This window comes from Trematomus bernacchii, unplaced genomic scaffold (assembly GCF_902827165.1).
Source record: "Trematomus bernacchii unplaced genomic scaffold, fTreBer1.1, whole genome shotgun sequence".
Lineage (NCBI taxonomy): Eukaryota > Metazoa > Chordata > Actinopteri > Perciformes > Nototheniidae > Trematomus > Trematomus bernacchii.
In genome coordinates this window covers 6,901,426-7,146,152 of record NW_022987608.1, presented here as the reverse complement: position 1 = coordinate 7,146,152, position 244,727 = coordinate 6,901,426, and the positions used below count along the sequence as shown (strand labels likewise).

Below are 244,727 nucleotides of genomic sequence, written 5' to 3'. Positions count from 1 at the left end.
TTTGTATACTTCACAGCAGGTAACAACAGCAATATTATGGCTGCTTCTTACGGAGAAAAACTCTGCCTGATATTTTCTAGTAGCCTATGCTGATTTTTGGATTGCAGGAAGACTAGGAAGATCAAGGGAGCAAAAATACTCCTGTTTGTGTATCTAGTTTAATCTGGGTCCTCTACTACCTCTCTTTCACAACTATAACCAGTCACACACAACTCAGGAAAGGTAAAAGTTCCCCAGTTCATTCAGAATTGACGTCGCAGGGTAGCATTTAGCATGTTAGCTGAACTAGCATTCACCTGTTTGGTGTGTCAGATTTGGATCTCTTGGATCCAAGTACACAAAAAAGGATTTGTTTCAATAACAAGAGTCATGTATTTTATTACTTCTACGGCTAGCTGTATCTGTATGCTGATATATGGTCTTGTTACAAGGCTTGTTTGTTATTGTGTATCTTGTGTGTTTTGCATGGTTAGGACTCCATTTGGCTGTAAAGACTTCATTGAATGTACCAGTGTTTGTTGATAACATAACTTCACCTGACATTATATTTAATTGGCTTGAAAAGTGAAAATTGCCTTGTTGCTCGTATAAGATATCTAATAGTTTATTAACTTGAATATGTCACTGCTTAAAGTAGATAGTCAACCAATCCTAATTTCTTTGTTTGTAGCATACCGATGCCTTCAGAGTTCTCAAATGTGTCTGACCCCTCACCGGAGACACCTGAGTGACTGAACAAACTCTTAAATGGGAGAATTTGTGCACTTTGTAGAGTCTGAGGTCACAATTCAGTTTCCTGATTTGCTTCACAAGCTTTCCACTAAAGCAACAGTTACCTACAGCTATTTGAACGGGACAAAATGGGCAACCTACTGTAGACAGCAAGCAGCAGATTCATCAAGTCCTAGAACATGCACAGGAGGAGTGTAGATTACCTGACAGCAGTTCAAAACAGGTTATCTCACTCCCATTTCCTTCTAAGACAAAGAGAGACAATGTGAATGGGGAAAAAAATCCTGCCAGGGTGGATGATGATGAGTGTTTCTGATGTAGCATCCAGATCTCCTGTATAGATTGTGTCACTTGAAGATAAGAGCAATATTAGCAGCGTCAGACACATTTTCCACAAGCGTACTTTAGGCCAGTCGGGTTTAGAGCCACATCTAAGGAAAGATAAGAGATATAATGAGCAGATAAGAGCCGCTCCGAGGGCTCCTCTGTGTCTGTTCCACATTCAGGGACAAAAGAAAAAGTCGGAGTGTATTTTCTGCTACTGTTTTATTTAATTTGTTCAGTACTGGAGTTTCATGGACCAAACAATGGCACAACACTGCGTTACAATTTCTCTCTTTGGGTACAACCGACTAACACAAACTTTAAAATTATTCCTCTACAAATTGGACTAAAGTACAAACACTCTCTCCCTATCACAGGCACTCAGACCAAATAAACACACACAGAAACACACACATTTACTGCAAACACACCCATTCTCAGAATCAGTCTCTCTCTCTCTCACACACACACACACACACACACACACACACACACACACACACACACACACACACACACACAAACACACACGCTAACACAATAGAATACATTCTCAGGAAAACAAAAAATTCAATTAAAATGTTAGAGCATTTCATGTAATTTGTTTCATAACACTCATATTGAACAGTGCCCACCTCAAACAGGAAGTAGGCCATACCATAAATCATCTGTATGGCAGCTATTCGGCGGTTTGGAGTTTCAGTGAAAGAGTATTTAAGGGGGTGATTATCAGTCAATGCCGGTAAAAAATATTTCCCTTTTTGTCTAACTGGTTATTTCCATTTAGTATCTTGTTTTGGAATGCAATGCCCTAACTATGACCAGCTCAGTGCCATGCAGGACCATACTAGTAGTTTTGCATGCTTCAGTCCATTAAAAACAAATAAACAACATGATTAAAGATTGAAGAACGCATTTTTTTGTATTGACTTCCTTCTGTTTTATTGCAGTGTGCTATGAAAATCGAAATGTAGATACTAAAAAACATGTTTGCTGAAACAACGTATTATTTCTGTAGATATCATGAACAAAAGAAAGTAGCGTGGCCCAAAACACTTCCATTAGGAGAAACGTGCTGCACTGCAAGTCTTGAGCTTCTTGCTGCATTTTGCATCTGCAGTGTTTTGTTCATGCAGTTGTAATAAACGCTGCGCATGTCCCTTTTTTTCATTTGCATCATTTTTGAAACTGCAGCACGTTTCTCCTAATGGAAAGACTTTTGGCTGTTGAACGGCCTTGGCAACTGTCTGCCACCGTAAGAAAGAGTGTTTTTTCCAAATATCAAACAATAATTTGACCAGTGTGTTGAAATTACACCCCTGGATTATAGGAAATCTGTGATACTGCACTGAAGATAGTATACATAATTTTAAGTACATGTGTTAAAACCTACAAAACCTCCAGTATGGTCCTTTAATTTATAATCATCACGCTTTCTTTATGCTCAACACAAAGACTCTTTTCAGGAATGTTATCCAAAGTGTTTCTAGAGGAGCTTTAACGTCAAAAGGGGATGTTCATCTGATTTGTTATCATCCGTCAGGGGAGGCTAGCTTCTTTATAAACACAACACACAGATAACGTTTGCTGGCTGCAAGTGCCACACACACACACAGGCACTCAGATAGGAGATGTTTCTTATTCTGACTGCCACTACATTCGCCTCCAAAACTCCAGTCACACCATACATGTTTTTCCCGCCTCCAGTCGCATTGTGCAGATATAGAGCCCATCTTCAATACATGTTATAGGATTTCATAGACATACTAGTACCATTCGGAATGACACAGAAACATTTAGTTGGGTTATAAAAGAAAAGTATATAAACTATACTTCCTATTTAATGGAAAGAGACTGCATCTGGATAAATGCAGGTATTGTAAGTAGTTTTTAAGTAACAGGCATGTAAGTAGTGCCATCATACAAGAAGCTTCTATGTTGACGCTTCCTCTCTCTGGCAGCTTTAGGAAATGTTTGAGATATGAAGCAAAATCTGGCAGTGAATACACAAACAAACTGTAGTGGAGTTTTTTCTCTGTGCACATTAGTTTACATACGAGATGCTAAAGCTTCAATCTAACTGTCTTTGTGTGTGTGAATGGGCTATGAGTGCGGGGGCAATAACAGGAGACACAGCCGTCTCTCTCTTCACCGCCACATGTGGCACATTTCAAAACAATACATAAAAAGGTAACAAAAAACGTAACTTAGATCTTTTTTTCCTACAGTTTAAAATATAAAATTCAAGTGCAATTAAAGTTCCAAATATTAGTTACATTACATACATTTCTCTCTAAAGTAACACTCTGTTACTTGCAGGTAGTTTATCTCATCTTGTTACATATGTTCTATTTTTTTTTTTACAATATAGACTTTCTGATTCACTTAACCATTTAACTTTCCCCTGTGCTTAAATGGATAAAGCACCTACTAAAGGTGGAATGGTTCAGATTTCCCCACATAAAAATGGTTAAAATGTGCGTATATAAAACACATTTGTCTCAAAAGGGGTCAATAAAGGAATCCAATTCAGATTACACATCATGCATGTTCACCTGTGTATGTCCACACATTTCACACGTCTGTATGTGCGTTGTAAATCTGCGATGTGGGCTTCTGCAAGTTCAGTATAAATATTACAAAAACAACACAACAACACAGAAAAAAACAAGAGCAAAATAAAAATGAGAGAGGGGGAGATAGTGAAAAACAAAACGTTAATGAAGGTGCAGAAATCTGGGGAGGGTTGGAAAAGTAAAAGAAATAGAATATGGTGTGCAGAAATAGGGTTTGACCGATACAATGGTTTCCTGATACTTGCACTATACTAATCATAAGAAGTACCATTTTATTATATATATGATTTTTTTTAAATGTTTTAGAGCTGTTTGAAACACACATTTTAAAGGAATAGTCCAACATTTTGAGAAATGTGTTTTCTTGCCAAGTATGAGACGATTAATTGATACATTTATATACTGTAATAGTCATTGAAACCCCTAATAAACAGGTTTCCTTTCAGCTGCTTTCATTATGTTTTCTCTTTAGGGACTATAATGAATTACATGTAGCTTGATAATGTAATGTTGAAAGGGGCCCTATTATGTTGCATAATAGGTTTGGATTGTGTTTTCTGTGACATGTTTACATGCTTTAATGCTTTCACATGTTTGGTATAATATAGTTGGATTCAAAGAAACAATATATACACACAATTTCTATCCGGCAGCTTCTTCTGTGTTAAATTTCTTTTATTACTGGTCTGCAAAAACCCCATATCGGTCAAACCTTATAAAAAGAGCTGCACAAACTGAGGGAAGGGCGTCAATGTGTTACTTATTAAAGGAGTCAAAGATGAGGAAAGGCATTATGTGACAAACAGGGCAAATATAGTAAAGGGACGGGCAGGGGCGGATCAGAAAAGAGGGGGGGGGGGGGTCTTTGACAGGACGTTGGAGATATCTCGACTATTTGTACGGCCTGAGGAACCTGGTGACTTTGGAGCGCAGCAGCTTGATGAAGGAGCGCGGGAACATCTCTTTGGACTCCTGCGCCGTGTACCTGAAGTAGTTCTGAGGGTGGGCCAGCACGTCAAACAGAGCCTTTATCAGCTTCTTATCCTGGGAAGAAAACACACACACACACATGGGGTCATCCGGCTGGACCAATGATTTGAGGAGAGGACCTTTTCAACCTTCATTTTGATGTATTTTCATCAAAGACTAGTAATTGACTGTTTGGCTCAATACCTTCAGTATCTCCTGGTGGTTCTCAGAGGCGTAGAGCCTGCCATCTCGCACTATGTCCTCTATCAGCTGCTGGTAGTCCTCTGGAACAATGAGTAGGGCAAAAATAAATAACATAGCGTATAGATTGAAGACAGATGGCAGTCACATGATTCAAAAGAACGTGTAACATGATCAGGAATTCACTCATGGTAGACTGTGTGAGATTAGATTGATTGTGTAAAGGAGACTCACCATCATAAGTGACGTAGGGAACTTGGAACCCTTTGCCACTGTTTCCCTCGTTGGACTTAAACTGAATCCAGAGCTTTCGAGAGCGAGACGTGAAGGCGATGGGCCGCTCATAGGTCTGGCATGTCTCGTAGGTGGTGATGGAGGTGGGAAGGGCTGGAGGAACGGGGCAACCATGTTAGAATAGTACTAGAAGAATTAGAAGGGATGAAACCCTCTTTAATGGTCACACATGCAGAGCACACAGCACACACAGTGACATTTGGCCTCTGCATTTAACCCATCCTAGTACCAGGAGTCTAGTACTAGGAGCAGTGGGCAGCTATTGTACAGCGCCCGGGGAGCAATGGGAGTGAGGGGGGAAGGGGGGTGTCCGGTGCCTTGCTCAAGGGCACCACGGCAGGGCAGGAGGTGAACTGGGACCTCTCCAAGTAGCAGTCCACACTCCATATTTAGGTCTGGTCGGGGACTTGAACCGGCGACCCTACAGCTCCCAGTCCAAGCCCCTACTGACTGAGCCACTGCCGGACCTCAATCTTAAATTGAGATTTCTCTTGTCAATGGGTCTGAAATTACTTTTAAATCCTACCTGTGACAACATAATCCTTTCTGTCACAGAAGAAGAACATTCTGTGTGTGTCTATGTGTCATGACGGCAACATTAGTGTTATTCTTAATCATGATAAATCTATCCTTTTATTACCACTCTTTCTCATGACTAGCACGTCTCCACACTCATCCTCGATGGGGAGGAAGATCTCTGGTACTACGATGAGAATCCGCCTCTTGTGTGGGGGGTTGATGGTCCACACACAGTCCACGTTGGATGGGTAATCTCCAGGGTAGTTAGGAGACTCGATGAAGCCTGTGTAGTCTCCCAGCTCACCTCCACACACCTGGTCTGAGGGCAAAATGAAAGAAATACTTTGAAAGGCAGGTTACCAGTGAGATATTCAATGGACGCTTAAATGTATAGGTCGAGCAGGGTTACTTTTGCAGTGGGAGACGTTGGTGGCGCCGTCAAAGTCCGTGGTGGTGTTCCCGGGGCAGGTGATGCAGTAGTTCTGCCCAAAGTCATTCTGGTAGGTGCCTCCTGTGCAGCGGATACAGCGGTGGGTGCTGGAGTTGTAGTAATGTCCAGGAGCACAGTGCACTGAGGAGGAACAGAAATGTCAGTACACACCGTAAAAAATGTCTGACGATAAACGATCCACAAGATACATGCTGCAGCTGTGATATTAAACATGCCTAGATTACAGAACAGGCACATAAACAAAACACTAAAGCCTGTATAGGCGACTTTATCATTGACATTTGCAAATTGCCATTTCATGCACATCTGAACGCGGCTTTATGACAGCGGTAACAAGGAAATTGCTGACAAATGGCTTGTGTCATTGCAAACGTCAGTATGCACATACATATTTGTAAAGTGGCAGATAAAAAGCTCCAATCACACAGGAGAAAGTGAAGCAATCTATAGAATATTGAACAGGCATTTTAATCTACAGTCTCTGTGAGGCTTCATCAGTCCAAAGTGGTAGAATGACAAACAGAATAGTTTTGCCATTCGTTGAGAAGCTAGCAAGGCTAAAACATTAAAAACCAATCTGTGGAATACTTCAGAATGATGTGCTGTCACGCCATCATGCAGAGGATTAAACTGGCATTTCATTAAAGAGACCCAATGAAAGCATGTATATGATCATACTCCCCCTCAATACATTTAAATACATTTTGGCAACTGAATGAAATGCCTCAGTGCTGATTAAATGATGTTGCAGGGAAATACAGTATACATAAAGATATGTCTGACACAAAGACTCACCCTTGGCCTCACAGTCCCTGAAGGCCGTTGATGCTTCAAACTTGGTCAGGATGCCTCCTCCACAGGGGAAGCAGAGCACTCGGCCCGGTTCAGGCTGGTAGAAGCCCAGCGGACAGGACAGGCATGGACGAAAGCCGTCAGGAGAGAAGTGACCCGCTGTACACTGACCTGAGGGGAAGGACACAAGAGAATCACCTGTTGTACTTCCTTTTTCTCTTACTGTTTCAATTAGCTTCACTGAGAAGCTATTTGAGGTTCTACACTATGAAATGTGAGTGTTTCTCCGTCTAAGATCAGTTGGTAACCATCTTTCTAAGCTCAGATACTTCAAGAAAAGCTAAATGTATTTTGAGTTATATAGGAAGGATTGATCCTTTTGCATCATTCTCATCATTATTAAAATGAATGAACATGGTGGGACTTTTTTAGGTGCATCTAAACAAATATGTTGTGTCTGTAAAATCCAATTCTGCAGCTTCCTATTTGTTTCTTCCTTTTTGATATTGTACTAATCAATATCGCAATGTTGATAGAATTTAGATGAATTGTGCAGGCCTAAATTAAATACACTAACAATGGTCTGTGGTGCTCCGTCGTTGCTGTAGCTGTGATTCACTTATCATGAATGGCCACTAGATGGTACCAACACAAAATGTTTATACATGCATTTTGTTGGTACATGTTGCCAGAGCATAGAAGACATCTTCAGCGCAACCTCCACACCCCAAAAAACATTTAGAATTGCGATTCTCAGCAATGACAAGGATAAAAGTGGGAGGTGGCAGGAGAAACATCTAAGATGCTCTAATACAGTAAAGTGTTGAGTGTTGATAGTATGATTACTACTTCAACTAAGAGCTAAGTGTTCTGAAGTGACTTCAATGATGGGATGGGGAGTTACCTCCACACTGAGACACGTTCTTGGCCCCGGCGATGCCCTGTCCTTCGATGCCGGGACATGGCTCACAGGACAGCTGACCCAGCGTGTCCTGGTACGTCCCGGGAACACACTGCACACACTGCTCCTGCTCCCCGCTGTAGAACGTCCCCAGCCCACAGCTCACTGAGGAGGAAGACAGTGGCAAACACTTTGGAAGAATACCTTTGTGGCTTGTTTTGAAATTTGTCCTGCTGTTTTATTTTATCAAATGTATTCAAGTATACACAGTCATTTTGTTCACCTAATGCAATTCAAAAAGGTGTTGTAATGCATCAGCATGCACTTTAAAATACATAGTTCTGTATTTTAAATTGTATTGTAACATTGTTATGCTGCTAGTTATCCCCCTTTAAAATAAATGTACCAGTAAACTGATCCTACCTTCTTTTACGTAAATGTAAGAGACTACAGTTACCATTTTTTTGCATGCTGATAACGTAAACCCGTAACATGTAATCCGTTTCTCCACGAGCCTGCTAGTAGGACCCTGAACTCACCACACTTCCCCTCTCGGAGGACTTGTCCCGTGCTGCAGAGCTCGACTCCCTCCAGTACCTTGGACGGTTTCTGGGCCACCTCGTACTCCGTCCCAGAGAACTGGATGTAGAACTGCTGTCTGTTGATGGACTTCCTGAGCGTCCGCATGGCGCTCTGCAGCTTCTGCTTCACCCTTTCCCGCACACACTCCACGTTACAAGAGTCTGAGGAAAAAGAGGTTTGGTGGTCAAAAAACGAATTCTAAAGGTTTCTTTGAAAAACACAGCCTGACACTGTCCATATTTTACCATGTAAACAATTGTTCTTTTTCAAACTGATTTGATATAGACAAATCATGTAAGAAAGAACATACCTGATGCTTCTTCCTCTCTCATCTCCATCTCAAACTCAGCTGTGATATGGGAAACCTCTTTGGAAGGAGATTTGCGTCCTCGTCGGCGCTTCTTAGAAGAGTCGCACTTGAGGTTTACAAATGTTACCTGGCAGTCGTCTGTGCAAGGGAATTGGCCTCCTTCCAGGTCAAAACGACAAGGAGGAGGAGGAGCAATATGTTTTAATCAACACAAAAATAACTGCAGTTTTTTTACAATTTCACTTCAAATAAAAGGGTAGTGTGTAAAATGAAGCTCAACTCAGTACAATGTGTTTACCTTGTAGGTTCTGTCTGGAGGAGTCTCTGTGTTTCTCCTTGTTTCGGGGCCTCAGGTGACATTTGGCGTCTTTGATCTTAAACCTGGCCTTCTGCTTTATGGGTGCGGACAGCGTGTCTTTATTCATAAGCAGAAGAGACACACAGATTTGCTAATCACCCTTTATTATAAACAACAGATGTGTAAAGTCCAAAAGTAATATTTTGACTGATAGTAACCCGAAAGTCCTACTGTACCGGCACAGGTGGGTAAAGCAGTGGTGGTGTTCCTCTTCGGAGGAGCTTTAACAGGCTGGACGGGCACTCCACAGCTCAGTGTGTAGCTGTTCTCTGAGTCTGTTAGACACACACACACACACACACACACACACACACACACACACACACACACACACACACACACACACACACACACACACACACACACACACACACACACACACACACACACACACACACACACACACACACACACACACACACACACACACACACACATTAGACTACAGTGAGAAAAGAGGAATCAGATATGATGATGAGAGGTAAGGGAGGCTGAGTTTTCATTTCGTCTGATGGACTGCGTGACCGGGTCATCTGCTCCATCAAACATCTGTAAGATATGGAGGCATGTGTGTTTCACTTGGCACGGCGCTGGGCCACTCACAGCTGGGAGGATTAAGAAGAATTGTATAAACGCAGTAGGACCTTACTCTGCTCCTGTATTCAGAAACAACAGCCCAGAGGAAACTTGTTGAACCTCTATTGGACGAACCCTGTTTTTCTATCGTGATGCGCACAAAGAAGCATTTCAAGTGTGAAATGAGGGATGAAGTCTTTGGAGGTCATAAAAGTGAGATGATTAAATAAGAGCCTGGGCTGCATTTCGCCACAGGAATTTACATGGCTCTCTCCCCCCCCCCTGAAATTAAGACTTTGCTCCAGAAAGACAGGAAAACAAATATTTCACTTCATGCCTGAGCGCTCTCCATCATTCTCACACCACGGCAGCCAAGTTAAACGAAGCAATGGGCTCGCTGTGGAAAAAAAGGCGCGATCAAAGAATGTAATCAATTTACAGATGTGTGTTAAGTACTATTGCAGAAGGAGGAGACGCTGGGCTGCCAGCCAAAGTGCTTGCACAGGGAAAAAGAAACACATCAGTCTGAGTGAAGCACCCTGAGGAGTCAACAAGTATAGCAATAAAGGACGTTTTTCAAGCATCAGAGGCACAGACAGGAGAGTAGGTACAAGGAGCTGTGATAGCGAGCTGTTACCACCAGATGGAAGCAGCGTGTGTAGCATGACAGCTAAAACCATCTGGCTTTTTTTTTACAGGAGTAGAGTAAACTTTTTTATTTAAATGCCGTCAAGAAATAGTTTCCCCTTTTTTTCTACCCGTTTTATTTTTATCTAAGTGATCTCCCACCCAGACCACTTCCAGATATAACAAAACTGACACAAATTGTAATCATTCTTAAAGTATCCATAGCTTTCTTAGATAATATTATCCTCTTCAATACAACCTGGTCTCCTCTCCTGCAGTACATTAATTAAATCAGCTTGGCCACACTCTCTACACAAAAGAACAATTTCAAGTGAAGTAAAATATCTTTATTTTCCTTTTGTCCTATTTTCTAAATTGTATATTTTATGTATTTATTAGTTTTGTTGTAAATAATTTTGGTATCCACTGTAAAAAATGAAAATACAAAAATCAAAAAACATATAAAAAGTATCAACATCCTTAACTTAACACCAAGGTCCCAATTTAAGAATTTGGTTTGAATTGATACAAAAAAAAACAACTGACAAGAAAACAAGATAAGGACAACCAGAGCAACAATAATAAGAGTGTTGTAAATAACAGTGATAATGATACATGGGATATAGATTTAATGATTAACAGTGTCCCAGTTTTTCAATCCAATAGTCCTTCATTCCAGCCCCTGAAGTGTCAAGACATTGTTGCTAGGAAGTGTTGGATAAACCTCATCACTTTACAAACACCAGTGGTAAAAAGATAATGAACTTTTCGAAAAAGTGTGACTTTAACTAAGTGTTTTTGTGTGTACCTGCGAGGAAGAGGGCGTTGGAGGGGCAGGAGAGTGAGCAGAACTCTGCCCCCCCGCTCTTGGTGCAGGTCAGCTGGGCTCGGGGTACTGGCTTCCCATTGGGCAGACACTTCACCGCCTCTGAGGAACACACAGAGTCAAATCACCATGACAAACACCTGGACACACACACACACACACACACACACACACACACACACACACACACACACACACACACACACACACACACACACACACACACACACACACACACACACACACACACACACACACACACACACACACACACACACACACACACACACACACACGTACACTGGTGTTCAGGTCGGCTGTGAGGAATCCACCTCGCCTCGTGTGGAGAAAAGTGGACACACACACACACACACACACACACACACACACACACACACACACACACACACACACACACACACACACACACACACACACACACACACACACACACACACACACACACACACATGGTGCTTACTTACCGACACAATCCTTCTTGTTCCAGTGGAGCTTCTGACCGGGTGGACACACACACTCGTAGCCGCCCTGAGTGTTTATGCAGCCGTGCTCACAGCTCCCGTTACTGATGCTGCACTCATCAATGTCTGAGACACAACCACAGAGACCATTAGAGGGTGTGGGTGAATTACAAGACATTATAAAACAAGATATTAGCAAAGACAAAATATTGGGATTATAGGCACATGTGATTAGAGAGATGAAAGACAGTGAAGACGTAACTATGACAGACAAACATGAGTGCTCCATATATGTTCTCTACATACCTCATCATTGCTACATTACCCTGTGTACGCTCCCCTTTACACTCTAAAATGTATTTCCCTTATTAGACGCATACACACAAAAACACACACTTTTCTACTCTTTCAGACTTCCAGACCTGTTTGCTGTTTGATGTGAACCTCCTGTGCTGAGGGAAGTGGGATTCTCACCTCCGCAGTGTGTGAGGCCGTACAGGATGTGTCCCTTTTTGCAGACGCACTCATAGCTGCCAGGGTAGTTGATGCAGGTGTGGTCACAGGTCCTCTCAAAGGAGCATTCGTCAATATCTGAGCGAGACAAGAGACATCATAATTGAATAATCAACATTTCCCATAAATGTTTACCCATCATGGATAGTAACACTCATCCTCAAAATAATGTGGCTGAAATGATCCTGCAAATGTATAACAGAAAGCCTGTGTTACTAACTGGGGACATATAGACATATAGGAGCCTAAAATAGATCGTATTGGTTGAGTTATTGGAGTCCCTATAACCAGAAGTCAGGATATCTCAATGTCTGTTGCTTCGATTTTAAACTAATTATTTTTTCTTTTGACATGTTTTGCATATAAAAAAAAAATCAGTTCAGAAATTCTTGACTATTTTAGGCTCACATGTCTCATAAAAAAACGTGCTATTTTCCCAAGGAGGTGTACCATACAAATGAAAGGAAATATGACTTGATCGTGGCTTGAATCAGTTTAATAAGAGGTTTTGTCTCTGTGGAAGCAGGGGTCAGCGGGATGAGTGGTTTACAGATATTGTAATCCTAATGACTCATTTATGGAGAAATACAGGCTGCTCACCACGGACTTAAGAGGACGTCCTATTAATCACGGTGGACAGTATAGTAAACAAATACATGAGTTCAGCACTAAACTAGGACAAGAGCTCATTCTAATAAACCAATCTGGAAAAAGTACTGAGCTAGAGGCAGCCCACATTCAGCGTTACGTCAATGTCTGTGTGTGAGTGAGTGTGCACGCCTGCCCGCATGTGTTTATGTATACCAAATATTATTAACCTATCAGGAATGGAGGCCAGCGTTTGAAGCTCACCTGGTTTATTTCAGGCTGTTCCGCGGAGCTTTACAGGGGCTAAAAATACGGCATGTTATAATGGAGTTTGTCATGTGGAGGAAGTTGTTGAGGCCTGGATGTTGGCTCGGGTAAATATTCCAGGCAACTGTTCAAGTGAGGACTTAGGAATAGCTTTCCTGTTTCGAGCTAGCTCACAAGCAGAGTTTATACAAGCTGATCTGGGCACACTGGAATTGGCAACAGCTGTTGAATGTTAAAAAAGGACATTTATAAAATCATTTCTGGTTTGTTTGAAGTGTTTTTCTGTGAGATATGCCCTCGTCATGATGACTTGTTTTGACAGTGATTACTGGAATTCATCTTCTTCTGACAAAATTATTTCCTAAAAGGGCCCTATTGTGTTATTTGGGGGTTTTCACTTCCTGTAGTGTGTTATATAGGTTTTAGTGCATGTAAATGGTCTGCAAAGGCTAAAATCCCAAAGTTCCCTCCAGAGGCAGTTCCGTAACATATGTAGGGAACACTTGTGCTTCTATTAGCTAGCGCTCCAACACATTGTACGTGATAGGCTAAGGGGTGGGACATCTCTCAGCAGTTGACCAATCACAACAGATCTTGCCAGCTAACCAATCAGAGCAGTCTGGGCTCTGGTTTCAGACAGAGGGTGAAAAGAGGTGCTGCAGCACAGACAGTATGAGAAAAATAAAGATCTTTTTGAACATTAAAGCATGGAGACATGTCCTCTTAAACTTTTACAAAAGAAACAATAAGGTGGAAAATTATTATGCAACGATGGCAAATGATTCATCTCTGTGCTTAGGATTTCTTAGCCAGGACTGGAAAATCCTCTAGCACTGGCATGTCGTGTTTCACCAGAAGCTATTTTCCCTGGAGAAGCTCACCAGCACTAAAAAAACCTGGAAAATGAAAAGTTACATTTCCTTTTAAGGTCATGTTGAAGCTAAACAGTGCATATGTCAATGAGTGAAACCTGGCAGCTACAGCAGTCAGTGGCAAAGGTGTGTCAGAAATAGACTCTTTTATGTCTTTCAACACTCAACACCACATTATTAAAGACTTTAAACGTAGCGACAAAGATGCACAGTTATTACAACACACGCTTAGGGATAAAAGCAACTCAGGGTTTTGTAGTTAATAAAAATCAGTTTGTATTTGTCTGCCTCACTTGTTGCAACTTGAAACCAAGAATCTGCCTTCGGTCTTACAAACACAACACAATAGCTGATCACACAGACGCTCCTCCGTGTACGCAACACACTCACTGAGGAAGCTAGCTAAAATGCTATGACTCTGCACGACATTACATTAACGGGTTTCACACGCATCCAAATCTTCACACTGGAGCAATGGATATTTAAAGAAACACTTAGACATTTATTGAAATATACTTAGTTCTTATTGACTTTCTGTTAGACCAACAGGTCCACTGAGATGTTAGCCTCGCTTACACAAGGACTGCAGATGTGTGTATATTTCCGCTAGGCTAATGTCCTACAGGAACTAAGGTATCCCTGGACTCTCGGAGAGATCTAATTGATAATGATTTTCTCATCTTACTCCAGCACAGACGCACACTTGCTCTAAGGCTCCAGTTTCTTATTTACACATTCATTTCTCTGCACTGATCCATTGAGTCTGTACGGCACCGTAATGTGAACAATCAACCACGCGAGATTCAGGGTTGGCAAAACGTAATGAATTATTTTAAAACACTTGCAATGTTTCGGCAAAGGAAGTTATATATAATATTTAATAAAAATAAAATAAAAAATGTTTAGATTAATTTTTTAATGTTTTGAAATGGGTGGGATCAATCGGGATCGGCTAAGTTGTCAATCGAAAGGTTGTCTCTGTTTATATTAAGCACTGACATTTGTTGTTAGCCTTTAAGCCTCAGTTCCACATTAAAGGAATTAAGTGTTAAATTATATTTATTACTTATGTTGTCAATAAAGGGAGGGGTTACTTATTTTCAATAACTACTTCCTGTTTACATTGCGCCATATAATTACTTGACGACGTTGCCATTACCACAATATTAGCCATCGCTAGCTCCAGTAGTCCAGTCCAGCAGATGGCAGCAAAATAAGTTAACGTTTGATTCAAGATGGCGTGGTTCCTGCAATGCTTTATTATATATTAGTATATGTTATTATGTAATAATTGCATTGCTGTGAGTATCACACAAGCAGTAGGCCTTTAAGCTTTAGGTGAAACATGACAAGCAAGTCAAGAAAATATTTTATATGTTGATGAAACCAGTGCCTGATTGATGACAGGGATAATCTGTGTGATTGACAGCTGTCAGTTACTGACCTTGGCATGAGCGTTCGTCAGTGAGCAGTTTGTGTCCTTTCTGGCAGCTGCATTCGAAGGAGCCCACTGTGTTCTTGCAGAAGTGATCGCAGCCTCCGTTGTTCTCCAGGCATTCGTCGATGTCTGGGTGGAGACGATAACACATTTCAACAATCCATGTTTGTACAGTATATCACAAATTAGTTTGACATATAATATTTCTGTACATTTGATGCTATATGACAGAGAAATACTCAGACATACTGTATATACATCTGCTGTCATGTCATTTAAAGGGGACCTATCATGCAAAATGCACTTTTGTACGTCTTTTATACATGAATATGTGTCCCCGGTGTTCCAGGGAACTCACCAAGTGTCAGAAAACACAACCCTCTCTATTTTCCTCCATACCCAAATCTCTAATAAAGGGGCTGCAACAGATCTGATAAAAACTGATCCAGATTTGAACACTTTACTGACGTCAGGAAAGTGACGCTACGGCTATTGGGCCAACTCCACCAATCAGGAGGAGACAGCCACGGCCATTCCCATTAGAAAGCGCTAGAGACGCTGTAGTACATATGCCAGGCCTGTAGGTGGTGCTGTTCTCACAGAATCAACCCTTGCAAAAACAGGGCTAAAAAAAGTGCAAATTGAGCGAAATGAGGCATGGCTAAAATGCATGATCTGTTTGGTATTTTGAAAAAAAAAAAGTATAAATATGCCGTATGGTCCTACACTATATTATTCAAATATAGCATGATAGGTCCACTTTAAGTTAACAAACACACTTGGCGGAGTCCCTTTGTTTTGTTCCCTGTGATTTTCATCTTCATATTGCCTTTTCAAACAGGTTGCGAGCTTGTTTAACAGATCACCAGCAGGCAGCGTGGAATCAGTGATGGGAGGTTAGGCTCAGGGCTTGTTCATAGAGATCCCACTGTCTCATCCTATGATACGGTAGTTATGTGGAACTAATGGAGTCTAACTTCTGTCAGAGAAAAAGAGGAGAGACAGAGACTATCATTGAGAAATCTATAAAAGCTTATTTTTTTTTTTTTTTTACTGTGGGTGACGACCAATGAAAGGGTTTATTGTCACCTTTTTATATCTGTCATCAACCATCATTATCCAGAACGAAACTGGAAACATTTTGATTGACAATGTTTTTATTTTTTTATTTTGTACGCTCATATTGAGGTTAGGGATAAGAAGCAAAAGTTCATGAATTTGGGCCTTGTACCAAGTTTTGATCATGTCAAGAAGAGAGAGCTGATAACAGCCTCCTTTCAGCCTGATATATACCTATTTTTCAGTTCATTACAACGTGTAATAAATCATAAATCAGCCAGCGGATTTACAAACAACCCTAAAACTGGCAGCACTTTGAGAGTAAAACATTGATTTAAACTACTTTCAAAAGCAGTATGAGAAGCTGTTAATATGCTGACAACAATTTACATATCTAACAAACATATAGACAGCTCTGTGATCATGGGAGCGAGTGTCTGCTGAATCCCTGTGGAATGAACCCTGTATACCTGAGCTCCAGCCCAGGTGTGCTACAGACTTCCAGAGGAGCAGATTCTAAAATAATAATGAGGCTAATGCTATAGCCTGAGGCAGCATGTTCAGCGCCAACTGCAAATCTGCAGGCTCCACTAATCCCAACCATCCAAACCTCACTCCCTGCCTCATCCCGTCCTCAGTGCCCTCGCATGAACCCAAACTGCAAAATCATCACGTCTTATGAATACATTCAGCTTCTCCTCATCTCTCAATTAAAGTGATCAGATCATTCCATTTGCTGCTGGAGAAGAAGGTGAGATCAGGCTGTGGAGGTGGAGAGGAGCAGGAGGAAAGGAGGTGTGAGAAGGGACAATAGTCTGGCAGATTACACAGGCTAAGCCTTTTTTGATTGGTGCTCTCTAAGTGATGAATATTGTGAGGGATTAACACCTAAACCCTTGAGCTGGGGAATAACTCAGGCAAGACACCACAGAGAGACAAGTAGAGGAGGGGAGTGGGGGGGGGGGGGGGAGAGGAAGAAGGAAGGAGGTGGGATACAATCAGTGTTGTGTAAATTGTGGCTTCCGAGGCTATATGTACACTGCATTTATTTAGTCTTAATTTGTGTGTAACTTAATCAATTCAGCTATTAACGGGGTCAGGAGAAGGTGGCAGGAGCACATAGAGGTCCAGTCAACACGCACACACAAATGGCCCTCAGTGTAGCGTGATACGAGCCCTTATAAAACATCCAGTAACTAAGCCACTGTGTTTTTCCATCGGGTAGATTCTGGCCTCTCTGGCCTGATCCTCTCGCTCTGAATCCTCGGGGAGGTTCTACTGAATGAACTCTTCATCTAAATATGGAGCCGAGACAGGAATCCACAAGGAGCAGACCGCGGTAAAAATGTAGTAAACTGTATGTCCCGCTGTGCCCTGTCAGCGCACTTTACAGGGATTGTCCCTCCATCTGGCTCGGCTAAAACGGATTTCCCCGTTGGCTGGCGGGATGAAAGTGAGGCTATGGGGTTTTTTAAGGAGAGTGGGACAGGTGAGGGTGTACACCTTAGTGAATGGCATTAGAAGCATTTAGATTGGTTAGCTCCTACAAATATATCTCTTAGTTTATTACTAAATCGCCTCTTGACTTTTGCCATTTTCCATTTTGCTGTAATTTTTATTTGCAGTGTTTATTTTAAATGTTGGCAATTATTTGAAATTGAGCAACTTTATGTCTCAATAACAAAAGTCAAGTAAGTTAAAGGTAGAAAGTAAATGGGGGGCAAAAGTAAAGGTTTAGGGAGGCGTCATTAAAACCTACTTCTGGGCCTTGTAACCCAAAAACAGTTCTTGATCCTGCCAAGAATAGGGAGCTAAAATACAGTTTAGCCTGATATATACCTACTTTGAGGTTTATTACAACACGCTGTGAACCTTTAATATGCAAGTGGAAAGCCACTCTAACACTCACAGCACTTTGATAGTAAACATTGAATGAAGACTGAATTGATTTCTCTTTGTCTTTTTCCTGTTTTGTTTTTCATTTATTCCCAGTGTTACTCCTCCCATGCTCTGTTGTCTCATGTCTAACCTGCAGCACCATCTGCCAAAGGATTGAAATCAATAATATCCATATTTCTGTTATTTCCCCCGACAGTAGCTTGTCAGGCCATGCTGATCTCTATCTGTGAGACAGCAGGAGGGATGGCTAGCTGTGGGATACAAACATACGCAATCTTTCAAATCCTGAGACTACATGATTATTTTTTCAAGACTAGGCATTTTGAAAATGTTCTGCTCCTGCATCTTGTGGATTGAAATGAATCAGATCACAAACATGGCCCAGAGACCACAGAAAGAAAAGCTTCAGGAGTGAGGAAAGGTGGATTCTCCAACCAGGCATGTTGTTAAGAAAGACATGAGCACAAACAAACAAACGCCATCCTACAACATTCCCCCTCTGCCCACATCGTCTCCGCTCTAATGCCTATGTAAAAACAGTGGATACCACCCCTGGTCTAACCCAACACAGACAGACACAGCTTCGTAATTATTCTGGCAGCCACAAACACTGGCAGAACCAGCGCTTTCTACCCACACTTAATGGCCACTCTGGGGATGACTGAGCCTTATTACGGGGTATATAATTACCTTTAATGGAGCTTAAATAAGCTTTGAGCTTAAATAAATACATTAAGCCTCCGCACATCTTGAAATGATAAAGTTTGGAGAAGAGGGAGAAGACAGATAAAAGCCAGTTAGGAGAGTGGGTGAAGGGGGAATGGAGGGTGGCCTGACATGGGTGGCAGTTCTCAGTATTTCAGGGCTTGTTTTTACGAATGTTAAGCACTATTTTCATCTTATGTCATTGTGTTTACATGCACATCTTTGTTTTAAAGCACAAAGGCCATTTACCATATGTTTATCCATCACTTAGTGTTGTCCATAGCCATGTATACTTGAGGTCAAATCCAAGTACAGCAGATCATAAAAAAGTATTTCAGAGAAATGCATCAACTTCCCTTTAAGTGGTACACCTGACGAGGTCACAGGAGCAACTGAGACTGATGGGGATGTCTTTAATGACATGTCTTAAACACAGACCCACAGGGAGGCCTCTTTATATTTGTAAGGCCCATGATTGTGAAACACCCTCCCAGAAAACCTGAGGCGACAGAGATCGTTCATACTTCTGAGAGCCAACTCGAGACAGACCTTCTTAACTTGTCTTTTAATTTAAATGTATTTATTATAAATGTATTCATTTTTATGATGATTTTTTTTTTTATTATTCATTTGTTTATTCATTTATTTGTTTTTATTCTGGTTTTATTTAGTCCTGTTTATTGACTTCTGTTGATTTTAAGTGTGTTTACTTGTATTTAATTACCTTGGAAGGGGGGTTTGAGAAGCACTTTGTGTGACCTTTTGTCTAGGGAAAAATGCTAAATAAATAAAGTTTGAATTGATTTGATTTAAACAAAATTATTGAATAAATGTGATGATTTTTTATGGCAGATGAAAATGCAGAGAATCACAATCAAAATGTTGACGCAATCCATCTAGTAACTGTTAAGATTTCCCTTAATCAGTTTAAACCTGGACGTGTTTATAATAACACAACATTATTGTCCAAAGAGCCACGTCGCTAGCATGGCTTGAGATGTACAATTCTACAGTGTTTTTGTTTGTTTAAACACAGTACAACTATGTCATTGTGAGAGATTCGGTGTGTTCATATGAATGGGCAACTAGATGTCATCTTGCACCAACATCTGGAGAGCCAGAAGCCATCTTGCCTCAGGCGTTTGATAATGAGGACGCTCCTAATTAACTAATTAGCTCTTTGAACCAAGCAAAACAATTGTCTCTGCTTATTTCCAACAATCAAACAAAAATGTAAAAAGCACACACATACATATCTAAGTCTTTCACACCAATGATTCCAACTCTAGTGAGTCATTTGTCATTTTCACTTTACAAAGATTGACAATCTGCCATGCGTTTCTGCAGACAGACAGACAGACAGACACACAGACAGACAGAAGAGACAGACAGAAGAGACAGACAGAAGAGACAGACAGACAGACAGACAGACAGACAGACAGACAGACAGACAGACAGACAGACAGACAGACAGACAGACAGACAGACAGACAGACAGACAGACAGACAGACACACACACACACACACACACACAGCTGTCTCCTTGGATCCATCTCTGACATTTAGTCTAGACGATCAATATCTTGCTCCAGCCTTCAATCAATAGTTTCCTCCTTTGCCAGGAGCAGTTTGTATCTCTAAATCTCACACAGCTTAAATCTTTTGCTGACAGACGTGACATGGAATTTCAGTGCACTTTCACATTTCTTTCAAACATTACATTTTTCCAAACATAAAAAAGTTTTCTCCAATATATTTTTCAATGATTAACTCTTAGATGAGCATATTGAACTGCACAGGAACATATCGATGGACACTTATTAATTCATGTGACAATAAAGGGCTAGTTAGTAGTATTAAGGGACACTAATTAGCAGAAATGGAAAATGGTGGTGATGGCAACACGAGCAGCCCTCTCAATTTGGTATCTCCCAAAGTAGTGTTATGGTACAGATGGCCTGGCAGTGTTAAGCAGCACATGTTTGAGGAGTTGTATGGCTCAGAAGAAAAAAGAGCAGGATTAAAATTCACTTTCTACCACAATATGAAGGTAAAATGGTATTTAATCAGTTTCTTTGAGGGAATTCATTCTTTCCTAGGTCAGATATTTTTGAAGTGAATTCCTCACATACACTGTGTTAGCTGAGGAGGATCGCTAACATCCACTTGGGCCAAAGGAAACAAGCCCCACACCCCCCCGCCTGCTCCTCTGTGAGCCTCGGGGGCTGTGTTTGAGGAGTCTAATGTTTGGAATGGGTAACCTGACTCCAGAAGAGACCCTGATGCTGCTGCGGGGTTCAGCTGCCAGATAAAGACTGACCTTATTGATTAGCGTGCCGCCTAAAACAGCCGCCAGCAATAAGGGCAAAGTAAATGAACGCTAATTCTCACCTCTGACCCCGGCGTATAGAGGTCAAGCGCAGGGTGAGGATGTTATGTAAGAGGCTAGAACGATGGAAAGAATCGACGGAAACCGGCATCTAATAAAACTTAAATTGTCACTTAAACCTTTTTTAGACTTACTTGTAGGAATGTGCTAATCATACCTCCAGGGTACGAGCTGCATAGCAAAGACTTTTACCAAATATAGTTTTACCAAATATTTGCAGTAAAAAACAATTAAATGGAATACATTTGCAGAAACCCAAACCTCTACAAATAATTATGGACTTAGTGCAGGGGATCTAGTTTTTTTGGAGAGCGCTGGTTTTCTTCGCTGGGTGTTGCAGACATCAGGCCAGGAGGTAGCGTGTATTTATTCAGGTATTAAAAGACCTAAGCACGTGATTCTGTTTAATAACAACGGCTCCACAGGGGCATGTGGGCCAAGGGAAACTCTCCGTTTTACACAACAATAAAACAGCCAGTGACCTGGACTAGAGCCAAGACTCCTGGCCGTGGCGCAGTCATGTAAGGTGATGGAGAACATGGCGCTATGACAGGATCAGTGCGGTTGATGAAAGTGGACACTGATGGGGTAATTGATGACTGTGACTCCTTACTGATGCGACAGGGACAGACAGATAAACAAATATGCAATAAAAAAAGGACAAACTGGTAAGAGAAACCGGAACTTTTTTTTTATCTATTGTAACATAATTTCCAAAATATTCGCATGAAGTCTGACCATTTTCTGGGACTTCTTAAATATTAAAAAGCCTTGACAAACCAGAGAGCTGCTGTGATTGCCCTCTGTATAATTTGCGCAACACATACTGTACCACCATACAACATATACGCTTGTATGGTATTCTCTCTGCCTCTATCATATTGCGAGCATCATCTGTTCCTACAGTAGGGACTGTGTCCGCTAGCGCCAATTTCTGTGCAACTTCAAGAAAGGTTCGACAAAACATTCTTTCCTCCATCTCCACCACAACTAAAGGGAACGAGTGCAGTAGCCATTTGTCCTGGATTAGGTGTTACCCCAAAGGTAGCGATGTCCAGGAATCGTGTAGCTTGTCCCAATTCCTCCACATTACAGCTCCAGATTAATTAACTTACTTTTGGATTCTCCAGAAAAAAAAATCTATTTGGATTTGGAACCAGACAACCGTCTCTGGGTTTGTTAACATGCATTAGTGGCCATGGTATTCTTTTGTTAGAAGACTATTAGCTGCTTGCTAAGTGGATATGATCAAGTCCTTGTCTTAGTTTGATATGACTATGTGTTTGTGTGCTTTCAGGTCTTTTCAGGTAGAAGAGGAATGCAGGCCAGTGGGGACGTGTTTCAGGTGCCACAGTGTGCACCACACGCTATCCACAGATACACTCATACAACTGCAAGAACACACACACACACACACACACACACACACACCACACACACACACACACACACACACACACACACACACACACACACACACACACACACACACACACACACACACACACTCCATTAAGCTTATAAGTACACCAAATATCGACTAACATGCAACCGACTAAATGTGTGCTAATTAACCCACAGAGAGTGACATACACACACACACACACACACACACACACACACACACACACACACACACACACACACACACACACACACACACACACACATACACGCACACACACACAATAACTCATCCATACTCCGGTGTGTACCTTCTAATCAAACATCTGGTAACTGTTTTTGAAAAAAAATCTTCTTCCCTTTTCTCTACCTCTTTTTTCCTTCCTCTCTCCCTCTCCCTCCCTCTCTCTCTCACCCAGTTGTCGGCACGAGAGCCCCGTGATGAAATGCCTCCTCCAGTCGGCGTGTCTGTCATCGTGAGAGGCTGAACCGACTCGTCTGTCAGCGCAGATGAAAGGGCGTTTATCGGACTGGTGGGTTTTAAACATGCCCTACATAGTTTATATTGAAATGATTATGATAGACAGGCACGGCAGGGCACATCCCCTTGGCTCTGAAGCAAGGTAGATACAGACAGGGAGAGAGAGCCGGGTGGAGAGGGAGCTGTCTGCCTCTATCAAGCAATTTAGTGGCACATTAGATGAGACCACCTCACAGCGTGGCACTTATCCAGCCGCTAACTACTATGTTCAGTAAACTACTAACTGCCGGCACTTATACTACAGTCTGTGCAATACACAACACAACTGTGATAACATGTGCCATCTGATCTGCTACATACCCACACATGTACACACACAGATAGGCTTCAGCAGGATATATTGATTAGCACTGCGGGTCTTGGAATTGACTGAATGCTGTTATTCTGTCCTCATCAATAAAGAAAGAAAGAAGTAAAGCACATTGATCTAACAGCAAGATGGGTCCCCTTTTGAATACATTAGAGTAGGGGTTGAAGGGGCCGACAATTTCACCGCAACTTCCGTTATTCAAATCCAACCATGGGACCTTTTATTGCACACCATCCACCCTCATTTACTGTCAGCATTATACCGCAAATATAAAGTGTGATACATAATGATGAAACCAAAAAATGGATAAGGGCAGTAAACCCATAATTCTAATTTATTTGTTCATCTTAAACCACAGCCAAGATTTGTTGACAGTCTATACTTGTACTACAGCACATCAGTCTTGGTCTAGCTGAATTATTGCAGGGTGTCGGACAGCATAGAGAATGTGTGTGTACAGAGAAGTGTTTAGTTTGCATCAGTTTGAGTGCGAGTCCTCCTGGGTGATGGATACTGATCGATGTGCGCTGCCTGCTCTGTGTCTCTCTGCACTGATCCCTGCTTTGGGATTTATGAAGCCTGGGGGCTGATCCACATCCAAATTATGTGGGCGGGGCACAGCTGGACTGCACTCTTATCAATCTTCCCCACTCAACTCAAGCCCAAAAAAAAGGGGGAAACTTTTCATTTTTCTACCACTGTAAATGCTAGGTTTTGTCAAGACCACATATCACCTGGGGAGACAAAGTGGAAGTGTCGGGCCTAAATCTGACATCAGAGCAGCGGTGGACATGTTATCCGAGCATGCCTTTCAGTAGACTACTATATACTACTACTAGTACTACTATATGGGTTGCTAGAGCCAAATGGATGGCCGCATGAACATGGCTTTTACATTTTAAATATGTCCTCACATGAAATCTTCATCAAAGTCAGGCTGTTTGAGCGAAACATTTCCATGTAAAGGAGTGTTGGTCTGGATGGATGTAAACGGTCTGCAAAGGCTATAATCCAAAAGTTCCCTCCAGTGGGAGTTTGTCACAAACAATCGTGCTTCTATTGGTACGTGCTCCAACGCATTGTAAGTGATATGCTAAGGGTCGGGAAATCCTTAAGCCGTTGACCAATCACAACCGAGCCAGGGGGGAAAGAGGTGCTGCAGCACAGGCAGTATGAGAAAATTAAGGCACCGAAAGCATGTAAACATATCATAGTAGAGGCACACAAAACTAATATGAAACCTGAACATTTGCATAAAATGACCTATTTAACTCACAGTTTATCATTGTTACCATAAGGATGAAGTTCCCTTACCTGACCCTAGCCCCTAACCCTAAGCATGACCTTTCCCTGAACACAACGTGCATAAACTTAACCAAAACTATATTCATAGTAGCCTTTAGTGAGGACCCGTTTCATTTGCAATGAAGAAGTGTTTTCAAGCTTGATAAGAAAGTAAAAGGATAATATAATCATGATGATCATGTTGCATCCTTTTGTTTAGGTAAAGTAGGAGCCGACTGATTTGTCTTGTTTGTCTACTTTAGTACATATGCCGATCTACAGCTGGATGGTGCTGTCTGTGTGTCCTGGCTGAAAGAGAGTGGCTGGGCACAGTGGGCCTCACTGTTCAAACATCTTAAAGTTTGCCGATGCGTCGTCTGCGTGCCATGCCTGAGACAGCTCCGGTTCCAGGATTTCACACACTTACATGCCACATTCTCAAACTGCCTGACACTCACTGCAGAACACACTCCAGAACATACACACATACAGTATTATACAATTTAAAAAGAGCACGCTCGGATCACACGAGGACTGCAGATTCTGACATGCAAAGAGTCATGTCACGTCACATGACCTTGTTGCTGTGACGATTCCTTGACCACGTCTGTCAAATGGTTGAGCCCCACAACTCCATCTCTCCATATCCATACAGAGAGGAGGAAGGAGGTGTAGCATCCAGCACCATACATGTACTGTACATGTGGCAGATTATATACAGAAATACATATTCATTACATTGTACATATCATCGTCACTGTGAACTTTTGCATATCCTCCTACATTAACCAATATTTTTTGACGCACTAAACTTTCTTTGTGTTTTTATTTGTAATAGTATCTTGATAGTGTCTTATTTATTTAATCTTATTGGTTTATTGTTTATTGTATGCACGAAACGCCAAGGCACATTCTTTGTTAGTGTAAATCTACTCGACAATAACAATTATTCTCATTCTTTGGTAAGACAATAGCCAGGTGTCCACAACCTTCTCACTGCTGCTTCGCCCTGAGGAGATAAAGCACTGCTGCCAGTGTTTGAACCCACGGGTCGGCCTCATTGAGCGGGGCTGTTTGTTTAGAAGAAAGCCATAACACTACAATTATATGTTTGGGAAGTTCTGGCCCACGCTGCGGCAGCCTTCTCCTCGGACCACTGTCATTGACGTCAGCGGCAGGTTGGTGGAAGCATAGAAAAAGCCCTGAGGCATATTCAAAAACAACAAACTGTGGCAGTGACCGCGACCGACGCTCTGTGAAGTTGGAAGTGAAGCAGATGGCTGGGGTTTGGTTTGGTCTAGGTAACTGAAACGCTTACAGTGCCCAGAGTGCTCAGTGATCAGCAGCTGTAGACCTTTGCTCATACAGCAGGCTTGAAGGCATCAGAAAACGTTCAATTTACTGACCTTTGCAGGTTTTGCCATCGGGCTGCAGAGTGAATCCCACGGGGCAGCTGCAGCGCACTCCTGTGGCGGTGTCTTTGCATGTCCTGTCACAGCCGCCATTGTTCACGGCGCAGGTCTCTGCAGATGGCGGGACAGAGATGGAGGAAGAGAAAGAGAAGAAGGGGGTGTTAACATGTGACCCCTGCTTCTAAAACAGCATCAAAAAGAAACAAGGGACACTGAAGGGGATGTGGGTTGAGAGAAAAAGGTTCATGCAGTGGAAAAATACACACAAAAAAGCACAGTAATGTTTTCTTGCGTTTTCTTGTGTAACACATCACAACACTCCAAAGACAATTTTTTTTTTTTACAAAGATAATACAGTGTTCATAAACTCAGAAAGTCACATTAAATATTTAGGTGAAAAAGTATTTGGCTCAATGGTTGGTCCTGTTTCAAAATGTGACAAGAAATCATCGTTAACACAAAAAGGGAAAGGGTTAATGTAAGTAGATGGAAAAATAAAGTTAGTGCAAGGTTGAGTGCTGTAAGTCTAGAACACTCTCGGCAGCACCGGCGTATATATATTTTAGTCCAGAAAAATGTTTTTGTACGTGGCGCAGATAAAGGTTTGCTGGGACTTGTGGATATTGCCTGAGCTGATCCCAAAACAAACAGCAGCTCATGGTAACTCTAGCTCACCTGCCCAGCCGCTGTTGCTTTAGCAAAGCTCGGTACACACTTTCCCAATGGGCCTCCAAAAGTGCTGAGGAGGCTGACATTTGACGTTGACTCATGTTTGTTGAAAGGGATTTAATAAAACTACATCTAATAAGGAAGTTTCAGTTAGTAAATGTTTGGTTATTGGTGGGTTTGACTTCAATAATTTCAGAGAAAATTGTACATTTTGCTGCTGAAGGTACAAGGGCTAAGAGTTGAGATATTCCACTAGTTCTTGGGCTTTTAAAACCTCCATCTGAAACCCAACAGGTCACATTTATAAATACACCATCATAACAAAAGTTGGCTTTTGAAATTCAAAGGATTGTTCCAGCAACATGTCAATCGGGGACGTTACCCTCCTTTTTGGCAGCTTCTTCCCATTTAATTAAAGTGGCAGGATTGTGTGTGCCTACTACAGTAGGAGAAGTGAGGAAATAGGAAAAGCCTTTTCAGGCGTGCAAACACATTCACATCTAGAGGTCAATTCATTAGCATAAAGCATTCTGTCAAGAAACAGGAAGGTATTTGTGGGTTTGTTTGTGTTTCTTCATGTGGCTCCAAACAGCATCAATCTGTTTTCTAGCCTGCATTTGTTCCTTGCTGTGTTTATCCTTGAAAGCTCTGTGTTCATCACACGCAATGTTTTTCATGTCTCGTTCTCTCTGGGAACGTTCTGAGACCAGATATCAAACTATTTCGTAATTCTGAACTGTCTTACGAGGGAGGATAAGGGCCGCATGTGAATTTTTGAAGATTAAAGTTAAAAATGTAGACTTTTATTGCCAGAATTCAGACTTTCTTCTCAGAAAATTTGACGATTTTCTTAGAATTCTGAGATTAAAGTCTCAGAATTTTGACTTTTTATCTCAGAAATTTGACAATTTCCTTAGAATTCTGAGATTAAACTGAAAGTTCTGATTTTGTTTGTCAACAAGTTTTTGTCAGGATTCTGACTTTAAAGACCCTAATCCTCCGTATTGTCTTAAATGGATTAGTTATTTAAAAAAATGTTGCAGGAGGCTTCATAGAGTTTGTGTTTAAGTAGAAAAACAGCAAAGGGGAAGGCTGTAAGTAGACACTAACCGTAACCCTCATTTAAACAGTCTGTCTGACAGGGTTTGGTCCTGTATGATACAACAGAAGACAACTGTCCCATCTCCTCTCCCCAGCTCGGGTCCCTGTCCGTCTGCGTGAGAATTAAGGTTAAAGGCTGTATGCCTGCGCAGGTGCATACAGTCAATAAGACTTTTTGTGTTAGTGTTAAGGTACATGTGCATGAGCGTGGGCTTGATGTGAGTGGAGGTGGTGTTTGAGGGTCAGAGTGATTTATACAGAGTACAGTTGGCCCTATCATTAGGTGAGGGTTGAGCACAGTCCTGCTCAGCACCCCAGCCTCAGGCCAGACTGAGAAGGGGAACACAGACGCACCGCCGGGCCTGATTGATGTGCTGGACAAGCCCCTTATAACCCCCTCAGCCCCCTCTCCAAGCCTCTACACTCTCCATATAACCCTGCATATTTCTATCCCAGCCTGTCTGAGTGTGTGTGTGTTTGTGTGTGCGCAGCATATATCTGCTTGTTACTTCGATGTCATGAGGGCTGGAATCACATATGATGGATTCTAAACTCATACTCATCGTGTTTAATGTTAAATCAGTCTTTGGTGTTTTGTTTTTTTCAGTATGTCACCACACTTGCAAAAGTTGGGGTATTCTCTGTTGACACGGTCCACAATGTGAAGGCTACAATTTCGAAATGGCTGATTATGTGTCAGAGTAACTGAAGCAATGACACATATGTGGATTTTAGGTAATATATGTTGATATATGATATGTGATTGTGGCAAAGATTACATGAATAGTTCAACATCTTGCAAAATACCAGCATTGTTACGATCTGTCTGTGTTGGGTTTTTTCTTGTCTTTTTCTGTCTTTTGTTTCCTGTTTTGTTTTGAAAAGTGTTCACCCCTGTCTTGCCTGATTGCCCGATTGTGTTCACCTGGTGCCCCTGTGTTTTCTCCTCCCTCCTCACCTGTGTCTTGTTTGTGTGATTGGTCTTGTGTGTATTTTAGTTCTGGTTTTTCTGTCTGTCATTGTTGGTTCATTGTTTGTAGTTGACTGTGTGTCACAGGGTAGTGTTCTGTGTTTCTACTTTGTACCTTGGAATAAAGGACTATTCTTGGAAATCTGCATTTGGGTCCTGCCTGCTTACTCAACCCTGACAAGCATCTTGTAAGTTACCATCAAAACTATTACTAGAGAAACCTTACTTCACATTAAGACTCCATTAAGTCACCCGTCCGAGAAATATTCTGTAATACGACAATATGTAAAGAATAAGATGTAAGTAGGCTGACTTTGTTACATTTTAGATTGAGCCAGGCTAGCAGTATATCTAGTATATATGCTAAACTTAGCTAATAGCTTGCTGGCATCTGTTTACAGAAACATGACTGGAATCAATGTTCTTATCTTACTCTTAGCAAAAGAGTGTAGTGTATTTAGCAAAATATGGTGGTATTAATTAAAAAAAGGCCCAATGTCTATTCTAGGGAATTTACAGTTTAGTCAGTTCACAACTTTTCCATTTCCACTTTTATTTGATGAACATGTTTGATAATGTTTCTAGAAATGCTACTGTTGCATGTATTTCACATATTGTCTGTGAGTATTAGGTAATAATGTTCATTTTTTTATTATGATTTTTATTTTTAGACTATAAAGACCAGTCATTGGGTGCTTTGACTCAAGATGAAATCAATTTGAATGGAGAAAGGAAAAAGGTGGCAGCATATTCAGAAGATGATGCAAAATGTTAAGATTTCAGGAGAGGGGGAGGCTGCCAAAATGAAAGCAACCCAACACAACTCTCCTCTTGCCGATTGAACAAGGTCAGCAACTGCATGTTAACGGATGACAATATGTCAGCAAGGGGAAGAGGAATGAGAGGAAAAACTGTATGGATACACATGTCCGTCGTCTTCTCATGGAACGGCTGACTTTTTCCAAGAGAGGACACATGTTCTATTGATTAAAGATGGAAAGCATGAGAGGGAAAACTATGTGCACTGTGTGTACCAAAGCATCATGCCAAGTCACTAACTGTTGGAAAAAGGTGAGAGGGGCACGATCATCTGTCAGCTCTCAACAAGATCCCCTTTTGCCCCGTGATTGGCATCTAAATCAGCTGTCAGTCAGCATAGCTCTGGCCTGCAATCCCGCTATATAGATACACCTACTGTGAACACACAAACACACACATCAGCTTAGCTCCATCTGTCCAGAGGTGATGGTTTATTTGGAGTCCAGAGCCAATGTAGCACCAGTGAGTCTCTCTTTTGACACTTCGTTCACATATGTGCAGCACCTGGCTCCTGAATTCTCTTCAATAGCAACGTCATGAAATGTCTCAGAATGACTTTTCATCAGATCGCCCACACTCCTTCTGTCCTATTTCCCTTCTGGCTTGCTCTCAAGGTTTCTCCTTTCGTTATCTCACCACCGCCTTTCATTAGAGCTCCGGTCGCAGATCCATTTGTCTTGATCGGCACGTTGTCTGTGCTGTGTGATGGCAGCGAGTGCACAGGCAGGAGCACCTCGTGTCAGAGGAATCAGACTGATAGCTATGTCAAATCTAACATGCTGCTGCTGTTCAGGCGGTGCCAGTGGAGCATCGGGATGGACTCTATGCTCTTAACAACCCCAGGCATGGACATGTGTTTGTTCATGCACACTGATAACTTCCCTCAGGGTTGAGTATCCAAATATATTGGGGTAAGTGGTGGCCCTTGATTAAAAGTAATAATAACAATAATAATCTGTGATTAATCATGAATAATCAAAAGCTGTTTTTTTATTTTGCTTTATTGGAACATCTCAGCTTAGTTTAAATGATTTCTTAATTATTGGCATGAAGTCCAACAATTTTCCGACACCTAGCTGAAGCATCTTCAAAGCGGCTGTCACAGAGAATAACTGTGATCACCCTCTGTATAATGTGTGCGACACACGGCATATGTTCTTGGTAGTATTCGCTCTGCCAGTTTCACATTGTTAGCACTATTTGTTCCTACAATGCCTCCGCTTTCTTTTCGTTTTTACTGCCATGCAATTCAATTCCAACCCCAACCCCAACCCTAACCCTAACTTTAACTGTACTGGATGTATGGGAGGCACTTAGGGTCAAACTTGGTAATGTGAATTATTTGTGTAATTTTTCTAATTTCATTTTCCTTAACGTGGTAAGGTTTCCAGATCAATTGCAAGCTTTAATGTGGTAACATTTGAATTATTCAGGGGTCGAAACCGCAAATTGCTGAGGATGTGTAGTGGAGCTTTCAGGAAATGATGATGAATTTCCACCAAGCTGAATATAAGTTTCACATTTATCAACTTCTATGTTGAGTGGCCAACTTGAACAAAGTTTAGGCTGTTTAGGCTAACATGACTTTGTTTTTTGTTTCTGTTTGTGGACAGTTCTGAGATTCAGACATCAAAACATTCAGAAAGACTGGATAATGGGAATCTGGATGGCAGTGTCCTCAAAGCCTTTCTCACACTGCATGACTTGCCAAAGGTGCTACTGAGGCAGGTGCTATTGTAGACAGTTTTATTTGAAAGAAAAACCTCAGGATTTTTCCAGGGTAATTTGCAGCAAGTTGTAAATGAGGTTACAAGAGGAGCACCATCAGGAAAGGTGACATGCTGGTACAACAGGAAGTGAAACAGGGTTTAGTGTGGAGTCAGGAGACTTCTATATTCAAGGTAAATAAAGGAGAAGAGAAAAGAACAAAGAGGTATAATAAAGATCAGGAAAAACAAATTCTCCATTCTTCCTCCAAGCCACATTGGCCGGAACCTGCTGAAATAAAATTGTAAATCAATTGACTGCAGACTGTACAGCACATCAGTTTGGAGTTCCAGATATTGGGGTGCAGGGGAGGAATGATGGGTTGAAGATCTGAAAAGAAAAGTGGCAGGGTCCAGTGCTTCAGAAACCAAATAATGCCCATCTCGTTTATTTTTGTATAAGTTCTCGATGTCGCACCTTTCATCAATAGCAGCAGAAACCGAACCTGAAAACCATCCTTAAAAACAAAGGTAGCATGGGACTGTTGGTTTGATTCGCTCGCCTTTACTGCCCCTTCAGAAGATTGTGGTTTTGAGAATAGGCTGCCAAGTACAGTGTAAAACGTTTATGGGGCAACCATGGGGCAAGCTTGGTCCAGAACGTTATTTTACAACATTGGTGGTCTATTAGGGGAATGGAACACATACATTGTACAGTAAAGCTGCTTTCACATGACAAGCGGTAAAACGGCTCTGTGCTGTCGTTGATGTTGTGTTTCTACCCTCAGCGTCGCGAATCGTACGAAATTGCGAGCAGTTCTTGATTGCTGTTGACTTTTTGATGCACAACCAATCAGATGACAGCTGTGCTAAGCGGCGCAAGCTAACAAGGGAGGTACCCATACAAACGAAACGTATCTGGTGCTTTCACCGCAAGGCTCTGCACCCAACCTCACAGTGAGCAAAGAGCGAATCATGTGAATGCGGCTTAAGGTGCAACATGGAAAGTAAATGTTAGTCATCGAGTAAAACCTTTAGTAGTTTTAGGAAGGACCAGTTCAAAGGAAAACAGGGACTTCTTTCACTTTGTTTTCATCACGTAAGGTACAGAAGCAACAAAACGGACTGTGGGAGACACAGTGGGCATCATCGGATTACAAAAATAATTTTTTTTAACAAAATAAAGACAGAGAGGAGGACGAGGAGGAACGGAGAGGAATGGAGTCGGGGATACAAGCACAAGCGCCATGGCAACACATAGAAAGAGGAAGAAAAGAGTTACCCATAAGTAGCCGCCGTTTCACCCGCTTGTCCACATCAGCTACTGACGTGGCATTGAACTCAGAGCTCTCAATTGCAGCCTCATCTTTCTCTAAAACACAAGTGACAAGGGGACAAACAGTGAGCAGCAGGTTAATGAGAAGCCCAAATGACCAGACCTTCAGCCCCTCTTGGTGTTTGAGCAAAAAAACCAAAGCCAAGAAGCAAGAAGCGATGAGGAAGCGCCAAAATCCCTGTTAGAGTGTTAATCCCCAAACAAATGATAAATCCCCCAGAGCAAACAAAAGAACAAAACAAAATAAATGAAATATTGGTATCAGTGTGTAGCTCACAAAATGAAGCGGTAGATAGGCAAGAAGGTAGGTGGGGAGGGAAGGAGATTGAGGACTTACATGAAAAAGTAAACCAATAAAAGATGGTTAGAGGTGTGGGGGTTTTAGGGATGGAATGAGGTTGGGGTGAACATTAACGGGGATCTTAAATCTTATGTTGACGTTACTGTTTGCAGATGGAGTTTCTGTCTTCCATATCAAACAGCCACACTTTCTCAGCAATGATTCCCTTGCGTTAGGATGGAGGAGGAAGACGAGAAAGAAAGGGAGGGGAGGATACTTGTCCAACCTTTCCAAGACAAGCTGTCTTAAATGTTGGAACAGAGACGGAACCAAGTTGTAATGATGACAAAAAGAGGTGAAGGGGTGGAAGACGAGAGGTCGAACAGCAGCGAGAAGTGATCAAACAACCAAGCAATGACAAGATTTTTGAGTGAAATGATGAACAGAGAAGAAAAAAAGATAGCGAGGTAGAAAAGGAAAGGCAGAATCAGTCCCATCATGGCCCACAATGGGAGAGCTATACGAGGGACAAAGGGGTGCACACACTGAGAAATGGGGTTTGAAGGGGCAGTGCAGGGAGGGCATGCAGAGAAATAAAAAGGCAGGAGGGGGTAGTCTGGGGGCAGCGCTGGTTGCCTGTTTGTCTATGGAACACATCACAACTGGCTTTAACAGTTAACGCTGGAAGAACCACAATCCAAAATGTGGGCAGCGGGGGGGGGGGGGGCTGAGGTCGGAGGGTGGCCCTGACGATGGTTGTAGAAAGGGTTAAGATGGCATGCATGTGGTGCGTTGAGGATGGTGGGTTTTACGTTAGCGAGGAGGGAGGCGGCCTTTCATTTGGGCCTGAGTCATTAGGGCCTGAATGAGCATCTCTTCTTGAATAGACGCCACTTGCCGCTATAGGACTGGGCTTTGATGTATACACTCAGTCCTGAGGTTGGTGAGGGGTGGATATGGGGGTAATTAATGTTCATTCCATTCCCCTGTCCCGCTACCGTTTTCTCTCTCTCCTCTCGGGAGCTTGATGGACATAGTGGAGGACTCTCTGAAGTACACTCAGGGATGAATGGAGGCTTTCTGGTGCTCGGCTAACGAGTGAAATGTGGCTGTATGAATGTGTGCGTGATTGTTGAATTGAGAGCTTGGGCATACCAGTCCGTGTGCTTTTGAGCGTCTGCTTTCTTAAGTGTGTGAACAAATCTGTCACGGAGGGAGATAAAATGTGTGGGTGGATGTGTGAGCCAGGTTGAGAAGGGGTGGGAAGAGAGGAGTCCCTGCCACTCACTTCTAAAGAGTCTACAGGGCTAAGCAGTGGTCTGAGGCCCACAGAGAGGGGAGTGATTAGAGAGCCAGACCACAGGACATGGAGGGGGGAAGAGTTAAACCACGCTAATCTACTACAGCTAGGAGAATGGTAAACACCGATGCACTGGGAAAAACAACAACACAAGGACCAGGGTCACTATAAACAACAACAATAAGAAAAAACAAAATGTTATTCAATTCCAAAAAGGGTATTAAAAAAAAAAAGAAAAAAAAAAGGGAAACCATACAAGTGCAGGGCAGGCTCTCCCATGCAGCTGGACAAGCAGACACACACACATATGATTGGACGGATTAGTAAAAGAGGAGGTGGCAGACACTTGGACGATATGGCACATGTGAGTGGACAGAGGCAGTAGAAAGAAGGGTTAGCGGTGCAAGCCCCTGCCTCTCTATCAGGGAGTATGGAGCAAGGAAGGGGGCTGATGGATGGGGATGTTGTTGTCGGCAGGTTTGTGGTTCTTGCTTTGCTTTTTTGTGTTCGGGAGGTGGAGGATGAGGAGGTAGAGAGAGAGGTGGAGGAGGAGGAGGAGTAGGGTTAGGTTTGCTTATGAGGGAGCTTAACTTAAGATCAGGCTGCAATTGAGATGTCCGCTTTTAGCCACAAAGTCTAACACGTGGCCCCCTGACCCCCGTCCCGTACCGTACCGCCCCACCCCAACAGCACCCAGAGCCAGTCTTTCCTCTTGTGCACTGAGGATTTATCCTTTCAATCCACCTGAATTGAGTTTTAACATGGATGCTCAGACAAGACAGGCAATCAGGAAGCAGCAGGAGGAGAAGGAGGAGGAGTAGGAAGAGGAGGAGGAGGTCGGAGGAGCAGAGGGATAGCACTATATAGAAAGAATAAAGGAAAGGTGGGGACAGGTGGGTCCATTGAGCAATTGGGACACCCAGTCCGAAGACCTTTCTCTCGTCAAATCAAATAGAGATAGAGAGAAAAAACACAAGACATTTGGAAAGAAGGGAGGGTTCTCTCTCGTTTTTATCGTATCTTCTTCTTCGCAGCCTTTTCCTTGATGGTGTGTTCTTCTTTAAAGTAGCTGGAAAGAAAAAGGGGTTAATGGCAGTCAAAACCTAGCAGCACAGCAAACTGCTCGTGTGTTGATAGAGACAGAGGGAGGTGTTTCCAGTGTACGAACAACAGGAAGGACAGCACATCAAAGTCAGATAATTGTGTGTCCATGGTTTTATCAACAGCATTGACATCATTCTGTGTGTTTGTGTTTTTCAGTTCACAGCATGAATGAGTGTGTGTTGTTTGGTTGTGCAGGTGGTTGCAATCTCACATGTAACGATGTGTTTAAACGCACTTCCACTTTGTTTTCTTTGGTTTAAACCACAAGGAATTGTTGACTTTTTCTTTTGTTGGATCATTGGGATCTCGCTGTCCAATTACAAATGAACCACAGCTTGTAAACAAAAGTCACATGGACTGAAGCAGCTCACTAATTGGCAGAGATTAGGTGACCCATAATCTTGGTGGGTTAGCGATTCTGGCAGTAGGGGAAAACTTCAGTTCCTACCACTACAATAACTGGAGGTTATCACTTTTGGGGAAAAACATGAATTCATTTAGGGCACAACTTTGATTACTTGCTGATTTAATTATTAACTTGAGGATGCAAAGATGCAGAATTGATCAACACCTTCAATGTGCTTCATATATTACAGCCCTTGAGGCCACACTACAACCACTGTGACTGGAACCAGCTGCAGTGGGCTGGCTAAGGTCATAAATGTGGTGATGAAATTACTGTAAGACTTTACAAAAGACTAATAACATATATATCAGCAAAAACAAGGCGGAAAAGAACAGTTATGAAGAACTCCACTTACCTTGAACGCTTTTATTTATCCGTTACCGATTAAAACAATTGCAAGACAAAAATCAATGTCCATTATGTGAGAGCTAGGATGTCCTCAGCATGTTGTGGAGTCAACTGAGTTCTGACATGAGGAATGGGGTATCAGAGTGGGTATTGATACATTCAAAAGCAACTCACTTTCAAACATGTAACACAGGAATAACGTTATGGCTCCAATGGATCATTCAAGAGACTTTTTGCAATGCAGCGCACCTCTACGGACTTTATATCCGATGTGCGACAGCTTCACAATCTGAAAACCCTGAGAGGCTGTGCTCAGGGCAAGAAAGCCCAAACACCCAGTTCCCAATCGAGCTTCTACGTTGACTCTTTGGGTATGATAAGGTGAAGATCATAACCCTTGATAAGTAGTTAAAAAAATGGTCTTATTTTAAACAAGGTGCTCTCAGTATGCAAATCAGCTATTTTAAAAATGTTTGCATCTACTGAGAGCAATCACTGTCATTTTGAGCCTGAAATAAACATGATAATAAAACACATATTTGAATGTGACTCTGCATTAATAGTTGATTTAAGGATTTTGTTCTTTTCTAAATCTACTGACAATCTCACTACCGTGTTTCTGTTGGGTTGAACATAATACGAGTATCTTAGCAGGTTTGATGCAGCATTAAGTTGGCAAGAACCTGGAAAAATGATTGATTTAATAAGGTCTAATTCTTATTCTTTATCGCTGACAAGCTCACACTTGAGTGTTACCCATGTCATTTTTATGACTGGGGATTGATTCTACCTGTAAATCAGTGTGCATCAATCTGTTAAAGTGCTGTTTCCCTCAGTATCAAGGGAAGGAGAGAGGAATGGCTGTGGAGCTCGGAGATGATCTATCTTTCAACTGTCCAACTCCAACCCCCGAACACACTTCCACATTCTGTTACTTTGCTTCTTTTATCAGCTGTGCTACACCGACACGGTCATGGCCTTCTACCATACAACAGATGTCACAGTCAAACAGCTGTGTGTGTGTGTGTGTGTGTGTGTGTGTGTGTGTGTGTGTGTGTGTGTGTGTGTGTGTGTGTGTGTGTGTGTGTGTGTGTGTGTGTGTGTGTGTGGTGTGTGTGTGTGTGTGTGTGTGGTGTGTGTGTGTGTGTGTGTGTGTGTGTGTGTGTGTGTGTGTGTGTGTGTGTGTGTGTGTGTGTGTGTGTGTGAGAACTGGGAAGACTTCTTGGTTGTCACTCACCGATGCAGGTCTTGCTGTCTGAGTGCAGGGCGTACTTCTGATGGCAGCCACACACCGGCCCTGTGTCTGTGTCATCGCATGTGTGCTGGCAACCGCCGTTTCCATAGTTACACGTCACTGAATACAACACACACACATTCCTGGCTTGTATATCATGCGCAAAACATGGCTCGTGAAATTTTAAAAAGGTCCACTCATTCTTGATTTAGCTTTAACAACAATATGGGGGGGCAGTAACGAAGACGCAACATGGATGCTGTATTGGATATATGGCTCGGGGTGACAGGTGGGAGAGGGCCATAAAAGGATGCAATGAGAGAGACGAAGGAGTGAATTAAGGAGACAAGGAGAGATAAACAGAGAAAGGGTGAGTGTAATAAAATCGGGAAAAAATAACAAGGAGTAGCTGGAAAAAATTTAATTGCCAGACAATTTATGTTAAAGGGTCCTAAAAATATGGTCTTCAGTGATGGTTATGTTATCCTAAATGTCTGTTTCTCTGTTTCTTAAATATATGTCCTTGTTAGTGCTCTTAATGCTGTGATGCAACAAAATAAATCAGACTTGAATGTATTATCGTATGGTAAAAAGAGAGGACTACAGAGCAACAGAAATAAGATCAGGAGAAAGGGAGAATTAGATAGAGTAGGATGTATAAGGAAGATGGAGAAGGGAGAACAAAGATGGGGCGAGGGACAAAGAAAGAGAGGATAAGAACATTTTGAAAATAATATGTTTATAGTGTTTGAAATTCTTTGGTAATATAAAATCTATATAAAGGTAAGGTCCTATTGTTTGTATCATATCTAAGCACCTTTTGATATTTAGTATTTAAGGGTTTAATGGAATACCACTTCTGTTTCTAAAATCAACTTTTAAAACATATCTTTTAATTGCATGTTTTAAGCTTTTGATAGCTTAAGACACACAATCAGACTGGTTAGGGTTAGGAAAAGATTGCGGTTTGGGTTTAATTCACTACTTTGATAAAGTGAGGGGACCATCGTCCACCGTAAGTTCAAACTGGGTTCCATGCATTTTAATTGTTCTTAAACAGGTTCCCAACTTCCTTGAAATCTCAAGGTCAAAAGGCAAAAAGAGGAAAAGGAAGAGGGAAAGAGAAAATATATAAGCTAACAACAAAAGGATAAGAAAAGATGTTGAAAGGTGAGAAGGAGAATCCATCCATAGAGGAGAGATATGGAGAAAATTGTAAAGAAGAGATCATAATGCAGGATCTTTCCTGGAGCTTTTTCGAGTACTTGCAAACCCTTACGCAGCAGAAAATAAAAAGCTTTAAACTTGGCCGTAAAAACAGCCAACTGAGAAGTACTTTTTAACGGGCCACAAACTATTGAGATGGGGTTTGCCATAGTAAACAGAATTGATTTGTCTAACTCAAACTATTTCAACAGTTTGTGATTCCTCCAAGTTTTTAACCTCCTAATTTGCCTCGTTGACAGTTCTCCAGTGGGAAAGGGATAGAAAACTATTCAGATGAAGAGAAGAGAGGAGGTGAGAGATGAAATACAAAGAAAAAAAGGGTGTAAAGACGTGAGAGGATGTGAGAAACAGAACAAAAGAGGGCATAAGGAGAAAGGAGGGAAGATTTGGGGATAAAGCTAGCATTTCTTCCATCATGTCCTGTGCCGCAGTGCTCATCAGGCCGGCACAGCACCGGGTCCCTGGCGTCTAATGGAATATTACCACAGCAGGTGACACATTAGAGCCCTTTCGGAGGCTTTCACAATCTTTACACTCTCACCGTCTGAGAGGAGAACAAGATGTGATGCCAAACAAATCGTAACTAAAAGCTTATTTTTCCCCCCTCAAAAACAGCAGCCCTAAATTCCATGGCTGCAGGCGCTCGGCGTGAAGAGTGAGAAACAGAGATGGAGCTGCGAGGGGGGAGTTCGAGACATGAATTCTCTCTCTACTGAATCCTTCAGCACCTTCGGCTTGGCCTGAAACGCTTAACTGATTTTGGTATTAAATGTCCGCCCTCATAATTTACCCCTGAAGGCCTACTGGATCTTGTCCATCATTGCTATTACAGATGTTTATTATTAAAACAGTTAAGATCCTTCATTGCACCAGTACGTAACCTCAATAAAATCAGAAACAGAGTGTTAATACCTTAATCCCATGTGAACTGTAAAAAGGAATTGACAACTAAATAGAGTGGTGCAGTGATGACATATTTCTGAAGGGCAACCCGGAATTTTTAACACTAACGGAAGCTTAGGATATTCCATCTAATGGCGTATTTGATGGCATAGAACAAAAACAACTTTGACCAAAGATCTTATTTCAAGCATCTAACCAGAAACATGTTAAAAAAAAAACATTGACTTCAAGACGAGGGAACCAGAAAGCGGTTAAATGCTTACTCAATTCACTCATGGGGGGTGTTACACTGAGGTTAGGTGTGATACGTACATATGCAGTCTTTCTGGTTTTTGTTCAGCTCAAAGCCAGGACGGCACTCGCACGACACCCCGCCCTTGCCTGGAGCCTCTCTGCAGATGTGGGCACAGCCGTGGTCCTTGTTCATGCAGTTCATCCCATCTGTTCAGGGGACAGGGACAAAGAAACAGAGCTGAGGAACTGTTGTCTTACAAGTCATCAATTATATCATGGAGTAAGAAACTTCAAATCGAAATATTCACGACTGAACGAGCAACAGTGAGGTAAGAACACCTTTAGTTATGATTTGGATTCTTTAAAAGTCAGATTTCTCAGGATTATGTGGGCGTAGTTTGATCAGATTTGATTGACAGTGACCAAACAAACCACCAATTTCATATGTATTGCAGAGGATTACATGAAACCATATCCTACATCAACACAGCTACCTTTAAACCAGTAAGTGAGAAACGCAGAAACCTCTTATTTGAAATAATCTACTTTGGCAGATAATAATGTGTTCATGTCAGAACATTTCAGCCAAAGTGAGGAACTGATTTAGGAAATACATTTTTGGGCATTTAACTTTCCGAAGATATATCTGTATCACTCTTTTGACATCATGCCTCCAACAGCCATACTGGATCTGCAGTTTTACAGAGCTGTACAGAGAGTTTCAGCTCATTGTTTCCATGTCTTGTACACTGCCATCAACAGAAAACACAACACAGACATACTGTAGTTGGAGCCTAGCTGGACACAAATATGACTCCAAATGAATAATAACGTTGCTCTGTAACTGCTGGAAAGAAGCAACTGCTAAGAAGTTCACCATAAGTGAAAATGATTGTCGTTCCTCTGATGTCAAGGATTAAAATGTGACTGTTGGTGAAAACTTGACAAATGAGACAAAGCAAGAACTACAGGCACATTACAAAATAAAATATGAAAGAGTGGAACCCCTGTGGTAGGAATTATGAAACTGCAAGTTTATTGAACACCACATGTTTAAACAACCAAATGCAAAACAGAACAACACTTTTTTTTTTAATGATGTCGTATGTAAGATGAGTTGAGGCGTTTAACAGCCTGTTCTTTTTGCCTGGAACAGTGAGCACGGTCCTCAGGCTGAACAGCCAGCGGTCATCAAACCAATGTTTTCTTTTGTAATTAGAAACTACTTTTACCATTTCTCGAATCCCCACTCTCTCACACACTAAAACCCAGACACATTTCCTCTTCATCATCATCACCAATAAAGCCCTTCAGCGGTCACTAATCCGAGGCTTCGTCTTGTCACCGCTGACCCTCTTTCTATCCCTTCATACTTTCACCGGAGCCTGTTACATGTGGTCTCCTATCCTGGTGATTTGTAGAGCATGATACTAGTCTAAATAGGCCAGTGTTTAAATCTTCATCAGCTGGAGGGAAAACAAGTAGGAGGAGGACCGAGGGCTAGTCTCTAGAGAGGTGAATAGGGAAGGAGAAGCCAGCCAAAGATATCACTGAGCTCTGGGAAGAACTGGAAAAGTTAGTTTTTGGGGAGAGTGCGGTCGTCTACCTGTCATGGCACAATCAAATATCTTAACTTGCAAAAGACGGCTTCTTTCACAGAGTTTTGTACGTGTTTTCAAAAGAGCTTTGATCCACTCACGAGCTGATCAATGTTCTAGATATTATGTTTTTTTTCTGATTTTGTTAGCTGTTCCATGACGTGAACTGACACGTAGAGGGAACATTGTGTTCCTCATGTCAGGAAAATGATGGGTCAGTACTTCTTCAACGCATTTCTTTGGGACTTTTTAAATGAGTACTTATTATTTGAGACACTCCTGTTACAGGACATAATTATCTTGCTTTTCAGTCCATTGTCTTCAGTTCCATGCCAAAGTGTTTCGCGGTTAGGAGAGTTAGGAGAAATATATGAAACTTAATAAGAAATTGTTCGAAAAATCTCACTCGACACTGGCTTGAGTTTCAATAATCAGGATACAAGTATTAATTTCTTGCAAGAAAGGAACAAGCAGCCCCAAAAAACTGAAGGAATTTAATTAATCACGTAACACCAAAAAACGTACAACCTAAGACGGCACTACTTTTATCTACTTGAATGGAGTAACACATGACACCTTTCCTTTACAACACTCTCAAATGAACTGACTGAGCCTAAATTCAGTCTGTCTGTAGAGTTTGTAAAGCTCTATTACACCGAGCATTTAGGGGAAATCTAAAAATCTTAATAGTTTATTCTGCTGCAGATAAGAATCCAAATGCCAGTTATGTGTATTTGGCTGTAAAGACCCCATGCTTGAGGATGCTCTCCAAACAAATCCAATCACCATGAGGAAAATGTAAGAAGTAAGAGACAAGTGTTTCAAATTAAATGAATGACATTTTAAGAAAAAAAGAAACACAAACAATAAGTGATTACCGCCATTGTCCTTATTTTCGCTATTTACTCACGATTTGCATTTGGTAGCACTCACCAAAAAGATTTGGTTCAAAGACACGCCCCTTCTCTGATCACCATGGTGAATAATGTCCCTTCATGGGGCCCAAGAGCGCTTCAAGTACATCATTAAGGCGCCGTTTCTTCTAGAGAGTCTCCTTCACAAACAAAAAGTCCTTTCTTAAACACCGCCATTCTAGCTGTCCACTCCAACAGGACCATTCCATCAAAGTCCAAAATCAAAGGAGCCAAAGGAAATTGTGCAGTTACATGATTAACAAAAGATCAAACTAAGTCTGCCCCTCTGTCCAACGTTATATAATTCAGACAATATAGCATTAAATGTAGGCAGGTATTGATGCAGTTTTGAACTGTACAACTGACAGGGCAATGGAGCCAGGGGATAGAAAAAAAGTTTAAAAGTTTCCAAAAGCATTCATTGACCCTGTTTGAAAACTCATAAGAAAGTATCTACAATCAATTTAAACCTGGGAGAAGTCAAATAAACGGAGGCAGAGGGAGAAGGTGGACACAGCCCAGGACTCGGCACAATCGAGCCTAAAACAACAAACACCAACTGCGGCCTCTCAACGTGTCCGATGTGACGAGGCAGGGCGAGAGGGAGAGCCGGCTGCTCACTGACACGTTTACTCGTCAGAGCTGAGGAACCCACATGGGTCCCTGGATACATATTCAGCCGGATCTGATGTCCAACTCTGTTTGGATCAATATCAGAGCTGACCTGCTGACACAAGGTGAGGAGTGGGAGTGGAATCAGGAGTTTAAGACTTGCATGAGAGAAGGTTTTAAGTGCACTAAAAGTTGCCATCCTCATACAACAGACCTGCAGGACAGAGGCTGGAGGAAGAGTATGTGCAGGGGAACAGATCAAGAGAATGGGTTCACTAAAAAATCACTAAATGACCTCCTGCTCAACAATACAATGCATAAAGCATGCAGACATGGCTGCACGGTCACATGAGCGCTCACCATAACATATAGAGGAGCACACGGACACAGCAAAATACAAATTAAGCAAATATAAAGTGTAAATAGCTGCATCATTCCTACCTTCACAACTTTAACATATCACTGACTTTTTGGACAAGAGAAATATGGTTCTGTAAACACAATTAAAAAGATATGAGCACTTATAGTCGGGTTAAGGCCATTGTCCTTCTTTCTGTAACACTTAATACGAATTTAAAAAGTGCAGACACACAGGTGCTTGGGAAGATATAAATACAATCTTAAAAATAATAATGAAGTTATTGTTGCCGAAATGTACTCTTAATGTAGTGCATGCATGTCAATATTTTATAGCTTCCCAAGCCTTTTTGAAAATGGGACATGAAAAGCAAACCACATGGCAGAAACACTAAGAACAGTTGAATCTGGTTCAGAAACTTTTATTTAAAGGAAGCTCCAGTTTCAAACTAAAATCAAGTGACCGTGATATTGGGTAGGAGATTCCTGTAATAATAAGGCGGCTAGTTGGATAGAGATGTCCCGTGATATGTAATGTAAGCTTGATCAATAATCCGTAAAGACCTGAGGTCATGTATTGCCTTTTGATCGCCATTTTAGGAAGTATTTTTTAGCTGATAAAATGTCTGTAAACTAAAAACAGTAGCTACCACAAGTAAATGGAAAGGTATCCCCAAGACAGATGGTATGTTTTGGAAAAAGGTTGCCTAAAATGCCTCTTTAAAGTAAAGTGGTGTTTATGTCCCTTTCAGTGGCAATCCTTCAGTGAGCAATGAAAATGGATTGAGATGGTTGGCGTTTCCTTCTTTTTTTTTCCAGCTGGAAGAGGAGCTGTGTTTTGATTGGAGAGGTCAGCAGGTTTAAAAACTACTGAAGCTCCACACTGGGAGCCCAGCGGGTCCAGATAAAACACTCAGACACGTCTTCAGGGCCCAGCAAGAGCCGCTCTGTCTCTCACACAGTCTCTCCTCTGTTCCTCTGTCTCTTTTATTACCCTCTGTCTGTCTTTCTCCTTCCCTCTCCCCTGCCTTTTCTTTATCCACCTCTCCACACATCTCTCTCAGGAGCTCTGACTCCAGATGAGGTCCAAGCATATCACAGCCGTGTTATTACAACCCGACTCTTGCAGCGTTACACCCCAAAGCCCCGAAAGTCTGGCTGGCAGAGTATAATGGGAGACAAAAAAAAAAGCAGGAATGAAGTGAAAGAGAGACGGATGGAGAGAAGAAAGAGGAGAGGAATGTGGAAGAGGTAGAAGGAGAGGGATAATTTAGAGCCTCATATTCGCCTCCTCCTTGTTTCCTCGGAGGATGATGAGGAATGAGGTGATGCTGAACGGTCTCACAGCCAGATCTCCTCATCGGGGAGAAAGAGACATTTCACATGTTCAAATAACTCTGTAGAAAATATGATGATAGCTTTCAAAGGTGTCGCAACATTTACACATTTTATTGCATTCAACTGCTTTTAATACTCATATACTCAATGCCACTGTTGAGATAAATGTAGACACTATTAATGTTGTCACTTGCTGCTACCTCACTTTTGATTTCACCTCGATTGGACTCCGCTTTTTACTTCCGTAACATATTCACATCCCTGTGTAACCCTCAAGCTTCTATTGGCCAGCGTACCAACACATTGTACATGATAGGCTAAGGGGCAGGACATTTCTTAGCGGTTGACCAATCACAATAGAGCCGACAAGCTGACCAATCAAAGCAGACTGGGCTCTGGTTTCAAACAGAGGATGAAAAGGCAGTATGAGAACAATAACAAATGTATTCAACTTTAAAGCATGTGACAGTAAAAAAGGCACAAAATACAAATAAGAACCTGAAAAGGAGCATTATAGGGCCCCTTTAAAACAGAATGACTTTCATGCACCGAGAAAGGAGGGAATAGGCCAACCTTAATCCAGGGACAAATTAGTTAAATATCTGCCTTTAGGGTTTGCTGTCTCTACAACTATAGACTTATGTGTAGAGACAAGGTATCTGGCTATCTTCTGAAGAATGTAGTAAATACAGCATACTGACACTGTCCATTAAGAGCATCTGTGTGTGCGTCTAACTCTACATGCACATGCACACCAGCCAATGACCATGTGCATTCCTGTCTGTGTGTATAAATTACAAGTGTTTGTACTGTGACTGTATGGTAGACACAAAGCCACACATAAAGAACTCCACTTAAAAGGCCCCTTTTAAATGAAGCTTTTTAAAAAGCCTCAAACGCTCTATCAAACAGGAACAATTTAAACTGCTGTAACAGCTTCCTGTGTGAAGAAAACACTGCTGCAGACTGCAGAGAGAGGCTGTTACATCACCTCAGCCCGTGCACTGCCTTGTATGTGGGATCGTGTTGGACCTACTTTACATTTGCCTTGTACTGGAGAGTATGTGCTTCGTCTCTTTCAATTTATGACATTAAAATTAGACATGCAACTTGTATATAAATGTGTATCCCAACATGTTATATAAATCAAAGATGAAGGGTTCGAGTTTTAACATTGAAAATCTGGGTAACTAAGCCAAACCATGCAAAACAGGACGAAGAGCTAGAGAATGAAACGAGACAAAATGTTCTGAACGAGTATTGAAGTGAACAGCTCTCCAGACAGAATAAAAAAACCCTCCTCAACCGTATCCCCCCCCCCTCACTCCCACCCCCGCCTTCCTTCAACTTTTCCATCCATGCTCTTGTAAATGCCGTTTTAATTGAAATCTGTCAGGCGCTGGCTGTGGGTCTGCACTGGTCTGCTCAAACCGCACTGCTATAGGTGCTAAGCCATGAATTTCAATGAGAGCTTTTCTTTAACTGGCTGCATTGAACTCCTTTAAATAAGGACTGTGCCTTTTCTAATAACCCTCCCCAATCTCTTCTTCAAACTCGCACGCACGCACGCACGCACCCTCATTCTTTTTGCTTACTCCTTCAGTATCCAACTCTAACTCTCACAGTGGGAGTGATGTGCATTTGAACATCCCTACCGTATATGATTTTACAAAACCACGCTTTTATGTTTGGAGATTTGGAGGGAAACTAGTTCAATTAAAGCATGAAAAAGGCAGTATTTCTTTCAGAGCACACATAGCTAAGCAGTGAACGGTTGTGAAACCTGGAACAAAAATACTGTGTTTACCCTCCGCTTCAGTGAATCCAAAAAGAAAATGAACACGCCCAGAGCAATAACAGAGAGAGGGGACAAGTAGCAAAATCCCCTTTGTGACCGGAAATGTGCTCTTAATTTAGAGAAACACTAACAACCGCTAGCAAACTGCCCTGACCGTTCTTCCCTTTTATTTACAGTAACTTTGAAGATCAAATGACCAGCGGAACTACCTGGAACTGGAGTTCACTTGAACCCCCAGGATTACTTAAAGTCAATTAAGTTAGTGTTAAAGAAAGGATTGAAAATGACATTTTCTTTTTGATCTTCATAATCCTCAGTGTTTTACAATTGAAGTGGATAGCATAGTTAAATAGATATACAGTTGTAATGCGATCAAGTCACTTGAAGAGATGCTTTGCGGCTCTGGCTGTATTTAAAAATACTTTGTGAAAAGATTTCAATTATCTCACATTCACTGTATTTGTGGTATTCAATCCTCATCTTAGTGGTGATCATGTGATACACAAGTGGCAGTAACTACAAAGTCCAAACAATCAAGCCATTACGAATATTCCAATGATCAAATCTTTCTGTCATTAAAAGTGCTTTTCTTTCCATATATACTGTACACCCATATCCTGTTCAAAAAAGGTTTACATCCAATTAAGAAGCAATGACGCAAAATAATCTTTTCATATTTAAGGCATTAACTCAAAAGCACAGCACAAATGTACCTGGATGCAGCTCACACGTTTACAGAGGTGAATGATTATGACAAAATAACATCACTGTGATGGATTAGCTATCCCAATCAAATCAAATATCAAAACTGATACCTAGGGCGAACTGAAATGTGGGACATTTGCCTTAAATGCATGTTGCAGTTGGGAGAATATTCAGCACAAGCATTACTCTTGTCCTCTGAGCAACTTAAATCTATAACTTCAAGGCAGCAGCGTTTACATGGAGGCAAGAGAGCAGGCGAACCAGAGTTCAGTGTGTTGTGTTAACAGAGTCCAGCTGCTGAAGTTAAAGACAGGAGAAACATTTGGGAAACTGTTTAATTCACACTGAAAAAGTGAGATTGAGGGTGTGTGTATCAGGGTGTTAGCTTCCTGTAACAGGCTTGGAATTGAGGAGACAGTGTGACGTTTACTTGATGCTTATATGAGTGTGTTTTAACTCCTACAGTCCACTCCCCATGTTTCATGTGTTTGCTCCTGAGCGGCAGCGACACCAGGTCAGCTCCACGCCTTCGTACTAAACATTTCCACTGACCACAGACAAACTCTGGCCTAAAAATATTGCAGAGGGGAAACAGAGCAGAACAGAGGTATAAAACCTGGATTCCACCTTCCGCTTGCAGGTAAATAACTCGTATTTAAAAGGTAAATAACTCATATTTACCTGCAAGAGAGAGAGATTGCTGAGTTATTAAAGCTTGTTTGTAAAAGTTAAAATCACATGCTGGAATAATATTTAAACAAAGTATTTATAAAGTTAAGAAAGAGCGGGTGTTTAGGAACGAAAGCATTAGTCACTTTCAGCACCCCCACCATGCTCTGATGAAAGTGTGTGTGTGTGTGTGTGTGTGTGTGTGTGTGTGTGTGTGTGTGTGTGTGTGTGTGTGTGTGTGTGTGTGTGTGTGTGTGTGTGTGTGTGTGTGTGTGTGTGTGTGTTGTGTGTGTGTGTGTGTGTGGTGTGTGTGTGTGTGTGTGTGTGTGTTTGTGTGTGTGTGTGTGTGTGTGTGTGTGTGTGTGTGTGTGTGTGTGTGTGTGTGTGTGTGTGTGTGTGTGTGTGTGTGTGTGTGTGTGTGTGTGTGTGTGTGTGTGTGTGTGTGTGTGTGTGTGTGTGTGTGTGTGTGTGTGTGTGTGTGTGTGTGTGTGTGTGTGTGTGTGTGTGTGTGTGTGTGTGTGTGTGAGTGTGAGCGAGCTTGGTCTATAACTTTGGAACATTTAAGTTGTATTCAGTCGTCTTAAGACAGCCACTGTCCTGAATGTCCGGAGAGGTCACCTTACCGCCAAATCTTCCAAATACATGATTGAAAATGGTATCAATCCTGGACTTCACAACTAAACCAAAGTTATTCCTTTTAAACTCTATACTTCTAACCTTGTGTTTTAGGTCAAAACTACTAGCTATAGGGCATTTAGACGTTGTTGTAAGGATAGTAATTTCAGCTTTAGGATGTGCTTCTACACACATTAGTGTTTCTTAAACAACAACAGGTGAGGATTTACTGTATATTACAGACATGCTGAGCTCTAAGTGTTTATGGTGTATGACAGGTGGATGGTTTCTGGCTTTTGATGATGTTTGTAATTGATGATGATAACAGCCAGGTTAGACAGAGCTCCCTGTACTTAAGAGTTCCCACATGCCCCCGGGCCGGCATTTAAAAGCTCCCTGTACCTCCAATTTCCTGCCTTGGTTTGTTTAAAGTGAGAATTCCTTCTCCGTGAAGAGTGCGGCGTGCCAGTCTGTGAGTTTTTGTGCATGAATGCGTGTCTGTGTGTGTGTGTGTGTGTGTGTGTGTGTGTGTGTGTGTGTGTGTGTGTGTGTGTGTGTGTGTGTGTGTGTGTGTGTGTGTGTGTGTGTGTGTGTGTGTGTGTGTGTGTGTGTGTGTGTGTGTGTGTGTGTGTGTGTGTGTGTGTGTGTGTGTGTGTGTGTGTGTGTGTGTGTGTGTGTCTGCTTCCTCTCCTTACACAACTCCAAATAAACGCATGCAGCTTCCATTGGTTCACTCCACTATGTTTGTCTCTGTGTTTATTTTTCTCTTCCCCCCCAATTCACAACTCCCCCATCCCATTCTCCCACAATCCATTGCTCTATTTGCCTCCCTCTCAACACATTGTACACTGTATAGTTTATTATTTCACAACATTGCTCTTTGTGTTTAGGCATACACAAGCAATATATAAAAAAATAATTCATGAAAACAGTATTCTGTAGTTGTACCTTTGTAATAATACAAAGAGTGTCTTAGTAAGAGACACGATTCCTGGTCAATTCTGTATATTTATAATGCCTCTAAAACGACTGTGTATCTGCTTACATTATGTTATAAACCATAATAAATATGAATAAATGCAAAATAAACGGTGCTTTGTGGAATCAATAAATAAAGGTTTACTTGGATACAAATGGGTAGGGGATGTTTCTTAAGCTGCTATCTCATTTGTTTTGACAATATATTTGGATTCTTGACATTTTACTGGAGGAGTTTGAAGGCATCACCTTGGATTTTTTTTAAATGTGAGTATTTTGTATTATTTTAATTTATGAAGAAAAAACCCCAGATTAATCAAAACAATTGTTATTTAAGTTATCCCGTTACATTGAGAAGCACGATAAATATGTAACTAATACTCCACTGCACTGAATTGATCCCTGCATGTTGGAGCAACATAGCATACCGCTAATTGTGATGCCTGCCATCACATACCGCCTTCTAGAGCTGCAGACGGGTCAGTTTCTTCACCCAGTATTGTGTTTACATGCACGGGCCATAAAGATGGTTTAAACTGTGGGGAAAACCTTGAACATGAGGCAATCTGAAAAATGCAGCTTCAAAATAAGCCAAAGTTACATTTTCTACACGTAATCCTAATACTGTGGGAAATATTTTATTTTGAAGTTACATTTTACACGTTTTTGAATAGTTTTCTTGTCAAAATCTTTCTTCCCCACAATCTACTATTAAGCATCTCCTAGTAAGCGTTTTCTTTTACATTCCCAGAGACTACTGCGACCAAAAATGATCTTGCAGTGCCAGGCAAGGCGTCCGCATGAGACCAAGTGTTTAAAATTCCCAACTTTCTGCCAATTCCAACTCTGCCAGGAACTTTGGTGTTGAGCTTGGAGGAGAATTTACAAGCGTATTGTTTTCACTCTGTTTTGGCGAGGATTACATTAACTACCATGAATAAATCAGACGTAAGGTACAGCCCCGGTTAACTTGGAGGCATCAGTTTGATATTTCATACTGCAACTATTCCAACTCTGCACTGCTGCTGCAAATCACACACACCTATGCTACGATTGTTGATGGCATAATCTCAGTCTTTTAAATACTTTGTCAAGGGCAGCAGGTAACGCAAAAATGTTCAGTGATGAGCCAGATAGCCATTTTAGAGATCCCCAAATGGTCCAAACAGGATGTGAGCTTCTCCACTCTACATGCATGTCAGCGTTGGGCCTGTTAGCCATACCTGACTCATGTGGTCACAGCCCTCCCACATCATGACAGATCAGGAACATTCACTGCGAGAGCTGTTTCCAAACTCGAGATCGGGAGTCAAGTTCTTGCCTGGATGCGCTTCAGACAGAGCTGTGAGGCACAACAGAGTGGAAACAAACCATAATGGAACAAACAATTGTTGCTAGGCTTTATTATCCTCCAGGCGAGTGTCAGGGAGAAAGAAATGAGCCGTGAGCTGACACTCACCACATGCAAAGCAACAATCTAACACAAACTGTCTCTCTCCTTCTCAAACGTACACACACAACAGCTGCGTTTGGGATCATTTTTATCTAATAGACTATAATTTGCGAAGCTGGTTGTAGCCTAGGAATCCCTTCTGTTGCACTTATGGTAAATATGGTACGTAAAGGTGAGATTAATAGCAGACGGTCTCTGGGGGTCAATAACAAGCAGACCTGCCAGGATACACATCATTGCATACAAGCCAATCAAAAGCTCTGTAGCTCTCCACAGGTTGTTGTTGGAGGTAAATGGAGGAATATAGGGGGGAGAGTGTGGGAGGGAAACTCCCTCTGGAGGGAACTATGGGATGTTAGCCTTTGCAGACCATTTACATGCACAAAAACCTATATAACACACTACAGGAAAGGGAAACCCCCAAAAAGCGTAATAGGGCCTATTTAAAATGCAAAAGAATGTTCTCTTGTTGTGTTCTTCACTTTTTTAAAGCCTTATATCTCATCACATAGGTTAATGTGTAAGATTAATATAGTACAGTATGTGAATATCTGTATCTTGTCAGATTGAGTTATCTGGTTTAAAGCCTTTCGAAGAAGAAATAAAGAGAGGGATTAAAAAGAGACAAGATGAAGAGAAGCGGGCCACGGTTGGGAAGATGGAAAAAAATCATGTGCGAGGAGATTCCTGTGGGACACCGGGATGCTGCTGCTATTCCTGTGCGGGATGAATGAGAGGAGACAAGTGTCTGATTGAGGATCTCTGTACGGGGTGGGGGCTGTGGTTGAAGGCTCAAGAAGCCTGCCAGAGTACCAGGAACACACCACAAGCATCTTCACTGCGTGCTGACCGTGAACATCCGTCTGACAGCAGCAGGAATTACACATATTGACACAGGAACTGCTTTGACATTGAAATTGATTCACTCAAATGTATGGCTTAGCAAGCCTTTTCTCAAAGCATAAGGAATATGAAATGTTTCAATGGGGAAAAACTATTGCATATTTAATTTGTGGTCTGATTCTTTTGTAAATACACAGTTAAAACTCTCAATGGCTGTCTCAGAAAGAGGCATTATGTTTTTTGGGGGCTTTCCCTTTCCTGTAGTGTGTTATATAGGTTGCATGTCAATGGTCTGCAAAGGCTCAAATCCCAATGTTCCCTCCAGAGGGAGTTTATTTCCCTAACACATAATGACATCACACTGTAACACTCCCGCTTGTATTGGCTTGCGCTCCAACACAATACGTGATAGGCTCAGGGGCGGGACATCTCTTAGCGGTTGACCAATCACAACAGAGCCGGCAAGCTAACCAATCAAAGCAGTCTGTGCTCTGGTTTCAGACAGAGGGTGAAAAGAGGTACTGCAGCACAGGCAGTATGAGAAATATAAAGAGCTTTTTGAACATTAAAGTAGTTAAACATGTCACAGTAGAGACACAAATACAAATATGAACCTGAACATGAGCATGATAGGGCCCCTTTAAGGGGAGGAGAAGAGAGGGGAAAAGGAGATATATTCACAAGCTGGTTTATGGGGTTTCCAGTGAGCAAACACACTTCTATTTCTGCATCTCTTCTACCTCTTTTTCTGAACGTCTCAACAGAGGATCCTCTAACATTCTGCCTCGTAACACGCCTTCACTCTGAGCACACTAACAGGGAGAAGAGGATAGAGAAGAGGTCACTCTGTAGCAGCCTCTTCCTGTATTTGATCCCTCTCTCCTCCCCCTCACTCTTCATCTCTCACCACATTCCTCCTGCGTCTCCTTTCTGTGCCATCGCAAGGATGACGGATGACTGTCCTCTCATCTGTCTTTGAACTTCCACGTCCACACTGTCCCCATTCACCACCGCATGGATGTGAGCATTGTGCTTAGAGAATGTGCGTGTGAGTGAAGAGGGAAGGAGACGACAACCCTGCCTCACCTCGGGATCACTCCTCCTTCAGCACCCCTCGCCGCGGCAGAATGAGCCCATAAATTAAACGTGACAGGCGTAATGGGTCAGGGATGCCAGGGTAGAGGGGGGTCAAATGATTTTTAAAAGAAGTACAATGCCACTGTGGGAGTGGAGAGCGACTGACCGAGCGAAACATATGATGTAAGGGCCGTCGAATCCCACGTCAACTTGTGATCCAGAGAGGAGGTTATGAGTCGGCAGCAAAGAGCAATGGCTTTATAATGTCACAAGGGATCAAACCATTTTATAGACACATGGATAGTATCTTGTTGAGTGGACTGATATTTTGCTAACCAAAAATGTGTTTTGTTTCCACTCCTAAAGACCAGTAGTACCTGTAACACAAAGAGCCTGAATTGATCACTGAATGGGCACAGGATCAGGGGCCCAAAGTGTCCCTGCTTTAAGTGCCTCTTCTTGTTGGAGAGTTACAGTAATAGGACACAGGCACAGCAGCTACAGAAAGACACAAACAACTACAAACGATGCAGCTACGAAAAATCGCGTAGTCTAAGTGTCTTGCTCATATACAGGAGGTGTGTGTGAGCCTTTTATCATATTCCCAATAAATCTGCATTAAATTGTCTTTTACATATCCAATCAAACACAGTGGGACAAACAACTCTTCCTTAACTACAGCATCCATCTGTTGATATCTTTTTAATGACTTAGCATAACATTACTCAAACTCAAGGTCACTCAGGTCCAGTTACCACAAAACATGTTAGACACTTTAAACCCTTTGCTTAGTAATAAAGTGAGCATGGAACATCAAGTAGCTTTACATAACCCTGAAATAAAGCTTCACATGTTCTCTCAAGTCTCCTGAGAGTGTAAGAGAACAGCTCTAACAGAACAGTGTGAGTGTTTCAGTCTTACCATCAGAGCGGTGGATGCAGGTATGCTGGTTGTCGCTGAGGAAGAAGCCATGTGTGCACTGACACTCGTAGCTCCCCATGGTGTTGAGACACACTTGCTGGCATCCACCGTTGTTGTCCGCACACTCGTCCACATCTGGTGGGATTGGACACAGAGAGAGAGAGAGAGAGGGTCAGCTATGGTAGAATAGCAGCCTATTAGGCGTCATAAACAAAACATGAGTCAATGAGAGTTTATGTGTCGGGAAATGTCCGATGAAAGGGATGACATACACACACACACACACACACACACACACACACAAGGACAGGGTTTCCTTACAGGCATCCAATCCTGGCATTAGGTGTTTACAGGGGTCTGACAACGTGAACATCTACAGTATGTGCACAAGAGTGTGTTTGCGGGGCCCCACTGACCGCTGAAAGGTCGGTACATTTCCAATGGGGCATTTTGATGGGGCTCAAGTGAACTGCAAACATGTAACACCCTCCACTGACTTTTACCCAGGGATCAAACAGGACTGCCCGTGTGTGTGTGTGTGTGTGTGTGTGTGTGTGTGTGTGTGTGTGTGTGTGTGTGTGTGTGTGTGTGTGTGTGTGTGTGTGTGTGTGTGTGTGTGTGTGTGTGTGTGTGTGTGTGTGTGTGTGTGTGTGTGTGTGTGTGTGTGTGTGTGTGTGTGTGTGTGTGTGTGTGTGTGTGTGTCCAAACCCAGTGCCTGACCATGATGACTTTCCTTTGTACTTAGTCTGAGTCTCTGAGGTTGACCAAGCAGACAGTTCAGACAGGTTACACAAACATAGACGTACTGCGAGGAAGGACCAAATGACATACAGAGAGACGAAAAGGAACACAGCTGATCTCAAATGTATACACAACGCGGCTTTGATAATTGATTGTGTTCGACCTCAGCCTTCATTAGCTTTTATATAATGATGACTATCAAGCCAGGACATAAGCAGAACTAGGGACACAGTTCCATTTAGCCTCACCGTTCTATAAGGGGTCATTTTGCTCAATTTGGGCAGTCTGTCCTGGAAGGCATTTATGGTGTTGAAATATGTTATATATACAAAATATTTGTTTTGAAGAATGGATAATAGAGCTGTATACATCGGAAACTTTCTCCCCACAAGATACAATGCTAGACGCAGCTGCCGAAAGACGCAGCTATATCAGAAAGGATTGGGATAGGGTGTCTCAACATCTATCCTGGGCCGATGTGTCTCTTTAAGTTAGTGTTATAAAGCAGCGAGGAACAGTCAGTCCTAATGGTGAGGCTGCAAAGGCTTCAAAACATGTTAACACCTACTCGCCATTGAAAACCAAGCCATTAAGGGCAAGGAGCTGCAGGCAGAGCTCCTCACTATTAAATCAATCAAGGATCTTTTGAATTCCTCTTTCCACATAAGCACCTGTCTACAAGGCCTTTTAGTCCACTCTTTTGGAAAGCTATTTGTGACATTGCAGTTTTTAATAACGCGGCCTACAGTTCATGTATATACATTTATAGATGTAAGATTCTATTGGCACCAGGTACATAAGATTTGCATTTAGAGTAACTGCTCACTTCCTTGCTCCTTATGTTTGAAATAAATGTGGCCTTAATTGTGCCTGATTGGTATGACATCAACAAGTTGTTAACATGAAACAACTACAATGTGGTGCGTAGATGTTTTCAGAACAAAAACTAAAATGTTTTCTGATCTGAAATCACTTTCAGCTGAACATCATTAGCTGGTGCATTCTAATACTTTGTTTTTCAAGCCGATGAATTATGTCTCGACAAAATCTATTTAGCCAAAGAAAAAAAAACAAGTGTTGAAATATAGAACGATAACTTGTTTTTAACTGTTAATGGTGATGACACCAGTACAAAAGTTACACCCACATAGCATGATGAACGGAGCACTCCGTGTTCCAAGAGGGGTTTGGGGGGGTTGCTGACAGACCACTAGACTATGGTGGGCCGCCACAGTCTGCGTAATTAATGGGAGTCACTGCTGTATCTACCTTCTCAGCTCCTGACGCTGTGGGATTTCTACTTGAAACTCATTTCTTGTACTTGAAGAAGGTTGTGCTGGGCTTGTTAAACCCCTAGGGAGCGGAGGGAACCTTAAACAGTGTAGACCGTATTGAGAGATGAGGAATATTCCACTATCATGTTATCCATTTGGGGGTTTTGTTCTTATAGATCATTACATATTATAGATAACTACATTTTCATTCTATCCTGGATTATTACACCCATAAACTTCCTGTGGGAATATCTCACCGTATTAGTGCCGTAAAACTTGATGTGTCCTCGCTGAACTCTGAGCTTTGTTTTCATTTCCCTTCCTAACACAGTTTTAAGCTAATCTCATGGTTTAACAGATGTCATTAATATGACTGATGCATTTCTTTTTCAGGCCGGAGGGATAGAGACAGAGAGAAAATGTAGCCATCTCCAAGTCTAATTGATCTCTTCCAACATTTTTGCATAAACACAGGCCACGGGCCATTTTTGCAAGTTTCAACGCGAGCCCCTCTGTTTTGTTTGATTGTGCTTGTGTAAACTTGCGTAAAGTTTTGTTTAGACACAACGAGGATGTGCTTGACACATCGAGAGGGAGGGGGGGACATATTGAGGCTGGAGGGTGGTGGAAATAAGAAGGGAATAAGAGAAAAAGGGGTGAAAAGTGATGGTAGAGAGGCTCGAGGGGAAACAAAAACTTTTAAGTAAATATGCAAACAATTCAAATAAGACATTTCAAATTGATTTCGGGAAATGTTGATAACGAGAATGTTTTGGGGGGAAAACCACAAGTAGGAAGTAAAATAAAACGAAGGGTGTCAAACATCAATGTCTCTCTCTTGTGTTCCTCACCTGACCCTGTTGTTGCACAATTTTGAACAACACTATTTTAAACTATGTTATGATAGGGACATATTTCAATCCTCAGGCCTTACTTTACTTAAAGATATGGATCAATAAATGGAAAAATAAAGCACTTTATGAACATTAACGCATGTAAACATGTCAAAGTAGAGGCACAAAATACCTGAAAATGAGCGTCGTAACTTTAACGTTCAGTATGACATAGGAAATACTACAGAAAGAAAAATGTGCTTCAGTGTTCATATGGAACAGGGATTTGCAAACAGCCTTGTCATGTCATAACTATCCTGTCATTTGTCGAACTTTTCAACCCTTCATTTTTAAAACATATCAAGTGGTTTGATGGATTGGATATTTCCATGTGTGCTTTTTAAACTTTGCCTCAGTTGATCTGCCCCCTCACTTCTCGTCTCCCTCCTCCTGTCTGTTACATGTCGGACTTCTCAGTGACACGCTGCGGTCGCTGGCTCCCTGCTGTGCAGCCACCTCTCAGATCTCGCCGAGGACGGGTCGGAAGGAAAATAAACGCACGTCAGCGCGCCAGACATTCACAGAGGGCACCAAACGATCAACACATTGAGCCCAGCTGTGTCCATGGCAAAACAAAATAAATAAAGTCAAAATCAAAAGGAAGAAAGGAACCTAACGGGAATCACTCTTTAATCAGAGTACAATTATGCAATCTTAAATCAATTAGTGCCTTAACTTGTTGACACAGTGCATCTGGGACATGATGAAGTGACTTCCTGCCGGCTCACACAAAATGATTTTCTTCAACACATTTTCTAAAGTGTAGTTTGTCATCCGAGGCTCATTCAGCACCACCACAAGGTTCTGAGGTTTCGGAATATCATGCTTTGGGTCTATTAAAAGCCACAAGGTCTTTTATTGTGTTCCACAAGGAGGCCCAGAGCGTGCGAGATAAATTGAGTGTGAACTTTGACAGAGAAACAAACAAGAAGGACAGAGATGTTTCAAATTGAGCTGTTGCGCTATCTGACTGTGCATTTTACTCCAAGTACATTTAAGACCGCCAACGTGTAGTGTTAACTTACGACAATGCTCCTTCCTGTCCATCTATAACTTCGATGTTTATCCTACCGTTTACTCTCCTATGTATTCTTATTATCCCTGTGTGAACTCTCATCTATTCCGTCTTGTCTTTCGCTCCTATTCTGTTGCTGCTTTAACACCTGGGGATTAGCCCAAAGATTAGAACACATGTCTTCGGACAATATATTACCAGCTATAATTAATGAGGCAAAAAGCAAAAGGTTTTCAAATGTGTTCCGTTACGACATATGTTCATCTAAGTGTGACAATATAAAACTAAGGGAACCTGATTACTTATGGATTACTTCAATATCCAGTGCAACGCTGATAAATAGAGAAATAAATATCAATAGGATGTCTTTGATTTAAGTGTAATATGTCAGAACAATGTAACTTTAGCAAAGAAGAGGCCCTCTTATGCTATACGTGACTTTTTTTTATATAACTGTAAGGAATACAGTTTCATATAAAAATGTATTCCGTTACTCCCAAGCCTGTGTTTTGACAGATCGTCATACGAGACACTTTCTGTCTGTGGATGTATGCACAAGACTGACAGCATTAATTGAGTGTCTGAATGTATAAATGACAGAGTGTGATGGTGAGCCCTCATTCATACAGTAAATCTCCTGCTGAATGAGACACTTGAGAGTGAGACACTGTTGACGGGCAGCGTGAGGGTTGGAGCTTCTCTTAAACTGACAATAGGTCCCTCCAGTTGTGTTGATATGGTAACCATGCATCACAGGGCCCTATTTACCTCTATGGTTAGTGATGACAGCAGACAAAAAGCATCAGAGAGCATGGTGACAATATGGTATCCATGAGTCAATACCATAGACTGTATATATAAATACACAGGAACGCATTACCCAATCGGCACTGCCGTATATCTTCTGGACTAAATATAGATCTATATAAAAATAGATTCTACACAACATTCATCATACTTGTTAAATAACATCAACTTCTGGATGTTGCCTTTTCTCTTCCAGCAATGCTATTATATGTATTTTATTTAATGTGATCTGAAAAGGCAAGTCAAAATGGACCTGAAAAACAGTGTACAGAGTAGGCCACAAAATACTGACTTCCATGAAAACTGTGTCATCTCAACACCTTTACTTACAACAGGCGGGTTTTGTCTGTTTTTGAAACATTGACTTCAGTAAGCAACTTAGAACATGGATCACAGTCCCTGTAACATCCTGCATGCATATGTTTGCAATTAAAGTATTGACTGTTTTCACATTTGCATGTTAACAATTTATTAAAATTCACAGTGCTTTTGAGAACTGATACAGTTTGAAGATTATGGATCATTTTAACTTTATTTGTTTTAGAGCAAACAACGTTTACAATTCCAGAAGACTAATATCTTATCAGATGCATTAAGAGTGTCTTTTTATCATTCCCATAAACACGCTGAACAGTCAGCCTGTACCTCTGCTACTGTCATCTGATGATGGTTAAACGTCCAGTAAAAACAGTAAGCAAACCATCTGACAAATAGATTTAAAAAGTAAAGGGGGACAAGAAGAAAAAGGAAAGGACACAAGAACAATTTGAGTAATTAGATGAAAGCTAGTAAGGTCAGCAGACAGACAGAAGAGTATAACAGAGCAGAGGAAGAAACGGAGAGAGAAGGACAGAGAGAAGAAAACATATGAAGAGAGGTTGATGGAAAACAAGAATGGAATAGAACGAAAGAAAAAAGTTCATAAGGTGGGATGGAAGGAAAGGACAAAGGGAGGGATGTAGTAACAAGAACAAAGTGAGATGAAGAAAGAAAAGAGGAATACAAGAGTAAAGCAATGGGGGATAACGAATTCATTAAAGGGTAAAAGAATAAAAGCGAAAACAGAGAATAGCTAAAAAGGCAAAAAAGTGAAAAAAGACAGTAAACCTTAAGAATAATGAGGAGATATGGAACCGTGACAAATGAAGGGATAAACAACACGAAATTGGAGTCAAATAAAGAAACAATGGAAAAAGTCAAGGACCGGCTTTGATTGGGAACACACATATTTTGCTGCCTATTTTGAACTCACTGAACCGGTTTTTAATTAGCAGAGGTTAATCAAGGCTGCACTCAGCGAACATCCAATAAAGCGAGCCTCCGTGCTCAAATCAGACGCGGGCCGGCTTCCTGTTGCCGGGCCATAAAGAGCAGGTGACGACAGTTCTCACACGACTCGTTTGGTCTGCGTTGTTTGAGTTAGCGGAACAAACACGTGTGGTGAAATGCCACTAACCTCACAGCCCTTCTCTTCAATTACCCACAACACATAGAACGCTAACCAATGAGCTATCGGCTGTAGACAGGGCCTTTTCACAGACAAACACGCAGGAAATTAACACCACGTAACGCTGTCAGACCCAATTTCAAAGACTGTAAAGACCGCTCTCATTTTTATAGTCGTTTACTTTCCATCGTGTTTGTATGTGTGATCAGATTTTCACATCAGCCTCATTGTGTTAGATTCTTGATACTCTGGCCAAAGCTCTTCAGTTCCTTTCATGACCACTAGATGCTGCCTTTAAATACAATTATTATTTTCTTGATGGGAATTAAACATTTCAATATAATAAGAAAGATATCAAGGCCTTTCTGATACAAAATACATGTCTAGGGCTCATTTGAATTCATTTTAAAGCAAATTTGATGCTCTAGCATGGGTGGACGTTTTCCGGAGTTTCCTTCCTGGGGTTACATCCCTCCATCTTGGCACAGCAAGAAGACAGCTCAGACAAACACAAGAAGAAGTTTGAGCTAAAACACTCTTAGGAACAGCTTTGGAAGATGCCGACTTGATTTGCCCAACCAACTACTGAAGCCATATATTGACATTAAATCAACTTTTTTTAATTACTTTCATTAGAAGCATGTTAGGATGTTATCTGTTATTGGCTATGAACAGGAGGACTGACTATTGTTATAGGACAGACTTGAAAATGTAACAAACCTTTAATACTATATTTGTTTAAATTATACTCATCCAATAGAAATCACAGAGTTGGAAGGATCACATATTAAAAGGGTTTTTATTGACCATTTCTGGCCCTTGTTGGTGCATGGAGGAACATTTGAACTCTGATGACGGAGCGTCTTAAACTCTGCTTTATATCAGCTGTCTGAAAGTCATCCCTGTGAGGGGAATCCACAACTCAGCAGCTACTCTGCACGGCTGACTGCTGCTTTTAGCGCTCAATCTCTCACTTAGTCTCTCCAAAGGCTCAAAGAATGAGCTACAGCACTTAGAAATGCCAAAACACATCCCACCAAAGACACATCCAAAACAACATGTTCCTGGTTTTATTTTGCTCTCGTCAGTCAGCAGTGGAGGACTGAAGGGATGAAATGTGTTGGAGCACATCCGTGCAGAACTACGTGTTGCACGGAACAGAAAAAACATTACTCTGACTGACACTAAGTCAATAACGCAGCACTGAGGCTAAATGGGCTGGTAATAAAGCACAGCCAGGTATCCTTGAAGAAGAACTCTTTAACCCCGACCGTCCCTCCCAACAGTGAGGAGAAACAAGCAAAAGAAACACAGATAATGGAAACCCTCCAAACGATGACAGAGGGACTGTACGGGGAGAGGCATGCTGAGCCAGGCAGGCTCTCACACACACACACACACACACACACACACACACACACACACACACACACACACACACACACACACACACACACACACACACACACACACACACACACACACACACACACACACACACACACACACACACACACACACACACACACACACACACACACACACACACACACACACACACACAATACTTAATTTCAATCGAGCATCAATATATCTAGATACAAACCCCATGTCATATTTAGGCCAATAGAAAATCAAAGGGGTTGCTATTTGCAGACATCATGAAAACGACGAGACCTTTAGGGGGGTCTAATTTGAACCAATGTGATGTCTTACAACATGACATGACAACTCTTTCACCAACTCTGTGAACACACACATACAGGAGGGGTGTTTCTGGGACTGCTCTTACCCTGACAGTTGTGTCCGTCGTGGGCCAGCATGAACCCATCGTAGCAGGTGCACCTGTAGTTGCCAGGTATGTTGATGCATTCATGGACGCAGCCTCCGTTGTAGTCGTTCTCACACTCGTCCATGTCTGAAAGAGAAAGGTGGATGTGTCAACTTTTTTTGAAAGACCGATTACATTTTTTGAATATTGTACCTTCACAGTGAGGTTGTCATTCCATACAAATTGTAAAATTGCAATTGATTTGGTTGTGATTTCTTTTTTCAATGTTGAATTTTCCTCTTGTCAATTACTGGCAACGCATTTTTTTGAGGAATTTCGAGCCGTAAAGGGTACATTTTTGGTTTTAAGAGAAGGCAAATATATGGTAAAGAAAATTCCCTAGAAAAAAACGTCAGTTCAAATCTTAATGAAAATGACCGATGTCACAAAGAAATGTAAAGGGTAATTAAAAGTGTGTTTTTATTTGCATTGAGTCATCAGTTTTAAATAGTTTTTCAATGCCGACGAGGATGGTGATGACATTGATGGTGCATCACTTTTATGTTTTGATTTGAATGAATTTGTTACCCTAGCAGCATTTCAGTGCAGTAATGTGGCACACTCAGGAAGGGGTAAAGGCAGTTGGTTCTTAAAGCGAGGCAGGAGAGGGAAGTGTCAGCCGGTGTTTATTCGTCTGGGGATGCACCCACCCAACCTCCACGCTGAGCCAGCGGAGGCTTTCACAGGAGGGGCTCACAAGTGGTTGCCATGCGGAGCCACTTAAACAAACATTCCTCCCCCTCCGTGTGAACAGCAGGAGATCCGGCAGGCAGCGAGGAAGACCCTGGCCCACATCCTCCTCCTCCTTCCCCCCCCCCCCCCCCCCTCCCTTCTGAAGATGACACAGTGCAGGTATCTGCCCGCGCTCCACGATTCAGACGCTATGCTGGATCCGTCCAACTTGTTCTCTTCCTCGTGCCAAAAAGGATCTCAGATTGATGAAAACAAAGTCGCTCTTGGCTTTTAACTCGTCCCCCTTGCTCATAGTCCCATCCTTTACTCTCTTCCTGTCCCCCAACCTCTCTCTCTTTCTACTTCACACCATGGCTGTTGCCTGTCAACATTCCATTACTTCTTGTTTGAATGCCTGCTCGCCTCAGTTTGACTGTCTGTCCACCTGTCCTTCACTGTGTCCAATAATCTGACAGCTGATATCAATGAAGATATATTGAGAATGGAGTCACAGACTGCTCTAAATGTCCCATTACAGGTGTGATAACAGAAAGGGTTATATATTTGATATGGTAAGTCACAAACATGACTCTTCAGCTTCTGGATGTAGACATAACCAACAGCTTGACACTGATGTATTATTTCGTGATAGTGGTGGTCTAATGGATAGTGAGGTGGGCCGAAGATCGGAAGGTTGTGAGTTCAAATCCCGCCAGGAGCACCACCACTAGTGTGCCCTTGAGTAAGGCACTTAGCCTTCAGTTACTCCAGGGAGAATGTAATTGTAAGTCGCTTTGGATAAAAGCGTCAGTGAAATGTAATGTCATTTCTAGATTTGACTTTAACTATTGTGTCCATTATTTGTATTTCTCCTTGCACTGGATTTATTTAGTAAGTATATTGTTTTGTTGCATTTTTGGATTGGATTTTTATTGGCAAAACTACATTTTAGCTGTTGTGCATATGACAATAAAGCCTTTGGATCTTGAGCATATACAAAAACTCAACAATAACACAGAAAACAACACACGTCTGCATAGTGACTAATACCACAAGTGCAGGCATGAGAATGCACAAATGAAGACTCTCACACAATGCAAACGCACAAACAACAAACAACAGGATTGTTTATCACACTTATCACAGAGACCTTCTACCCACAAAACACTTCCATTCAGATGGATAACATCGTGATTTGGGTTTAAGAATGAACGCTTTGAAAATACCATAATCAGGCGACATAAACATGAGAAGAGCTTCATCTAAGAGGTTTCACTTAAAAAAAAATCAATGCCACATTCTGTACCATGAAGCGCCACAGACATGTTTACCAGAAGCCAATTACACAGCCCAACACACATCAGCGCATTGTAATACCGTCTGTTTGATCTCTGACGAAAGATCCCAGTCTCTGTACTTGTCCAGCATGATTGGGGTTTACTAGCTGAATTGAGCTGCATGTGTGTCAGAACAACAGGAATTGATCTTACCGGTAAGGAGAACCAAAGAAAAACAATCACAGGGGGATTAAGTGCCGGAGCCTTGTGTATACAAACTCCTCACGGATATCACTGGCTCATCCTAAAAGGCATTTGCAACCAATTAGGCCGAGCTGGAATGGGTGAGTGTTTGGGGAAAGGTTTGTTTGGACACTTTGCTGTGCTGCCAGCTCAGATGGCCCGGTTCTGCACGATGTAACAGCTCTGCTTTTCATCTGTCAGAGATGAAGGGGAGAAGGTAAAGACGAGAACTAGAGGGGAGGGGGGAGGGGGGGGGACTCACCACTGAGGGTGAATGAAAAGCAGCAGGTGATTAATTGGTGCCTGAATCAAACAGGCAGACTGAGACTACATTCACAATAAGCTGGGTTCAGTTGACACACATCTTCTTCTCTCCGTTTGGACATCCTTTTGAGTTGTTTTTTTGTTGCCAAAAAGAACATTTAAAAAAATCGTCTCCAGAGTGGATAAAAGTTACGTAATTCAAATTTAATTTTTTTTGCTCAAGAGAATTGGAGAAAGAGTTTACAATAACACACCTGAAAACACTGCCATGAGATCTAAAGACTAAATCATGTTTACAGATTTGAATTGACTTGATTAATATGATGTGTGATTGTTTGTATCGCACCAAATAAACAAAATAAATGTTATTGTCTCACTTCTTTGAATTGCTTCCAATGAAACACCATCTTTCGGTTGGAAAAGGTTACTTTACGCGTCTAACCCTGATGATATCAGACATGGCGAAGCTCCATATGCAGATACAGAAAAGACAATATAACTGTTTTCACAGGTTGAGAAGAACTTAGAACAATTATAACTTAACTGACATTTATTGTATGTATAATATTGGGTTTAAGGTTTCAAGTTTAGATTGACAAATATGTCCTGATTCAATATATCTGATAATCAAAACTGAATCAGCAGTAACTGAAAATCAAATGCTTGCAAAGATTTCACAACTAAAATTAAAAGCAGAGCCTTCGTGTTTTGGCATTATAGCATCAGTTGTCTAAATAGTGGAACAACACAATACAGAGTGTGATTAGTCTCTGTACTCCATTCAGGGTTCAAATACAGTGACATACAATCGTGTTCTGTCTTAAGGCCAGGTTATGCAAAGAAAATAATTGCTTAACCAGATCTGAATGCAGAAGTGTTTATAGCTGTTTTTAATGTTTACACATGCAAACTAACATTTAGAAGGGCAAACAGCACACAACGTATGACAATCATTTCCTCAAAGATTCTGAGCTTTACTTGTGTCCAACAATCACTGATAATGTTAGTAAAGCTTTAATTCTAGGGTTCCTGCTTGTCGTTTAAAAATCAAGAAAGATAAACTGGTTAGAGAGAAGGTTTGAAGCATGCGTTTGTGTATGTGTGACGGAGAGATTAGAGGTTGGTGGAAGGAGGAGGAAGGTGCCTCGTAGGGACTAAGTTGGCCCCAAACGGTGCCACTTCCTGCCCCTGAGCTGTTGTTGACATCTGACAGCGGTGCCCCGAAAGCTTCAACTGCTTCCGCTCTCATACGCACGTTTTCTAATTGCCAGGGAAGCGTTTATGCTCCACGTCTCATCGAGTGAATTAGGCGCCTTCACTGACAAGCACACGCCTCCTAACTGGACAGATGGAAGGAAGGGAGAAAGGGAGAGGAGGGGATACTGCTAACAACTCATGCAGGGTGTATGCCTTCAGGTCTCAATGCCATAAGATGACTATTAACACATATTTATGATTTATTTTATCAAAAAGGTGTAAAATGCTATGGCAGTTTCCCATGCACGAAAGCAATCTACACATTTTCTGGATAAAACAGTTACCAGTTAATTTATTGCCATACTTTATGTTCTGGTTGAAGGAGGGGGGGGGGGGGGGGGGGGGGGGTCTTGTTTTTAACATGTTCGCAACAATTATGTGTCAGCATGCACATTCCTGCACAATTTACTGTAATGGCATCAAATTAGTTTCCAGTAAATGGTGTGAATCGTCTGCACTTTGATGAGCAAAGATGGGCATGGATAAATCAACAGTAAACAAGCATCAAAGCAGTGGGGTTAGGGGGTGGGGGGCGATATGTGCAATTTGTAAAAAGTACAAAAAACGTTTGCAAAGTCATGCAACTATGTTGGAGATCTCTGCTGAATGAAGTGGACAGCAGAAGAAGCTGAGGCCTTTTGGGTAGAATCGTGCAGGTTATCCAGGTGTCTGTACATTGTATTATTCTAAAATGTTAATTCATTTGCGTTCAATGTAACAATTCAAAAAAGATTCAAAATCATAAGATGAAATTAAAATGGTCAGTGCCGTTCCCAGTTGATTAATGTAATAAAACATGTGCAACGTACCACAGTGGTTTGTCTGCGGATTGACAGCCTTATTAAAAAATGTCGATGAAAGAGGAGAGAATATAGGTCGCTAACTTGGTCTCTTAATGTAGAAAATGTGTTTTTAAATGCACTTGTGTGTCAAAATAAACGTTTTTATGAGGTCAGATTGCATGGCAAAAAATGGGAATAATTTTTAAATATTTTAAAACTATTTTTGTTCGTCACAGAAATGAAGAAGAATCCACAGTAGCAACCAAGTCAAGTCACTTATTAAGAGTGTGAATTTGTCATGATATAAAGAAACGGTCCAACATACACTACATATCTCAGCTGTGGAGTGAAAGTCAGTACCAAGTCCAAGTGAGCTTTTACTGAGTGACATTTCCAACCAGCAATGCCAGACATCATCCGTCAAACACTGACAAGGAAGCGGCTTTGAGATGCTGGCATGAGGTCACTGTATCTATATATAAAGCCTGAGCCTGAATGAATCTGACTTGCTCCCCTGAGTCTTGCATGGAGGAAGTAGACGGAGAGACAGGAGAGGAAGAGGGAGGTGCACGGAGGAAATGTGTGTGTCTGTAGGTAGCCAGTGAAAAGAGCGTCTCACTGATGACGGAGGTACAGACGCCAGGCAGACAATGGCCTAGTAATTGTCTGCAACCTGTAACGTCTCCCTCGCCATCCTTTCCTCCCATGAGATGCCTTTTCTCCTCCTCCTCCTCCTCCTCTCCGTCTCGGTAAAGCAGGTCATGTCTTCATTACTGTGGCGCAGGGTAAGGGGGGAGCTGCTGGTACAATACAGTCTCAATCAGACACGGCATCTGTCAGGTTCTGATGTTACAAGCAAAGAAACGGTCCAAAAAGAGAATTAATGGTGCACATGTTGCATGAGCCACACCTAGTCTGATTAAAAACCAAGGACTGGTCATCCAGAGAAGTCCAGAGTGATGCTCTGAGTGCACTTCACGGAAGAATAAAGCCTGAATCAAAATGATTTGTAGTTCTGTCTTTGCGTTTCTGTCCAGCTCAGCTTATGATGGAACTCAGAACTCCAGGTCTTTCTTGTCTCTTTTATTTTCTCTTGTCTGCAAAGTTGTTTAGGGAGCAGCTTCAGGTACTGTATGTGCAACATTTTTTCCTCAATTCCCATTTACTTTGTATGCAATTCATCTAAAATGTGTTTTGAATGATGTCCAAATATACAGTAAAATCCCAGTTTCATGTAAAAAGTGTTCTCCTACTAAACTCTAGTATCAACTACTAATCAGCTACAGTTGTGGTAGAATCACACTGTCTATGTTTGGCCTGTTATATAGTTAAAAGAAACACAAAAAATAAACTAATCAGCCAAGAGAAAAACTATTTACAGCCAGAACCTGTGTTTAAGAACAGCTTTAAAGTGTTTGAAGTGACATTTCCCTCTACCTACAGTACTTCATACTTAATTAGTTGCTCTGGTATGGAGATACAGCTTTGGAATCCAACTGAGACAAAAGTACACACTCAAAGGTGTTTGTGTGTGTAAGAATAGAGATGGCTGTACACTCGATGAAAGAGAGGAGAAGAGACTATTCAGCGCGATTGGCAGCACTGATGAAAACCAATCAATTAGCCTGTAAGAGGCAAATGCTAAGTAAACACAGGCTTTGACAGCTCTGTATAGCAACCAGCCATATAACTCATCCCTCAGGACCAATGCACTCTGTTGAAAACCTCAAAAACTAATCCAACAACACAATTCATGAGAAATAAGACAAAATAAAAAGGGAAAACGATGAAATAAAAATAGATAATTGTGTTTCTGCAGCAGGAATGCCATGCCTTATCCTTTATTTGCTCAGAGACTTTTACTAAACTGATCTTTGAAAACACAGTTCTCTGTTCAGAGATCCATCTTTGAAGAAAACAAGTGCTCACAACACTCTACAAACGGTTATGGTTTTGCTAGATCTCACTAGAAACAGGGAGACAACTCTGGCACTATCCTTCACACAAAAACACACACACACAGTAAAGCAGGCTTGACTGATACACAGCTCCTCCCACATACTCTTCATTTGACAGCCCAGGGATAAAAGTTCAAATTTTTCCATAACGAGCCGGCAGTATCAGCTCGTGGAAAAGTCTACAGAAAGGGCAGCGTTCATAAACGGCAGATCCGATTTCAGTGGCAAGAAGCATTCAAAGAAACACATTCACTTGAGAAAATGACGCCTCTGGGGACACAGTCCTGATAGGAGCACCCATCAAACCCATGGTGGAACAAACCGTTGTGGTTGAAACCCACTGTAGTTGGGATGTTGATCCCGCTGAGTCCTGCAGGACTACTGGACAGCCGGCTCCTGGCAGAACAAAGCGGCCTGCAAGCTGCTAATTTGTAGTGCCGACGTGTAGCAGAGGCTGAGAGCACAGGTCGTCTCCCTTGGTCACCGGGTCTCGAATCCGAGCCGTTACAAAAGCACATGAGCGAGCCAGAGTTTTGTCAATGTGGAGCCACACAGGCCACATCCCTCCAGAACCTCCAAAGTGCACGCTAATAATGTGGTCATCAACACGATCCATGTCCTTGTGGCTTTCTCCAGAAAACCGACAGTAAAAAAATGATGTCTGTACATTTGAAGGACTCCATATTTACCAAGTCACAAGATGACAGTTGATATTTTGACCACAAAATGCTTTACAATTTTGGCAAATGTACATCTGTTTTTTGGCTTAACCCAGCACATTTAGCTTTCGTTTTGTAAGTGAAGAGTCAAACAACTTCACATTGCTGCTTTCTTTGGCATCTTCTATAGTGATCGGCTCTCATTGCTGTGCTGGTCCTGCAATGTTCTTCCCAGAGACCAAACAAACTGCAAACAAAGCTGCATCACTTACTCTGGGAAATATCTAAGAAAATGCTGTTTTAATTAGGAAAGTAAGAACTGGACATGATCCCAATCAGTCCCTGAGCCTGTTCTTTTAATATCGAGTGTTTGCCTTTGTAGATGGATACAGCAGTTGTCTCACTTATTTCAATTAGACCGCTGTATGGTGCCCCAATAACTTTCCAGAACTATAATACCTTGCAATACAACATTAAAAACACTGTGTATTGTTTTGACATCTGAAAAGCCTCATTCAATTCTTGCAAAAAGGAAACCCAGACAAATCTAAGGGCTGTGAATCGACAAGCTGTTATGATACATACATAAAAGAACAAGGCAGCAGTTGCCGACCACTTTCACATCACTCTAGCTCATCACTTTATTTAGCTTCATTCCAAATAGCCATGTAGATGCAAAGATATCCGAGTATTGAAAGAATCAGATGAGATTAAGATGAAGAATTTGAAAAAAGCCTCTGTGTTCAGACAGTCAGAGGGGGCCAGGGATTGAACCATTAACTAGAGGCACTTCGTTTTTTATTGTTACCGATTAGTATTAGTACTTTTTGTACTTTTGAGACAGGATCACAAGGGGCAGCCTTAGGAGGATAGTGTCCACTTTAGGGAACTCAAAATTGCATCTTGGCTCTTTGCAGATGATATGATTCGGTTGGGTTTAACAGACCATGACCTTTAGGGCGGGGGAGCCTCGCTGCGGGGCAACTGTGGACCTCTGTCGCCTGTCAGCGCAACTTACATGATGCCGTTTAAAAAGATTAAGGGCGGTGCCGGCCGTCAGCGAACCGAGCCGGTCGTCAACGGCCCGCTGACGACCGGCCGTTCTGTGATTCTCCAGAACACACAGATGGCCAGTCCACCGCTGTATTCCACCGGGTCGCCCCGGCGCAATGGAATAACCCTACCGTAAAATGGTTGGGCTTAACATTAGAGATACTGTAAGGAACCAAAACCTCTGAAGAGAGCTCCATTGTGACCCGGTCCTGGTTAATTGGCAGAGAATCGATGGCCAGATGAATAGTATTCCGTCTCAATTGTCTTAAAAGCCTCTGTCTGGATAGACGTACAAACACTACTTAGAATAATATACTGATTTAACCCACTGTTGAGTAGATTTATGTGGCAGTTTAGGCTAGTTTTATTTTGTTTTCAAGGAGTATGACGGGTGCATCTGGAGGTCTCTGAATACCTGCAGGTGCTCTGGACTGAAAGGTCTGATAAGAGGACAAATAAGAGATAACAGTGTGGATGGATCATACCATTCTGAGCCAATGTAATCGTGAGGATTATGGAATCAAAAGTATATGACGATCCTTCAGTTTTATCCAATTTCTCCCACGGTGTGTTTGACTAGACGGTTGAGTGAGTGTTTGCTGATAAGGAATGACGCTGATGATAAAGAAGCAGAGAAGACTTGAGGGAGAGAGAGCTGCTTCCAGGTGCTTCCAGGAATAGCATAGCCACTAATGGTGCTGGCCGGCAAAGTGGCTCGTAATGCCTGTTGATGGAAAACACAGCCGACCAATTACAGCGGCCATATCTAATCACCAGGGTCGGGGGTCAAATCCAAACCACCATTTGTCTTCATTTGATGTCCCTGTCACGAGCTGTTGCCTCATCACTGGATGGAGTTCAATATATCTCAGCGTACAGTCAGGGGGCAAAGGGAGGGGAGTGTGTGTGTAAAGCATGTTTGACACACACACACACACACACACACACACACACACACACCACACACACAACACACACACACCACACACACACACACACACACACCACACACACACACACACACACACCACACACACACACACACACACACACACACACACACACACACACACACACACACACACACACACACACACACACACACACACACACACACACACACACACACACACACACACACACACACACACACACACACACACAGTTCACGCAATGAATTCAAATGCTGGATTTAGAATGGTGATGTAATAAAATGCGGTTGACATTCAAGCTCCGTCAAAGCACAGCAGCCTACAGCTTCCACACACACTTCCACAAAAACACACATACTGATCCAAGTGCTGGCCTTGGTGAAGTGATGTAATAAAAAGTCAGGACAGGTCCGCTCTGACAGCAGCTTTACGGGAGGAAGATTATATTCCTGAAAAGCCCAAACACACTGCCGTCTCCACCAGAGAACAGAGATGTTGTTATTCAGAGTTCAATAGATCTGTGTCCGTCTGTCCAGTGTAATAAATCACACACTGTATGTGAAAGACAACAAAGCTGGATAATAACATAATCAATAATCATTTACACGCCAGGGGTCAGTTGGACCAAAAATGGTGTCATCGTGAGACAGCCGCGCACGCACATGGTAAGAAAAAAAACGATAACACAGAGGGGAGATCAACCCATAGTTATTTATGGAAAATGAAGTGATGACGTCACCTATATAGTAATTGCTTCTGTTATTGTTACAATCTGTCATTCAGCATTTCATTTAAAAGAATGTGTTTTCCTGTGATTTTCTTTCTATACTTCCTGCTAATGGGAGTTATTAAAAGAAGGCGTCCATGCAACGTGGGTACATTTCATATGAGCACATTTTCTCATGCCCTTTTCTAATGCTGCCCCCTAAATTGTGACGATTTGGGTAAGCAGCCGAGAAGACCCAGAGTCAAGTATATGTTTTTTAGCTCCATCATGTTCACAGAACAAAGGAGGAAAAAGCATGGGGAGTTGTAAACATTTTCAAACCAGGGCCAAAGATATCGTAGAAAGAAACGAAGACGTTTGTATTATTATTATCGTCTAAACAACAAACTGTGGCTTATGTTCCAATGCTGGGTTTTTAGTTATTGACAGAGATCAATGGAGTTTTGAATGATGTTGTCTGTCTTTACAAAAAGTTTTGTTTCACTTTGGCCCTAACTATCCCAAGATGATAAGCTGTGTTTAGGCTCCAAGTACAATCTGGTTTTGAGCCCTGGATTTGAACAAAGAGTTGGATAGTTTTGCACAGAAACAAATCATAAGAATCCCTTGTCTTAAGGTTAGACATCATGCTTTAATGGCTGCTTCATTGGAATGTGATGGCATTACACCCACTTACAAAGTACACCCCACTTCATCCAAGTTTTAAAACTGCAATAGTACTGTAACATCATTTATATGAGGGCAATCTGTCCTGAGATAACCACTGAAGCGCACAGTACATGGGAAAAAAAATTACAGGATTACACTGTGTGCTTGTGTGTGTATGTGTGTGTCCGTGTGTAAATAATTGTACGAGCGAGCTAGGATTCTGCATAACACAGAGAGGGAGAGCATATCTGTGCATTTGCTGGAGCTCCAGCTGTGGTGTGCTCTGAGGCAGAAGTGATTGGAGGTGTGAACGCACAGCCAGGTGCTGCCCCGTCTCACCCTGACACCCTCGCTTAGTCCACTTCCTCCCCATTAATTAGGAGATTAGGGGGGGCGACTGGGGGCGGCATGTAGGGGCTGTGAAACTGCTGTCTATAACCAGCCGTTACATCAGAGTCCCCAGATCCAGTCTAGATGTGATTCAGATGTTAGTTCACATCCAACATCAAAGTTTCACTTCAATGAACGTGATCCCAATCAAGTATTATTTGGCCTTGATTCCGATAAGATTTATATTGGGTACTTATACCCATTTCCTCCAGCCGTTTGTGGGCTTTATTGCCACCCTCGCTCAAACAACGCCATATTGCGGGGCCGCGGACTGGCTCGCTTTTTCTCCCTGAGGTGAGGGATGCAGCCCCCTGCTTTAAACCCAACCAATGCGTTTTGAAACATAAATCCCTCCTCGTTTTAGCCTACTACGCTTGTAGGTGTGACTTTTCTTAAGTATTGTCATCAGCATTCATTGAAAAGCCAAAGCATTTTTTGTTAGATCCACTGTTGAAAACTACGTGTACAATAAGCCTGTGACCTAAGATTTTCATCGACATATCTACACTGTAGCTACTGTATGTTCAAATGACAATAAAAGCCTTGAATCCTTGAATGAAGATTTGCCTACGACTAAGAACGCTGTACACAAGCAAGCAAGACGTATATGGAAATAAATACACGAAAAATAAATGAAGAAGACTATCAATATCATTTAAAGTGGAAAAAGGTCACTCACCTTCGCACTGCTTGCCATCTCCCTTGTAGCCTGGCTTGCAGATGCAGTTGTAGGACTTGGGCGTGTTCTGGCAGAGGGCGTCGATGTGGCAGTCGTCCGACCCTTCTGCACACTCGTCTGCATCTGTAAAAACATGTAGACATGGAGGTCAATACCCTATATGTCCCAGTGGATTCAACAAGCCACACTACAGATGGCAAATCAAGATCGGTGTGCGTACTGACCTAATGCATCATTAAAGAGCCATCTCAATTCAAATGTATCACAGTTCACAGATTGTGTGCCATTCAACTGATGTCTCATTACAAGAGGTGTGCGAATAGCACTTCAATTTGCAGGGAGGCAATCGATTAGCACTAAGATGATAACAGTCCTGCACTCGGTTTACTTTTCAAAAATTATTTAGCTTGTTTTAAGCCTATATTAGGATGCAATGACGATGATTTTCCTTCTACTGATGTAAGGCATAATGATTTTACAACAGCTGTTCTTATCCTATGGCTATGGACCCCCCAGAGGATGCTAAATTACTAAGATACGCAGAAAACACAAAATTAAAAATGTTGTATATGAAACAGACCTCCAATCTTTTTTTCTCTTGTGAATTACTGGGTAGTTTTACCTCCTCAGGACTTCTAAATAAATACCTCTTGACATTGTTATAAACCATTGACATGAAAGAGGTGACAGTTGGTCACAAATTAACTTTTCTGAGTTATAAACCTTAGAGACTATCTAGTAATTGGATCACACCAGCCATCGCCAAAAGTGGAATAACCCCATCCGCAACTTCCTACACCGCTACCTCCAACACACTCACACGGACCACACCCGTATTCAGACTTAACCTTCCTTTTGATTTCAGGTTACAATATGTGTCCATAGATAGACAGACAGAAATAAAAACCCATGGCAAAGTACTCAAAATTACTTCTGTGAAAGTTCCCGCTACAGGAGGGATCTCCAACATTTTTCCATTAATATACAAACACTAAAACCGAGCCTAATGAAAGCTGCGTTTGAGTTGCATTGTGGGAAATGGGGTACTCAGCTTTTTTGGAACTTGCTTCATACTGGGGACTAGTCAGGATGTATTCAAATGCTCTAATTTTGACAATTATTTAAGTTCATCTGTCTCTTGCATTGCCCTAACTTGAAAGTGTGATATAAAGTTATATAAACAGATATGTATGGCTTTATTAGATCCTAAGACACTCTTAATGTCTCAATTTATAAACGTTTTTTGTCAAGGTTTGTTCAAGGTCTCAGATGCAGAGAACAGAGGGTTTAACGGTTATAATTGATCAGGTTATTGATAGAGGAGCCAGTCACATCTGGGCCCAAATCCCAGGGTGAAGGGCCAAGTCATCACACACACACACACACACACACACACACACACACACACACACACACACACACACACACACACACACACACACACACACACACACACACACACACACACACACACACACACACACACACACACACACACACACACACACACACACACACACACACACACACACACACACACACACACACACACACACACACACACACACACACACACACACACACACTCTTGGCTGTCATATGTATTGTTCAGCAGAGCTTTGACCCCAGAGCTCCTTTGCATCAGAGTATAAATAGACTGTGTGTAGTAAGTTAGTCGACCCGGCTGGAAGCGGCCTGTGGTTCAGCCCCTGCTCTCTTTCTGGCTCTTTGCCCGGCTCAGCTGTATAACGGAAATAAATAAACGATAAAACGGAATATACAATAAATATTTTCCCTGGTAAAAAAAAAAAGCAGTGAGCTGCAGGGAAAAGCGAGAGAGAGAGACAGAGTTTAGGAGTAAAGGCAGCAACAAGTTTAAGTCTTTTGTATGGGATGAAATGCTGCAAGAGGAGCCACAATGTTTAATCTTCTCTTCAATGGTGGGCTTTATATACATGAGTGCCCCTGGTTTTGACAAAGCCTTTTCCTGCATGGTGGCTCGTGGTCTTCACGCTTTCACTGAGGTGGGAGGCTGAACAATGTGCTGCTGCCTGGTCGATATGGCCCCTGCTGCCTACCGGCTCCTCCTGGGATCTGGACGCTCCCTGCTGCCACCACCACCCCCTCTCCACCCACATTAACACACACACAGAGCCTCCACCTCCACCAAACCCGGAGACAAGATGCTCTAGCGGCTGAGTCGACTTCTAAAAACCACCATCGGTAAATCATTTGCCCCATTTGCACACGGTGAAATATTTAAACAGGCAGCCCTCTCACTCCAAATCACAGCAAATGAGTGTTTAACCCAGAGAGCAAGCTGCGGTTTCCGATTGAAATTGACCTTTGCGCGCAGGAAACACAAGTTCCAGTGAAGTCTGGGACGCCGTTAAACCGACTGGAAAACCATTTGCGCATCTCAAACGTGAGGTGCAACTCACTTTCTAGCTGATTTTTAAATACATGTGAAGTAGGAGATACGAAAATTATAAAATGCAGTTGTAATACAACAGAAATTTGAGTTTCAAGTTGTATACAGTGTGCCATTTTTACGCTGCTGTTCTAATATTACAGTTGATGAAAAGCCACGCTACTCTACCTAATAATATTAATATAGGAACTTCCTGTGCTATCAAAAGGCACGTTTAAAGTGGCCCACGTGTGCTTTATGATTAAAATGCAATCTCCGTTGATATCATTAGAATATTCCAAGTAGTTTTTCACTCATGTTTCATCATTTTTACCGGTAAAGCCAACAAAATGTGCATTTCATGGTTGACAATAAAGCAAGACAGAGGAAAGGGGAGCTCTTACCTGCGAGTCCGACATTCCCCATCACCCTGCAAGTATTTATGAGGAGGATAAACAAACAAACGTCCCGGGAAAAACAAGCGCTCCCCATGCTGACAGACGGTGTGAGGATTCAGCAGGGCTTTTCTGGGGGTTTGGACTGTGTGTGTGTGAATGTGTGAGTGTGTGTGTGTGTGTGTGTCTCTGATACGAGAGGAGGAGGACCGCTTCTGCTGGACGGGCAGCGGCGGGCAGAGAGAGGGGGGAGAGAGAGAGGGAACAGCAGGAGAGAGCGGAGGCGATCGGAGCCTCCTGATTGGCTAGTTTGTACCGGTGGAGGGAGAGAAAGAGAGAGAGAGAGAGAGAGAGAGAGAGAGAGAGAGACTGGGGAGAGAGAGAGGTGAGCAGCGCAGCGTCATGATGTGGATACTCAAAGTTCGTTCTCCAAACCCTTAAACCCAAGCTAAAAACATAAGCAAAAAAAAAAAAAAAATCCCAGTTTGAATTAACCCCAATTGACATTTATGGGGGGTTAAATGTATATAAGAAGTGAATTTTAGTGGCCTAGATTTTTGACTGACTTTTCGATAACTATATTTTTTGTTATAAACTGCAAAATCCTTAAAGTGGACCTATCATGCTATATTTGAATAATATAGTGTAGGACATACCTATATAAGGCATATTTATACTTTTTGTTTTTTAAAATACCAAACAGATCATGCATTTTAGCCATGCCTCATTTCGCTCAATTTGCACTTTTTTAGCTCTGTTTTTGCAAGGGCTGATTCTGTGAGAACAGCACCACCTACATGCCTGGCATATGTACTACAGCGTCTCCAGCGCTATCGAACGGCAATGGCCGCCGTGGCTGTCTCCTCCTGATTGGTGGAGTTGGCCCAATAGCCGTAGCGCCACTGTCCTGACGTCAGGACAGTGTTCAAATCTGGATCAGTTTTTATCAGATCCGTTGCAGTCCCTTTTTTAGAGATTTGGGTATGGAGGAAAATAGAGAGGGTTGTGTTTTCTGACACTTGGTGAGTTCTCTGGAACACATATTCATGTATAAAAGACGTACAAAAGTGCATTTTGCATGATAGGTCCCCTTTAAATATAAACTGTTAAAACGAGAAAATGAACTACAGTCAAACTGTTCATAACTGATGTCGAGCACCTGTCTGTGACTTGGGGTCATAAGCCAAAAAAGTTGGAAACCAAAAGAGGAATTGTGTTTATTTTACTTCATATATTAATTATCCTGCAAGGATCCTTTTACATATTGTAGCTGTTTTACACTATTTAAACATAATTCCAAAATGATAATTCCCTGTGCGAACTAAGGACCCCTGAAGGTCCAAAAAGCCGTAGTTTGGGAATCACGTAGTCATTACAGCAAAAGGGCAATTTGAGAAGCACAGACTCAGGGAGTAACAGGGTTTATCAAGATTCATATTCACTTATTGACGCACTTTTCTGAAACATTACTCGAATGAAGTTTTAAGAATTAAGTAATACTGACACCTAGTGATGGGACATGAACGTGCAGGAGTGCATTACCCCCATTCAGCGCTGTATATATCTGTATAGGGCTTTGCCCCCATTGTAGGCTACTGCGCACCACCTTATATAATGAAATGAATGAATTGGACAGACAAACATCAGACAGGGCAGTTTTACAGGAACACTAGTTGGTGTATAGGTCTTTGCAGAAAATAGGTAGGGGTAATGTGTGTGGGGGCACACTCAATGGGGGCCATAGGTCACCAGGTTAATCCATAGGTCAGGGGTCACCAAACACTCGTTTATTTTAAGGATTAAAAACAGTCAAAATAAATATGGGGATTCTCATTGTTTTAAGTCTTTTTAAATGAGGTTAAAGTTAAAGGACAACAATATTCCACGTTGTTGTCATCCTGAGCTAAGAAAGAAGTTCATGGTTTAGGTAGTGATTTAGGTTGTGTATAGTGAATGTAGCTGTTTTATTGAGGCCATTATATGCAAACGAAAAATGAATAGTTACAAAAATAAAATAAAAACTTAAAAAAGTAAATTAAAAGACTTGAACAGTGAATGAGGTCGTTAAATTATTTCAGTAGTTTTCTTTCATATTGAATGTATATATAGCCTCTAGCTATGTCTAGTAACACTTTTATTGACGCCATTTTTAATTTAAACAAACCACAACAAAAACCACACTTAAAGACAAGGCCGAAACTGTCTGGGAACTCACCAAAATTGTTCTCTTTCCAAATTCAGGTGCACTTAACGAGTGTTTTATTCAGACGCTGCCAGTTTCTGTTCATTTTGAAGTGAAGACGACGAGAAAGTAGACAAATACCGCCATCTTCTGGACGAGCTCCTTCAAAACGTGACTCTGACTGAGCCTGTCCCGCCCACTTCAATGATTTCTCATTTCTAACCAATCACAGAGAGAAGACAGAATGATGCATTTAAAAGCAATGCATTTGCTAGCTTCTATAATTGTATCTCAGTTGGAAGCTTTTTATTCCAATTCCACTCATTGCTTCCTTGCTCATTATAAAGCCACGTATCCAGCAGCACTGTTGCCTGTCACCCTGCTATATATGCATGACCTTGTATACGGGAAACATAAAAATACATTTATAAAACCACGTGACGAGGTTAGAATGAAAGACAGCTCTTGAGGTTCACGTAGAAAACGAGGAGTGCATGAACGCAACGCGAGATCTCATCAACTGTCATGGCGTCTCCCTTGAAGGGGGATAGGTAGTGGAGAAAGTAGCCGCTGTCATTTATCAGTTTTCTCCTGTTTACAGAGCAGGTAACCCCGACTGAAGAGGCCTTTAGGAGCGGATATTAACCATGGGGACTGTCCATGCTAAGGTAAACTCCATTATCCCTGGCAGCTGGCCTTTATGTGCCTTTTTTTACCATGACCTCCCTGCCCAGTCAGACTCACTAGCATTTGTACTCGATGTACTGTTCAATACAGCTGGATAAAGACGAACAATAAAGAATACTGTCTGGTTACATTACGTGTGTACTGGGGAACTGCATGTGGTGAAAAGCTGTATCTTTGACTGAAGCTCATTTAAATGCTCGTAATGTTACCAATATAGGCCTGGCGGGATTTTTCTAATTTAGATATCATATGTATGACAAACTAACTCGTTGTAACCACGATTTGTGGTAGTATTTTAACGTGGTTTTGTGTTTTCAGACAGTTTTCATACAAGAATATCACTAAAAGCCGTTTCATAATGTGTAATTAACACCACAAATAGATTCAATTTACTGTCACAGTCTTTCATTTGAGAAATGTGCTTCTTTAACCTACTTACCTTACCACCTTCCAAACTGACTCCCCATGCAGTGACTTTCACTTGTCAGGACATCAGATACTCTCTTTTAAAGGCCCACTCATTGACCTAATGACTCAATGACAGCAGTCCTTTTTAAAGGTGCCATGCATACCTTCCTTGTTTTAAGTGTATCAGACTTTTAAGATTATTTTAAAAGTCTCACCTGACTTTTAGATACACAAACCAAATTTAAACTCGGAAATATAGTTAGAGTTTGGCTCAACTTCTGTAGTCAAAGAAGGTTTATTGGGGAGATTTTTATAAATTGTTTTAACTTTGCATTACATTGTTAATGTAGTGTTACTTAAAGGCATTGTGCTTATCATGGTTGCAGAGTCTGGATCCTCTCCCGATGCATGGCCGAGATTTGGGCGTCCACCCTGATGACTTGGTCGAGCTTCCAGAACCGGAGCAGGAATCCAAGCAGGAGATCCTCGAAAACAAAGCTGTAAGTAGCAGTAATATCAGACTAGATTTTGTGATAAAAACAAATATAAGTATTTATAAATAGTACCTGTAAAAGAACTCAAGTGAAACAAATATGGATTTGAATTGCTATCACAGTCTTAGTACCTGCAGCTACATGCATGTGTCTGCATTTGTATACGATGGTTATGTTGGAGTAATCCAGGTAAAACCTATTTTTGCAGGTGGTCGTCCAACATGTTAACGTCCAAGGTCTTGGAAGAACTAAAGAGGATCTGCTCGGCTATGAGATCTCTGAAGTTTTCCACGCAAAAAACCTCATTGATGTACGTATTTATTACTGAGTACATTAAGGAATGATAGCACTCAGTTTCAGTATTGGAGAAGTTGCAAAGCTCTGTTTCTTTTTCGGTTACAGGTGATGAAAAAATCTCACATCGCCAGACAGAAGCTTCTCCGCCTGGGAATCTTCAAAGAGGTGGAGGTTCTTATCGATACATCTGAAGGTAACTCATTCCGACCTTGTAATAAAAAATACCGCCACAAAAACAAACAATTTATTGAATAATAGCTGTAACACACCTTCTTCCTCCTGATTGGTTCTCTTCCCCAGGTTCAGACGCCTTGCCCAACGGTCTGGATGTAACTTTTGAAGTGACGGAGGTAAAGAGGCTGACAGGAAGCTACAACACCATGGTTGGCAACAATGAAGGAAGCATGGTGAGAGAAACAACACTTGCATATAATTCATGTTAGTCATATTTGTCACTTTATTGGCTATGGATGGAGCACTATTCAATAAGATAATTGATACAAGGTGATACAATTGTCAACTTAGGTTATAGGGCCAGTGGGCATTTTAATCACTTAAATCAGGATTTATTGCAGTCCGTCTGTCAGATTATTTTAACTATGGCACAAAAAGCCAGAACCTTTTTTAATTTCCTTTCCTTACTACACTTTTATATTCAGAATAAGAAATAAGGTTTATGTTATATTGGTTATGTTATAGGTGTCAGGATCAGATCTTGGGCATGTAAAGCTTATTCCGTTAGATTAGAGATGTAATGATTATTCGATGAAGGTAGATTATTAAGGAAACCGTTTTAGTTCTAGTAACAACAGAAAATGTATTTTTTAATATTTATAGAAAATAGGCTTTCGACATGCCACAGCAGAAAAGAGGATATTGTAACAAGTTAATAACATTGGATGAAACTGGACACAGGCTGCTTTTACAGTGAAACAGAAATGTTCACAGAACATGGTGGCTTCATAGTATTGGTTTGGTCTTTCAGGTGCTGGGTGTGAAGTTACCTAACGTGTTCGGTCGAGCTGAGAAACTCAGCTTCCAGTTCTCCTACGGGACCAAGGAGACGTCATACGGCCTGTCCTTCTTCAAGCCCCAGCCCGGGAACTTCGAACGCAAGTATGTCAGTGAATGTTGCAAATAGACTGTTAACTGTGTGTCCAAGAAAATCTGACTTCATAAAGTATAAGCACTTTTTACAGATGGCTGATTCCTAAGTCTTGGATTGCCAGTAAATGCATCACCAGGGCTCTGAGTTGTTTTTTAAGATACTGTGTCCTCTGTTTCAGCCTCATCCTCAACCTGTACAAAGTCACCGGTCAGTTCCCATGGAGCTCCTTAAAAGAAACCGACAGAGGCGCATCTGCAGAGTTTAATGTAAGAGGCCGTGTGTGTGGCTGTGTGTTTCCGAGTGAAAAATTGACATTTTAAGTAGATTCAGAGTGAACAAGAGACCATTCAAATTAATAACCAATATCAATACAGATACATTTCCTCCTTATGTTTATGTACAAAAATAAATTCATTCGAGATTCATTTCACCCACCTTTTAAACTGCTTAGTTTGTACCATAATAACCTTTATTTTTATTTTTATTTGTGGACTTTTTTATTTTTAAATGCATTGGCATAGGTAGAGAATCCAGAAAGAAAGAGTCAAACATGTGACTGTGGGCATGCATGCTCTGCATTTGTTTACAGCAGTGTGTAAATCCAATCTGAACACTTGAATTTGCCAGCATTTGTTTTAATACTGTTGAACCATGCAGGATTGACACATTATCTGCAAGGAAAAGTGTAACTGATGAGTTAACTCAAACGTCTTCAGCTCACGTTCTCCCCTTTCCTTTCCTCCTGCAGTTCCCCCTCGGGATGACCAACCACACGTTGAAGTGGGAGGGTGTGTGGAGGGAGCTGGGCTGCCTGGCGCGCAGTGCGTCCTTCGCCGTGCGGGAGGAGAGCGGACACTCGCTGAAATCTGCCCTCTCGGTACAACCTGGAGTCTGGACTCCTCCTTGTGTCATATCATTTTAAATAAATGTTTATTAGTGCTATAAATATGATTTCTTTCAACACATCTCCTGTTTTGTTTGTTTGCAGCACACTGTGTCGATCGATTCAAGGAATTCTGCTATCTTCCCCAGCAGGGGTGCATTACTCCGGATCAACCAGGTTAGTGTGCACATGTGTCTAATAATAAGGGACCCTGAAAATACACTGCGAAATCACTGTTAAAGGTCATTCACTGTGTCCCTGATAATGATTATAAGCATTTCATGTGTTTGTTCTGCAGGAACTGGCTGGGTACACGGGTGGAGACGCCAGCTTCTTGAAGGAGGATTTTGAGCTGCAGCTCAACAAACGACTTTTCTGGGACTCGGTAAGACAGAAATAAGACACGCCAGACTGGTTTAACAATATTTGTCTTTTAAAAGCTGCAAACACCTTAGTTTGTTCTTTCTTTCAGTGTGCTTTTAGTTGATGAATTGCATTAAAGAACCACCAGTGGGCGATAAAGCCGCACTAGAGGAGTGGAACAAAAAACGTTGTTCTGCTTAACTGAATACTTCTAAGGTTTTGTGTTATTAACAGAAACGTTGTGTGTCCTCTCAGGTCTTGTCTGCTTCTCTGTGGGGTGGGATGCTTTGTCCCATCGGAGGACAGCCGTCCTGCATCGCTGACAGGTACGTCTGATCCAAGAGCTGCCATCTGGCTCTGACACATCTAACCTTCATTTACTACTCCCAATGAGAACACACTGTGGCTCTTTTGATAAAGATGATGCTCTCAAGATGTTAATATCTGTTTAAAAATCTAAACTTGATTATAAGCTTGGGCTACTTGTGAATTGACCAATCTTTTTGTGTTTTGTTTTTTTGTCTTAAACGTTGTACTATTAATGACATTCTGGGTAAATGGTTTAATGAAAGAATCTATTTTTTCCAGGTTCTACCTTGGAGGTCCCACCAGTGTACGAGGGTTTGGGATGTATAGCATTGGGCCACAGAGTGAAGGTACAAAAACATTATAGTTAAATTAATGAGTTTTTTTCTTTTTTAAATCAGCTGTACCTTAAAGGTAGGGTAGGTAAGTTTGAGAAACCGGCTCGAGATCGCTAGAATTTGAAAATACACAACCGGAGAAAATCTGCCACTTCCTTACAGAGCCCCTCCTCCAACACACACGAACGCGCACATGACCAATGAGGGCACGAGATAAGTTTGTGCACAGATGGAAGGCTGGTAGGCAGGTAGGCCATCCAGTTATTTTAGCCGGGCCGGCTAAAATGATTGGTCGTACTTTTTACAGTATTACGGCTTCCACAGATAAAACATTTTAATGGATTTTTTGTCTCTTAAGCACTTAAGATATTCATTGCTATCGGGATGTTAAGAGCATTCCATGGAATATAACAAAAAGTGTATCTCGAGCCGGTTTCTCAAACTTACCTACCCCACCTTTAATCAATCATCTTTGTCAAAAAATAATGGGACAGTCAATATGGGGCTTACTGTCCAAAACTATAAGACAAAGACAAACTTCTTAGTTAACAAATAGTTTTACCAACCATTAAATATTGTTGGGCCTTAGTGGTAAAGACAATAAGACTACAACACCCTTTGATTGATTACAGCTGGAAACCGTTGTTCCACATCATGTTTCATGTCTAATTCTACACTGTCACCATCCACACACAATACCCCTCCATAAAGAGAAGTACTTAAAATAATGAATAAAGTGCTGCGGCTGTAAGCATGTGTGTATGTTTAAGTAAGTAAGCACACTACATATCTTGGTTTAATGCCCTCTCTTTGTGCTCCAGGTGACTATCTTGGTGGAGAGGCGTACTGGGCAGGTGGTCTGCACCTCTACACTCCTCTGCCCTTCAGACCGGGCAAGGGGGGCTTCGGTGACCTTTTCAGAACGCACTTCTTCCTCAATGCAGGAAACCTCTGCAACCTCAACTACGGTGGGTGACTAAAGAAATTAGTAAATGCATAAATACAGCACCTGCAGTGTTCAAAGAAGTACCAAGTGAACAATGAACAATGAACAATCAACAAATCCCCACTCCAGAATTTGTTATAGTGCATTTAAGCCACATTTGAATATTCTCAAGCATCTTTTCAGTATGTTTCTGGAATGTGAATCACTTTTGAGTGACAGTGGGATATCCCAGGTGGGCGTTGACATGTCGGGTGTTATGTGTGCAGGTGAGGGTCCCCGGGCTCACCTTCAGAAGATGGCAGAGTGTCTTCGCTGGTCGTACGGAGCAGGCATCGTGTTGCGGCTCGGGAACATCGCCAGGCTGGAGCTCAACTACTGTGTGCCCATGGGAGTTCAGAGTGGAGACAGGTACACTATTCACTAACACTCCCAGATATTACAGGGATATTTCTGGACTCATAACAAACTGCAAGAGAGTTTTTGTCTTGCATTGATTGCACAGGTTTGATCTCAGGACCATTTGGGTTATGCGGTAATTCGCATTGCTGAAATCCAGTTTACTACAGCAGTGTAACCACAAAGTAAACACAATTTGCTGTGATTTAATTGCAAATTGTTTTTATTTGGGTTTAAGGATACCAAAATAACTACATTATGATGCTGATGTGTAAAAAAAACATGTCAAAAGTCTGACATTTTTTAATAATTGTTTTCTGAATGTAGTTCCAGAGACGGCTACAATATTTCTTTCTTCCATTTCTGATTCAACAATGTCTATGTCAGTGTTGTCAGGAAAATCCAAACACTGACTGGCTTTCACACAACGGCATCATGTAAATAGTGCGCTCAATTTGGACAATTTCAACCCATTTTGGCCCAGACATTTAGTTTCTTTTGCTACAAATGGAAAAAGTGTAAAAGAAGCTTGTTCTCTCCGCCTCTATGCTGAAACTAGAGGCTACATTAGCCTGCTACAAGCATAGCACACACAACTAACTCTCCTTACCAACTTGTTAGTTTTAATGATGAGTGAAAAAAACAACAACGCTATCTCTGGTTCTGCATCTTTATCTCTTATTCAAAATGCTGCAAACTGATTAAGGAAATAAAGAATTGTCTTAAGTTGACACTCATTCCTTACTTGTTGTTTCTCTTTCTTCTCTCCTCTCTTAGGATATGTGATGGTGTACAGTTTGGAGCAGGAATCCGCTTCCTGTGACCTCATCACTCCTCTGCCCTCACTCCTCCAGCACAGGCTGTGACGTGAAAAGGGAGAACGTCTTGTTTGTCACCTGTAAACGTGTTGTAGAGTGTGTACACTAGCATGGGTCCTTTTTCTTGGGGAATTGTGCCTGACCCCCCAAACCCTCCTTTGATACACTGAGCAAGGCTTTTGGAACAACAAAGTGCCAGTGCCATAAAACTAGTGAAGCTTTTTACAGTTAAAAGGGAACGGGCTTGAGAGTCAAAGTAATCAAGATGTAATCAAGATGTAATCAAGATGTACACAAGACGTACACAAGACATGACTATAGGGCGAAAGAAATCTTTTACAACCTTCAACATCATGTCAGGACTTTTTCTCTCTTCAATAACAGCTGATTTAGGGTTTTGTTTTGAGTTTTAGCCTCTTTCCTTGGTTTGAGTTCTTCAGCACTGGCACCTTGTCTGTGGAAAAGTCATCTACCAGTGATTTCCCCCACCTCGTTTCCTGTGGTGACACAAAGTAAATTATTTTACAGAATGTTAAAAGAGATTTTGGGCATGTTCCCTTTTTTTGCCTTCCAGGACTGCTTCTTATTCGGGAGCAGGACTTTATAATGATTTTGTTTTGACAGTTTACTGTACGCCACACACCCTTCTGACCTAACTGGTTTTGTTGAGATGCACTGTGTGATTGAAAGATTGCAATGGAATGAACCGGGAGAAAATGGCACTTTTGATTTAGAGTAGCGGTGTTAGAAGGGAATCGGCCGTCTGCTAAAGCAGTTTGTTCACACATTGTTGAAGAACAGCGGGATGACCTCCCAAGGTGGGAACCCCCCCCCCCTCCTCCCCCAAGCAACATCCACCACCAGTGCTCTTACCGTTAGTCCTCTTTTTAATGTTGTTGAAGATATTCACAATAAATCACAGCTGCTCCCCGAGTTTCTCTATGAATCCTTTGTTTTCTCAATTAAACATTGTAAAATCAAGTATGGAATCGATCAAATGCAGTAATCAGTTCTGGACCTTCTGCGCTGGGCTTAATTTAAAATATGTTTAGTTCTTGTTGCCTCTAACCCTCAATCTACCAAAATATTAAACCTATTAAGGACTAAAGAAATGTACTGTAAGAAGAATCCATCATAGCAAAATGTTAATTTATTTCTTCTGACAACTTTTTAAATATGTTCTATGTTATTAAAGTAATGTATTAATAAAGTAAATACATTTTAAGAAAGATGCAGGTTAGGTAATTGGCATATAATGTTAAATGCTAATAGACATAGCTAGGGCTGTGCAATTAATCGTATTTTAATCGCAATTACGATTTTGGCCTGCCACAATTACGAAAACAACATAATCGAAAAAAACAATTATTTCGCTTTGCTAGGTTGTGACAGTGCACTGCAACATATTTGATCTAATTAATTTTGGTCTCATTTATTTGTATTTATCATATTTATATATGTTTAGTAGCTTGTGGAAGTGCGCTCCAAAATATTTGTTGTTCTTGTTTATTGGTATTTATTATTTTGATATTTATTTAAATGTATCATTTATTTTACTTATTTTTGTATTGGTTTTTCAGTTGAATTATACGTTCAGGGTAATCAACAGTTAAAAAGATACTGTTCAAATTATTATTTGTATTTGTTTTAAAGTTCTATATATGGATTTTTTCAAAGTCAATGAATAATCGTATTTAATAATCGTGATATCAATTATTGACCCAAATAATCGTGATTATGATTTTTGCCATAATCGCACAGCCCTAGACATAGCTATCTATCCTATATTATCTATTCAAAAAGAAAAAGCTGTTATTGGTTGCTTTTGGCTGAGGTCACAAAACACTGGTTTTATAAAAAAAAATCTGTGATTAGACACCAGAAAAACATAGGAAGTCATTTAGAACAAATGAATTGACAAAGTCCTAAAACAGCCTGATGTTTGACAACCATATGTTGGTTCAATAAGGGATAGAGTGGATTATTTTTCTTATCAAGGCTGCATTTTTTTAAGGACTATGTACAGTAGGCTATATGACATATTGTGATTCATCCCTTGCCTCTGTTCTAAAACCACATACATTTGTAGCAGTCAGTGGCATCAGCAAAGCAGTGTTGTATTAATCGTGCAAGCATAATCATTTAAGTCATCGTTATTTGTACTACCTTATCGGATAAAGGGATTTCCTATTGGAAGAATGAGTTATCAGCTCCGCAGGGCACAGTCTACCTTGAAGGAAAAAAGGGGGGTATGTGTCTCTGCCCTGCTCCCCTACAGCCAGGTCGTCAGTGGACTCTTCGACCCTCTCCTCCACAGGAACCTGTGCAGGGCAGTTGAGTGTGGATGGTGCCAGCTGTGTGTTTGTCTGTGTGGGAGTGTGGGCAGGTGCAGAGCAGGTGAACGCTGCCAAGGCAAGTACAGAGAAACGTCTGGAAGCCTGTTTGAACCACTGTGGTGAAAACACATCCTGCTTGTTATAATGAGAAGATATCTCAAAAATATTGAGAACCTTTTTTTTTTGGCTTGGTATCTAAACATTTTTACAATGTATCTCAAAATAATGACAAATGTTCTCAATTATTTGGTTTAGTATCTTAACATTTGACATGTTCTTATATTTTCATTAATCTCAGAGGAAAAATATTTCAAAAATATATAAAAAACCACCTGGCTAATGTCTGCTTAGAGACACTTCTGTCTTGCTGTTTGTTTGTATTCGTTTTATACGAGTAGGCCTATACATTTTTTAGTTAATAGTTAATATCTCATCTTTAAAATCTCAAGAAATATGTGTTTTAATCACGTCTTTTTTAATGATTAAAGCAATTTACTAAACAATTTAAACATATAACCAATGATTGACTATATTTGTTTGCATTTCTGCAGTAATCATTTATAAATTCGTGTAAATACAGTCAGTTTTAAGACGTTATGCATTCCCACACATGACCGCGCATTCGAGGTGATGGCATGGGTGATAGTAAGCGTTGGCAAACATTACATACGTTATAAGCACCGCGTGAGCGCGCACGTACGGTGCACGTACTCAGGCTGCTGCTGTCGAGTAAGCTGGCTGTGGCGAGCCCTGACAACGGCCACTCCTCTAACCACACACTCACACACACTCACACATATAGAGGAAGGTGTGTGTGTGGCCAGCAGCAGATTCTGCAGCATTTGGATTTTATTTTCATTTTTTTATATTTTATATAATACACTAAACACCGCCATTATGTTGTGGACAGCGAGTCAAGTCTTAAGGAAATTCTCCACCTCGTCCGTGAGTAACGCTTCTTATTCTGCACCAAAGAATGAATGGTGCCTTTTATACTTGCATTGATAAAAACATACCGGTGAATACTGAACGCATGCCAGGTCGTAGTGTAGAGGACTGAGCCAGGCTCGACTCTGATTACGGTTCATTGAGTCACAGTTCATGTCTACGTTGTAAATAGTCACTCCATTAGCTACCATATTTAAAAAAAAACAGAGTCATGGATGGTGTATCAGTGCCACGTTACTGTGCGCTCCACTCTCTCACTGCTACTGTACAATATCTGGAGGAGTTGCATCAGCATATGAGCTCCACTGTACCGACAGCGGCTTAGATACGATCATGCTGGGCTGCAAACAGCTACCCATTCATTGTGATTACTTTGAGGTTGTAGCACTGTCATTTCCACAGTGTGCTGGTTGGAATATATGGCTTTGAATGCGTCATGAAGCACGTTTCTAAATCCAATGTCAGCTTCGAGTACTTGACAGGACATTTAATCTGAGCATGGGAAACCTGAAACCTCCTTCTCTCACACATGTGCTGTCACATTCAGATGGGAGTTGGCCACTTGAACTTCTCTCACTCTAGATTAGGTCTGTGCACTGTGTGTCAACCAATAGCTTTTCTCAGAGCTGGCTTTGAGCAATTTGACAGATTGAATGACATTTGGGCCAGGGGTGGAATCGTAATTTGAAGGGTCCTGGGACAGGCAAGAATGTGCCCCCCCTCAATCCCACCCCCATCTCGTTCAGTTCACGCTTTTAATGCACTCATACATGTTTTATATAAGGCTGACAATTCATTGAATTTCTTGCTAATAAGGTGACAAATGTATAACCATTTTTAAAATGAGTTAATTGCTTATTTAAAGTGTAAACAAAAACAAACCTTTAACTACAGTTTTTCATGTGTTTCAATCTTTGTAAATCGCACACAAAGTTAATAACTTTGGGATGGGACTGTGTGTCGGATACAACCATTAATCTGAAGTTTATAGACCAAACAATTAGTTGATTAATACAAATATTTTTACATATAAATCACAAATTAAATTATACTTGTGTAGCACCAGTAAGTAAGTAAGTCTTTGTAGCCAGTTATGAAGTTGTTTGCAGTAACTTACTCCAGTGTTGGTTCTTTTGATGAATAACTGAAGGTTTGGCATTGCTCAACTGTAGTTCATGTATTAAAGGTGCTTTCAGTGGATTTATATGTCAAGGAGATCAATGAATAATTACAGTTGCATAACATTTTTAGAGTAGAGTTCAAGAAAATGTGTTGTTAATCCTGTTCTCCTGAGAAAAAGCTCTTTGTACACACAAAGTTATTAAAGCGCTGTGGCTTGTATGAGACAACTAATGCAGATTCACACTGGGTGAAGCTGAAACTAATGTTTTTGTGTTCTCTCTACCTTCAGAATTACTACCAGAATAAGCTGAAACTAGCTATAATCGGCCAGAGCTTGTTCGGCCAGGAGGTGTACAGCAACCTGAGGAAGCAGGGGCACAAGGTGGTGGGTGTGTTCACAGTCCCCGACAAGGATGGCAAGGCAGACCCGCTGGGTGAGTTTTCTCCCATGTGTTGTTTCTGTCTATCTGTCACCTCAAAGCCAACAGTCTCTTGGAAAACAGGGCAGGGTGACAGCTGTGTGCAGTCTAGAATTGCACACAGCCATTTCTTGTTGGATGAGTTTATTATGAGTAGGATCTTTAAATTCCTTTTAAAACAATATGTGTCATTGTTTTTCAACCAGACACATTTATTTGCTTATTGGCAAAGTTATAGCTGAATAATAAATAGTCAATATAACAAATAAAGACCTATTTAACACAAGAATTAACAACGTAAATCTGTCCTTGTGTATAAATAGCTCCTGGTTCCATTTTAATTAGACATTGAGAGATAACAAATACATGGAAAGGAATCAATGTTTTGAGTTTGCATTAGAAATAATTGGAAAGAAAATGTTGGATGTGCCGGCCTGTGATGATCCTCCGTCCTGGGTGTGCGGTGGTCATTACAGGCCTGTGCTGTGGCTGAGGTAGATGCGTGTTGGCTCCAGAGTGCCCCTGCACAAAGATGGGCCTTTACCCTGCATTAGCTGCGCTATAGTGGCTCCATTGTCTGTGTGGGGAGAGGCCCTGTGTAGCCCCGAGATGCAGCTCTGAGGTGAAAAGTCTACAATCGAGCCGCACTCTTTGATATGATGCAATCTTTCCAGGAAAAATCCTCAGCAGCAGCTATCCTCCGCTGCCTCTTGACCATCCTACTTTACTCTGAGGGTTTAATATTGAACTATTTCCTTTCTTATTCACTGTACCTTTAAGCTGTCCTGCCTACTTTTCATTTTTTTATATTTTATATAATACACTAAACACCGCCATTATGTTGTGGACAGCGAGTCAAGTACTACTTGTCTGTGTTATACAAGCAGTAAGATTGTGTTAGTTGATTCTTTAGGATATGAACAATCTACTATAGTGTCTATTCAAAATGTTGATATTGATAAGATATTAATTTAGGAATGTTCTGTTAAAAATATTATATATTTCTTATGGTATATCAAAACAGATATACCTTCCTACAATATTTTGAATAGTTAAGATTCAACAATATCTTATAGTGTTTGATAATGTCAATTCAGACAAATCTCATATCTTAAATCCTGCAAAGTTTCCAAAAAGGTCCTAACTTGTGAAATGCATTGCAAGTTTGATCAATTATATAGATATTATAAATAAACTGAAGTGTGGAATACAGCTAGACCAATGAGCTGATATTATTTCTAAAGAAGCTAGGAAATCAATTTAAACACTATTGCTTTTAGGGTTAGGGCTCCAACCATGAACTCCAAATTTCCCGTTGCAATTTATTTCAGGTTTCTGAACTATACTTATAAATTCTCCTTTACTCTTTCAGCGGTGGCGGCAGAGAAGGACGGGACGCCGGTGTTCAAGTTCCCACGGTGGCGAGTCAAGGGGAAGCCCATCCCAGAGGTGGTGGAAGCGTACAAGACTGTGGGCGCCGAGCTCAACGTCATGCCCTTCTGCTCCCAGTTCATCCCCATGAACGTAATCGATGACCCCAAGCACGGCTCCATCATCTACCACCCCTCCATCCTGCCCCTGCATAGAGGAGCGTCGGCCATCAACTGGTGAGGAAGGGGGGAGGGGAAGGGGTGAGGGAAGAGTGGGTGATAATATCCTAAAATAATATATCTTTGATATCACACATCGAACAGGCCTTTAATAGGAAGCAGACAGTAAATAATATTTACTACATGACAGTATCACTGCTTTTCTGTGCTTTTGGCTCACTGCCCACATAGATTATCAGTAGTAAAGAAATGACCACAGCGACGTTCACATTCCTAACAGTCGTTTCAGATAACCTATTACGCGCAAACAAGTCTGGGTTATCAGTAAATCAACTTTTTACATAATAAATTGTCTTTAAATTACTATGTTGGGGAAAGTCCACAATAATATCATCTTCTGGTAAGAAATGAACACATGTGAAAGTTAAAACAAGGTTGTGCTATTGATTTAAGAGTCAAAGAATTCAAGAATAATTGCACCAACGTGTAAAACCATATGGGATCAAAGAACAGACATTAGACATGTTAATTACAACCCGTAACAGCCATATGATAATAACCTGACAATGGTCACAGTAGCACCATACTGTTATCAAATGCTAATATACACAGGAACACCAGACATGTGTATTACAAGTGTTAAGAAACCTCATGGTCACAGCCAATGTGAGGCCAGAATTAAACGCTTATTGAAACAAAATATAACTAAAAGAGTTTATATGATTACGTTTTGTTGAATTGTGAAATTCGATAACTTTTAAACCTAGAGAAATGCATAATACAAAACAATGTAATGTTTTGTTTTGTTTTGTTTGGCAGTGTATCCCATTTTTGGATTGGTTAGCAATTGTTTGTCTGCCAGAAGCTGTTATAGATTGACTTTTTGTACAGTTTTAATCCACATTTTTACAAAACACTATTCAGATCTTGGACATTTTTGACTATCTATCAAAAACATCGAGACGAATAAACACAAAAAGAGAGAATAAATGTATATACAATTAATTAAATTAAATTAAAAACAATAAGGTAGATAGCTAACCTAATTGCTATAAATTATTCCAATCAAAAGACAGGCTAAAATTTGTATGTTCAGATAGCATAAACAGTGACATTAAATACCACATTGTTTGGCATACAAATATTCTGGTATGACTAGTAGCCTGCGGTAGATAATTTTAGCTAATTTTAACTAACCCCTGATCGATATTCGATATTGTGTTAGCTCATTTGAACTTGTATCACTGGCTAAATGTGATAGCTTTATGAGTCTTCTCTAGTTCTCAACTTAATTTGAGCCTGTAACCATCCCTTTTGCTTTAACACAGCTGTTACGCAAAAGTTACACAAGCTAGCTTACTCTTTAATAGTTTGTGAATTGGACTTCAGAGAAATAAAGGTCAATAGTTCACACGCCCTCTGTTTTCCGGTTTCAGGGTGGAGCTAAAGGGTGTTTGCTGCTTTCGGTCTGTGTAGCAGGAAGTTTAAACCAGTTCTGTTTGACCCTAACCCGCTGGCAAACTGGTTTCCTTATCTCTCCCTCTTGCTAGTCTATTTCTCCTCCACCCTTACTATCTATCTGTTCCTTTTAGCACTGTCTAAATAAATAGCTTCTGTTTGTTTGCAACGGTAAAACACAACATGTTTAACTGTTTGGCAGTGGTGACATGCTACCTGCTGCATAAATTAATTGAAAGTCAGAAGATATAGTGGGATGAGGAGAGTAATTACTCTGTGATGTCTGTCCATTAACTATTATTAAAGCTAAAGCCAGTAGGCGGTTAGCCTAGCCTCTTGACTATGGGGGCCAACTGCTAGATTAGCTCTGTCCAAATATTTTACAGTCATCAAAGTTTAAAATTAGTCTGTATTTCACGTTTCAGGTAGTGAAAACTGAATTGTGCTAAACTGTAGTATCTTTGGTTAAAGACACTGTTTGCAGTCTCTGTAAAACTTCATGTGATTTTTGTGTTTTATGTTTTACAAGGACCCTGATCCATGGTGATAAGAAGGCTGGATTCTCAGTGTTCTGGGCTGATGATGGACTGGACACCGGACCAATCCTGCTGCAGAGGGAGTGTGCTGTGGAGCCCAATGACACTGTGGACACACTTTACAACCGCTTCCTCTTCCCAGAGGGCATCAAGGCTATGGTAACCATCTAGAATTCAATATTTTTGCATGAAGTAATCCTTTTGATCACATGAGGACCGTTATCAGGAAGAGTGTGTTATCAGCATGTATTTACATACAGGCTTTTTGAAATATAACAATCTATCAAGTAGTCCTGTCGGGACATATCTTCATACTCTTTCCCATGATGCTCAGTTGTCAGCCTTGTCTATCTTTCCACAACAACACACTGTTTCCTGGTGCAGGTGGAGTCAGTTCAGCTCATTGCTGATGGGAAGGCTCCCCGGATTCCCCAGACAGAGGAAGGAGCCACCTATGAAGGCATTCAGAAGAAATCCAACGCCAAGGTGAGAGCTCTCACTCCCAACATGCTGGATCACCAGCTGGGCAAAGTGGCGTTACTGTCGCAGAGCATTTTACAACAACAAAACTATATATTTTTTCTCACAAATTCAAGGTAACACCGGTTAGTAATTGATACAAATTGTCCTTTTGTGGGTAAAGTATTACTTTAAAGGAGCTCCTACATTCTCACCTGGTTCTTAACATTAAAATCCAATGATTTGTACATTTATAAATGAATCCTTGTCTAGAGTGTATGCATTGCAGCAACACCATGTGGCTGCAGCTATCTGCCTTAAAAATGTAGCAAAAATCAAAAAAGCTGCATTACATTGATGACTGGATTTACAGACAACGTATGTCGGTTAAATGTTCTGGTATGTGTGAGTGACATTTTTAGAATTCTAAAAGCTGGATCTATTTTGGTTAGGGTTCCTTGGTGTCAAATACCAATATTCATTAAGACCCTTTAGACCCTAACTTATCTCTTGTTAAACCTTTTTCTCTCATCACTCAAAAATGTGATAATTGTTCTCTAATAAAAAAACAGTTTTTCAAAAACATCTTGGAGACTGTAGTATTCCACGAGCATTTGGGCAAGGTGCTTCCCTTAACAGTGATGGGGCACATTATATACATCACTCCATCTAAAGGTATTACTGTGCTGAAGCTCAGGGTGCCACGTTTTACATAGAAAAATACACAGCATGAATTCTGCTACTTTTAGCTGTTGGACAGCTGCTTCAGAGAACTGCATATAAATGTACTGCTGGCCCAACATGTGGTCCAGGGACAGAGTGACTAGTGTTTATCTTACAAGAGTAAAGAAAGAGGTGGGGCCGGTCTTAGCTGCTCTCTGATTTGTCACTCATAGCCACGTTGCTGGCACTGTGTCAAAATTTGCTATTCTTAGTGCAGAAGTTTTTTTTTTCCCAGCATCAGCTTTCCACGTGTCTCTCACCAGCTGTTGGGCTTCCCTCTCATTCTCAGAAATGTAGACGACCTGATCTGAAAAGGAATCTGAGTCGTCAGCATTTTGACTGCGGTGTCTTTCTGTCCCTCAGGTCAACATGGCCCAGCCGGCTGAGACCATCCACAACTGGATCCGCGGCCATGACAAAGTCCCCGGAGCAACCACTGTCATCGATGGTCAGGTGTGTTTTTTGGAGCACAAATGCAAATAAAACACACACACACACAAGGTCAGACTTACAGAGGTTTGGATGGCTGATAATGATTCTGACATTCTACGGATGAGTTGAAATGCACAGTTTTACAGAGTGGGATCAATAAAACCACTTAATAAAGCATCTTTTCTTTTCAATCCTCTTTTTAATAATGAAATGTAAATTACTTTTCATAGCATTGACATGAAAGGTCATCACGTCTATCATCTATTGGCACTTTGTTAACTTTTTTGTAGTTTTTTTAATATACTTTTTTTTCATAAAAAATTGAAAATAACATATGCTATCAGCAAAAATACTAATGAAGGAAGTAAAGAATGTCTTATCAACCAGACATGAAATAAGAGTCGCAATTTACAAGACCAACTTGTCTTCAAACACATGTGCTGGACAGCAGTATATAGTAAATAATGACTTCAAACCGACAAAATATTGTTTTTTAAGTGCTTCTCTTGATGTCCCTCCTTAGACTGTGACCCTCTATGGCTCGTCCATGTTGGGGGGGTCGGCACCAGCTGGTCAGCCCCTGGAGATCGAGGGGGCATCGCAGCCCGGCCTGGTCACCAAGAACGGGCTGGTGCTGTATGGAACAGATGGGAAAGCTGTAAGTGTCTCTATCACCTGTTGTACGACAAAACAAATATTCAGAGTAAACAAAGGAAGCGCTGGGCGAGTGTAGCAACGCTCATGCCTCTGTTAGCTGATAAGTCAATTACAGAATGAGTTGACCCCCCTGTATTTGATCCATCCTGTTTATTCATCAGCTCCTGGTGAAGAACCTGCAGTTTGAAGATGGGAAGATGATCTCTGCTGCGAAATACTTCTCCTCTGGGGAAAGCTCCAGTGTGGAGCTGACTGATGATGAGAAGAAGATAGCAGAGGAGATCAGGGCAAGTTACTGGAGTTTGATTTTGTTTAGCTGATTGTGGCTGTGCAGGAGTTTTGTCGTCTCTTTAATGATGATATTAATCTTGACTCTTTTAACTTGATGTTTGACCCAAAGCCGATGCTGATATAGAATCCTTTTCTTTATCACAGAACATCTGGAAGGGCATCCTCAGCAATGTCCCCGCCGTTGAGGACACCACAGACTTCTTCAAGTCCGGAGCCGCCTCCATGGACGTGGTCAGGTGAGGGTCGTGGCTAGTGCGATAATCAGTCAGAAATGACCAGAGTGTGAGTGGATCTTTGTTTCTTTTAGCAGATGGCACCTTGTATGGCAGCCTCTGTCTCTGTAAGAATGGGTGAATGCTGACTTGTTTGTGAAAAGGCCTTAGAGGGGTCATAAAGACTGGAAAAGCGCTTTTCAAATGCAATTAATTTAGCTAAATATATATCTGAAATCTCTATGTCCAGGCTGGTTGAGGAGGTGAAGCAGAAGTGTGCCGGCATCCAGCTGCAGACCGAGGACGTGTACATGGCCACTACCTTCCAGGACTTCATCCAGATGTTTGTCCGCAGGCTAAGGGGAGAGGACCAGGAAGAAGAGCTGGTCGTCGACTATGTGAGTCTCCCACTTTGATGTCATAGTGAAGTCGAACTGTGTTCAACAGGCTGATATTTATTTTAATGTGAGATCCTTTAATTGAACTTCCAAATCAGACTGTCTTTAAAATTGTAATGTCTTTCATCACACTTCTGATTGTGGAATGTCACTGCTGTATTGCACCCAGGCAACCAAAGAGATAAACAACATGACATTGAAGATGCCACACCAGTGTTTTATCAACGGCAACTTTGAGGATGCTGAAAACGGCAAGGTCTACGATACCATCAACCCTACTGACGGATCGGTGAGTCACATGGACATACGGTCATATGAATCCACACAGAACATGTTCTTATTTTGAAACTGTGTGTGACCATTATGTCTTTCTCCAGGTGATCTGTAAGGTGGCCTACGCCTCTGTGGGTGATGTGGACCGGGCTGTGGCTGCTGCCAAAGAAGCTTTTTATGAAGGACCCTGGGGCAGGATGAACCCCAGAGACCGAGGAACTCTGCTTTTCAAGTGAGTAGCTCCACATAGAGGCCTAAAGTTGTATTACATACATAAACAAGCAATCAATCCTGATTATTCAAAGCCTGAAGAACACAGGTCTGCATGTGCTCTCAAAACACCTTTACCAGCAGACAAAGGGACTCTAGAGCAGGATTCAACACTTAGGAGTTACAAATAATAATTCCAGAATAGATAGGTCAGATAGCTAATAAGATAGTCCGCTAACTTTACCTCATATCCTATTTCGATACAGGCAGTGAAATGTTGGATTAGCAGTATCATTCTATGCCTGTGCAACATAACATTTTAGAACAAACCCTCACACTGTCCCCTTTGACTTCCTCCAGGCTGGCAGACCTGATGGAGGAGCACCAGGAGGAGCTGGCCACCATCGAGACCATCGACTCAGGCGCTGTGTACACGCTGGCCCTCAAGACACACGTTGGCATGTCCATCCAGACCTTCCGGTACTTCGCTGGCTGGTGTGACAAGATCCACGTGGGTTAACATTCAGGCACACACACACACACACACACACACACACACACACACACACACAAACACACTATGCATAATTAATAAACACTGATTTTAATATCAGAGGTGCGTGTGGTTCTTTGTTTTAGGGCAAGACGATCCCCATCAACCAAGCGAGGCCCAATCGCAATCTGACCTTCACTAAGAGAGAACCTATCGGGTAAATGCTCTAAATTTACTTAATGCTGCCCTGTGTTTTAAAGTTATTATTTAAATGTAATGAATGTATTTACAGAGGTGTGTGTGTTGTTTCTGCGTCAGTGTGTGTGCCATTATCATCCCATGGAACTACCCTCTCATGATGCTGGCGTGGAAGAGTGCTGCCTGCCTCGCAGCAGGAAACACACTTGTTCTTAAACCCGCACAGGTGAGAACACACACTCTCGTTTTAGTACATCAACTGTTTCTTTTTTTAGGTACATTCACCTTTTTTAAGATAAAGCACTGACCAAGGTTGAACTACTTACTGTGGTCTCAGAGGAGGTTGTGTCTCAAACATCTTTCTAAATATTTTTTAGGTCACTCCATTGACGGCACTGAAGTTTGCTGAGCTGTCAGCGAAAGCTGGCATTCCAAAAGGAGTCATTAACATTTTGCCCGGCTCAGGTATGAATACAAATACAGGATTCACATAGTCTAAAAAATGTGTTTATTTATTTATCAATCATCTGTAATATGTGTCCTTCATGTCATAATCTCAAATACACATATAAACTAAAAATCATAAATCAACAGCGCACACGTTTTATAAAATGCACATTTTTAAGTTTACATGCATCGGATTCAACAAAAAGTCCAAAAGCAACAATTAATGTGTTTCCAAATCCTAAATCCAAAACCTGATATCTTATTCCTCTGTCCATGAAGCATATGTTCTTTCATAAACTGCAAGAAATGCTCACTAGAGCACCAAATGTGGATTAATCCACCGCTGAAAATAGTCCCCGGAAAATAAATGAAGCATTTATTTACTATCAGTTTTACAAACTAAAGAATGTAACTGTTTATTTGTACTTGTATTTATAGATTTATCAGAAAATATCAAGGGATGGACGGACAAATTGTTGGTCTATAGTAATTGTATGCGATTTGTTGACAATTACCACTGTTACATAAGGATATACAGCCTACCTTCGATACCTTGTGCTGTTTTCTGTTTCTGTGACACCCTGTTGTGACAGGGAGAGAATAGGAATAACTCAAATGATCACCTTACTTTGATACTTTAATCTTTACATTTGGAAGATCCCTCATTGAACCATAATCTTTTCTCCTAACCCTGTTCTCTCTACAAGGTGGTATGGTGGGACAGCGCTTGTCTGACCACCCAGACATCCGCAAGCTTGGCTTCACTGGCTCAACACCCATCGGCAAACAGATCATGAAGAGGTATGACCTGAAACTTAATGACTCAGACTCAAACATTGTTACTGGATTTGGTCAAACTTCATGCCTCTTTTTTCTGTGATTTCCTGTCGCAGCTGTGCGCTCAGTAACCTGAAGAAGGTGTCTCTGGAGCTGGGAGGGAAGTCGCCCCTCATCATCTTCAGTGACTGTGACATGGACAAGGCTGTTCGCATGGTGAGAGCCTAGTGAGAGAGTGTCAAGGTCTTTCAGTGAGCTCAGGAACCAGCCATAAACTCTGCGTCAAATGCCTTGCTCTTAATTCTGTCTGTGTGTGTGCTGCTCCACAGGGCATGAGCTCGGTTTATTTCAACAAGGGAGAGAACTGCATTGCTGCTGGACGTCTGTTTGTGGAGGAGTCCATTCACGATGAGTACATCAGCCGAGTGGTGAGTAAGCCAAACACCAGAGGTGGGGGACTCGAGTCGCATATTTTTGGACTTGAGACTTGCTTGGCTAACATTGATAAAAGACTTGACTTGACTTTGACTTGGTATTCATGACTTGAGACTTGACTTGACTTGAGACAGATGACTCGAAACGACTTCACTTTTTTTTAAATAAAATATTTGCATTTGTTTTTGTATTGTACGGAGCCCCTAAAGGGCAATGAAAAGAAAATATATACTGTATCTCGTTCGCACGAGAAAGTTACCGGAGCGCCAAGTAGGAAGTGGAGCACACAGGAGACAACCGTTTCATTGCAGACTCTAATGTTTATGTTGGGAAATGGCAGTCCATACATTATTTTAGATATATTTCGAACTCGGACTCTCATTCACTTCATGAAATCGCTACAGCACCAGGACGTGTAACTCCGCCTCTGAGAAGTGCAGCACCAGTGCGCAAAGAGCTGTGCCTTTTACGCAACGCCTTCACTGTGTTTACTTTCATTAGAACAGCTGAAGAGCGACCGCAGGCTGGTACGTTTTAACCACACACACCTCTACACACACACACACACACACACACACACACACACACACTGCCCGATTAATCCCCCTATTACTCGTTTTATGAAGGAGATGTCCGGTCACTAAGGCACATGATGTGTGTGTGTGTTTGTGCTCTGCTCAGCTCTGCTCTGTGTGTGTGTGTGTGTTCGGTGTGTTTGTGTGTGTCCGACAACGGCATTTGTTTTCAAATTACCATAAACAGTAATTTACACACATCTGTCCAACTCCATGTATATGTGGGTGTTCCCAAATGAAAGAAATGTGTTTAATCTTAATGTTGCACTGTCTGCACACAAACACACACACATATCATGCGCCCTGGTACATACACTATTCCGTTGTATTGGCTTTGATGCAATATTTCTTTGTGCACAGACACAGTTAGGAAAACAATGAGACAGTGTCATATGGGAGCACCAGACCATGGAGGAATGCTGTGACCCTGCTGAAGGGGAGCCAGGGCAGGAGGCTTAACATGTTGATGTAAAAATATTTGTGTTGTACTCCTGTTATCACTTTAGAGACCTTTTAGAACTTTCAGCGCCCCACTCTCCATTGCTGTTTATCTTGAAAATAAAACAAAACTTTTCATAACTACAATATTTTAACTGATTTAAATGCGGAAACTGGGGTTATTGATCAGAATTTCGTTGGACTTGACTTGTGACTTGCTTGACCTGAGCAATGACTTGACTTGACTTGCTTGACTCTCACCACAGTGACTTGGGACTTGCTTGAGACTTGTAGTTTAAGACTTGAGACTTGCTCATGACTTGCACATGTATGACTTACTCCCACCTCTGCCAAACACTGACACACCCTCTGACACTTCCCATAAAGCAGTTTGATTGTGTCAAGTTGAGCAGAAGATACAAAAATATCATCATGAGTCAGAAAAATATCGTCTGTATTTCTCCACCATTTCCCTCTAAGGTGGAAGAGCTCAAGAAGATGAAGATCGGAGACCCTCTGGATCGTTCCACAGACCACGGCCCACAGAATCACAAAGCCCACATGGACAAGCTGCTGGAGTACTGCGAGGTCGGACTGAAGGAGGGGGCTACGCTGGTGTATGGGGGCAAACAGGTGGACAGGCCAGGTAAAACACACAGCCTCCCTCAGGCAATTGGCTTCTACACATTATGAACAACAGCAAAATGTCTGTGGTTCATTTTCATTACAGTCAGGTCACATTTACACACATACACAGGTGTATGTTTAGTAACAGTTAGCTTTAGCCGTATTTACTGTGACAACTCTGATTTTTTGTATAGCGAGGAGAAAATGTATCTTACATTTTATAAACATTACAGACAGGTTTTTATTTTAGATGTTTAAGTTTTTCACTTGTTGAATTTGTTTCAATTTGTTTGCGTTGAAGCTGTCTGTTCTTGTTTTCGGTCTTCTCTTTTGAAGTTTAGCATCATGTTAGCATTAGCTTATGTTCAAGGTTCAAGGTTCTTTATTGTCAAACTGACATAGCTACAGAGTAATTATGTCGTTGAAAATCTTATGTCACAGGCTTCTCCAACAATGCAACATAATAATAATACAGATAGTAAGAGTAATACAAAAAGAAAAATAGTTCTAAAATAAAGTGAGTATGTGGAATAGTGCAGTACGAGTCTATATACAAGTTATTGGAATGATATATAGTAGATATATATTACTAAGTAGCAGATGAATGTTTTGAAATTGTTTCAGCAGTTCAATTGTTTAACAGTTCAATTGATTAACAGTCTCACTGTGGTCGTGTTCCTTCAGGTTTCTTCATGGAGCCCACTGTGTTCACTGGTGTGGAGGACCACATGTTCCTCGCTAAAGAGGAGTCCTTCGGCCCCATCATGGTGGTGTCCAAATTCAAAGATGGGTGGGTCTTGAGATGTGTGAGAAAAAGAGTGTCTCACCCTGGTTGCTGCAGGGTTGTTGTTTACTTTGAGTCTCTAACCGGTTACCTCTCTACAGCGATGTGGACGGCGTGCTGCGGAGAGCCAACGACACAGAGTACGGCCTGGCGTCAGGCGTCTTCACACGCGACATCAACAAGGCCATGTACGTGAGCGAGCGGCTGGATGCTGGGACGGTTTTCGTCAACACCTACAACAAGACCGACGTGGCTTCACCTTTCGGAGGCTTTAAGCAGTCTGGCTTCGGAAAAGACCTCGGTGAGTAGAGACGTGGGGTTGGAAGATTAGAAAGTTGTGTTACTGTTTTAAATGTACTAATTAATCACTGTCATTATGAATAGTTTAGTTAGGAAATATTCCCAGGCGACTATTTAGAATAATCAAGTTGTTTATGCATCATGTCCAATAACAACCTTAAGGTGGCGACTATAGTTCTCCCATCAAGGCGAGAAATGGATTAAATCACACCTTGGACCAGTGTTTCCCCACACTGGATAAAAAGAGCAAAAGGCTTAAAAGAAAAACAAATATTTTAAATACTCTTTCTAGATTCAAATACTAGTTATTTCCACCTCTAAAAGTCAGTCAAATTAAATCTGACACCTGGTTTGGTTGAACTGTTCTCGAATCAGTGCAGTGATTTTTGTTCTGTTGTTCTGATCCACAGGAGAGGATGCTCTCTTGGAATACCTCAAGACCAAAGCAATTACCGTGGAGTACTGAGACTCACTGACCTCCATCTGAACAGGAAGAGACTCGTCTGCCTGCCTCAGTCAGACATCCAGCTTCATCTAGCATTGCTTCTGGACAGTGTGTGTGAATGAGAGGAGAGCCAAAGTTTGGACTACATGCCTGTCTGTTCTTGGCTTTCTATGTAAAAAAATTACATCATGGACAAGGGACATGTGTGGTTTATACGCGTCTGTGTATCCACACACAAAACCCAGAGTTGGACGCCTAATGGGAGCCGAACTAGCTCTGATTGTTCTCAAGGTTGCAGTTTTAAAGGATTGTGTTTTACGTTAAAACACCACATTTTCAACCTGAAACCTGTTTTCCCTTTATTATCAAGAATCAGTTTTGTTAAATCATCTAAAATGATGTCTTTCTCATTTAATTGTAATGCTGCCTTTATCATACTTAGTTAAGGAATGATCATCTACACAAAAACGTGAATGTTGAAGCTTGTGTTCAGTAGCCAGTGGACAGAATTGATCATTGACATAATGGGAAAACAGGATTCAGTTCAGAAAGCCTGAGTTACATTAGAATAATTTATCTGCATAAAAGTCGTTTTTAAGGAAAATCTTAACTCAAGGTCATTTCAACCCCATTAGCAGATTTAGACAGAGTTCAAGGGTAACTTGGTAGTTTGAACTTTTAAGTTTGTTTTACTATCTCAATCAGGGTGGGGCGAGAAGTGTGCACATGTAACCACGCCCACAGTGATGTCACAGTGTACTGACACACCCTGGAGTACATCTATATCACTGCAGGAAACTGAAAGAATTCACTTTCACACTCGCATTAAAACAAACTGATAGCAGGAAAATAAGGGATTTTTCACTATGTTTTATTCTTATTGATTCAATAATTAAGGTCTTAATGAGAACTGACTTCACAGCCAAATGCAAGTTTGTAAAGAACCATGCTTTTAGAATGATTTTTGTACCTGTCAGTTATATTTAACTTTTTAGCTGCTTCCTAGCATCATATTCTTAAAGAGGCCATATTATGCTTTTGGAGGTTTTCCCTTCCCTGTAGTGTGTTTGTGTGCATGTAAATGGTCTGCTAAGTCCCAAATCCCAAAGTCCCCTCAAGAGGGAGTTTCTCGAAATGAGCATGATAGGGCCCCTTTAAACTATGTCATGAAAAAAATCGTTTTCAAAAGACAAACATTCAGCAGTGATGCTAGTTGTTTCTTAAATTAAAATGTTTTTTTTAGACCGTTATCAAATCAAATCAATTACACAGCTTAGCAAAATTGACTTTGTTAGAAATTACAAACAGAAGTTATTCATTCTGATGTATTACTCTCATATTTCAAATTATATTATAAATCTTTATTTCTGTTTGTACTTATCAGTATTTAATTGTCACAATGGCAGCCATTTTTATTCTATCTCCATCACACACACTCTAGTTGTTAACATGTCTTCATTCTTTAGGCATACCCTGTTCCCCTTAGTAAATTTGACTTTTGTAAATATGTTTAGCAATACAGGGAGAATACTATTTGATATATTTTTGTCAGACAGAGGAAGACTGTATGTTACAACTCTGATATATTCTTAAAAGACACCAGCTAGATGTTTTTATGCATCACTAAGTGAAGAAGTACCCATATTATCATTAAAGGCAGGGCTAAGATGCAAGTGTTTTTTTCTCCTCCTTGGTGGAAAAGGTGAGATCTGCCCCCTCAATACATCTTCAGCTGGTACTGTCATACAATGGTGAATAAACTTTGATTTGAATTTGACTGTGTAATGCTGATACTAAGAATGCAATTTTTCTACATGGTGAGAGGAAAGAGGTTAAATTCAACACATACAGGGTTATGTGACATAGGAGGAAAAGCAATAACAGCCCTGATAGTTGTCATGCTGTATAAATAATTGGTTCAGTCCATCTTAAGATCATGGCAGGCTAAAAGTGAAAGATATTTTTGTTGAAATGGATAGATTTTTCTATCCTCCCGCACTGATTTGTGGTTCCATGGTGTAATGGTGAACACTCTGGACTTTGAATTCAGTGATCGATGGATATAGGTATTGCTTGATGGATATTGCCCATTATCAAATGATTAATCAAAGTGCTTTTCGTCCAGTAGACAAAACAACACATTCCTTCCAAGCATTTCAGAATATATTAGGGTAATTGCACCAAAACCTTGCATTATCCCCAAGCTTCAAGGATGTTACACTGTGAAGGTAAAACTTTATATTACATGACTGATCTACCAACACAATATTGCTGCAGCACTCATATTCCAAGAATGACTTGTGTTTACCTCAAATTACCTCCTTGTCCTTCCATAAAAAATAATTACAGGTTGAAAAAGTGTGTTTGTATGAGAGACCATACATGTTGCGCACTTACATCAGACTTCTTCCTCATGCTAGTTCCAATATCTTCATAAAGTGTGAAATATGTTTGTTTTATCTATCCTCTAATAGCACTTCAAATGGTTTGTCTTTTTGAAAAGTTCCTGCTTTTTTAGCTCGTTTCTTTATGGTTGAAAGCACTTGTTGCTTTGGATAAAAGCGTCAGCTAAATGAATAATAATGTAGTGCAATTTAAAATGACATGAGGGGGTCTACATAATCTTAAACAGGGATAACAACATAAACTGCCACTGTGATGCATTGTCCTGGGGGGATTACATCATTACATTTCAATCAGGTTTCAAGTGATAACATGGAAACCCTGAGATCTTGTCAAAATCTCAGATTCTCTCCCCAGTCTGAAAACTGTGCGCTGATTGGTCAGTGCTTTAAATGAGAGGCGGGGCTTGTCCGCTGAAGAGATATCAGTGGGGGTGATTGATTGAACACGTGAAATACAGAACCACAGAGTCTCTGGGTCTCCCTATCTCATCCCGCTACAAGAAGTTAGACCTGAGGCTTTTTACTTTGTGATAATGTTTGACTTGAAGAAGAGTTACAGTCTGATTGTGAACTGCAGCGCGGAGGAGTGCAGGAGGGCGGCGATCAGGCGGAAGGTCAAAGGTGCGGAGGAGTGCGTAGTCTCAAACACAGGTGAAATGCCTTTCATTTAAAACTGGCTGTTTAGATCATAATAATCACACAAAAACAAGAATATTGCCCGAGTAGGCTTATATTGGCTCTAATACTACAATACTGCATAGCAAATTCAACTGCAACTGTTGTACTGGTTCGGGTTGACAAAAAGTAAACCCCACCTGAAACATTCTGTATTGTCTGAATGTATTATAATTTGAACTACCTTATTACGTTTTTTGTCCAAGATTGAGCCCGTTTTGTATATCTTTTTTGTCAAATGAGTAACATTAAATATACAATGGTAGCAGGTGGAGAAAGGGCCTTTAACCAAAACAATAGAAAAAGATACATTTTCACTAATGGGAAGCAAGTGGAAAAAACATGTTCAAAAGTGACTTCCTTTCTACATTCGGAGCTCCTGGCCCCTATTGGTAGTTTTCTAGTCACCAAAGATAGGCTGTTTTCATTGGAGTTTATGGCAACAAAATACTGGATATTACTGGTTATTGTTTCTAAACTCTATCAAAATATAGTCTCATTAAAACGAGGGTCTTTTGTTCACACCAACCAGATTGTAAAAGCACAAACTGCCCTGTGTGAGTGATTATATAGGGCAGCAAGTTAAAGCATTTACTCTCCCTGTGCCTGGCTTACATCAGTCACTGCTATGTTAAGTTCTTGTCAGCGTGTGAATGAAATACCACTGTATTTATGTTTTTGAATTTTGGCCTCTTAGCTTGTTGGATTACTGCAGTGAAATCTCTTTCTCCTGATTCAGCCTGGACTTTGAGACTGGCTTTTGTAAATCCCTTTCTCACACACATACACACAAAGCTGTTCTGTTCCCCCATCGAAGCACAGCTATCTGTTTAGATTACAGAAGTATGTTTGCTCCAATGGTACTGTCAGATGCAGCCTGAAACAGGGCCGACAATGCAAATAATGCTTCCACTTGGTGTGAGGCTCGATGGAACAAGCAGCCTTACACATAGGCAACGCTATGGCTGTTAATGAATTTGTAACATGAAAAACACACGCTTTTTCTTGCATTACAACTGAGGGGCTATCAATTTATGCAGATTGAGTGAAATAGTTGCTGTGTAAAAATGACAAGATTCAGTGGGAGGGATAGTACTAGTATGTATTTTCAAAAGTTGCCACCGACATCCTCACGATAACGTGTCAAATTGGCTCGAGTAGACTACATGAATAAAAGAGAGAAGTAAGAAAGCAGAAGTATTATAGTGTTGGGAAAGTCGGCTTTTGCATTTTCCACATGATCAACAAATCTGTCAGCAGAGCCAGGCGTGAACAGCAAGTCTTTCTTTGTTGTTCAAGTTATGGATATCTTGCATACAATTGGACATAAACTGCAGGTAAGAAAACAAAGGGTTACACAATTTGAAAGTAAAAAATTGGTGTGTAGTAAGGATGTCAGTCTAAGGGTAATGCAACAGCGGTGAACACTATGATGCATCCTTGATTCTGGACAGAAAGTAAACCCTACCTTGAACATTATTTACTCACTGGACTCTAAAGGAATCACCTTTTAAAACCACAAGGTATCAAAGAGGGTATCAAACTTCCGAAAAGTAATTGTATAAAACGTTTTTTCTTAGGAAGAACCAAGAAATTGCTTCTGAAATGTTGTCAAGTAATTAGGCAGCTAGCCTAAGCTTACCATGAAACGGGCAGCATATTTCTTTGTATTACTTGATTTTCATAAAGTTGAAAATGGAGAAATATTGGAAAACGTTGTGTAACATTACTGCAATCAGTCCATTATACCTTTTTTGGGTATTAAAACTCCATAAATGTATACACACTTTGCTCTGCTTTTATGCCATAACTTAGCACACTGCCTTTATTAGGGCACAGGCAGCTGTAATAAATCCCTAAATAAGCACTACTATGTTCGGAAGTTGTTTTTTATATGATTTTGAACGGAATCATGAGCCCCGGGAAACAAAATAAAGTTGAGATACCAAAAGATGTACCCCCTGCTAATAAATCCATCCTTATTCTTTGAGATTACGGCTTGTCACTGATTGTTTGTGGCTGTTTTTCTCTTTGCAGTGCCTCCTAAACCAGCTCACCTCCAGAGTCCACAGAGGGAAGGGCCGGCTTTAGCCCGCAGCCCCACTGCAAAGCTACAACCTCAACAAGAGCAGAGTTCTAACAGAGGAGTGGGCTGCGTCAGCCCGACTCAGAACTGTCTAGGCTCCCCTAGTCCAATAAGAGGAGGGGGGAACAGTTTTTTAAATGTGTCTGGAGCACATATCAGCCCCGCCAGACTCTCTCCTGGTTCTCTTGGAGGCAGTCCACTTTTAGGATCTCCAAGTCCAGGCAAACGAGGCCTTCACAGCCGTAGCCCATCCAGGGAAGGTGGGCACAGCCCTGCTAAATTGTCGCCAAGGAACCGCAGGTCACTTTCAGGATTACTGAGGACCCCCAGCCCTGTGCAGGGGAGAATGGGGAGCTATAGACCCGCCAAGAACTCTAAATCATGGCTAGGACTGCACAGAATCCCTAGCTGGAAGACGGAAGGAAAAGAGAAGAAAGCTGGAAAATCCCTCAGCGTGCCTGACTTGATTGTTTACATGGATGAGAACAGGTAGGATTGGTTTTAATTTGATACATTTATGCACCTTGATTGACTTTATACGTTATTTAATTACATAGCCAATCATTTCTGAATGTCACTAGAATTTCCTGTCAATTTCTGCAGGATTCTAACTGAAAAAGATGACCGCTCACTGAAATTGCTGCAATCCCCAAACTGCAAAGGGCCAGTCATCACCATCAAATCCCCGGTTAACCACGGACTCAGACACGCCTCAAGTGAATCCCATCTATCCAGCATCGGCAGAGACCATTCCCCAGGACAAATGAATGGCAGCGTGCAGGGAAGAGATGGCACATTAGTCAATGGGAACAGTTTCAATGACAAAATGGCAGAAGGCAAGATACCCGGAGGATATGGCTCCAAGTGTTCTGGCCAGTGGAGTGAAGCAGCGACAGAAGGTAGCCAGATCCACAATGAGTGTAAAGATGAACTATGTGATGAAATGAGGAAGGAGAGAGGAGGAGAGCCTGAAAATGAAGAGAACACCAAGCAGAAGTTGTACAATATAGCCAAAGAGCTGCTGCAGACAGAGAGGGCCTACGTGGCTCGTCTCCACCTGCTAGACCAGGTGAGTGCCAACATTTTCAAATAAAGTCTTTAAAAGGATGTAATGCAGACACTTTTGTGGAATCTGAGACTAAGGTTAAACATGGCAGTGTAAAATGTAAAAAAAATTGAGTGTCTCACACCTCTATAACTCCTGTCACAGGTGTTCTGCTCGCGGCTCACAGAAGAGGCAGGCCGAGGCTCCTTTCCTCCTGACGCGATCAGAAACATCTTCTCCAACATTTCCTCCATCTTCTCCTTCCACAGCCAGTTCCTGCTGCCTGACCTGGAGAGCTGCATCAGCCACTGGTGAGAGGTCACGTCATTGCGTCTAGTAGTCCTTAGTTGGAAAACAGGAAATTAGTCCCTTTACAAACTAAGAAAGGATTCTTGTTCAAACAGAATCACAACTCCTAAGAAGAATATTTTAAATGTGTCTATAATTTACAATTAAACAGTGATGGGAAATTGTGTCTACTGCCAGTATAACTACTGTGTCTCTTTTAAGGTTACCTTCCAAATCACAAACCTGTACTTATTACTTTTAATGTATTATACTGCAGCTCACCTTACTTACAAACAGTATATACTGTTGCATGCAGTACAGATCATTCTGTAACATTTCACCTTGAACTTTGACCCTCTTGCTGATGTATCCCCTGCGCAAAAGGTTGTGGGTCAGAACATTGTTCGCTTAAATTGGATAACTATACATAAAAAGGCAGCACATAACCCCTCAACGTTATTGCTTACTCTAAACCTGTAGGTGTGCGAGCCCAGGCCTCGGTACCGTTCTGCTGAAACACGCACCCTTCCTGAGGATGTACGCCAACTACGTCAGGAACTTTGACCAGGCCATGGAGCTGGTGAGGACCTGGACTGAACGTTCCTCTGCCTTCAGAAACATCGTCCAGGAGATACAGGTAAGGCGCTTCCAGCAGGATATGCATTGGTACTCACTTATATAAAAGTATGTAGGTCTTAATAGGATGTCACGTGTGTCTTGTCATGTTTTTAGAGTCAGGAAGAGTGTGGCAGCCTGACCCTGCAGCACCACATGTTGGAACCGGTCCAGAGGGTCCCACGTTATGAGATGCTGCTCAAGGATTACCTCAAGAAGCTGCACAAGGATAGCCCAGATTATGGTCCTGCTCACAGTATGTACACTGTAGTATTTCTACCATCTCAATTTGGTTATTGTACCACATCCCTGCTGTGAGTGTGTTAGATTTATTTGTACGTCTTTTCCCTCATGAGCGGAATAAACCTCTTTCTTTGTGTTTCTGCAGAGGCCTTGGAGACTATTTCCATGGCAGCCACCCACTCAAACAGTGCCATCCACAAAGCTGTAAGTCACATCATTTACTATTGTGTTAAGTAAGATATCATCACTGACAACCAGCACATTTATGGTAATATATCGTCAAAAGTGACCCTGACATTATGGTCTTTTTTCTTGTGAATTTTAAATCTTTCAAATACCTCCAGGGATTTTTTTCATATTGAAAGTGTAATTGAATAAGCCAAGAAATACTGACAAAAATGTCCATTACCAACTAGGGTTGTGTCCATACAGATCTGTTTCTCTTTCTTTACCTGTAGGAGAGCCTGAAGCGGCTGCTGGAGATCTATGAGATGGTTGGAGACGAGGAGGTGGTTAACCCCACCAACGAGTTCCTCAGGGAAGGCCGTCTGCTCAAGCTTGCTGCCAGGAACACCTCGGCCATGGAGAGGCACCTCTTCCTGGTTAGGAACAGATGCAGACGCACTACACATTTACACAGAAAATGATCCATAAACTGCAAAGAATTTCCTTTTTTTCTTTTACCTTTCTGGCAAAGAATAAAACCCAAGATTACTTTTTCTAAACTACTCTAAGAGTGCCCTAAAGTGTACATTATATATTGTATTAAGGTGTATAACTTCTTCTTCACAGTTTAACAACTTCCTGCTGTGCTGCCATCCTAAATTCAGCCTGGTTGGGCAGAGGTTTACGGTCCGCTGCAGGATCGGAGTGGATGGCATGCAGGTGCAGGAGACCACCAACGAAGACCACCTGTACACCTTCCAGGTCTCTGGGAAAGAGAGGATCCTTGAGCTGCAGGCCATGTGTGTGAAATGATTATTAGTAACATCAACAGTGAACAGATAATCCTGTATTATACAACGTCAGTCCATTAACATTGCGTTAAATGTGTAGCTCATGGTTTTTTATGTTTTTGTCAAGCTCTGAACAAGACCGAGATGAATGGATAAAGGTAGGTTCTTTTTTATTTAGTATTTTTATCACATAGATCAGGAAAATATTTGTTATTTTAACACGTTTTTATTTCCAGGTGATTCAGGAGGCCATTGACATGTTTCAGAAGAAAAGTGAAACCTTCAAATTGGCTTCTAAGGAGACAAAGGAAGAAGATCCAGTAAGTTGCATTATTGATTATTTCAGAAGGGGGTTGTTTTGAAAAAGTAGAACATTTCACTCCCATCTTATCCGTTTGATTTACAGATGGAGGAACTTGGCCGACGCGCCCCTCGCTGGATCAGGGACAACGAAGTGACCTTGTGTATGAAATGCCAGGAACCTTTCAACGCACTCACCAGGAGAAGACATCACTGCAGAGCCTGTGGATGTGTGAGTGAATAGCAGGTGTCATTTACACAGGGGACATGAACACACCACAGGGGACACGAAGACACCACAGGGGACATTACAAAAAGCATGTATACACTGATCAGTAAAACCTTGAAATGGTTTCTTGTTTTTTTCAAAGTCTTGGTAATGATCTACTCCGAACAAATGCTTAATTTAGGATAAGATAGTGATGGTGTTTCTGCTCCCCAGGTGGTGTGCTGGAAGTGTTCAGACAACAAAGTGCCTTTGGAGTACGATGGCAACAAGCTGAACAAAGTGTGTAAAGCCTGCTACTTCGTCCTGATCGCTCGGAGAGGGGACAGTATGGAGGAGAAGAAATGGAGGACACTGGAGGTTAGCCTTGTTCTTTTCAAGGTTACATTCAACATTAAATGGATGTTAGGCTTTAACAGCATTGTGTTTTCTTCTATGTGTGTTCCCAGACATCCACAGTGTCCAGTGACTGTGAAATGAGTGGCTTCCTGCTGTATGGCGACAACCCTAAGACCTGTCAACAAGTGTGGTCTGTTATCACCCGCACTGAACCCCCAGTCCTCCACCTGTACACTGCTCTACAGGTAGGGGTCTCTTACAATGTGAAATACGGTTTAATCCTTGAGTTTATTATGGAAGATGCTATTCCTTTTATTTTCTTATTCCGAGCCAGACTGGGTTACTGTATGCCATAATTTACCATAATTAATAATCGTTTTTTTTTTTCCTCAAATGTATTCTCTCATTTCTCTCAAAACTGTTTGCCCTAAGTCTCTAATTAAATGAGAAAACACAAAAGTCCTTTTATTAATTCACCATACAAAAATAGGCTTTACCATGTGGTTATTTCATATGGAGAATATATGCATTTGTTTTTCAGAAAACATGCTATTTGGTGACTTAGTTATATAGTTTGCATGTCTCTGTTAAGGAGTGGGACTGTCTCTATAGGATGTGCAATTGATGTTGTCATACCCACAAATGTCACCACAGTCGCTCCTCTTCGACCACACAACAGACAATACATGCAACTATGCACCCACATGGAAAAAGGGAATTACTGCTGAAAGTAAAGAGCTGTTGTGCAATCAACTGCATAAACGGTCAGTCTTGGTGTTCATACAGCTAAGGTTAGAACACTGACACTACTTCTTCTTTTGTAAATCAAACCTAATAGGGATTTTCTTTCTTCAGCCTGAAACGATGACCCATAATGACCTGCTTCTCATGCCCATTCATTTATTTAGGTTGTCTCCGTAATATTATCATTTTGGATGGTTTTTGTTAGTTATCATTGTAACTCATTTTCTCAAATGGGCGTATGATATTGTCTTGCATAATTTGCAAGACCCTGATTTGAATGAAATGGAAAGTGTAATGTGGCAGGCTATGTAATATCAGAAAATACTGTATCGTTGTCAAAAGGACCAATATAATATCCTATCCTATCTTGAAACTTGCGATCTACACAACAACATTTTCTGTTTGCCATCATGTACAAAAAGTCACATTATTGCATGTTCTCCATTAGACAACTTGCCATCCACCAACTTCTTTTTTTTATCCTTTCCTTCGCCCTTTCATGTCTCCAGGAGTTGAAGCCCTTCTCCAGTGTCCCTCTGCTGGGCTGCAGTGTGGACGGTTCCCCTCAGGAGCTCCAGGGTCGGCCTTGTTTCTGTTTGAGACAATCCAACACCACCCACACGTTCTGCTGCTCTGGCTTGGACCTCAAAGGCCGCTGGCTGGCTGTTCTGAGAGCTGCTGTGACGGGGGGTCAGTGCACATTCAGAAGATGTGTCAGTGATGTAAGTGCGTGTCCCTCCAAGGATTTTTTCATCATTGAAGACATTGACAACTCCTGAACGCTTGAGTACAGGGACTTTGAATGTACTCATGTCCATGGACACAGAACAACAGACTAAAGTCCATTGATGTTAATGACGATAGCTTTGAAATGAACATTTTATGAAATGAATTAAATCTTAAAGTGAAATTTTAAGGAATGTAAATTGTGTTGATAACAATATCCAGACTGTGTTTTCCTTATAAGTGTCATTGCACTTTATTTATGAAATGGTTTACAGTAAAATAAATAAAGTGAAGGAGTTTTAACACGAGTCGGACAATCCCTTCAACTACAAAGATGGCTGCTTCAACTCTGTACACGTGATCTAAGGGGCCATGCGATGTGGCGTGAAAATATTCTAAAGGTTGTTCTCTTACAGTTGAACACATAATTGCATCAGTGATACACAGAGGCTCTGTGGGATCATAATTGCCTTATAAAACACATTCAACTGATCCCATTTCTTCACAGATAATGTTACAGCAATTTAATATTGACACTTGAAACAATTCACAGCTAAATCAATTCTAAAATTAAATGTTTAAAAAAATGATCACTGTAAAACATAAAATGCCAGAATACTAATTATTAGTTTTTTTGTACAGATGTGTTTGTGAGATACTTTTCAATCAGAAAGAAGAAACATTCCTTTCAAATTCTATTGACAATGACAAAAAAGTCAATTATAGTGTTACAAGTTAACACTATAATTGACTTTTTTGTCATGTCAATAGAATTTATCTCGACGCATGTGTTTTCACGTTGCATTAACGTCATGCTGATTAGGATATTCTCCCCAAAAATTGATTTATGAGAACATTGCTGTTCCATCACATTTCAAAACGATACCTGATCAATGGAGGTATGCAAGCTGATAACGTATATCCCTTCAAAGGGAAAAACTGCTTGAAGCTGCATTAATCAGGATTTATTACAACAGAGACCCAAATAAGTACATGTGATGTAGCTCACAAACTTGCTAGGAATGCAAGCTAGCTAATCCCTGAAGCTTTATGAAGTTTAACTAGTAATAGTTTTATTGAACATGTTTTATGTTTCCACCGTCAACAGACTCTTGTTTTCAGCAAAACTGTCCCATAAAGCTATTGTATTCTACCTATATAGCGCTCAACAGGAGACAAAGTTAGCAGCTAGAGCTAGCTAGTAAGGACAGTGGAACAACTTGCAGCTAAAAGCTAATTTTCTCAGAAGTTGGTGAAGCCCAAAGTAGAGCTAAAAGAAACAGGACTCCACGTGAATGCTAATGTCTGATTATTGCTTATACATTAGCCAATAAAAACCTTAAGCCAGAGATCATGTCGGAGCTGTGTATTCATTATTTAAGTTTCCTCCATTGTCATTTTGATTAATGCAGCTTTAAGGTTCTCACTACTTAACTGATAAACAGCCAAGCACCTTGTTTTCACAGCAATCCACAACATAAGATAACTTCCTGTCAACAGCATATGCTAAGTGTGCTTCAAAATGTGAAAAGCTTTAGTTATAGTATTGTGTTTAAACTGATTTTCTATAATCTTATCTGCAGACAGTAGTTGTTGAAGAAATTATCTCAGGGCCTCTGAATCATTTTACGTTTTCAACTCACCCCTTGAAGGGCTGTCAATAACCTGATACTCGAGCTGAAAAACACAACTAGACATATTTGAACAGCGTCGGTGCAAATAAGATTTCAAATCACCTCTGGACACAATCAACCTTACCTTTTGGACATCATTAGAAAATCTGATTTGGTCTTAGCTCGGGGCAAAAACGATTTGTCTTAAGGTTAAATGGCAAGCTGGTTATGGTCAAGTGAAACCACTGTGCTTACAGACATGGCTCTTAAAGACAAAAGTTGTTTGACCTGCTTGTAGTGACATACGTTTCAGGAAAGGACGCCCTGATTTCAACATGGAGGCTTAAAAAATGAGATGTTTAAATCCAGCACTTGATACAAGGAAAGCAACATTGGCAGAGAGGCAGACCCATATCACACATAATCTGACACACTATACATAAAGGGGAAAAAACTGGATTATTTACAGGACGGCTACCTCTCGTCTTCACTTTTGTACATCATTCCTCAGTTTTGTCCACAGAAATTCTCCAAATCACAGGAGGACATCTTGAGGGACGTCTCTTGCTTTCTCTCTCTACTTGATGTTGAGTGCAGTCCAGGCCACTTTAGTCTTTTATTGATCTCCTTTTGGGTTTTGCCATCCATAGCATTCAAACACACATCAGTGTTGAAATACTGCAGCTGTATCCAATCCAGAGAATCACTTTTAATCAGCCAAGGGGGAGTAATCCATCTGCATGATGCTGTATCAAAGAGAACTGACCACATTTCTTGTTATAATAAATGAGAGTTTACTTATTGTTGCTCCTGCCATAAGGCTGTGAGGGAGCAGAACCAGGGTGAACAAAATAAGCACAGGGGGATATACGACAAAAAAGGAACAATCTGTAAGACTCCAAGAAGCCAGTAGTGCAGCACTCAACATTCTCTCGAGGCAAATCTACCTCCTTTTTTAAACCAGCAGTGATGAAAGCCATAAAGCCAGCCGTCCATAATCTCTCAACTGCAGCACAGCTGCTCGGACACCAGCAGGGTGTCGTAGCCGTAGATCTCCAGCAGGTGGAGCAGAAAGAGCCTGTCTCCATGGGGATCCAGACCCATGGCCCTCACACTCTCATGGGTCAGCGTGGGATCGGGGCTCGCTGCCACCTCGCTGAGGGTCTGGAAAATCCTGTTGTTCTGCTCCAGGAAAAACCTGGATAAACAGAGATTTACAAGGAAGGATGAGTACTATTATATTGCTCTTAAGCCCGGCTCCACAAAAAATGTATAATGTTTTTTTAATATATACAAAAGCGATCTTAGAATTTCAATTGAAGACATTTAAGCTGACTGTCATATGACTTAAACATCTATTTGTGTCTGCTCTGTGTTACAGTGCTTACTGCTCCAATGGCTGGATAAATAAATCATGTTGTACTTACAGAATAAATAGATCCTCTTCACTGGACACACAGTCTCCATTCTCCTCCTGGGAGTACAGCAACATCTGCCTGCGCACACACACAGACACACACTTTATTCCTAGCTTTTCCTCTAAAACCTGCAGGGGAGTGTACTATTTGTGATTATACTGACATATTTTAATGTGGTACACATTGTGCTGGCAGCTGTGTGAGCCTGTACCTAACAACAGTGGTGCTTTGAGCTGAATGCCAATGTTTTATTGCTAGTTACTATGGTCACCATCTTAGCTTAGTGTGTTGGGGACTATTTTCAGGTGCGGATTAATACCCATTTTGTATTTAGGCCAGCAGGACGGTGTATTGGTTGTTGAATGGTTATAATTTATGATGTTGTTAGCAGTGTCACCTACCTCTGTTCTGTGAGTTTGCGATATTTCTCCCTGTCTGCGGTGCTGAGGCGGAGCAGAGGCTTCAAACCATCCCTGTAGGTCTTTACATTCTGATTGTCTACATACACGTCATACAGATCCTTCTTCTCCTCAAAGATCTTCTCAGTAGTACCTTAACATGCAAACACACAGAAGATTTGAGAGGGAGATGCTAATAGTACCTGCAAAAAAACACCCAGTCCTTTTTTGAGCATCTACTTACACGCTACGTAGGAGAGCTCGTTCTCCAGGGAGCTGATATCGGCCACGTTAACGTAGAAGAAGGGCCGGAACTCAGGCACAGCCACGCCGATCCCGGGGATGGAGATGTTTGCCAGGCAACAGCAGCAGTACACTGAGAGAGACAAGGGTGGGTGGGGGATGACATTTGAAAAAGTATCAACACGTTTGGGAGAGAAAGACAGCGACACTGATGCAGCGTGATAAAAACTGAATGTAGGCTGATGTGACATGACAGTGTCAAAAAAAAGATGAGTAAAAGACAGTTTTGCTAGCTTATAAGATAATTTGTTACAAATATATAACAAATTATAGAGAATCATGCTTTTATTTGACTTCGTTATCTTGCCAACAGTAAGAATAAAAGAGACTGTTAGCTTAGCCTAGCATAACCATTACAATTCAGCAATAACATTTATAAGTTTTGACCTTTTTTGCAAAGCATTAGAGGAGCTGGTAGGTGAATTTATTTTTCTTTAGACCGAGATAGGCTTGCAGTTTCCCTCGGTTTCTAGCATTTGTGCTAAGCTAAACAGCTGCTAGCTCCAGCTTTGCAGTGAATACACAGACACTAGAGTATCAATGTTCTTATCTGACTAGGTAAGAAAGCAGAACTCATAAAACTATTTATTCAAATTTCCATTTCGATAACTCCGTTCTCACCTCTGTAGCAGACCACGCCCACAGGTGGAGGGGAGAAGATGAGGATGCGCCTGCGGAGGAGAGCCAGTTTCCACAGCACCATGATCTGCTCCCCAAAGAAGCGGATGAACTGGGACATGCAGCCTGCAGGGTGGGTGATCTGCTCAAACAGAGACACCAAGGTTACTGAGTCATATGGTGTAAACATAAAAACAAGAGGAAATGTCCTTACCTTCATCTCAGGGTGCATGCTGTGGTTGATTGCAGCCCCCCAGGCGTTGGCTGGACATGCACTAACAACACCATCACCACTGGGGGGCAGTATTGCTCTCTTGTCCTCATAGAAGGCCTCCAGAGGAGAGTAGTGGCCTGGGGTCTGAAGCTGGAGCCTGGCAAAAAGTGACATTCAGGGACATTAAAACTGGATTCATCTAAAGCTTCAAATCAAAGTTCAATGATTTGTCTGAAAAACAGTCCAATACTCCACATATATCCAATTTAAATGATGGAAAACAAGGGAATAGCAGCAAATTCCCACCTTTGAGAGACTTGAGAGCAAATGGTTGCTGGATAAATTACTTAAATACATTGCTAATCAATACCACTGCAGACTTCCGCTGCATAAAAATGTATTGAGCAACAAATGAGATCATGGCCTTAAAGGGGGAATCTACCATCTAATCAAAGTATAAGTTCTTATATAAGATTTACAAACAGCTTGCTTTCATGTGTCACATACTGTACCGAGAGTTACAGATAAGACACAAGATCAGAAATGAAAAAGGAGTGAGGAAAAAAAGGGAAAGTATCCACAAATTCCTTGATGTGTTAAACACTTAACGACCAACAGTGAGCCGTTGATCTGATGTGGCATGGCAGTCAGCAGATGGGGAATCTGGAGCAAGCAATGCAGTGAATGATGAGTAAAGAGCATGACCGCTGCATGACTGGAGGCCAGGAGTGTGGGAACTGAGGCGGAGAGAAAGAGGGATATAAAGAGAACTGTGTTCAAAGAGAAAGTGTGACAGATTTTGGGATTAACAATGAAGTTCATGTGGCGTTCAACCCCAACAAAGTTAGGAATAGGGTTAAAGAAGTGTGATTTTGATATATGGGAAGAGAAAAAAGTGTGAGTGATCTATTTGAGACAAGAGAAAAGAGGAACTATGCTAAGAAGAGTCTGACTAGCAGCCTCTTGTGGCCATATGGGAACTAACCTTAGGACTAATGTTGACATACATTAAACCGCTAAGTGGTAGTAGTATCATGGGACATAGTGCTCTGAGGGTGAAATGTTGAATCAATTAAAGGATATTTTTCAAAACATTTGTGTGTGGGAGAAATAGTCACTTTGGAGTGAGCTTGTGGATTTTTGCTTTTGCAGACCATTTACATGCACAAAAAACAATATAAAACAATACAACCCCCAAAAAGCATAATAACCCTTTAACTCAAATCAGAGATGTTTTACTTTTTTTCTTTAAAAATGGCCTTGATTTTCAAAATAGTTATAGGCAATAGACTATTAATGTGATGCTTGACAACTAATCAATTTATATTTGGAGCTGTTTTTGTTGAAGGAACATCTTAGGTATTTCAACAAACAAGGTCCTCTTACCTGACCTGATGCTCCAGAAAGCTCATGTAGCGGTAGAGCAGGGTGTAGGAAGGCGACAGGATCCCTACCGACTTCATCCTCGCGCCCCGCTCCACCACGCTCTCCACCGGCATGTTGGCAAAGCAGGCGAGCCCAAAGTAAGAGCCCTTCCGGAAGTATCTGTGGATGGACGGAGGGGAGAGAGAGATGAATCCATGAGTCATGAAAAGCAAAGGCAATGCCAGATGGCTGGGCATTTTTTTCTTTTTGCCAGGCAACACTTTGTGTGGTTCTGTCCTGCCAGGGAGGAGGCATGGGGCCGCATCCTAATATGAAAACGAGCTTTGTTTGTGTCCTGTTTTGTGCACATGCTTACATGAAGTCTGTGGTGACCCTGTGGGAGCCGCTGGCGATGGCTTTGAACTCCACTCCCTCCAGGTCCATGTCTTTGGGCAGACACCACTCCAGCATGTTTCCTATCCCGCCCCGGCAACAGAGAGATAACGTTAAAGCACACACACAGAGCACTGACACAAGGCCAGACTGTTAATAAATGATCACCATTTCTTCTCTTGCTCACGAAACAGCAGTCACAGCTCGTCTGGATTCCTTAGAATTCATTATGTGAGGGCTGACGCTCGAGTGGCAGCTGAGCAAATATGGTGTGATACGGAGCAGGGAGACGGAGAAGGTGACTCAGCCAGTGAGGTTTTTCAATCTAATCATTAGCTACACATTAGCTCCGTCAGTGGAGTTCCAGCAGGAATATAAGTGCAGTTGTCAGATCGAGTCTACAGGTCTGTATGACCCACCTGCGGCGGAACACCAACGATGATCTATTACCACTCTGACAGCTGTTATTGACTTATGTATTTAGCTTTAAGTATCATGCAGGGTCTAACAAAGCTATTTCCTGTGCAGGAAGTGCATTATAAAAGGCCCCTAGAGACATAGGGGTTTTTAATACTTGCTTTCTATCCCATTTGTGAAAAAAATAACAAACTCAGAATGCTGTTGCTCTGTCATGTGGTTCTTGATTCAATTATTTTAGAAATGATCATCAAATTATAATATTGTCTCTGTCACCCTTATGCAGCTTTATTAATGGGGGAAGTACTTGATCTTCTTGGTGCTCTAGTAGAGAACAGATTCAGAAGTGTTTGAGGAAATCTTTAGATCTCATTTGTTTGCTTAAAAATAGGAACCATCTCTGTGTCTTCATGACGGTGTTGCATGTCTCTTACCGCTTCTTCCTTTCTTCATTTCCTGTCACTTTTATGCTGCACTCTTTAATAAAAAAGGTCTAATAAATACTCACTAAAAACCTTTGAAAATGGAAATATACTAAACTTTTTCTGCCAGAAAAATAATCTCAATTGAAATTCAGTTTTTAATCTCTGTGTAGAAATTTGGCAATTTCTAGTGACTTGCCAAACAGTGAGTTAGTTTTGTAAACAACATATTTGGCTGTGAGTGCATAAAACACTTGAACTATGTGCAATATGCTACACACCAATTCATCGTGGTTGTAATATTCTGCAAATATGAACACAAATAACAACATAAGGGTATGTTTTCTGCTCCAGGTGCACAACGACAGAGTTATATTAATAGACAGAGCAGTGGTGTATTATATATAATATTACTTCATATCTAGATTCACTGTTCTGTTCACATCCTGATGAAAAAGGTATCCTGTTTTATCCTATCATGTGTTACCCTGTGAACCCTTGATCTGGTGCTAAGGTCAAATGTGGCATCAGCTCATTAGTGGAGTGTAACAGTGGTATTATACTACTACTGTACAGACCAAAATGTAATCCAGATACTCCACCTAGAAGGTTTTTCACTGTGTGGCATGTGGTCGTGGTGAAGTATTAATTTCAGTGACCATTTCACTGAGCAAATCTAAAAAAGCATTAAAACCTGTTAGAGCCTCACCCTTTTCTGCAGATCAACCTGACATGCTGCAAAATCATAAAGCACCCAGCTCCACCCTGTAGGGAATCTCTTCTGTGAGTTTTTTTAAAATCCTTTAGAAACATTAAATCTTATGATTCTTAAATTGATCAGCCCTCTAGGCGATATAACCTTGTTGGGTACTATTTCACAGGGGCTCGCCCTGTCTTCAACATGCTCCTCATTAAAAATGTATAGGCCTGCTCTCCATAAAGGACCAGCTGACTGATTTCCATCCCATCTCTCATCCTGACATGTCTGTTCTGTATTTAGGGTACAGAGGGCTTTTATTCATGTCTCTTAACTTATGGCCAGGTCAGAAAAAGCCACACCTGTAGGAGAACGTTCTGCAGACTTGGTCTCTGCATTTTGGGCGTCAGACTGTGGATTGCTTGACGACTCGAGGCATCTGCTTTCCCTTCACCTGTCTACAAAGATCATTTCCATTGATTGTGTCTTATATAGTGTTTAAAATTCCATGTTGCATATTTGATGTCCCACCTGATCTGGTATTGAACGCAACCACAAAGACCGACACGATCTGGTCCTTTTCCTCCCATTTCACCATCCTGTCATCCAACGACTCCTCTGTCGATCCTGAATCCGAGAGATGCTCCTCGTTGTCGGCATGCAGGGCTTCATCATTGCCCGCCGAGGTGCTGGAGGTCGCGGGTGGGGCGCTGCAGCCGTCGGGGACAGACCTGCTGGAAGTGGGACCCCCTGGTCCGCTGCTCCACCCCTGCGCCGAGCATCCTGGTGAGGTACGGTTGTTGGAGGGGCTCGCCAGTCGGTCCTTGACCTGTGCTGCCACCGGTACTGTTCCTCCGGGCTTCTCCGCGGACGGAATCTCCTCCCAGTCCAGCAGAGGGGCTCGGTCCGACCGCTCCACCATCCCGGTCCCGCCTCGTCTGTCTCACCGCCGCTCGTAAATGATGTCTCAGCCGACAGGCACCAGGTCCATCCGTTGATAATTAAAGCTCAGAGCAATTCCCGCATTATAAAGTTATTCTAAACTGTTCAGAAGGGTTGCATTTTGCATCAAATTAATATTGCATGAAGCAGCTTTTACATCTATCTCCAAAATCGTTCTTGTCTGAGGTGATCATAAATGTGATGCTGTTGAGAGAGGGCAACTCCTTCGTCGAATGTGTGTTGCGTTCAAGATAACTCGCCATTTACAGTGGCTCATCCTCTTATAGGAGAATAGACGTTACTGTATTTTGTTTAGTTTTGTGGTCATCCCATAATCCGTATTTTTATATATGTACATGTTCTATTTTTATATTTGAATAATTACTCTTAGTTGTATTACTGAATCTTTAACTATTTTAGAATATATTAAAAAAAAATACAATTCATTTTAAACAACTGGGAACACTACACCGTTTTGGCTTCATGAATGTACCCTGCACCAAAGCTTTGTGTACATCTTCTTTTCATTAACAGCACTTTCGACACAAATATTTATGTTTTTATAAATCAAAAATACGTTCATAAAATCGAGAAGACTCAAAATGTGTCAAAAATATTCCTGACGTTTTTTCTAACTTGTTGCATAGTTTATTATAAATCAAATGTACAGTTAAATATTCAATTTTGAATGTGTCGAATGTTGAGAAACAAAATCGAAGCCAGAGTTGGTGACAGTTCATCGACACGTCAACCACACGGAAGTCTTTTCTAGCTGAACGAAGGACCGTAGTCTTATCGAAATGGGTCAGTATTTTAACTAATCGTCGATATAATATGCATGTGTCTTTTGATTACGTATAACCTACATACATATGAGTAATTAGATACCGATGTAGCTCTGTATAGTATATTCCTGCTTCATTTAACGAGGATTGCAACTGCTGCCTGCTAGCAAGCTAACGTTAAATGTTAGCTATTTACTGGGAATACCGTGAGTTTTCCATCCATGGTGTGTTTGTGTCTGGACAGATTGTGAACGTTTTGTCTTTATGCTATTCGGGCTAGCCGTTTTAAGATATCTTCTAATAGGCATAAGGAATAAAGCACGACAACCTGGTGTCTTCATTTAAATCAATCATGCCACAACGTCAATAGCTGAAGCTAAGCTAACCTGAGCTAACTTGCTTAACCACCTCAGTAACACTGACAACACGTTAGGTGATCCATGCACATCCGGGAAAAGAGCTCTTCAGGATGTTGAAAAACTCACTCTTTTACGTTTGATTCACTCCCATGTCTTTCACCTTCCTCTCTGCTTTTTAAATTGTTCTAGCAGGCACAGTAACGACTAATTTGATTGTCGGTTTACCATTGAATCACTTTATATGCTGTATCATCTAAGTTGTTTAATGCTAGTCAAAACTATGACAAATAATTCCCAGCATTGTTTTGAACAGACCAAAGTAATGTGTAACTGAACACTTTCAAACTATTTGCTGCTATAGTTGATTATTAATCCAAAGCTACCTTTCTCAGCATTAACACTGTTTCCTTGTTCGTCAAATCTTCAGGTGGTTTCTTCTCTAGCCTCTTCTCGGGCCTGTTTGGCACCAGGGAGATGAGGATTCTGATCCTGGGTCTGGACGGCGCCGGAAAAACCACCATACTGTACCGCCTGCAGGTTGGAGAGGTGGTCACTACAATCCCCAGTATGTACTGGTTTACTTTTTTTTTTTTATTCCCACACCATTATTTCCACATCCTTAGATACATACATATCTGTTTATTAGATTCTCTTATAAGAACAACCTATACAAGCACAATTAGATTATGAATAATGTTACTGCATGGCGTGGCTTGGTAAACACAGCCAACCAGTCTGGTGGACATTTGTATTAGACACACTCTGAAGGGTTTGATTTAAGGTGAGCAAATGAAAGAAACCAGTTTCACCCATTGGACTACTACAGTTAATTATTATACTGATGTTGGCGAGCTCCTGATTCCATTGGAAAATCAGATGGTTGTTTAAAAGGTTATCAGATAAAAAAGTGCCAATACTAAGTACCCCTCAGTTTGTGTTTTATACATTGAAATGAAAGTATATCACGCACATGTGCGGCTTTAAAGCAAGATATTAGCTGGATCAAAATCATAGAGACTATTAAATATATTCTAGTCGTCCATAGACAGGATTGTAATTAAATATTCATTACATGTTGCATTTAATCCTGACTTTCTGTGCAGTGGTTTGCAAAAGAGTTATTTTAGCATCGTTTCCTCGTTATTTTACAATGTAAATGATCAGATGCTAAACATTTGCATGATTTCCACCAAGGGGGGTTGAGTCTGATAAGCACTTACCATGACAGCAACACCCAGAGGAAATTCACACTGCACATCCAGATGAGACTTTGGTGCCAATCAGGCTCATATTTGTACCCATTTTGATTACTTTCCGCACAGCCATCGGCTTCAACGTTGAGACCGTCACATACAGAAACCTGAAGTTCCAGGTGTGGGATCTGGGAGGACAGACGAGTATCAGGTGAGTGGCAGATCGGGGATGCACTGGGAAGTCAAAGGAGTGATGTGTGATTGCCTTGTGTCATAATTTTTGTTTCTTGCTCTGTCAGCCCACTGCTTTTCTCTTTTACTCCTCGTCCTCCTCTCTGTCTCCCATCTTTTTAACCGTTGTGCTCCTCTCTCTCTTCGACAGGCCCTACTGGCGGTGCTACTACTCAAACACAGACGCAGTCATCTACGTGGTGGACAGCAGCGACCGTGACAGGATGGGCATCTCCAAGTCTGAGTTGGTGGCCATGTTGGAGGTTAGTGGGCGTATTTTCAACTCCACCCTATCACATTAAACCAAGATATATAGGAAAAATATTTCAATACAAGCTCCAGTCAACTAGTGCTGGATATATTTTCCTGACGTCTAATGCCTACAAAGAATCAATTTGCCTAATTTTAAATATCCTTACCTTTCCCCTACTGCCATCATGAGGTGACATTTACCACTTGTCCTACAATGGGACTTGAAAATATTTAGTAATAAGTCATTGTTGACCATATATATGTAAATCATTTTAATCCCATTAGAAACTGGAATTGAACCACTACTGTTTTTAGTACAGTGGTAATTTATAGCAATTTGTCAAGTTCACAAATCCAAGGTGTAAGGGCCAAACATATTTTCTAGTTGCAAATGTAATTAGTTAAGTTCTGAACTAACAATGCTGTGTCTTGATTTGCGTCCAGATGTGAGATGGCATTACCTATTTCACATATTTAAGATTGTCATAAATGTTCTCAAAGTATTTAGTTTCTGTGTTTTTGCTTCCATTACACTGATATATAGTTGCTTTATCTCTTCCCTTTGTTTCATGATGTCATTTTGCGACCTTGTGTTTCGCACAGGAGGAAGAGCTGAAGAAAGCCATCCTGGTGGTATTTGCAAACAAACAGGACATGGACCAGGCGATGACGCCCACTGAGGTGGCCAACTCTCTGGGCCTGCCCGCCCTCAAAGACAGGAAATGGCAGATCTTCAAGACCTCGGCCACGAAGGGCACAGGCCTGGATGAGGCAATGGAATGGTAGGAATTAACATACAAACCATGAAGAGATAAAGTCAAAATAGTAGTGAAATATACTTAAAAAATATGTTAAGTAGAGGAAATGACAATTGAGGAGGAAGAAGATGTTTATTACACTTCATAACCCATTCATTATTGGTTCATATTGTACGTGTTCTGTTCCTTGTTTGCTGAGGCTGAATTGTATTTGCTCTCCGTCTCTGCAGGCTGGTGGACTCCCTGAAGAGCCGACAGTAAAGGCTTCCTCCCACTCTGTATATACTCCTGACCTTTGACCCTTCTGTATGACGCCTTTGTGACTGACCCCTCCCCTGGACCCGAGATTGCACTCCTTCCCACCTCAAGCCTTGGCCAAGCCCTCCCAATGCCTAAAGCCTTTCAAGCCTGGGACTCTGAAGTGAAGGCTGCAGTAACGTCTGGATTGGACACACCCATACACACACATTATGCCCCCATCTCTTTAATGCTGGTGTCTTGCGTGATGGTTTTAAAGCAACCTCAATGATAGACAAGTTGGTATCTTTATTTTTGTGTTTTAGAAATGCATAAAAATGTGAAACACCTGTGAACAGACGTGTTAAATGAAGCTACGATTCTACTTCTAATAGGTTATCATTGATTAGAAAGAATCTATATGTAAGGCTTTGTGAATATCCTATTTACTATAACCCTCTAGCTTTCTCAAATAAGGTGTCTTTGCTGCATCAGTTGGCTTCATCTTCTAACAGAGGGGTCACGCTGTGAAGCCTGAACATGTCCAGTAGGTCCACCAGGAGGCAGTGTTTCCCCAAAAAGACACAAATATCAGGAGTCAGTGAGAGCTAAGTCTTGCTTCTGATTTGAGGAAACATCACTACGATCGGCTGCATTGCAAACTCATTAGACAATTGTATTACCGTATGCTGGACTAGCCAAGCAGCATTGAATGTCAATATTTAGTGCAGCACATTTTCAATCCAACATATCTCTATGTAAACAGTCTGCTGGCTTGTATGAAATGTTTGTGGTTTTTTTCTTAGAAATTTGGGCACTGGTTTTAAAAAAAAAAAAAAGTACTCCATTTCCCACTATGTGTCCTCTGGCCGAGTGTTACTGCAGCCTGGGCTGTTTTTGTACAATACCGTCAGGCAGATACAATGTCATGGATTTCTATTGTAGTTTTCTCCTCCTGTTCATTTGTGTTGTTCCCACTATTTTTTAAATAAGTAGTTAAAGCCTTTTTTTCATTGAAATCCTTGAGTGCAGCTTTGGCATATTAGTCATCGAGTTACTGAACACTAACTGTATGCTCAAAGTTTTATGGTTGCATATTTATATCTGCTTGTACAGTGAAAATGATTCTCAGTAAAGATTGCTATCAGTGATTGTACCATTTTGTGTAAAGGGTCGATTGATTTAAACACAAGTGATACCAAAAGATCCGTTTAAATGTCTTGTCTTTTTACTAAGAAAAACAAGTTGTACATGAAATTGCACGGGATATAAATCTGAGGACATGTCTACACTTTTCTTACAGCAGGATATTAAAGTTTATATAAGCTAATACAGAGGAATCCTGCTGTCACATGATGTCTTGTTTCTGTTACACACACACAGGAGGCTGTTGGATCCCTCATGGAAGAGTTGGATTAGATCATTTTTCATGGTTAGAATTTCCAAAATCTCCTTGTTTTCACACTTAGCAAACCACCAGGGAGAGTCATCTCTTTCCTGTGCTGTTGCTTTGTCACTTGACATGAATTAAAATAGTGAAAGTCATTGTTACATCATTAGGTGACACTTCTGCAGCCCAGTTATCCCACAAATACATGGAAATGTCCTCTATCACAAAAGTCTCTTTCTTGGTCAATTTGCCAGCTTGCTAAACTGACACGGCTCACTGCACCATGGCCAGGTTTTTGAGCGTGTTGCCCCGCTGCCTCTTGGCTTTATAACCGGGCCGGAGGAACTCGATCTTCCTCTTCTTGGCTTCGATTTTGTTCCTGTGCTTCTTGAGTTTCTTCTTGGCTGCGATGTCTGGGTTAGCCACCGCCTGGAAAACAAAAAGGGCAAACGTTAGACGATGGCTGGAAACAAAGTTGTTGCTTTTGTGTAAGTATGGATAACGTCTTCATACCTGAATGGCTCTGTGTTTTTTGCGCGCGGCTCTCCTCTGTGAAAACTCCTTCTGGACGCCAGAGAAGGCCAGAGAGAACTTCTCCAGCCCCACGTGTCTCTTCAGCAGCTCGATCAGCTCCTGAGCCAGGTTCTTCAAGGTGGGGTCTGGACACAGAGACAAGCAGGGGTTTATTTCACTGCCATTTTCCCACTTGTCAAACGGTTATTTCCCCTTTTTGTAAAGACAGGTTTTCCCTCTTACCTTGGTCTGCGTAGGTGCTGTCCAGCTCCCTGTACAGAGGAGTGATGATGGTGCTCAGATAGGGGCCGAGTCGCTCCTTCCCCAGGTCCATGGCCATCGCTCCCAGGAACTTAAACACACACGTTCTCTGTGGGAAGTAGTGGAGGAAAATACATTTAACTATCTTAGGAATTAAACATTTAAAAGATCTTTTTCACTGTTAAGAAAAATACATTTTGGAAGTAATTCCAGCCCCTTGGTTTATAGTCGTTAGAGAACGGGACTGAAGTTAACCTCTTTTCTATATTTCTATTGTATGTTTCTTTGTGTACCTTCAGAGGAACTTTGGGAGTGTGTGCCGCCTCTCTCTTTGCCATCAGCGACAGCTTCTTCATCAGCCACAGCAGGGAAGGAGGCCGGTCCTTATCGTCTTCTTCGTCTTCTTCCTCATCTTCCTTTTCCTTCTCCTTGCCATTTTCATCTTCTTCCTTCTCCTCTTTCTCTTCTTCCTTCTCCTCCACCTCCCCCCCTTTCTCTTCTTCCTTCTCCTCTTCCTCTTTCACTTCTTCCTGAGCGGGCGTGACGTCGGACTCGGGGGAAACGAGGTAGATCACCTTGCCGACGAACAGCAGGTTCTTGATCACCTGTGGGCGGGTCAGAACATTGCTGTCAATCAAACCTTGTGTGATTTGAATTGATCCTTTAACAGAAATGTGTTTTGGGTGGAGATGGTTACCTGCTCTCCTGAGGCGGTGTCCAGGAACTTGGACTGTAGCTGATGGCAGAAAGACAACGCCAGCTCTCTCATCTGAATGGCATACAAACAGAGAGAAGGGAGTTTAAACAATGAGGGTGAAATGCAGATGTTGGATCAAAGCTGGAAAAAAACTGTTTTGCACCTTCTTGTCCAGCCCGCTGGTGATGAAAGCAGTAATTGGGGACTGAGGTGAAGCGTCTCCACCCTCTCCTCTCCACCCAGCCACCAGCTGCTCCGCCGGATGGGCTGCAAACAGCTGACCAAAGAGCTGCGAGGAGGTCAGCCACACCCAGCAGTGAGGGTACCGCAGGTGGGCTTCAATGTGACCTGTAAGATAAGGAAAGTTTGAGCAAGTGTGTTTGTGCGTTAAAAAGTCTCTACCCTCATCACCACCTCTGTCAATGAAGTGTAGACCACTCCCCCACCAAAGCCTGTAAAGCTCCGCCCTTCAGGCCTGTCACTCACTTCCTTCCCACCAGAGACTGAAGAACAAAGGAACTGTGAGTTGGCACATGGAGCTGTAAATTGTTTGTACTCAAATCAGTTGATGAAATGTTTAGTTTAACTTTAACAGATTGTTTTGTTTATGTTAGATCCGCCTTCTAGATTCCCTTTGATTCATACCTTGAAAGAAAAGAGAGCAGTTTAATCCTGTGGATGCATGAAATGATGTAAGTGAAATACTGAACCTTATTTACGATTATTATTATTATTTTGGTTATTATTGTAAGTCTGCTAATAGTTTGTAAATATTCTTTTATTTAGATAAAATCATCCCCAGCTAACGAAACCGTTGTCAACCATCAGATTGAAAAAGAAAATGTTAAACGGCCTGCTGGATCCAGTCTTTTAATGTGTGGGATGTTTGGTGAACCGCCACTCCAACAAATTACAGTGTGTGTAACAGAGAGTGTGTTGTTTCCTTACCCCAGATAAGAGTGAGTGTGTCGTGAGGCTGTCTGAGCTCCAGCAGGCTGCAGTGTTTGCTCAGTTTGGTGATGAGGGTGAGGAAACTGTAGAGCAGCCGGTCCGCCCCCTTCTCGTCCTGCTCCTCCTCGATCTGAAACACACACAGGGGTTCAAGGACCTTTTCGTCACGTTTCAAACTTTCCGCCAAAGACAGTGTGAAGGTGTCCACTCACGTCATCGTAGTTGACGGGGTTTATCTCCTTCTCCAGCAGAGGAAGCAGGTCGTCCAGGCGGCGGGTGAACTGCTCCTCCTCCACCTCCACGAACAGGCCGCAGATCTGAGCGCCCAGACGCCGCATGCTGGCCTGAGAGAGCGGGGGGGGGGGGAAGGCGAGAGCATTAGGAAGCTATCTTTCCTTTTGTGCCGAAAAATATTCAAATCTTTGATCGTAGAAAAGCAGCGCACACATCTGCATGCCTGAAAGACATATAGCAGCATGATATGATAGGAGAATGATATTCATTATATAAGAGTGGTATTAGAGGGAATGTTCTCAAACTTATGATTATATCTTTCCATTGACATCACCATATTTCTCAATAATGAAACACACTACAAAGATACTGAAGACATTTTCTTCAAGTGGATTTGTACCTTTTCTGCATGCAGCCAGGTGTTGACAAAGGAGTACATGGTGTTCTGGTGGTTAATGTCCAGCTGGGCCAGCAGTGCCTTGATGGCCATGGCGGCCATTTTCTTACAGCGTGCCGAGTCATCATTGACCACAACCAGGGCCAGCGGGGCGAAGAACAAGCCGCAATGCCTCAGCAGCAGCTCCTGGGCGGGAATGATCAAATAAGCAAAGTCAGAAATCACCATTGGTAAAATAAGAGAGAACAACAATTCCATTTTGTATTCAGACTTGAGTAAATGTACTAACCTTCGGGAAGGTCTGGAAGATGTAGGCCAGCATCTCCAGCACTGACTCCCTGCCGGTGTCGTGCTCGTAGTGCAGCTGCGCCACCACAAAGTCCAGGTGCCCCCTCAGCTTCTTCCCCAGGGGGTAGTCCAGCAGGTATTTTAGATAGATCTGCAAAACATAAACACTGGATGAATACACATATTTTAAAACATTTGTGTTAACCGGTTTTCATCATATAGTAAAAATGGGGCTTGTCTTGTTTTCTTTTTATGTGTAGGTACCTGTCGACAGTGGATTCTGATCCCGCCGTTGTTGCCGGTGACAGAAAGCTTGGCCACTTTCTTCATCAGCTCCTCCATCTCTGGGACAACGAGCTTCCTGGACAGAATTGCCTGGAGGAGAGCGATACAAAGACAGAAACACATTTCAACACATAACTCAGGGGCACATTCTCAAATTGTACATGGGTGATCTTTATGCAAAGCCCCACAAACACTCATGTCAACATGTGAGCGGTTACCTTCAGCAGGCCGAAGGCGGTGGCCTGGCGGGACTGGTCGTAGATGTCCTCCTCAGCGTATCCCAGCAGCACTTGCAGCTGTGTCTCTGAGATCTGGTTGCTTTTGATATTCTTCACCAGTATGGTAATGGCCTGAAAGACAACAAATCGTAGATCAAAGAAGCAGTTTCCATTTAAAACCTGATTGAATTGCTCTCCCTTTCCAAAGTGTGAGCACACATATGTGTTGTGTGAGTTGTGGGTACCTTGAAGCAGTTCTGCACCAGCTGGTAGTTCTCCCCGCGGGCCGCTCCGGCCTTGGAGTAATCCTTCAGCAGGACGAACAGCTGCTTGGTCATCTGGTCTGCGTTCTGCTCCACTGCTGGGAGAGGGAACTTCAGCAGCCAGGTGAAGGCCACCAGAGCCTCCGTGATCACCTGCAGGGGGGGGGGGGGGAGGATATCCGAGTCTGATTGGCTGGTGCTCACAATTTGGTCTGATAAAAAGGTTCCTATGTAAAAAGAAAATGTCAGTACCTTGACGTGCCTGGAGTCGAGGCAGTCGAGCAGCAGCAGGACGAAAGGATCCAGCATCTGCAGAGCCGTGGGATCGGAGGACGTCACTTTGGATTTCTTTAGACTCAGGTGGAGCAGCTGAGAAACAGACAGAAACCCACAATGCCTTATTAACAATCCAGCTTCTTTTTCAGACATCTGAGATAACATAAGGCATTCCTTCTTTCTAATGGTCAAGAAAATGTGCAATATTTATTCCAGTAGAAAAGTGGTTAATACACAGAAGCCCTGAGAGGCAAATGGAAAATATATTTATAATCTGGTGATCAATTTTCTATGTTTGATCTTAATTGGCTCTCCTGTGTTTACTCCAACTAATTAAAAAAATGCTTTACCACGATAATCTCTGGAAGTTGCTTACATTTTCAATTTTATTAAAAGTGGCAAAAGTTTGTGTTGTTGTAATGTTCACTTTGGCCACAAGAGGCCACCAAATAATCTGCATTTTTCATCTGTTCTTTTGATAAAACACAGGAAAGAAAACGATTTAGACCAGACATAGAAAATGGATCACCAAAATATATTCCGTAGCCAGTAAATGCAATGCAGATAATAATGTTAAAGAAGAATGTAGTTGCTATAGAAGTGAACTGCGCTAGTAATGCTAATAACACGCGGGAGAGTTTGAATGTGCACCTTGAGGCCGGTGTCCACCAGGATGTGCATGTTGGTGCGGCTGCTGACTGGAGCCTTCCGCCCCCCCCCTCGTTGGAGTTGGAAGCAGGAGCAGGCAGCTGGGAGGGGGCAGCCTGGGGTCTGGGGGGGGCTTCACTGAGGATTTCTCTCTACAAATACACACATTGTAATACATGGTAATTAGTACAAGAGGAACATGGGTGTGTTCTGGATGTTGATCAAAGTGTGTGTGAGCGTACCGGTCTCTCTTGGTGAGCAGCGGCAGACTCTGGCTGACCAGGCCGTGGCACAGCAGCAAGATATCCTGAGACGTCATGCCATCGTTGACGAGCAGACCCAGGACCATCCTCCGCAGCACGGCCCCCACCCGGATACACACCTTCAGACTGGCTGAGTTATCCAGCATCTGAAAGTCAATGCATCACGTCAAGTCACCTGTTTTAAGACTTGTAGAGTTCAAACTCATATGGATTCTTGTATTTACTCCAGTGTCTTTTTATATTCCCTCCCCCTCACCTCCTTTAGTGGCAATATGAACTTGGTGACGCTCTCTTTGCTGCAGTAGCGAGCCAGCAGCTCGTAGGAGTCCATGCTCTTGCTGTGTCGCGCCTCCATCAGCTTGGAGACGATCCCCTTCACGTCCTTCTCCTCGGCCACAGGCCCGAACAGCTCGTTGTTGAAGATCTGTCCAACAGGAAACGGGGAGATTGGGTAAAAACTAAAACTTTGAATATATTGTGTATAAAATAGTGGGCTCTATGTGGGTTTGTGGTGCGTTCTCACGTCGATGAGCATGTTCATGCAGGCGTCCAGGTCTCCGCTCTTCAGGGTTGGACTGAGGACTGTCAGCAGCTGGTAAACTGTGAATGTTAGCACGTGAACCTGGGCAGAGGGGAGCACAGAGAAACAGACGGGTACATTAGGACTTTTAAAGACGATGCCGACATGCTTCTACGGTTGTGTTTCTATGTGTTCTCGTACCTGGTAGCCTTTAGCCAGGAGCCCCTGCATCTCTTTGAGCAGGTACTGCAGGTAGCGGAAGCCTAAAGTCTCTATGATCTTCACCAGAGTCCCCCTCGCCACGTCACGGACCTCCTGGAAGCGGTTCCTCAGCACCACACACACCTTGATCAGGATGCTGGATGAGAAAAATACGAAATATCAGTAAAATGTCGGAATTTTAAATGAACATCACACCAGAATCTTAAGTGATCCTGATCTTTACATACAATTATCAACATGTTTTAACAAACAACATCCACCACAGCTGCAGCATACCCAGGCAGGTTGACCTCCATGATGGCCGGTGGCAGCGTCTGCATCAGTTTGACCATGGCGAAGGCGATCGGTATTCTGGCCACTTCCTCATCCTTTACATCCTTCGACTTCACTGCCTTGTGCTCATCGTCCCGCTTGATCTAGACAAAACATACACACAGAGTGCAATAATGTCAGAGTCATGTCAGTTGTATTTATTGTCTGGTGTCAATGAATTAGCAACAACATTGATTTTAATTATTTTTTGTACCGTAGGGCATGAAAAAAAGTGACTATATGGAACATTGTAAAAACTTGGATTTTAAAGCCAGTGCTAAACTTATTTTGTTATAACAAATATATATATATTGTTTTATTTTCATAGCAGAACATATTGGGACATTTTTGCCTTTTTAAGGGGTTGTCTGTATTTTGGCTACACATTTTATTAAAAACTTAGGAGCCGAGGTTGAGTGACATCTCACATACTTGCCACATTAATGCAACCAAAAGGATCTCAAAATGCAAACCTGTTAAATGGTATTAGTGTGTTTGTGTATTGTACCTTTGCATTGAGACACTTGTGCAGGCGGGGCAGCACGCTGTTAGTCACGGTCTGGTGGATGGCGCTGATCAGAGTCCCCAGCTCCTCGGTGCTCTGCGGCAGCCCGCTGGACACCGCCATGGGGGGGGGAGCCGCCGGCACCTTGGCTACAGGGGTAGCTGCCTTCTTGGAGACGACACCATTTTCTCCACTGTTGGTGTCCGTTTCCATGGGGACATCAGATGGATCGGTTTTACCCTCTACCTCCATTGCCTCCTCATCACCGCTTGCTTCCGATTCGTCGGCTGCAGCTTGCTCCTCGTCATCGGCCTCCATTGCGGCACTCACATCTTGATAAAGACAAGGATGTTTGATTGATTTAAAATTCAACACATTTGGATTAATCAGAACTTCTGAAATACAGAATTGTAAATGGTATCACTCACCCTCTCTGGCCTTGGCAGCCTCCATTTCTCTGCTGAGGGTCTGATGGTCAAAATGGAAAGCATCCAGGACTGTGAGGAGCAAACTAGAGGTATAGTGGAAAAAGGGGGTCTCTTAGTACAGACTTTTACAAAATGCCTCAGTAAGTCATGTTCAGTATCAGAAATAGCAAAGAAATACTCAAATAAACCGTAAAACAAAAAGGTCAAATTAGACACCTGACAGCCAGCTTCTGCTCCACCTGCGATGTCTGCAGGATGTGGATGAAGTGTTTCAGGTAGTAGAGGTACTTAGACCACGTCAGCCTGAGGCATACTGCGCCCACCACCTCCACCGACGCTGTTATCATGCCCTCATGCTGAAGTGTGCGAGGAGAGGAGGGTCAGACACACACACACACATCACACAACACTTTCTTTCTCAGAATGTTTCGGGCATCAGTCACCTTTTGCATCTTCTCATCCAGCAGGGCGGTCATGGCGTACGGCATGATGTAATGCTGGAGAGAGCGGGGCGTCAGCACCACCTGGCCCTCCGTCAGCTGCTTGGCGAACTTCCTCAGGGCACGACCCCGACGGTGGATCTGAAGAGAAAGAAACTCATTATCATCTGGTATGCAGGAATTATGAATATGAAGTTCAGGAAAAAAAGTGTTCTGCCTCAAAGATAAGTAGGTCATCAGTTGTTACAAATGATTTTTATAAAGATTTTGGCTGACTGTAGTTAGGTAGGCACATGTTTACCACTGAATGTATAGTAATACATCCCTAATAGGTGTGAGAGCTCCTGTCTGCCATCAGGATTTTAACTGGTCGAAGACAAGCAAAGCTCATAGTATATTTGTGTGGGTATATAGAGCCTATATATATATAAGAGATATTGTGAATGGGGAAACATTATTGTGACAGTTGTGGGATTATGCGTATAACAGTTGAGGAAAGAGGGACATGGGAGTGAGTTTTCTCTCCTACCTGGATGTGCTTCATGTGCTCGAAGAAGTCAGACTCCAGGTCGTGGTAGTTGGTGAGCTGCACCAGGTCTCTGAACTCTTTCTTGGTGGGAAAGGTCTTCACCAGGCAGGCCAGCACGGTGGTGTATTCATGCTGCACGCTCTGGTAGAGTGAAGGAGAGGACATTTTTAAACACACTGAATGAGTTCAATATTCAGAGCTCTTGTGGAGACAGGGTGTGTGTTCCTACGTCTGTCTTGCTGCGGAGCCCCTTGTGCACGGCGTCCAGGATGGTGTGCTGCACGATGTCCTTGTAAAGCTGCTCTCCAGCGCCGATCTCCGCCAGCTGCGTGATGACTGCAGACAGACACAGGTTGGCGTTGTCTCCCAGCGACATGTCACCGATCTGCAGGGAGAAAGGAGGGTGGCAATGAATCGTGAGATAACAGGTATTTAAGTACTTGAAGCTGCATCTGTGTCACATATCTACTTACTTCAAAGGTGTGGAAGACGTTGTGCATGATGGTGCCGATGTAGTCCAGGTCCAGAGTCGTCATTTCTTTGACTCGCCTGGTGGCGTCTTGGAAAGCGCAGAGACGCACGTCGAAGTGGATCTCGTCCAAGTGCCGACTGTCGAACGCGTTCAGCTGCAGGAAGGGGGAGGAACATTCAGAAAGGATTTTGGATGCGGATTCATTTGAAACCTACGTCGGCCCTCGTCAGCAGTTAAGTGCAATTTCCCATACTTATATTTTGTATTAATGTGGCAAAGTATACATATACACAAGTACTACAGTAGGCAGAAAAATGGCGAAGAAAAAAATAAATGAAGACAGTGAACTGACAAGGTCCAGAGGCCTTCTTTTAAACTTCATACAAATGATTTAAATGTAATAAAGAGAAATATATTTTGGATTCAATATTCCAGTCTGTAAGTGCTGTTGGTTTTCATACATCATGCATAATATTTAACGTGAATGACCTTACCTTTGTTGCTAAATCAGTGATGTACTTGAGTGAGGGCTCCAAATCCGAAAGAGTCTGAAAGCAAAGCATCATGGGTACATGAACAGTGAGCAGGAATACATTTAAAAAACATTTAATTAGGATATTTAAACAATATGGGTCTGCAACAAGTAACAATGTATCTCATTTAAGGGATATCCAATCATTTTAAGTGATATTTAAAGGGGACCTATCATGCAAAATGCACTTTTGTACGTCTTTTATACATGAATATGTGTCCCCGGTGTTCCAGGGAACTCACCAAGTGTCAGAAAACACAACCCTCTCTATTTTCCTCCATACCCAAATCTCTAAAAAAGGGGCTGCAACGGATCTGATAAAAACTGATCCAGATTTGAACACTGTCCTGACGTCAGGACGGTGGCGCTACGGCTATTGGGCCAACTCCACCAATCAGGAGGAGACAGCCACGGCCATTGCCGTTTGAAAGCGCTGGAGACGCTGTAGTACATATGCCAGGCCAGTAGGTGGTGCTGTTCTCACAGAATCAGCCCTTGCAAAAACAGAGCTAGAAATTGTCAAATTGAGCGAAATGAGGCATGGCTAAAATGCATGATCTGTTTGGTTAAAAAAAAAAAAAAAAAAAAAGGATAAATATGCCTTATATAGGTATGGTCCTACACTATATTATTCAAATATAGCATGATAGGTCCACTTTAAATCTCTTGAATAAAAGATAATTCATTTCCTGGACTTTGGACTGATTTCCTTGTCACCACACTAAATATTAGATGTATTTACTGTCATGTGACCAGATTCCTGTGGGCTGCTGTACCTGGAAGACGTTAGTGAGGGCCATTCTGGGCAGCTTGTTCTGGATGACGGAGAAGAGCTTGCTGAGCGGCCGCAGGAAGTCTGAGGGCTGCACACACTGCCGCAGGAGGTTCTGCAGCGTGGCCAGGGTGTCGATCTCTGTCTCCTGAAAGAAACACACAGTAAGGTTCCTCATTAGCAGCATGAAGGCAAAGCAGAAAGCATTAGATGTCATTAAGGAGTTGAAAGTCTTACCTCAGGATTGTGGCCTTTGTGGAGGTAGGGCAGCAACAGGGTGATGAGCACCGAGCTCTGCTCCTTGTCGCTGACAAACCGACTGACCCTGACAGAGGAAAAGTCACGCACAAAAATGAGTTTGACGAGACATAAAAGGCCATTTTAGTTTTTTTTCTCAGTGGCTTTTAAATCACAGATAGAATAGGATAGACACAATACATACGTGATCACACAAAATCTATTATATAAACACTTAGATGTACATTTTGGTAAAGTAAAACTGACAAAAATTGAGACAAAAAATCAAAAAAGTACAAAAGAAAAACAAAAAGGATAATAATTCATAAATATATATTTTTTTTTAAACACCCCAAAGTGTGTTATAATTGTATGTCACAACAGAAAAGGCAATTTCTAAGACATAACTCCTCACACAGTGAAACAGAAAAACGAATGTTCTTATCCAGATAAAACACTGACTTGGAGAGGATGTTGAGCTCTTTGGCGACCTGAACCCTGAACTTCTTCTTCTTCAGTCGGTCGGAGTTGCGTACGACTCCGCTGAGGTAGTTCAGCAGGGTGGATATGTGAGGCAGCAGCAGGCTGGAGCCCTGGGTTAGAGCGTCTGGAAGAGATACAACACATGAAACCCTGCAGCAACAGTAACACTGACATTGGATTTCAATGACGGATATATTACCCTAACTCTGCTTACCTGCTGTGATGAGAGCGCCCTCTTTAGGCTGCGGGAACACACAGTTGTTGACGTTGAGCTCCGTCTCATCCTCCGAGGCCACAAAGTCTTGAGTGGTTGCTAAGGACTCGGCTATGTCCATAACCATGGCGATGGTCACTGTGGAAACTTTTTTGGCCGAGAGGAGGGCGAAAACGTTGAGGAGGATGTCACACTCCGGATGGTTCAGCCTCTGCTTAGCCAGAAGTGGGTAGTACCTGAGACAGATGGACAAAAGAAGAATCAATGTACCTCCATAAACTCACTCTGGATAACAAAAAAGTACTGCTAACTGGATAAGAAGGAGAGAGGTGGATGTTTACCTGGCATTTTTGCACCACACATGGATGAGTCTCAGCAGAGGGGTGGGGGAGTAGGGGCTCTCTGTAGGGAGACGACACACCTGCACAAAAAGAAGTGTTAACCAGACACGGAAAAAAACTAAAAGGAATTACAACCCAGTCCTCTAAGAGAAAGTAGGTTTAATTTATTTCTATTTAATTAATCTATTTACTATTAGTATTAATTAGCTTATTATTATTGTTGTTTCTTTAAATATCATATCTTTGGCCCATCGGTGCCTTTATTTTAGGGATTTTTTTCTTCCCCTGAGAAATGTCAGGGACTAATCCCCAGTAAATCGGCTGCCAGCTCTACAAATTCAACAATATATATTTTTTGGACGTATATAATTATAAGTACCATGTCGCTATCCATGTGTAAACGTGTTAGTATTTACCTTTATACAGGTCTGAAAAAGGTTTATAAATGTATAGCCAGGTCTAGGGATCATTGTATGCTCTTCAAGTTTCATTAAACTGTGACACAACATTTGTTTGCATGATGTACCTGAGGCCAGACCACAGCGGCAAAGACGGCATCCAGCTCGTCTGCGCTGAAGCTGTAGGAGTCGAAGCCGTCCAAAAAGTCCTGGATCCTCAGGACGCCGAGGCGCCTCAGGTTCTTCAGAGGACTGATGCACCCCGCACGCAGCTGAGACAAGAGGGGAAGGTCATCACTATGTAATGTAATGTAACCAACAGGTGTTTTAAGGCTTGATCTGATCACTTTAAAAATCAGTTCAACAAACAAATAATCTCATCAATGCCTCTCCTGATTACCTGCTCCCTTTTGTCCAGGATGGTGGACACAGAGGCGGTGACACACAGCAGGATCTGCAGCACTTTGGGCAGGTAGATGTTGATCAGGTGACCCAGTTTCTGGATCACTACGTTGATGATGTTCAGAAGGCTGTGCTGTCGGCCCAGAGGCAGGACGGCAGCCACATCTGTGTCAGCGATGGCTTTCTCCACCGCAGCCAGGCAAGTACCTGAGGAAGGAAAAGGATTTGAATAAAGGAAAGGTGTTTTCAGACTGGGGTAGAAAAACTAAGCTTTAATAATGGATTTTTATTGTATTTTCTACCAAAGCTACCTTGGCTGTAATGGCAGACGGGCTCCAGCAGCAGGTCGATGAAGATCCCCAGCTCCTCCGCTTGGCAGCCAGCCAGGAAGCGCAGGATGATGGAGGAGCGGGAGGCGGAGCTCGCCTTCCCCTGGAACTTACTGCCTGCTTTACTGCGCATGCGGCCGAACAGGATCCTGAAACAGCAAACACAGGGATGGTGACTGAGAGGCAACACATTTTAAAAACAAGATAAGGCATTATCTAAGCTAACTTTCGGTAAATGTAAGAAAATCTGCAGAAGGAAATAGACACGGTAATTGAGACACCTTTCCGATAGTGTGAAAGGAGATGTTATATCGAAGCAAATACATTTAAATTGACCAGTCAACGAAAAGAAATGACTTTGTGTTTTTGCCTGTAGTGTCACGCCTTAAGACAGCTCGGAAAACAAATGAGCATGTACCTCATGAGCAGTGGGATGAGCCTGGCTCTGTGTGAGGCATCCACCACTCCTGTCTCAGAAATGTTGAAATGGACAATCTCCTCTTTGAAGTGTTTGTCGTCAAGTAGCCTTTCCAGATTTTCCCTGTACAAACACACACAAAAACAAAAGTCAAAACACAATATACTTGTAAGAATTGAACTGCTTGTACACATACACCCATCATGGCAGACACTCAGAGCGAATACAAAGTGATACTGTATATGTGCATTTAATGAACAAATAATACATACATTACATATAAAAGAAATCTAAATCACAGGGTCTGTTCACGGCTGTCTGTCAGCGTATGTAATGCTAAACCTCCTCAGAAACACACATCTGTCTGCAGGTAGGCTTCAGGTACAGTAAATGGATGGCTTGATAACAGACAATAGGAGTCGTGATTTTGAGCAGTCAGCACTGAGGGGGATTTTAACATTCCTCCGCCTGTAACCATAGAGGGTGGAGGACGTGAGCTCTGATTACTATCAAATATGCTCACAATGACTGCATTGATGGAAAGAAAGGGAGATTGTTGCATTAAGAGACATATTACTGTAAGTGTGCTTTCCTGTCCCTCTATTCAGGTGGTTTTCTTACTTGTATGGTACTATGTTGGCGTCCTTGTATGTGAGAACACATTCCAGAGCCACTCGCTGGATCTGCTGGTCCTGGTGGCAGAGCAACTGGAAACAGAGAGATATATTTAGATGCCTTAGAAAATAGTCAATATTAAGCAGCTGTAATGTTGGTAGACGACAAGTGTGTGTGTGTGTGTGTGTGTGTGTGTGTGTGTGTGTGTGTGTGTGTGTGAGGTTTTAGGATTACCTGGTTATAGAGATCACTGAGGCTGCTCTCCAGGTAGAGAGAGCGAGGGTTGGTGAATTTGGCGAACAACTTCAGATGGACGATCAGCTGTCTGGAAGAAAAAGATCCACACAAGGGTCAGTATATAATACCAGTTAAGGTGTGCAACCAAAATATAGGGGGGTCTTTGGGATTTTAGCCTTTGCAGACCATTTACATGCACAGAAAACTTTATAACACACTACACGAAATGGAGAACCCCAAGAAGCATATTAGGGCCCCTTTAATTAGTCCTAGAGGGGGGACGTTTTTACTCGGTTTGTCCAAATCCTGGTCAATTTTGATATACATTTTTATTTAAACTATTTATTTAGGCAAAGGTCTAGAAAAAATGCTGGCTTCTTTTATTAGCTAAAAAGGGATTAGGGATTTGGAGAAAAACAGGTTTGTGTATAAAGAAAACAACTAAATTGTTCAGATATCAGTTCTTACATTTGTTTTAATAATGTTCTGTTTCTGTTTGCATCTTATTTATTCAGATATTATAAATACCTAAGTGAAAAAAGAAAACCTGACTCTACTTGTGTAACAGCTGTTAATGAAGAACATCCCATGGCAGCTTGAAACATCGTTCAGTGTGACTCTGATGTCTTACTTTGCAGCGGCTCTCTTTGGAGGAGCCTTCTTCTGTTGTCTGCCTCCTTCCTCTGCCTCCTGCTCATCTCCATCCTCCTCTTCCTCCACAGCCATCCCAGACTCCTCCTGGGCAGCGTCATCCACCTTCCTCAGGTCCTGAGTGGGTGCCACCAGCAGGTCGGAGGTGTAAAACTCATTCCTGGAGACACAGGGTAACAATCAAGAATACTTAGGATAGTTGCAGATCAGGAAGATGATCAATTAGGCAATTAGTATATCTAACAACGCTGACCTGATGAAGCGGAGCAGCAGGGGGCACAGTTCCCGGCAGCGGGGCTCCACTCTCTCAGGAAACTCCGTCATGCAGCGCCACAGCAGGATGCGGAAGTTGAGGAAGTCCGTCCTCTCGTCGGGGTTGGCGGTCAACTTCAGCTGCTCTAGGAACAGCACCCCCACGTCCCCGCTCTCAATGACGTCACATCCTGGCTCGGCCTGAACACCCGTCTCCTCTTCCTCCTCATCATCGTCCTCGCTGTCCTCATGCAGTTCTTTTTCTATGACAAGGAAAGGAAGATCAATTTTGTGGCTGTTTTTGGCTGGTTTTCCCCTTGCAGTCAAGTACACCACAGCTGAGTTTTACAATCTGAAGCATCAGGAGCCCTCACCAGCGATCCCTGCCACCATCTCCAGGTTTTCATAGTAGACCTTCCAGAAGTCCCTGTTGTCCATCCCTCTGGCATGGGTCCTGTGAAGAGGAATGAGATTCATTTAGGATAAATATATCGAACATGGCATTTTTATTCAGGCAATTCAAACAAAGTTCTGCATTCTGTAAGGCCTGTTTAAGTCAATGTGTTCAAAGAAACAGCTAAATAACGACAATTAATGGTACTGTACATATTTGTATCCTTAAGTATAGTATGCTATAGGGGCAGTTTAACCCTCAAACACTCTAATAAAATGGATCTAGATGGCACCTGACTTTTGTTGCTCGAGAGCCCAACATAATACATTTTAAGTCTCAACAGCCATGTCTCTTTCCAAAAATCATCAACTGGTTACTCAGGATAATCCAGACCTTTTTGTGAGTAGTCTCATGAAGGAACTATTTTCTTTCTACCTCAGGTCTTTTGTTCATGAGATGCACACTTCCTTCTTAGCAGTGATATAATTGCCGAGTGTAGAAAGAAAATAGTTCCTGCATAAAAACTATTGTTTTGATGCTTTGAGCTCCACAAGCCGAGTGCCATTTAATTCTATTATATACAAAATAATTAAGACATGTCTTCGGCCAAACACTCAGCAACTGACACTGAAACAATCTGCATGCGAGAGGAAAATATGTGTTTTGGCTTTGGGGTGAACTCTCTCTTTTTGTATTTTAGCTGAATTTATTTTTGCGAGATCTCAACACTCACACTAGAAGTTCAATAACTGCCTCCCACAGGGGCTTGAAGTTGACGAACAGCATTGCGATGAGGTAACGCAGAGGCACCTGGAGGAAAATGGGCCGAATAATATTGTGTTAATTTTATATTTGCATACGAAAATCATTAATGATCAATCACACGGTGCTGTTTTTTTTTCAAACTAAGTATAAAGCCGCCAGGAGTCCTCTGTACCTGCTGGAAGCTGCCGGGCGGGCCCTGAGGCAGGCTGCGCTGCACCAGGTCGTGTCTCAGCTTCCTGAGGTGGAGCAGCTTCTCCCTGTAGTCCTGCACTGAAGCCGGCACCAGCTCCGCCTGCAGGCACACGGCGAACACCGGCTGCACCTCCACACTCTCCTCACCCTGGACAGAGGGGGAGACACTCTCATAAATAAATACACAAGCCTTAGTCCCATAATTGATCAATTTCATGAGAATTTGGACATTACCTCGGTCTGTGGGGGGAGCTCTGCCTCAAACTGAGAGAGAATCCTCAGAGTCAGCAGGCGGATCTGAGAGAGAGAAAGGATCAATTGGTGGTCAAATATCAACATATTCATAGAAATGCATCTTTGATGACAACTCTTGTGATTTCACACATACCTTGGAGATGTTGGAGGAGAGGTTGGCGCACAGTATCTGGTGGAGCTCCTGAAGTGCACTGTGGGAAAGGTGCTCTGAAACGCCGCTGAGTGACAGGCGGGTGTAGTACAGGTCTCCTAGCAGCAGGGCGGACAGGTCACTGGGAAACTTCCTGTAACCAGAATGAAAATGACCATTATCAGTTCAATCCTTCATGGAATCCAAAAAGGTGCTGCAATGGGATAGATTATCCGAGTTTCCTCGTTACAAATCACACTTTCTTTCCATTTACTACCAATCTGCGGTCCAATAAACTGACACATGCATTTTGAACAGACTCATGCACTGATTACCGTAGGATTGAGTTGATCTTGTCCACAGTGACCAGGGAGAGAAGCTGTGCAGAGCCGTCCAGAGTGAGGAGGCAGCTCATCGCCTGACTGGCTACAAACAGACCAGCTGGGGGAGGAGGAGGGGTGGGGGGGGGGGTGACAAGACAGAAGTCAATTCAGTCTCATGAACAGAAAATGCACAATTCAAAGTCTTGGTTATATTTTGACACTTGTTTGGGTAGATTTTATTGATATCATGATTTAGTTAGTAGTTGTATTTTTGTATTCAATAGCTCACTTATTAGAGATCCACAAACCTTTCCCCAGTGCCTCCGTCTCAATCTCAGTCAGGAGGCGGTTTAAGAAAGCAGTCACAGCTGGGACCACACTAGCTGGAGCAATGGGTCTGAGAAATACAAAATATAATAGATCAGACTACTTAATATAATACAGTTCAGTTTAGAAGTGAAGGTCAAGGCTCCTGCTGTGATATCAGATTATGTTTCCTTGATTTTCCATATTGAAATGCATTTTATTTAGTTCAAATAGCTTTCAGTGTTATGCTAAAGTTAGAAAAATGACCTGAACATGAATAAAAAAGGGAATGATAGTTACATTTTAATGTGCAGTTTTCTACTGATACGTTTTCAACTAGTTAAAAAAGTGTGTTCAATATCACACCATGACGATAAACACATTTGACATTGTGTTCCCTACTCTAAACCACCAACTAATGCCTGCATATTTAGCATGTGACCCAAATATAGATTCTGTTAACATTTAAAACCTGATTCTATCATCAGAAATCCCCTTCTGGTGATACCTGAGGTGAGGCAGAAGCATCAGGGCGGCCCAGGGCAGAGACAGGTCAGTGATTGGCTGCTTCTGCTCCTCGGGGAATCGGATCAGCGACAGCACCAGCTCCGGCACCGCAGACTCCTCACCGCTCAACACTCTGGAGGAGGGGAAAACACATGGAAATAAAGATTTTTTTCTTCGCTTTATGTCTGTTATACATTTAAGTTGCATTGTTGGAGGAGCCTGGGACATTTCACCACACTGTACCTACTGTGCATATGACACTAAAGCCTTTGAATGTTGGAAAATAATACATGTATGCTCTCACCCTGTCTGTCCATCGAAGAGCAGTGGGTATGTTTCGAAGGCCATGGAGCCGTCTGTGGGGGGAGGGGCTTTGGCCAGGATCAGACTGACCAGCGCGTCCAGGCCACAGTGGCGAGAGCGAGGATCATCACAGCACAACAACTCAGCTGTGAAGCGAAGCATGCTGGGAAGGAAGAGCTAAGGGAGAGTGAAGAAGAGAAAATGAAGTGCCATGGAGTTGTAGAGAAAGATGAACATACTGGATGTGTCGCTCAAAGTTACCTGTTCAAACTGTTTCATGGTGAACATCTCCTTGGTGAACTCCAGGATCAGATCTTGTTCAATTGTGCTGCCAAACACCTTGAGAAGAGGACAGAGAGACATGTAAATACACACAAGCTTTTCTTTCCTTACACATACATACCCAATACGACACAATCCTCAAAATATGCAAACTCCAGATTTGCACCAACCACATACCTTCTGGACCGTCTCCTGGATGAGAACTCTGGGCAGAGAGATGTTCTCCCCGAGGAGCAGAGAGGAGGTGATCTGGAGGAGCAGACGGGAACAAGAAGGCGAGAGAGAGGAGCTCTGCACCAGCCGCAACACCGTCTGCAGGCACGGGGAAATACAATTATGAAGCCATACAAAACAAATAACGGCATGATGTCTTTTGTGTGTGTGTGTGGTACTCTTACCTGGCAGACGGAATCCGGCTTGGTAACCTTGGCTCCGTTCTTGTGGGACACCAGGGTTTGGAAAATGAACAGCAGCCTCTCCAGCTGCTCTGTTGCCTGCTCCGCCTTTTCTCCTTTCGCCTCCATAACACCCAGGACCTCCACCACACTGGCCTTTACCAAGAAGACGACATCATCAGACACAAAGTTACAAAACTTGAAGGGTTGAGAATACACTGATCAGATGATGATGCATATATGCTATGCCTTTACGATCTTGGAGGGGTTTTGAATGATTGGACTGTAAGGGAAACAAGTTGGACATTTTGCCCCACCTGTAAAGACTCCCACAAGACCAGGAAGTGTTCTCTCTCAACGTGATTTGCCGCAGCTTGGACCATGTGATCCAGAGCGTCCCTGACTGTGTCCCATGGCAGAGTGGCGTCTGGGCAGGTCGAGGGTCCGAGCTTACGCAAAGCTACAGGGAAAGCCTGTCAGGATAGGTGAAGAGAAGCAATTAAACATATTTTTAAATACTTTTACTGTACGTTTTGTTGTCCACCTGGATGGGTACTTTTGTAAATTGTTATTTGTGTAATCTCTAGTATTTTATGCATGCCTCTTAATTAACATTTTCCACCTTTTCTTTTGCTGTATCAATGTAAATGTCCCCTCTGTGGGACTAATAAAGGTATTCTGATTCTTCTGATATAGACTTCCTTTAAGGTTAGATAACCTTTAAATGAAAACGATGTTGATCACAGATCGGATTCTGCCCCGACCTACTCCTTTGAAACGAAACTCACCTTTTCAGAGCAGGAGTGAAACAGGTTTCTGACGCTTTTGCACATTTCGAACAGCAGTTGCCCTGCTCCCTCCGCCTTGTCGGGGTGCTGCTGGAGGTCTGAGAAAACATGATTCAGCAGGCCATCGAGATCTGGAACCTGTGTGACACAATGGGACATCATTGAAAAACTAAAATACTCAAATATTTAACACAAAAGCTTATGGATTTCAACTTTACAACAGAAGAAAGGAAAGCCCTAAAGTTCATGTTTGACTCAAATAACTCACCTTTCTCATCAAAAAAGAGAAGCTCTCGGCTGCAAATTTGCGGATGTGTTCTTTCTTGTGCTCCAGCAGTGTGCTGTATAAACTGTAGGGGGAAAGTCATAATAAGTGATTGCTACAAAAGGTAAAAACACCCACAAAGCATCCACAGAGTAAATCTATTTTTCTCACCTGTAGATTTTGGTCATGTCCTTCACCATTAGCCTCCATAGGTACTTGTAGAGGTAAGAGAGACAGCTGAAAGCCCACTCCAAGACTTCTGTGTCCTTGGTTTCCAGAACGGAGGTGATCAGAACGAAGAAGTCGGGGAAGTGGGGGTAGAAGTCAGTCTGCAGGTCTCTGGCCAGCTGCACCACCAGGCTGTAGGGCGGAGGAGAGACTCAGCTAGTACATCACCTCATTACTCAACAACATTTTTGATCCTCTGGTATACATAAGACCACTTACTCCAGCAGTGGTTCTGAGGCCAGACTGTTCTTGACAGCTAAGTGTGTTTTCAGACTCTCCACTATGGTTTTCTGATGGAAAACCAACAGGTTGAATGACTGGCTCTGGTTGGAAACCTCTTTCAAAAATGCACCTGTGGAAGAAAGACAGTCATTTTACATTCACTACAAATGCACAACATCTCTCCTCAAGTTAAGAAGTAGATATTTCCTAACATGTCAGATACTACAGAGGAACAGTATTGCATATACTCTGATATGTATTTTATTGTATACATACTGAAATGCTCTGTCAAGTTGAGGTCTCTCCATTTTGTCAGTCCTTCAGAGAAATATGTTTCTACTTCCTGCAAAAAATAATAAACAGGCCATCACCAATCAGATGCAAATGGTTAGGAAAAGCTTACTGTATGTATGAATGTTGTCACAATTACTGAGTGTACAAACCTCTGCATAAGATCCAGTCCTGTCAATACGATGGATGACGTCAATGTTGACATTGGCAAGTCTTTCAGCAAAAGTGAGAAACTGGAAGAAGAAACATCAGATGGGTTTATAATGTAGCTAAGTAGTAATGGGACTAAGCGATTTCAGGGTAAATCACATTTTGCCATAACTCATTAAACTGAGGTGAAATTAACAGAGAATCCCTCAATTTGCTTGATCAAAACTACCATATACAATATGACTGTTAATACACTTTTATAGTAGTGTTTTAATCTCCACCACATCCCACTGTAAGCATCATGCTGCAGTTAGTTCTCACCTTGTAGGTATTCTCAGATTTGTGATACGAAGACTTGGATTTAATCTTCATCTTTGCCTTTTTGCTTGAAACGTGGATAGTTGTATTCCAGAGATCGTCTTGAGATTTAAATGATGCATGAAACTAAAGTGTATTTCTTCTCGCGGCTACAACTGTTTACACACACGCCGATACCAGGGCGCAGCCATGTTGAACAATGCATTGTGGGATATTTTTTTACTCCGCGTGGTGGGCGAAGAGAAGCGAAGAGGTGAGAGAGAGATCCTCCATTCACTTCCGGCTTCGTTCGAGGCTTCGCTCCGTGCTGCCTCTTCGTTCACTGTTTTTAAGTAAAAAAACTGCATAGAATAGTATGTCAAAAATACATTAAAAAACGACATAGTATAGTACGTCGAAAATACACAAACATAGTAAAAGTATGTTGAAAAATGCAAAAAAAAACGACATAGTATTTCGAAAATATACAAAAATTGACATGTCGAAAATATATAATAAATGACATAGTAGCCTATAGTATGTTGAAAATATGAAAAAAAAACGACATAGTATAATATGTCAAAAATATTTTAAAAAACAACATCGTATATGTCGAAAATATACAAAAAAAACTATACTTAGTATGTCTTAAAGGTCCCCTATTATACTGTTTTTCATCAATATATTATAGGCCTCAGATATATATAAAACATGTCTCTGAAGTGTTTGGCTCCAAATACCAAACCGATCATGCATTGTACTGTAGCATGCCATAGACCCCTCTGTTTCAGCCCTGTTTCAAAAGTGCTGATTCTGTGTCTGTTACTTTAGATGAAAATAAGGAGCCACTCCCCACACCCCTCTGATGCGGCTTTCACACCAGCGCTTTTCCCTTTCTAGCTCCTAGCTAGAGCTTTTCTGGTTCAGCTCCGGTTTCCCTTTTCAGCTCCCGCTTTGTTCACACCGCCCAGCTGCCGCTGCTGCGTCATGACGTCACCGTTTACATCGCTGATTTTCTCCCCAACGGAGCTCGCAACAACAACAACAACGGGGGGGGACTGCATCGGGTCGATGATCGTGTTGCTTTTAATCATACGAAGCCAGATTAAATTAAATAACGACTTCTCCAACCTTATACTTTTCTCCAGAGTGCCGTGGTTCATTGTTTATTAATGTGTTTCAGCGGCATTTACCAACCGCTGCAGTGCTGGCTGCTCTTCCACAGGAGTTTATTCTCCCGTTAGCTCCGGATTAGCTCACACGGCTCTAAAGTATTCACTGTCTGACTGTCACACAAGCAGCTGATACATATCCCCAGTTCCCCTTAAGTGAATGTGTGTCAGTCTGAATTGACGCTGTTTGGCATCACAAAGCTGTTATGAAAGTTTCTCTGGTATAACATGGGTGATGTTAGCATAGCAACCGAAGCTAAACTGACTACTTGCTAAGCCGTTTGCTACAGGCACATTTTACCGGCGTATTTTTCATTATGATTCTACTTGTGATAGTCGGACATGACAACCTGTGCAGCCCATGTATTGATTCCATCCGATAGCTGCTATAATAACAAAAAAAACGTCTGCCTGCTCTCCACAATGATCAATAACAGCAAACGGATGGTCAAAGTAAGGTACAAATAAACAGAATCACACGAAGCCTGGTTAGTGTTGCCTGACATTATAAAGTGTGTTTTTTTTTTATAAGTGTGTGGTTGCCTTCTAGTCACTTTGCTCAGCGCTACTGCTTGTAGGCAGGCATGACGAGACTCTTCAGTCGACCCATGTTCAGGGGTGGTGGGTTTAGTTTCCTGCACGCCTCGACGTCAGAGAGACGTAAGCGACGCCGCGTCATAGCTCCGAAGCTCTTGCCTCTAGACCGACAATTTTTTGGAGCTGGAAGTGAACCGCATTCCGGAGCTATGACGCGGCGCCGCTGCGGTGTGAACAGGAAAAAGCGCCGGTGTGAAAGGGGCATGAGAGATATTTGTTTTAAAAAAACACAATGAAAAAAACGTTATGACATCATAAAGTGACCAAAATCTGATCAGCTCATTTTCAGACAGGTTTTTATATAAATGGATCAGGACAAAAAGAGAGGGGATCTTTCTTCCTGAAACTTTCAGAATCTCTTTACACAGAAGGGACACATGTTTATGTATAAACGACATGAAAAAGTGGATTTTGCATAATAGGTGACCTTTAACACTAGGATGGGTTAAATGCAGAATGTACATTTCCCCTAATTATAGTATTAGAGGGGAAATGTGCAAAAAAAATTCACAGTATAGTATGTCAAAAATATCAGAACAAACACATTGTACTGAAAAAGACGACCAAACGTTATCACGCACAATGGAAAAATCCCATTGGCTTTTTGTCGAGGGAACAAGATGTCATAACTTAAAGAAGACCTTGGTAGTGACATTTCATTTCAAGCAAAGCCTGAAACTGTAGCAACAAGTGAAAAACTAACGGAGAGGAGGAAGAAGTGTTTGCCCTGAAGACTTTCGAGACAACATGTACCTGCCTGGAATGCTCACATTTCTTTTCCTCTCTCTCTATGACACACACACACACACACACACACACACACACACACACACACACACACACACACACACACACACACACACACACACTCAACAGGTTTCGGTCTCTGGTCCTGCTCTCAGCACAGTGGTGAGTGAGACGGTGATGTATCAGGACCATTCATCCAAAGAGGATCTGTTTTACTTGAGTGGAAAACAAGTGGGAGAGTTGGAATAACTTTCTTAAAAGTTGTATTTCTAGTTTTAGTCAGACATCCACCAAAATGTCAGGGGACTCAGTGGTCGTTGGCTCCTTTGTGGCCGCAGACTATTTGGTGTTTGCTCTCATGCTCCTTGTGTCTGCGGCCGTCGGGGTCTACTATGCCTGGACGGACAGGGGCCAGCAGAGCTCCGGGGACTTCCTAATGGGTGGCCGGAGACTGACGGCCCTGCCCGTCTCCCTGTCCCTCACCGCCAGCTTCATGTCAGCCATCACTGTGCTGTCCAACCCTGCCGAGGTAAGGTCACTGCAGAATCCCATGGGACTCATTTAAAAATATCCCCCTCAAAAGTAATACAGTGTCTGTTTTAGTCTGTAGGAAAAACAATTCTCAATACAAGAACACATATTATGCAATCTTTTAACTGAAAACGTGTTTATCTTCATACAATATTACACATAGCCACATCAAAATGAATCAGACAAAAGTATAAAATGATAGATCAGAGAAATGGAAACAATCACATATAAGATACACATTTTTCTCATCCCTCTAGGTGTACCGCTACGGAGCCAATATTGGATTTTATGCTCTCTCCTATATATTTACAATGGTGGTCACATCCGAGGTCTTCCTCCCAGTCTTTTACAGGCTGGCCATCACCAGTACATATGAAGTGAGTGTTGTTTGGTTTTTTAGCTGTTCTATTTACAACATCCTGGAATATGTTGGTTCATCTGTAATATATTGGAAAATCTTACCCCGATATTTAACTGCTATTGTCTCACACTAGAGAGCACATCCTGGTTGTCTGAGGTTATTACGGCTCCAAATATGTTGAAATATAGATTTATAGGATGCGCAATATTTGTGAAAGGCAAATTATGTATTGAATGAAGTATTGTGATGCTTCTTAGATGTCCCAGTGTCCAAATGGTATCGGACAGAACATCTTTAGGATGGAATAAAATCAGTAATTTGTGTAAATATCAGGGCCAGCGGTCAATTTGTCAAAATCGGGTACATCGTTTTTTATTATACTGCATATACTATTGTCTGTTCTTTTTTTTGTCTGTGTCATGTATCTGCAAAGTATCTGGAGCTGCGTTTCAACAGAGCAACCCGTCTGCTGGGAACTTTCCTGTTCATCATTCAGACCGTGAGTAAGAAGTCAACATATAATGACGGGCCTTTGAGCGCTTAGGGTGAAACACCAACTCTGACACCCGGGGGTCATTTGTGTCTGTATCGTTTATCTCAGATCCTCTACACTGGAATCGTCATCTATGCCCCAGCTCTTGCTTTAAACCAAGGTATGTTGGTTTCAGTCCACATTGGTCAGATTCCTGAAACATTCCCCGATGAGGGCACTTAATGCTGCTTGGTTTTGCTCACTTGAGTATGTCTGAAAGCCTCCCCCCCCCCCCCCCCCCCCCCCCCCCCCCCCCCTCTCTGCAGTGACTGGGATGGATCTGTGGGGTGCTGTTGTTTCCACAGGTGTGGTCTGTACATTTTACTGCACAATGGTATGTAAATCAAAGGATGTGCACAACATTAAAATGTCATAAACATCTTATTTTCTATGACATCACTGAGTTTTTCTTAATCATTCTTAGGGCGGTCTGAAGGCGGTGGTGTGGACCGATGTGTTTCAGGTAGGCCTTTGGATAAAAAAAAAAACATAATGAGGGGTTGGTATGGTTCAGGCATTACTGTGAATGTCTCATACCTTTTTTGTGGTTGCCAGTGACAACTGGCAACCACAAAAAGCAGCTGCCCAGTAGACCACCACAGCAATGACTAATCTCCACCTATACAAAACAATATTACATAGTAGACACATTTATTCAAAACACCAACACAACACACTGGTGAAAATAGTGTGACTCCTGGGATAGAAAACAGGGATGATTTTTCTAAAATGATGGAAAATGTCTCCCCCAACAGCTTGGTGTCATGGTTGCAGGCTTCCTGTCTGTCATCATCCGGGCCGTGGTCGTACAGGGGGGAGTCCTCCCCATCATTTCAGATTCACAACAAGGAGGGAGACTCAACTTTTGGGAGTGAGTATGTGTCAGTATTTAAGTGTGGTAATAGATTAACCACTCAATAAAAGAGGTATTCCAACTATAAGAACTAAATATATTGTACTTGTAACGCTTAAACATCTAAACCCCATGTTTTGTCTAAATCAGAGGCTGCATCCTCTTAAGTCGTTGCATTAATGAATTTAAAAGAGACTAAAGGTACTGGTAAACTACCAATCAATTGTTTGATAGTGTTCTAGCGATCTTCCTCAACCTCTAAAGTCCTTAAATGTCACATGACCTAGTAAATGTGTCTTTCTCAGTGGGGTATGATTCACGTTTCACTTAAGTTTAAACAACAATTCTTTACTGTTTCACTAGCTTTGACACAAGCCCTCTGAGGAGACACACTTTCTGGACCATAACCTTTGGAGGGGCATTTGTGTGGATCAGCATCTATGGGATCAACCAGGCCCAGGTCCAGAGATATATCTCCTGCAAGAGCCTCACACATGCAAGACTGTGAGTACTGTTTTATGGGAGATACATTTAACTGCTCTTCAAACCAATCATGCAGGGATTATTGCGCTGTAAAAGAGACAAAATAAGTTTTCATATGTTTCTGTTCATGGGTTTTTCCTCATTTTTCCAGATCTCTGTACATCAACCTGCTGGGCCTCTGGTCCATCTTGCTGTGCTCAGTGTTTGCAGGAATGTGTCTCTTCTCAGTCTATAAGAACTGTGACCCATGGACCGCTGGATTGATTTCTGCTCCAGATCAGGTACCATGTGAGGCTGAGATATTCTGATGAATGTCTTGAACAGAAAATACAGAGATAGCCGTACAAATAAAGAAAGAAAATAACCAAAATCTTCCCACTGACTCACATGATACAATGCACTTCTCTAATCCCTTCCTCTGTAGTTGATGCCTTATTTGGTGATGGACATCCTGCGAGACTACCCTGGCCTTCCTGGTCTGTTTGTTGCAGCTGCATATAGTGGATCTCTCAGGTTAATACAGTAAATATGTATATCATTTTAGATAACTTTAATCAGCATTCCACAACATAAAGTGTGGTTATACTGATAACAAGTTGGTGTTTTTCCATCCATGCACGCAAGGAATGTGTTTGATTGTTCTTTTTTTATTAAATTGTGGGTCATTTTGGTGCTTTATCAACCCCAGCACAGTGTCTTCCAGCATCAATGCACTGGCTGCAGTGACAGTAGAGGACCTGATCAAACCCTACACTGACATGTCTGAGAAACATCTGTCCTGGATCTCAAAAGGGCTGAGTGAGTGGATCATCTCATGTACAGCAATTGAGAAGAGTTGTTGAATGGTTAACATCTCAAAAGTTTCCCTCATGTTGTCCCTGTTGCAGGTATCATGTTTGGGATTGTATGCATTGGAATGGCCGGACTGGCTTCAGTCATGGGAGGGATCCTGCAGGTGGAGTAGATGTGCTTTGGAGGCTTTTGGAAAAGAAAGGTTATGATTTATAATAGCAATGAACCCTATGACTTAATCGACATGTGCTTCTTTATACAGGCAGTCATCAGTATATTTGGCATCCTTGGGGGTCCTCTGCTTGGCGTGTTTACATTGGGTATTCTCTGTCCATTTGCCAACTCCAAAGTAAGTCCTCATCAAAGTGAATTAAAAAAAACAAATCAGATAATAGAAAAATACTTTTATTCCTGAGTAAATAATTAACCCTTTAAATATTAGGGCTTTAAGAGCATATTGATTGTGTTGAGTATTACATTATGGAGTTTTTTGATACAAATCTATGATTGTTTGTATTACCCCATGATAGCACATGCCTACCACCCCTTAAAACATCTATAACCATCTTATGCCTGCTTTTTCGAAAGGTACATTTTTCTTATATTATGTGATGAAAATGTCTTTTAGGGAGCGTTGTCAGGTCTTGTGTCAGGGTTGGTTGTGTCTCTGTGGGTGGGCATCGGAGCCCAGATATACCCCCCGCCCCCTGAGATGAGCCGACCTCTGTCCCTGACCACTGAGGGCTGTAACTTCAGCACCACAGGCCGCTTCAACTGGACCTCCACTGCTCCGCCAACACAGTCCACCCCCATCACCACATTTCCAGTAGACGGCAAGTAAGTGTGTAATTAGATGGTAGTTGACAACTGGTTTAATATATTTGCCCTATTTAGTGTCCTCACTTCGCTAAGAGTAATGGTTACCTACAAATATATAAGATTTCACCCCTTGTTAACTGTTTTGTCCCCCTCCAGGCCTATGCTGGCAGATAACTGGTACTCTCTGTCCTACCTTTACTTCAGTCCCATTGGAACCATCATAGCTATCAGTGTGGGATTGTTAGTCAGCCTTATGACAGGTAAACAATATATAATTAGTTTAATAATATACATTTGTTTTAAGTACTGTTTTTGATGTGCTGTGTTTGTTATTTCAGGAGGCAGGAAGCTGAAAGTGGAATCCAGGCTTACATTAATGAAAGAAGACACAACTGTGTATCACCTATTCAAGTTTTTTAAAGACAGAGTAAGTGCTGCAGCAGTGGATCAAAAACAAAGGCTATCAACTAATAACTAATCATTTATGCTCTTCCCTTTTCTATAGGTCACGAGCCAATCAGAAAAGCTTGAAATGACGGGGGACAGAGATACAAAAATTGGTAGCAGTAATCCTGCTTTCTGTGACGTTGAGCTGGACTTAACAAAAAGCAGCATTCCAACATAAGATTCAACATGTGTTTTTACACATGTATGAGTGTATATGTATTTTTTATGCGTTTTCAAATCTGGTATCTGTTAGAATAAAAAAGAAACATAGGACAATCAAGGCTGTTTTATGGCTCTTCATTGAGTTAATAGTTTGGAAATCTTGGCTGACTTCTTCCATTTTTATATAAATGATTTTGCTGTATCCTGCAAAGAGTTACTGATACAAAATAATAAATATATTTATAAATAAAATCTGATACAAGCAAAGACAGTGAAGAATTGTATAATATTTATTATGACACAAAGCGTCACTGTTGTAGAATACTGCTTGACTTTTATCCAATAGTGCATTGGTACATAGTCATGTACATTTACTCATACAAAAAGATTGACTATGTATTTACAAATATATATACACTGAGAATACATTGTACAATATGATTCAGTCAGTCTGATACCTAGACTTCCAGCTGTTTTGAAATGGAAAACCTATGATATAAACATATACAGTATTCACAAATCAAAACATTGGCATTTATCAAACTTCACTTTACTTGGAAATAAAAAAATAAAAGCACATTCTGTAAAAGCTTAATTAATTATCACTTTCTGCCATTAAATATGGACGGGCAACAGGGTTTATTTCATTTTTCACATTTCTGCAGAGTAATGTGTGCTTGATCTTATTTTTAAAGGCGTGGTTGGGAAAATGCAAAGCTTTGCATTATTTGATACATTTAATATAAACAGTACTTTACGAAGAATAATCCGGAGCTGTCTATGTGTCTGATTTTTTTTCTGGATCAAAATACCTCTTCTTCATAGCTCGATATTTCCTGAGGAAATACAGAGCCTCCAGTTCCTTGATGACAAAGTCCCCTCGGGCCACCAGCTTCTGGATCTTTTCAGGGTCCTTCTCGTCCTTATTCTTCATGAAAGCTGTCTTAAGGCGTCCTCTGAAGTAAGCTGCTCCCTGGGGGTACTCTCGGCCAAGATACAGCAGCTGTTGGAGGATGAGAAACACATTAAACACATGAAGAACACAACCAAAACGTGTGATTTAATGAGTGGTGTAAAGTAACTAGGTTGATTTACTCAATTCATGTTCTTAAGTACAATTTTAAGGTACTTGTACTTTACTTGAGTTTTCAATTGCTACTTTGTACTTCTACTCCACTACAATTCAGAGGTACATCGTGCTCCACTACATTTGTTTAATACCTTTGGTTACTTTGCAGATTTTGGTTAATGATATGAAATACAGCTGGAGGAACATTCACAAGCTACCCCGCAGCATACAAGGTAATAAAAACTAGCTGCGCCTTTACCAGGTTTCATTACACTTAAATGCATCAATAATTATATTATCTGGATAATTAATACTTTTACTTTTGCTACTTTAAGTTTATTTTGATGCCAATACTTTTGTACTTTTACTGAAGTAACTTTTGGGATTTTTTGTCTTGTACTTGTACAGAATATTCCTACACTCTGGTACTTCTACTTTTAGTTAAGTACAAGAGTTGAGTACTTTTTCCACCCCTGGTTTGAATGACTTCCTTCACTTACAGTCTTGTAAAGCCTGATAACTTGCTCTTTTAAAAGGTTGGCCATGTCAGAGCCAAGGTGCCCTGTAGGACTTCTGAAACGAGAAGAAAAAGACACATTACGTTAACTGAGATGAAAATGCGAAAGACACAGTCAAACTATTTAAATAGCTCGAACCCTAAAGGTAAATAGTTGCCACCATGCCACTCTGGATTTAGCTAGCTTACGTTACAGCTAGCTTGTTAGTTAGCATTCAACACATACTACAGTAATAACAGACTCTACAAACGACCATAGTAAATAGCGCATTCATATTTACCCGTCTCGTTCAGTTGTAGTGTTTTACTAAAGCGGGTCTACATTTAAGAGACTTTTGCTTTTCTTTGTCCTTCCTGTGACTAGAGTACAGCTCACTAGGGCACAGTCGTATGTCGTTACGTTGTGTCGTAAAGAAGAATAGATAAACTACGCATGCGTGCACGTTTCTATGGTTACCTGGACGCTTTAGAGCTTTTACTTTCAGCATGGTGAGTTTTTACAAAGTTTTCGATTAAATAACCCCCGGTTGGTCTTAAACCTTGTCATGTTCAAATCGTTTTACCAACATGAACTACTATTTTGTTACAAAACCTTGACAGTAAGGATAAAAGCCTAGTAATAGGATAGTAAATAATACACTGTGTTGCTTTCGAGTTAGCATTAGCAGGAAGAACTTTCAACTGCTTTATTTCTTTTCCGGTTTTTCCCATGTGCCTTGTGAAAAAAATTCTCTAACTTTCTCTCTATGTTCTTTCATGTGAATGATAGGCACCCAAGAAAGGAAAGGTATGAGAATAAGTCAGTCAGCACATTACAAATTCTACATTCATCTGCTTACCATAGAGTTTGTTGTATGCAGCCAGCCAGGAATATAATTCACCATCTCGCTCTTGCAGTATTTTGTCACTAACAAACTTGTACGGTCCACCTTCACCTCAGTAACATAACCTTTTTTCTACTCACTGATTTGTAATATTTTTCAATTCAAAGGGCAAGCTGACCAAAACCCAGAAGGCGACGCAGCAGCAAGAGGAGGAGGAGAGGAGACTGCAAGAGGAAGGTAATCCTAAATGATGAGGAATTGAAATCTGAAAGAAACTGACGAAAAGCAGTCTTTTTATTCATGTGTTTGAGCTTCGACCATGCACTGTTTAGCAATCAAAGTAAGTGTCTGTACCCATGTGCTTTTGCTTTATAGAGGAAGCCAAGCTGCAGGTAGAAAAAGAAGAGCAGGAAAGATTGGAAGGAGAGAAGAAGAAGAAGAAGGAGCTAGAAAAGCTTGAACTTAAGGTAAGGCCAATCATGATGTATATTATCTGACTCTTTTTCCTTGTGAGGATACATTCAGTCTCAAACAGACCCTGCTGACTAAAGAGCAGAACTGTTAACACCACGATAGACAACTCTTGAAATACACAGTAGATGTACACTTGTGTTGAGTTATCATGGGTGTTTTTTGCTGACAGGACCAAGAGCGCAGAGAGGGTGAGCTGAACGAACTCCGCCATCTGCTGGAGGAGAATCACACTGCAGTAACCACATGGAAAACAGATGCTGAGGAGAAAGCCAAGGTGTGTGTTCCTGATTCATACACAGGCAGACACAAGCATAGAAAACGACTGACTGAATAAATACGAATAATATATCCAATGAATAGATCTCCGATATTAACAAATATGTTGTTTGTGTCCAGTGGGATAGATACCTGCACTGTGATGGCAGCCCAGACCCAGCAGTGCAGAAGGATATTAACACATACATCAGCTTATGGAGAGAAGACCCCGGGGTCAACATCACACTCGTGCTCAAGCAATGTACTCTGGCTCTAAAGGTCTGAATGTAAACATGTACACTCAGATGATGAATCAATGATGATTAAAATGTACAGTGTCCAGGACCACTGCTAGCCTCATTACAACACCATTACTACTGTGTTTCTGCCTTAAACTGATTCATTTCGTCCCTTATAGCTGGCTGAGGAGCTTGAAGGTCTGATCAGAGATAACACAGATCCAAAAGAGGGCCTGAAGTACCAGGAGGGGTTCATACTCCTGCAGGAGCTGATCTATTATAAACACCTCCTCACCACTGATGATATCCTTCAGGTACACAAATCATAGCTGAACTTACACACTGTGATGCAATTGCTTACTTTAATTAAGGTCATTTTCTTCCTGTTCTTAGACGGCCGGTGCGAACATCGACACTGAGACGGGCAACATGCAGACTGTGGTCAAAGACGACAACATTACTCTGTGTCTCTGGGCCAACCTCAAGAAGAACTCGAGGTCTGTGAAGGAAGCTGTGACAGTAGAAGAGCGAACATTCATATTTATCCTATAGTATCTATTATTTGTCTTTCTTTCTCAATTCAGGTTTAAAGGTTTACATTTTGAAGAGGCGGGCCTTGGCTTTGAGCTTCCCAAACAGCTGGCTGTGAGCAACATCGCTGTGCGGATCCTCCACACACGTTATGACCATCTGTCCACACTGGCTAGGATGGCTGACGTCAGAAAAAACACACCCCTCCCCAGGTATATACCCCTAATAATTTATACTACAGCTAATACTCTAACAGTAATCATAATGCTGGTAATCATACCTGTTATTTTTGCTCTCTCTTCTTCTCTCACCTCATCTGTTTGCTCCCAGGTCTCTTGCAGGTGGTGAGGAGGTTCCAGCAGAGATAGGTGTACCTGAGCAGGGGGAGACAAAGAGAGAGGGGGAGGCGGTGGAAGACATTGAGCCACAGCAGCAGCAGACAGTGGATGAGGAGGTGCAGTCCATCCAAGGCCATGAAGGGAGGAAGGTAAGACGCTGGGTTACTAGATTCAATGTAATGTTTGTGTTCTTATTGTGTGTGTTTCTCTCAGAGTGCAGCCAGTGTACAGTCGAGGAAAAGCAGCCCCCAGCCCCCAGAAGGCCGTGGGAGCCGGATCGAGACACAGATGGAGGCACTCGGGGGTAAGATGCCCAGCCTAACGCTTCCAAATGTAAACAAAAAGAAAGCCACATCACACAGGACCTAAACCTGCTGTCACTCAAAATGATTGACATGTCTGCAACCACATTTACAATATAAATGTTTTCTAGTCTAGTCTGGTCTACAGAACTCTTGTTCTTTGTCTCTACAGCTGAGGGGGAATCGACGTCTCCCCTAGGGCAGTGGACCGTGGTGGACAGCAGCGAATGTGTCCAGGCGGTGGACTTATTGCAGTACACACCTCTGGGGGGGGTCTTCTACTATAACGTGTTTCACCTCCCGCCACAAGCCCACCAGGTTAATGGCTGGGAAATCAGACAGGTGAATAGAACAGGGGTTTCAGTGCTTGGTACTCACACCATGCCCAGCAGCTAATGCTCATGTTTCTCTAGCTGTTGGATAAAGGGCTGCAGGTGTTCCCCTATCCCGAGGAGAAGTCTCACTCAGAGGAAACTGAAGCCGTTACCTGCCCTCCCGTTGGGGTGTCCGTGACTCTGCCAGACTTTGTTGTCTTTCTGGAAACTCCTCAAGTGGCTCGCTGGGATTCTGCAGGTAGGTCAGGCAACAACACGTGCTACATGATTCTCTCCTGCAAGGAGACTCATATCCAGGCAAATATTTGTTATATTTCTGGGTGATTGAAATGTTAGGTTTAATAAGATATGCAACGTAAATGGATAAAGCCAGGTTAAAATTCTTTTTGATGACATTTCAGATTCTTTTTTTTTCATCTCTTTTAATTATTCAATGAATCAGTAAAAATAAAAACTCACTCCACTTTAAATGTGTAGTAAAATTACATACATTTTGGAAGACATTACAGTTGAACAGGGTCAAACAATGTAACTAATACATATCACCATGAAACCTTCCAAGTTACTTAAAGACTTTTTGTATTAGAAGTGTTTTGACATTAAGTTTAAATATGGCATTATGTAATAACATTTCTTTTTTTTTTAATATACAGAATCTACAAGTGTTTTTTTTATGTTTTCATGAGCATTTACATTTGTTATCCAGGGAAGCAGTGGAGGATGGACGGTATCACTGATGTGTCTTATGAGGAGGCAGAGGCCAAAATCTCCTTCAAAATGGACTCCTTCCAGGCCTTTGTGCTGATGCAGGAAACGTATGCCAACCTTCCCTTCCTCAGCTGGGAGCTCAGGCCGCTGGGCCAGGACTCGGCTCTTTTCACCGTCAACGGGGCGCTCATCGACCTCAGCATCACGATCCGGGTGAGAGACAGAAAAGTATTGTATGTAAATCCCAGCAGAAAGGATCGTTAGCATGACTGATCTCTGTTTGTGCCGACCAACAGGGTGATCAGTGCATGCTGCAGTCAGACCAGGAGAGAGGTCTCTCTCCCCTCAAAGGGAAGTGGATGAGTGGCCCCGCCTTGCAGAGAGCCATGCTCAACGCAGGGATCAACATCTTTGTGAACGAGTACACGGACAAATACGTCAGCTCCTGCGGCAAGGTCTGCATCTTATCTTGTTTTTCTTAAAAAGGAACAAGATGAAAGAGTTTTGCTTTGATCGCCATTCATTCTGTGTAAATGCACAAACCAGTGTGGCAGCATAGTTTCTACCATGTATCCACATAAAGTAAAAGTAGGAGATGACAGGATATCTCTACAAACAGGTATGTTTACCATGTTTGTGTTAGTTTGTAGCATGCTAACATTTGCTACGCTGCGGATGATGTAAGATGATGCTTATGTATTCATAAGCCAAAGAATTAAAGAAAATCATAAATGTAAAATAGAGCGACCATTTAAAATAATTATTCAGTTATTTTTTACTGATAATACTTCACTAGATTACAGTTCTAAATGTGCTGCGTGGTTTCTCTCCTCTTCAGGACCCACTCACAGAACATGCTGCCTACGAACAGATAGCCCTCTTCGCCTCTGCCTGCGCTTTCTCGCGGAGCAAGTGGAATGCCAAATGTGGAGCGGCGCATCTGGTCATGCAGGTACTCGCTCTCAGATACAGCTTAATCAATTTAGCATTCTGATCTTTTCCCAAAACAAACCTTACTTATTCCCTCTCCTCTGCCAGGTGTGTGAGCACTGGGGCCCTGCCTCTGTGCCTAAGGGCTCCTGGAGCCTCTACCTGATGGGGGCACAGCGGAGTCAGAAGCTGGAAATCACAGAGCCGAGTGAGGCTTTCTCTCCGGACCTCTATCCTGGGAGCGAGTTCCACTCCACCTTCATCCACATGCTCCAGGACGACATGAGCCCTGAAGGTGTAGCGAGGCCCAGAGGATCCAGCTGTCTGTTTGTGGACACAGTGCAGAGCCTGCTCTGTGCCACCAGACCACTCATGTATTCATAACCTGTGTGAACCTTTTTAAAATGAATAAATGTATAAAATGGATGCACATAAGAACACACATCTTCTATTGTAGAATTTGCTACTTTATTTGTGTGCAAAGTTTCACGCATCTTCTTTGGAACATACAAAAGAAAATTAACTTGAAAACGGTGACAACCACAGCAAGAGGAAGATACAATTAAAAACCTTTGGTGTAAAGACTGTAACAATGTATAATTATAACTTATTAACAAAAATATATATTCACATATCCCCACTCAAAACTAAGACACTCAATATAGACTTCAAACATTTAAATACACTTTAACAAAAGTTTAATTACCAGTGCTTATTGACTTAAAGTTATAAAATGTCCTCATTTCATCAAAAAGGCGGAGAGTCGCCCCTTTTCCTCAAGTGCATGCACTGTTTAAAAAGCCTTGTGGCACAATAAGAGCCATAGTCCATGATGTGCATCAATGGAAACTGCACAGCGGCCCATTGTATGACCCGGTGGATTCAGTGCTGTCATTCTGTTGAAGTTGGAACATGATTGGCGATCGTTGTAGCTCAGATGACTGATCAAGCCTGATTTGACAGATTGTATTGGGTCTGGGTAGATAGGAAAACTGCATCATGATGCGTTCAGGACGTTGGGCAGCCAACTGTAACAGGAGATTTGGTTTTCCCCACCTGTAACTGCTTCTTCTCTTCAAACACAGACAAATGCACACACACACACTAACTAACTAACTGAGCAAACGTGACATGATGCATAAAGCCTCCATAGGGTTAACTATCCCCTGGGGCCTGGCCTGTTAATGAGAGTCTTGTGTTGGGAGTCTTCAGGCACCAGTAAACATACCAACAGCCTCTGGGTTTAGGTACACTGCACTACATCGCCAACCAAGTGCCTGGATCTGCAGAGGTTGAAGGGCGTAACAACATCCATCCCGGGTCTCAGGGGTTAGACGGGGGGCTGTCCGTTATGCCGGAGCCCCGTGTAGGGCCACAGTAGCTGCTGGATGGTCATCCAGGAGTCCCCGGTCCCCACAGGGGCGGCATCAACCGCTGGCTGCATCACCAGGCTGGCCAGCAGCGCCAGGAGACCTGCAGATGAACCATGAGTAAACAAGTACAAAGCATGAGACACAAGTATCTCTGTGCTGTACTGAAGAAAAGCTGCGTTTGCTTAATGTTCAACAAAGGTTTTTTTCTTTAACCCTCTCTGCTCTGATTGGTTAGCTGGCCGGCTCTGTTGTGATTAGTCAACTGCTAGGGCCTCGTAAAAAAAACAATTCTTATCAATGCAACAATTTGTTTAGTGTTTAATCAGTTGAAAGTGGGTCCTTAAATTCCAAGGTTGTAAAATACAAGTCTGTTTTGTGTAAAATAGTCATCTTACAATAAGTCCTACAGACAAACTGAGCGTACCTGCTAGCACCACCACCATGGCCAACCAGAGCCAGAGCCCCCGGCCACTCCTGGCTACTGCGGCTGCTGCGGCCGTCCGGGAAGAGGTGAGGCTGTGGGACAGAGACTGGGCCATTCCTGGGTCTGTGGAAGTGGGGCTAGGGGAGGGGGTCGGACTGGAGGTGGACAACGAAAGAACAACAAGTTACCACATGATGGATACAAAAATGAAGCATGAGTGAAAAATGGTTAGAGCTAAAGCAAGAGAGTGATTTAGTTACCACTAAGGACTCACAGGGAAGGGAATAAAACCCATGACTCATTTCTGGTAACTAATTCAATCGATGGCAGGCTGCGAATGTTGGCGTCAATGCGGCATTTTACCACGATGTCTCAAACAGTGTCAAAGATGAAGATCCATTCACATCATTAGCATAATGAAAAGGCTGTCAGAGGCTCAGTTAATGGCGGTTGGCATGGAGGTGGATTTGAGCATCAGCTGGTAAGGCAAAGGCAGCGGACAATTATAGCCTGGAATCTGTCAACAGTAAGAGTGCTGCTTCAAATCACTTTACAGCCGTCAAGAGTTTCAGTTCGAGGCTGTAATGAGCCTTTGATTGGTCTTTGGCATGCATTTCTTGTTTTGGGACAGAGATCAAATCCACTTTGGACTCTCCTCCCTTCACACTTACAGCATCACAAACAGCTCATCCTGACTCCTGAGCAATGTGGAGCGGAGGAAAAGAGGAAAGGAAAGTTCAGAACAGCACATCATCCGCTTGCACAAAACACTCATTTGCAACAGAAAAATAAAGTAGTGTTGTACATAACATGTTAAAGCGGCTGAAAATGTTAGAGAAAGACAAAATAAGCCGGGTAAAGATGAGTTAGTTCTCAGTAAGATGCAAATCAGAGCTTGAGATCCTTGCATGAAACGCAGATCATAAAATCACTTATCACATGGACATACACTGATCTCAAGACAGTTAACAGCTGAAAGAAATGCTTCATTTCAGGCCTTTTGCTAGCAGGTACGCTCTGTTAACATGATTAAAAGCAGCGGAGCCTGGAGCAAAGGAGAAGCTAGTCCAGCACAGACCCATTTAATGAAAGAGTTTCATAGCTTAGGAGGTTCCATATAACCACAACCTTCTCTAACTTTGTTTCTATTTGTAACACGAGTGATTATCTCATTAAATTATGCAGAATTTGCTGCTTGCTTATCGATAGTAGAGAATTGGACTTATACAAAGCAAATCTCTCAAAAATACTCCAACAGTCATGCAGTAATTGTGTTGAACAATCTTAGTATTAGCATTAGCAGTGCTAACTCTCAGAAAAGCTATAGCTTGCAACCATCCGAGTGCAACTTTGACAGAAAATGTAAATGTGTGACTGATGTCAAAACGCGTCAATACTTTTTTATGTCAATCTTTGATAATAAACCTTCCTTCATGGGTGTATTTGCATTTAAGATATTTTAGAAAATATTCAGTTTGCAGCTACTGGAACCTCGTTACAGCTAAATGATTATCTCTCCCAACTTTGCAGCACGCCTCTTAGCTTTGCTGGCAGAAAGAGGTGCTGCAGTAGGCCAGTGGTGGGTATTTGGTTGGACTAACGTCTTGAGGGGCAGAATGAGGGAGGTGAGTTTGCTCCCCAGCTCACTGAGGCTGGACCTCCTCCTCTCTGCCACCGGCTCCTCCTTCTGCTCGTCCTCCACCTGGCAGTCGGTGTTGTCGTAGGCCGTCCTGTGGGCACGCGTGGGTCAGGCATTCACAAACACACGGCTCGGTTGCACATTCAAATACAACCACACAGATCCTGTATGTGCACATGCACTTTTCATGCGTATGCAGCCAAAATAAATAAATTGAATAACATTCTGCGCATTGCAATGAGAACCCTGCACACAATGCATGCCCAGCAATAATATCATGAACCCACAAAGCAATTTTACAACCTTTCAGATATTTGGAGAGCATTACATGTCCTTCAGTCGTTTCATCTAAGCATACATTTTTGCTTAGCTAGTCAAATACAGAAAATTCTACTCTTCTCGTCCAAACATTTGAAAGCTTCATGATTCTAATAGAAAAAGTCAAAGTCCACACAGTCTCAAACTTTACATCTTACACAAAAGGAAATGTGCTAGATTTGGAAAAAATACCCAAAAAAGATATTTGCTTCTGACAAACACTTCCCCATGCGAGGAGGGACCAGATGCATGAAAGATGGAAGCTGTGGTGTGATTACATCTTTAGATTTTTCCTGTTCTCAAAAAATAAACAGCTTCATCATTTCCTTTGCAATATTACAGCCAACATGTATCACTGTGGCTAAATATATTTGCAATTGAAATGTTGTCTTTTAAAGTTTCAGGTTTCTTATTTCATTGATTGAGATAAAATACTTAATATTGTTCAAGCAACGGTAATGTCACACCAGAAAGCTGCCATCTTTATGCATCTGGGGCCACTGTAAAAACTTAGCGAGACACAGCCAGCGCGGCACCCTTCTCATTGGCATGTCTTACCCCTTCATCAAGAGAGAAGGTTCTTCAGTTTCAACCCAGGCCGCAGAGCTAACAAAGCGCTTTAGTGGGGGGCGCGCTGAGCTCTTCCCGCCCACATTCCTGGAAACCATCGTTATCACATAGGGGAATAACAACAACAACCCTCATGTCATGGTACAGCGCTCTTTGGTTGATTGAGGAAAACAGCCAGTAACTTCCTGCACACCAGAAACTATACTGGTGTGTTTTAAAGGGCAGAGTTATTTCACTTTCACACAAACAGACTTAATCTAGTTAATTTCACTCTACATATTACAATCCAGACTGATTTAAACCCAGACACCTACCATGGGGATCGTCTGGTCAGTCGCTCCGTCTCAGTCTCTGAGCAGTCTTGTGTTTTGGACTGTGGTGGGAAAACAATTTCAGTCATTATTCATCTAAACAAAAATGCTTGTTTGCACAATATGAACCATAACTTTACCATATTCTGCATGTAAGTGGCATTGAAAGCTATCCGAATCCAATGGAAATGTAAGTGTTAAAACCTTATGTTTATTAAGGTTAGATGTTAGGTATCTAATTATGGAGGAAGTACTCAATGCGTTTATAAAAATATACACTTTTGGGATCATTTTCTAAACCCTACATACAATAGAAGGAAGGTTTGTATTACCCAAATCTAAATCAAATATGGGACAGAAAACAGTCATGTACAAAGCCATGGTCAGCTGGAACTCTTTACCAGTCCACATCATTCAGGAAAATTCTCAAGTACATTTCAAAAGGTTGCAAAAAAATTATTTAAGTATTATAAAGTAAATTTGAACTGTGTCTGTGGCTATGTATGCATATATTATTATGTACACTTATTTGTATTTACTTTTGTTTGGCCTTAGGATGGCGATAATTGGATGACCATTTTAGTTTTCACTTCATACAGCACTGTAAATTGCATGAAATTATGAGCCGTTTTGTTTTAATTTTGTTTTATGCATGTTTATGTATGTTTTGTGCGTGTGAGGACCCCAGGAAGAATAGCCAATGCTCATGCTAATGCTAATGGGGATCCTAATAAAGACAACAATAAGACAACATTGCCCCTTGGAGCAATTGGCATTATTTCAAGCAGGAGGCCAGCCAACTAGTGAATCATGGATGTATCTTTGTATACAAGTGCAAAAAGCCAAAACCCATGACAATACCTATGGCATGCTACATGATCTGAAAGCGACAGTCCTCACCATGTCAAACTGCATGTTGCCTCCACCAGAGCGAGGGATGGCTGCTATGCTGACCCGCCGGGTTGATGACTGAAAAAAAAAAAAAGGCACTACTTTCTTAACACAATCATGAATATTTCTTACAACTTTAGTCCTGAGTAAAGGACAATGATGAGTTCATATATTGTATAAACCGTAGCTGACCTTGTAGTACTGTGTCGGCTGCTTCTTGCCACGGAAATCATCTGGAAAGAGGAACAGTTGGGGTATTTTGTATACACGCGTGTGCCATCACTGAGAATATTTTCACATATCGATACCTCAATTGTACATACACATATGCATACAGAGCTGATATGAAATCGTCACTGTATTGATTGTATATTATGCTTCACGTGTGTTTCCATGTGCATTTTCTCTTACCCTTACCCCTCTCCGTTTGTGAACCAAACGACCTCTCGTTCTGCATGAGCGCCTCTCTCAGCTCCAGCAGCTCGGCGTGCTCCTTGGTGTACATCCTCCTCAGGTTCTCCACGTGATGGATCATCACCTCCACAGCCTTACCGATACGACTCTCCTGGTGTTCACAAATCACATTGAAAATCACCAGCCTGTACACTTTGTTGTTGTTGGCACAGGAAAATAAATGGTGTAATTTAAACCTGGTGAATAGCTCCTAGCATCTCAGAGCGACTGGACACCCTGCTCATGGACTGGATGAGGATTTCCAGGTTCTTCTGGAGCCGCTGGATGATCTCCATGGACTGGTTGTCGTCCTCACACAGAGGAGTCAGAGCCTGGGACAGGACGGAAAGAGGACGAAGTTGACGGAAAACACGAGGTAAGAGAAGGACAAATCATGACTGCACCTGACAAGATAGGGTACATTATTTTTAAAAGAAGAATTTGCACTCATTCTCACAAACCCACACCTCATTCAGTTTCAGGCTATTTAAATTATCGTTATACATCTAAGGTAATTGATACAAGACCCATTCCATTAAAGTGTGATACTTTCAAGATTCATGCTACCAAAAATGACTGTAGATTAAAACCACTGAAGATAATTAGTATCAAATCAATCTTGTGCGGGTTCAAATCCAGCCTGGAATCCCTCTGTCATCTTTCCTTTTCAAATCATATCCCTATAAAAAGGCTCAAACTGGTCCATAAAATATATTTGAAAAAATATATAAAAGTCTTTACTATGCTTACGGGTAAGTGCTTTTGATCTTTGTTTACTTGAAAAAAAAGAAGGTATGCAGGACAGTAGAGGAAGAAGGTGCTGTGCTATTCAGTGGGCAACCAGCACAACGTGAAGAGTCCTCCCTCCTAAGACTATATAAATGTAAATAAATGACTCTTATTTTGTAAGGTGTTGGAGCAAAACAAGTGCTTCATCCACAGAGAGCTGGTAAATTGCACACTTTTGCATTCTGACCTGCAGTAGGCCCTGGCAGCTGGAGATCTCTTTGCGGACGTTCTCCTCAGCCAGGTCACGTGACCTCTCCTCCAGCCGGAGTCTCTTCTCCAGGGTAAACATGTCGCACTTAAAACCCAACGCCAGGCGCTGGAAGTCCGCCTGAAAACATGGAAAACTCACTTGACACGTTTTGCACTTGCTGCTGGACGCCTGCTGCACGTGTTCTGTATTTCCTGCCAGTTGCAGACAAGATAAACATTTGGAACATTTCCTTGTTTGATTAAGATTTCCCCCATGAAAGAGAGCGTTATTGTGCTGGTGGTGAAGCCGAATCAGATAAATATCATTAAACTCCTGCACTTCCCTGTAGAAAACCCTCACAATACATGAATATATGAATAAAGTAATACTTTAATCTTCTGTTACTTGTTTGTTTCCATCAATTTGAATGTTTTTTGTATTAAAATACTCTTTCAAGTTGTGCTTTTAAATGTCTGATAATTATTAAATGAAAAGTGTATGGTTATTGTATGGGTTCCAAAGACAAGTGCAACCTTAGTAACATGCAAGCTTAAATTTGTACTTAGATTTTTCTGATTTAATTACGACAAAAGTTTAAAGAGAATTATGCAAAATGAGAATTCCTACAGAAAAACAAGACAAAGAAATTGTCAAAAAAGTGTCTCCTAGATCTAGTTGTATACATACCTCAATCTCCTTGTCATTAGGCGACAGGCTGCTGGATAAAGAAACTGCAATGAGGACTCATTGACAGGACAAATCTGATTACATGTATTTGAATGGTTATGGATTTAATAGTCAAGTTGTTTTACTATTATCATTTTCGGTCTTACCTGTTCTTGTCCGCTATGGCGGTACCACTGCTTCCCGACATACCAGCTAGAAAGGGAAATGATTTTCAGTTAAATAATGGCACAAAAAACACCCAATTTACAATCAAAAGACAGGTGGTCAATTATAAATATAATAATAAGGATACAAGAGTTGTACACATACATCCTTTGTCCGTGGCCACGCTGCTCTCACTCTGGTCCTCCTGAACCTTGCACTCCTCGATGACCTCCATGCTGCTTTCCCGCTCCTGCAGGGCCCCGACACACGTTACTGCCTCGCTCTGCTTCACCTCCTGACCTCCCTTTGACTCCGATCCCTCTATGCTCCCGTTCCCCTTAAGATCCATACTGCTCCCTTCACTCACTCACTACTTCTTCCACAGCTTTTACATATTAAAGATGAAAAGTGATGAATCAAACAAGCTGGCAGTGCAGTTGGCTCTTGATTCTGAATGATCTGATCCCGAGTGGAGCCTAAATGAAACTATGCACTCCCTCTTCCTCTTCTTCATGCGCACACTCACATAGCTGGAAAGACAGCATTTCTGTTCAGGTCGAAGAGTCATGCGGAATCAGATACTTTTGGCACAATCTCATCACTTACAAGACCATGTAATCTGAATAACACCCACTCCATTAGGCCTGATCCTGGTGTTGGATCAAATCTGCTCTGAGTCGGTTATTTTTTATATAGAATAGAAAACATTATGCATTACGAATAAAATATGAAAAAAGGGAACCAAACTAATGTGCACATTTGTAAATCTCCATACTTGTGTGTGGCAAATGTTACCAAACTTCTATAAATTGATTGTTCTACAAAATCAGTTGAGAACTCCATTATTGGTCTGGTAGTATTTACTATACCTTACCTAATGTGAGAACTGATAAAAAAGCACTAACTTCAGTATAATGACCCTGATTTACACACAAACAATGGTCAAGTTCGACAGTAGTCAGGCAAATAACTTCAAATCCATGTCACCATTACTATGTGAAAACACTTAGTTGAGGAGAAAGGGCAGTAAAGCAGGTCTTACCAGTTCCCTCTTTTTTTTGCCACCGAGGGGGAGGGAGTCTTTTTTGGCTGCACTATCCTCAGATTGGCTGGGGTCAGAGGTCACGCTGCCAACGCCACTCCCCGATTGGCTGGCGTGTGTGACGGACGATCCCGACTGAGGAGAGCTGCTGGTGAACCGGTCAGTCTCTGGAAGGAGAGTTGGTGTGTGGGTGGTCAAAGTTACACGTGCTTGCAAGAAGGCGTAAACAAACGGTCAGCTTAAGAAATATCTCGCTTCATCTTCTTCACGCATACTGTTTTTCTCCCTACCTTCCATGCTGGCGGATACTGTTGGCACCACCTCTGCTGTACCGTCCTGCACACTCTCCTCCTCTTCAACCAACACGGGTAGCAGACACGTGCTGGAACACACACACATAATACACCATTTGTAAAAAAACTAATACAATCAAGAGTAATTTCTGCTGTTGGATGATGACGCTGGGAATCACTCACCTGTCCTCGGCTGCTGATCTGTCTGCAGACTGGTCCTGGCTCGGGCTCTGATGGGCAGAAGTAGGGAGAGGAGGGGGGTGTGAGAAAAATACAGGTGGCCTTGGAGCTAGTTTTTCTGCCCAAGAAATGGTCAATGATTAAAAGACACACACATATTCACATGTAGCGTACCTGTCCCATGGCAGTGGACTGATATCTAAGCTGTACAGTGTGTGGAAGAGAAAGCTTGGACTGATCTCTTATATAATGTGTTGCTTCATGGAGAGCCCTGCAGCTCTGCAAAAGTGTGTGTGTTGCCGAGAGGGGTGCTTGGAACACGTTAACACTGGCACAGTGCTAAGTAGTGGAGGCGGACTGCGTGCTACACATAGTGGTGTGAACATGAACACACGCACGAACACTCACACGCACAATGGAGCAAGGTGATCGCTCAGAGCAATGCAATGGGATATTGTGTAATGAGTGTGAATCTGTTTTAACACACTTCAGAATAAGGGAGCTGCCTTGCTATTAAACTGAATATAAAAACCAAAGAAGACCTCAATGTCATTTTAAATAAAAAACATTCTAAGTCTAGGCAGAAATATGAACTGATTTAAAGCCAACACATTCTTTATGAGCTTTGATTTAAAATTCTATGTAAAGCTTTATAAAAATAATGCATCAGAGTGTGACATCTTGCCCTGTGTCTATACAGTCTATACAGTCTACCATCCAGCATCAATACAGGAGGAAGTCCTATGAAAATACTGTATCGTCCATTTAGTAAAACAACTATTTGAATTTATCCAAATGCTTCTGATCATAAGAAACTCCTTTACTTTGCTGGAAATGCAAATTGAAATGATAAAATAAAACAAACACCTCGACATGGCTGATATGAGCGTAAAACTGCATTTTTATTGACGTACAAAACACCCCCACAGAGTCAAAGCATGCCTTTCTTGGCTCCCTCAGACTGTCTGTCAGCAGGGAGGCAGTCCAGCAGCAGGTAGGGAGGCTAAATAAACCAAGCTGATCAATTTCTCTGCAGGATGCAAACCAGACCGAAGGCATCACAACACAAGCAGGCCTTGGCTTTGACATGAAAACACTGCGAGCCCATCTGAGGCTGCTCATAATTACCGTGAAGCACTCCAACTGCATGGAGCACACGTCAAAACAACTCAGTGTGAACACTAATTGGATAAGAGAGAGGAGCCACTGTGTCCAAGCCTTTGCTAAAGGGCTTTAAACATCAAGGTCATTTATTTGATAACATTCTTCTGCTTTAATTTATCCGGTTTTATCACATTGGGTTACATTGGTCAATTGATACAATCAGTGACAACAATTTTGATAATGTATTAATTATTCCAAGCATAATGCCAAACATTTATCGCTTTAAAATTGGACCTTTTCATATAATTTTACAACAAAAACGAAAATGTTGTTTTTAAGAGTGCTATTCAAACTCAATGAAAGTGTGTACTGACATTTGAATGACATTTGTTCATGTCATTTTTGGACACCTTAAATCAACAACATTTCTAATAAGTTTAATAAGAGAAAAATAAAAATATCATCCTTTTTAAACCTTTTCTTACTGGATGCTCTTTAGAAATCTTTTATCAAGGTTTCTAAAGTGCCATGTCCAACTGCATTTCAACGTTCAGCATTTTAAACTTGACAATACTTAGCAATAATTCAATTCCTTAAATTCTCACCTTTAAAATACTTAATAAGTATATAGTACTCCTTTGGCAAGATAGTTCAGAGAAGCAGATAACCCATCCTCCCTAAGAAAGCTTGAGCAGTCAGTAAAATGATGGCTGCCTGAATTTGCAATATTTGCCTTAATTGTAAATCTGACCTCTCCTCCTTGCCCAGAGGGAAGACTCCATCTCAGCCTCTCTGAAGGAAAGCCAGCCCCCACCCTGCCCACCGAAACCCTTCTTACTTCAAAAACACACCTCCTTTCACTCAGCTAGGAAACACAAGGTGGCAGAGAGTAAGAGAAAGAGGAAGGGGAAGCAGTGTGCAGCTGGTGCTGAAGAGAATAGAGGAAGTTGCATTCCCTTATGCATTAAAACAAGTCCTCTCTGCTACTGACCTTAGTACGACTCATGTCTCCTGTGCTTGGCTCCGCCTCGCCTTCTTTCTCTTCTTCTTCTTCCCCGTGGTCCTCACTGGTAGGCTGGGTGCTAAACAAAGCGGAAGGTCAAAGGTCAAGCACTTGCCATGTTCACATTCTTGATGTATGCATGACATGCACTTGCTACCGATAATGAAACAGCAGTTACAGTATGCAATGGTAAGAGAGATGAGGAACAACCTTTGTCTCTCTGTAGGTGGACTGTGCATATGCAAAGCACGGCTGCAGAACAACACACTCCTCCCACAGCGAAGGAAAACACCCATTTGACTAGCAAATGTGGTACAAGTCATATGAAAATGACAAAACTTCGAAAGGGTGACTTCAACTGTGGCTCACACCAATCAACATCATTATATAGAAAGGAAACTTCACACTGGTATGAAAATGAGTCAGGATGCGGGGTGAGGGTGTGAGGTAGTCGGTTTCCTAACTATGGAAGGTTGTGTTTGGTGCACCTTAGGAGGTGGGATTGAACAGGTGTCTGCTGTATTTAGGTGCAATAAAGTAAATGGTTATTTTTAATTTTCTACATTAACCATTGCATTGTGTAATTATTGCCAATAAACAACCAGGTCTCCAGGTATAAAACAGTCTGTTGTGATTAAACTTCCTGTTCCTTTTTACCTAACATTACTGCCTTCTTTGTTTTGGTCCTGTTTTGTCAGTCAGATATTATAACGTCAGATGTATCATGGGGAAATGACAATGACTGGGGATATTGAGAAAGACTTGCTGCGTCTCCTCTTTCGCTATCTCTCTTTATAAATGTTTAATTATTATAAAACATATAGAGGGGGATTATTCAATGTTTGACCACTCTTCGGAAGTTAGTGTAATAAACCAGTTTTGTGATATGCTATACTTGAATAAATCTGGAGTATCAGTCTAATACGCTGCTCATGTGCATTGAATTCAAAATGTTTCTTCATTCACCTCTCAGTCTGGGTAATGGTCTCATCTGGTCCAGGTGATGTGCTGTCGGTAGGAACTTCTGTGGGAGGGGTGTTACTTGGTGTGACTGTTGGTTCTTGTTCAGGTGAGCTGCTCTGATTTTGGGCTGGATCACAGGAGGGAGACTCTTCAGTCACAAGAGCCTCTCCATCTGTGTAAACAAGAGGAAGAATATTGGTGTGAAGTATTGTGTGTGATGGCCAGTGCAGTGTGTAACAGGGTAGTGTGTCATTGGCTGCTGTAATAATACATTTCCCAGTGACAACACCAGAAAACACTAGCTCAGTATGACCTGCATGCAAATGTGTTTATTTTTTTACTTAAATGTATTCACATTTTTTATTTGAGCCCCGTCTATTATTACCTAATGGTTTGTGTGTTTTATTCATTTGTTTATATGTCTTTTTATGAATATCCATCTGAAAAATGTACTTTATTTGTCCTTTCTGTGAATATTCATTATATGCAAAAAGCAGCCATCAGTTAAAGATCCCATGTCATGCTTTTCCGGTTATTACCCGTCCCCTTGTGTGTTATGTAGCTTTGTCTGCATGTAAACGGTCTGCAGAATCACAAACCCTCAAAGTACACCCTGTAGCGAGTACAATTCTAACACAGAAAATACCTGTCTATGCTGCCCCAGAACGCCTCGTTGGAGATTTCTCTTTTTCCATTGTTTACTTCTTGGGTACAGTGACGTATTTCGGGTATAGTGACGTAACGGCTCCGCAGATTGGTCCAAATGTACCATTCGGCGAGACACCACGGAACTCAGCCTGGGCACACACACAAACTCCCAGCCAGGCTGCGGGTGTGGGTGTGTGCCCAGGCTGAGTTCCGCGGTGTCTCGCTGTCTCGCAGACGGCCACTGGGCTCACAGGGAGGGCAGGAGCTCCAACAAGCCGTTTAGGACAGAGAGTGAATACACATACTATACAGAGATGCTGTATGAGAAACCAATGTGAGTTTGGAAAATTGCACAATATAAATTTATTTTAGTGGACCTCAACAATGGAATTATGATCAGTAGAAATGGCCATGACATGGGACCTTTAACACAAATATATCAATAATTAACTTTTCCAGTGTGTGTTGCAGTAATGTATTCACTAAGTACATCACTTTATAAATGTAGTTCTGGATAACCAAAAAAGAAATCCAATAAAAAACGATTTTCATTGTGGGTTTTGGTAGAGTTTGACCTTTTGCAAGCAAGATTTCATAAAGTCTTCGCTCCTCTAAACAAACAGCTAAAATACCAAGTGAGTCAGGAAATGACTCATTCTTTTGTAAAGTTGTATTTGCACAGAGTAGAGAGGCTGTGGGGGGGGGGGGGGGGGGGGGGGGGGGGGGGGTCTTACTGTTGTTCTTTGAGTGGGACAGATCAGGAGGAGCATCCGCCTCTGGGTTTCTAATGCCGACAGCTTGTGAGTGGGCGCTCAATGGCACCGCTTCCTGCTCCTGAAAACACACAGAAATATTCAAAAAAGGAAAGGGGCGAAAGGATCAAATCAGCTACACACATTAACCATGTACGAGACAGCCGGCCCAGAATCACTCCGTAGAAACAAATCTTTGTCAGCTGTTCAGATTTTGTTGACTCCTTTTGCAATATATTTTCTTTTGACAGAGAACACAAAGCATCTGTCCGTCAGTGGCAGTTGGAAAGACCTCCAAATTACAGTCTTCCTCATAGGAATTCAAAAGCAACAAATACTTTCTTATTCACTGCAGCAAGCACGGAGTGTTTAAATTAGATTCACTGCAAGGAAGTAGAATGCATAACATCCAAGATCAGAAAGTGTGAAAGCTAATTGGCCATTAAACCTAAAAAAAAAGTCAGTCGTAGTACTTTGAGGATTTTAGCTTTTTTGAAGCGAATGCACCTGCATGCTCCTTGCCGTTTTGAATTCATCTTCATTACTTTACATAAAAAAAAATAGAGAGAGAGGGAAGAAGATAAAAAAACAACATTTATATTGTAATAAATGACCCTTATAACTCATAGCAATTTCAGACTTTAGATACGTCTCTTAAGGGGCAGTGGCTGTTAGAAACCCTCCTTGTGCATTCGAGGATATTCTGGTATATGTCACTTGAAACAGCATATTTTCACATGTTGGTGCATCCTTGAACACAAAACAAGGAAACATTTGCACAGGAAGCACACTCCTACCGACACCCAATTTTAATAATTTTTTCGTCCAAAATGTATTCAATTATGCGATTTGCCCTCAAAGATTTAATTTGCAAAAGTGTGAGAACTAACGACTTCTACATTTGTATAAACTGCATTGGTGTGACAAAAGAAATACAGAAAGCAGAGTCAAATGTGTGTGGGCGAAGTGTCAAGCTAGTTTTCATACCAAAACATCAGTATCAAAGAAATCCTCCACAGACTAAAAGTTTGGTTTGTGAGCATAAAGATCGCTCCAGTCACCCAACCAAAGTTGTTATTGATAACTTTAAAAACATCCTTCTTCCTTCCCACCACAACAACAAAAGGAAGTGGATTATTACAATACCAAGAACAGAGCTGTGCGCCAAATGAAACTCAAGCACCAAATCTGTTTTGGTACCGTCATGCTTCCTGCTGACAGTTACATTCCCGTGACCGTCACACACCTGGCAGCTAAACATTCATATCGTCTATATTGAGATTCTCAGTCAACAATGGCCAATTATTTTCTAGATCGTTCATTTTATTTAATAGATGAGATGCCTTATTCCTTTACAAGGACAATTTCACATATCCCTGTTATCACTACACTAAGCCAAATGTACATGGGTTTCCACAAGGTCAGTTCTGGTGCTATCCTCAATCGATCAAGGATTATACACACATTTCATTTAAGGCACAATCTCCAACACATTGCAAGAACACTTAAACATAATCCCATGAAAGAAAATGCCACAATGTAATTTACCTGCATAGACTGGACGTCCAAGTCTTGCTCTGACTCAGTGCAGGCTGCAGAGTCTGTAACAGATACACAGGAAGAAGACAACAATACAATGTCAACTATGAACAATGAAAGGAGGATGGACTAGGTTAAAAAAAGGACAAAACATAGATCCTGTTCATTAAATACATTTTTTTTCTCCAATTCAACTAAAGATTTGTGGTCGAGCCAAAGTGCTGTACATGTAATAAAAACACTTGACTACAATAACAAGAAAAGACAATAATTTACAAGAGAAATATGAAAAAAAAAAACACAGGGAAATGTCAGGTGTCGTACCCAGCTCTGACTAGAAGGCCAGAGAGAAGAAGTGTGTCTTGAGTGAGGATTTAAAAACCCCTAGGGTCTGGGCCGACCTCACATAAAGGGGTTAATATCCATCAAAAAGCAACCCCACCTTTGACCATAAAAGGGCAGACAGTCTATTATGCAAGGGATTGAGTTGAAGGAGGGGCGAAGAGGTTAAAATACCATGCATGGCTAAGGTGGCATTAATGACTAAATTCACACTCTAGTTTTCTGTCTCTGCCTGCCAGCTGCTCATGCAGGCAGTGGAATGGGGGGGGGATTACTGGGCTCACTTCGTGGCCTCAGACCGGTCGTACACCTGGCCATACAAGGACCTTTAGGAAGAGAGGATTTCACATACTGTGTCGACACACACACACACACACACGCTCACAACCTTAATAAGACCAGGGCCACAGCAACCATAGAAGGCAGGGGTCTACTGCCAAGGGCCTCAGAGTGTGTGTATCCACTGTGGGGATACACACACCTACAGTGGGTGAGTGTGTGTACTGTGCTGGTGCTTCAAGGGTGGCTGAGTGCCCTGTGACTCCCATGGATTACAAGGGGATAATCCAGTCTTTCTCTCACACACATACAAATCAACACACAAAGATGATAACTACGTTTTGGAACGGTTTTCACCTAAAATACTTATCCTGTGAAGCACTTTACAAATGTGCAGGTTTTTCTGCATTTTGCATATTTATAGATATCAATAGAGTGAGACAGGCATGTTCAGTGTACGCACACATGATCTACAGCTAGGAATGTGGATAAAAGTGTGGTCTCAAAATTCTCATGCTAAGAAAGGATGCATTAGTTCACATTCTTGTTGCATGAGGCTTGTTCCGACTGATTTGGATGCAAAACTAGGAACGGGCGAGTTGGGGTCAGAATGGGGCTACAAAAACATGAAACTATATGTATCCATATTTGGCTGGGCTTTATGAGTTTGCAGCTAGATCTGGGCTAATTATCGTGGATAGTGGATTTTAAAAGGCTCAATGACAACTCCTCACTTCTTAACTTTCCTGATACAGTTGAAGATTTAATCGTTACAAGCCAATTCAAAACTTCAGTATAACAGTTTGACTTTTCAAGGATTCACTACGAATAATTTTAAATAGTTGCTTGGAAGTCGAACTGATTGGATGTTGGCTGATGGTTGTTTTGTCCAACTTTGTGCCCCACTTACCATGACTCTCTTCTGCTGCTCCGTTTTGAGGCAGCGTCCTCCCAGAGAGGGCAGACACCGGAGTGGAGGTGTCCCTCACTTCCCCCTCTCCAGCTGTGTCCACCACCGTCCACCTCTCCTCCCCGTCCTCCTCCTCGCCTCTCTCTGTTCGCCCTCCCTGCTCTTTGCAGTTCCTCTCCGCCAACTCGTTCTTCAGGAAATCTTGAAGGGCGAACTCCTCATCCCAGTCCAAGTCATCTCCAGGCTAAAAAAGAAAAAGATACGGGAAAGACAGGGTCTAAATAAATGAGTGAAATGTACAAAAACACACTTCACCTAATGCAACAAAACCTGCTAAAGCAACACCATAACGAATTCCACTGTTGCAAAGTCCAACTATAGGACTAGAGGTCAGGAGGCTGAAGTTCAGCAGTTACAGACACCATAGTTGAAAGGGGCATCATTGCAAATTAAAAAGTCAATCTCTTCCAACAGACACCACAGAGGTGCTGGACACAATTACAAAAGCAGTTTCTGAACAAATCTCAGCTAATACGACTTATGAACAAATCTGACATTCAAATAAAACACAAAGCAACTCATACATTTCTTGATTAACAATGAACAAACTTGCTAAACTGAATAAATGACTTCAGTAAGAACTGAAAAATCTGTTACTGTTTGCAAATCTATCCATCTATTTCAGCACCAGACTCGTTGTGTTTTGCAGTAAAACAATAGTGATGTAATGGAAATGTTGAGGCTCGTGTCAGCGCATTTTGTTCGAGAAGCAGTGCGTAGGTGTGTGGTCGCATCTAAATTCTGCGTTTATGTGTGGGTGCACATGTCCACTTCAGCCGCCAACTCACACTCAACTCTCCTCCATCAGAGACTCCATCTGTCTGAATAAAGTGGGAGCTCTCTCACTGCTCTCCAAGCAAACCAATATCCAAATTACAAACATACAAAAACACACATGTAAATAATTGGATTGCTAGCATGATATGACTTTCCTGCCAGTAAACCTTCAAAAAAAGTACAAGTGAAACTCCCTCAAAATGTAAAGTTAATTGAATGTTCTAAAAACAATGTACGGTGACTACAGATTAAGATTGAAATACAACTTTTAACAATGGCGGAAGAATGAGGCTGCTGCTGTTTATAAGAGATAGACTGAAGCCCAATAATCCAGCCCTCCCATCCTTCCTCTCTGACCTCTTCCTCTGGTGCAGGTGTCTGGCACGAGGCCTCTCTGCTGTCCTGAGGTGTCTTTATCTGCTCCAGCTCCTCACAAAGCTGCTGCTTCTGGTTCTCCTGCTCCTGCACCCTGCATGCAACAAAACAAAAGTGTGAATTAAAACAAAATGTAGAGGGAAAACTCTTTGAGTGTCAAAAGCACTGTTAACTCTCCAGGGGGAGTTAGATGCGCAGAGACCCTAGAAGACAGTACAGTGGACATACTGTACCCAATCCGCAGGCCCATGCAGTGTCCCATTCTGTTGCCCAGGGTGACCACCGCCAGTTCACCGACTGGCCCGGTAACGGTTTCTTTACTTCACGGTTTTGTAGATCCAGACGGACCCTCTAATCTCACAGAACCTCCAATATGTCCTTCAACAAAACCCTGATCCTGTAGTCCAGTCTGACTCTGGAGTGTTTGGGCACTGTTCAGAGTAGGAGGGACAACTCAAATCTACAATGAGCCCTCTGCAGTTTTCTTTTCCCACCAAACAGTATTTAATGAGTTCACCCTGGCAACTAAGCACCAGTAAATCCAGCATGGACAGCCTGACCAGTTCCCCTTCTCTGGTCTCATGCTGTACCTCAGTAGCTCCGTTATATATCAGTAGGGGATGGCCGTCTCCATGAACACACACTCAAACAGAAACACACACGCATGGCCAAAGGGCTGGCATAGACCCATACCTAGTGAGGCGGGCCCTTTGGGGTCATTGAGGTCAGGATGATTGACAGGTCTTTCCCCCACTCAGCACAACTGACTGGCCAACTGAGACGGAGCACTGGAGAGTGGAGATGTCCAGTGATCTGATATGTGGTGTTGTTAATGTTATGTTTTAGAAATATGGAGATTGACAGGAAAATCTACTCAAACTAGCAGAAAACTTCAGTGTTTGCATAAAATAACATATTTGTATAGATTAATTTAGGTCTCCAGCTCTAAGGATAATACAAGCGACAAGCTCAATCGCTTAACAAAGTCATTAGTAGATAAATCAATAATGAAAATAATCATCAGTGGCTGTCCTAAGGTAGACTAACCAGCTAACCTAATTATGCCTAGACTGCATCTCTTTTAAGCTAGTAATTACATTGCTAGATTTAATCAGCTTCTAGCTTTTTCACTCATTCCTCTTCTTCAGTGGCATCAGTATTACCTTACTTAGCCAGAAAATGAATTTGTAAGCTCTGCCTACAAGGGTTTAATCAACCAATGAGATCACAGCAGCACAAGAGTGACTCCTCCTTAAGGAAAGGTTTTCCTACCATACGGAAAAGTTGTCTTTCATTAGCCAGCAATCAGTTCTCTTCTCTCCTCCTCTGGTACCTTACCTTTACCTTTCTCTGCTCTTACACCAGATTCTGAATCACTCACTTCAGTCACATTCCTACAGATCCCTAATTTCAACATCCACAGAGAGAGATCAGGCAACAAAGCTTAGCTCACCTGACTGAAAGGTGCAGGATCTCAGTGCGGGACCTCCTCATGTTACTGGCCATTTTGATCAGCTCCTTCTCCAGAGAGTCTGTGTACTGGGCCAGCTGGTCCAGGCTGAGGGCCCAGTCCTCCCTCTTCGCGTCCAGCTCGGCCTGCACCTTCTGCGGGAACACAAGTCCGGGGTCAGCTGCACGGCCTGAACAGCCAGGGGTCTTTAACGCTTCTAAAAAGTTTTCACCACTAACTGACACAAAATGGCACGACGTACAACCAACAGAAGACCGACTGGTACTGGTGCAGCGCTGCTCCGCTAATGATTTCGGTCTCATTTGCTATGTTTACTGCTGTATGCCAGTACGTGGCTAATGAATGCAGAGTGGCCACAATGCAGGAGGGGGGAGAGAGAGAGACTGAGAGATAGAGAAAGTTGGAGTGAGGGGAGTGGGTTGTGTTCATGGTACAACACACTGACTAACAACACTGCTTGGATGGGGCCTGTTGGAGAGTTATATAAGTGAGAAATCTCCGGAGAGGAGAGATAGTGGGTGGGAAAGAGAGAAGAGAGTGGACCGAGAGAACAAATATCAAATATCATTTTTATAAAGATGGAGACGGCCTTTTTCAGTACTGAAATGCAAACATAGGAAGCTCAAATGCACCAACACAAGCTTTCATCAATTGCAGTATTCTGACACTGACCACACAATTGACACTTGTCTGTGAAAGTGTATCTGACCTGGAGAACCGTGTCCTGGTCGCCTGCTGGCTGTGCGCAGTTGTCCAACAAGCCTCTAGTTGTAGATAAGACGGAGTTGGTTTCTTCTCTGAAATTCCTTTTCTGAGATGTATCAAGAGAAATCATGTTGTGAGAAATATAATTTCTAAAATGGAGTCCAGAATTTAAATGATAATTTGCAACAATACAAATAATTGATAAAAACAGACATTTACATGCATTCATAAGCTTGTTAAACTATCCTGACACTTCTAAGATTATATTAGAGCCTAACCTATTTTAAGTAGATGGTTATTAAAGGGGCCCCATGATGCTCATTGTCTGGTTCATATTTGTATTGTGTGCCTCTACTGTGACATGTTTACATGCTTTAATGTTCAAGTGTGTGAGAGAAACTCAATCTGGAGGGAACTTTGGGATTTTAGCCTTTGCATGTCATGTACATGCACACAAACCTATAACACACTACAGGAAATGGAAAACCCAAAAAGCATTATAGGGCCTCTTCAAGTGAACCTCAACAGTAACTCAACAGTGTTTATTTGTATTTTTAGAGTCAAGTCAAGTCTTAAACAAATGTAAATGCCCTGCAAAAAGGTTTAAAATTGACATTTCAATCTGAACTTTTAAACATTCTTTAGTCATAGTTATTCAAAGTCAGCTGATGCCATGCACAGTCACAAAAGTCTTACAAAACAATACATGATGGAATTGTATTTTCTTTCAGATGCAAATTCTCTACCCAAGTCAAAATATGTAAGTAAAAGTCACCAGTTTATTTAGGAGGTTGTTGAACTCCCGAGCCATTTGTTCCGGGTTGGGTCCCCTGCAGCATCAGCAGCACCTCCCTGTCCAGCGTTATATCCAGAGGGGAGACATAGCTCATCGTGGTGGATAAAAGCTCAACTCCATGGTGGGCCTGCATGAGATGGCAATTATTACACAAATGAGCAAAAGAGATTTAAAAACGGTTTAAATCAGTCTAATTATAACCAAGAAGCTGGAGTGTGACAAGCAAACAGCACATGCATCTAATGTTCACACAGTGCTTTGTATTGTGTATCATTTGTGAGAAACCCTACGGCTGTGGGAATCTTAGGGAATTAATCAGCTGCCTGAAGGCATACACTTCCCAGAAGTCCAGCTGGGACTAAGGGCACAGTTAACTGAGATTTCATAACGTTTGAACTAAAAAAGCAGTGTGAATGCTGGGGGCATTCAAGTTTACATGTGGCTCCATTTGAATGATACAAGAAAGGTGTCCCAGAGAAGAAGCAGCCATGAATTCTCTTTCAAAAAAATCAAAGACCAGGGTGCATGAAAGAAAAGGTGAGCAGATGAAAAGAGACAGAGTTAGGGAGTGCTGACCTCCAGTGGTGACTGAGCCAGAGCCAGTTCTGTCTGCAGGGATCCTGAGCTGCTCTGGTTCAACCTGAAGGCCACCGACAGGGACAGACCAGCCCTGTGGAGAGAAGTAGGAAGCAACAAAGATTTTACATTTTTGTGAGACAGTTTACGGCGCCGTTCCATAAATTCCTAGAGAGAATTTTTTTAGTCTATTCCCTTAGTTGTCCCTCAACTGTGAATACCTCAGACCCTTCACTCCCGGGTTATTCTCGGTTCACTCACCCAGACATGTCTGGTTGCATCATCTGCATCTGGCTCTCCAGCTTGCTCTTGTGTGACCTCAGCAGCTGGAATCAACAACAGAGAAGCCAACATAACTCAGTACAAACCCCATTGGATTTAAATACAATTCTCTACTTGGACACATCTGTCCACAACAAGGTCTGTGTGCGAGAGCAGGTGTTTCATTTCCCACAGTCGTACACATGCGGGGTAACAATAAACCTGACGCAGCAGAGAACTACGTTTACAGTAGGAGTTGATGTTTCGTCTGTGTTGAATTACTACAATTACCTTTAAACATGTTTTTAGAATTTCCCCATATTTTATTTACATTTTCTAAAAATAAAATCACTATCAGGAGTTTATGGTTAACATTTATAATATTATTAAAGTGTTACTTTTTTTTTTTAAATGATGACTTCTGCTAAGCTTTTATCTGCAACTCTTTCAAATCTCCTTTCCTATTGATCCCGAATGGAAATCAGGGAATTCATGTCCGTTGTACATGTCATATGTCAGAAAGTAGACCAAATGGTTCTTAAAAAGAATATAAAATAGCTTAATTGGCATGAGTTAAAAGCAAAAAGAGACATCAGAAACTATTTAAAGCAGTTACAGAGCATCAAAAGACAAACCAGTGGGGGTTGTTGATGTGTAGAAACTGAAATAATGATATGATGTGAGGTTCAACACACTGACCTCAGTGATGGATGAGTATTCCTCCACTGCGGACTTCAGCTCATCTATCAGTCTGCTCTTCTGTAAAAGGTAAAAAACACAAGATGAGTTCAGGTTCTTTCAAGAGAAACAGAAAAGAGAACAACAAATTGGTAGCAACTGGTAGGTTTTTGCACTGAACCAGTGTTTGCTGAAGGGATTCAAGAAATGTTATGTATAGAATGATAACGAGTGTGGGATTGGATTATAATACAAAAAGGCACTGACCTCTACTATCACAGCTTCCTTTTCACCAACAACCGCATCAAAAGAGTGAATTTGCACCTGAGGACAGGAGAATAAAGTCACATAAGAGACACACAAAGAAAGCACAGTAAAATGGTAGCGAGTTGGACATATGTGTCCCAGAGAAATGTACAATGTGAAGTTTGAAAAAGAAAAACATTCAAAATAGCTGAAGGCCGAGAAAAGAAAGAACAAGAGAAGGACACTGAGAGGAAATCGAAAACAGCCTAGAGCTTTAATAATGCAGAGACAAATTCACAAATTGAAAAGTAAAAAACTACCTGAAGGTCAGTGTTAATGTCACGCAGCTCGGTTATCCTCCTGTGAAGCTCTTCTGTCTCCACGGTGACCCTGAAGTTCTGGGGAGCCATCAAACGGTTAGGGTTAGCGCTGCTGGTCACATCCTTTTTTGAAAATACTATAACAAAATACTCTCTGCAGGCTATCTATGAATGGGTGAGAACTGTGGATTCACTGTGAACCAGGTTATTGATTTTTCCGTGTACTCGTCTGACAATAGTCCTCTTTGATCAGTGAAGTACCTCTTCCTGAAGAGACGCGATACTGGCAATGAGACTCTGGTTCTCTCTCTCCTGCAAACAAAATAAGAACAATGAAAATGAGTCCTAAATCTGCAGCGATATTACATTCTAAAGGCTTGAGCTGTACGTTAGTAAGAAGGTCTGCCTGAATATCCTCGTTTCAACAGCGATCCGAATTTACAAAAGATCCAGTTAGTTGCAAAGTGCATTACTCAAATGAACGCACCCTTCGTAAAATAATGAGTTTTCCCCATGTGTTAAATGTTCATTTGGGGTTAAATGTTATCTGGGATATAGACTTTATTGGGAGAGTGTGAACTGTGGCGAAGAGACTGGGCCTTGTTCAAAGCTTGCATAATGTTTCTTCTAGTGACAACATTTCTACATTGAATTATACATGTATGATTTTTACCTTCATACATTCTGTGGCAGAACATGTCTATTTCTAGCTTCAGAAGCAACATTGAAGTATGTTCATTTTTCATCCAACATGGGGATAACAGTTAATGCCTAACTTTTGGTCTGCAATGCAATGCAATGCAGTACATTTCAGATGAAACCCTTGTGAGAAAACAACACACACCATCTGTATTTACATAAGCATGGAAGCTAGATACATTTTTACGTGTTCTCTTTTTGACTGACCACGTGTTTGCTGTGAGCGGAGGCACGCGCTCTGCCCTCCTCCCTACAGTTCAGAGTGGCCTTCATCTCCTCCACCTCCTCGTTCAGCATCTTCTCCTTCTGGGCCAGCTGCTGGTTACTGTGCAAAAAGTTAAACAGATAATAAGTCAATAACCCACAGCATGCCTCAATAAACATCTGCCATGCCTTTGCATAAAAGTACATCTTACACCCTGGCCTGATTGTGTAGCTCCTCGTTCTCCTCTGCCAGCTTCTGGTTGCTGTCCTCCATGCTCTCCATCACCAGCTTCATCTTCCTCACCTCCTCCTCGAGCTTTTGGTTGCTCATCTGAAGGTCAGCGACACAACACACCAGCTCTGACGTCTCACTGAGGAGAGACACATACACATAAAAGGCACGGGTTAAATAGGGCACATTACATGCACGATTTATATACATGGCACAGCAGCAGTAACACCAATTGAATACATTTTATTTTCAACAAAAGTCTAAATGTCGTATCCTCTGGAGAATCACAATATTCATTTCTGTTGTGCGTCAAGTGAATTTTTTTTTCTTCCAATCAAATGCAATAATATTTGCAGCCTTTCATTAATGGTAGATGCTGAAATTGCCTTATTTAAAAAAAAAAGCTCAGTTCACTCGAACCACAATAAAATAAAAATATTAATTAAAATGTTGCTTCATCTCCCTAGTGGTATTTGTCCTTTCAGATAGTATATTCTTTTTTTAATTTATATTATATTACATGTTATAGAGAAAGGGCAGGAAGAGGTTGTCATAACTATAAATAAAAGGAATAGTATTGCATATTATTTACACAAACATGGATGATCTCTCACTTATTCCTGTACATTACTTACAATTCTGCTCTGGACGCCTCCCCTCCAAAGGCCTCCAAGCTTCCCGAAGTAATATTGAACAACATGGACCTCTTTGCTAAACAGATCCAAAACACACACAAAAAATATAACAGCCAGGCATCACTAAAATTAGATTGATGTACAATACAAGAACATGGAGAAAGCAAACATCTGAGTGATGAGATGCACACCCACCTGACAGGCTGTCTCGGAGTTTGACTGAGTCCTCCTGAGAGACTTCATCTGGTGTGTCTTCCCTTAGATACAACAGAGAAAATGTGCAGGATTATAATCACAATCTTTTTATAGGATTCGGCAGTCATGCACTATGCTGTTACCTTTGGTAATAAATGATGTATTGAGCCGTTTAATTGTTGGTACCTGGCACATTGAGCACTAAAAACTGAGTTCAATGCTCAGTTACTTTTTGTCAGGAACCATAGATCGTATAAAAAGTGCTGAAGCACAGCCCCTACACATTTGATAGTTATACCAATGTATGAAAAGCCACTTAATATGCATACATATAAGCATGTCTTCACCAGCAGCTAACACCCTGTGGGCCCGTCAGTAACAAGATGACTCATCACCAACATTGGACCACGATCACTGCACTAACAGCCCATTAAGACCTTCAGTTTATCTGAGCCCACACATCAGGCACATAATGGCTAAAATGCATAACCTTACACAGGTTTGTCAGAATTTAACCACATGTATAACAGATAAATAATAGTATATATAATGAAGGATTTTGACTTTCATTTTGTATACACAGTATGAGTCATAGCATTAGACCACATGCACATTTCATAGACCTGATACAAGTGCAGAGGGCACTGGATTATGACGCAGAACTGCTTCTCAGACAAAAGACAGCATGTGAAATGATGATGCACACAGCGGAAACTAAAGGGGGAATCTTTCTCACCAGCAATCTCTCATCTGATGCATAACCCACCTACACAATATCTACTTGCGTAACTCTAACAGAGCCTCTCTGAAAGAATAAACAGGAAAGCACAGGACTGCTAAAGACGGTGCAAGCTGGATTTGCCTTTCCATACCAGGTTAAAGGGAATAGAAACTCTGCAACTGCAAATGCTTAGAAAGCAAACCTGTTTAGCGGTCTTTCAATCATAGTAGTCAGAGAATTGGTTAACAAAAGAGTAACAAAATATAAACAATTAATCTCTGAAACACTTTTTGTTCCAATTTCTAAAAGGTGTTCGTCAACTGTTAAAACTGCATATTCAAATCAGGACTCAGTTGAAAAAACTATTACAGAGATATAGTGCCAACAGAAAGCTTGCGTCTTATCCATCGATTTATCCACTAATCTGACAAATGTTTGAATTATATCTTAAATCCACAAAAAGGAGGGTCACAGCATGTTCTGTAGTTACAGAAAAAGTACTGCCTGACATGATACAGTCAGAGTCTGCTTAAGACCATGGCAGCTAGATACATTCTGACAAAATCTTGACTTCAGAAGTTCCAAAATGTTCCCTCGTCAAGCTACCCTCCGTAAAAATCCCCATTTTAAAATAAAAGATCATGTGCCTATCAATATTTTGGAATTAAGGCCTTCATTTCAAATGTCTGCTTCTCAGTACCCGTTGTTGCGGCAGTCATCGATCCACTCCTTCATGACGGCGTGGTACGTGACCAAGTCGATGGAGACGTCCTTGTGTTCTGGGTCGAGCATGTTGCAAAGGTCTTCTAGGCCGCTGTCTTCTGAGTTGCGGCTGGTGGTGTGCCGCAGGAAGTCCACGATGTGAGAGACGTACACTTTACCTGCAAGAACACAGGAACACAGACACACATCTTGGTTCATTTTGCCTAGGGTTGGTTATTATACAATGATGGCTCAATCAATTTGTCTTTGTTTGGGTTTAGGAGAGGGCAGCAGTAACCATGGAAGCAGAATAATAACGATTCACTTTTTTTTCCCAGTAGGTTTAACACATTTCTCAATCCTCAATCATTTAAAAAGAAAATGGTTAGCCTTCAGACAGTTATCATAACAGTAGTATAAACAGTGGACTAGTTTTCTTTCTTGCAAGAAAAATGCATTGAATTATAAAATCTTTTAAATTCATAAATATCTTTTTCACTAAAACTCAACCTCTGGCAATGCACACATCAAAGCTGAATTAAACAGAAATGTGGTATACTTTAACAGCTTTAGTGGGATTAAACTATGCATCATTACTCTATTTGATTTTCAACCAAAGACTTCAACATTTTTGGATGTTATTCAATTTTCCATTTGAATATTATCCTTGAGAAATGTTTTTAACATGAAATATACCCGAAGATCACCGAGGTAGATGGAAAGAAAGCAACAAATAGACCCATTATCTCAGCAAACAGCAGAAGAGACAGCAACTTAAGATGCAGTCACATGCAGACGCAAAAGGAAAAGAACAAATCTTCCTCTTCAAAAATGGTTGAAATAAATCCTAAAAATAATAAAAGACAGAAGAAATAAGTTACCACAAAAGACCACGTCCCATACAGCAGCTTCACATGATGGTTCACTTAAAGAAAGCATTCAAATGCTAAGAAAACGATCTGGAGTGATAAGGAAACTTAAGGGGTGTTGAAATAAAATGAACATATTGTGTTGCTTTTGCTAGCAGGCACACGAGGAAGACACGGACAATGCCGATACTGTGTGAGTGGGGATTTCTTCCGTCTTCTAAACAGTAAAAGACACTGTAACACTACACCCAATGACAAGTCATAAATGTGTCAGCTGCTATATTCTTCTTTCTGAAAATGCGTGACCGAACCATTAATGAGTGTGTGCGTGTATGCGTACCTCGACGCTGGGTGTCACAGGCATAGAAGATGGTATCGAGCAGATTCTCCTCACAGATTAAGCTGATTTCTGCCATATTCTCCTTGTTTTCAGAGGCTACTGAAGATCCTGAGCAGGAATATTGAACACACACACGCCCACCGACACATAAATGCAGTGAATTAAGTTGCAAAGCAAGCACATGACACACTTTGTGTAAAGACACAGCCACTATTAAAATACTACTATAAAAACTAGCCACTGGACCCACCATTAACCCTTGTTTTGCCAATGACTACAGTTTTTTTTTAACATGTAAGCACAGACTGAAATATTGTAGGTTTTAAACTAGTTATTGGCTCCAAAAAATGTAATTCTTCCTAAAGCATCTGTCCCCAATATTACATAGCATGCTAAACTGAAGTTAAGATAATCAAAATGTTCTCCACTAACAATTTCATCTTTCTTTTCTAACAGGGGATGCAGTTTGCTTAAAAAACATAAATCTGTTAATGAAGCTGTAGCTGAAAGCTCTGGAAAAATAAGCTGGTATTTGTCAAACTGTTTCAAAGGTCAACAATTAACTTTCACTCCTAACATAATCTGTTTTGTGTACACTCCTACTGTACATCAGCCTAAACCTCCCAGTTGTTTTGCATCCGCTCCCCCCTACCTCCATCTCCCATGGACAGCCGTTTCACAACCAGAGCTGGGTAGGGCAGCTCCCACTCTGTGGAGTTTGCACGGTCCGCTGAGCAGAAGTTGAGGTTGTAGGAGAGGGTGCTTTTGTTTGGGGTGAAGGTACGACACAGGTGGGGGGTCTTGCTTGTCCTCTCGCTCTCGGGCCGCCCCTTCTGGGGTGTGAATGAAAAGTAAGGGGACTCTTTGGATTGGCCTGTGGGCGTGGAACAATGCCCTGGCCATGTCTTAATGTGTCTTAAATCACTCCCTTCTGCACCTCTCCTCTCACTTAGAGTGCTAGTGATAGTGTATGTGTGGTTAGTTGGCGTGGAGGTATAGCATGCAGGGGTGGAAGATGTGGGCAGAGAGATGGAGGAACCCTTGTTGCTCCTCTGGGAAGCTGCAGCAGGACTCATCCCTCTACCCTTCCCCCTCTCCCCCTCATCTCTGTGGAGGGTTCCTTTCTTCAGGATGCTTTCCAGGTTGTGCCTGAGGTCACTCTGCGGGCTGTAGTAATTGTTGGAGGAGAGTTTGGGGATCTGGAATGCTGAATTGGGCTCTCGGTCACCGCGCCACTGAATGGTCTGCAGTTTGCGGCATATGCTGTCCACGGGGTTGTGGCGACGATTTGGATGGGGCGTGTAATATTCCATGCTGCGGATGGCAGGGCTGCAGTGCTGGCTTCCTGGCTAGAGGAGAGGCTGAAGTCTGAGGAGAGAGAAGCAGAACATATGTGTTTTACTGCATGCAAAAGTAGGGCTAAAACAAATTTTTTTTTTTTTTTATTATTATCATTACATTTTTTTCTAGCTTAATTAAATGGTCCATAAAGCTATCAAAAATAATAATTTATAAAATGTCCGTCACTGTTTTAAAAAAAGCAGTACATCTCCACATTTGACAAGCTATTTTTGCATTAAAAGAAAATGAAAAAAATGGAATCAAAGTTTAGAGGTATGAAAGGAGCTGGATAATCTGCAGTGTAAGGAAGAAAAAACATTTCCATATAGAGAATAATAATTGTGAATATTTGAGATCCATATAAGGAGTAGCCCAATATAAATCACAGTTTTCCATCCAATGCCAAATAGTTATTATTACTTCTATGGTATAGAAGGTAGTTCTTGTGTTGAGAAATGAAAAACAAGGAGAAGGGAAGGACGGAACAGAGGATGGGGAATCAAATTATAACCTCCAATAACACAGCTCAATAAAACCCAACACTAAAGTAAGATAGAGTCCAATAAAAGGTACTGTTTCCATGCAAAAGGTTTGAGATGTTCAATCCTGCCTTTGTAATGTGAAAATATTCATCCATTTAACCAAATCCAAATGAATGAGTCACATATGTAGGCTCCAGGTGTGTGAAGCAGCTAATTAATTACCTCACGGACTAAAAACAAGAGCATTTGTTTCAGTAAAATGTTCCGTAGTGCAACCCCTGCAGTTTAAATACACATTAAAACTGTTTATCCTAAGTAGACAAATCAGTAGACTTGTTAAATGAAGAACCCTCTGACAGAAAAAGCAATGCAAAAGTGTTAAAAGCTTTACAAAATAAAAAGCCTACCTGCTACCACAGCTGACGTTTACGCAAATGTATCTTCTACAAACACCTGACGACCAAGCATAAAGAAAACACCTTTTCCGTTTGTCTTTCAAAAAGGCTTTGGCAAGAAGGGTATAATTGTTTGTTACCTCGTTTAGCTTGTAGAAGCAAATATCTGACGAAATGTTTGGGCACCTGTCGAGACCCACACAGAGAGCACGCGCTTGAGACAGAAAGAGTTAAACCTTAAGTGGGTGTCAACGACGCTAAAAGTAAGCAAGCACCCCCTCCCTGTGGCTGGAAGGAGACACAGCACCCAACATATCAAACTACAGGTGGGAAAACGTCATATTTATGGTGGCATTTTAAAAGTCCAATAAAGTAAAAACGGTTTTGTTACTAAGCATAGTCCATCCCCCTTTTTAGTGTGTCACCTACATCGAGCAGACACACTCCTTTTAAGAGACAACATACATTTTTGTGATTGAACAGAATAGAATATCTTTAATAGTTATTTAATTTATTAGTATTTACTTTACACACACACACACACACACACACACACACACACACACACACACACACACACACACACACACACACACACACACACACACACACACACACACACACACACTTTCAATCTTATTTAACCTATTCAGGAAAATATATGAAAATCAAGAAAAAGGAAAAGAAAAAGGTGATATTTCAAATAAAATATTTATAATATACACAGTTACTAATGTTTTGAATAGTGGTGCCATATGGCTGTAATTCTTTGTGAAAGTGTCCGAAACGTGGTGTGGATACAGTCCATCTATTTTATGAATGGGAATTTACCAACAAATAAAATGAACTGTAAATAGACAATTTCTCTATCTATTCCATCATCTATAAATATTTTAAAAGGTCTTTAACCTCAAGTTGTAAAATAGTTTCTTCTTCTAATCCGCAGAAAGAACAAGATTATTCTATACAAATTGTAATCTTTAGTCTTCATATCAACCTCGGGGTCTTACGTCTTTGAAGGTAACTTCTCCTACAATATTAACTCCTAGATGACATGTGCGTGGGGATAAACATAGCTGTTTAAATCTGGCAGTAAGTGTAAGTACTGATGTTTTCTGACACAATGGTCTCATTTAAGATGTAAACAACTAGCATACCGTTTCATTGTATATGTAATGCCATATCAAATTTGTAAAGGTCAATGTTACTGTAATTATTTCACAAGGCATATTGCTGTTTACACATGCATTTAAAAATACATTTGCCATCCCATTTTTGATCCCTTCTATACAGTATTGTGTTTTGTTTTTATTGCTGAACACATGTCCATGTCTTTAGTTCAAATTATCAGTATAAAAAAATACAAAATTGAAAAATAGCTGAAATGATTTTATTCAAAAAAAGACCCACTACCTCATTGAGTACCAAAGACAGACCATCTCGACAGCAGTTAAATACACTATTTCATAGAAATATGAATAGGGGTGTAATATGTTGTTGTAAGAAAATATTAAATGAACTGGGCACCCAAAAAATAATGTAAAGCAAGGAAGTTTTATGGGTCAAATAAACAACAAACTTAGTTAACCCCTCCTGTAAACTCTTCTTTATGCAAAGCCACATAAAAAACGATTTGTTTAAAGTTTGTTTGATATGAATACATGTCTGTGTTTTTTTCAAGAAAGTCGATTAGTATTGTGTCATTTTTTCAAGGGAAGCAGCTACATTTCCACCATCTCAATGGCTGTCAGTAGTTTTCTCAGCTTCAAAGTATTGACTGCATTGCGGCTGATTGGTTTGTACAACCATGGTGTGCTTCTGTGCATCAATGTCATTATGATTGGAGAGCACCTACCCTCAGTAGCTGCTCCAGCTGTACCATCTTGATGATTCCTCTTCTTCCTGACACCTAAAAATCCCCCCTGATGCTCCACATAGATATTCCAGCACTGCTGCGTGTCCTCATGTTGCCATGAGCAGCACTGCAAGGCCTTGAGAGCCACAGTCATCCAACAGTGCTCTTATTGTCACAATAAACAGATGAGATACTAATCCAAAAGATATTCCAGAGCTTGGAAACGCTACACCTTACTGGTCAACCTGATTGACTACATCTCTACAAACAGAATAGCGTCCGTCTGGGTGCCATGTTTTAAGGAAAGGATATGAGCGTTCCCTCCTGCACTCGTTCTCCTCTTCCTCCAGGTGAAGCCTGCTCAGCAGAATCCACTTTCCAAGCTCACGCTAAGTAGAGCTTATGGTGGACAGACACACAACCACACAGACGCACACTCACAAGGATAAGTGTTGGATAAGGTTCAGAAGAAAAAAAACATAAGCAAAGAGGACAAACATAAAAAAGGAACATAAAACAATTAAACATTTTTGTATAGTGGATAAAGTGCATTACTTTCACACAGTGTTGTACTGTGCTAGCCCGCTACTTCACAATTCTGTAATCTGGGATTATTGTGCAAACAACTTTCTGCCGCAGGGGGCAGGGCCTGTCTAATCCAAGCCAATTGGAACAGATAATTAACTTAAAGGGAGACCAGATTGATGTGTTAATTTATAAGGCAAGGGGAGACGGAGAGGATGACATGCAGCAAAGGATCATGGGTCAGATCCGAACCTGCAGCCGCTGCAACAAAGCTCTACCAGGGGGGGGGGGGGGGGGGGGGAAGCCTATTGTACTGCACTTAAAGATAAAGTCTTCATGTTACCTCTCTCTGCACTTCTAAAAAATATATTTTTGGAAAGTTTCGTCTTGCAAAGATTACATATAATAGGAACTGCTGCAAGATTGGAGGGCGAGTAGGCATCCTGCATGCATGCACTTAATACATGCACTTAACTGTGGTTGTGTAAGGTATATAGAACATTTTTTTAAAGGTTTACCTTTGATAAAAACACCATTATATTTCTTCACACCTTTGTTGAATACAATTAAATACATTGTTGCTTTTAAGTACACTCTAAAAAACAATTCATGGGGTTAGTAGATTCCACTTAAAAATAAATACTTTTTCAACATACATTTTTTAGTTTTTTACCTCAACTTATTTTAGTTAGTTTACAACTCATTTTAATAAGTCTGTCAAACTGAAAAAGAACAAAAAAAAATGTAACTTACAAATGTAATGATTTTGAAAAAATATTTCTGCGTTCACTCAACTATAGGGATAAACTAAGTTAGAGTAACTCATCAATTGAGTTTCAACGGTTTAGTTTCAAAACTGAACACACGCCTGGACTTGCCCGGACTTGACCGCATGTTGAGTTGGAGCCATCTGCATTCATCCTGGAAGCAGAACTCTAGCTAGCAGTGCAACAACATGATTTTGACCTAATAATCTATCAAGTTACCTGGTAAGTAGCCATCTTTGTTCAGCTTCATTTACAACAGCTGCTTACTGCATATAACACAAAATGTAAGGTAGTCATTAGCTACTTGTTTTAAGCTGTAGCATGCATAGCATACTGATTAGCTAGCTGTTTGTATCCTCCTGTATCCTTTGTTTCACAGTTGCAGTCAAAGTTCATTATTTGTAATACAGTATGTATATATTTATATATATATATATTTTTTTTTTCTTGTTAGAATTAACGTTACATTTGATAAAAACTGATTTAAAATAAATGTGAAACAACTGACAATGCCCGGCATGTTCAGTTTTTGCAAACAAGCCTTTGTTTTTCTTTCTCAACATTAAAATGTTCTCCTTTTAAGGATGATTCGGTGGAAAGAATAAAAGAGGTTGCTATCCGTTGCTTGGTGGTGTGTCTTCGTGAAAAGGAGGATCTCTTCAAGGAAAACTTAAGTAAGTAAAGACGATGCTTAAATCATACTGTAACTTGTAAAACACAATGCAATGTTTTCAAATCTGATTGCACCAAAAACACTGAAATGTATTTTCTAATCTACTTATTCCAGGATGGTGAAGTGGAAGTTAGCAATGAGGTGCTGAAGACTTTCTTGACCAGGGGTGCGGATGCAAGAATAGTGATTGAAGGAACACAAGTCCTTCAAATCTCGGATGCGACAAGAGCCTGTGCCTGTGGGGCTAATATACACACTTAATCTAAACTACCCAAAAGAGATGTTAAAAATGTTGAAGCAGGTTCATGCCTTTATTTACATTTTTGTATTTACTTTCATTTCATGTTTGAGAACATTTGTTATAAAAAGGTCATTGTGTAAAGAACATTTTAAAATAAACTGTTAAAAAGTGGAACTTAAATGTGTATATTATTTTTGACTCAAAGAAATAAGTTTCTAATACTCAAACAAATTAGGTAGGTAAGTTTGAGAAACCGGCTCGAGATACACTTTTTGTTATATTCCATGGAATGCTCTTAACATCCCGATAGCAATGAATATCTTAAAGGTAGGGTAAGTTTGAGAAACCGGCTCGAGATCGCTAGAATTTGAAAATACACAACCGGAGAAAATCTGCCACTTCCTTCCAGAGCCCCTCCTCCAACACACACGAACGCGTACATGACCAATGAGGGCACGAGATAAGTTTGTGCACAGATGGAAGGCTGATAGGCAGGTAGGCCATCCAGTTATTTTAGCCGGGCCGGCTAAATGGGTACTCGGATGAACTTAATAATCGATCAAATTGGAAATACTTAAAAAGATCAACGCAAATTGTTACCTCAATTTATTTAAGTAGAGCCGGTGTAAGAAGTGTACTGCTTTAAAGACTGAGACCCTTGGTTTCTTGTGACAACATGTAATGTAAGAAACCTGTGGCTTCTTGATTTATTAGTATATTATGTTTACTTAATTTTCTCTATGTTATCATGATTTATAGAACCAGTTAACGTTGTGTTTGTTTTTGTGTCTTTTAAAGGCACGGACACACCAGGCCGATTATCGGCGTCGGTGGACGTCAGGCCGACGATGAGCGTCGACACGCCCTACTCAGATTGGTGTGTCCCGCACCATCGGGTCTTTTCAGCCGGGCCGACGCCTTTTCGGCCGAAAACCCGCCGATTCAACATCAGTCGGCCAAAGGCAGTCGGCAAAAGAAATCACTCTGATTGGCTGTTCAGCTAGCGAATCAGTGCATGAGAAGCGAAACGGAAGTGAGGGACCCAAACTAACTATTAAGAAGGCAAATCTGAGATTTAATTTAACTCCAGCTCTCGACACAGGTTCGGGAAAGCCCCATGAGCTTCTCGTTGTAGAGTGAAAATGGAACGCACACGCTATTTGTTGTTTGTTTATATCACGCAGTCTATTCTTCTTCTCTCGGTTATCACGCAGTCTGTCTTCCGGTTGTTGCCTCTTTTGAATGACGAATACACACTACCGCCGCCTGCTGGTAAGGAGAGTTATTGCCACTCACGCATGCGCAGTTCGTACGTGCTTCTTGGCCGTCGGCTGAAGTCTTTGCGGTGTGTTCCAGTGCGACACATGGCCAAAACGCAGAGACGCGAGGCGACACAACAGTCGGGGTCCGTCTGTGTCAGTTCTTTGTTGTCAGATTGGTGTGTCCGGGCCTTTAGACAACATATGTCCCCTGTGAGGATAACAACTCATTGTTTACTGCATGGATGGCAGAGGAACTCATTGATATACAGGTTGGTGGATGTAATGACACACTCGCACACTCACACTCGCACGCACACACACGTCCCAGTGATGTTTTCCCCAGCTTTGTAACAGCTGGTTGAGCATCTGTGTACTTTACACTCCTGTCACCCTCAGGACTCTATTTCATGTAGTAATAGGTAACATTGATTTAAGCATTCAGTGATTTGACTGTAGGAGGAAAAATTGGAAGAACAATGTCTTACAAAAAAAGGTGTAAGTGCAAGTGGCAGCTGGTATTAAATGAGAATGCCTGGCACATTTATAATCTGTCATGCCTACAATTTCACTAATAAAACATCTAATAAATAGAAAGTGTTGACTGACTAAAATTTGGCAGATGATAAGCAGGACCTAATAAAAACAAATACTCCTTCCAAATATTAACTTATCTTGCATCTCCATTATTGCATTACTGAACTGTTATCTGAACGGTTATTATGAAACTAAATGACTTGAAAGTATTAAGTTGTTTGTTTTTTTAACAAACCACTATTGGTCCTCGTTCCTTGTACACCCACTGAATATATTATCTTGCCTGCAAGTACATACTAATTGAAACATCTTATTAGGTAATGAGTAATGACTGGATTATATTGTTCAAGGCCTATAACACGGCACCTCTACGCAACGCTACAGGTCGAAACAGATTCATAATGTTCTCTGCTGTAGGCTTAATTTGTGTTAATGAGCGTGTTATGTATCGCTGACTCTCCGTTGTTGTGTTGTGTAATGAGCCCATTATAAGAAGAGGTATGGGATTGAATGTGATTCCTATTCAATTCCTATTTTCTCGCTTGAAGGCAATGGTTGAAACCACTATTAGCCTAAGAAGTTCTTGATTTAATCCACACCAAACTATTCTCTTTCAAATTACAACATGAACCCAATTCTCACCACACACTCAGTACACATTTTCTTTCCACTTTACTTCTTGTCAACTGCTTCATTGTTTAAGCTAAAACAGCTACAATCATTTTTGCTTTTAATAGAAGGATCCAAATACTTCTTCAATAGTGTATATAATTCATTTCAAGGTACTTAACACTTCTACTCTACTACATTTTGGAAGCCAATGTTGTACATTTAAATCAACTGCATTTATTTGACAACATTACTTTCTACGTACTTTACATAGATTATTATAGCAAATACAAAAACATACAGTTAAGAACAAAGCTGAACAAAATGAAAGAATCTGCAATGGGATTCTAAGGGTTTTCTAAAATGTTCTTGGGGGAGTATTAAAGGTCAATTCATCCTTGCTTAGTTATTTGGACAAAAAACAGATTATGAATCATAAACTTTGACTGGTTTCTCACTGGATGCCCATAGGCTCACAAGCAGCTAGTGACCTTTTGGTGTCATCTATTCTATCTTCCTCATCTCCTAAACGTCTTAAAAAACCCTTTGATGAGTTGATTTCTCTTCAACTTGTGACTTTGTTTCTCTTCTCTTGTGCTTTGTCTTTCTCTCTTGCTCTGTTTACTCTCTGAGCTGCGTCTGTGTTTTTGTTGTTTCGTCTTTCCGGTCAGGCGATTAGCATATTTGCTCTCTCCATCATCCAGGCCTTGTGTGCATGCATGAGTTGTGTTATTAATGTGTTAACCACATATTTATATCCGATAACATATTCCTTCTTTCAGAGGGCGGCAGAGCAGGAGAGGAAGTTGCCTAGCGGTGGAGTGAGGAGACTTAGAGATAGGGGCAAGACAAACTCCTGAATTCTCTCATTAAGCTCGCTGTAATTGCACAAACCCAATTATTGCCTCAGCCTTTTGTGATCTTCAAAGACAAGATGCTGCAAATGAAGCCTCGAACAAGTGGGAGAGGAGGAGGAGGAAGAAGATTTGTTGTTGGTGGTGGTGGTGATGGGGGGGCAGTGAAGCTTAATGAACAATAAAATCGACAAAACGCTGGAAAACGCTGCGTTCCTTCCGCAGCGCTGTTAAATCTGTTGACATTTCATTTGGAGGGAAGCCGTGCGGTGTTATCCCCCCATACACACTCCTCTTGAAGACAACATTGTGCAACAAACAAACGAGTGGTCTGAGGCTGCAGATGAAAGATGGGTTTACTAAGTCGCCCTGCTGTTCCTCTTTCAAGTTAATTAGAAATCACATTCTTTTGTTTCCCCTTCGCAGGCGTTTATTTACTTTCTCACTTCGACCATTAGAACAAATTTGCAACATGAGACACAAATAATTGGATTTGTCTCTGCGGCTGTCACGGATTGAGGAACATTTTGTTTTGATTTTTATTATACTTCCTTCGCTCTGTTGTGTTGTGTTCTGTTGGTGGCTGAGTTTGCAGATTTGCTCGCGGATATTTGATTTCATTTTTTGATTTGTGTTTTGCTCGCAATTAAACTAGCGAGAGAAGTTTAGTACTTAGCGACATGAGGTTTTTTCTGTTGCTCGGGCCTTTGAGGATTCCTTTGTAACCTTTTCATGACCTTTGTTCTCTTACAGTACGGACGCACACCTTCTACCTTGGTGAAGCAGTGATACAAAAAAGCCTAAAAGTAGCACAGACTATCATTCAACACACAAAGACTACAGTACGTGTTCATTACTAAGAAAACAATGTGTGCAATATTTGCAGTTTTGCTGCAATGTGTTGGCTCTGCGGCTAGTTTGTCATATTGCTTTACCTCCTTTTAAGCACAAATTAATGACAAACACACAACTGTCTAAAATAATTAACAAAAGTAGGCTAATGTCTAATGCAATACTGCACAATAACTTACCCAGCCACGTCATAATGTATTATTGTGCTGATTTCCAACCAACATCCAGCATGCAACTTTGTCTGTGATAAGACATGGAAAAAACAAAACATGTTATAGTTTCCGAGAATTGCATATAACTTGTGTAAGAGTTACAAAGCAGCTACAAGGAGGACATCTCTTCCTGATTGAAAATAATATAAGTTTTACAGTGAGTGTAGAAACGGGGTATAACGGTATTACTATACTGTACTAGTAATACTATCATAGTAGCTTCACTAAGCCAGTCTTAAAATTATAGGCAGTTTTATTGTAAACTCAAAAATGTCAAACATTTAGACACACACACACACACACACACACACACACACACACACACACACACACACACACACACACACACACACACACACACACACACACACACACACACACACACACACACACACACACACACACACACACACACACACACACACACACACACACACACACACACGTATACGCAGGCACACAATCACTCACACACTCATGGAGAACCTGGAACAGAACCAAAGCCATCAGCATAATGGAGTCATAACAGAAAGCCATCAAACCGGAGAGCCCTTGGCTGTTTGGCTTCGTACACACATGTGCACAAGCACACACGAACAGACAGACCCACACAAACACACACACACAACAAAATCCAGTATAAACTGCAGGCCTACTAGTTTAAAAATGAAAACTCAGGAGGTACGCTGTGTCCACTACTCAATTCATGCCTCATTAACCGAGGTCTTGTCTGTCGGTGTGCATCTGTGTGTGCACATATGTGTTTGTATGTGTGTGTGTGTGTGTGTGTGTGTGTGTGTGTGTGTGTGTGTGTGTGTGTGTGTATGTGTGTGTGTCTCTGTGTGTGTGTGTGTGTGTGTGTGTGTGTGTGTGTGTGTGTGTGTACAAGGGAGCACCCAGTTGCATGCTGGATGAGTTTTGGCTCTCTGTAAAGACAGCTCATTTTGGCGCCAGCCCTTTCCTTGTGTGCAGTGGCACAGCTGGTGTAGAGCCCAGCGAGTGCATGCACACACACACACACACACACACACACACACACACACACACCACACCACACCACACCACACCACACCACACCACACCACACCACACACACACACACACACACACACCACACACACACACACACACACACACACACCACACACACACCACACCACACCACACCACACCACACACACACACACACACACACACACACACACACACACACACACACACACAGAAAACACATACTTGAGAATGTCATCTAGCTTGCTTACTGTAATCTAGGCCACTGGTGATTACCACAGCTCCTAATTCAATGTTTTACACTCTTGTTTTATTACTTTCTTTTCCTTGCTACTGTTTGCTCTTACTTACAGTTAATGCTCAGAAGAGTTCAAACCAAATCCTCATCAAGCCCTTTGCTCCATAATACGCCCACAGGGATAATTAAAACAACCTCTAATCTAATCTTAATAACATGTAGACAGGTGAGGACACATTGCATGATTGTTTAAGGGCATGTTGGACATTAGCTCTCCTGAAACCAATCCAGCTAGACAAAATGTAATTGCTATTTCATTGACATGTACTTGCAGTTGACAAGTGTTGATTGGGCATCTTTGGTATAAAGCTCTGCGGCAACATTTTTAAACTTTGTTGGAGGAACTCGGCTGGTGTGAGGTGATGGAAAAACTGGCATTGAACTGATTCAGTCCAAGGTAGATTTGGCCCTTTTACCATAGAAGTAGTGATTGGATTGTAATCTTTGGAATACATAAATAAGAATATACATAGTTTTGATTCATATTCAAATGTACAGGTGTAAAGTTTTTTTTGGATGCAAATGGCTGAAATGGGTTTCCTCCTGAATGTGGCTGGCTTCTCCCTTAAAGTATAGGGTAGGTAAGAACGGAGAAACCAGCTCGAGTGCGCTAGAATTTGAAAGTACGCAGCCGAAAAAAATCTGCCCCTTCCTTCAGACTTCCTTACAGAGCCCCTCCTCCAACACACACGAATGTGTACATGACCAATGAGGGCACGAGATAAGTTTGTGCACGAGATGGAAAGCTGACAGGCAGGTAGGCCATCCAGTTATTTTAGCCGGCTGGCTAAAATAATTGGTCGTGCTTTTTACAGCGCCACGGCTTCCACAGATGAAATTCTTTTAGGAATTTATTGTCAAAGCATTTAATTTATTCGTTGCTATCGGGATGTTAAGAGCATTCCATGGAATATAACAAAAAGTTTTTCTGAAGTGAATTACCTACCCCACCTTTAAGTATAAGGTGATCATTTCAGTTATTCGGATGGTTCTGTATAACTAAATGGAAAGTTTCATTTTATTCCTTGGCGCAGTATTACTGAGTTGGCCATTACATAGTGATTTAAATAATTGATTATGTTCACCGTATGTTTCATGCCTAATTTCTCTTTTGTTCTATCCCATACACATAAATCCAAACATTTATCTCACTTATTGAGCTTTATTGGCACAATAGTTGTGTGTACATATTGCCAAAGTATATCTCTTTCTCCATTTCTCTTAGCTCATAGTGTTTTTCCCTTCAGCCCCTCCATCTCTGTTACCCTCCCTCTCCCTCACAGAAAGCAGGGACCCCGACAGGCCGCTCCCATTCAGCCCGAGGACGCCGATGATGTTTTAATTGTCACTTCTTGTTAAGGCGGCCGTGACATTCACGTGGGGACAGAGGGGAGGCGGTCGGCGTAATCAGAGGAAATGGAGAGAAACAGAGAGAGAGAGAGATGGCACCCATTCAGCTACTAAGAGTGGTGTTTGGCTCTGAGCAGTGTGCCTCCTTCCCTCTCTCCCCTCTCTCTCACCCCGCCGGGGCATGATCTGATTTGACAAGCGCAACGCTGTCATCTTGAGTTTGTCCAATTTGAAATTCTAATTAATTAACTCGCCGCCACTTTGTGTTTTTGTTTTGGTTGTGTTCTTCTTCTTCTTCTCCTTTTTTTATTTTTTCTCCTTCCTTCTCAGGCCAGTTTGTCTTCTATTTGTCTTTTATTCACCCTTCCTCCTTCCCTCACTCCTGCAGTCTTCTTCTTCTTCGGAGGCGGTGTGACTGCAGAGGCTGCTCTGGGTGAGATTGTGGTCTCGCACCATAACAGATGATATCAGTGGCTCTGGGTCACCCAATTAGAATCAAACTGTGTGTGTGCGTGTGAACAGTGAATTAATATACAGTATGTGTGTGTCTTCTTGTTCTTTTCCTCTAAGAATCCCTAATGAGGAAGCAGAGAGAGGGGTGATGGCTGCTGATGCTGAAGGGCAGAGTGGTGGTCAGTCAACACATTCACTGTACTGTAGTGTGCATAAGACACCCTAATGTCTTCTAGACACCTTGCATTACTACACAACAAGTCAGCGTTATAGCCAGCACAGCACAGACACAATTTATATCAGTGGACAACTTTCGATGGTTGTAATATCAAAGAGAAAAGAATGTTTTCTTGAGATGCAAACTGTTGTTCATATATTATACAATCTGTCATAAAGGCATACAGACAAATGCAATGCAACCACGCTACGGCTCTTTGCAAATGTAGGAGTGCTGTGACTGTCAGCAGTGTGTGATATACAGTACAGTCCCATGGTAGAGGAACTACATGGTGCCGTGTCTAACAATGTCTAAATAAAATTGAAATAGAAATAAACAAAATCCACACATAAGACCAGTCACTGTGTTGCCACCAAACCACTTAAAACCAGCAATGTCTCTTAGAGAGGAATCAGGCCATCATTTTGTTTGCCAAGTCATTAGATGTATCAGCAAAACATTCAATTAACAAGATTGCACACATTTTACGATATAATACCATTCTTTAAAGATGATATCCACTTGAAGCAAACTTGATACATTTGTTAAGGTTATGTTTAGACACTAATGGTCTTGGTAAAATCAAAAATGTAGAATATTTATTTTAAGAATATTTAACTGATTCCACAATCTTTCCTTTAATCAAAGTTCCCTAAATCTAACAAACAACTTGAGAGATTCAACACACACATCCCTGTCTTTAGTGTCTCAGTAGTGGACTTTGTGCCCCCAATCAAAACCCTGCAACTTCTGTAGTGTACAAAAATGAACTATTTCTTAACTGGAAATGATGCTAGTGAACATACTGGAGCATACTGTAAGCAAGGCAGCAATTACTTGTCCTTCCAAACGTCCTTCAGGAAACAAATCCGTTGTAAAGGATTGTCATTAATGGAAGACAAAGCAGTTCCAAGTCTACCGGAGGAATGAACAACAATTCATTGAGGATTGTAATACTCATCACACCAGTCATTGACCCCCATGAACCCTGTAGGGAAAACTGCATTAGCTACAGTTTAGTTAGTCTACACATGTATTCTGGTTTTTACTTTGCCAACCCTATGCTGTACAATACTGTTCAGATGAAAAGTAAGTAAAGTAACCAGCAGGTGGTGCAAGCAGCCTACAAACCTTAGACCTCAACACGGCTCTGATCTAGAGGGGGAGATAGGAAGATTGAATAGAGAGAGGGAGTGAGTTTTTGGAGGCCTGCCAATCATGATGAAAAACCACTGCAGAACTAATCTATTTCCATGCCCGTCCTAATCCAGCAACACAACGATGGCATCATTTAATCACAAAATCATCATCACCATATTTCCTCCTCTCCCTCACTCCCCTCCCCCCTCCACTGCATTAATAAAATATGTATTTTTTTGTAAATAAGAGCTAGTGATTAAGAGCAGATTAGTGCGCGCCTTCAGACGGACAGACAGACCGTGATGGGTTTTGTTAACACGAGGGTAACACTGGGTGTCAGTTGTGTGTGTCTGACATTACATCAACGTTATCCTCCTGCCGCTCATGTTATCGCTCTTGGCTTAGAGTTTTAGGGGACTTTTTAACAGCAGCGCTGCTTAAGAGCTTAGAGTAAATGGATGGACGGATAGATGGATGGATGAAGATCAGGCATACACACATGCACAGAGAGATCAGTGTCACTCACACAGCTTCAGCACCAAAGCCTGATTTGCTTTGTGGTAAAAGCTGTTTTATTTCTCATCAGTGTTGTAATGGAGATGCTCCGCTGTCACACAGCACTTGAAGTCTCTTTTTGTACTGAAGGAGAGACAAATCTGCCATTTTGCTGCTCTGGTGTTCACCTCATTCTTTGATAATGGCATCAGATTCTATTAGACATATTTTACTTTGATTGAGGTTTTGGAGATTTTCTTATTTCAAAAGAGAGTGTTTGATTTGTTGGAAATTAGATTTTTCTTTATAATTAAGAACAATAGTAAAAAAAAGAAAATGTATTGCTCACTTTAGGTACAAACAAAACTATTAGATTGCATTTAGAAAAGAGAGGGAGATATGTTTTTTTTATTCTAGAAGAAGGCTCATAGAATACAAATAGTGAGAATGGTCAGTGAATAGGAGGGATCATTTTATAATGTGTATAAGTGTGCAATTTGATTATACCGTAAACATTTAAAGGTTTACATTTGCCATCCTAAATTCTCTGTGCAAGTTAGACAAGGATAAAAACAATGGGTCTTTAAAAAGTAAACTTAATTTGAATCCCATTTCAACACCCCGATCATTTTCACACAGTCCCTTACTGCTCAAGATTAGTGCCTTCTTCTTATTTCAGATTTCTTTTATAAAATTAGACGGGATGACTCACAACATAAGATGCAGACTACAGGCTGCCAATCTTCTTGCCAATGCTTGTTTGTTCATTATTGTCACAATGTCTCAAAATTGAAATGATTTATTTTTAGATTGCCACCACAAAGCACGGTTAATATTAAAACCTCTCTTTGCTTTTACTGCTGTCGTGGCTGAGGCAATACTTCACTTTAATCGCAGGTAGTCCTTTTTTGTCCTGGAGTGGAGGACAACTACTTATTATGCAGTTATGAGTGTGTGTGTGTGTGTGTGTGTGTGTGTGTGTGTGTGTGTGTGTGTGTGTGTGTGCGTGTGTGTGTGTGTGTGGGGGGGTGTGTGTGTATGTGTATGTAAGGAGACGTAGGTCCTGACGGTGAGTAATGTTCTCCAGGCCGGCGGCTGGCACTGCTCTGTCTCCCTGCAGGTGGGAGTGAGTCACACACATGCACATGCACACACACATGCACACACACACACACTCTCACACACATGAACAAGCAGTGCCACCCATTTCATGCTGACCACCTCTGTGTGCCAGCCCAGAGACCCTGGCAGCAGCACATACAACCACAGCAGCTCTCTAAATCTGTTGCACGCACGCACGCACGCACGCACGCACGCACGCACGCACGCACGCACGCACGCACGCACACACACACACACACACACACACACACACACACACACACACACACACACACACACACACACACACACACACACACACACACACACTCATTCTCTCTCATTACTCACACAAGTCTGACACATCCCTGTCAAATGTCAACTCACATTAAGGTGGAGAGACGGTACCTTTCTCCATTTTGTTTATTTGGAATCCCTCTGTCTCTATGTTTCTCTCAAAACTCAAGCTGCCTAACTGTACAGGATATAAATGCACATCACAGAATTAAATCATGATTGCAAGCTAAGATATACACAGTAAATGAAATATATGAATATCTAACATGAATCCCTTTTTGTTCTGCAGTCACACAGTGTAAACCACACGTAAACATTTTAAACAGCTTTGTATCTGATTAAGGAGTCCTATTATTAGAAGGACTGTTATGCTTCTTCTAATTTTAAAATGGCACTGAATATAGATTATTCATAAAAGATGTTTATAACTACCTCAAAATTCCATAAATGTATTTTACTGGAAGTGCAGAAATATCTACTGCCTTTTCTTCTTCTCTCTTGATCTCTACTGTCATTATATTGTAACCTCTCAATACTTATGTCTTATTAAACGTATAATGGGATTGCTTACAATTTTTTATAATGTAACCCAATAATAATGTGTCGTATCCAATAATTATTTACAGATTTAACTGAACTGGCTTCACAAATCATCGTAAATGACTGCTTCACAACACCTAACTGATGGGTCTATGCATAAACCGTATGTCCTGGATTTACAATGAACTGTGCAAACGTGTGTGTGTGTGTGTGTGTGTGTGTGTGTGTGTGTGTGTGTGTGTGTGTGTGTGTGTGTGTGTGTGTGTGTGTGTGTGTGTGTGTGTGTGTGTGTGTGTGTGTGTGTGTGTGTGTGTGTGTGTGTGTGTGTGTGTGTGTGTGTGTTGGAGAGACTTCTGTGTGAGACGCTATTATCCGTCATTTGCTAATCAGATATCATAATTTGCTCCAGTAGAATATTGAAATATGTCTGCCGGTATTTGTATCACTCCATCGTGGTTGAGTAAATGACGATGTGACAGGCGTGGATAACCCACCAGACGTGACAGTGTGCATGTGTGTGTGTGCATGTGTGTGTGTCTGTATGTGTGTGTCTGTGTTTTACGTGTGCATTAATGATGTTCTGTGGAATCTACGATGTATGGGTGCCTCTGAGCGCGGATAAAACAGTTAAACACAGTAATTGCCATTTACTCTCAGCTGTGCTCATGTTCCCATGGGAGAGTACAGCGCTCAGTGGGTACCACACACGCACGCACGCACGCACGCACACACACACACGCACACACACACACACACACACACACATCATAGTTAAGGGGATTTCAATTTCAACATCACCTCTTCCGACTTGGTTTCGTAAGGTCAGGTCCTTTATATATATGCTGCCACTCCACTATGTGTGTATGTGTGTGTCCATCTGCCATCTGTACCTATAGTGGTTTTGCAATCATCATCAATATTATACACTCTGCCTGGGGGCAGCTGAAGGCTTCGGGGGTTACTTTACTCATCGTTCTCTTTTCTATCTCTTTATTTTACATTTTAGCCCCAGAAATCCTTTTTTTCCCTTTTAAATATGAAGCCTGTTTGTTGACTTTTGCTGCAAAAGCTAACTTGGAAAATACCTGTGTGTGTGTGTGTGTGTGTGTGTGCGTGCGTGCGTGCGTGCGTGCGTGCGTGCGTGCGTGCGTGCGTGCGTGCGTGCGTGCGTGCGTGCGTGTGTGAGAGGTGTGTTTCCTGGTGTATATATTAAGAGCACATAACTTCTCCTCCAGGTCACTGAAACAACAGAGCCGTCACCCGCCTGCCAAGTATGAATGTGGGGTGCAGAGAGGGACATAAATGACCCATTGTGTGTGTGTGTGTGTGTGTGTATGTGGGTGTGGGTGTGTTTGTGTGTGTGTGTTTCTTTTCCTTTCCTCAGTCTCTAAACTTGTGCAAACGTGTGGCCATTTACATGTGTCAATACAAACGTGTGTGCACTGTATGTTTTTGGAGCATATGTATTTTTACCAAGTATGAGTGTGTGTATGTGTGTGTGTGGGTGTGTGTATGTGTGTGTGTGTCTGGGTTTCTCAGTGTGTGTGATTAGGTGATCGCTGCTTAATATTCCCTGCAGAGGAATAAAGAGAGTATTTCCCCTGAAAAAACAACAGCGCACAAAGGGTCCTTTGACAAGACAGTGTGTGTTTGTGTGTGTGTGTGTGTGTGTGTGTGTGTGTGTGTGTGTGTGTGTGTGTGTGTGTGTGTGTGTGTGAATGTATGTGTGTGTGTGTGGGTGGGGGGTTGACGGTGCTGGTCTTGGACCCTCTGAACTCGCCTCAGCTGTGCCCCTCTGCTAGCGAGGCTTGACAATACCTTGTATGTGTATTTAAAGACAACATTACTCAGGCTGCCTATTCTCAAACTTGCATGCATTTTACTGACACATTGATGATACCGTGATTTTTCGTGTTTTGATTTGATTGAACTGTTTTAGTGCATTCCAGTTGTTTCCACTGTTCTCTACCTCCAACAATTCCAATATTCTCTCAAAAAAATCTCCAAAAACTTGCAAATATATAACATGCTTACATAAGGTATTGATATCAAGGAAAATAAATGCAGTAAGTTACATATACTGACATGTTTCTGACCAGTTGCTTAGGGTTTCTATTGTCCCTATTGAGAGTAAAACGTTATTTGGCCTTACTTTCAAATCATTTAACAATATTGTAATTGGCTTCCATACAAAGAAACACATTGACAATTAAAGAAAGGAGTATTTTTCAATCTTGATTAATATAGGCTGCATGGCATATCGTATGGATGTTTCTCATTCGCATGTGTCATAGAGAACTGTTCTTCCTCTCTTCTCTGTTTCTACTTTTATCCTTTCTCTCGCTCCTTCGCTCACCTTGCTGTCAAGTTATAATGCCATGTTCTACCAGTGTCACCAAGTGTTAATACCATAGCTGTCATCAGAAAATCCCACATCTCCTGCCCCTGCCCATCTCCACCCCTATATTCATCTATATCTCCTTTCACATCAAAGGTTACTGCACCGCCACCCCCCCCATCCCCTTTGATAAAGACAACGATTAGTAAAAAGGTAGGCAGACAGAATGGCAAACAGACAAATATATAGATAGATGCTTTCCACCCCGAGATCAACATTGCACACAGGGGGATTATTTGGGAAAATTCCAGGGCATTTGTTCCAGAGTGGCACCGCGGGCCTCTGAACACCGGCGATTCAGCTAATGTCACTGTGTGAAAGCATCAATCTATCAACAAAACCCTACTTTGTAGGTCAAAAGGCTTTCAGCATTGCGCCAAAAGACGAAGAAGGAAAAAAGAAAAAAATGTCACCAGTGAGTGAGAGAAAGAGGCCTCGAGTGAGACTGCAAAGAGAAAATTGTTACCATTACCTTGGAAAAGCAAAGAAAGTACAGAATAGGAAGAATCCTCTATGAGAAGGAATAATCAACATGGTTATTTTTCTGCTGGATACCGCTGCTCCCCTTGTATTATTATCAAAATTGATCGTGCCTATAATTTTACAGGGGTAGATACTGGGAAATAAATAGGTATGGAAGGCCCTATTGTCCGGAAGACACATATCAACTGTGATATTGTTGCTGTTAAGTGGCAATTTTCCTGGGTGCAAGCAGATCTTTCCTTTACTGTCATTCGTTGCTTTCTTTCAGTGACTACAGCTGGTGAAAGGGACTCATAGACCTGATCACATAAAACCTCTTTTGTGTATATATGTTGCACCTGCCTGAGGTTTACGTCAACCTCCTTTTACATTGAAATAAAGTCATTTAAATGCTGTTCATAGCAGTGTGGCTATATCTAAAAACGTATTCGACCTCGAAATCACTAAATCAATACTGAGTAGTATCTGTTGTCATACATCTCCTTTTTCCTTTAAATATGACTGGTATTTCAATTTGCTAATGTATTGTGTGCAGAGCAAGTTCTGAGATTTAAATGTGAAAATAATATCATACACATCTGCAATTTGCTGTGACTGCACCTAGACTTTATTTTGAAGGTGCACCATCTTGCAGAAAGAGCATCAGAAGGACATATATCCGAGACACGCGTGATGTGACATACACTAAAGAAACAAATGACACACACATGAACCCACGTAAAACACACACCTCTCTGCACTCCAGAGGTACACTATCTGGAGCAGGAAGTCCCATGCAGACACTTCCTGTTGGTCCCAGGAACAATGGCTATTGTCGCAGTCCGCACCACTCTGATATGGCGTGACCTCACCTCCGCGTCTCGGCTGACAATAAATCCTCCACCTTTAAATGGAACAAGCGATGATAGATTAATAAAGTGACGGCGCCAAAACGTTTAAAAACAACAATATCCGTGTTAAAAATGGTAAGATTGAGGCAAAAATGCGTAATGGAGGAATTGTTTGGTTGGTTGATCTCACATTCTATTTGTGATGTATTTTTCTAAAATGGGTCCTGGCGCCAAACTCAGTCAGACAATGCAGTCACTCAATCTCTCAACCCTGAGCCAAAATCTTTTAAATAACTCACACATCTTATAGAAGCTTTAGAAGTATTTTCTCCTGCTGCTCCACATTCCTACCTTCAAGAGTGAAGAGTTCAGTCTTTGCAACGCCACACCGATCACACACTATGCTAACAGACAATGATGATGAAACGTGGTTCATGTGTTAATAGAATTAGACAATTAACCATTGACTATACTTTATGGAGCAAATATGTTATTTTTCAAATTTGATCCCATGATATTACTTCCTTTGAATGAGTTTGAATGAATTGACTGCCAGGTGCTGATTAGGCTTAACAGTTGCTGGCTTTTGTTGATTTAAATCAAAAGTTATGACAAGGTGGCTGGGAAAAGTGTGTAGTTAGCGCTATGGTAGCACTGTAATGGGAAGAAGAGTTGCAAATGTAACTTTAAGATAACATATTGAGAGAAATAACAAGAGAAAACGATAGAGCATTGTGGTAATTAATCAGCTAATGACACAGCTCCAGTGGCCTTTGTAGTGTGGGAAATAATGGAACACACCCCAGCTCCCTTGCCTTATGTTTAGCATGATCCTCAAGGGTGATAGAAAAAGGGAACCAACCTTGTTTTTTTTCTCTGTGAGTGTGTTTGTACGTGTGTGTACATTCGCCATCCCTTCGTCCCCATCTGTACAGAGCAGCTGCCGTCAGGATGCTTCTGGGGATTAAACGCCGCTCTCACACACAATCTGCCTACCCCCCCCCACCACCACCCACATCTTCTTCACCTTTACACCTCCTTGTATTTCTGCCTCTCATCCTCTCGCCATCTCCCTCTTTTATGATTTAATCTCACCACCAAAGCTGACTTTAATTTGTCTCTATTTTTCATGTTTTTTAACACAATTGTTTTGCAGCAGCAGCAGGTTTGACCAATGTCGAAATCCAACCATGCATGCCATATGTACAGGGTATGTATATGAATGTAATTAAGTCAGAAAAACTGGATTTTACTACATTGTCTGCATTTTTTGTGAAGTTGTTCTTTTTTTCTAGATATACTGCATTTTATATTTGCTTTATGTCTCTTTCAAAAGAAATAGAAAGATATTTAAAGCCTCTGAGTTAAACAAAGTTATTTTACCGACTTGGAAACAGAACCCAACTCAATTCCTTAAACAGAATAATACGTATTACATTTTTACGGACTCAGAAACTGCTGCCAAACTGCTCTTACAGTGTTCAGCCTCTAAAATCACAGTCTCCAGCTCCAAAAGGCTGTTGTTACCTCTTCATACACCAAAGATTAAATAAAATGAGACTAAACGCACTTAATGTGAAGACTTGGAAGGTTTACTTTGTGGACAGGACTGTTTTTCTGTGTGAAAACATGTTTGTGAGGAGACTGTCTGACAGAAAAATAAGTAAATTGTGTGCATGCGTGTGTGTGTGTTAGCATGGCTCGAGGGGTGAGTGAGTTTTATCCTACTGTCAGAGAGAATGTGTCAGATTTCGACTCCTTTGTTCCTTGTCGCCGAGCCTTGTCGTTACGTCTATCCGTGTGTGTGTGTGTGTTTGCCTGCCATCCCTGTCGGCTTTAGTTATTAGTCAGTGGCTCTGTCGAGAGGCGCCTTTTTTTTTTCAAATAGTTTTGAAGTCATAAATCCATAAGCAGACAGATGTAAGCTGGCGACCAAATACAGATATATATTAGGCATTCCCCTGGATCCAGCAAGCTGCTTGATGGGACATAAATGCAATCATATCCTTTCTCCCAAATCCCTCAGAGCTTTCACATTCTCACTTCGCCACTTCTCATAGACTATTAAGATACAGATGCTCTTGCTGTATACACTACACTAAGTCTGTTGAGATAATTCTCATGTATACCATATGTCTTTCCTTAAATTGCGATACACTGCCTCTTCTCTGAAGTGCTGATAAGACATTTGAGTGGAATCTAGCGAGCATTGTGGTCCAAAGCGTTGTGTGGGCTGCAGTGCTGGACCGCCTGCAAAGAAAAAGCAGAATGAAAGAGACAAACTGAGTGAGCACATTTTGAAATAGGATATTCAAAGTAGCATCTTACAATCAAAATGGAGACTGCGTTTTTTTCCCACCCCCCCACCCCCCTTCATTTTCAAGTTAATCTGTCAGTGTGTGGGAATGAGAACGTGATAGGTTACATCCTGTGTGTCACCTACCATGTAAACCCTTTGAAATCATTATACTGCTATTACTGTAATTGAGTTTGAGAATAATACCAAATGTTCCAATAATACCAGATTATGAATTCATTATGATATGCTGTAATAATGCTGGCCAGATGCTGCCGTTTTGTTTAGCCCGGCAAATAATCCCAACTGGACATCTGACAATAAAGGTTTGTCATAACCTCCAAATGACTTTGAACAGATTTTCAGGTTGTAATTATCTGAAATATTATTAATTAAACACTGACAAAAACACAGGAAATCAATGGCTGTAATATGATAATAGCAGTTGGAATGAAAATCCTAAATAACTGAAGTTTGGTTATTTTTAACCTTCACTTTACTAAACTTAATAACTTTTTAGACGTCATCAAATAGTTAAATAACCATTTATACTGTATGATTTTAATATCACTGTGTTTGCAGCTCAAAGTAATAATTATTCATCATTTGTTTGAAGCTTTTTCCAACTCCAAACAATAATACATTGAGCAACTGAAAACAGGAAAAAGAACAAGCCAAATACTGAAGTTTAACAAAGACATAGAAATGTTTTGCTTCATGAGGGCAACTATAGCTTGTACAATTAGGATGAAGGAAATAAGCAAAGTACAAATGCTTGGCCATAATAACAGGAGTTCACTTCCACTGTGTCACTGCTGCCTCGTGTCTGCGCTCACACAGAGGTGGTTTTGGAACAGGAAGCACCGCCTTGACCCTTGCTTCCTCCATTGCGCCTTGTTTATGTTCCAACGACTTCCTGCATTTCTCTGTCATTTCTCAGGCTTGGAATAGCCCGGGCCGGCGGATGGATATATCATGATATATTTGTGTAGCAGCGCGATACACGTAAAACAATAGCAGTGAAAGCTGAAAGCAGAGCTGCTTCCTAATAACTGGAGTTTGCTGGGGTGTGATTGCAATGTTGGTTTCCAGTCACTAGAGGGTGGGTAAGCCTGAGCTATGTGAGCGAGGTGCATCTGTGGAGTTACAGCACATGACAGGAGGTAAGATTACTGACATATTTCACTTAATTATCTCTCCTAGTGATCTCTAGACATGAGAAGGGATTTAAAATGTTGAAATTAGAACCTTTACCAGCCGATTCGTATATTTTTGGACTTTTTCTCAAAATCCTTACTTTAAGTTTGCCTATTGTAGACTGTGTTTATTGAAAAGCCTACAATATGAATTGAATGCGTGTGTTCATTTGTCACCTCTCTTCTTGACATTCTGTCTTCCTGTAACAGCAGAGTGTATGAAGCACAGTCCTATAATAATACATATCTGAACCATCTTAACAAGTTCATTAATAGACATCCTGTATTGATGTTATCGCTGAAACTACTAAAAGAATACAGTATGTTTGCAGCTGCTTTATGATGTCCTAAAGACACACATTCTCAAAGAAATGTGCAAGGTACAATTATTGGGCCTATGGGATGCATAGACTTTTTAAATATATGCACTGATTGACTTGCTGCAGTTATGGGGCAACACAAGATCACGTGTGCACCGTCTTCAAAAAGAAAAGTGGGGTTTTTGTTATTTTTAGGAGGGTGGGGGCAATGTTCCAGGTGGGCCGGGGGAGGACCCTGCCTTGTCGCCCCAGCAGGGTGTCATTTGGCCAGGCTCTTAAGCTTCGGGCCCCAGGGGTCTGGCGCAGGCTGCCAATTCCTGGAGATGTACAAGCTACTCCAGAGAAATACATGATGCTCAGAGTGTGTGTTTGTGTGTGTCTGTGTTAATGAAATCAAAGACTGGCTGCAAAGCTTTTCTTAGTATATATAAAAATCATGAAACAGCCAATAACATATTCTTTAGTTCTCTATAATGAGAGAATGATGAGTTGTTACATGGATTCGTCTTGTTCTGCAAGGACTGAATTACATATTATTTAGGGATACAAATTATAAACGGTGGTAAAAGTTTGAAAAAAACCCACTAAGTTCAAAGGAACCCGTGAAAATTGCTGAGAGGTCAGAGTGCTTCAAGAAAAAGGAGGAGAAGGAATTGACAATAAGACCTTTCTCAGATCAAGCAGTTAAAGTTATGCTCATAATGTGGCTAAGGCTCCTGATATCCATCCTTCACACCAAACTATAAAGAAAAAAGAGAGACGGAGCGAGGGCTGCATGATCGGGATTTGGAGCAGCTTTAAACAAATTAGGGCATATCTGATGCCCAGTTTTAATATAAAAAGAGCAACACTATTTTGGACACATTCCCAAACAAACCCAAACAAGGAACCTTTAAAAAATAAATTGCTTTGTGGAAAAAATCAGATTAGTATGTCATATTCGCATGAAAGGATGTACGTATTTGTTGTATGATTAGACAAAGAGACACGGCTATAGTCAGGGTTTTTATGAATACTGAGGTCATGACTTCAAGTCCCCATCCTTCTGCCCCCCCCAAAAATACATTGGATCCAGTTTTTCTGATTTGATATATTCAGCTAACTGTTCAAATATAAAAATGGTTTTAATGTTTATGTTCTTTCAAATGTAACTCAGCTAACTAAACTGAGTGACTTAATCTTTTGCCCTATGATTAAGCTTGACTCATTCCATTCTGAGTTTAAAAAGTCCTTGAATCAGCAAATACAATTTGAAGGTTTTGAGCTGTAGAATTTAAACTCTCTTAAAGTGCCTTAAAACACCTAAAGTCCCAGAAGTGTTAAAATAATTCAACACTTTGAGACATGGACTCAGGGAGGGGAATACTTGTACCTGCCTTCTCGTGCCAGAGCACATCAGGTCATGATACTTCAGATTTTGAGGCTGAATCGAACTTTGGGTTGGACCTTTTTGAACAGATGGAAAAAACAGGTAAACTTTCACAAGTTCGAACATATACACAGTGATGCACAAGTAGAAGGAGAGAGAGGGAGATACAGATAGCGAGAGCCTGTTCCCAACCGAGCTGCTAAACACTGAAAAAAAGAAAGTGAATTTGGAGTGACATCCCAGTTATTGCTCATGACATTTGTGCATCGTCCAGGCGCATATGCGCAGTAAAAGCCGCACCTAGGGGAGGTTGTGTGTGTGTGTGTGTGTGTGTGTCTACTGATGAGCTAAGCCCAGCTGAGGACAGACAGTGAATGAATAATAAAGTGTGTCAAACATGACCTATGCGGTCACTTTATTTGGATGTTCCCTCGTTTGACCACCAACCTCCTGTCCATCACACACACACACACACACACACACACAAACACATACAAGAATACAAAGCCTCTTGTGTGAGCTAACTTCGGAATGAGGAGACGCCAGTGAGTGTCTTTGTTTTCTCCAGCTTTAACATACGGTAACTATTGAACTGTGAAAGTGAATTGGACAGGGATCAACCATATAATATAGTTTTGACAGCCTTTGAAGCGCATCAACTCTGCCCCCACGCTTTTGCTGATTGCCCTAGAGCCCTTTTATTCCTCTGCACAGCCATACTCTGGCATTTACAAGGTACAGTGGGCAGCAAAACGCACATTAGAAAACAAGTAGGCACAGAGAGAGAGAGAGAGTAACAGTGAATGAGTAAGGCACAGGGCAAAATATTTCATATGGTCTATTAAAAGAGTGATGTGGTAGTAAATAAAAAGCTCTATAGTTGTTGAGCATCCTACCACAAACACAAATCTACTCAACGAATCAATCATTTTGTGTATTAATTAGCTATTTTTATTCATACCTTTAAATGTCTATTCCCAAATACAAGACATATCGCCATAGATATGAAAATGTGTCTTTCTGGCCACTATGACATCTCCAACAGCTTTAGTCCTCCCTCTTTAAGTCTCTGGTCTCACAAATAAGTTTGTTGAGAAACAAACACATTTACTTTTTAAGGTAATTTTACACTCTACATGCTGATACACATGTTTTTTTCTCATGTGGTTGAACCCGCACTGCGAAGGGCGGATTACAAACATCCCTGTTATTTTTAGTAGACTGCTGCTATTGATTTTACAATCTTTGTGGAAATGTGCTGCTGGTGGGTAGTATCCTCAAAGACTTCAAGAGAATTCATTCAAGGGCAAGGGCAAGGAGTAGATCTTGATCCTTGCTATGTTATGCTATGCTGTGCAACACATTAGTCCTAGACTCAACCATAGCTGTATTGAGATCTGGTGTGAAGGCCATATTCTCATCTCGTTATTTGTCGTATTCATCTAACCAGTTGTTGAGCTGTGCATGTACTGAGTGGGCTACTGTAAATATTAGTCACATGCCACTTCCAAGTGAATACTTTCTATAGGTGCCCATGCTGTATCCTTAAAGTTGTGCAAAGCTTGCTCAAACAAATGAGATTGAAGCCTGTTGAGGTACAATTGATATTATCCTAAAGTGACTTGTCATTTATTATAATATTCCTTTTGTAACATTCTCAATTAGTCAGCTAGGCTCCTTTCTTGGGCTCCATTCCTGCTGTGGTTTATTATTTCATGTTATTCAGATTCATGACTTATAAAAGTTACTTCCATCATTAAGAAAATACACCAATCATAGCAGCTAATTAATACCACCTGGTTACATTTTAATTCATGTATACGCACTACGCAGGCAAGTTCCGTTTAGTTTTTAAGACATACAGCTAGGTCAGCCAATGTGTGAGCTAGGAAATAGCTACACTGACCAATGGAGAAGCAGGAGGCGGGCACTTGAATATGCGGGAAAAAAAGTACGTCAGTGGACTCGTCGCTAGCTTGACTTTGATAGAAGGACAGAGGAGTTAATGATGCTAACTTTTTAAAGGCATGCCTACAAGAGGGTGAGTCTTTTATTCTATAAAGATAAAGTTTACCTTTCAACATGGTAATATCGTTTTTGAAAAATAGGCCACCACAAAAAGTATATGAATTAACAGTGCATAACTTTGGCAAAGTACCAGCTGCGGCCAATCAAAGCTAACTAATTGTAGCATCTTCCACCAGCAGCTATCAGGAGTTTTAACTTTGGTTTTTATAAAAAATATGAGTGTTAGCTATGTTGTATGAAAGAGACAGCAATGTGCATGTAGTTACTGTTTAAGTAGTATGCCTGTTGTTATAAATTCAGTGGCAGTAGAACAAACAAGCTGTAAACAGCATTAATAAACAATGTATGTTGAATGTGTTCGCAAACAATATTTCTTACACATTCAGCAGACACAGAGCAAGTCAAATATTTACTTTCTGAGGAGTCAAATTATATTTTTCTGTTGGTTTGACTACAATTAACCCCTTTCACATAACACATGGTAATTTCAGCCTTTATTAAAATTAAAATAATGATTAGTGCTTGTATTGGTAGCATGTGAATATAGTTTGCTCGTTTGCTAACCTGTTAGCCACACAGTAGAGTAGCAATGTGTGGCTAGCATAAACTTGGTTTGCTCTAGCAGCTACTGTATGTCAAAATGAATAATGAAATGAGTACAGCTTTGTTTGAGTTGACATGCTTTACAACTCCTGGTACTGACACATTAAAAGTTATTTATCTTGACAGGCAAGAGCTGCGTTTTCCTTCAGGCCACATTTTCTGACTCTGCCTTCAATACCGTTTGCAATATTAGCTCTGACAAATATGGCTCCACAAATGTTTTTTAAACCCCACAGAGCATCACTATGATTTGTCATGAAGACAATGAGTTGAATTAATGTTGGGGTAGCATTTTGATACATTATGGGGTAGACGTTAACAGCTGTTTTTTGGGGAGTTTTTAGAAGCTGGCTGGCCATGTTGTACTGTTGATGGCTTTTTTGGCTAGGTGGAAGTGCCTGTTCTGGAAGAGGAAACAAATTGACGTCTCCTCCCCTCGGTGCCTCAGCCTTTTTCTAATTTCTCCAAACCTTGGTGTGTATGTGTGTGTCTCTGTGTGTGTGTGTGTGTGCATGCATGTGTGTGTAATGTGAAGTGAAGTGAAGAGAAAGCACTGGAAAGAGGTGGAGTGGTGAGAGAGAGAGACACAGAAGTGACACAAATCAATGCGAGCACCCAAACCACCATCACCATCCCCAGCAGCAGCAGTCGCACCAGCAGCAGAAGCAGCAGCAGACTCCCCGACCTCCATCACCTCTCTGCCTTTCCCAGGGAGACACGGATAGGAAAGACAGTCTCCTCAACAACGCAGCATTTGGTAAGTCTCAACAGAGATACAAATACCTCCCACCACACACAAGTAGAAGCGATGGCAACGTAGGTGTGTTGGCAGTGTGACTCTCCAAGGGGCAGAGCGCACAGAGCAGGGCAGACAGTGGTCTCTCTGGCTGTTCAGTTCTGAGCGCTTTTTTGTGCAGCCGCTCCTCTCCGCTGCCTCCGTCACAGCCGCTGCTGCAGAAAAGAGAAATGACGCTTAGAACTAAACAGAGAGATGCTGCAGGTCGTCCTCCATTCATATGTTTGAAAGACTGCTGAGATTAGGGTTGGATTGTGGGAGCCTTTATTCCACAAATCAACATTCTCATAAAAGTAAGACAGAGCAGGTGAAGGAGTACAGGAGAGAGAGTGACGGGAAGAGAGGTAGTTCTATGACGGACTTGAACATTTCTGTAGGAACTATGCGATTTTTCTGTGGTTTTATATTGATGTCGCTTTCATATGCGTCTTCTTTTATTCATGAGTCTATAAGAAACTTTTGACTAAAGGTCTTTTCTAATGGTTTTGCAGACCATTTAGTGTCTTTAAAGTTGACTGTCACGTACACCACTTTATCACATTTGGGATCTTTTTTTCTTGACATGAATTTTAAATAACGTTTTTTAAAGTGAAATGAGTATTAGTTAAACATGATAGGTCTTTAGTGTTGAAAATGTTCAGTTGGATCGTGAAGACAGTTATTATTTTTGTATTGACCTCTCATTTTTCAGCATGCCATTATATAAAAATAGTGTTGCTACAAAAGTATAAATTAGGTTTACTAATAAGACAACTCAGATCTGAAGCTACACAGGAATCTGCTGCCAAAGTGCAATAAAAAAGACTAAATTAATAGAATCAAACCCTTTTTTTGTTGCATTTTAGTAGAGTATAAAAAGAAATGCCTTTAAAATAGGATGCAAGCAACACTAGTTTCTTAACCTGAATTGATAATAGACTATAATCAATTTAAGTTTGCATTCTTATACCATTTTGTACAATAATTACAGTATAATGACTAAGTTCAAACAAACTAAAACTTACAGCTGATTAATAACGGTATCTAACTTGAGTTTTTATTATATCAAAAACCTGTTGAAATGCTACTGTTATTTTTACTGTCCCCAAAAAGCGCCTCGGCAGCCTCCAGGAATGCTTCTTTCACAACTTCGCCGTCTTTGAAAGACTTCATGTGTTTCGCAAGAACGTGCCTGACACGATAAGATGCTATGGTAGCAGTCTTGCTCTTGTTGTTGGGCCTGGTGAAAATGGACTGCTGTGCATTTAGCTGTCCTTTCAGGTCCCTCACCTTTTGGGAGCGTAGGGCAGAATTAGGAGGGAATTCCGTCTCGTAGCGTTTGTGCACTGTTTTGAAATGCCGCTCCTAAATGACCCTTCTTCGATAAAGCCACGCTCGCATTGCAGATGAGACAGATGGACTTTGAATTGGAATAGATACAAAAATAATCATCCTCCCACTCGGTGTGAAAATTATATATTTTGGGCTTTTTTGCTTCTGCCATAATTGCGGTCTTGTGTGTGTGTGCGGACTGTCACAGTGTTGACACGGACAACGTCAGCGAAATAGTGCCCACTGCCCACCAGCCACGCCCCGACACATGGGGTCACGCCGGCCAATCACAAAGCTTTGATGCGTTCAAGTGCATTATTCTGGCATAGGAAGATTATGTTATAGGACATTAACGATAAAACAGAATATTGTTGTTCTATTTTTAGACACATCTCGCGATCGACTGGGAATCTCCCCGCGATCGCCCGGTCCATCGCGATCGACTGGTTGGGCACCCCTGTCTTAGACCATTAGCAAGGGCTGAACTGACTCACCTAACATATTGAAGAAAAATCATTTGTCTCTATCAGAGAAATCTTACTTTGATTTCAACAGTTCAGGACTTGGGAAGTCAAGCTACTTTACTCTGATTTCTGACATAATGCACTCCTATATAATAAAAGCTATAGATTTGATTGTTATTATATTCTTCTTGTTATTACTCTTGATTTCAGTTTCCTAGAACTGCCCCCTTAATTTAAGAAGAGACAAGTGTTGTCATTGCTGAGTCATACTGTAATGTCATTAAATGTGAAGTGTGTCCTTTACTTGCAGTCATAAGGTATCAGTTGCCAAGCAGCGGTGGTTATTGTTATCAGGCAGTAGCATCAGGGATTGGTTTCCGCTCTGTTTTAGACAAATTAAAACATGCACTTTACACAGAAATACTCTCGGTATTTGGGTGTGTTTGTTTGTAGTGAGTGTGCACAAGTCCTGAGGCTCACAGAGTGAGACACATTGTTAGACGCAGGTAAGAGTCAGACAGAGAAAGACATCTGTCAGTCTTTGAAAGGTATTTCCCCAATGCGACTGATGAGATTTGCTCGCTCTGTGATTGAGTGTCAGTGCTTTAACGGGGCGTTGATCTCGTACAAGACAGGAAGCGATAAACAAATCCCCCAACATGTGGCGGCTTGCTGGAGCATATCCCTCTCTTCTTCTCTCTCTATCACAGTATGTTTGTGTGACTCATAGCGGGATGAAATATAACAGCTGAGTGAAATGTGGAACAGTTCTTCAGTGTAGCAGAGATGTGAGTACAGCTGAAATTGAGTTTGTTTTTTGGTGGAAGAAATTGTGCAATAAACAGCAATCAACACTTTTGTTGAGTAATATTATCTAGGCTTACAAAATCAGCCTGCTAAACAATTGAGAAGTGGCTTTAGATGTTTTTGTCACTTGAGAAATAATATTTATTCCAACATGACCTTTCTGAAATTAACTGTAAGTGTTTAATTTATGAATGTCTGTCCATATTTCTACACCTAGACTCTTGACTGTAAACTGAATTGTATTGGGACAAAAATACCATATTTTAGTCTTGTTTTACAAAAGTCTGTTTTGCAATTGAGCGATGTGTTGCACGCAACGTTAGTGGGATAGGTTCATAGGTTATTTTGAATAAAGTCTGCACACAGAAAGCTCCCAATGCAATAACTTTCCCCCCTTTCTGTGGGATAAGGATGTTTGGGTTCTCTGTGATTTCGCCTCCAATTACTACATTGTTGTGATGTATATCAGTTACAGAAAAATACTATCAATATGTTAAAATCACTTTCAGCCATATTGCCCAGCTTTTCCCCAGGGGCAGGCAGTTCAGTCCCTTCAAAAGAAATGTAAAACATGTTTTCAGACTTTCCTTAATGCATTTCAATACCTACTACATCTTTATCCAAAAAATCTGTTTCGTTTACATGTCTCAGTAATCTCAAACAAATCAGGGTCTGGAGCAAACTTACATAAAGTCAAAGTCATTTATAGTGCTGCACTCACACTTTGAACACACAGAAAGAGACGGAGGAGGTGGTGGGGAAAAGGCTGATGTTTGCACCGCAGGACACTAGACCGACGAATCGTTCATTTCACATAACAATTGAAAATACTTGGAACCACTATATTGGTAAACAGAAAAAATGCTCTTTCTGTCAGGCATTTTTTTATTTAGAGTTCACCTGGATTCACCTCATCACTGTACTTCATAAAAGCTTAAGTGCCTTCTAAGTACGCACTTTGTGAGTCTCCTTGTCTTTCTCTCTCTTTTGTAGCCTTCATTTGGTTCTTTCGCTCTTCTCCATCTTTCTAATCAGTCTATCTATATTTTTCTCTTTCTTTGCATCTCTCTGCAGACTTTGGACAAGGCTGAGGATTGCGCTGCCAAAACGTATTCATTATTAGACTAATGGGCTTAAGTGGCTTGTCCTAACATTGTCTGCCTCAACACATAGTCATACGGAGGCGTACGAGAATACACAATGCAAGAATATAAAATTAGATTGAAACCAAAATACAAACCCCCTCCTCTCATTTATCTCTTTGTCTTCTCGAGGTCAGGATTAAAATTCAACAGAGAGAACCATTATTTCCCCCCCCTCTCGCCTCTTCTCCTCTCCCTTTACGACCCCCTTTGTCTCCTCTGTTGTGTAAGTGTGAAGTGATCTATTGTTTTTAAATTGAGAGAAGTGCCACACACTTTTATTCCCTCTGGAGACTTTTAGTAAGTGAGCTGTTCCAATATTTGACTTTAAAAGATGGCAAATCTCCTTAAAGATAGAGTGAAATTGGAACGCATGAAGTACAATGTCAAAACATTGTGTGGGCCAATCAATTATGCGCTGGCAAACCAATTACTTCAATGTGTTATTTGTCTTGTCACGACCAATTTCTGTAATCTGATTTGGAGTTTTAACTTTGTTGCCAAGAGAAGGTCATTGATAGATAGGGTCACACATGCTGAGACTGGTCACAAATTGCCTCTAGGTCTGTTTTTAGATGATCAACACCTCACCTGTAAATGTGTTTTTATCCAGTGGCCTAACAGAATCTCACATTTAGGCTGCAGCCACACGGAGACGATACGGGTCGTATCCGCTAAAGTTCTCTATCATATAGACGGTTCGGCCACACGAGGCCGACAGGGAAACGCAGAAACGATAACGGGTCCCAAGGTGGGTAGATCTGCAGACGCAACGCTCTGGGGGGGCCAAACGGCTCCGTGTGTACGCCCTATACCAGCGGTTTTCAAAGTGTGAGGCGCGCCTCCCCTGGGGGGCGCCAGAGAGCTTCAGGGGAGGCGCAGCGTGAGAAAAAATAATAACGAGAAAAAGACGAGTAAAGTGACACTTGCACACTTTTGGCTGTCTGTGGAGACCGAGTTCCCCCACCTCGCCAAAAAGGCTGTTAAAGTGCTCATTCCCTTCACCTCCACCTACCTGTGTGAGTGCGGGTTTTCCGCATTGACTCTGATCAAAGGAAGTGCCGGTCAAGGCTGCAGCCAGAGGATGATCTGCGTTTATTCCTGTGTGCATCAAAGACGCAGACTCATTGTTCCCACTAAAGTAGGGGTGAGTGTAATAAGGAGATAAAGTTGACGTTCAGTGTGTTGCCGGGAGCATATAAGGATGTATCCACGATGTTGAAAATGTTAAAAATGTTTAAAAGATATGTGTTGAGAACACGGCGTGCGAAAATATACGGGTCGTGCTGCAGCTAGATGTGCCTGTCCTCTGTAAGAAGGTGTCGGCGACTGACATGCAAGGAAGAACGGCTGTCCACAGGCTGTTCCAACTTTAACAACTTTATTAACTTCCAGGGTAGTGAATTGAACATGCTATTGTAATTGGGTGTGTGGTATATTTTCATGCACGGACACGCATGTTCCACAACACACAAACTGAACAACACTCAATTGTACGATCGCTACCAGTGTCCTTGCGATCTTGTTATAACAAGTCAACAAGTGCACGTTATTACTGATGCAATATGGTTGAGACCATTCGGGCTTATTCTAGAGGGGTGCAAGGAATAGTCCAAGTAGTGGAGGAGTTTTATACAATATGTTTAAAACATAAAGATAAAAAGGTTTTAAAAAGTGATTGTTTAATGTTTTAAGGAGGTGACGCTACTCAGCCAATCAAATCGGTGCAGTCAGTGAGTCAGCACAATAGATTCAAACACTCACAGAGACGAGACAAGAGGAGAGAAACAGTCGGAATAATTTCAAATGGCGGAAGGTAGACAGCGAAAACAGAGCATTTAATGACATGTTCTCTTACTGGACCTCTTTGAAATGCAATGTAATAACAACAATAATAATAATAATAATAATAGCAATAATAATTGGGAGGGGGGGCGCGGCTGTTCATATGTTCTCTGAGGGGAGGCTCACCTTCCCACACTTTGAAAACCCCTGCCCTATACGATCATTTCCTGATGACGCAATAGCCCCGCCTCTCCCCACCTCTACTGCTCCCCCAGCGTCATTGCTGATATGCCGACAACAACAACAACAGTGTTCCTAGTGTTTCGAGGCCAGGTCCCGGTATCTCGCAGGACAGTGCACCCAGCAGGAGCCTCCAGCAGACCCCCCCGCACGGTTCCCTCGTCCCTCGGAAGAGGCGGAGAGGTGGGTGTTTTTCATCTGCTGGCGGACCGCCGGGGAGAACGTCCTGCTCGGGAGCCAGGCTCAGAGTCAGTGGCAGTGGGTGCCCGCGCACCCGCCTTTGACAGCGGGAGCGCGAGCTCGCCTCGGGGAGGGAGAAGAAGAGAAACAGCAGCCGCCGAAACAGCCAGAGCCCTGCCTCTCCCCACCTCTGTTGTTGTGTTTCGCCAACAACAACAATGGCAGATCACAGGGTTGCCTTTGTGCTCCAGACGCTACTGACCATGCTACAGATGTTAGTGCAAAATCTACAGCTCCTCTACCACAACCATCAGTAGCAAGTGGACATGGAGAACTACATGAACTACATGTTGCTAAATCCACCGCGGAGAATAAACAGAAGGGCAACCATGGCAACCATGCTCGGGGGTCTTATTTGCTGCTTTTGGTGTATTTTGTGGCGGAAGTACAGCGCCACTTACAGGCCCGGCATATGTACTACAGCGGGTCGAGCGGCCTCGTGTGGACGGACACGTTTCTGGTGCCGATTGCATGTGGACGGAATACTTTTTTGATATCGAATTCGATTCGTTTTCGTTATCGTCTCCGTGTGGCTAGGGTCTTAGTTGGTGAAGATGTTGGTGGGCCGTTGTAGCGTGTTTGCACTTGGCGGCCACCGTAGGATCAGCTGTTCAGTGACAAAGCTGAGTAAACTCCCGTCTCATCATTTCAGATATCCCATTATTCTTCTTCTCTTAATGAGCTTCAGAATAGAAAAGAAAAAAGGGTTGATCCTTTGTCTGGCTTTTCACTTTTTTTCCAATGCAACAACAATACAAGACCATCTTTGCGTCCACAATTACACACAGCACCTTGTACTAAATCAGAGTGTCAAGCAACCCACCCCTTAAAACAAACAAAAAGATTTTAAAAAACATAACAAAACACAAACCCACTAAAAGAAGTACGTCCCTTGAGGCCTTCCTAATGAACCAAAGTCCAAGTTGGACAGATGCAGCCTATTTCCTAACTTTTCTTTTTCTTTCTCCTGTTCTTTTGTGCATCAAACTCTTCAAAAAAACATAACAAGCTTCTTTCATGGATCAAACGAGAGCGGCAGCGCTCATTGTGCCAAAGCAGGATAAAAAAAGGAAACGGAGAGAGAGAGAGAGAGAGAGAGAGAGAAGGAGAGAGAGAAATACCTTATTATTGTTATCAAAGTAAAGCCAGCTCCACTCCTGCTGCTCTTATGGGACCTCCCTGACTCTCTCTGCTCATAGACCCAAGGGGAATCTAAACATGACCCGCATACAACACCCCCCCCCCCCACCTATTCCTGGAACACACACACACATACACACGTACACACACACACACACACACGTGGGCCTGTCTTGGTGCACGTCGTTTCATTTGTGAAATTAGTCCATTCTCTCTGACCCTGTCTTTTCATCAGGCGCAGTGGTGCATATTTTAGTCCCTTTCCTGCGCTTGTTTTACTAATTGGTGGCTATACTTTGCCCAACACTGATATCCTTTGATCATCTCAGATCATTACGTTTACCTCATTAATTTGCTCAATGTGATTTTTTTCTCCCCCCCCAAAAATGTAAGGGTCCGTTGCAAGATTGGATTAATAATAGATCATATGAGCCAAAAGAAAGTGCAATTCCTATGTGATTTCTCCTCCTGCTCTTGCTTCTTCTTTAGCTGATTATTGTGGCTCATTGTCCTGTGGTGGCATGCCAGCTTGAAAGGAAAAGGTCAATATTTTGGGGAATTTGCTGAGATCGGCAGATCAACATGAATCTAGTTTTAAAAAGGAGCTGGAGTTAGGAGGTTACGACAAACTTAGTTAGAGCAGTCATCAGTATAGTAGATCCCTTGCACCTTATTACTGATCACCCATTAGTACACTTTTTCTTTAAAGGTAGGGTAGGTAAGTTTGAGAAACCGGCTCGAGATACACTTTTTGTTATATTCCATGGAATGCTCTTAACATCCCGATAGCAATGAATATCTTAAGTGCTTTGACAAAAAATCCATAAAAAAAAATGTCATCTGTGGAAGCCGTAGTACTGTAAAAAGCACGACCAATCATTTTAGCCGGCCCGGCTAAAATGATTGGATGGCCTACCTGCCTGTCAGCCTTCCATCGGGGCAAAAACTTATCTCGTGCCCTCATTGGTCATGTGCGCGTTCGTGTGTGTTGGAGGAGGGGCTCTGTAAGGAAGTGGCAGATTTTTTCCGGCTGTGTATTTTCAAAATCTAGCGCACTCAAGCTGGTTTCTCCAAAATTACCTACCCCACCTTTAACATCACGTGATTGATTCTGATCTTTCCATCTGTCTATCAAGAAGAGCGAAGATTCTTAAAAAACGAATTCAAGTTCAATAGGCCCTTCATACATACACATTCAAGTTTTGACAAACCAGCTTCAAACATCCACTTTGACACAGTTTTGCTACTTTTTGCTCCACAGCCAGTAGAATAGGTCCTGTTTGTTCAAACATACATTAAACATTGGCTAGAAACACTGTAATTCATCCAAACTGTGTCAAGTCTACAATCACACTCCACTTATACTCACCAGGTGCTAGTGTATTGGCGTCAGTACTTCCTATATCACACTGTATTTCATCCCCTTTTCAGCATCAATATCTCCTCAAAAGATATGTTCCCTAACAATAGGCTGCTCTCTGCGCTTTGTTGTTGATAGCTCCATTGTCAATCCACCAAACTCCAAATTGTGTCGCACATAAAGACGTGTATCTTCCTCTTCCTTTCTCTTTCCTCTCTCTGTTGTTCTCTCTGGAGCCGATTACATCTCGGATCACTCTGTCTGCAGGCGCCGCTCGGCATTGTGTTGTGTCTCTCTCTTGTTGTCACATTGAGCTCAGCGTCCTCCTATTATCATATAGATAAGTGAATGTTCTGTTGCGGCAAGACGGGAAAACGCTGCTCTAATGCAGTGTATTGTGTACGTTGTTAAAATTGTCCCCTGTCTCTTTTGCCGCTCAAGACGCCGGCTCCTTTATCATAGTTGTAAACACAATCGCTGAAGAATTTATTTTGGGCCTTGTGTGTGAGGAAAAGACGATGCGTGTTTGTGTTTATTCTCAGTCACTTGTTTTTTGTGATGTGAAGTGGGCCATTTTGCATCTAAGCATCTTTTACAGTATATATGTGTGTGTCTTTACATGGGAACTTCCTAGGTCTAGAGCAGGGGTCTCCAACACGTCGACCGCAAGCTACCGGTAGCTCGCAAGCCCTCAATAAGTAGCTCGCCAAGCAAATCCAAAATGTAAAGAATACACATAAAAAAATAAGGAAATTTAATTAAAATAATCTACCCTATGCATAAACGAAACCTCAAGCATAGCGAACTCTATCTACTTACTACAACTCTATATCTATATAACACCCCTCCTCCCCCCACCCCCACAATGAATATCGACCAATCACATTCTTGCTTGATTTGCGGGACCAGCGTTGCAGTCACATCAGCCCCATTGAACAGCCTAGTCGTGCCAGCCTATACAACACATGAGGGGCAGAGTTTTACTACTGGGGACAGGGGGTACATGTCCCCCCCACTTTTCGAAATCCCGTTTGTGTCCACCCACTTTACAAATATGTTTTTTTTTTTTTTTTACGCAATCCGTCATCGCCACGGAGAAGCACACAGTCTCTGTGAGCGAGCGAGAGAGAGAGCGAGAGAGCGTACCTTTATCTATTTCATATAGTTGTAAAAAATAAAGTATGAAATCATTCCAATGTGTACTATAGGACAGTAAAAAAAAAAAATTCAGTTTAAAAGGGGAGTGATTAATAAAATATACATAAATAAAAAGAAAGAATGCTAACTAGGTAAGATGAGAATAAACCAGTTTAAATGATTTGTTATTGGTTGTCATCATATTCTAAAGATGGATTATTGAAAAGTATACAGCTCTTTTATCTGAGTGTTGAGAGCTGTATCCATAAATTCATGTTGTGCTCAAAGTGCACCAGATTGATGCATTTAACTTCAACATTTAAAAATAAATCTTCCCGGATTGCATGCCCCCGGACCCCCCTAGAGGATGGGACGTCCACCCCCAAATAAAGCACGTTAAAATAATTAAATTGCATACATTTTCTTTTAGTAAACACTGAAAGCGGGTCCTACAGACCCAAACAGCAAACGAAGGTTAAAGGTCAGCATATAATAATGTTAAAATGTGCTAAATATATACACTGCAATTTTTTATTATTTTTTGAAAGTAGCCCTCATCCTAAAGAAGGTTGGAGACCCCTGATCTAGAGTATGTGAGTGATGGTGGCAGCACTGTATTCTGGATGTTATTTCAAGGTAAAGACGAGGAAAAAGCATTTGACGATTGTCCACGCTGTACAAAACATTCATCATGCTTGTTATTTTCTGCAAGAATGTTTTCACATACACACTGCACATGTGTCATTGCATGCTCAGTGTAGAAAGTGTGCAAATGTGTGTTTTTGAATCTACAAATGTATTTATTTGACTATGATAGAGTAAGTTTCGGCAAGAGGAATATCTCTTTACAGCTTACATACACATATTACACATATTACACATACACATACACATACACACACACAGTCTAATATTGACTGTAGCATCACTCAAGTACACTGCCTTCACAACGTAATTGCACTGGTTTAAACTGGATTACATGCCTTGCTGGGTGAGTTAACCCCAGTCCAGTTCAGTTTAGACAGACCTCCCCCCATCTGATCCTGCTCGGCTCAGTTTACTTCAGTCAGTTTTAGCAGAACAGTGTGAAGTCAGCCGGAGGGGCTGCAGGCCGTGATGTGATGACTCAGAGGTGGAAGGAGACAATCTGTTCCCTGTTCAGCCCCAGGTGTGTCAGTGTGTGTGTACATATGACACACGTGCAGTTTGTGAGTGTGTAATGTGTGTGCAAATGTTCCTCAAATATTTGACACATTTTACATTTGTTGACTTCAATTTACCACATGTGATTTATGAGGAGAGCGCTGTGTCTGCTACATTTCTCTACTACCATTTCTTATATCTTCCAATATCTTTGATAGTTAAAAATGTTTTACATGTTTTTCCAAATAGTGACTTAAAGCGCATAAAAACAATAATTTTTCAAAATTCCCTACTGTGGAAATAAGACTTTGAGGAGCATGTGAATGCCATTTCCGTACTATAGTGTAATGCTCATGCCATTTCCTACTAACGCTACTTGTGCTAGTACACACAGAAAACGCATTACAAAAGTGAAAATGAAGAAATGAAAAGGCCAGGTCCCTATAAGTTTAAAGAAAGAAAGACTCAAAGTTGATATTACTTTATACATAATGAATAATGGAACATGTGGGGACTGTTTAACTCCACCATATGTTCAACATAACAGCAGTTTCTTTGAATTGTTATGCCTGGGTGAATTTGTGTGTGTTCTGTTTTGTTGTTTGTTTCCTCCACCTGTTATCTCCTGAAATACTTGCAATGGCTTTTTGCGGTATGCTCAGATTGTTGAAGGGTATCCCTGATAGTGGGTCACGGTACTACAGTGTGTGCGCTACCATGCATACATGTGTGTGTCTAAAGCAGTGCATGTGCCAAGCTGAGCACAGCTTCCCTCTGATCCAACAACACCATCACCACCTCACACACACACACACTTCCTCCCTCCTCTATGCGTTCTTCCACTTTCAACATCCATCCCTTTCTTATGGAAAAGAGCCAATTAGACTTGTGTCTGTTTGTTTTAAACAAAATGGCTTTTAATTAGCGCGATCAAAAAGGCTTCTTTCTGCAGGCCCCAGGATCCACTTTGTTGTTCCCCTCCAGATCGCACACGGGTTTGATGCCACCTGATAGGACGCCAAGACAATCAAAACACTTTTATAATGAATACACACACACACACACACACTTTATCACTTTGTCCCCATCTATCCCTTGTTCTCTCTTTAAGTCTTTTGGTCTTTTTGTTGTATTGTTATCATGGCTATTCCTTTTTGTTGCCCATATCCTCTTAATTCTTTCTTCTCTTTTGTAGCTCTCTGTCTCTGATCTGTTGTTTTAATGTTGCAGCACAGCATGCCTCACTGCTGGACATGACCTAGTGTCCTCTGTCTAATTTGCTTGTAAGTTTGTTGAACGTCTTTTATATCTATACTAAAATGCAACCCTTATCCCATGTCGGTATGATCCACTGTGTGTGTGTGTGTGTGTGGTCATGTCTGCGTGTCAGGTGATGTCCACTGTGTTGCTGACAGTGGCTGCAGGGAGTAAACATGTGACCCAATCAGCTCACTATTGCTCAGCTCACCATGGCTCCTAATTGACATGTGTGTGTCTGCGTGTGCGTGCGTGTGTTTGTGTGTGTGTGTGTCTGAACTGAAATAGGTTCAACTGACAGCTGTCAGGTTGCTTGACTCAATCATGATCTTCTACTCTGCAGTTTTCACCACATTTTCTGACTTGCACACACACACACACACACACACACACACACACACACACACACACACACACACACACACACACACACACACACACGTACCAAAATGGCCAAGACACAGTACATCCAATGATGCTGAGACCTTTTTGCAAAACATTAATGTGTAATATATATATGGATTGAGGATTCATATTATTATTATCTTAGAGAGAGGTGTGTGTGTGTGTGTAACCTGCGCATCTCTTAACCTGCTCCAGTTACAAACACATAGTTGAGATGAGCAGCACTTTACGTACACCCTATTTGCCTGTAACCTTCCCTCTCTTTACCTTCCTACAGCTCTCCATCTCTCTCTGTCACAGTGAGTACTTGCTGTTGTGCAAGTTTGTGTTTTGGGTTTGTGTTTTGGGTTTGTGTGTGTGTGTTGGCGTGCTTAGCATAGAGCCCCCTGGTTTCCCTTCATTTCCATATAATTAGATTGTGTGTGAAAGGCTACTTCCAGTGCATTGATTAAGTGTCAGAGGAGAGGAGAGGAGACAAGCATCTCTAGGCAGAAGAGGGACAGGAGGGGGCACGGCACTACAACAACCTCACACACACACACACACACACACACACACACACACACACACACACACACACACACACACACACACACACACACACACACACACACACACACACACAGCCTCTCCTGTCACCGTTACAGAGAGTCATGTCTTCTTGGCTACTGAAAAAGGCACAAACAAAAAGATATCAAAGTGTGTTTGGAAAAATTACCCATATTGTGTACAGTATGACATTGCCCCTGTTTGCTCTCTTTTTATTTTGTGTGACAGAATCGGAGCAGACAGTCTTAGCCCTGTGTTTTCTCAGACTAGCCCCCGTTGTCTTTGTTTTAATTTATGTTTTGCTGTGGCTGAGTCTGACTCAGGATTTATATGACCGTCCACCAACCTGCCCTATATAAGGACAAACTACCGGACTGCGCTGAGCTGTGCTGGGCTTATAAATTGCAGTCTTTCCACAGCTGCCTGTGTACTCTACCTCATACATCTCCAGCACGTTCATAGTGTTGTTTATCCTGCCATTCTTTCTTATGTGATCATTTCTGGCTGAACACAACTGGTATTGTCATACTGCTTTGGTTGCTCTCCTAAGAACTTTGATTCAGAAATGTCAGGTTATCGCAGAGTGATGTAGCTTATTAGTGAATTGTATTGTTTAGTATTACTGTCTACCGTCTAACCTTTTAGGTCCAATGGAAGTGTACTAATACTCTGCTGATAGAATAAAACCTACACAACTTCCCCCAACCAAAGCTGTTAGTAGAGTATTGGGTTTGTTATCAGATGGGAATCCACCGACAGTATGCTCTGATTGTTTGTGTGCTCCCTAAAGCCATTTCCACTAAATCAAAAATGTGTTCATGTTTGCTGTCTATTTTCAGTCCCTTTGATTCAAGTTATTTATTTTCATAGCAAACAACTAGTCAGGAAAGGAGGGGGGAGAATTAAGGGATGACATGCAACTAAGGTCTATAGCAGTGTTTCCCCTACCATTGTCTTGAAGGGGCGCTGCACCCCGCCAACGGAGCCCCGCGCCCCCCCTGGAATTCAAGGTACATATATATATATAGCACCAAATTGCAACTAACACTGTATAGGTTTAATGAAACCTTTCGTTTTTGACTTTGTCATTGACCATTGGTTACTGTTTTTTTTTGACCTCACAGTGATGCTTGACGGACATTTAAAAGGGTCTGCAAACTAGCAATCACCCTTTGGAGAACATGAGTATCCATATCAAAATTGTTTGACAATCTTGCCATACATTGGACTTGAGCAACTGTAGAGCAGACTGTAAATGACTAATGGACTGAAATGACCACCTTTGGCATTCCCAGAAGTGTGTGCTTTTTAAGAATTAGAACAGTTTATTTTTGTAGTTTTTTGCACCATGCTGACTTTTGGTGGTGATCTTTCTCTACTAACTTTTTGTACCGGGGGATACATTACATCTTGTTTATGCCTGTTTGTTAAACCAGGTTTGGTGGGGAGCAAACAGGATTGGACTTGGCAAGTCAAGTGGGGCTGCTTCAAGCCCCAGCTGAGATGGGATAACATTCCCATCCACACACACAACTGTACTGTAGCTGCTCTCTATGCATAGTGCTAATTAGCAGAACAAAGCATCTGTTGTTCTTTATAACATGCGACAGTTAAATATTTCATCCATCCGCCTGTCTTTACCTATCCTCAGCTCCGCTGGAGGAGCAAGAACAAGCGAGTTGACAGTACACACACATATGCGTACTCACAAATGAGTTTACAACCTAGCATACAGAGAAATAGACATGCTGAGACGCACACACACATGCACACACACACACACACCGCCTGCACCCTCATGTAAGCTGACAGCAGCATCAGCATAATGTGCCATATTAAAGTGAACAAGACCTTTACTATAAACACCATTCCCCCTAAGAGAGGGAGCTAGGGGCAGAGAGCTGGAGGTTTGGTCTGAGAGAGACAGGGCCAATGGCTAAGTGCTTATTACCCTGCCTCCCCTGATAGTTACAAATATACACTTTGTTCTTCCTCTGTCTGAGGCAGGGAGGAGGTGGCGATTAAGAATAAGAGAGAAAGACCACAACCTGGAGAGAGAGGAAAGGTTAAGTGAGTGGAATGATTTGAGATAGAAAAATACGTATCTGATGCTCCTTCTGTCTATTTCCCACCCTTGTCTTTTCCCTCTCTGTCTCCCCTCCTCTTCCCCCCTCCATCTCGGTTCTCTTGTGGCTTGAAGGAGTGTGGGGGCAGAGCGCTCTCGTCTTGTTAAACGGCTGGCAGATGACAGAAAAATTAGAGGCATTTCGCTCTTGACAGGTTGTTGTGTGTGTGTTTCCCCCCCCCCCCCCCCCCTTTTTTTTCTGCTTCAAATGTTTTTTGTCAGTTTGTTTTCAGTCAAGCTGTCTCAACAGCACAATAAGTGAAACCGGTGCACGCACGCGCAACACACACAGAGTCACACCTGCAGAAATCATGTGCAGGTTTTCTTGTGTTCTCATAGGAGACAGATCTGATTTTGAGTTCTCAGATTGGTGGCAATGAGAGGAGGCAGAGGAGCCGCTCGCTCACAAAGACGTCTTCCCCTCTGCTAATTATCGAGACAGACTTTGATTGCCTGTTTGGAAACAGTCTTTCAAACAGCTGTAATGACAATGATTAGGCGATGCTGCGAGTTCTGTGCAGGAGGAGTGCACAGTTGGTCCCCCAAACATCTCTCCGCCTTGTGTTTACGCAAATGTGTGTGTTTTTGCAACTGTTCTCGCTTATCATTCTGTAAAATGACTCTTTTCATCACAGTGCAGGCCTCTTCCTTGTATGTTTGTAAGATATTGCTGTTTGAGTTGACTAACGTGCCTTCACGTACTAACCACTAGCTTTTAGACAGTGACTTTGTTAAAACTATTATTTTGGTGCTTTTTAAGTTAAAGTAATTAACCTTTGACGCTGGTGGTCTACTACTGGATTTATGTTCTAGTTACAGTAGACAACAAACAAATGCATCACCCAGACAGTTACTGAGGTGGAATGAATACAGACATCTTTCCTTAAAGCCTAAATAAATCCCAAAACATAATCCAATGGTGGAAACACCAAAACACATGCATCTAGTGTATGTCAATACAAATGAAGACGGATGAAGAAACACTTTTAACCATTCCAAGAAATATTGTCTGAGAGATCTGTCATTTTCCCTAAAACTCTTTTTTGTGTGTGTGATTTCAGGATTGGAACATGACTCCCAAAATACGTTTTGGAGATTTTTTTGGTTTTAGTTTTAGTTTGCAAGAACAAAGCAAAAAGAGCTAATGTTTTTCTCACAGATAGTGGAGTGATTGAAGGGGGAGGTGTTAGCCAAAAAGAAAAGTAACAAACGTGATGTAAAAAGGGCATGAGGTACCAACAGGAAGAACCAGATTTAGAAGTGCATTTTTGGTGTAATATATGTAGCATTGCCTATTTGTATTGTAATGCACATGGGAGTCATTTATATAGAAGTCATTTAACAGTGTGGCATGTGTGTAAAATGAATATAACTTTTAATGCTGCATTAAGCATCTACCTGCAGGAATTCAAGCTGTCTGACCCTCATTAGAGTGGGGACGCATTTAAAATGAGCACCAAACAACCACACACAGTGGCAGCCAGCTTCTCATTAGAGGTAGAGAGATGGAGACAGAAACAAAGAGAGAACTATAGAGAGAGCAAGAGTGGGGAAAAGAGAGAGAGACATCCTTGATTTGATTACTACTGCCTAGACAGACAATGCAGTTCAAGTCTTATGTGTTTCCCTTTGTGTGTGGTAATGCGTATGAACTCATGTGTGTGTGTTCTAGTCTGATCAAGACAGAGGCCAGTCATGTTAAGTAGGCTCTAGAGAATTGATATGTGTGTGTTTGGGAGGGAGAGAGAGAGACTGAAAGAAAGAGATCGAGGATATGTGCACATTTCTGTTTCTACAAAATGAGTAAGCATGCGCACACACACAATGATGATTTGCACTGTCAAGCTCAAATCTGAGTATTATTTAAAAAAACGTTACGTGCATTCATTTAAAAATGCTTGGCATGACTCCTGGTGTTCATGCTCACTATCCTGCTTCTGATCTTTTAACTTGAACAATGAATCGCTGTGGCTTTTACTAAAAATATGAATCATGTCACTTCCTGTTCGACAGAGGACTTTCCAGCCTGACGCTGTCCGTTTGAGAACAGCAAATTCAAGCTCTTTCATGAACTGGATATGTCAGTCAAAAATAAACTGTTGCAAAACTGACATCAATGTTATCACTGCAAGGAAGAGGCCAGGGGCACAGCTGCTGTGGCCTTTGGGAATGTATCAGCATCCACACACTGCAAACACACACCTAAAGTAGAGCAGGTACTGAAACACACCGAATATGAAGGCATACATTTAGGGCTGTGCAATTAATCGTATTTTAATCGCAATTACGATTTTGGCCTGCCACAATTACGAAAACAACATAATCGAAAAAAACAATTATTTTGCTTTGCTTGGTTGTGACACTGCACTGCAACATATTTGGTCTAATTAATTTTGGTCTCATTTATTTGTATTTATCATATTTATATATGTTTAGTAGCTTGGGGAAGTGCGCTCCAAAATATTTGTTGATCTTGTTTATTGGTATTTATTATTTTGATATTATTTATTTAAATATATCATTTATTTAATTTATTTTTGTATTGGTTTTTCAGTTGAATTATACGTTCAGGGTAATCAACAGTTAAAAAGATACTGTTCAAATTATTATTTGTATTTGTTTTAAAGTTCAATAAATGGATTTTTTCAAAGTCAATGAATAATCGTATTTAATAATCGTGATATCAATTATTGACCCAAATAATCGTGATTATGATTTTTGCCATAATCGCACAGCCCTACATACATTCATAGCCAACGATATGTTCTCACGCGCATATGGTTGCCTTTTCAACACCAACCTGTGTTACACTTGGGATTAGCTAGATGTTTGTGAGATCAAATGTTGTCCACCATCCCCCATCCGACTTCCTATTATCTCTAATGTGGAGAATAATCCTCTTGTGGAATTAATCTCTTTTGAATAGCGTTTGTTACCACGCTGAGATAGAATTAAAGCTCTTGTTCCACTTCTGGGTGTGTTGAACGTGTGTTCGATTCAAAGGAATGTATTTTCAGCTGAAGCATCTCCACCCTTTTCAAATGGAGTACATCTTTTTTTGGAGATATCTACCTATAGAGTGATTAAAACAGATCACTAGAGCAGCTTGTTTTCTTTAGGAGTGACTATCCTGTTCAACTGTAGACATCTGTTAATGTTTGAATCCATTTGATGGATTTCATTTGACCTATGTTGATCTGTCAGTCTGATTGGGCAATTACCTTTGGCTTTAATCTGATCTAGTTTGACTTTATTCATTACATTACCTGTTTTGTTTCTACATCACTGTACAGTACATTAGTGGCTCTCAGGTACTTGAAGGATTTTCTTCAGGTGTGGCACAAAAGTCCACTCGAAGATCAATATTTATTTTTTAGTGGTAAAGGTCACTGTCACTGTGAATTTTTACATTTTTAGCAACTTTGCAGCATCATCCATACTTAAAGCATTATCAACTCGAATGTTACAACATCACACATTAGGAAATTAACAAAATTGAAATTCTTGCCAAAAAAAAATACTTGAAGATAACATTGTTCTCTCTCTAATGACACAATTAAATCCCTTCATTATATTTGGCATTGAAACCATGCTGCAGTTTTGGTTAACTTGTTTGGCTGACAGTCAGGTGAGTTCTGTCTCGATTGTTCACAATAACAAGTTCAGCAGTGTAACCAGCTGAGTGTGTTGGTGTGAGCCAGCAGAGCCATGAGACTGTCCTTGTCTGTCTCACAGGGCAGACCAGGGCACAAATGATATCTCTCTCCCTAATGTCGTTGTTTTACTCTGAACATTTAATTACATTAAAACATTACGCAGCACATCTGGTCTCCTCTTCGCAAGAAAGCGACAACATGCCAAACATGTCTTTTTCTGCTGCCTGTCTCTCACACAGAGGTGAGAGAGACAGAGAGAAGGGACAAGAGAGACAGATAGGAAGAAGGAGAGCTGTAATTTAGCCGGCTGACAGAGGAAGTGAGATCTCTTGGGGGTGTGCTAGTGTGACAGTCTAAATGAATGGAGACATCAGTGTTTGTGCGTGTGGACATGAAGAAGGATCTGTGCGCGGTTTGTTTAACTCACCCTGTCAAACCCAAGACAGCCTTAAGTGTTTTTTATCAACCTTCCTCCTCCTTTCTTCTCCCTGTCACTGCTCTGGGGGGTAAAGTGTATGTATGTGTCCATGTGTGTCTAGAGACTGCCAAAAGGAAATGTGCAACAGGTATTTTGTAGAAGTAGAACAGAGCATACACAACACACTACGTATTTTCCTTCTTTCTGTCATGTTGATGTTTGCTTCCCAATCCAAGCTCACCCAAGATTCTCCTCTCTTTTTTAGTTTAACCCGTTTACATAAAGTTAAGTGCAATCTATACAAGCACTGTGCAGTACACAAGGTGAAGCAACCAGCTATTTGCAACAGCCTCATCACTTCCAGGTAGTTTCTGTGGCTTTTGTGGCCTTTGAATAAGCTTTTAAAAAGGGAGTGTAACAGCTGAGCTGACACCCGTGCTCTCTGTCACCAGTAAGTGGAGCTCCACTGCTAAAAGCTACTGATTCAGGCAGTGATAGTGGTGATTCAGTATGTTGTCAGTTCACTTTGAACATTTGGTAAAGTAGATGTTTTCTATTTATGTGAACACTTCTAGAACTAACTTTTTCAGTATTTTTTGGCTTTACCTTTCTAAATATTCTGACTTTATTTTCTCGAAGCCATGGGTATCTACAGGAAATTGAATTGAAACAACACCACTTCTCCATTTTGAATTACCATGTGAACAGTTTTACTAGTGTACTAGTTTGTTTTAAAGTTCCCTTGTCCTGACCTAAAAGTGTGTTGCATTAAGCACAGTGAGACATTTTGACTCTATTGTTGCAAAGAAGAAGTGTCTCCTTTCTCTCCCTTTCCGCTGCACCTAAAGCAGAAATTGCAGAAGTTGTTGTGCGAAAAAAATTTATATAACTCAATGATTGGGTCAAAAGGGCAAACCCGCAAAAGATGCCGGCCTCCACAAATCCATAGTTCATGCTCAGTCCATAGAGCTCTCACTGAAGGTGTGTGTGTGTGTGTGTGTTGTGGTGTGTGTGTGTGTGTGTGTGTGTGTGTGTGGTGTGTGTGTGTGTGTGTGTGTGTGTGTGTGTGTGTGGGTGTGTGTTGTGTGTGTGTGTGGTTGTGTGTTGGTGTGTGTGGTGTGTGTGTGTGTGTGTGTGTGTGTGTGTGTGTGTGTGTGTGTGTGTGTGTGTGTGTGTGTGTGTGTGTGTGTGTGTGTGTGTGTGTGTGTGTGTGTGTGTGTGTGTGTGTGTGTGTGTGTGTGTGTGTGTGTGTGTGTGTGTGTGTGTGTGTGTGGTGTGTGTGTGTGTGTGTGTGTGTGTTGTGTGTGTGTGTGTGTGTGTGTGTGTGTGTGTGTGTGTGTGTGTGTGGTGTGTGTGTGTGTGTGTGTGTGTGTCACCCGCCAACCTCCCACCGTCGTGTCTAGTACCCGTCAGTCCCGACGAGTGCTTCCCACAGTTGACCTCCTCCACTGTCCAGTTTAAGATGGACTGGCTCTTCAAAGCCAACAGTTAATTGCTTCAGTCTTTTACAAGGACACATCAAGCAGTTTTATTTAGCTTTTACCAGATTCCTTTGAATAACTGTGTTTGTGTGTGTATTACTTCTTAACCTTATACAGAGAAGTTAACTTTCTACCATTTGAGGATTTAGCATACCTCTTGTAAACTAATTAAAACACTGACATTACCTGCTTTTCTTGTCATTGGAGTTTATGTTGTATGAAACTGGTCGTTTTAAAGAAAATAAATCAATAATTGGGGGTTAGGAAATTATATTAGAACAGAATACTTGAAACTGTTGAATCATGTGAAAACATGGAAGATATTAAAACCGTCAGTCTGCATTAAGCGGCCCATAGTGTCATATTTTTTTTCTAAACTGAGAATTAATAAACAAGCAAAGACTCTTGAAGCCTCTAGAAAATGAACCTGTTCAAGTACTAAATAATTTGAGTTTGTATTTATGTACTTGTGTGATTTATTCAGTTACATAAAGAAACTGTATTAATAGTCAATTCTGAAATGTAGAGGTATTCCCTTTCAAAAAGCATGTCTAAACTCAAAAGAGGAGGTTTTGTGTTTGCTAGTAGTTGATGCTTGGGGTCTGTGTGTGTCTTTAAACAGCCTCACAAGATCACTGGTGTGAATGTGACTACATCTTTGTTTTTGTGACATTTCTCAGAAGCATAACTTTAGCAAAATCACATTTGTCTTGTCTTCAATTCCTTCTTCTTTTCAAAGCGTTTTATTTGTGATACGTCCCTTTTTGCTTCCCTTTTCTTCTGAAAGGTTTCTCATTCTTAACATCTTTTATTTTAGGACAGCAGAGCAGAGAGTGGTGATAAGGGCCGGGCAGTGTGATTTCTATGATGTGTTTAACTACTGCTTTTACTTCTCATAAATGACCACTTCCACTGGGTGAAGTCAAACCATTGAATACACAAAGTCACACATGTATTCAATTGCATTTTAATTATTCTTAGGGTTTTCATAACTTTGTGTAACTTGTTTGGATGTCTAGTGTTGAAACTGAGCCAAACCTGAGCAGATAAAAAGAAAAACTTTTATGATAAACTTTTATATCCAGGTTGTTTTCCCTATACAAAGAATTCAGCCACGACTGCATCATCTGAGCCAATCATGTGAATCTAAACACATTATCACAGTCTATCAGAGAAAATGACATCACCTCTAGTCTGTAGGAGTCACCCATAAGACATGTTTATGCATGGATATGATCATTTCATTTTTAAATGTTGCTGTTTTATTTAGTTTTTATTAGAAGCGGTATACTGCTTTTGTTAGTCATGGTGATCTACAAATAAATCTGATTTGAATTCGATTAATAAATCACGCTTAATTTATCTCCGGATTTTATAAACTGTTTTAGTAAAGATTTGACATTTATACAAGAGCTATTTATGTACAACAGCTTTCATTCATTTCTGACTCAAGATAAACTCTGCTGTGTAATCAGCATTTTCTGCCCCTCATATCTCTGATCAAAAGTGCATTCAGCACCCAAACAGTAACTGCCTTAACCATGTGATCTGTTTCTTCCCCCGCCCGGGGCCAGGGCTCCAGTTAGATGAGCTGTCCACTGTGCTTTGGTTTTGAAGTGTTTGCAAGCTTTGCCTGCACAAAGGCTTTTGTTTGGTCTGGACATCAAGAGGCAGAATGTAAAGAATGTACAAAATAACCAACATAAACCTGTTGGTTGGTGATTACACCAAGCCGCCAGAAAGTGAGCCGGCCGCTGAAGCACATTTTCGTAGTGGCCCAACAGTGTTTCTACAACTTCTGTGTTGGTCTGTGATGTCATTTGGCCCATAATGGACATTTTCCCATTGAATTAAATTGAAAAGAAACGCTTGTCAATCAGGCAATTTGGGAAGTGTGAACTTACACTTGAATAACCCTTATTTAAATTCTAAAGTCCTAAAAGTTGTAAAATGTGCTAGAGGTTAATTTCCCTCAATTCATTTGACTGAGCTGGTTAGATGATCTGGGTACTTTGTACTGTAAAGTCAGTACTTCTGGCTTCAAGTGCAACTGAGATATCGCAAAGAAAATGTTGGGGTGTGTATTCTTGGTTGATCATGCAGTCATTTGTGGGTTTGGCGATTCTTAGGGTCGATTTTATAATTCTCCTGGGAAAAAAACCAAGTGAGCAGGAGTTCCTTCTGTACATGATCCCCATAACAAAAAAACAAAAAAAAGCCTTGAGAGGATGCAACAGTTTGCTGCAGAACACCTCAGCCAGTGTGACGCAGACAGTTGGGATGAATCAGCCTTTCAGCAAACATTTCTGATCTCAGACTAGTTATCAGCCCTCCTACATGTGGTTCACATGAATCTATCCGATGAAGGCTGATCCCAGATCTGAGCCAGAAGGGGTCGTAGTGCTTCAGTACAGGAAGTCGAGGAGATCAAACGCACCATTCAGATTGTGGTGTGGTGAGACTAAACATCATCACCCCACAGGAAGGAAGTAGCTATGTCTGAATTACACAGACTACCATGAGTGAGTGTGTGTGTGTGTGCACAAGTGTGTGATTTACACAGACCAGCATTTACATCCCATACCCAAATATTTACCTCTGTTCAACTGCCACCCTCACGCACAACGCTGTGATTAGACAGAGGGGGTGTGTATTGTGTGTTTGTCTAGCGGCCTACACACTGTGTGTATGTTTGTGTGTGTGTGTGTGTGTGTGTGTGTGTGTGTGTGTGTGTGTGTGTGTGTGTGTGTGTGTGTGTGTGTGTGTGTGTGTGTGTGTGTGTGTGTGTGTGTGTGTGTGTGTGTGTGTGTGTGGTGTGTGTGTGTGTGTGTGTGTGTGTGTGTGTGTGTGTGTGTGTGTGTGTGTGTGTGTGTGTGTGTGTGTGTGTGTGTGGTGTGTGTGTGTGTGTGTGTGTGTGTGTGTGTGTGTGTGTGTGTGTGTGTGTGTGTGTGTGTGTGTGTGTGTGTGTGTGTGTGTGTGTGTGTGTGTGTGTGTGTGTGTGTGTGTGTGTTCTGAGACACAGAGTCCAGTCAAACGCTCCAGTGGAATAAAAGAGCCATTGTTCACCAAGGTGGTCCCTGTAGGACCTCCAACCCTACACACACACATGCACCGCCAGACAGGAAACACACGTATCCACACACACACACACACATAAGGCTTGACAAATTCGGGTCCGCATTAATTCGCTAACTCTTTTGGGGTATCCAGTGGGGGTCAGTTTTCGCTTAGACTAGACGCATGTGGGTTTCTCTGTATGTGTGTGTAGTTAGTCAGGTAATTTGGCAGACTGGGCAGCTGCTTCAGACACTGTGGAATGTGGTAACAGTAGTTGGTTACACTTTTGTTTTTAGGGGGCAGGGCAAAGGAAACAAACCGGGGGGAAACCTCTGTAGAAGCCGAATCCTTTCGTTTCCTCCTGATAAGCCTTATCTGGTTCATCTTATGTTTATCTTAAAGATATTGGATACATTTTCCTTACCAGGAAAAAGGTGACAGAAATGACAAATCACATTTTCTCTGCTCAAAACTAACATATAATGGGAGATTTAGGATGCCTGTCCGGTAATTGAAATCCCCCTGCTCGATACTGCACTTGTGCAACTCTCAACAGAGTTGAGAATGAAGAGAGATAGCTCACTCTTTCGTCCCTTCATCGCCAGCTTTGAAAAAACAATGTGTATAATTAATTTTCACCACTTGCCCGATCAGAAACATGTGTTGCTAGATTTACCAGCCCAATGAGGCATTTTACTTGCCCTGGGGAATTGGACAATCCTTATTGTTGAGCCCTGTAATTATAGCACACTTAATCACTCCACAAACAACATGACAAAAAAAACTATAGCAAATTTGGTATGAGAAGCTAAGAACAAAAGACAACTGAGGTCTCAAAACTCAAATTATTTCCACTCTCGGCTGCCATGAAATATTCTCAGGGTAACACCAACGTTGGCAGCGTTTCCCCCAGCAGATGGGAAAATGGGAAAGTATTAATTTGTATAACACAGCAAGCGCTGAAGAACAAAGCTATCTACGACAAACGTTGCTTGATGTATTATTCCCTGTGTATTATCACCTCAAATCCACCTGTAAAGACAATCATGTTGGTGCTTGGTGTTTATTCCCCATTATGTGTATGAACAAATACGTCCCAAAGGGAAACAAGGAGAGCCAAGAGTCTCATGTGATGTCCACACATTAATCTACTCTGTGGATAAAGAGAATGAATTGTGTTAAACCCAGGGGTGAGGAGTTCACTTTTAGTTATAAAAAAGAACTACAAAAAAAGGATGATATGTATTAAAATATAAAATGATGAGCAGTTTGTT

The 244,727-nt window shown here is 41.5% G+C and overlaps 11 protein-coding genes and 1 long non-coding RNA gene across 15 annotated transcripts; 7 read left to right on the top strand and 5 right to left on the bottom strand.

Annotated features, from left to right (window-relative positions):
* Positions 1-1,259: 1,259 nt before the first annotated feature.
* Positions 1,260-76,245, bottom strand: scube1 (signal peptide, CUB domain, EGF-like 1). Of its 4 annotated transcripts, none has more exons than XM_034131445.1 (23): positions 76,081-76,245; positions 73,267-73,389; positions 61,687-61,812; positions 53,718-53,852; positions 39,918-40,046; positions 37,479-37,595; positions 32,750-32,839; positions 26,197-26,313; positions 15,205-15,327; positions 11,995-12,111; positions 11,524-11,646; positions 11,021-11,140; positions 9,186-9,284; positions 8,950-9,066; positions 8,652-8,810; positions 8,299-8,502; positions 7,763-7,924; positions 6,862-7,029; positions 6,025-6,186; positions 5,737-5,934; positions 5,037-5,189; positions 4,806-4,885; positions 1,260-4,676 (listed from the first exon to the last, which is right to left on the bottom strand). In XM_034131445.1, the coding sequence occupies exons 1-23, from the start codon at positions 76,166-76,168 to the stop codon at positions 4,524-4,526; spliced, it is 3,063 nt and encodes a 1,020-aa protein (XP_033987336.1). In that variant the 5' UTR covers positions 76,169-76,245; the 3' UTR covers positions 1,260-4,523. The 4 variants fall into 4 exon arrangements, with proteins under 4 accessions (XP_033987336.1, XP_033987337.1, XP_033987338.1 ...); XM_034131446.1 differs by having other exon boundaries at positions 8,652-8,789; XM_034131447.1 differs by lacking the exon at positions 32,750-32,839.
* A 2,519-nt stretch (positions 76,246-78,764) lies between these two features.
* samm50l (sorting and assembly machinery component 50 homolog, like) lies at positions 78,765-86,230 on the top strand. Its single transcript, XM_034131509.1, has 15 exons — positions 78,765-78,921; positions 79,735-79,848; positions 80,051-80,152; positions 80,245-80,332; positions 80,440-80,546; positions 81,125-81,255; positions 81,426-81,513; positions 81,996-82,124; positions 82,236-82,307; positions 82,429-82,515; positions 82,749-82,819; positions 83,082-83,149; positions 83,959-84,105; positions 84,350-84,491; positions 85,257-86,230. The coding sequence occupies exons 1-15, from the start codon at positions 78,901-78,903 to the stop codon at positions 85,300-85,302; spliced, it is 1,413 nt and encodes a 470-aa protein (XP_033987400.1). The 5' UTR covers positions 78,765-78,900; the 3' UTR covers positions 85,303-86,230.
* Positions 86,231-88,413: 2,183 nt separating this feature from the next.
* Positions 88,414-104,617, top strand: aldh1l2 (aldehyde dehydrogenase 1 family, member L2). The gene is made up of 23 exons (XM_034131407.1): positions 88,414-88,578; positions 89,993-90,137; positions 91,495-91,729; positions 93,660-93,825; positions 94,051-94,152; positions 95,212-95,301; positions 95,804-95,938; positions 96,099-96,224; positions 96,373-96,464; positions 96,691-96,838; positions 97,008-97,127; positions 97,216-97,343; positions 97,682-97,832; positions 97,961-98,031; positions 98,133-98,238; positions 98,390-98,477; positions 99,167-99,260; positions 99,353-99,452; positions 99,566-99,664; positions 101,165-101,330; positions 101,996-102,101; positions 102,197-102,396; positions 102,806-104,617. The coding sequence occupies exons 1-23, from the start codon at positions 88,531-88,533 to the stop codon at positions 102,859-102,861; spliced, it is 2,772 nt and encodes a 923-aa protein (XP_033987298.1). The 5' UTR covers positions 88,414-88,530; the 3' UTR covers positions 102,862-104,617.
* Positions 104,618-105,680: 1,063 nt separating this feature from the next.
* Positions 105,681-113,796, top strand: LOC117483242 (FYVE, RhoGEF and PH domain-containing protein 4-like). Its single transcript, XM_034131487.1, has 15 exons — positions 105,681-105,896; positions 107,958-108,495; positions 108,610-109,075; positions 109,217-109,362; positions 109,820-109,976; positions 110,072-110,210; positions 110,343-110,401; positions 110,656-110,799; positions 110,990-111,162; positions 111,281-111,311; positions 111,390-111,473; positions 111,560-111,685; positions 111,896-112,039; positions 112,129-112,263; positions 113,272-113,796. The coding sequence occupies exons 1-15, from the start codon at positions 105,779-105,781 to the stop codon at positions 113,539-113,541; spliced, it is 2,730 nt and encodes a 909-aa protein (XP_033987378.1). The 5' UTR covers positions 105,681-105,778; the 3' UTR covers positions 113,542-113,796.
* Positions 113,797-113,997: 201 nt separating this feature from the next.
* Positions 113,998-122,520, bottom strand: LOC117483243 (DENN domain-containing protein 11-like). Its single transcript, XM_034131488.1, has 9 exons — positions 121,878-122,520; positions 119,794-119,893; positions 119,439-119,597; positions 118,053-118,209; positions 117,842-117,980; positions 117,162-117,293; positions 116,921-117,071; positions 116,529-116,597; positions 113,998-116,299 (listed from the first exon to the last, which is right to left on the bottom strand). The coding sequence occupies exons 1-9, from the start codon at positions 122,266-122,268 to the stop codon at positions 116,104-116,106; spliced, it is 1,494 nt and encodes a 497-aa protein (XP_033987379.1). The 5' UTR covers positions 122,269-122,520; the 3' UTR covers positions 113,998-116,103.
* Positions 122,521-123,015: 495 nt separating this feature from the next.
* On the top strand, positions 123,016-127,259 carry arl1 (ADP-ribosylation factor-like 1). Its single transcript, XM_034131335.1, has 6 exons — positions 123,016-123,092; positions 123,860-123,997; positions 124,755-124,836; positions 125,008-125,119; positions 125,712-125,890; positions 126,097-127,259. The coding sequence occupies exons 1-6, from the start codon at positions 123,089-123,091 to the stop codon at positions 126,125-126,127; spliced, it is 546 nt and encodes a 181-aa protein (XP_033987226.1). The 5' UTR covers positions 123,016-123,088; the 3' UTR covers positions 126,128-127,259.
* On the bottom strand, positions 127,055-148,455 carry utp20 (UTP20 small subunit processome component). The gene is given in 62 exon segments (XM_034131334.1): positions 127,055-127,922; positions 128,007-128,152; positions 128,250-128,376; positions 128,561-128,872; positions 128,965-129,036; positions 129,128-129,312; positions 129,913-130,045; positions 130,128-130,259; positions 130,550-130,732; positions 130,836-130,985; positions 131,099-131,209; positions 131,338-131,469; positions 131,583-131,753; positions 131,853-131,969; positions 132,528-132,593; positions 132,595-132,676; positions 132,767-132,933; positions 133,044-133,211; positions 133,311-133,409; positions 133,509-133,665; positions 133,806-133,945; positions 134,350-134,678; positions 134,775-134,857; positions 134,991-135,130; positions 135,218-135,355; positions 135,744-135,884; positions 135,973-136,128; positions 136,217-136,369; positions 136,710-136,763; positions 137,524-137,667; positions 137,757-137,844; positions 138,219-138,363; positions 138,454-138,689; positions 138,795-138,874; positions 139,321-139,464; positions 139,593-139,801; positions 139,906-140,072; positions 140,342-140,464; positions 140,963-141,048; positions 141,191-141,281; positions 141,825-142,004; positions 142,098-142,359; positions 142,471-142,550; positions 143,224-143,300; positions 143,428-143,595; positions 143,682-143,744; positions 143,836-143,986; positions 144,168-144,273; positions 144,464-144,552; positions 144,970-145,101; positions 145,273-145,448; positions 145,533-145,610; positions 145,731-145,865; positions 145,952-146,104; positions 146,266-146,421; positions 146,737-146,874; positions 147,005-147,086; positions 147,173-147,361; positions 147,449-147,581; positions 147,728-147,794; positions 147,895-147,975; positions 148,214-148,455. Coding segments are annotated over 62 exon segments (8,460 nt in total). The 5' UTR covers positions 148,265-148,455; the 3' UTR covers positions 127,055-127,766.
* LOC117483141 lies at positions 129,405-129,849 on the top strand. The gene is made up of 3 exons (XR_004555957.1): positions 129,405-129,485; positions 129,579-129,656; positions 129,751-129,849. It is a non-coding gene; the product is annotated as an uncharacterized LOC117483141 (long non-coding RNA).
* Positions 148,456-150,913: 2,458 nt separating the features above from the next.
* slc5a8 (solute carrier family 5 member 8) lies at positions 150,914-155,887 on the top strand. Its single transcript, XM_034131200.1, has 17 exons — positions 150,914-151,234; positions 151,494-151,613; positions 152,031-152,096; positions 152,199-152,250; positions 152,396-152,463; positions 152,554-152,592; positions 152,885-153,000; positions 153,346-153,486; positions 153,617-153,746; positions 153,890-153,978; positions 154,154-154,263; positions 154,353-154,420; positions 154,520-154,606; positions 154,886-155,094; positions 155,233-155,336; positions 155,415-155,503; positions 155,582-155,887. The coding sequence occupies exons 1-17, from the start codon at positions 151,001-151,003 to the stop codon at positions 155,699-155,701; spliced, it is 1,842 nt and encodes a 613-aa protein (XP_033987091.1). The 5' UTR covers positions 150,914-151,000; the 3' UTR covers positions 155,702-155,887.
* A 72-nt stretch (positions 155,888-155,959) lies between these two features.
* lyrm5a (LYR motif containing 5a) lies at positions 155,960-157,682 on the bottom strand. Its single transcript, XM_034131201.1, has 3 exons — positions 157,553-157,682; positions 157,255-157,327; positions 155,960-156,688 (listed from the first exon to the last, which is right to left on the bottom strand). The coding sequence occupies exons 2-3, from the start codon at positions 157,297-157,299 to the stop codon at positions 156,464-156,466; spliced, it is 270 nt and encodes an 89-aa protein (XP_033987092.1). The 5' UTR covers positions 157,300-157,327; positions 157,553-157,682; the 3' UTR covers positions 155,960-156,463.
* Positions 157,683-157,738: 56 nt separating this feature from the next.
* casc1 (cancer susceptibility 1) lies at positions 157,739-162,660 on the top strand. The gene is made up of 16 exons (XM_034131375.1): positions 157,739-157,760; positions 158,263-158,332; positions 158,471-158,562; positions 158,739-158,843; positions 158,966-159,103; positions 159,243-159,377; positions 159,457-159,560; positions 159,648-159,806; positions 159,925-160,081; positions 160,146-160,236; positions 160,407-160,576; positions 160,648-160,807; positions 161,276-161,490; positions 161,574-161,732; positions 162,116-162,229; positions 162,316-162,660. The coding sequence occupies exons 1-16, from the start codon at positions 157,758-157,760 to the stop codon at positions 162,589-162,591; spliced, it is 2,148 nt and encodes a 715-aa protein (XP_033987266.1). The 5' UTR covers positions 157,739-157,757; the 3' UTR covers positions 162,592-162,660.
* Positions 162,654-191,265, bottom strand: LOC117483164 (lymphoid-restricted membrane protein-like). Its single transcript, XM_034131374.1, is given in 39 exon segments — positions 162,654-163,680; positions 164,005-164,159; positions 165,606-165,734; positions 166,520-166,618; positions 166,846-166,904; positions 167,743-167,811; positions 167,926-167,966; positions 168,145-168,298; positions 168,384-168,518; positions 169,163-169,303; positions 169,853-169,880; positions 169,999-170,044; positions 170,162-170,246; positions 171,039-171,205; positions 171,329-171,420; positions 171,515-171,561; positions 173,607-173,697; positions 174,585-174,753; positions 175,964-176,063; positions 177,530-177,582; positions 179,052-179,295; positions 180,246-180,357; positions 181,717-181,868; positions 182,444-182,545; positions 183,215-183,268; positions 183,270-183,362; positions 183,812-183,905; positions 184,073-184,137; positions 184,772-184,831; positions 185,018-185,074; positions 185,317-185,394; positions 185,578-185,628; positions 186,223-186,340; positions 186,432-186,590; positions 187,087-187,162; positions 187,282-187,343; positions 188,703-188,883; positions 189,914-190,021; positions 190,566-191,265. Coding segments are annotated over 39 exon segments (4,530 nt in total). The 5' UTR covers positions 191,227-191,265; the 3' UTR covers positions 162,654-163,537.
* Positions 191,266-244,727: the final 53,462 nt, after the last annotated feature.

Excerpts from the sequence above, each read along its gene's own strand:
- LOC117483243 (XM_034131488.1), bottom strand. The coding sequence starts at position 122,268 with ATGGTGGAGCGGTCGGACCGAGCCCCTCTGCTGGACTGGGAGGAGATT. Across the intron at positions 119,598-119,793 it reads AGGGTCACCACAGACTTCAT|ATACTTCCGGAAGGGCTCTT; the intron begins GTAAGCATGTGC and ends GTCCATCCACAG. Across the intron at positions 117,981-118,052 it reads GCATGCACCCTGAGATGAAG|ATCACCCACCCTGCAGGCTG; the intron begins GTAAGGACATTT and ends CTGTTTGAGCAG.
- lyrm5a (XM_034131201.1), bottom strand. The coding sequence starts at position 157,299 with ATGGCCAACCTTTTAAAAGAGCAAGTTATCAGGCTTTACAAGACT. Across the intron at positions 156,689-157,254 it reads TTATCAGGCTTTACAAGACT|CTGCTGTATCTTGGCCGAGA; the intron begins GTAAGTGAAGGA and ends ATCCTCCAACAG.
- scube1 (XM_034131445.1), bottom strand. The coding sequence starts at position 76,168 with ATGGGGAGCGCTTGTTTTTCCCGGGACGTTTGTTTGTTTATCCTCCTC. Across the intron at positions 53,853-61,686 it reads CGACGGACACAACTGTCAGG|ATGTGGACGAGTGTGCGGAC; the intron begins GTAAGAGCAGTC and ends CAATCCCACCAG. Across the intron at positions 5,190-5,736 it reads GCTAGTCATGAGAAAGAGTG|CCCTTCCCACCTCCATCACC; the intron begins GTAATAAAAGGA and ends CCGTTCCTCCAG.
- samm50l (XM_034131509.1), top strand. The coding sequence starts at position 78,901 with ATGGGGACTGTCCATGCTAAG. Across the intron at positions 80,153-80,244 it reads ACGCAAAAAACCTCATTGAT|GTGATGAAAAAATCTCACAT; the intron begins GTACGTATTTAT and ends TTTCGGTTACAG. Across the intron at positions 82,820-83,081 it reads CCGTCCTGCATCGCTGACAG|GTTCTACCTTGGAGGTCCCA; the intron begins GTACGTCTGATC and ends TATTTTTTCCAG.
- LOC117483242 (XM_034131487.1), top strand. The coding sequence starts at position 105,779 with ATGTTTGACTTGAAGAAGAGTTACAGTCTGATTGTGAACTGCAGCGCG. Across the intron at positions 109,076-109,216 it reads GTCTCCACCTGCTAGACCAG|GTGTTCTGCTCGCGGCTCAC; the intron begins GTGAGTGCCAAC and ends CTCCTGTCACAG. Across the intron at positions 112,264-113,271 it reads ACCTGTACACTGCTCTACAG|GAGTTGAAGCCCTTCTCCAG; the intron begins GTAGGGGTCTCT and ends TCATGTCTCCAG.
- casc1 (XM_034131375.1), top strand. Across the intron at positions 158,563-158,738 it reads TAGAAAAGCTTGAACTTAAG|GACCAAGAGCGCAGAGAGGG; the intron begins GTAAGGCCAATC and ends TTTTGCTGACAG. Across the intron at positions 159,807-159,924 it reads AAAAACACACCCCTCCCCAG|GTCTCTTGCAGGTGGTGAGG; the intron begins GTATATACCCCT and ends GTTTGCTCCCAG.
- arl1 (XM_034131335.1), top strand. Across the intron at positions 125,120-125,711 it reads AGTTGGTGGCCATGTTGGAG|GAGGAAGAGCTGAAGAAAGC; the intron begins GTTAGTGGGCGT and ends TGTTTCGCACAG. Across the intron at positions 125,891-126,096 it reads CTGGATGAGGCAATGGAATG|GCTGGTGGACTCCCTGAAGA; the intron begins GTAGGAATTAAC and ends CCGTCTCTGCAG.
- aldh1l2 (XM_034131407.1), top strand. The coding sequence starts at position 88,531 with ATGTTGTGGACAGCGAGTCAAGTCTTAAGGAAATTCTCCACCTCGTCC. Across the intron at positions 99,453-99,565 it reads TGGACAAGGCTGTTCGCATG|GGCATGAGCTCGGTTTATTT; the intron begins GTGAGAGCCTAG and ends GCTGCTCCACAG. Across the intron at positions 102,397-102,805 it reads TGGCTTCGGAAAAGACCTCG|GAGAGGATGCTCTCTTGGAA; the intron begins GTGAGTAGAGAC and ends TCTGATCCACAG.
- slc5a8 (XM_034131200.1), top strand. The coding sequence starts at position 151,001 with ATGTCAGGGGACTCAGTGGTCGTTGGCTCCTTTGTGGCCGCAGACTAT. Across the intron at positions 152,464-152,553 it reads GTACATTTTACTGCACAATG|GGCGGTCTGAAGGCGGTGGT; the intron begins GTATGTAAATCA and ends AATCATTCTTAG. Across the intron at positions 153,001-153,345 it reads GGGAGACTCAACTTTTGGGA|CTTTGACACAAGCCCTCTGA; the intron begins GTGAGTATGTGT and ends CTGTTTCACTAG.